This window comes from Carcharhinus amblyrhynchos, chromosome 25 (assembly GCF_965287045.1).
Source record: "Carcharhinus amblyrhynchos chromosome 25, sCarAmb.v2.hapA, whole genome shotgun sequence".
Lineage (NCBI taxonomy): Eukaryota > Metazoa > Chordata > Chondrichthyes > Carcharhiniformes > Carcharhinidae > Carcharhinus > Carcharhinus amblyrhynchos.
This window is the reverse complement of record NC_137348.1, coordinates 2,579,627-2,816,827: the sequence shown is the minus strand read 5'-3', so window position 1 is coordinate 2,816,827 and position 237,201 is coordinate 2,579,627. Positions and strand designations below refer to the sequence as shown.

At 49.5% G+C, this 237,201-nt stretch overlaps 5 protein-coding genes across 7 annotated transcripts in view; 1 reads left to right on the top strand and 4 right to left on the bottom strand.

Moving 5' to 3' along the window:
• Positions 1-2,431: 2,431 nt before the first annotated feature.
• On the bottom strand, positions 2,432-16,616 carry entr1 (endosome associated trafficking regulator 1). The gene is made up of 8 exons (XM_080212485.1): positions 16,548-16,616; positions 15,028-15,149; positions 13,653-14,120; positions 11,247-11,320; positions 8,839-8,950; positions 6,991-7,053; positions 5,309-5,448; positions 2,432-3,980 (listed from the first exon to the last, which is right to left on the bottom strand). The coding sequence occupies exons 1-8, from the start codon at positions 16,567-16,569 to the stop codon at positions 3,872-3,874; spliced, it is 1,110 nt and encodes a 369-aa protein (XP_080068611.1). The 5' UTR covers positions 16,570-16,616; the 3' UTR covers positions 2,432-3,871.
• Positions 16,617-16,629: 13 nt separating this feature from the next.
• pmpca (peptidase, mitochondrial processing subunit alpha) lies at positions 16,630-42,596 on the top strand. The gene is made up of 14 exons (XM_080212484.1): positions 16,630-16,713; positions 16,934-17,133; positions 22,067-22,146; positions 24,081-24,163; positions 29,220-29,314; positions 30,522-30,622; positions 32,155-32,338; positions 33,694-33,773; positions 34,387-34,479; positions 36,160-36,278; positions 40,211-40,301; positions 40,430-40,492; positions 41,271-41,415; positions 42,111-42,596. The coding sequence occupies exons 1-14, from the start codon at positions 16,667-16,669 to the stop codon at positions 42,278-42,280; spliced, it is 1,551 nt and encodes a 516-aa protein (XP_080068610.1). The 5' UTR covers positions 16,630-16,666; the 3' UTR covers positions 42,281-42,596.
• Positions 42,597-42,744: 148 nt separating this feature from the next.
• On the bottom strand, positions 42,745-75,037 carry inpp5e (inositol polyphosphate-5-phosphatase E). Of its 2 annotated transcripts, XM_080212483.1 has the most exons (13): positions 74,902-75,028; positions 72,478-72,554; positions 61,249-61,395; positions 57,402-58,470; positions 56,609-56,732; positions 55,868-55,962; positions 54,801-54,925; positions 54,589-54,708; positions 48,682-48,789; positions 46,633-46,794; positions 45,686-45,801; positions 44,711-44,847; positions 42,745-44,363 (listed from the first exon to the last, which is right to left on the bottom strand). In XM_080212483.1, the coding sequence occupies exons 4-13, from the start codon at positions 58,232-58,234 to the stop codon at positions 44,234-44,236; spliced, it is 1,950 nt and encodes a 649-aa protein (XP_080068609.1). In that variant the 5' UTR covers positions 58,235-58,470; positions 61,249-61,395; positions 72,478-72,554; positions 74,902-75,028; the 3' UTR covers positions 42,745-44,233. The 2 variants fall into 2 exon arrangements, with proteins under 2 accessions (XP_080068609.1, XP_080068608.1); XM_080212482.1 differs by lacking the exon at positions 72,478-72,554 and having other exon boundaries at positions 74,902-75,037.
• A 1,828-nt stretch (positions 75,038-76,865) lies between these two features.
• On the bottom strand, positions 76,866-144,221 carry sec16a (SEC16 homolog A, endoplasmic reticulum export factor). Of its 2 annotated transcripts, XM_080212440.1 has the most exons (31): positions 144,151-144,221; positions 130,177-133,580; positions 125,849-125,982; positions 124,292-124,389; positions 122,800-122,935; positions 121,337-121,529; positions 117,861-118,002; positions 117,438-117,586; positions 116,363-116,424; positions 115,046-115,184; positions 113,009-113,248; positions 112,669-112,766; positions 110,065-110,146; positions 106,379-106,496; positions 103,491-103,602; positions 101,572-101,677; positions 101,303-101,443; positions 97,157-97,270; positions 96,849-97,059; positions 93,936-94,193; positions 93,020-93,111; positions 91,477-91,524; positions 89,576-89,755; positions 87,747-87,818; positions 86,727-86,783; positions 85,579-85,702; positions 84,295-84,429; positions 81,627-81,715; positions 80,731-80,796; positions 78,071-78,145; positions 76,866-77,607 (listed from the first exon to the last, which is right to left on the bottom strand). In XM_080212440.1, exons 2-31 carry the CDS (start codon positions 133,516-133,518, stop codon positions 77,539-77,541), a joined length of 6,882 nt encoding a protein of 2,293 aa, XP_080068566.1. In that variant the 5' UTR covers positions 133,519-133,580; positions 144,151-144,221; the 3' UTR covers positions 76,866-77,538. The 2 variants fall into 2 exon arrangements, with proteins under 2 accessions (XP_080068566.1, XP_080068567.1); XM_080212441.1 differs by lacking the exon at positions 91,477-91,524.
• Positions 144,222-169,210: 24,989 nt separating this feature from the next.
• Positions 169,211-237,201, bottom strand: part of notch1b (notch receptor 1b) — a 96,145-nt gene continuing 28,154 nt past the window's right edge. The window contains 38 exon segments of the mRNA XM_080212439.1: positions 169,211-170,590; positions 172,061-172,160; positions 172,358-172,503; positions 174,501-174,802; positions 177,106-177,271; positions 177,874-177,967; positions 181,006-181,222; positions 182,381-182,529; positions 183,531-183,947; positions 185,214-185,346; positions 185,349-185,681; positions 185,684-185,742; positions 185,744-185,784; positions 185,996-186,108; positions 186,755-186,950; positions 186,952-187,013; positions 188,705-188,731; positions 188,734-188,814; positions 188,817-188,835; positions 189,326-189,510; positions 191,764-191,917; positions 195,006-195,207; positions 196,071-196,299; positions 196,790-196,942; positions 197,649-197,768; positions 204,463-204,576; positions 207,453-207,598; positions 208,954-209,146; positions 213,669-213,779; positions 214,748-214,981; positions 215,826-215,939; positions 216,825-216,938; positions 218,560-218,745; positions 219,837-219,992; positions 221,881-222,114; positions 223,062-223,184; positions 229,070-229,408; positions 230,627-230,892. Coding sequence (XP_080068565.1) covers positions 169,226-170,590; positions 172,061-172,160; positions 172,358-172,503; positions 174,501-174,802; positions 177,106-177,271; positions 177,874-177,967; positions 181,006-181,222; positions 182,381-182,529; positions 183,531-183,947; positions 185,214-185,346; positions 185,349-185,681; positions 185,684-185,742; positions 185,744-185,784; positions 185,996-186,108; positions 186,755-186,950; positions 186,952-187,013; positions 188,705-188,731; positions 188,734-188,814; positions 188,817-188,835; positions 189,326-189,510; positions 191,764-191,917; positions 195,006-195,207; positions 196,071-196,299; positions 196,790-196,942; positions 197,649-197,768; positions 204,463-204,576; positions 207,453-207,598; positions 208,954-209,146; positions 213,669-213,779; positions 214,748-214,981; positions 215,826-215,939; positions 216,825-216,938; positions 218,560-218,745; positions 219,837-219,992; positions 221,881-222,114; positions 223,062-223,184; positions 229,070-229,408; positions 230,627-230,892 — 7,393 coding nt within the window. The 3' untranslated portion in view covers positions 169,211-169,225.

Below are 237,201 nucleotides of genomic sequence, written 5' to 3'. Positions count from 1 at the left end.
GCGCGGCACTCCCTCAGTACTGATCCCCTGACAGTGCGGCACTCCCTCAGCACTGACCCTCTGACAGTGCGGCACTCCCTCAGCACTGACCCCCTGACAGTGCGGCACCCTCAGCACTGACCCTCTGACAGTGCGGCGCTCCCTCAGCACTGACCCCCTGACAGTGCGGCACTCCCTCAGCACTGACCCCCTGACAGTGCAGCACCCTCAGCACTGACCCTCTGACAGTGCGGCGCTCTCTCAATACAGATCTTCTAACAGTGCGGCACTCCCTTAGTACTGTAGAGCTCATATCAGCCTAGATCCTGTGCTTAAATTGGGAATTGAAATTATGAGTACCTAACAGGGGCAGCTACCCACTGAGCCACAGGCCATGGGGTGTTGGCAATAAGGTTCTTGAGGCTGCTTGAAGTCAATATGAATTCCAACGGGACCAGAGAACCATAGAGGCCAAGAACATGAGTCGGTGTGGAGCTGGAGTCAGTGAGGGCAAGGAGAGATACTAGAAAACATCAAACCTGCATCCACAAGATCCTTTTATTGAAAATGAATTCAAAGTCAGTTGTATTATTCCAGTATTATACAAATTAATTTCATATCTCAATACTTTTTAAAAATATAAACTAGTCAACAATAACTCAATGTAAATCCACCTTATTCTCTTCATATGAATGGTATTTTACAGCATGAACTGGGATCCCTTATTCACCAGAATGATCAAGAAGCTGAAAGACTCAATTAGACACAGATTTGGTTTGTGTTCCCTTCTGTAGAGATTACAAAGTGATATAAAGGAAGGACGTAGAAGCTATTGAAAGGGTACAGAGGAGATTTACAAGGATGTTGCCTGGATTGGGAGGCATGCCTTATGAAGATAGGTTGAGGGAGCTGGGACTCTTCTCCCTGGAGAGACGAAGGTTGAGAGGCAACCTGATAGAGATTTATAAAATGTTGAGAGAAATAGATAGGGTGGATTCTCAGAGGCTATTTCCCCGGGTTGAAATGGTCGCTACGAGAGGACGCAGATATAAGGTGCGGGGAGGCAAGTACAGAAGTGATGTTAGGGGTAAGTTTTTCACTCAGAGGGTGGTGAGTGAATGGAATCGGCTCCCGTCAGTGGTGGTGGAGGCAAACTCGCTGGGGTCCTTTAAAAGACTTCTGGATGAGTATATGGGATTTAGTGGGATTGGGGGTTATAGATAGGTCTATGGATTGGTAGGTGTTGATGTGATCGGCGCAACTTGTGGGCTGAAGGACTTGTTTGTGCTGTAGTGTTCTATGTTCTATAACTAAGATCAGTAAAGGATTTGATTGTGTCTAATCACTATTTTCTTTCGTCGGGGTGCCCAGAACAAAGTGGCAAAAACCTTTGAATCCAAGCCTGGCCATTCGGGAATGATTTTTTAAAATTCATTTGTGGAACGTTGTTTTTAGTTTTATTTATTAGTGTCACAAGTCGGTTTACATTAACACTGCAATGAAGTTACTGTGAAAATCCCCTAGTTGCCACACTCCAGCGCCTGTTCGGATACTTTATTTAGCGTGGCCAATGCACCTAACCTGCACATCTTTTGGACTGTGGGAGGAAACCCACGCAGGGAGAACGTGCAGACTCCACACAGACAGTGACCCAAGCCGGGAATCGAACCCAAGTCCCTGGCGCTGAGAGGCAGCAATGCTAGCTACTGTGCCACCCAGGTGCTGGCTGGCCAGCATTCATTACCCATCCCCAGTTGCCCTTGAACTTAATGGCTTGCTAGGCTATTTCAGTGGACATTTGAGAGTCAACCACATTGCTGTGGCTCTGGAGTCACATATAGGCCAGACCAGGTAAGGATGGCAGATTTCCTTCCTTGAAGGACATTAATGAACCAGATGGTTTCATAGTCATCAGTAGATACTTAATTCCATTTTTTTTTATTGAATTCAAGTTCCACCATCTGCCGTGACAGGATTTGAACCCAGAACATTAGCTGAGTTTCTGGATTAAAAGTCTAGCAATAATACCACTACGCCATCACCTCCCCACAGAGGGGAGTGAGAATCTGGAACTCTATCCCTCTCTCCAAAAAAAGGCTTTGGATCAACTGGATCTTTCAAGTCTAAGATTGCTAGATATTTGTTGGATAAAGTTATTATGGAACCAAAGCAAGCAACAGAGTTAGATACAGGTCAGCCAGGCTCTAACTAAACGGTGGAAGGACAGAATGGCTTCTTCCTATGTTCTACCTCATACAAGTGAGTGGTATTTGTGTGAGCTTGGTGTAGGGGCTATTCAATCCTGGTGGGCATCTCTTTGAATGTATTCTGGTAAGGAGTGAACAGGACGGGACAGACCCCAGCTGATGTCACTCTCTGCCCCTCCCAAACTACCACTGAGTTAGAGGCCAACTGTGGTGCCTCTGGTGTTGCCACAGTTTGGGGGGGGGGGTGGTGGTGGTCAGCTGCCCGCATAGAGATCAATGGTGATGTGTGGGAGCTTCCTGTCTGTGCGACCACTGAGTCTCTGAGGAGAACTGAAAGGGAATTTGTTACCATTTGTACGGCAGTGTATTATACTCTGTACTGTTACAGTCTGCTTATTCAAGGAAGGATAATCTTGCAACGAAGGCAGTACAGCAATGTTTCATTAGCAGGTCGCTGGGATGAGGGGATAGTCCTATGATGAGAGGTTGAGTAACTTTGATCTGTATTTCATTTTTATTAATTTACACAACATGGAGTTGCTGGCTAGGTCAGCATTTATTGCCCATCCCTAACTGCCCTCAAGAAGGTGGTGGTGAGCTGCCTTCTTGAACCAGTGCAGTCACTGAGGTGTGGGTTCACCCTCAGTGCTGATAGAGAGGGAATTCCAGGATTTTGACCCAGCGACAGTGAAGGAACAGCCGATATATTTCCAAGTCAGGGTGGTGAGTGACTTGAAGGGAAATTTGCAGTTGGTGTCCCCAGGTATCTGCCACATTGTCCTTCTAGGTGTAGAAGTCGTGGGTTTGGAAGGGGGCTCTCGAAAGTCTTTGAAACATTCACAATTCTAAAATAATGCAATGAGAATCAACACTGAGCAGTTGCTTCCTCTGGCTGGGGAGGTGAGAACACAAGGACAGTTGTAGGAAAAGGGTCATTTCCGACTGAGAGGAAAGTATTTTTCACTTGGAGGCTTATGGATCTTTGGAATTATCTATCCCAGGGGTTATGGAATGCTCAGTCATTAAATATATTGAAAATTGAACTAGGCAGATTTTTGATCTCTTGGGGATATGGGGTGAGAAGGTAGGATATTGGAACTGAAACCAAGATCAGCCATGATCATATCAAATGGCGGAGCAGGCTTGAGGGGCTGAATGGTCTCCTCCAGCTCTGTACCTTATGTTCTGAATATTATTCTATTTATTATGTAGTTGAGTGGGGTGAGGGGGATGCAAGTGGTGTGAGGTTGAGTAGGCATCTTAGAAGTTACCCTGATATGGGCATGGAGCAATGGGGCATTGGATGGCCCGGCAGAGACCAAATCCTCCACTCCTCTGGTAATTTCTAATACATTTCCACACTTCATTCATCATTCACATCATTCATATTATTACATTTAGAATTAAACACTCTTTAAAACACACTCTTTTTACAGAGAGACAAAGGTAGGCAGAATTGACTGTTGCTATTGTCAATTGATATAAATAGTGCATCTAAAGTATCTTCATCACCCTTTCATCTCCACACAATAATCTGAGGACACTTGGAACACTGAAGGCTGGAAAGGAACATCTGGGATCCCAATGAGGCATCTCGGGTGAAAGTGAGGGTGTGATGGTCACGTTCAGATGGCTGTGCAGAGCCCAGGCTGATAGTTAGCTGGAAGGAGGGAGCTGCCTTTGCATCAGCTGTGGGTTTCCTCTTTATTCTGTGCTGGCAGCTCAGAGATTTTGTCGATGGATCTCAAGAGGTCAGACACCAACCGGAGAGTTTCTGCTCCAGACAGGAGCTGGCTGAAATTCAGAAAGTAATGACGTGTTTCAGAAGGCAAGGCCCAGATTGTCACAAGTAAGATGTCATGACAGAATATCCTTCTTTGTCAAAGGAAAGGTTTTGTCTGAAACTCATCCGCCCACATAACCTCTAGTCTGGGCAAACCGGCTGGTCAGTCATGGGGGCAGCAGTGTTAGCAGCCATGGGACACAATGCCACTGTTTTATTGCTGAGAATTGACTGAAACAGAGCAAAGGGCAGGCAGACAGAGGATAGAGAGCATAGAAACAGGCCATTCAGCCCAACCAGTCTATGCTAGTATTTATGCTTCACTTGATCCTCATGTGTCACTGTCACCTTCTATTCCTTTCTCCCTCATGTATTTAGCAGGCCTAAATACATCAGTACTATTCACCTCAAGCCCCCCTCGTGGTTCCACATTCTCCCCACTCTCTGGTTGAAGAGTCTTTTCCTAAATTCCTGATTGGATTTCTTGGGGACTATTTTATCTTGATAGTCTCCAGTTCAGCTCTTCCCCACAAGAGAAAATATTCTCTCTGTATCCACTCTATTAAAACCTTTCATCAATTTAAAGATCTCTAGAGGTCACCCCTCAGCCTGAGGAGTATGGAGGATATAGGGTGGGATTGGAGGGTATGGAGAATATAGAGTGGGATTGGAGCATATGGAGGATATAGGGTGGGATGGGGGGGATATGGAGGATATAGGGTGGGACTGGAGGGTATGGAGGATATAGGGTGGGATTGGAGGTATGGAGGATATAGGGTGGGATGGGGGTAATATGGAGGATATAGGGTGGGACTGGGGGATATGGAGGATATAGGGTGGGACTGGAGGGTATGGAGGATATAGGGTGGGATGGGGGGGAATATGGAGGATATAGGGTGGGATTGGAGGAATGGAGGATATAGGGTGGGATTGGAGGTATGGAGGATATAGGGTGGGATGGGGGGGAATATGGAGGATATAGGGTGGGACTGGGGGATATGGAGGATATAGGGTGGGACTGGAGGGTATGGAGGATATAGGGTGGGATTGGAGGTATGGAGGATATAGGGTGGGACTGGAGGGTATGGAGGATATAGGGTGGGATTGGAGGTATGGAGGATATAGGGTGGGACTGGGGGATATGGAGGATATAGGGTGGGACTGGAGGGTATGGAGGATATAGGGTGGGATTGGAGGTATGGAGGATATAGGGTGGGACTGGAGGGTATGGAGGATATAGGGCAGTTTCCTCATCCTAACGATTCCCTCCTCCAAGTCTCCTTCCATCCTCTGAAGCATTCCCGTGCCTCTGTGTCTGTGAGAAGCACGTTGTTATTACCTCACTGAGCTCTCTGCCCCATGTGCAGCTTTCGCGAGATAGTCTGCTGCCACCCGGGCATTGTTTTTTGCTGAGTTCAAAGCAACAGAATCCTCAGATCGAAGCCTCTCATTCTCAGATTTCCACTGTTCCAGCTCAGCCTGTCACAGAGACATGAAGAACATGAATAACGGTAACTCCACAGAACAGTCATAACTAGGAAAACAGAAGCATTAGGAAAACAGATCTGGCTTGCAGAACACTCCCCCTCTCCTCCCACCTTTAAATTTCAACCCCAGATCAGGACAGAAATACAAAGTCTTAATTATACAAGAGTCTGTCAGAAGCTTTGCTGTTGAGTTGTGATATATGCAATACCACTGGTGAATCTGATAACGGTTGATCTGGAATCCTAGATGAAGAGTTTGATTGAGAATCTGGACATGAATGTTCCTCTTCCAGTCCCCCTGCAGTCAACTGGCAAACCTGGAAACACAGGAATCACTTCCTGGCGAACCCACAGCAGCATTCCCTCAACTTGTTATTGAGAATGGTTGCTGATTTGGAAATTTTCTTATGGTCATATGTGAACGAGTACGGTCTTGGTGTCTGTGAACAATTCTTCCGTGTTGCAGGCTCACTGCCCAAGATACCAGACCACTTTGGTTAAGATTATTCAGGGTAAACATCTCCAATTATTACCACGGTTCCAAATGTAAACCTGATCATTCAGTTTGAACTGCCTCTCTTTGGCAGGGTGGTGTGTCCCTCCTTCTGCTTCTCTGGTCTCTGGCTCATTCAAAGAGTGAGAGTGGGTAAGAGCGGAAGGGAGGGGGAGCGAGCCGGGGGGGGGGGGGGAGACTGGGACCGGGTCCGGGACCGGGATTGAGCTGGGGGTGGTGGGTGGGTGGCCGAGGGGGCAGCAAGCAGGAAGCAGGAAGCAAGGGGGGGGATGTGAGCGGGGGGGGCAAGCAGGGAGATAGCAAGTGGGGGTAGAGAGCAGGGGGAATGATCTGGGAGGGGGAGCAAGCGAACGGAGGAAGTGCAAACGGAGGGGAGAAGGGGGCAAGCAGGGGGAGGCACAGCGAGCAGGAGAAGGGGGAGGGGGAGCGAGCAGGGGAGGAGGAGCAAGCAGGGGGAGGGAGAGCGAGCAGTGGGAGGGGGAGCGAGCGGGGGAGGGGGAGCGAGCGGGGGAGGGGGAGCGAGCGGGGGAGGGGGAGCGAGCGGGGGAGGGGGAGCGAGCGGGGGAGGGGGAGCGAGCAGTGGGGGGTAGCAAGCAGGAGCAGGGGGAGGGGGAGCGAGCGGGGGGGGGGTAGTGAACAGGGGGAGGGGGAGCGAGCAGAGGGTAGGGGGAGCGAGCGGGTCTGGGGGAGCGAGCAGAGGGTAGGGGGAGCAAACGGGTCTGGAAGGGGGAGAGCAGGGAAGGGGGAGAGAGGGAAAGGGGAGAGAGGGAAAGGGGAGAGAGGGAAAGGGAAGAGTGGAACCGGGAGACTGAGTGGGGGGGAAGGGGAGAGCGAAAGTGGGAAGGAGAGAAAGAGAAACACATTGTTCCCGCTTCTGATCATTATCAAGTGACCCTTACTGAAAAGATTGTGATTTTTTTTAAAACAGAATAATCAGAGGAAAGCCCCAGGCTGATTTGAGTGATACAGAGCAAGCTGCAGAGATTGTATTAGTATCTGTTGCAGCCTCCATTACCATACCTGCAGTTGTACAAATTCCTGCTTCAATTTAGTCACTGTGTTCTCCGCTTTCATTGCCCGTTTCTGAAACAGAGATACAGACATCGTTAACTCAATATCAAAACCACGTCCTTCAGTACACAGTGTTTCCCAGGTTGGACTATCAGAGGGTCAGTGCTGAGGGAGTGCCGCACTGTCAGAGGGTCAGTGCTGAGGGAGTGCCGCACTGTCAGAGGGTCAGCGCTGAGGGAGTGCCGCACCGGCAGAGGGTCAGTGCTGAGGGAGTGCCGCACCGGCAGAGGGTCAGTGCTGAGGGAGTGCCGCACTGTCAGAGGGTCAGTGCTGAGGGAGTGCCGCACCGTCAGAGGGTCAGTGCTGAGGGAGTGCCACACTGTCAGAGGGTCAGTGCTAAGGGAGTGCCGCACTGTCAGAGGGTCAGTGCTGAGAGAGTGCCACACTTGTGAAAGTGCCGGCTTTATCATGAGTGACTGTGTGAGAGTGAGAGACTGAGTGAGTTTGTGGGCCGAGTGTTTGTGGGAGACGGGGCAGGAGGCAGAGTGAGCATGAGGGGGCGGGAGGCAGAGTGAGCATGAGGGGGCGGGAGGCAGAGTGAGCATGAGGGGGCGGGAGGCAGAGTGAGCATGAGGGGGCGGGAGGCAGAGTGAGCATGAGGGGGCGGGAGGCAGAGTGAGCATGAGGGGGCGGGAGGCAGAGTGAGCATGAGGGGGTGGGAGGCAGAGTGAGTACGAGGGAATAAATGTGAGATAGGGTGAGCGTGAAGGGGGAAGTGTGAGAGACAGTAAGTGTGAGGGGGTGAGTATGAGTCAGCCTTATACCCAGTTTCAGGGTCATCACTCACTCTCACCAACACACTGAGCCTCTCACTCTCTGGGCCTTGTTACGCATTATTGCGATGACATTGCTGTACTTCTGATCAGCAAATTGTTTCTTTTTATAAATTCCAATGTTAGTTTAGAAATTCAATTTATTGTTGAATCAACTTTATTTTTCCAAATTTATTTCATCTGCTTTTAGTGAGAAAATATGCAAAAGTTGCTCCCCTGGGTGAAAAGGTTGGAGCAGCTGCTGTAAGTGATCCCCCAGCTGTTATTGGGAGAGGAGAAGGGGAATGAGATGCCCACATCTCTGCCCAAGACCACAAGGAACTACAAAAAGTCGTGAATGTAGCCCAATCCATCATGCAAACCAGCCTCCCACCCATTGACTCTGTCTACACTTCCCGCTGCCTCGGCAAAGCAGCCAGTATAATTAAGGACCCCACGCACCCTCGGACATTCTCTCTTCCACCTTCTTCTGTCGGGAAAAAGATACAAAACCTGAGGTCAAGTATCAATCGACTCAAGAACAGCTTCTTCCCTGCTGCTGTCAGACTTTTCAACGGACCAACCTCGCATTAAGTTGATCTTTCCCTACACCCTAGCTATGACTGTAACACTACATTCTGCACTCTCTTGTTTCATTCTCTGTGAACTGTATGTTTGGTCTATGTAGCACGCAAGAAACAATACTTTCCAATGTGTATTAATACATAATAAATCAAATCAAATCAAATTCTCTGCAGTATCCGGGGCATTTATCCCTCTATCACAGCACAAAAAACAGGTTATCTGCTCACTATCTTATTGTCGTTGGGTACAGATCTCATAGGATCAGAACTTCCATTCCTCCACTCCCAGCCACACACAGCCCCCACATCCCTTCCACCTCATCCCCGCAACAACACCACCCCCTTCCCCCACACCCAGCAACCTGGCCATCTCCATTCCCAACAATCCACCTGGCCATCTCCATTCCCAACAATCCACCTGGCCATCTCCATTCCCAACAATCCACCTGGCCATCTCTCACCGTCATCAGCTGCAGGTTCTCCTCCACTTGCTGAACCATGGATTCTAACGCTCGTGTCTCCTTCTCCTCTTTAATTTTCCTTCTCTCCAGCTCCTCCTCCAGCCTCTTGGTCCTAGGAAAGTGACCAGTGGAAATTCAGTGTAACAAACGATGAAAGGTTTCCGATTTGCAACCCTCTTTGTGCCCCTCAAGGGGCAATTAATACATTTAATATAGTACAGTAACAAACGACTGGATTAAAAACCCATCTGGTTCACAATGTACACCAGGTAAGGTAACCTGCCATCCTGGGCGCTATGCGACACTGAACCACAGTTAGGTGGTTGCTTCTTCACTGTCCTCAGAAATGCCCTAACATACCACTTAATTCCATTCATGCAGGGAGTTTATCGCCACCTCCACAAAGCGCAATTAGGAGTGGAAATAAGTGCTGGCATTTCCAACAATACCCACATCTCAAAAATAATTTAGAAAAAATAGAAATATTAAAGGCCCAAGATGCATCTCTTTCATCTCAATAATATCCCTCACCGCAGCGCACTCTGCTACTCTGTGTGGTATGTATCCTCATGCTGTGGCAGCTCTGAGACAGTGACTAGCCAGGAGAGTGGTTTGCCCAGGTCCACCTCCAGTGGCAGCATAGCAGTTGACACGATCAGTCAGGACTGGATTGGAACATGATCCGTGTGGCTGAAAGTTCAGCGTCTGCTTCCCGATAGTTCATTAAGGGGAACGCCGATTTTTTATATTCATTCATGGGACATCGGCGTCACAGGTGCACCAACATTTATTGCCCATCCCTAGTTGCCCTTATTCAGAGGGCAGCTGAGAGTCAACCACATCACTGCGGCTCTGGAGTCACATGTAGGCCAGATAGGGTTAGGGTGACAGATTTCCTTCCCAAAAGGACATTAGTGACCCAGATGGGTTTTTCTGACAAAGGTTTCACAGCCATCAAAAGATTCTTAATTCCAGACATTTTTTATTGAATTCCACCATCTGCCGTGGTGGGATTCGAACCTGGGTCCCCAGAACATTAGCTGAGTTTCAGGATTAATAATCTAGTGACAATATCACGAGGCCATCGTAGAGGGAATAAACTGCTGGATGCATGGGGCAAGACGATAAGCTTCTGTGCAGACAGAAAATCATAACCATACTGATTAATGATCTTTCATTAGAACTCTTTCTCTCTCATATGAGGAACAGTTAAGAATTCTGGGTCTGTACTTGTTGAGAGTTTAGAAGGATGAGGGGGGATTTTGTTGAAACTTACGGGATACTGCGAGGCCTAGACAGAATGGACTAGTGGAAAAACTAGAACCAGAGGGCACAACCTCAGGCTAAAAGGAAGGTCCTTTAGAACAGAGATGAGGAGGAATTTCTTCAGCCAGAGAGTGGTGAATCTGTGGAACTCTTTGCTGCAGAAGGATGTGGAGGCCAGGCCATTGAGTGTCTTTATACAGAGATCGATAGGTTCTGATTAATAAGGCGATTGGGATTACCGGGAAAAGGCAAGAAAATGGGGATGAGAAAAATACCAGCCATGATTGAATGACGGAGCAGACTCAATGGGCCGAGTGGCCAAATTCTGCTCCTATGGCTTATGGTCTCTGCACAGGTGCTGCCTAAGTATCTCTAGCATTTGCAGTTTTAATTTCTGAATCTTGGCATCCAGTGTGGAGCAGTATTGAAGCTCGCTCCTTGCTGCCTGCGCTGCATTTTGATCCCCAGCACTCCCCCAGGGCTGAGAAACTGGACGTCAGGCCAGGATATGACTACCTTGAGCAATGGCCAATTCATTGAGGGCAGTTCCCAAAGAAAATTGCAGTGTGTCAGCCATCACCTCGTAGAATCCCCACAGTGAAGAAGGCCAATCAGCCCACCAAGCCAACACCAACAACAATCCCACCCAGACTCTATCCCCGTAATCCCACATATTTACCTGATATTAAAGGCAATTTACCATGATCAATTCTGCACACCTCTGGAGTGTGGGAGCAAACCGGAACACCCGGAGGAAACCCAGGCAGACACAAGGAGAGGGAGTGCTGCATTGCCTGAAAGTCAGTGCTGAGGGAGTGCCGCACTGTCAGGGGGTCAGTGCTGAGGGAGTGCCGCACTGTCAGAGGGTCAGTGCTGAGGGAGGGCCACGCTGTCAGGGGGTCAGTACTGAGAGAGTGCTGCACTATCTGGCTGTCTCATTTCCTACATCATAGTAGGGACTACCCTTCAACAGTACTTCACAAGCTGCAAAGTGCTTTGGGAAATCAGGTAGTCACAGAGGGCACAATATAAATCAAAAATGTTCTTTCTTTAAATTGTCAATGGGATAAAGAATGGATGTTGAAATGTTATGGCCCAATTCCCATCCCCTTTCGATCTTTAATAAAGGGAGCTCTCCATACCTCTGTATGTGGCTCTTTACCAGTTCCTTTGCTTCTTTATTTTGCTTTCGGAGCTTCGCATTTTCTTCAAGGAGCTGAAAGAGTAATGAGAGTTTACACCAAACGCTGCCTGCCTTCAGTACCTTCAGAGACAATCGTGGCTCTCCCTCCCCCTGATTCCATCATTCCAACTCTCTCTCGGCCAATTTTTCAACTTCTACCTTCTGCTAATCCAGAACTCTGAGGAAACAACCTTAGCATCCACCCTGTCTAACCCCCTCAGCATCCACCCTGTCTAACCCCCTCAGCATCCACCCTGTCTAACTCCCTCAGCATCCACCCTGTCTAACCCCCTCAGCATCCACCCTGTCTAACCCCCTCAGCATCCACCCTGTCTAACCCCCTCAGCATCCACCCTGTCTAACCCCCTCAGAATCTTGTATGATTCAATAAGATCACCTCTCAATTCCCCAATAAGATTACTCGAACAGGCGCTGGACTGTGGCAACTAGGGGAATTTCACAATAACTTCATTGCAGTGTTAATGTAAGCTTTATTTGTGAATAATAAATAATGAACTTTAAAACCTCTCATTCTTCCAAACTCCAATGAATACATGCCCAACCTTTCCTCATGACACAAACGCATTCAATCCAGGGATGAACTTAGAGAACCTTCCAATTCAAGTATCTTCTTCTCTAAGTAAGATGACCAAAGTTGATCACACCAATGCCCTGTACCAGTCTAGTAAAACTTCCCACTTTTTATACACCGTCCTCCTTTGCAAAAAAGACCAACATTCCATTTGCCTTTCTAATTATTTGCTGTACTTGCACGCTGACTTCTTGTGATTCACACACAAGGACACCCAGATCCTTCTGCAATCTATCTCCAATTAAATCATATTTTGGAGTTCCATTCTTCCTGCCAAAGTGAACAACCTCATAGACCCCATTATATTTAATACATCTAGATTCCTTTGCGATCTCTCACAACCTGCTTTCTTACCTATCTTCACATCATCAGCAAATTTGGCTACAATACACTTGATCCCTTCACCCCGGTTATTCATATAGATTGTAAATAGTTGAGGATCCAGCACTGATCCACTAGTTACAGTTTGCCATCCTGAAAATGATCCATTTATCCTGATTTCTCATTCCTGTTAGTTAACCAATCGCCTGTCCATGCCTGTCCACTGACAACATCATGACTTCGACAAAGGGCCATCTGAACTCAAAGCGTCAGCTCTTCTCTCTCCCTACAGATGCTGCCAGATCTGCTGAGATTTTCCAGCATTTTCCCTTTTGGGACCATGAGCTCTTATCCTGTTTGGAAATCCTTTTATCTGTCCCCTTATGAAATGCCTTTTGAAAATCCAAATACACCACATCCACTGGTTTCCTTTTATCCACCCTGCTTGTTACATCCTCCAAGAGCTCTAGTAGATTAGTCAAACACAATTTCTCTTTCAAAAAAGCCATGTTGGCTCTGCCTAACAGTGCTGTAATTTTCTGAATGGCTTGCTACCAACTCTCTTTAATAATGGTTCTGGTATTTTCCCAATGACTGATATTAGGCTAACTGGCTGATAGTTTCCCACATGTAGTCTCACTATTACTGAAGAGAGGTGCTACAATTGTAGTTTTCCAATCTGCTGGGACCTTTCTAGAATCTAGAGGTTTTTGGGTGAAAATTGCTACTATGAAGTACCTTGGGATGTTTTGCTGTTATGGGCACTATATAAAGACAAAGTTTTATTGTTACAATCGTTCTGCTAGAGCAGTTTATACATTCTGACGACCCATGCTTCATTATTATAGAATCCCGCAGTGCAGGGGGGACAATTGAGCCCATCGAGCCTGCACTGACAACAATCCCACCTAGGTCCTCTCCCCATGATCCTGTGTATTTAACCTGTTAGTCCCCTTGACACTAAGGGGCAAGTTAGCACAGCCAATTAACCTAACCTGTACATTCTTGGACTGTGGGAGGAAATCAGAGCACTCTGAAGAAACCCATGCAGACATGGTGAGAATGTGCAAACTCCTTGCAGTGACCCAAGATTGGAACTGAACCTGAGTCTCTGGTGCGGTGAGGCAGCAGTGCTAACCACTGTGCCGCCTGTATCCTTACTTTTGTCCATTTATTATTCCCCCTTGCCTTGCATCATCATCACTTTCGTCATTTAATCTCTCCTCTCCACCATCCTCCCGTTAACCTTCTTTCCTTCCTTCCCCTCTCTTTTTCTGACTCTGGACTTGCTTAAAACATGTTCCGTCTCCAGCTTCTGCCAGTTCTGACAGGCCAATGGTCTGAAACGTTAACTCTGTTTTTCTCTGCACACACATTACCTGATCTGCTGAGTATTTTGCTTTTATTTCATGTTCCCGACACCTGCAGCATTTTGGTTTTGTTTGAACTTGCCTTTTCATTGGTCATCAGCTGGCTTTGATAGAGGACCTCCCCCACCAAGTCAAAATGATCTCTTGGCGGCTCAGGTTCGTCATAAGGGGGCCTGGGTTGTGAGGTTTTATTTCCAAAGATGCAATCCTCCTCCTCCTCCTCTTCTCCTTCCTCTGCCCCTCCCTCCTCCTCCTCCTCATCCACAAGCCACTCTGACGATGTTAACTGGGCACTGTCGTGCTGCGGGAGCTCGGTGGGGCTCAGTGTCAGCGGCATGTATGACACACCGCAAAGCGTGTCAGAAAAGCCGAACTCGTGAGTGGCCTCGATAACGGCGGGTTGGTACATTTCACTCCAGTCATCATCCTCATCTTCCAGTGAAGGACTGTGCGCCTTCCGAGCCGCGAAATGATACTCGGGATAATGCGGGCTCAGGCTCAGGCCTTTCAGGGCAGAGGCTCCCCCCTCAAAGGGAATTCCAGCAGAGTTCTGTGAAAACGAGAGAGAGGGCTTTGACAATATTGGACATGGAAATGCCAGAAAACAAAAGCAGCCACATTCCCCTGGATTTGTGACTCATCTCAAAACCAAAATTAACCCTTAGCATTATTGATCCATGCAACAACAACATGGGGGCAACAATTTTAATAATTACAATAGAGCATGTCAGAATCATTGAATGTTACTACAAGGAGGCCATTCAGCCCATCTTGCTGGCTCCCAACAAAACCCTTTGATTAGTCCCACTGTATGGGTCTAGGCCATCTCAATGGCAATTAGGGACTTGCAATAAATGCTGGCCTCAGGAGTGAAGCTCCTATCCCATGAGTAAATAAAAGCTTCCGTGCCCGCTGGGCACCACAGGGATGAGGGTGCATTATTGACCCCTTTAATCACATTTTGATTTGACCTTTTTAAGTTTCCTTTCCACTTAATCTTTTGTTTCGAGCGGTTCCCGTCCTTTTGGGAGCCACCACTTTTCAATTTGTCCCCGAGTTGGTTTAATTGGTTGGCCCAAAAATAGGTGAACAAATAAAAGCAAACAAGGCCTCAAGTCTCATCCAATATGATCATGACTTCAACAGTCACTTCACTTTGCTGTTCTATCCCCAAATCCCTCAGGACCCAAAAATCTATTGATGTTGATCAGGGACCACTCTGAATGATGGCGCTTTCACAGCCCTCCGGGGTAGAGAACTCCACAGATCCACAACCCTCTTGATTTCTCCTCTTCTTGGTTTTAAATGGCAAAACCTTCATCCTGAGAACAAGGAGTTCTTATTGAGACACAGCAGCCACGGGAAACAGGCTCTGAGCACTCTTTTCATGCTATTATGAAAGGCACTGTATAAATGCACACTGTTGTTATAATTTTGAGAGAAGGGGCATACAACACCTTCAGCTGTTGGTATGTCTGGTTTTTCACCACTTTCTCTTTTGCTGATGATTGACTTTTGATCTTGACAAACTCCTTGAAAGAGAAGGGGTTGGTTTCATCAGCAGCTTGTTCCTTTACACCTGGATGCAGAAAAAGGAAAACCACATGATGTAGGTCAATAACTTGTATAAACTCGTGCCTAATGAGGTGATCTTGTCATGACAATTCTGGACAGTTAGATTTAAGCTCAGTGCCTGGAACTGAGGGACGGGACAATACATCACCCAGGGCTCCAGCTCCGGACACAGTCCAGTGGCCCATACAGGCAACTGATTGGACAATGTCCCATCCCCCATTCCCGAGGAACAAAAAGGACAATGCTATTTACTACAGTGTTAGCTATCACTCAGCATAGCACTCTCTCCTCTCATTCACATGGTCATGAATTCAAATCCCAACTCTGGAATAAGATCACCTCTCAATTCAGTACTGAGGGAGTGCCGCACTGTCAGAGGGTCAGTGCTGCGGGAGTGCCGCACCGTCAGAGGGTCAGTGCCGAGGGAGTGCCGCACCGTCAGAGGGTCAGTGCCGAGGGAGTGCCGCACCGTCAGAGGGTCAGTGCCGAGGGAGTGCCGCACCGTCAGAGGGTCAGTGCCGAGGGAGTGCCGCACCGTCAGAGGGTCAGTGCCGCGGGAGTGCCGCACCGTCAGAGGGTCAGTGCCGCGGGAGTGCCGCACCGTCAGAGGGTCAGTGCCGAGGGAGTGCCGCACCGTCAGAGGGTCAGTGCCGAGGGAGTGCCGCACCGTCAGAGGGTCAGTGCCGAGGGAGTGCCGCACCGTCAGGGGGTCAGTGCTGAGGGAGTGCCGCACCGTCAGGGGGTCAGTGCTGAGGGAGTGCCGCACCGTCAGAGGGTCAGTGCCGAGGGAGCGCCGCACTGTCAGAGGGTCAGTACTGAGGGAGTGCCGCACTGTCAGAGGGTCAGTGCCGAGGGAGTGCCGCACTGTCAGGGGGTCAGTGCCGAGGGAGTGCCGCACTGTCAGAGGGTCAGTGCTGAGGGAGTGCCGCACTGTCAGAGGGTCAGTGCCGAGGGAGTGCCGCGCTGTCAGAGGGTCAGTGCCGAGGGAGTGCCGCACTGTCAGGGGGTCAGTGCCGAGGGAGTGCCGCACTGTCAGGGGGTCAGTGCTGAGGGAGTGCCGCACTGTCAGAGGGTCAGTGCTGAGGGAGTGCCGCACTGTCAGAGGGTCAGTGCTGAGGGAGTGCCGCACTGTCAGGGGGTCAGTGCTGAGGGAGTGCCGCACTGTCAGAGGGTCAGTGCTGAGGGAGTGCCGCACTGTCAGGGGGTCAGTGCTGAGGGAGTGCCGCACTGTCAGGGGGTCAGTGCTGAGGGAGTGCCGCACTGTCAGAGGGTCAGTGCTGAGGGAGTGCCGCACTGTCAGAGGATGAGCACTGAGGGAGGGCTGTAGGGTCAGTCGGTGTCTCGGTTGAAGGGGGGGCCCAGCTCCGGGGAGAGTCAGTCAGAGGGACGGTGCCAACCTCACCCTGCAGCCCGCGGCCGCTCATCCTGAGCCGCTAGGCCCAGTTGCCAGGCGGTTGCCAAGGGGGCGCTGACCCGGAAGCGAATTTTCGAGCGGGGACCGGAAGTAGTCCCGGGACTAAGATGGCGGCGCGCGCGGCGAGGTTCAGGCGGTGGAGCCAGATCGGCAGGTACCGCCCGAGAGGCCGGCGGGGGAATCGGGGAACAGAGTCCGAGAGGCCGCCGGGGGAACCAGGGGACAGGGTCCGAGAGGCCGCCGGGGGAGACGGGGCCGGGGGCAGAGACCCCGGCGGGGAGGGAGCCCGAGACCCCAGCGGCGGGGCCTGGACTCAGGGGAGATACTGGGGACCCGCCCGGGGGCCGTTAACTCTCTCTGTGTCTCTGTTTCAGGTGCGGCCTCAGCGGCTCCAGGCCCTTCAGCAGCTCCGGTTACCCTACCGTGCCGCTCTCCTCCCCGCTTCCCAACCTTCCTAAACCAGTCTTCGCCAAGGCCAGCGGGCAGGACAAGTACGAGACCCGCATCTCGGTGCTGGAGAACGGGCTGCGGGTGGCCTCTCAAGACAAATTCGGCCAATTCTGCACAGTGGGAGGTCAGTGTGGGGGAGCAGAGGGCAAAGGTCAGTGTGGGGGAGCAGAGGGCAAAGGTCAGTGTGGGGGAGCAGAGGTCAATACCTCAGCAACAAAACCCACAAATCTGAAACTCTGCAAACACTCAGCAGTGATGTGGAGATGCCGGCATTGGACTGGGGTAAACACAGTAAGAGGTCTCACAACACCAGGTTAGAGTCCAACAGGTTTATTCAGTAGCAAAACCCACTAGCTTTTGAAGCGCTGCCCCTTCATGAGGTAAGTGGGAGTTCCGTTCACAAGCAGAGCATATAAAGACACAAACTCAATTTACAAGATAATGGTTGAAATGCAAGTCTTTACAGGTAATCAAGTCTTAAAGGTACTGACAATGTGAGTGGAGAGAGGGTTAAGCACATGTTAAAGAGATCTGTTTTGTCTCAAGCCAGGACAGTTAGTGAGATTTTGCAAGCCCAGACAAGTCGTGGGGGTTATTGATAGTGTGACATGAACCAAGATCCCGATTGAAGCCACCCTCGTGTGCGGAACTTGGCTATTAGTTTCTGCTCAGCAACTCTGCCGGGTACACGGTACATACTCTTGCAACTCGGCCAACGTTGTCTACTTGATACGCTACAGGGAAGGATGTCCGAGGCATGGTACATTGGGGAGATCATGCAGATACTACGACAATGGATAAATGAACATCGCTTTACAATCACCAGGCAAGACTGTTCTCTTCCTGTCGGGGAACACTTCAGCAATTACAGGCATTCAGCCTCTGATCTTTGGGTAAGCGTTCTCCAAGGTGGCCTTCACGACACATGACAGTGCAGAGTCGCTGAGCAGAGACTGATAGCCAAGTTCTGCACACATGAGGACGGCCTTAACCAGGATCTTGGGTTTATGTCACACTATCTGTAACCCCCATGACTTGTCTGGGCTTGCAAAATCTCACTGACTGTCCTGTCTGGAGACAATACACATCTCTTTAACCTGTGCTTAACTCTCTCTCCACTCACATTGTCTGTACCTTTAAGACTTGATTACCGGTAAAGACTCACAGTCCAACCATTATTTTGTAAGTTGAGTTTGTGTCTTTATACGCCCTGTTTGTGAACTGAAATCCCACTCACCTGATGAAGGAGCAGCACTCTGAAAATTACCAAAAAAAAACCATTGTCCACAGCAAATTACCCAGCCTTTAGGAGAACAGTGATCACGACAATACACAATCCTGCCACAGCAACCTCTGCAAGATATGCCAGATCACAGAAGATTTTGCTACCAAATAAACCTGTTGGACTTTAACCTGGCGTTGTGAGACTTCTTACACTCAGCACTCAGACAGCCTCTGGAGAGAGAAATGGTTAAAGTTCAGTCAATGAGCATCTACAATACTGGGAGCACTGTTGGTTCTGTTATCTAAGAAAAGGTCTCCTGGCTTTGGGGCAGTTTAGAGAAGATTCACTCGGTTGATCCCCAGTACAGAATGATTTTCTTTTGAGGAGAGGTTAAATAGGATGGGCCTGTGCTCATTGGAGTTTAGAAGAATGAGAGGCGTATTGAGACATAGCAGATTGTAAGAACATAAGAAATAGGAGCAGGCGTAGGCCATCTAACCCTTCGAGCCTGCCCCGCCATTCAATAAGATCATGGCTGATCTGAAGTGGATCAGTTCCACTTTCCCGCTTTCTCCCCATAACCCTTAATTCCCTTGTCTGTCAAAAACCTATCTACCCGTGACTTAAATATATTTAGCGAGGTAGCCTCCACCACTTCAACAGGCAGAGAATTCCAGAGATTCACCACCCTTTGAGTGAAGAAGTTCCTCCTCATCTCTGTTCTAAACTGTCCCCCCCTTATCTTGAGGCTGTGCCCTCCAGTCCTGCTGTCCTTTCTGAGCAGGAAGAATCTCTCTACCTCTACCCTATCCATCCCTTTCATTATCTTATACATCTCTATAAGATCCCCCCTCATCCTTCTAAACTCCAACGAGTACAGACCCAGTCTATTCAGTCTCTCTTCACAGTCCAACCCCCTCATCTCTGGTATCAGCCTAGTGAACCTCCCCTGCACTCCCTCCAAGGCCAAAATATCCTTGCGCAAGTGCGGTGACCAAAACTACACACACTACTCCAGCTGCGGCCTCACCAGTGCCCTGTACAGTTGCAGCAAGACCTCCCTGCTTTTATAATCTGTACCCCTCGCTATAAAGGCCAGCATTCCATTCACCTTCTTGATCACCTGCTGCACCTGCAGACTGGGTTTTTGCAACTCATGCACAAGGACCCCCAGGTCCCTCTGCACCGTAGCATGCTGCAGCTTTTCGCCCTTTAAATAGTAATCCCTCCTACTATTATTCCTGCCAAAGTGGATAACCTCACACTTGCTAACATTGTACTCCATCTGCCAGGTCCTCGCCCACTCGCTCAGCCTATCTAGATCCCTCTGCAGACTTTCCACACCCTCCGCATAATTTGCTTTTCCACTCATCTTCGTGGCATCAGCAAATTTCGACACCCTACACTCAGCCCCCTCCTCCAGATCATCTATATAAATGGTAAATAGCTGAGGCCCCAGCACTGATCCCTGTGGCACTCCACTAGTCACCAACTGCCAATCGGAATAGCACCCATTGATACCAAATCTCTGCCTCCTATTAGACAACCAATCCTCTATCCACGCTAACACCTTATCCCCAACTCCATGCCCCCTAACCTTCTGAAGCAACCTTTTGTGTGGCACCTTATCAAATGCCTTTTGAAAATCGAGAAACACCACATCCACCGGTTCCCCTCTGTCTACCGCACTCGTCACATCCTCATAGAAATCCAATAAATTTGTTAAACACGACTTCCCCTTAACAAATCCGTGCTGCATCTGCTCTATCAAGCCATTCGTTTCTAGGTGCCTCGCTATTTCTTCTTTGACGGATTCAAGCATTTTTCAAGCATTCAAGATTCAAGCATTGTCCAGGATAGGATCGATGCTGAGAGGTTGTTTCCCCTGGTAGGAGAGTCTGGGTCTAGAGGACAATCTCAGAGTAAGGGGTTCATCTATTGAACACCAGAGCTGTTGAGAAGGAATATCTTCTGAGGGTAGTGCATCTGTGGAACTCTTTATCACTGAGGCTGGGGCATTAAGAAAGTTCGAGGCTGAGACAGATCCTTAATTAGTAAAAGAATCCAGGATTATGGGGATAAGGTGGGAAAATGGAGCTGAGGATTCTCGTATCAGATTAATCAAGATCTAATTGAATTGTGGAGCAAATTGAAAGGCTGATGGTTTATTTCTGCTACGTTTTGTGATCTTCTGGCTGTGAAGAGCAATTGGCTTCAAGTTACAGAACATCATCATATGCAAAATAGCTGCTGTGTTTGAGGAGTGATTCATTCTCTCTGAATTGATTTGATTTGTTGCTGGTAAGGCCAGTGGTTTTTGCCCTTTGAGAAGGTGATGGTGAGCTGCTTTCTTGAATTGCAGTCCATGTAGTGTAGGTACATCCACAGTGCTGTTAGGGAGACCTTTTGACCAAGTGAAGGAACGGTGATATAGTTCTAAGTCAGGATGATGTGCAGCTTAGAGGGGAAATTGTAGCTTGTGTTGTTCCATGTATCTGCTGCCTATGTCCTTCTAGATAGAAGTTGTGGGTTTGCAAGTTGTTGTTTCAGGAGTTTTGGTGAATTGCTTCTGTGCTGCATCTTGTCAGTGGTGGAGAGAGTGAATGCTTAAGGAGGTGGATGGTGTGCCCATCAAGCCAGAAACTTTGTCCTGGATGATTATAGAGGATTACAGCATGGAAACAGGCCCTTCAGCACAACTTGTCCATGCTGCCCCTCTTTTTAACCACTAAGCTAATCCCAATTGCCTGCGTTTGGCCCAGTCTATCCAGCCTCCCCTTTATACTCAAACCATCAAATCACAGCATCCATGGTGTTGAGCTTCTTGAATGTTATTGGAGCTGCACCCATCCAGGCAATTGGGGAGTATTCCATCACACTCGGGCACAGTGTTAGCACTGCTGCCTTACAGTTCCAGGGACCCGGTTTCGATTCTCGGCTTGGGTCGCTGTCTGCATGGAGTTTGCACGTTCTCCCTGTGTCTGCATGGCTTTCCTCCAGTTTCCTCACACACTCCAAAGATGAGCAGGTTAGGTGGATTGGCCATGCTAAATTTCTCCTTAGTGTCAGGGGGACTAGCTAGGGTAAATGCATGGGGTTATGGGGATAGGGCCTAGGTGTAATTGTGGTTGGTGCAGACTTGATAGGCTGAATGGCCTCCTTCTGCACTGTAGGATTCTGTGACTTCTGACTTGTACTTTGTATATGGTAGAGAGGCTTTGGGGAGTGATGTATTCAGTGCCGCACCCATGTTTTGTGCACGATGGTCTCTGTCCCAGTCAGAAACAGATCCAGTTACAAACTGCTAACTTGAACACTGTGTCTTCCCCTCAACATTATTAAGACTACAGTGCTGTGTTTAGTTGGATGCTTTCTGTGCTGTTGTCGCGATTAACACATTGAGTGGGTCCTCATGTTGGTTTCATTTGCATTTATTCAGGCCATTACCACTGTGTTGCTGTGGAGCTGTGTGATGTGATAGTCGCTTAATGATGGTGTTCAGTGTGTCTGAGGGGAATGAGCATGTCCAGTTTGGTTTCATTGTTCCTTATTTCACTGTTTATACTCCATCTCCAATTCTGATTTCATTCTCTGTCCCTTTCGTCCTCTCCATCCCAGTCCCAGCAGTAAATCCAGAGACTGCACCTGCATCAGTTCTCTTCTGGGATCCCCCTCTCAAAATTCTTCCTCCGTTCTAGCACGGTCTCTGCCTTGTAATTCCCCCAGCTCTGCTGGTGACACTGACCGTCTCTCTGGGGTCTTGGGGCTTTCTTATTTTCACATTGTGGGATATTGCCTCTGAGTCTCTCATTAATACAATCATATCCTTCAGTTTTAGCAAATGCTGGATCGAGACACGAGGTGAAATATCTGAGCGGGATCTCCCACTTTCTAGAAAAGTTGGCATTTTCTGTAAGTAACTAAATCTCTTTCCAATTTTTACCCAGAATTGTAAAGTACAGGCTCACGAGTTCAGAGTTATAAAATAATCCATCCAGATTGAGATTAACATTCAGCCTCTCGTCCGAGTGAAGATAGTTAATAAAAGAAGCAGAGGGAAGGTGAGAATTTTGTTTCTGAAGACAGTTGTTATTGTGATCTGGAAGGTGCTGCCTGAAAGGGTGAGAGAATCAGATTCAGTTCTGAATTTCTAAAGGGAATTTACAGGACTGGGGAAAGAGTGGGGTAATGGGACAGTTCAAAGTCATGATGGGCTGAATGGCCTCCTTTGACTATTCTCCACGCTGGACTGTTAGCTTGGCCCAGATGTTCTACACACGCAGGCGTTTTGCTGTTACGTATGAATTAGGAGCAGGCCATTCAGCCCTTTGAATCTGCTCCGCAATTCAATAAGATCATGGTTGATCTCCCACCTCAATGCCATTCTCCCGCGTTATCCCCATATCCCTTAGAGCGGAGGAATCTGAGTGTCCACAGCTCCCTGAGGTAGAGAATTCCAAAAGTTCACAAATGTCTGCCCCTTATTCTCAGAGTGTGAGTCATATTCTCAAGACTCCAGCCATCAACGCTGTATTGAGCTGTGAGAAATTTCCACGTTTCAATGAGATCACCTGTCAATCATTTAAACAACCTTCTTCATACTGGATAACGGCTGGGGTGTGAATGCTGACTGGTTTTCTCTGCACACCCTGAGGCCTCCAACCAGTGATATTAAAACTGTTGCCACGGTGACAGTGGTTCAATCGTGGACCTTCCTGGGGTAGTTTGTTTGAACCTAATCCCAGCAGGAGGCATTGTCGTTAATAAGTCGTTTCCTGTCCCTCTGATCGGAGCTCGTTCACTGCTTGTCTAGAAACTAGAAGCAGGAGTAGGCCATTCGGCCCTTCGAGCCTTCTCCACCATTCATTTCAATCATGGCTGATCGTCGAATTCAATATTCTGATCCCCTCATATTCTTTGATCTCTTTAGCCCCAAGAGCTATATCTAACTTTTTCTTGAAATCAGACGTTTTGGCCTCAACTACTTTCTGCGGGAGTGAATTCCACACATTCACCTCCTGGGTGAAGAAATTTCTCCTTGCATCAGTTCTAAAAGATTTATCCCTTATTCTCAAACTATGATTTAATTTATTGTTGTCATGTGTATTTAGTATACAGTGAAAAGTATTGTTTCTTGTGTGCTATACAGACAAAGCATACCATTCATAGGGAAGGAGAGAGTGCAGAATGCAGTGTTACAATCATAGCTAGGCTGTAGAAAAAGACCAACTTAATCCATTCAAAAGTCTGATGGCAGCAGAGAAGAAGCTGTTCTTGAGTCAGTTGATACGTGACCTCAAACTTTTGAATGACCCCTAGTTCTGGACTCCCTCACCATTGGGAATGTTCTTTCTGAATCTACCCTGTCTAACCCTGTTAGAATTGTGTAAGTATCTCAGATCCCCTCTCAATTTGCTAAACTCCAGTGAATATAATCCTAACGGACTTGGTCTCTCCTCATATGATAGACCTGCCATCCCAGGAATCAGTCTGATAAACCTTCACTGTATTCCCTCTACAGCAAGGACATCCTTCCTCAGATAAGGAGACCAAAACTGTACCCAATACTCCAGGTGTGGCCTCACCAGCACCCTATACAATTGCAGCAAAACACTCCAATCCCTCTACTCAAATCCTCCCGCTGTGAAGGCCAGTGTACCATTTGCTGCCTTTACTGCCTGCTGTACCTGCACACTTAGTTCCAGCAATTTCTCCTGTTGCTCTATGTTCGGGATTATTGATGGCATTGAGCACTTTGGAAGGTGTAGTTAGTTGGTCAGCTTGTGTTTAATGTCAAGGTTGAGATGGCAGCTTTGTGCTAACTGGCAGTGTGTTTTTGTCACCAGTCCACCGCACAGTTTGGTTCCAAGGATGAAATCTTGTTGACGCTGGAGAAACATGGAGGGATCTGTGACTGTCAGTCTTCCAGGTAACTGTGCCAGGAACAGGCAGCTCTGCTCCAACACCCTGTCGATTGCTCCTCCGGTATCTGAGCTTCAGACAGGCTGCGTGCCGAGGTGGCCATTTTCAAACAATTGTAGGTCTAGGTTGAACAGGGGTTCCCCAGTGGCATTGGGGCCACATGAACTGTGACAGTGCCAGATCGTCCCTGTTAAATTCTTCTCACTGTGTGTAAGCTGTTCACATTTTCGCATTTCACATGTGTGCTATTAGAAATGGAATGGCTGGCATGGTCTAGATCAAATTCCTCCAAACTCGCACTGGTCCCTGTGCTAACTCTGATCAACTTCTCCCCAAACTCCCGCTGTCCCTGTGCTAACGCACATCAACTTACCCCCCCAAACGTTCTCCAGGTGTTCCGGTTTCCTCCCACATTCCAAAGATGTGCGGGTTAGGTTGGTTGGCCATGCTAAAATAGCCCCTTGGTGTCCTGAAATGTGTAGGTTAGAGGGATCATTGGGTAAATATGTAGGGATATGGGGGTAGGGCTTAGGTGGGATTGTGGTCGGTGCAGACTTGATGGGCCAAATGGCCTCTTTCTGCATTGTAGGGTTTCTATGATTCCAACTTCTCCCCAAACTCCTGCTGTACCTGTGCTAACTCGCATCAATTTCCTCCCCAAATTCCCGCTGCCCTGAGTTACTGCTTAGCTGTGTGTATGTGCCATTTACAGAGAGCGTTTGTCCCAGGTGCCATCCTAGGCTGGCTTCAGGGTGGCAGAGGGACTTGGGTTGGAGAAGGTTCATTCGGGAAGGCACCAAATACATTGAGAGACTTCATCAGGAATGAGCAAAGGTCAAGGCATTGGAAGGACTACTACCTACTGTCCCACCTGTAGCAGAGTCTGCAAAGCACACATTGGGCTTATCTGACCTCTTGGAACCCATTAAACCAGAGTGGAGACCAGTCATGCTCAGTTCCCAGGGACTGCCTTAGAAGTAGATATCTGGTGATGGGGAATGTGTATGGAGGAGAGTGGAATTTAGCCAACTCACTGGCTGTCTCACCATCTCTCTCCAGGAAAGCATGCACATGTGGCTATTGAGATTAGATGCTCTGTCATCGCCACGGTCACATCACAAAGTACTTACAGCCCAGAAACATGCCATTCAGCCCATCTGCCCCACCAGCTTCCTCCTGCCCTACATCATCTGACCCAATCACCCTATCCTTCTGTTTTCCTATTGTGTGTTAATCCAGCTTTCTCTTGACTGTATCGATACTGTTCACCCCAGCCACTACTGTGGGAGTGAATCCCACATTCTCCCCACTCTCTGGGTAAAGAAGTTTCTCCTGCGTTCCCCATTGGATTTATTTCACGTTGATGTCTCCTAGTTTTGGTCTGTCCATAAGTGGAAGTATCTTCTCTGTATCTACCCTATTAAACCCCTCCATAATGTTGAACATCTCTATTTGATCACCCCTCAGCCTTCTCTATTTTTCTGAAAGACCCCCAGCCCCTTCAGTCATTCCTGACTGTTAGAAACTCTCAGGTGTATTAAGACCATAAAACATAGGAGCAGAGTTAGGCCACTCGGCCCATTGACTCTGCCCCGCCATTCAATCATGGCTGATGTTTTTCTCATAAGAACATAAGAAATAGGAGCAGGAGTAGGCCATCTAGCCCTTCGAGCCTGCCCCGCCATTCAATAAGATCATGGCTGATCTGTTGTGGCTCAGTTCCACTTTCCCGCCCTCTCCCCATAACCCTTAATCCCCTCTCTTATCAAGAACCCATCAACCCGCTTCTTAAAAATATTTAGCGAGGCAGCCTCCACCACTTCAACGGGCAGAGAATTCCAGAGATTCACCACCCTTTGAGTGAAGAAGTTCCTCCTCAACTCCGTTCTAAACCGCCTCCCCTTTATCTTGAGGCTGTGCCCCCTAGTCCTACTGTCTTTTTTGAGCGGGAAGAGTCTCTCCACCTCTATCCTATCCATCCCATTCATCATCTTATACGTCTCAATGAGATCTCCCCTCATTCTTCTAAACTCTAACGAGTACAAGCCTAGTTTATTCAGCCTCTCCTCATAGCTCAATCCCCTCAACTCCGGTATCAGCCTAGTAAACCTCCTCTGCACTCCCTCCAGGGCCAAAATATCCTTGCGCAGGTGCGGCGCCCAAAACTGCACACAGTACTCCAGCTGCGGCCTCACCAATGCCCCATACAGCTGCAGCAAGACCTCCCTACTTTTATATTCAATCCCCCTCGCTATGAAGGCCAGCATCCCATTCGCCTTCCTGACCACCTGCTGCACCTGCAAGCTGGGTTTTTGCAACTCATGCACAAGGACCCCGAGGTCCCTCTGCACCGTCGCCTGCTGCAGTTTTTCGCCACGTAAGTAATAGTCCTTCCTACCATTCTTCCTACCAAAGTGGACCACCTCACACTTGCCAACATTAAATTCCATTTGCCATTTCCTGGCCCATTCGCCCAGCCTATCTAGATCCTTCTGCAGACTCTCCACACCCTCCGCACAATTTGCCTTTCCCCCAATCTTGGTGTCATCAGCAAATTTCGACACCCTGCACTCGGTTCCCTCCTCCAGATCATCTATATAAATGGTAAATAGCTGAGGCCCCAGCACCGACCCCTGGGGCACCCCACTAGTCACCAACCGCCAATCCGAATAGCACCCATTGACCCCCACTCTCTGCCTCCTATTTGACAACCAATCCTCTATCCACGCTAACACCCTACCCCCAACTCCATGTCCCCTGACCTTCTGCAATAACCTCTTGTGAGGTACCTTGTCAAACGCCTTCTGAAAATCCAGAAAGACCACATCCACCGGCTCTCCTCTATCCACTGCCCTAGACACATCCTCATAGAACTCCAGTAAATTTGTCAGACACGACTTCCCTTTAATGAAACCGTGTTGCGTCCGCCCTATCAAGCAATTCCCTTCAAGATGCCTCGCAATTTCCTCCTTAATGACGGATTCTAACATTTTACCTACCACAGACGTTAAACTAACCGGCCTATAATTCCCCGCCTTTTGCCTGGCACCCTTCTTAAACAACGGCGTAACATTAGCCGTTTTCCAATCTTCCGGCACTTCCCCGGAATCTCATCCCCATTCTCTTGCCTTCTCTTATTAATTAAGAAGCTATTTATCTCTGTCTTAAAGACACTCAATGACCTGGCCTTCACAGCCCTCTGTGGCAAAGAGTTCCACAGATTCATCACTCTCTGGCTGAAGAAATTCCTCGTCATCTCTGTTTTAAAGGATCACCCCTTTAGCCTGAGGTTGTGCCCTCTGGTTGTAGTTTTTCCAACTAGTGGAAACATCCTCTCCATGCCCACTCTATCCGGGCCTCGCGGTATCCTGTAAGTTTCAATAAAATCCCCCCTCATCCTTCTAAACTCCAACCAGCACAGACCAAGTGTCCTCAACCACTCCTCATACAACAAGCTCTTCATTCTAGGGATCATTCTTGTGAACGTCCTCTGGACCCTTTCCAAGGCCAGCACATCCTTCCTTAGATATGGGGCCCAAAACTGCTCACAATACTCCAAATGGGGTCTGACCAGAGCCTTATACAGCCTCAGAAGTATATCCCTGCTCTTGTATTCTACCCCTCTCAACATAAATGCTAACATTGCATTTGCCTTCCTAACTGCTGACTGAACCTGCACATTAAGCTTAAGAGAATCTTGAATAAGGACTCTCCAAATCCCTTTGTGTTTCTGATTTCCTAAGCATTTCCCCATTTAGAAAATAGTCTATGTCTCCATTCCTCTTTCCAAAGTGCATAACCTCACACTTTTCCACATTGTATTCCATCTGCCACTTCTCTACCCACTCTCCTAACCTGTCCAAGTCCTTCTGCAGCCCTCCTGCTTCCTCAATACTACCTGTCCCTCAACACATCTTTGTAATATGAACTTGGCTGAGATACTGAATATCTATGGAGTGGTTATGATTATCCTTGACTAGTCAGGACAATAATTAGATGAGTGGGGTGGCACGGTAGCACAGTGCTTCATGGCTCCAGGCAGCTGGGTTCGAATCCTGGCTCGGCTCACTGTCTGTGTGGAGTTTGCACATTCTCCCTGTGTCTGCATGGGTTTCCTCCCACAGTCCAAAGATACGCGGGCTAGGTTGATTGGCCCTTCTAAATTGCCCTTTAGTGTCCTGGGATGCATCGGTTAGACGGATTAGTAGGTAAATACATAGGGATATGGGGATAAGGCCGGGTGGGATTATGGTTGGTGCAGACTTGATGGGCCGAATGGCCTCTTTCTGCACTGTCTGATTCTATTTCTCCCTCTCCTTGTCTGTCTTCTGCCCTTCCTGTTTTTGTAACACTCTCCCATATTCTATCTACGCCAGTCTGTATATCTCATTGACTGGATCAGTAAGGAGATGAATCGGAATGTGTTGTCCTGTACTCCGGGCTCAATAGTCACCTGATTCAGAGTCATTCTCCTTCATCTGAGGGTGCAGCTGAAGGGGGTTTGAGCCTCTTTCAATTACCACACCCCAGCCCTTATTGTTTTCTCAGAGGTGGGGAGATTGATCAGGAGGCAGCACTCGGAGTGGATGGGAGATCGGGAGTGCTTCTCATGGTGGGGGTGGGGGGAGAGGGAAGAAAATCCTCCTAAAGATTCCAATGGATGAGACTGGGGACAAACTGGCCTCTCTCCCAGGATGTTGCTGTCTGATCGTAAAATCCAATATTGTGATACACGGTGACACAGTGCTTAGTCTCAACGCCAGGGACTCGGGTTCGATCCCCAGCATGGGTCACTGTCTGTGTGGAATCTGCACATTCTCCCCGTGTCTGTGTGGGTTTCCTCCTACAGTCTGAAAGACGTGTTGGTTCAGGTGTATTGGCCGTGCTAAATTCTCCCTCAGTGTACCCAAACAGACATGTGGTGACTAGGGGATTTTCCCAGGAATTTCATTGCAGTGTTAATGTGAACCTACTCGTGATACTAATAAATATATTTTCAGCAGTTTCAGGACAAGTTTGATAATGATCATTGGGATAAATGGTTGTTTGCAATCCTATTTCAGAGACACTACCATGTTTGCAGTCTCTGCGGAGGTGAAGGGTCTGGAGACGATGGTCAGTCTCCTCGCCGACGTGGTGCTTCAGCCGAGGTTAACAGGTACCGGAAAGAAAAGCAAAATACTGCAGGTGCTGCAATCCGAAACAAAAGCACAAAATGCTGGAAAATCTCAGCAGGTCTGACAGTGTCTGTGGAAAGAGAATAGAGCCAACGTTTGGTGTCTGTCATCCAGACCCCGCGCTCCCTCAGGACTGACCCTCTGGCAGCGCGCGCTCGGGGCTGACCCTCTGGCAGCGCAGCGCGCTCAGGACTGACCCTCTGGCGGCGCGCGCTCGGGGCTGACCCTCTGGCAGCGCAGCGCGCTCAGGACTGACCCTCTGGCGGCGCGGCGCACGCTCGGGGCTGACCCTCTGGCGGCGCAGCGCGCTCGGGGCTGACCCTCTGGCGGTGCGGCGCGCTCGGGGCTGACCCTCTCGCGGCGCGCGCTCAGGGCTGACCCTCTGGCGGCGCGGCGCGCGCTCGGGGCTGACCCTCTGGCGGCGCGGCGCGCGCTCGGGGCTGACCCTCTGGCAGCGCGGCGCGCGCTCGGGGCTGACCCTCTGGCGGCGCGGCGCGCGCTCGGGGCTGACCCTCTGGCGGCGCGGCGCGCGCTCGGGGCTGACCCTCTGGCGGCGCGCGCTCGGGACTGTGCTGTATGTATGAATCTGGATTATGGTCCCACGGTTCTGAAGTGGGACTTGAACCCAGGAGCTCCTGACTCGGTGAGAGTGCTGCCCTCTGCCTAAAGGGTAACTTGCGAATGTCAGAGGTGACTTCTTATTGGGCGTGAGTTAGGGGAGGTAAAATCATTCAGTAATCTTGATTGCTAATCCTTATTTTCACAGCGTACACACACAGACACTGGGTAAATGCGGCACCCAAAAAACCGTGTGATTTAACTCCCACATAAAGAGCAGCCTCTTTAATTAGCATCAGTTCAACAGTAGAACAGGCCCACGGGCTGAATGGCCATCTCCAAATTCTCATCCCTGTTTCACCCCAAACTCCCTTGCCCAGTGTTAGTTTTGCCCCTCTGCACTGTGATTCCCACACCCCTTTCCCAGCCCACCTCCCTCCTGTGATTGACAGATTTACAATCCATACCCTAGCTAGGCTGGCCCGCTGGAGCTATCGGAGGTGAGGTCCGGCGGACAGGGACAGTGTGCTGTGACCATGGCCTGCTGTGTGGGATTTGCCTGGGCTGGACAGTTGTTGTCTGCGACACTCACACAGCTGGTGTCTTTTATCAATCTGTTCTTGCCCTCAGATGATGAGGTGGAGTTGACCCGTCTGTCTGTCCGCTTCGAATTGGAGGACCTCCAGATGAGACCAGACCCTGAGCCGCTGCTGACTGAGATGATACACGCGGTAATGTTACTTTGCAAATGTACCACAGGTCAAAAGTTTATAATCTGAGATCCCCTGAGACAAAATGAAACTCGAAATATCCAGGTCCCTCTCCTGATCCCAGGGAGTGGGGAATGAAAGAAAGAAGGGAATAGTTGCATTTCTGTAGCGCCTTTCACATTCTCCCAATGTCCCAAAGTGCTCATGGTGAAGTGGCTTTTGAAGGTCAGTCATTGTCAAAAACAGGACAGCGATTCAGGCACAGGAAGATCCCACCAATAGTCATGTGATCATGACCAGATGATTTTGTTTTTAACTCCTGTTGGTTGTGGGATAAATATTGGGCAGGGGAGAACTCTCCATTCAAAATAATGGCCCTGGAATCCTTTACATTTACACAAGAGCATACAGGGCCTTAACATCACGTTCAAACGATGGACCCTCTGACCATGGGTCAGGCGAAGTGACGGTGCGATAGTAGGTATGGGCATTTGGTGGAGTGGGGGGGACACGTGTTGGATTGAACCCCAGCAGGATTCAGGAGAGAAGCAGAGGCAATTCAGTCCCTTGTGTCGAATGTGCCATTGAATTGAATAATTGCTGATTTTGTATCTTAGTTCCATCCACCCGCCTTGGTTCCCTATCCCTTAATCCTCTTCGCCAAATGATCTGCACACCACCCCGCCCTCCACCCCCCGGGAGAATAGAGAATTCCATGTTTTTAGTTTATTGGTGTCAGAAGTAGGCTTACATTAACACTGCAATGAAATTACTGTGAGAATCCCCTTAGTCTCCACACTCCGCCAGTTCGGGTACACTAAGGGAGAATTTAGCATGGCCGATGCACCTAACCAGCACATCTTTCGGACCGTGGGAGGAAACCGGAGCACCTGGAGGAAACCCATGCAGGCACGGGGAGAATGTGCAGACTCTGCACAGACAGTGACCCAAGATGGGAATTGAACCAGGGTTCCTGGTGCTGTGAGGTAGCAGCACTAACCACTGTGCCATCGTGCTGCCCATATGTACTGACCTGCTTACATTAGACAGGGATGAAGCTTGTCATTCCCACATATCAATCCATTGTACAAATGTACATTTCCATTGTCCTCTGTGTGAAGAAGCTCCTCCTGACGTCACTGCAATGGCTTGCTTCCAATTTGATGGCTCTTGCCCCCTTGTTCTAGATTCTCGACACTAGAGGAAATAGTTTCTCTTTATTGACCTTGTTGAAACTTTTAATCATCTTAAACTGCTCGATTAGATCACCTTTTAATCTTTAATCACACTGGAGAAAGACAAGCCCGGTTTGTGTAACCTGATCCCCTCCATAGCCAATCTATTCTTCCTGTGTCTGAACGCAGTTACTCCAGTAACCAGATATTGGTGTAACTGAGGTAACTATAACTCGGTATCTCTGTATTCCAGCCTCCTCCTCATGAAGAGGAAGTATTTTTTTATTTAAGGTGTGGCTGGGTTGGAGAGGAGGGTGAGAGAGCTGAGTGCAGAGTGGGGTTGGCGCAGAGTGAAAGTTTTCTCCTCTCTCCCACCAGGCAGCTTATCGGGACAATACTGTGGGACTGCCCAGATTCTGTCCCGCTGAGAACGTGGAGAAGATTGATCAGAAATTGCTTCACTCGTTCCTGCGGAATTACTACACTCCGGACAGGTTGGTGCTGGCTGGAGTCGGAGTGGATCATGACCAACTGGTGGAACACGCAAAGAAATACCTTCTGGGTATGCAGAAATAGTACGGCATGTTCGACACATCACTGCTTTCATTGTTTGTGTATCAATGGACAAAACGAACTTGCAGAATAAAGCAGGTTCACTAGAAGCCAGTCATTCCCACAAAGCAAACCAACTTGTATGAATTCACAGCACAAGATCATTTGGCACATCAACTGTATCAACTCTTTGAAAGAGTTTCCCAATACCCTAGCAAGTTTCACTTTATCTGCTTTTAAGCAGCATGTCCCAGATTGTCAGAACCTGCGTGTAACAAACTTCCCTACATCTCTCCTTTGGTTCTTTTGCTAATTACTTTAAACCAGCTCCCAATGCCTTTTGTCAGTAAAAACCTGTTTTATTCTATCAGAACCCTTCATGGTGCCCAAAGAATGACAATCTGGTATGCTAGCACAAAATAAAAAATAAAAGCCAATTACTACAGATGCTGGAATCTGAAACCAAAAGAGAAAAGGCTGGAAAATCTCAGCAGGTCTGGCAGCATCAAAGCTTTGACAAAAAGTCATCTGGACTTGAACCATCAGCTCTTTTCTCTCCTTACAGATGTTGCCAAACTTAAGAGATTTTCCAGTATTTTCTCTTTTGGTATAATGGCACAGTGGTTAGCATGGCTGCCTCACAGCGCCAGGACCTGGGTTCGATTCCAGCCTCGGGTGACTGTCTGTGCAGTTTGCACATTCTCTCTGTGTCTGTGTGGGTTTCCTTCCGCAGTCCGAAAGATGTGCTGGTTAGGTGGATTGGCCATGTTAAATTGCTCCTTAGTGTCCCAAGATGTGTAGGTTAAGGGGATTAGCCATGGTAAATATACAGGGTTACGGGAATAGAGCAGGACACAGGACCTGGGTAAGATACTACCAGAGAGTCTATTAATCCCAGTTTCTATAAACTCCCTTTTATTGCTGTTCAGCTGCACTTCAAACAACCGACCCAAACAGACGACAGAAGCACAATTAAATATCTTTCCTGAAAGAAGGTGTCTCCAACAGCGCGGCACTCCCTCAGCATTGACCTTCTGGCAGCGCGGCACTCCCTCAGCACTGACCCTCTGACAGTGTGGCACTCCCTCAGCACTGACCCTGTGGCAGCGCGGCACTCCCTCAGCACCTTTCTCCGATGCTGTGGCACTCCCTTGGATTGTATTAAGGATGTTGGGATCTGGATTGTAGGGTCAAGAATCTAAAATGTGGCTTAAAACTGCAATGGACAAATCCGGAGATGACTGCTGTGCACAGAGCCCTGGCTGGCACTGTGCAGAGGGGACAGGCTGGGTGGGATCTGTGGATCTAGGTAAGAGCTGGGTTAGTAACACTGATCAATCTCTCTCTCTCTTCAATGCCTCACAGGGGTCACGCCAGTTTGGGGGTCAGGAAAGCCCACAAATGTGGACCACTCTGTCGCCCAGTACACCGGAGGAATCGTGAAGGTGAGACACTGCCCTCGCTGCAGGGTTTAATCCCCCAGGGGAATTAAATCATCTGAAAAAAAATACAGAGCTGTGGGGCAAAGGTGTGGGAGTGGCATCAGGTGAGAGCCAGCACACACACAGTGGGCCGAGTGGCCCTTTGCTGTGCTTGATTATTCTATGATTGTATATTTTTGCAAAATTCCTCTGGGGAAATAGTTCCCTGGAGATCCCCCTGTGTAAAGTCTGCAGCTGCTACACTGGACACTAGGTGGAGACAGAGGCCAGCCACACATGTCAAGGCTTCTCTCTCCATCTGTCCTGTGCTATCCCCTCATCATCCTCCTCCCCTGCCAGCTGGGTGGGATTGAGGGGAAGTAATGAGGAGATGACTTTACTCTGGGGGTGAGTGGGAGTGAAGGGATGGGGATCTGGAGCTAGAGGGGTAAGAGAGATGTGGGGTGGGAGGGGCGGGGGGAGATGGATCTAGGGGTTTTCCAGAGAAGTGGGTTTTGTGCCCCCTGGCGGATATTGCAAGGATCATGTGGATGACTCGATGATCTAGCCTCCTGTTTTAGTGGATGGGGGAGCAGCGTGGGAGATGGTCTGAGCAACACTGTCTCTGATTTCCCAGGTGGAGAAGGACATGACTGACGTTAGTCTGGGACCCACTCCCATCCCGGAGCTCTCACACATCATGATTGGATTAGAAAGCTGCTCCTTCCTGGTAAGTAACATCCTATTATTAGAAAGGATATTATTAAACTAGAAAGAGTGCAGAAAAAAGTATACCAGGATGCTACTGAGACTTGATGGTTTGAGTTACAAGGAGAGGCTGGATAAACTGAGACTTTTTTCTTTGGAGCATAGGAGGCTGAGGGGTGATCTTATAGAGGTCTATAAAATAATGAGGGGCACAGATCAGCTAGATAGTCAATATCTTTTCTCTAAGGTAGGGGAGTCTAAAACGAGAGGCATTGGTTTAAGGTGAGAGGGGAGAGATACAAAAGTGTCCAGAGGGGCAATTTTCTCACATAGAGGGTGATCAATATCTGGAACAAGCTGCCAGAGGTGGTAGTAGAGGTGGGTACAATTTTGTCTTTTAAAAAGCATTTAGACAGTTACGTGGGTAAGATGGGTATCGAGGGATATGGGCCAAACGCGGGCAATTGGGACTAGCTTAGGGGTTTAAAAAGGGTGGCAGGGATGTTAAGCCGAAGGGCCTGTTTCCATGCTGTAAACCTCTATGACTAACTGCTTTCAATAACTGATTGCACTGGGGAGCATGGTGTACTAAAAATCCAGAGAGAATGAATACAGAACACTGCTGCAGGCAGCTCAGAATTGGAATTCTGTTTAATTCAGGGAATAAAACTCTGGGATCAGTGAAAGGGATAACGAAACTCTGAGACTGTCATTCAAATACCAGTTGGTTACTGATGTAATGTAGAGTTATTCAGTTATAAAGAGAGATTGGGACTGGTTTCCTTAGAGAAGACTGAGGGGGGATTTGATTGAGATGTTCCAAATCATGAGAGGGCTTACAGAGTAAATAGAGAGCAACTGTTCTCATTGGCGGAAGGAATGAGAAGTAGAGGGTTAGGGTAACTGGCAAAAGAAGGAATGAAGATGTGAGGAGGGAAGTATTTTACACAGGAAGTGGTTGAGATTTGGAGTTCACTGACTGAGAGTGTGGTGGATCCTGCAGCCAGTAACTCACCTCCTGACTCCCCGAAGCCTGCTCACCATCAATCAGACAAGTGGAGAGTATCCCAATGTATTCCTGAGCATCAGGTCAGGAGTGTCTTGGAGTACTCTCCACTTGCCTAGATGGGTGCAGCTCCAACAACACTCCAGAAGCTCAATCCCATCAAGGACAAAGCAGCCCTGCTTGATTGGCACCCTATTCACTCCCTTAAACATTTACTCGCTCCACCACAGATGAACAGTGGCAGCAGTGAGTGCCATCTACAGGCTCTGTCTGCACTACTGCGACTCAACAAGGCTCCATCAACACCAAACACTGACCACCTAGAAATAAATACCCAGGGCAGCAGATACATAGGAATGCCACCTCCTGATAGTTCCCCTCCAAGTCACACACCATCCTCATTTGGAATTGGTCGAGATCCTGAGACTCCTTGGTTCAAGAAGGCAGCTTTGAATGCAGTTAGGTCAAGCCAGCAACACCACTTGATGCAAATAGCCAGAAGTTTTTTTTTCAAAAAAAGTACTGGGTTAGATACAGGGTAAAGCTCTCTCTACACTGTCCCCCATCAAACACTCCCAGGACAGGTACAGCACGGGGTTAGATACAGAGTAAAACTTTCTCTGTGTTGTGTGGGAGGTGTGGGTTTATGTTCTGTAATCGATGAGGGTGACTGGAAGTTTTGTGTTTTGGTTGCAGGAAGATGACTTCATCCCCTTCGCTGTGTTGAACATGATGATGGGTGGTGGAGGCTCTTTCTCAGCTGGGGGCCCAGGGAAGGGAATGTTCACCAGACTCTACCTCAACGTCCTGAACAGGTTGGTCCAGCAGCCTGCGCTCTGTCTCTCTGTATCAGAGCTCCATCTGGGGTGGGGGCAGGTGAATTCGGCACCTGCGGGGACAGGGAAGGGGAGTGGATCTGCGTCGCTTGTGTGGGATGTAATGGAATTTGGAGCAGGACCAGTGACGTCAGCGATTTGGCCCATCTTTATGGAGTGGGTTCCTGTGCTGAGAGTTTCCCCCACTGCAGAAATGCCCCAATCCCAGGGGAGGAGAGGCAAAGGTGAAGTCATCCTTCCCCCTCCCCTCCGATAGATGCTCCCCTGGTGGCATGGAGCTGGTACCCAGCCCTCCTCCCACCTGCCACCACCAAGGGGGCACGGAGCTGGTACCTGGAGCTGCTACCCACCCCCTGGGGGGCACAGAACTGGCACCTGGGTTTGGGGCTGAATGCACAGAAAGGCTCCTGTTTCTGATGCACCTTTCACCACTTCAGGATGTTCTAAAGTGTAATCACTTTGTAATGTAGGAAATGGAGCAGTCAATTTACACAGCAAGATCCCACAAGCAGTAATGTGGTAATGGTCAGATCATCTAATTTTGTTCTGTTGTTTGAAGAGTAAACATTATCCCCCAGGACACCAGGGAGAACTCCCCTGCTCCCCTTGAAATGGTGGCTGTGGAATCTCGGGCAGTTCTATGAGGATGTGTCTAGGGCGGTGGATAGAGGAGAGCCGGTGGATGTGGTCTTGCTAGATTTTCAGAAGGCATTTGACAAAGTACCTCACAAGAGGTTATTGCAGAAGGTCGAGGGACATGGAGTTGGGGGTAGGGTGTTAGTGTGGATAGAGGATTGGTTGTCAAATAGGAGGCAGAGAGTGGGGTCAACGGGTGCTATTCGGATTGGCGGATGGTGACTAGTGGAGTGCCCCAGGGGTCGGTGCTGGGGCCTCAGCTTTTTACCATTTATATAGATGATCTGGAGGAGGGAACCGAGTGTAGGGTGTCAAAATTTGCTGATGACACCAAGATTGGTGGAACGGCAAATTGTGCGGAGGGTGTGGAGAGTCTGCAGAAGGATCTAGATAGGCTGGGCGAATGGGCCAAGAAATGGCAAATGGAATTTAATGTTGGCAAGTGTGAGGTGGTCCACTTTGGTAGGAAGAATGGTAGGAAGGACTATTACTTACGGGGCGAAAAACTGCAGCAGGCGACGGTGCAGAGGGACCTCGGGGTCCTTGTGCATGAGTCGCAAAAACCCAGCTTGCAGGTGCAGCAGGTGGTCAGGAAGGCGAATGGGATGCTGGCCTTCATAGCGAGGGGGATTGAATATAAAAGTAGGGAGGTCTTGCTGCAGCTGTATAGGGCATTGGTGAGGCCGCAGCTGGAGTACTGTGTGCAGTTTTGGGCGCCGCACCTGCGCAAAGATATTTTGGCCTTGGAGGGAGTGCAGAGGAGGTTTACTAGGCTGATACCGGAGTTGAGGGGGTTGAGCTATGAGGAGAGGCTGAATAAACTGGGCTTGTACTCGTTAGAGTTTAGAAGAATGAGGGGAGATCTCATTGAGACGTTTAAGATGATGAATGGGATGGATAGGATAGAGGTGGAGAGACTCTTCCCGCTCAAAAAAGACAGTAGGACTAGGGGGCACAGCCTCAAGATAAAGGGGGGGCGGTTTAGAACGGAGTTGAGGAGGAACTTCTTCACTCAAAGGGTGGTGAATCTCTGGAATTCTCTGCCCGTTGAAGTGGTGGAGGCTGCCTCGCTAAATATTTTTAAGACGCGGGTTGATGGGTTTTTGGTAAGAGAGGGGATTAAGGGTTATGGGGAGAGGGCGGGAAGGTGGAACTGAGCCGCAACAGATCAGCCATGATCTTATTGAATGGCGGGGCAGGCTCGAAGGGCTAGATGGCCTACTCCTGCTCCTATTTCTTATGTTAAAGACAGCACCTCCAACAGAGCAGCTTTCCCTCAGTACTGCACTGGGCAAGTCAGCCAGGATTCTGGCAAAACTGTGGAGTGGGGTTTGAGCCCACAAAATCCTGATTCTGAAGGACTTCTGTACCCCTGCATGCTGAACCCTGTATCTAACCCCAGCTGACACTGGGAATTGAATAGAGAAAGAGACTCCAGCACTACGGCATAGTGGTTATCACTCCTGCCTTATGGCGCTAGGGACCTGGGTTCGATTCCCATTTTGGGTCACTGTCAATGTGGAGTTTGCACATTCACCCTGTGTCCGTTCACCCTATGTTAGACAAGGGAATTGAGGGTTATGGGGAGAAAGCGGGAAAGTGGAACTGAGCCACTTCAGATCAGCCATGATCTTATTGAATGGCAGGGCAGGGTCGAAGGGCTAGATGGCCTACTCCTGCTCCTATTTCTTATGTTCTTATGTCTGTGTGGGTTTCCTCCACAGTTCAAAGGTGTGCAGGTCAGGTGCACTGGCCATGTTTAAAATTGCTACTTCGTGTTGGGGGGGTCCAGCATGGGGTTATGGGGATAGGGACCTGGTGGGCCCTATCCCCATAACGCAGCACGGTTTCGTTAAGGGGAAGTCATGTCTGACGAATTTATTGGAGTTCTATGAGGATGTGTCTAGGGCAGTGGATAGAGGAGAGCCGGTGGATGTGGTGTTTCTTGATTCTCAGAAGGCATTTGATAAGGTGCCGCACAAGAGGTTATTACAGAAGGTCAGGGGGCATGGAGTTGGGGGTAGGGTGTTAGCGTGGATAGGGGATTGGCTGTCAAATAGGAGGCAGAGAGTGGGGGTCAATGGGTGCTATTCGGATTGGCGGTTGGTGACTAGTGGAGTGCCCCAGGGGTCGGTGCTGGGGCCTCAGCTATTTACCATTTATATAGATGATCTGGAGGAGGGAACCGAGTGTATGGTGTCGAAATTTGCTGATAACACCAAGATTGGTGGAACGGCAAATTGTGCGGAGGGTGTGGAAAGTCTGCAGAAGGATCTAGATAGGTTGGGCGAATGGGCCAGGAACTGGCAAATGGAATTTAATGTTGGCAAGTGTGAGGTGGTCCACTTTGGTAGGAATAATGGTAGGAAGGACTATTACTTACATAGCGAAAAACTGCAGCATGCAACGGTGCAGAGGGACCTCAGGGTCCTTGTGCATGAGTCGCAAAAACCCAGCCTGCAGGTGCAGCAGGTGGTCAGGAAGGCAAATGGGATGCTGGCCTTCATAGCAAGGGGGATTGAATATAAAAGTAAGGAGGTCTTGCTGCAACTGTACAGGGCACTGGTGAGGCCGCAGCTGGAGTACTATGTGCAGTTTTGGTCGCCGTACTTACGCAAGGATATTTTGGCCTTGGAGGGAGTGCAGAGGAGGTTTACTAGGCTGATACCAGAGTTGAGGGGGTTGAACTATGAGGAGAGGCTGAATAAACTAGGCTTGTACTCGTTAGAGTTTAGAAGAATGAGGGGAGATCTCATTGAGACATATAAGATGATGAATGGGATGGATAGGATAGAGGTGGAGAGGCTCTTCCCGCTCAGAAAGGACAGTAGGTCTAGAGGGCACAGCCTCAAGATAAAGGGGGGGAGTTGAGGAGGAACTTCTTCACTCAAAGGGTGGTGAATCTCTGGAATTCTCTGCCCGTTGAAGTGGTCGAGGCTGCCTCGCTAAATATATTTAAGACGCGGGTTGATAGGTTTTTAATAGGCAAGGGGATTAAGGGTTATGGGGAGAGGGCAGGAAGGTGGAACTGAGCCACGACAGATCAGCCATGATCTTATTGAATGGCGGGGCAGGCTCGAGGGGCTAGATGGCCTACTCCTGCTCCTATTTCTTATGTTCTTATGTGGGATTATGGTTGGTGCAGACTTGATGGGCTGAATGGCCACCTCCTGTACTGTAGGGATTCTATGATTCAAATTTCAATCCATTGATAGGCTAGTTTGTCCAGGAGATTATGATGAACATCACACTGAACGGTTCTTTCTCTCCCTCAGACACCACTGGATGTACAATGCCACTGCCTATCACCACAGCTATGAGGACACTGGGCTGCTCTGTATACATGCCAGTGCAGATCCTAGACAGGTACTGAATCCTCTATCCATTCCAGAAGCTGACTGCAGTTTACACCATTTACACCCACTGCAGAACTGTTAATCCCTCTGTTATTTCCAGCTTAGCTGCTCACCTCAATTTACCATTTCACTTTTCAGGTCAGGGAGATGGTGGAAATTATCACTCGAGAATTTGTTTTGATGACTGGTTCAGTGGGAGAGGTAAGTGTGTGGATCTTGCAAGGAAATTGCATCATTGAATTAATACTTTATACAACTTTATTCAGACAGGGAGGGCAGACAGAGACCCAATTGGGCAGATGGGTAGAGGCTGCTGTATAAACTCCCCATACCTGCCTTCCATTGCAACCATGACGTGGAGATGCCAGCGTTGGACTGGGGTGGGCACAGTAAGAAGTTTCACAACACCAGGTCAGGACTTTATTCCTCTCTCCACTCTGTTGAGGAAGGGCAGCACCTCAAAAGCTCATGATTCCAAATAAACATGTTGGATTTTAACCAGGTGTTGTGAGATTTCTTACCATCCCACCAGTGTGACTGAAAATGGCAAAACACTCCAGGAACAGTATGATTGCCTGGAAAAATTCAGGTGCCCTTTTCTCTGCCCTGGTCAGTGGCTTACCACAGAATCTCACATCTATGGATTCAAGCCACACTCATGGAACATCAACACAATCCCTACAGTCCAGTGCTGCATGTTGGAGATGCCATCTTTCTGAAGAGGCTTTAAACTGAAACCATGTCTACAATCACACCGTTTACTCAGGCTAATTTCAGTGTTTAATGGAACACTTTGGAGAGAGCTTTACTCTGTATCTAACCCTGGGAGTGTTTGATGGGGACAGTGTAGAGAGAGCTTTACTCTGTATCTAACCCTGTGCTGTACCTGTCCTGAGAGTGTTTGATGGGGAGTTATGGAGAGGATGGGTGCTATAGATAGTTATCGAGGCACACGTTCTATGTTCTATGTTGTTGTCAGATGGAGCTGGAACGAGCAAAGACCCAGCTGAAGTCGATGCTGATGATGAACCTGGAGTCTCGGCCAGTGATATTTGAGGATGTGGGAAGACAGGTGCTGGCAACTGGAGTTCGCAAACTCCCGCAGGAACTCTGCACAATGATTGGTGAGTTAGACAGGAGCTATTGTGTAACTAGACTCTATGCAGAATGATCATTGTGTTTTATTGTCTCTAACACATGCTTACAGCACAGGAGGCCATTCAGCCCCTTTCAAAAGAACTACCCAATTAGTCCCACTCCTTGAAGCTCTGAAATATTCTCCATGAACATTTATTGGAAGTTCCTGTTCAATCTCCTTCTGTCCAGACAGCGCAGCCTAGATAATCCCAACTCACTGGGTGAAACAACTCGCCTCAGCTTCCCGTTTGGTTCTTTTGCGAGTCACTTTTAATCTGGTTACCCACCCTCCTGCCACTGGAAACAGTGTCTTTATTTACTCTATCCAACCTCCTCATGATTTTGGACACCTCCAGTAAATCTCCCCTCGTCTCGCTCTCCTCTCAGGACTTCTCTCAGCTTCTCCAATCTCTCCACATTAACTGTTGTCCCTCATCACAGGAACATTCTAGTAAATCTCCTCTGCACGCTCTCAAAGACCTGGGCATCCTTCCTAACTTGATCCAGTTAAGCCCCTGAGACACTGAGGAGGCAGCTGTACTGGATTAAACATAGTTCCAATCCCAATTGGAAGAAATGCCGACACTTCCTGCACTCAACCTCCCTCTGACACACACACCCCCCTCCCTCGCACCACCACCACCAAACACATGTAGCTAACAGTGATCTGTTGTGTTTCCAGGAGGGGTAACGGCAGAAGATATCAAGAGAGTCACGACTAAAATGTTACGCAGCAAGCCAGCTGTGGCAGCGCTCGGAGACCTGAGTGATTTACCAACGTACGAACACATCCAGCAGGCTCTGAGCAGCAAGGATGGCCGCCTGCCTCGGATCTACAGGCTATTCCGATGAGCGGTACTCACTCCCCTTCCCGGACTGAAGAACAGAAATGCTACACGTACGGTCCTGGTGTTTTGTAGCCATTTGTCTGTGAGCTGCTTGTATTGTACAGAGATGTAATTGTGTGAAAATGGACTGAAGAGGGAGAGAGAGGGGAATGGGGACTGAAACAGTCTGATTTACTTTTATATAAAACATGGAGAGAAGAGACTGATTTGAAATGGTTGGATGTGTTTACTTAGTGATGCTGCTACAGTTCACCTGCTCCTGGACTGAGATTGTTCTGCGTCAATGCACCAGTCTGCTGTGTGGGGTTATATAAATTTTAATTGTACTAATTGTTGAACGCCTCTCTTTCAGTCTTCACCTTCCCCGCCCCGCCCTGGGGATGTGTCCTGGCCAGTGTGTGCCCAGCCAGTTCCATTTTCAATGGTCTTGTAGAGACTGTGTTGTAACTAAGATCAGACCCCTGCTTTGCCAAGTGGGAGCAGGGCTGCACAGGTTTCTGCTAACCAACATCCAGAAGTCTTAAAAATTATTTATTTCTCATAAAAAGTCAGTGGAATCAAAATAAAAATCAGTATTATATATAAACCATGAGTTTAAATATACAGAAATCCAGGAATATACGCCTCCTGTGACCCCTCCTGTGATGTGAATGGAGAAATCTGACCAATCCTGTCTGGGGAGAGTCTCAGACTCCCTGGATGGATTGGCCTGTTAGCTACAGCACTGAGAATCTATACAAACTGATCAGATGGTGCCACTCAGCTCTTCTATACCAAACCGGGGGACAGAGCCCCACACACTGGTGGCTGAAACCCCAAATTCCCCATCCAGGGTTGGAGATTGGTAGGGTGGAGCTCGGCTGCTGCACTTGCTTAATGACCCAACGCTAGGGAATGACAAGATCTGTCCCTGGAGACCCAGACAGTTCTCGCACTAACCTTATGGTCTAATGTGGCAGAGTGGTATGTTCTACAGTAGCCTTCATCCAGTCTGTGAGGAACTCGCTGCAGCGAAAGAGGTTCACAGTCTGGGTAGTGCTAGCAGTCCTTTCAGTGTCAAATACCAACTTAGTCGCTAACAGTCACAATATTATTTAACAATCCTCCTTCCAAATAAAGAGTAACAAGGTTGAAATCTCAGACATTTGAGGTCTGTGCGCAATAATTAACTTGGCCCCAATTTTCAGTTTTTAAATAATGAATACCGTCAGTTAAATACAAAATTTCTCCGGGATGTTACGAAGAAAATCCAAATTTCACAATCGTTTTTGGGGCTCCTGCCCTCACTGTTGGCAGTGTGGCCAGTTCACCACCCCAGAGACAAAGGTGACAACTTCTAAAGCCAGTCCACGTCACCCAGGATGCAGAATTGGCATTCTGATGGTGGTAACGACTGTCCACCATGTATGAATGTTGGCCAAGCCCAGGATCCAACTGTGATGTCCCATAACATGCAGTGTCCCACTGACACTCCTCACCCATGCTTGAATTTGAAAATTGGTTACGTGGGACCCATGCCCCAGTGAGAGTCAGTGTGTATGGAAACTATCTGCAGGAGGGGTAGGGGAGATTGTGGGGTAGTATTAAAATAATTTTGTTACAGGTCCAAGTTACTCAATGTTGAGACAGCAGGTTTTTTAAGAAAATGGAACATGTTTCAATGTCTCCTAAATACTGAATGTCACAAAACATAATTATAAAACAAAACCCAACAATAATGGTGGATTAATGTGCACACTGTTGCTCTTTATATGCGAGTTACATGGCACCTCTGTTTCTCACAGTTTCCTGTAACAACACCTTGGCTTGGTACCTGTGACTGAGCCAGGAGTCTGGCTCCTGGGAGGGCTAGATCTGTGATCAGCACCCTCTCTCTGTGCAGTCTGATTCTGGCTCTGGTCCACTGCTGCAGGGATCGGGCAGATGAAGGAAGCTCCTGGTTTATCTCCGAGTGGAATCAGGACACACTGCAGACTGTACTGTTTCTCTGGCCCCAGAAAGCATTTCTTTTCTGCTCCCTCAGGAAGCGTCTTTTTATTCCCTCTTTGTAGATATCTCTGTAAAACTGACCGGCGCACAACGGGATGCTGATGGAGCAAAACAGACAGAAATTTAATACACACTCTCCCCACCTCGCTGTACACTTGATTTTATCCACATGCCTCAAAATCCCAATGCCTATTGAGTTCTTGGAGCTTGCAGATTAGACAGCTCACAATCGGGTATACCCTTTAAGTCAGAGATTGTTTCATGGTCATTACTGATTGAGACACTGGACAGAATCTCAGCTTTGCCTTGGGAAAGCTCCTCTTGTTCAGCTGCCTGGATACTAAATGCAGGCATTGGGTGCAGCAAAGAGAATCCCACAGTGTGCGCCATTAATAGCAGAATAAGGGAGAGGCAGCGGGAAGAGTTTTAAAAAGCAACTACTCACTTATCTCTTCCGGGTCGGAGCCTGACTTGAAAGTAGCCGTACACGGGCCTGTGATCTGAGGTTTTGATTGAAGTGCAGCTACCGTATTTCAGCACACAGATGTCCCCTTTCTGCCGGCTCTTGAATATAATGCGGTCCTGCAGGATAAGAGGGGTAAGTGGTCCGTGTGTTACAAGCTTTCCACAGAGACTATACTGTGACACACAACATGGCTCAGCAAGTAGCTCTCATGCCTCTCAAGTCAGGAGGTCATAGGTTCACTGCTCGGATTCCCAGTGCAGTACCGAGTGAGTGCTGAACTAGACAGTTTCCCACATCAGCCATTAAACCAAAGCCCCTCTGGGTTGGATGTTAAAGATCCCACAGTGGTACTGGAGGAAATTCTCCCTCCTGTCCTGGCCAATATTTATCTTTCTACTAACATGACAAAAACAGATGCCTTGGTTCCTGTCACGCTGCTGTCTGAGTGTAAACTGGCTGCTGCGTTTCCTATAACTGACTCCACTCCTATTGTACCTCACTGGCTGCAAGACGCTTTTTGATATTCTGAAGTTGTTAAAGGGGCTTCAACTCTATTGCTTTGCTGTGCACTGTGAAAGATTTGTCAAATTCTTCCCACTCCACCCGCTCCTTTCCACATAGTCCTGTACATTTCTCCTTTTCTGGTATTTATCCAATTTCCCTTTGAGAGTTCCTGTTGAACCTGCTTGCTCCTTCCCGGTCACCACAGATTACTTAAATAAAGTCCTTCTCTGACTGTTCTTAAATTGCTTTCAATCTGTCTTCCTCTGGTTATTGATTATCCATAATTTTGATCATATCTTTTAAAGTTCCTCCCCTTTGCTCTAAAAACCTCCCTGCTAATCCGGCCTCTCCATTGGATAGTCAATGGTCAGTAAAATAAACCTTGACAAGTGATGGAATGAGGAGGAGGCTGATGCAGTAAGATGTGTGATTGGAATGCCGTTCCTTTACCGTGTAGGAGGGAGTCCTTTTTTTGGCACTGCTGTCGTAAACATCACATCCAATGTCAAACTTGTAGGTGGGTAGAAAATTTATTTCAGCTTCTTTGAACCCTTTAAAGATGGACCCTGGGGAACAAGATCAAAACGAGTGAGCTGAGGGAAAGATTAATTTTTCTCTCTCCATACACCAGGTGTAAGTGAAAAAGCAATAATGGAATCTGTAGCGTCAGTGTGTGTGGGACCCGTACCCCGGTGAGAGCGTGTGTGGGACCCATACCCCGGTGAGAGTCAGCGTGTGTGGGACCCGTACCCCGGTGAGAGTCAGCGTGTGTGGGACCCGTACCCCGGTGAGAGTCAGCGTGTGTGGGACCCGTACCCCGGTGAGAGTCAGCGTGTGTGGGTCCCGTACCCCGGTGAGAGTCAGCGTGTGTGGGACCCGTACCCCGGTGAGAGTCAGCGTGTGTGGGTCCCGTACCCCGGTGAGAGTCAGTGTGTGTGGGAGCCGCACCCCGGTGAGAGTCGGCGTGTGTGGGACCCGTACCCCAGTGAGAGTCGGTGTGTGTGGGACCCGCACCCCAGTGAGAGTCAGTGTGTGTGGGACCCGCACCCCAGTGAGAGTCAGTGTGTGTGGGAGCCGTACCCCAGTGAGAGTCGGTGTGTGTGGGACCCATACCCCAATGAGAGTCAGTGTGTGTGGGACCCGTACTCCAGTGAGAGTCAGTGTGTGTGGGACCCGAACCCCAGTGAGAGTCAGTGTGTGTGGGACCCGAACCCCAGTGAGAGTCAGTGTGTGTGGGACCCGTACTCCAGTGAGAGTCAGTGTGTGTGGGACCCGTACTCCAGTGAGAGTCAGTGTGTGTGGGACCCGTACCCCAGTGAGAGTCAGTGTGTGTGGCGTCGGTTCCTTGCTTTGTTCCCAGCCCAGGGTGAGTGGAAAATTCACAGATTCATTCCTACCTTCATGTAGTTTCTTGGTTAGCTCGTCATAATGCAGAATGGAACGGAGACTGTCGCAAGCATTGCTGTTCAGAAGTTCATCAATCACTGCTCGCTTCACATCCAGGCGGAAGTTAAAGTCACCGAACCAGAAAACCTCGTCAAATCGGGTCGTCACGTCATCTATACCAAACGTACCAGAAAAAACACATTAGACAAACAGTCCCTCTCTTTTCCCTTCTGTGTGTAAGGACGCGAGGTTTGTGCAGTATCTGTCAGAATGCAGTTCCCCCATGGAGCAAAGTCTGCCACAGAGCAGAAGCTTGTTGGGGTACTGGATCCCCAGTGAAGCAGTGGCCTGCTGACTTCAGCATCGGCCCTGGAGTGAAAGCTTGTTGGGGTACAGAATCCAGCATGGAGTGGCAGCTGGTTGGTTCCAGGGTCCCCATGGCTCACTCCTGACCCAGGAGGCAGTGCAGCTGTAACAGCATTCTCCACTTACATACATATTAAATGAGACCATTTTGGGTGGGTGTGAACATTCCACAGCCACTTCTCTACAGGGAAGTTCTCTGGTGTTCCAACAGCACTGATTATTTTGTCTGTTCACCACATTTTGTGGCTTGTGGGATTCTGCAGTACAGATTGCTGCATTTTCCTACATAATAGCAGTGACTGATACGTGGGCTATAAAGAGTGCTAGGGATGTGGAGACTGTTTCTCCACCTCAGAGATCCAGCTCCCATTCTCCCACGCTGCTCTCAAAATGATACTGAAACTGAGCCTAATCCACACATGTACACAAAATCCCTCCAACCCTACCAGATCTCTGCACTCCTCGAATTCTGGCCCCTTATGTACCCCCAATTTTAATTGCTCCACTATTGACAGCTGTGCCTTTAGTTGTCTGGGTCTTAAACCTCTCCGCCTCGTGCTCTGCTTTCAAATGCTCTTTGAAACGGATCTCTCAGATCCAATTTATTGGTCACTTGTTCTAGTTTAGTTTATTTATCAGTCACAAGTTGGCTTAAATTAACACTGCAGTGAAGTTACTGTGAGAATCTCCTAGTTGCCACATTCCGACACCTATTTGGGTACACTGAGGGAGAATTTAGTACAGTCATTGCACCCAACCAGCATGTCTTTCGGACTGTGGGAGGAAACCAGAGCACCCGGAGGAAATTCACACAGACGCAGGTAAAACGTGCGGACTCCACACATACAGTGACCCAGGTCAGGAATCAAACCCGGGTCCTTGGTGCTGTGAGGCAGCAGCACTAACCACTGCACCAACCTCCCCTTATGTTACTTTGGGTGCAATTTTGTTTGGCTTGTGTTCCTGTGAAGCGCACGGAGATGTTTTACTCTGTGAAAGGTGCTATGTAAATGCAAATTGAAAGATCAGAGAACTATCTGAAGCAGGAGCAGGAATCCTGACTGACTTTCCAGTTCACTCTGACTTCAGAAAATAAAAAGGGAGCTGGTGAGAGTGAGAGTAAGACAGGGAGACACCATGCTCCTGGATCACCTCGCATGTTTGTACATTCTCTTCAGTGAGCCGTATATACTCTCTCCATCATTTATTCACAAGGACATTAACAGAAGAGAGGCTAACCCATCAGGAAAGGTTAAGTGTGTGTGTGTGTGTGTGAGAGAGTGTGTGTGTATGTATATATATATATATATATATAGGAAGGGGTGGTGAAATGGTTTGATAGGGTAGACAAAGAAGTTTCTACTTACGATGGAGACCAGGACTACGTAGCACAATAATAAGACAGTCACAAATAAATATAGGAAAATGGGGAGAAACATTTTACACCCAGACAGACAGTGGTGACAATATGCAACCCAAAGGAAGTAGATGAGACATTTATTTTAGAGGTTTATTAGCAGGATAAACAGGCAATGGAAAAAAAAATGAAAGGATGTGGTGATGGTGTGAGGTGAAATAGGATGAGGAAAGGTTCCAGCGGAATATAAACACGTGTGAATTGGCTGCGCTGAACTCTGTACATTCTCTATGATTTACAGAGTTGGTGCACTGGGCCTTTAACCCTGGGTACTCACAGGGGTCAGATCTGTAGATGTTGGTGTCAGGAACGATCCTTGGCAGTGCCAGTGCTTCTATGATTTTATTGTAGTCCAGGATCCGCTCGTAAACCTTCCCTTGTCCAGCTAAATGAGAAAGATGAAAGTGAGAGTTGCACCAAGCCTCCAGAGACTTCTTAGAAATCACACACTTCTATTTACACTAACCGGCTTCAGACAGTTTTTAACAGAGGTTTTTAAAGGATGATGGAGTTTGAAAAGTGCACCAGGCATTTCTTAGGTGTCAGTTATGGCTCAGCGTGTCGTCCCCTCGACTCAGAGTCAGAGACCAAACGCAGACTGGGTGAACACTTCGCTGGACATCTTTGGTCAGTCCGCAAGCAGGACCCAGACCTTCCTGTCGCTTGCCATTTCAACACCACCCTGCTCTCCTGTCCACATGTCTGTCCTGGGCCTTCTGCAATGTTCCAGTGAATCCCAATGCAAACTGCAGGAACAGCACCTCATATTCCGATTGGGAACTTTACAGCCTTCCTGGACTGAACACTGGGTTCAACAACTTCACAGTGTGAACCCTCCCCTCCACCTTCACCCCATTTCCATTTATTTCATTTCTTCTTTTCATCTTATTCATCCATTTTTATCACTTTTTATTCTTACTTTTATTTCTTCACTTTCCATTTTTCTCGCTCTCCATCTTGTCTCTGCAGCAGCCCCCCCCCGCCCCACAACATCAGGACCACATTCCTCAGGTAGTTCCTTTAACAGTCTGTACCTCTGTCCTGCCATTTACACATTCTGACCACTTTTAGCACCTTCATCACCATTACATTTCCTTTGTCCAATTACCAACCACCCCCCCCTAGTATAAAACTTGTCTGATTTTCTTTGCTTCCAGCTCTGACGCAGGGTCATCCCAGACTCGAAACATTGGCTCTATTCTCTCTCCACAGAGGCTGTCAGACCCTCTGAGTTCCTCCAGCTTTTTCTGTTTTTGTTTCACATTCCAGCATCTGCAGTATTTTGCCTCCATTTAAAATCGACTCCACCGATGTTTGGAATAGGACTGGTGTGGATGTTATTCCGAAGGGCAATACTTTATAACAGGAAAGACCTTTGTGAGTAACGATGGTAAGCAAGGATTGAGATGCAGCAGCTACATTCATTAGTGAATATCTTGTGAAAGATCAATTCTTGCTGAATTTCTGCCGAGCTGACAACCCAACAAACAAATCTTCAATTAAAGGAAGTGGATGTTGATCAGCACAAAACACTGGATTTATGGTTGTTTTAAAATCACCACAAATACAAACTGAACCATCTGGTTTCATAATAGGTATGATGGGAGTAGCCCAGCCACTCACTGTAACCGGTTCTAACTAGTGTTAACAAGTCGTATCAATCCTTCTTCGACCTTGGGATGAATTGCATATGGCACTGCTCTTGCTTCGAGACTTTTTAGTTGACTATTAGACTTTATTTTGAACTCCCTTCATTGAGCCAAGTATCTCCTTGAATACATTCTTGTATTTATCCAGAAGGTTCTGCCGGTTTGTTTGGGCATCAACCATCTGTTGACAGCACTCCATTAAGCTTAATCTCCTCCAACGTAAACCTACTTGTGACATTAATAAATAAATTTACTTTAACTGATCAATCTCCCACACACAGCTGGAAAATTACCATGGATCACATGGAAATGGTAACTCTGCTGTTTTATCCACTCAATTCTACACTGACCATGATGTAACCTTTTAACAGCACAATCCCTTCCATGAATGTCCTTAAAATCACATCAGTTGGTTTTAAAGCTATTTCAGCTTTTGTTGGTGTGTAGTCTCAGGAATTAAAGATACAGCAGCGCCAGATTCAACCTCCATCTAACAGACTGTCTACTTAACTTCAAGATCACCCAGAATCTCTGTGATCCTCTCTGTATGGATAAAACATTCAGTTGGAGTTCTTCATCATATTCCTGGACATTCTCTTCCTCCCAGTCAGATTTCTTTTCTTCCATATAGTAATTTTTTTTTGTAGAATGCAACTTGTTCTTCTACTTGAAGGTACTCAGATTCTTCTGAATATTCTTCTCAAGGGAAGCTGGTCTAAGCCAACAAGCTTTTGCAATATGACCCAATTTGCCACAATTCTTGCACTCACTATCCTGCTCCAGCATTCACTTGCCAAATGGCCCATTTGGGTTCATCTGTGACAAGCTAGTTTCTGTTTTGCTTCTTCTGGGCAGTTCCCAACTTCTGGATCTTCATTCCTGCACCAAATTCTGAAGCCTCTTTAGCACCAGTTCCATCAATGCTGCGATTTCTACTGCTGTCTTCAGTGAGCAATCTTCTTTGGATAGCCTCATTTTGGAGACCACAAACTAGACGATCTCGAAGGGTATCTTCTAATGCCTCACCAAACTCACAATGTTGGCCCAGCCCTTTCAGTGTTGCCACAAACTGAGCATTGCTTTCACTTTCCACTTGATTCCTTCAATGGGACTGGAAACATTCCGTGATATCATTGGCTCTGGACAGTAAAGTCTTTAAGGATCCTTGTCAAGTCATTGTGAGTTTTGGTTCCTGGCTTTGCTGGATGAACCATGCTTCGGAGCAAATTGAAGGTTTTACTTCCTATTGTGCTGAAAAAAGCTGGCACCAGCAACTCATTTACAACTTTATTCATTTGTACAAAGTACTGATCACGCTCTGTATTGATTCATTCCCTTCATTGGAAAGCCCCATGGATCCTCAGTGATCCAGCATTTCTCTTACAGGTGATAGCATCTCGAGACTGCCCAGTATATATTTGTATTTACTGTCTTCCCAGTACTCTCCTTATTACCCTGGAGACTGTTAATTTGATGTGTTTTTGTTCAAATGACCGCAGCCACATAGCAAAGCATCCACTCATCTCAAATCTGCTGGATGCTGCCTGAAATCTCACCCTTTCCCTGATTGGGAAAAAAAAGCCTCTTCTAAAATCACACTGAGAGCTTTTTCTTTTTTGTCTTCCTGCACCATCACATCAATCTTTAATCCTAAATGTTGCCTTTTGTTCTGGATCCTTCTACCAATGGATACAGTTTCTCCTTATCTACTCTGTCCAGACCTCTCCTGATTTTGAGCATCTCTGTCAAATCTCCTCTTATCCTTCCCTTAAAACAAATGAGTCCAAACTCCCCAATCTATCAAAGTAATGGAAATTCCACAAAACAAATTACTGCATTGCTGTTTGTGGGATCTTGCTGTGCACAAATCGGACACTGCATTTCCCGCATTACAACAGGACTACAGTTCAAAAAGTATTTCATTGTCTGGGACATTGTGCCGGGCACTATATAAATGCAAATCTGTTTTTCAGATTTTAAGAACATAAGAACTAGGAGCAGGAGTCGGCCATCTGGCCCCTCGAGCCTGCTCCGCCATTCAATAAGATCATGGCTGATCTTTTTATGGACTCAGCTCCACTTACCCGCCCGCTCACCATAACCCTTAATTCCTTTACTGTTCAAAAATGTATCTATCCTTGCCTTAAAAACATTCACTGAGGTAGCCTCAACTGCTTCATCAGGCAGAGAATTCCACAGATTTACAACCCTCTGAGTGAGGAGGTTCCTCCTCAACTCAGTCCTAAATCTGCTCCCCCTTATTTTGAGGCCTTGTCCCCAGTTCTGTTTTCACCCACGAGTAGAAACAACTTCCCTGCTTCTATCTTATCTATTCCCTTCATAATCTTATATGTTGCTATAAGATCTCCCCTCATTCTTCTGAATTCCAATGAGTATAGCCCCAGTCGACTCAGTCTCTCCTCATAAGCCAACCCTCCCAACTCTGAAATCAACCTAGTGAGTCTCCTCTGCACCCCCTCCAGTGCCAGTATATCCTTTCACAAGTAAGGAGACCAAACTGTACACAGTACTTTAGGTGTGGCCTCACCAGCACCTTATACAGCTGCAACATAACCTCACTGTTTTTAAACTCCATTCCACTAGTAATGAAGGACAAAATTCCATTTGCCTTCTTCATTACCTGCTGCACCTGCAAACCAACTCCTTGAGATTCCTGCACAAGGACACCCAGGTCCCTCTGCAGCATGCTGCCATTTTTTACCATTTAAATAATAGTCCATTTTGCTGTTATTCCTACCAAAATGGATGACCTTACATTTACCTACATTGTACTCCATCTGCCAGACACTCGCCCACTCACTTAGACTATCTGTATCCCTTTGCAGACTTTCAGCGTCCTCTGCACACTTTGCACTACCACTTATCTCAGTGTCATCTGCTGAATTTTGACACACTGCACTTGGTCCCCAACTCCAAATCATCTATGTAAATCATAAACAATTGTGGTCCCAACACTGATCCCTGAGGCACATCACTAGTCACTGATCGCCAACCAGAAAAATAGCGATTTACCCCCACTCTTTGCTTTCTGTTAGTTAACCAATCCTCTATCCATGCTAATACATTACCCAGACCACCATGTACCTTTATCTTATGGAGCAGTCTTTGGTGCGGCAGCTTGTCAAATGCCTTCTGGAAATCCAGATACACCACATCCACAGGTTCCCCACTGTCCATTGTACATGTATAGTTCTCAAAGAATTCCACCAAACTAGTCAAACATGACCTTCCTTTCATGAACCCATGCTGCGTCTTCCCAATGGGACAATTTATATCCAGATGTCTCGCCATTTCTTCCTTGATGATAGATTCAAGCATTTTCCCTACTCCAGAAGTTAAGCTAATTGGCCTTTAGTTACCTGCCTTTTGTCTACCTCCTTTTTTAAACAGTGGCATCATATTTGCTGTTTTCCAATCTGCAGGAACCACCCCAGAGTCCAGCGAATTTTGGTAAGTTACCACTAGTGCATTTGTTATTTCTCCCACCATCTCTTTTAGTACCCTGGGATACATTCCATCAGGACCAGAAGACTTGTCTACCTTTAGCCCCATTAACTTGCCCAACACTACCTCTTTTGTGATAATGATAGTTTCTAGGTTCTCACCTGCCATAGCCTTCCTGTCATCAATTTTTAGCATATTATTTGTATCTTCTGCTGTGAAGACCGACACAAAATACCTGTTCAATGCCTCAGCCATTTTTTCATTTCCAGTTATTACATCCCCCTTCTCATCCTCTAAAGGGCCAATGTTTACTTTAACCACTCTTTTGTTTTATATATTTGTAGAAACTTTTGCTATCTGTTTTTATATTCTGAGCTAGTTTACTCTCATAATCCACCTTTTCTTTATAGCTTATTTCGTGGCTCTCTGTTGACCATTAAAGATTTCCCACTAATCTTTGCCACTTTGTATGCATTTTCTTTCAATTTGATACCCTCCTTTATTTCCTTAGATATCCATGGCTGATTATCTCTTTTTCTACAGTCCTTCCTTATCACTGGTATATACTTTTGCTGAACACTGTGAAAGATCACTTTGAAACTTTCCACTGATCCTCATTTGTCCCACCATAAAGATTTTGCTCCCAGTCCACCATAGCCAACTCCTCCCTCATCCCTTTATAATCTCCTTTGTTTAAGCACAAGGCACTGGTATTGGATTTTACCTTCTCACACTCCATCTGTATTTTAAATTCAACCATACTGTGATCGCTCCTTCCGAGAGGATCCCCTAACTGTAACATCATTAATTATTCCTGTCTCACTACACAGGACTAGATCTAGGATAGCTTGTTCCCTCATAACGTTCTATTACATTACTGTCACACAGGGAAGCGGGGTCATCAACTCTGACTCAACAATCTATTCCAGTCTCTGGCCCTCTTAAAAAAGCATTCTATTAACACACAATCCTTATGTCACCTCACTCTGATTGCTCTCTGTAACTTTGTGATGAGGCAATTCCCTCAGCCTGAGTTCACAATCAGGAGAAAAGGATTCTGGAAAACTTACAGGTAAAGTGAGAAGTAATGAAGAGGAAGGATGTCCCAAAAAATGTGAACGAGATCGCTACAGCTCCTTTGGTCTTGATCTGGGACACAATACGAGTTGTCACCGTCGCTTGTTCTATCTCTGAGAGAGGGGCAGAAGGCAGATTCAGTAAATACTCAAACCCAACGATGGCCATTTGTTGTACAGCTAATGGGATTGGCTTCAGCACTCACCCGAACAGAACCAGATAAGGTCTCTCCTGATGAAGAGAGAGAGTTGCAGAACTCCATGTGCTCCAGAATACAGCAACACAAAGTGAGGCCCTAGGATCTCCTGCAAGCGGATCTCCCATTCTCTCCTACACAAACACAAAAGCAGGTCACTCAGAGGGTGTCCTTGGAACAATGACAAGGATCACAGCAACTCAAAGTCAAGATATGCTGAAAGGCAGCAGCGAGTGCAAATGGCAGCGAGTGAAAACAGCAGCTCAGTAAGGCAAATCATTGAGGTGGAATGGGTCTCCCTAACCAACTGAGTTTGATCCCACCCCCAGCAATCTGTTCAAACAGCTAGTCTCAGCCAAGGCTGTGGAGGGGCCAGTTTAGACAGTCAGTGTCTCTGTGGTTAGTGCTGGACTGTTCTGGTCAGGGTTGTGGAAGTGGGTAGGATCAGAGGGTATAATCACAGAATAAAGGACTGCCCATTTATAACAGATAAGGAGGAATGTCTTCTCAGAGGGTAGTGTTTCTGTGGAATTCTTTACCACAGAGGGCTTTAAAGGCTGGATTGCCAAGTATGTTCAAGGCTGAGATAGACAAATTTTTAATCAATAAGGGAATCGTGGGTTATGGGGATAAGGCAGGAAAGTGGAGTTGAGGATTATCATCTCAGATCAGCATGATCCCACTGAATGGCAGAACAGACCTGATGGGCCGAATGGCCTATTTCTGCTCCTATGCCTGATGGTCGTTGACCCTATCCAGTGATTGCTATTGGACAGTGTATGTGAGTGAGCAGCAGATCAAGGGAAGGAGGGAGGAAGAAATACAGACAGAAGCAGCGAGACAGAAAGAACAGAGAACTACCTTCTGTTACATCTACCTGTAAGTGGAGGCAATCATCAGTCACTGTCACGCTGTCTGGTGGCGTCACACCAGAAGGATGGGTAGCTGATTGCAAACTAAGAGACCTGAAAGAGTGCTCATCAGAAAGGGAGGGGAGGATTTGTGAGATGGTGGATGAAAGAGAAGAAATGAGAAGCAGCCAGATATGAGGTCAGGTTCAGTGAAGGTACTGTTACCTGTCTGGGATTCCTTCCTGAGTACCAATGACATACAAGTCCTGGATGTAATGAGAGTCATAGGGCAGGAGAAGATCATCCAGTTTATCTGGGAGCTGGTGGGGAGAGAGAGTAGATGCAAAACTGGTTACAACAAGCTGACCCCTGAAGCAAAACCTGACCAGGTCAAACCGTTGCGGGCTCCATAATTTCATGTCCCAAAATAGGAGCTGGTGAGGCGTCACACAGGGGGGGAAAATCCCAGATCCCACTCAGAGCATGTGGACTAAGTTCATTAACCTCAGTTGAAGCCACAGTAGGCAATAACTTGCATTTCCAAAGCACCCTTCATGACTTTGAGATGTCCCAAAGTGCTTCATAGCAAATTAAATGCTTCTGGATGTGTTTTTTCATGCTACGTCCACACACCTACATTTGCCACTTGGATTGAGGGTGGAAGGCAGGAACTCACTGAGTGCATTCAGCAGCAGCTACACTAGCAGCGACACTCTTCCCAGACTCCCAGGAGCCAAGGATAAGCTCAGCCACTGGTGGACCATCATAGACCCGAGATCAAACCTGGATGGTGTGACCCATACAGCTCAGCAACTCAGTGGTGGGATGGGTGGCACAGGGAGACCTCAGTACATAGACCCTATGCCTTGATGACCAGATCAGTAACCAGACTGACCAACCTTACCCAAGGTGGCATCAAGTCAGGGTGATGATTACTCTTGCCGGAAGATCTGGATTCCTACTCACCTTCTGGCCTTGCATGTTCCAGGTGGTGATAAATATCCGGACTCTTCGGTCAGGAAAGTAACGATCCAATTCACTGGCTCCCAGCAGAGCTCCACTGGCCAGGAGACTACCCTCCAGATAACTCCTGTAAAGACACAACTACATCTTAAAGTCCCCACACAGCGCCAAGATTGCTGCAGCTTCTGTCTCACCTTTTTCAGTCCCTCCTGCTCCCCTCAGCTGCTAGAATTCTATTCTACATCTTTCCTCCTTTAAAAGACTTCTCTGTTTGATTTTAGTGCCCCTCACACATTCACCTCCCACCCGCTTCCCAGATGCCCAATAAATGCAGTTCCCTCAATCTTCCTGCCACTCTGCAACTGGAAAAATAAATAAAATCTACATTCAATTATCACAACCTGGGTTGGTGTCCTGCAGTATGAGAGTAACCAGCCACTTCCAACATCGCACTGTAGGAGGAATGGAATCAAAGATTAGCAGTCACCTTGAATAGAGACAGTCTCAGGAAGAACAGTAGCACAAGGCCCAGGACCAGACAGCCCCACGCTGTCTGCGCGTGTGAACACCATCACTGAGGGAGACAAGTGGATATTTAGGTCAGGACTTCAGGGTAGCAGGGGCAGGGAGCAGGGAGCAGGGGGCAGGGGCAGGGACTGGGGGCAGGCAGAGGAGGCTGGGCCCCAGCATTCTGCTGTGAGTCAGAGGCAAGAGATTCTCACTGAACTAACGCTGACACACTGGATCCTGCACAGCTAAGAGGATTAAACACATTAAGTCTCAGTCACTCTCTTACCTGTTCCGAAGATCCTCTGAACGGACAGGAAACAGGACACTACTTGAAGAACTCATGGAGAATGAGGATCGGTTGTCTTCACAGCCATGGGACAGGGTGAGGAGATCGTTGTTCTGGCTTAACTGCCCCTTCTGAGTCACGTGCATGTAATCCGCAAAGTCCGGGTCGATGCGATTACTGGTCCTTAATGCCTGAGAGTCCAGGTTAATGACCATTGGGGGGAGGGGTTTGCTGGGCACCACAGGAGGCAGCTTCCAATTGGCTGAGGGCACTGTTTTAGCATCAAGGTGGTCATCCCTGGTCTGGGAATCTGGGCGGGTTGGGCCGTTGCAATATTCTGCTGTGCTGCCGGCTGACTCGCTGGTGTCACATTCTCGCAAGCTGCTACTGCTGCTGCTACTGCTGGGCACGGGCCTCTGGGGAGCCACGATGGACCTGCCCTGGAGACAGGGGGAGCCCGAGAGATCAGCACCATACAGGGAACCACAGGAGGAGTCAGTGTCCACCGGTTCAGACGAGCTATCCTCGCTGCTCCTGCCCGTTGTTCTGCGGCCAGCCACTCTGCTTTCCACTGAGTGTAGGCGCTGCAGCTTACCCTGTCGGGATGACTTGGGTTTTGTCGGTGGTCTTGGCACCAATGGCGCCTCCAGCCCTTGGATCCCATGGCCGAGCTCCTCAGGAGGATACTTCCAAGTGTCGCTGAGGAATAGTGGGGTCTCCTCCTGGTTCCTCAATTGGTCTCTTCCAGCCTTGTGGCCTTTCTGCTGTCTGGTGCCTGCACCGGAGGCCAGGTTCCTCACACTGCGGGCCGGCAAATTGGTCTGATCACTCATTCTTGGCTAACTGCCGCGTCAGGTGGCGAGGGAAACGTGTGCAGCCGACAGTCACCCGTCTTTAACTCCTGTCGCAGGTTGGAAAAAGCCTTAAAAGCGTCCAGTTCCCATCGCTATTGACCCACCGAGCAAACTGCCTCATCCTCTCAGTTTCACAGAGAAAAAGCAATGTAAAGAGGTGGAATAGGCCCTGACTGATGTCTCAAAGCTCCAGTGGGGAGACCATAAGGCAGCGCCTGCAATAAAACCATCAAAACTGTAAAGGAGGAAACCCAGAATAAACATCATTAAATTCAAACACCTGAAGCGTTAAGAGCAGCTTCCTGATTTGGCACTGGCACTTCCTCTGGACTGTGGTCAACACCTGAGTGAATAATTCCCAGGACATTGGGCTACGGTGGTGGAATGGTTGTTACTGCACGAGTCATCCAGAGGCCTGGAGTAATGATCTCGATACACAGGTTCAAATCCCACCACAGCCACTGGAGAAATTTAAATTCAGTTATTTCAACAAATCTGGAATAAAAACCTAGCGTCAGTAATGGTGATTAGGAAAGCACTGGATTGTCACAGAACCCGTCTGTGTTCCTAAGGAAATGAAATGTGCTTTCTTTGCCAGAGTACAGAACAATAGCAATGGCTCAGGGGTGGGTGAACTGAATTGTATTCAAGGTGACAGCTCACCCATCACCTGCTCCAGGGTAACTGGGATGAGCCTCGTCAGCAATGTTCACATCCCATCAATGAATTTACAAACATTCTGACCCAGGGAGACAATACAAAACCTGCCGAACGCTGGGAACGCAGCAATAAGACATGAAGAGATCGGCACCAGATTAATCATAAATATGAACAAGGAGCAGGTCCTTGGAACCTGCTCTGCCATTCAATAACATCACGGCTGATTTGAGTGTAACCTCCCACCCACCCCCAATTACCTTTCACCGCCCCCCCCGCCCTTGTCAATCAAGCATCCATCTCATTCTGCCTTCAAAACAGTCAAAAACTCTGCTTCGACTGACTTTTGAGGGAGTTCCAAAACTCAAGACCCTCTGAGAAACAATGTTGATTCATCCTTATCTTAAAGGGGTGACCTTTATTTTTAAACAGTGACCCCGAGTTCGAGATTCTTCATTAAGAGGAAACATCCTCTCCACATCCACCCTGTTATAACCCCTCAGCATCCTGTGTGTTTTAATCAGCTCACCTCTTACTCTTACGAACTCCAGCAGTTACAAGTCTAGCCTGTCCAACCTTTCCTCATCAGACAACCCACCCATTCCTGGTATTTCTCAGTATTATTCAAGTAAACTTTCTCTGAACTGCTTCCAATACATTTACATCCTTCCTTAAAGAAGGACACTACAGACACAAACCGCCCCTTACACTGTCCCCATCAAAAACTCCCAGGACAGGTACAGCACGGGGTTAGATACAGAGTAAAGCTCCCTCTACACTGTCCCCATCAAACACTCCCAGGACAGGTACAGCACAGGGTTAGATACAGAGTAAAGCTCCCTCTACACTGTCCCCCCATCAAACACTCCCAGGACAGATACAGCACGGGGTTAGATACAGAGTAAAGCTCCCTCTACACTGTCCCCCATCAAACACTCCCAGGACAGGTACAGCACGGGGTTAGATACAGAGTAAAGCTCCCTCTACACTGTCCCCATTAAACACTCCCAGGACAGGTACAGGTGTGGTCTCACCAACTGTACAACTGAAGCATAATCTCCCTTCTTGAGTAATCAATTCCCCCTCACAATAAACAATAATGTTCTATTAACTTTCCTTATTACTTGATGTACCTGCATACAAGTCTTTTGCAATTCATGCACTGGGACATCCTCAGATCCTCAAAGTCTGCAATCTCTTACCGTTTATATAATTAGTGCCTTCTTTATTCTTCTAGCCATAATGGATAATTTCACATTTGCCCACATATATTCCATTTGCCAGATCTTTGCCACTCACTTAACCTATCCATATCCCTTTGTAGCCTCACGTCTTCTTCATAATTTACTTTCCTACCTATTTTTGGGTCATCAGCAAATTTAACACCCATCACTTCCTTCATCCAAGTCATTTCTATTAACAGTTAACAGTTGCAGGCCCGGCACTGATCCCTGTGCTACACCACTCATCACATCCTGCCAATCAGAAAAAGACCCATTTTTATTTTAATTCTTCAAGGTTGCCATAACTTTTCCAAAGAAAGTAGTCATCAACAGGCAAGAGATCAATGAGCATTTCCTTTGATGTTCGTGGGGTTGACTTTCAGGTCTGCTACCTAAAGTTCAGCAGCCAGCCACCAGGAGGCAGTGCGAGTCCTCTGGTGAGAGATTGCTCCAATTCCAATTCTGCCTGCTGAGATAAACACACGATGTGGAGATGCTGGTGTTGGACTGGGGTAAACACAGTAAGAAGTCTCACAACACCAGGTTAAAGTCCAACAGGTTTATTTGGTACAAACACCACTAGCTTTCAAAGCGCTGCTCCTTCATCAGGTGAGTGGGAGTTCTGTTCACAAACAGGGCATATAAAGACACAAACTCAATTTACAGAATAATGATTGGAATGCGAGTCTTTATAGGTAATCAAGTCTTAAAGATACAGACAATATGAGTAGACCCTCTCTCCACTCACAGTGCCTGTACCTTTAAGACTTGATTACCTGTAAAGACTCGCATTCCAACCATTATTTTGTAAATTGAGTTTGTGTCTTTATACGCCCTGTTTGTGAACAGAACTCCTACTCACCTGATGAAGGAGCAGCGCTTCGAAAGCTAGTGGCGTTTGTACCAAATAAACCTGTTGGACTTTAACCTGGTGTTGTGAGACTTCTTACTAGAGATACACAATCCCAGCTTTCAATGCCTTCCGGGGACTCCTCAGCTTCCCGATGGGTCAGATATGCTGCGCACACTTTAACACGTCATTATCCCACCACTTCACACCCTCCTACTGCCACGAATAACACCACAAGAACTGTCTCTAACTCCTAGACTCACCTCTTGGCATCCTTCTGGTACATCCATGGTGAAGGGAGACCTAACCATCACAGAGGGATGCCCATCCAGACAGCTCCTTCCACATTACTGTGAAAGTTACTGGTGCGTTGTGATTCTGGTCTCAGCTGTTTCAGGATCACAGGGTGTCTGTAGAAAAAGAGAGAAGATTAATCAGGATTCAAGGAGACTGATGCAAAAAAGAATCAGAGGGGAAATCTCTACAAGATGCACTGAAGCGAATCACCATAGAGCATAGAACATTACAGCGCAGTACAGGCCCTTCGGCCCTCAATGTTGCGCCAACCAGTGGAACCAATCTAATGATCCTCTAACCTAAACTATTCCAATGTTATCCATATGCCTATCCACTGACTATTTGAATGCCCTTAAAGTTGGCGAGTCCACAACTGCTGCAGGCAGGGCATTCCACGCCCTTACTACCAAAGAACAAAGAACAAAAACAGCCCGGGAAACAGGCCCTTCAGCCCAACGAGCCCGCGCCGCCATCTCAACACCACCAGTCCCCCTCTCCACCCACGACCCTTGTCTAATGTTTTATGGCCATCCAGATTGAGGGAAACTGATTTACGCTCAATTTATTACTGCCAATCAGCCTAACAGCACATCTTTGGGGTGTGGGAGGAAACCGGAGCACCCGGAGAAAACCCATGCAAGCACGGGGAGAATGCGCAAACTCCCACAGACACCGACCCAAATCCATGTGTCTGCACAGCAACCAGCGATAGTCACTGAGCTGTCATCTTGCCCAGTATCTGGTCCAGTTTGGGCACACACTAGCAACATGAAGCACTAGGCCAATCTCGAACAACCAGGAGCAGCCCAAGTATGACCCATCGCGTGTATGCCCCTCGTTGGACACAAAGCGGACAGACTTAAAACCTGTGAATGAAAAGGAAAAAAAAAATTATTATTGTACCATATCCATTTACCTTACCAGGGATGCCCCAATGCTAATGACCCTTATTTAAAACAATCTCCTATGTCCATCCATCTCCAACCCGCTCATGTGCCTGTCTAAGTTACTCTTAAATGACTCTAGCGTGTTTGCCTCCACCACCTTACTTGGCAGAGCATTCCATACCCCCACTACCCTCTGTGTGAAAAACCTCCCTCTAATATCTGTGTTGTACCTCTCCCACCTCACCTTAAGTCCATGGCCCCTTGTCCTATGTGTCTCTATCATAGGAAATAGCTTACCTCTGTTTACTCTATCCATACCCTTCATAATCTTATATACCTCTATTAGATCCCCCTCAGTCGCCATCTTTCAAGGGAAAAGAGCCCCAATTTCTTCAATCTTTCCTCATACCCCGGTCCTTCCATACCAGGCAACATCCTGGTAAACCTCCTCTGCACTCTCTCCAGAGTCTCCACATCCTTCCGGTAGTAAGGCGACCAGAACTGGATGCAGTACTCTAAATGCAGCCTAACTAACGTTCTGTACAATCTGGGTAAAGAACCTACCTCTGACATCCGTCCTATAATTACCACCCCTTAATTTAAAGCTATGTCCCCATGGCAGCATCTTCCAAACCCATGACCACTACCATCCAGGAGAAGGGCAGCAGATACCTGGGACACTACCACCTGTAAGTCCCCCATCATCCTTCTTTCACCATCGCTGGGTCAAATCCTGGAACTCTCTCCCAAATGCTGTAGTGTTCTATGGTTCTATAAGGATGAAGGGGGAAATGTTTAAAGGGAATATTGTGGGTGGGGGGGGGGGTCTTCACACAGAGAGTGGAATGAGCTGCCAGATGTAGTGGTAAATGCAAGCTCACGTTTAACATTTAAGAAAAATTTGGACAGGTACATGGATGAGAGGGGTGTGGAGGGATATGGTCCAGTGCAGGTCAGTGGGACTAGGCAGAAAAATGGTTTGGCACAGACAAGTAGGGCCAAAAGGCCTGTTTCTGTGCTGTAATGTTCAATGGTTCTTAATACCTTCACCACATGGACTGCGCCCAATCAAGAAAGTGACTCACCTTCTCAAGAGCTGAGCAATAAATCTGGCCTTGTCTGCAACACCCACATTCTAGGAACAAATAACAAAAACTGAGGAGACCTTGCTGCAGACAAGTTTAAAGAGAGATTTGCTTTTTTGTAAATGCAGCGAGTTGTGATCTGGAAGGTGCTGCCTGAAAGGGTGGTGGAAGCAGATTCAACAGGAACTTTCAAAAGGGAATTGGATAAACACTGAAGGGCACAAGAAACAGGAGCAGGAGACCATTTGGCCCATCGAGCCTGCTTCACCATCCAAAATGATCATGGCTGAGCTTGGGTTCTGATGCCACTTTGCCGCCTGCTCCGAATATTCCTAATTCCCTGAGAGAACAAAAACCTCTCTCTCAGCCTTAAATATATTTAACTATGGAGCATCACAACCCTCTGGGGCAGAGAATCCCAAAGATTCACAACCCTTTGAGTGAACATATTTCTCCTACCAAAGCCATTGATAACTATAGCAGATTTCTTTACTTTGGTAGTCCAACCCCCTTGAAATAAAGGCTTCCTAATAGTTTATATGTAGTTTATATGGACTCAGTAAGGCATTTGACAAGGTCCCACATGGCAGACTGTTACAAAAACTAAAATCAGATGGGATTCGGGGTGGGCTGGCTAGATGGATATAGAATTGGCTTGGTTATAGAAGACAGAGAGTAGTAGTGGAAGGATACTTTTCAGAATGGAGATCTATAGCTAGTGGTGTTCCACAGGGATCAGTGCTGGGACCTCTGCTGTTTGTAGGATATATAAATGATCTGGAGGAAAACGTGGGTGGTCTGACTAGTAATTCTGTGGAGGACACAAAGATTGTTGGAATTGCTGATAATGCCGGGGATTGTCAGAGATACAACAGGATAGAGATAGATTGGAGACTTGGGCACAAAAATGGCAGATGGAGTTTAATCCGGACAAACGTGAGGTGATGCGTTTTGAAGGATCAAATTTAATTGTAAATGGCAGAACCCTTAGGAACATTAACATACAGAGGGATCTGGGCGTGCAGGTCCACAATTCCCTAAATGTGGCCAAGGTGATTAAGAAGGCGTATGGCATGCTTGCTTCCATTGGCCAGGGCATTGAGTACATGAATTGAGAAATCATATTGCAGCTATATAACACCTTGGTTAGGCTGCATTTGGAGTATTGCGTGCAGTTCTGGACGCCACACTACCAGGACATGGGAGCTTCGGCGAGGGTGTGAAGAAGGTTCACCAGGATGTTGCCTGGTCTCAAGGGTGTTGGCTAGGAGGAGTGGTTGAATAAACTAGGATTGTTTTCACTGGAAAGACGGAGGCTGAGGGGAGACCCGATAGAGGTCTATAAAATTATGAGAGGCACAGACAGGGTGGATAGTCAGAGGCTTTTTCCCAGGATGGAAGCGTCAATTACAAGGGAGCACAGGTTCAAGGTGAGAGGGGAAAGTTTAAGGGAGATGTGCGGGGGTAGTTTTTCATGTAGAGAGTGATGGGTGTCTGGAATGCGCTGCCGGAGGCGGTGGAGGAAGCAGGCACATTAGCAACATTTAATAGACATCTGGATGGGTAACTATGAAGCTGGGCTAGCGCTTAATATAAAAAAGGATAGCAAGAGTTTTTATAAATATATAAAAAGGAAGAGGCTGGCTAGGGTGAACGTTGGACCCTTAGAGGATGAGGGGGGGACTTAGTGGTAGGGGATGGGGAAATGGCTGAGGTCTTGAATAACTTTTTTGTTTCGGTCTTCACGGAGGAAGACGTGAATAATTTGCCGTGTGTTAGCGATGGAAAGGTGGTAGGACTGGAGGGTCTCAATGACATTATTGTTACTAGAGAGGCGGTGCTCGACAGACTGGAGGGACTGATTGTGGACAAGTCCCCAGGACCGGATGGAATGCATCTGAGGGTTCTGAAAGAAATGGCGGAGGTGATAGTGGATGCCTTGGTGGTTATTTTCCAGACGTCGCTGGATTCCGGGGAAGTGCCGGAAGATTGGAAAACGGCTAATGTTATGCCGTTGTTTAAGAAGGGTGCCAGGCAAAAGGCGGGGAATTATAGGCCGGTTAGTTTAACGTCTGTTGTAGGAAAAATGTTAGAATCCGTCATCAAGGAGGAAATAGCGAGGCATCTTGTGGGGAATTGCTTGATAGAGCAGACGCAGCACGGTTTCGTTAAGGGGAAGTCGTGTCTGACAAATTTATTGGAGTTCTATGAGGATGTGTCTAGGGCGGTGGATAGAGGAGAGCCGGTGGATGTGGTCTTTCTTGATTTTCAGAAGGCGTTTGACAAGGTACCTCACAAGCGGTTATTGCAGAAGGTAAGGGGGCATGGAGTTGGGGGTAGGGTGTTAGCGTGGATAGAGGATTGGTTGTCAAATAGGAGGCAGAGAGTGGGGGTTAATGGGTGCTATTCGGATTGGCAGTTGGTGACTAGTGGAGTGCCCCAGGGGTCAGTGCTGGGGCCTCAGCTATTTACCATTTATATAGATGATCTGGAGGAGGGAACCGAGTGTAGGGTGTCAAAATTTGCTGATGACACCAAGATTGGTGGAACGGCAAATTGCGCGGAGGGTGTGGAGAGTCTGCAGAAGGATCTAGATAGGCTGGGTGAATGGGCCAGGAAATGGCAAATGGAATTTAATGTTGGCAAGTGCGAGGTGGTCCACTTTGGTAGGAAGAATGGTAGGAAGGACTATTACTTACGGGGCGAAAAACTGCAGCAGGCGACGGTGCAGAGGGACCTCGGGGTCCTTGTGCATGAGTCGCAAAAACCCAGCCTGCAGGTGCAGCAGGTGGTCAGGAAGGCTAATGGGATGCTGGCCTTCATAGCGAGGGGGATTGAATATAAAAGTAGGGAGGTCTTGCTGCAGCTGTATAGGGCATTGGTGAGGCCGCAGCTGGAGTACTGTGTGCAGTTTTGGTCGCCGTACTTACGCAAGGATATTTTGGCCTTGGAGGGAGTGCAGAGGAGGTTTACTAGGCTGATACCGGAGTTGAGGGGGTTGAGCTATGAGGAGAGGCTGAATAAACTAGGCTTGTACTCGTTAGAGTTTAGTAGAATGAGGGGAGATCTCATTGAGACCTATAAGATGATGAATGGGATGGATAGGATAGAGGTGGAGAGGCTCTTCCCGCTCAAAAAGGATAATAGGACTAGGGGGCACAGCCTCAAGATAAAGGGGGGGCGGTTTAGAACGGAGTTGAGGAGGAACTTCTTCACTCAAAGGGTGGTGAATCTCTGGAATTCTCTGCCCGTTGAGGTGGTGGAGGCTGCCTCGCTAAATATTTTTAAGACGCGGCTTGATGGGTTTTTGATAAGAGAGGGGATTAAGGGTTATAGGGAGAGGGCGGGAATGTGGAACTGAGACACGACAGATCAGCCATGATCTTATTGAATGGCGGGGCAGGCTCAAAGGGCTGGATGGCCTACTCCTGCTCCTATTTCTTATGTTCTTATGTACATGAATAGGGAGGGAATAGAGGGATATGGATCAAGTAAGGGCAGAAGGTTTTTTTTAGTTTAGAGCATCATGATTGGCACAGGCTTGAAGGGCCGAAGGGCCTGTTCCTGTGCTGTATTTTTCTTTGTTCTAACTGGCTGCTGCACTTGCATGCTAAAGTCTCTCCAAACATCAACATTTAAACATCTACAAGTTTCACCTTTTAAAAAGCATTCTTCTTTTCTATTCTTACGACTGCACATTTCCTCACATTATAATCCATCTACCGCCTTGTTACCCACTCACTCTCTGCAGTCACTTTGTGTCCTAATCACAGCTTACGTTTCCACCTAGCTTTGTACCATCAGCAAACCTGAAGCGGAAAAACACTCTCAGAGCAGGAGATTAATTCGTGGGATTAATTCGATCTTTCAAAGAGCTATCAAAGGCACAATGGGCTAAATGGTCTCTATGGGTTTTAGTTGATACTTTACAGAGGGAGACTGACTCATTTCTACAGCATCTTTCACAGCTTCAGCACATCCCAAAGTGTGTCACAGTGAATGAAGATGTGTATATATGTTTGTGTGTTTATCTGTCCATCCGCCTGCCTGCATGACTGTTACCAGGTCAGACCGCCTGCAACTGCTCGCTGTCTAACATCATATGAGAAGGATGAAGACCTGTCAGCTCATTAGGAAGTGCAGAGAGATAGAGAGAGTTGGTCAAACACAGCACTTTACCTTGCTTGCCTCAAGCACAGCGTACTGAACTCCCAGGAGAGCTGTTCAGATCAATCAGATTTTAAAAATGAGTTCCCTTCTGTTGCTGATAGCAGGTTGATGTGAACCCTACACAGCTGTGGTAACTCTGCCCTGTCCACACCTCCTTTCACTTTATAACCCAGCTCAGATCAGCTTTCCAGTTGGAGCTCATTACAACATGAAGCCACCACAAAGCACAGGAACATGACTCCCACCACTGCGGTTACCAAGGGTAACCTGCTCAGTTAGCCCCAGATCATCATCTGGTTAAATTCCACCCAGCATCGACTCTGAACTATTCACGGTGGAACCAAGCGTCAACTCATTTTTGAAATGTGACTGGAGGAGAGTTTTGTTTGAACTTGGCTACTCAGCGCTGTGTTCAGAATGAAATAATCTGTTCCCCCGCTCAATATTGGCCAGTGTCTGGGGATGAGATCTGACATAGCAAATACAGATAAACTATTTCCTCTGCTGAGGAAATCAAGAACAAAGAACCTTAAATTTAGAACCAGCCTGTGTTAGGGGTGACATCAGGAAGCAATTCTTCACACAAAGGGAAGTGGAAATCTGAAACTTCCCTGAAAAGCCAGACTAGCTACAGTATTCACATGGCTAATCCAGTTCAGTTTCTGGTCAATATTAATCCCCAGGATGTTGATAGTAGGAGATTCAGAAAGGTAAAGCCATTAAACATCAAGGGGGTATGTTTGGATTCTCTCTTGTTGGAGATGGTTTTTGCCTGGTGCTTGTGTGACGTGAATGTTATTTGCCACTTGTCAGCCCAAGCCTGGATATTGTCCAGGTCTTGCTGTGTTTGGACACCGAGTGCTTCAGTATCTGAGGAGTTGCAAATGGTGCTGAACATCAGCAAACATCCCCACTTCTGACCTTATGATGGGCGCAAGGTCATTGATGAAGCAGCTGAAGATGGTTGCGTCTAGGACACTACCCTGAGGAACTCCTGCAGTGATGACCTGGAGCTGAGATGATTGACCCACAATCACCACAACCATCTTCCTTTGTGTCAGGTATGACTCCAACCTGCGCAGAGTACACCCCCCCGGCCCCACCAATTTCCATTGACTCCAGATTTGCTAGGGTTCCTTTGTTTAATGTTCGGGTTAAAGACCACCTTGATGTTAAGCACAGTCACTCTGACCCCACCCCTGGAGTTGTTTGAACCAAGGCTGTGCTGGAATCTGGAGCTGAGTGGGGCTGGTAGAACCCAAACTGAGTGTCGGTGTTTAAATAGGCAAGGTTGACAATCTTCACTTGACAACATTCGGAAAAATATTGGAAATTAAACTGAATCTAAACACAGTTCCTGTAAAATGATCGTGGAACGTACAAGATGATGATGGGTCATTATTAATGACTGCACAGCAGGCTTGCAAACACAACCTGTCTCTTTACTTCTTAATGTGTACAACAATGGAGCGTTTAATGAGTGCAAACACAGAACCCTGCTCAAATCACCATGTGAGAGACTGATCCTCACCCAGTGACCGGGAGACTGATCCTCACCCAGTGTCTGAGAGACTGACTCTCACCCAGTGTCTGGGAGACTGACTCTCACCCAGTGACCAGGAGACTGATCCTCACCCAGTGACCAGGAGACTGATCCTCACCCAGTGACCAGGAGACTGATCCTCACCCAGTGTCTGGGAGACTGACTCTCACCCAGTGTCTGGGAGACTGATCCTCACCCAGTGACCAGGAGACTGACTCTCACCCAGTGACCGGGAGACTGATCCTCACCCAGTGTCTGGGAGACTGATCCTCACTCAGTGACCAGGAGACTGATCCTCACCCAGTGACCAGGAGACTGACTCTCACCCAGTGTCTGGGAGACAGATCCTCACCCACTGTCTGGGAGACTGATCCACGCCCAGTGTCAGGGAGACTGATCCTCACCCAGTGACTGGGAGACTGACTCTCACCAATGCTGACACTGGCAATACCCACCTGGCCCAGCCTCCCATCTTCTACCTTACATACCTCTAACTTGGGGCAGCACAATGGTTAGCACTGCTGTCTCACAGTGCTAGGGACCTGGGTTCAATTCCCGCTTGAGTCACTGTGTATGCAGAGTTTGCACATTCTCCCCGTATCTGCGTGGGTTTCCTCTGGATGCTCTGGTTTCCTTCCACAGTCCAAAGATGTACAGGTTAGGTGAATTGGCTATGCTAAATTCTCCAAGTGTATCTGAACAAGCACTGGAGTGTGGCAAAAGGGGATTTTCACAGTAACTTAATTGCAGTGTTAATGTAAGCCTACTTGTGACACTAATAAATAAACTTTTTTACTTTGTGAACCTGAGCTCATCCAAAACTCTGCCGCCCATGGTCTAACTCACTCTGGAGGAACCCTCATTCCTCCCTGTCTGGCCTGTGTTATATCCCCACTCCGTGTGTTTCTCCACTGAGCCATGCCTTCAGTCAGCCCTGCTCAATGTTGGAATGATCTCACTAAACTCCTCCTTAAGCACATTCTAAAGCCTAATGCTCTAATCCATCCGAATACCTCTGTCTTGGTTTTACTCTTCATTTTGTTCCACTGTGTTCCTATGAAGTGTCTTGGGATATTTTGTTATACTGAAGAGCTTGCATTTATATAGCACCTTTAACTTACCTTGTGTCCAGGGAGTGGCTGGAGTTGGGGATAGTGTTTGGCTGACACTGGCTGAACCTTGATTTATCAGTCACACATTTAGCAGTGTAATCTCTCACACCCACTCTGAGTAAATAAGGTGAGGTACTGCCTGCCACACACGGGCAGTAGCTCTCTCGCTCAGATCCTTGCTGGCTCAGCTATTCTCCAATATGGCTGGTGACCTTTCAGCCCAAAAGCCTCCAAGTATCAAACTGAAAAACTATCCAAATTCACACCCAATCATTGATAACGGTCAACGTGTACAAGGGCAGAATCAATTTGATTTTGCTTTGATTTATTATTGTCGCATATATTAACACACAGTGAAAAGTACTCTTTCTTACACGCTATACAGATAAAGCATACCGTTCATCGAGAAGGAAACGAAAGAGTGTAGAATATAGTGTTACAGTCATAGCTCGGGTGTAGAGAAAGATCAACTTAATGCAAGGTAAGCCCATTCAAAAGTCAGACAGCAGCAGGGAAGAAACTGCTCGAGTTGGTTGGCATGTGACCTCAGGCTTTTGTATGTTTTTTCCAAAGAATAAAAGTGGAAGAGAGAATGTCCGGAGTGCATGGGGTCCTTAATTATGCTGGCTGCTTTGCTGAGGCAGTGGTAAGTGTAGACAGAGTCAATGAATGGGAGGCTGGTTTGCGTGATGGATTAGGCTACATTCACGACCTTTTGTAGGTCCTTGCGGTCTTGGGCAGAGCAGGAGCCCATACCAAACTGTGATACAACTAGAAAGAATGCTTTCTAGGGTGCATCAGTAAATGTTGGTGAGAGTCGTAGCTGATATGTCGAATTTCCTTAATCAATCAGTCACTTAATGAATCGCTCCCACTACGCTCAGCACGGTGAAATAGTCCAACAGCCAGACTCTCACAGAGAATGGCCATTCAACAGGAGTCCTCAGCCTCTCAGAGTTTCTCTCTCTCACTCGCTTATGGTTCAATTCCTGATCAGTGCTTGTAGAATTCCAGTTCTCAGTACCACCTCCTTTACACTCACCCACACACACGCACACTCTTTCTGAGGACATGGGGACATATCACAAGCAGCTGCTGCCAAGACAAAAGGTTGCTTAGAGTCACAGAGTCGTAGAGGTTTACAGCATGGAAACAGATCCTTCAGCCCAACTTGTCCACGCCATTCTTTTTTTTAAAACTCCTAAGCTAGTCCCAATTGCCCACATTTGGCTCATATCCCTCTACACTCATTTTACCCATGTAACTATCTAAATGCTTTTTAAAAAAATAAACTTGTACCCACCCCTATTACTACCTTTGGCAGCTTGTTCCAGACACTCACCACCCTCTGTGTGAAAAAATTGCCTCTCTGGACATTTCTGTATCTGCCCCCTCTCACCTTAAACCTATGCCCTCTAGTTTTAGACTCCCCTACCTTTGGGAAAAGATATTGACTATCTACCTTGTCTATGCCCTTCATTATTTTATAGACTTCTGTAAGATCATTCCTCAGCCTCCTACGCTCCAGAGAGAAAAGTCCCAGTCTATCCAGCCTCTCCTTATAACTCAATCCATCAAGTTCTGGTAGCATTCTAGGAAATCTTTTCTGCACTTTTTCTAGTTTAATTATATCCTTCCTTGCTTGTGCCTCCAATTGGTGAGCAGTGCACCAGACGCTCCTCATTCAACAGTGATACATGACTGGCTGATCCTGCGAGACAACAGAGAAAGAACCTGCATTTCTGTTATGCCGTTCACTGCCTCAGATGTCCCAGAGTACTTTATAGCCCTTGATGCTCATTTGAAGTAGAAGCAATGTTACAGAGCTGCCAATTTATGCGCAGCTCGATCCCACAAACAGCAATTTAATCATGGCCAGGGTAAACTATTCTTGTGGTGTTGGTAGGGGGAAGAAAATTGGCCACTACACCCAGGGGTGCTCCCATGTTCTTTGGAATAGTGGCCTTGGGACCTTGTCCATCTGAGAGAACAGACGGGACATCAGTTTAATGTTTCAGATCCCAAAGACAAGCCAACTTAAAACACACTACCAGCTACTTCTCTCCTAAATTGATTACCCTTCCAAAGGCCCATGCTGCTTTACCCAGGAGGTCACTCTTTGATTTGACAGCTTGGATACAGAGACCAGCAAGCTGATTGCCTGTAGGGAGCATCACAGCTGATTCTGAATGTCCCTCAGTCTCCAGCAGGAATCAGAGGGTAATGATCAAGAACAGGAACCCTGGCTGACCATGCCTGGATCACTGAGGCCCAGTACTGCTCCCGGCTAGTTTCACCTCAGATTAAATTTACTCATCCCCTGATCATTGTCCTTACTCACCCAGTATTCCCAATATCATCACTATGTGTGAAACAGTCAGCTCCCACCTTATCTCACCTCACAGGTAGCGTTGGATCAGGCGCTGGATCCTCCTCACTCTTTCAAAGATTCACAGGGGCACACCTCATAAGCATCTATACAGTGGAGTAAAGGGAAGAGACCAAATTGATATGGAGCCTGGGTGGTCAATCTGATTGTGCAGCAAAGAGGCTTTCAGATTCTATACCTTTGAAGCTCCTCAACTAACAGATGAAAGCCATCCTCCATCAAACACTCCCAGGACAGGTACAGCGCTTTGATAGCCAACATCAAAGATAGATGTAACAGACAAGACCCCAGGATGTATCTGCTCCTGAACCCTTTGAAAGCAGTCTATTTACATGACCAATCTTAGTGGCTTTTCTCAAAGATACTTCCCTTAAACATCACGTTCTGAGCTATCAGTTCTTGAATTCTTTTGAGGAATAGACTTATTCACAACTAGTCTTCCTAGCCAGTTGGTTACACGAGCCAATTGTGTTATACATTATCACTCCTTCACAAGGTGACCACGTTTGTTTCCCAGCATCCGGCTGTCTTCCTGTTTGTCAAAGAAAGACTTTTGTTCCAGATCAATTTGGTTATTAACTCTTAACTCCGCAAGATGTCCAACAAACAACAGATATATCTCACAACCCTAAAGCTCCCTCAATCTACACTGTCCCATCAAACAATCAGAGGACAGCTGCAGCACAGGATTAGATACAGAGTAAAGCTCCCTCTATACTGTCCCAAACAACAGTTTGGGAGAGAACTCTTTTGTTCAGTCACCCTGCAGAATCTGAGATTAATTTAGTGCAAAATTGTGAGGAATGTCAACCTTGGATCCCTGCACTCTGGGCTGAGTTAAGGTAATCAGAGGAGACGGGGTTTTCACTCACTGCACTTCGAAGGTGCCTCTGAAATTGTTAAGCATGATAGTGTAGTTTATAATGGAATGAATTGGGGTGATGGTCATTGGGTCATCACAATACGAAGAAAACTATTTGGCCCAGTCTTCAACACCATTATTCCTATAGGATTCATCTCCAACCTTTCTGGCCTGGGGCTTAGCTCCTCCCTCTTCAACTGGATCCTAGACTTCTAAACCCACAGACCGTGATCAGTAAGGATAGGCAACAACACTTCCTTCACGATCATCCTCATCACTGGAGCTTTGCAAGGCTGTGTTCTCAGCCCCCTACTATACTCCTTATACACCTATAACTGTGTGGCCAAATTCTCCTGCAACTCGATTTTCAAGTTGGCTAATGACCTCCACAGTTGTGAGTAGGATCGCAAACTGAGACTGAGTACGGGAACGAGATAGAGAATCTGGTGAATTGGTGCAACGACAATAATCTCTTCCTCAATGTCAACATAACAAAGGAGACTGTCATTGACTTCAGAAGGCATAATGGAAAACATGCCCCTGTCTACATCAATGGGAACAACGTAGAAATGATTGACAGCTTCAAGTTTTTAGGTGTCCAGATCACTAACAACCTGTCCTGGTCCCCGCATGCTGACATATAATTAAGAAAGCCCATCAATGCCTCTACTTTCTCAGAACACCAAGGAAATTTGGCATGTCAGCAACGACTCTCATCAACTTTTACAGATGCACCATAGAAAGCATTCTTTCTGGTTGTATCACAGCTTGGTATGGGCTCCTGCTCTGCCCAAGACCACAAGGAAGTACAAAAGGTCGTGAATGCAGCCCAATCCATCATGCAAACCAGCCTCCCATCCATTCACTCTGTCTACACTTCCGCTGCCGCGGCAAAGCAGCCGGCATAATTATGGACCCACGCACCCTGGACATTCTCTCTTTCAACTTCTTCAGTTGGGAAAAAGATACAAAAGTCTGAGGTCATGTACTGACCGACTCAAGAACAGCTTCTTCCCTGACTTTTGAATGGGCCTACCTCGCATTAAGTTGATCTTTCTCCACACCCTAGCTATGGCTGTAACACCACATTCTGCATGCTCTCCTTTCCTTTTCTATGAACGGTATGCTTTATCTGTATAGTGCACAAGAAACAATACTGTTTCACTGTATACTAACACATGTGACAATAATAAATCAAATCAAAGATGCAGCCCCAGCCTGCTGTGCACTGACGGCATGTTAGCAGTGAGCTATTCCACTATGGAGAGCATCATAATGGAAGTTGGTCCCGGCTTCATCCTCTGATCAGGGGCAGGAGCCCCAGCCCTGGGACACTGAGGCCAACTGCAGCCTCAGACCACAGAGAGCAGTGTATCTACACACCACCCCGATCCACACCTTGGCAAGGGGACACAGTCGGACTCAGTACCGCAGGGGTGGAACTTGGGGAAAGCTGCGATGCCCCCCACAGTCGAATATTCTGCCCGGCAGTGGCTGTCAGCCGGGCGGCTGAACCTACTCTAGGCCCAGGCTCGGGCCTGCCGCACTGGGAAAGACGCCGCTCCGCTCACCTGACAGAGCGGCCTGGCTGCCGGGCTCCCCGCTCCGCTCCCGCACTCTCTACCCGGCCCTAACGCCAGGGCCATGAAACCGCCTGAGGCCCTTAGCAACCAGACCTCAGCACGGGGGCAACGCCAGGCACGGTGCATCGCGGGAACGAGGAGGACTCCCGCCCAGCAGTGTGTGCTGGGATACTGGAGGAGTGAGCGGAAACCTTGGGGGGAGGGGGGGGGACTAGCAAATGCTGGGATACTGGAGGAGTGAGCGGAGGGCCGTGGGGTTGCAGTGTATGCTGGGATACGGGAGGAGTGAGCGGAGGGGGCAGCGAATGCTGGGATACTGGAGGAGTGACCGGAGGCCCATGGGGGTGTAGTGTATGCTGGGATACTGGAGGTCTCCTCCCACTGTATGAACACTACCCTTCCAGAGGCCGAGACATTCTGTTCTGTGCATCATTTCTGATCGGAAGCTTCACATCAAGCAGCCCTGTGGAAGATAAACCAGTTTCTGACCTCTAACAGCTGTTAAACTGAGCAAAACCCCTTGATTTGAGTGAAAGCAAAATACTGCAGCTGCTAAAAATCTGGAAACAAAAACAGAAAATGCTGTAAAGTTTCAGCAGATTTGGCAGCAGGGAGACAGAAACAGTCAAAGTTTCAGCTCACGATCACCCAACTATGATTCTCTCAATTTTCAACTCATTTATTTGAATGCTTTCCTTTAAATGTCCTTTGCCTCAGGACCCCCCACAATAACTTTAGCAGCTGTCCTAACTTCAGGCAAACTTTGGCAGGCCCACCTTCAGCTTGCCCTGTGCAGATGTTAACTATTCCCCAGTGCAGCAGTGTTTTTAAAGGGGCTGTGAGCTTGTTGGGGGTTACAATCACTGCAACCACATAAATACTGTGGCTACAGGTGGCGGCATCTGGAATTCTGCACAGATTACCTTCCAGAATCATCTCCTGACTCCACAAAGCCAATCCACCATCTACAATTCAGTGTGACTCTGCACTTGCCTGGAGCTGCATTAATCCAACACCAGACAAGCTCAATACCATCCAGGAAAAATGCCAATTGATTCACCTCCCACCCACCACACATTAAATGCTCATCATCACTGGCAGTGGCATGTGCCATCTACAAGAGGCACTGCAGCAGTTCACTGGGGCTTCTTTGAGGGCACCTTTCAAACCTGCCACCTTTATCACCTAGGAGAGACAGAAGGTGCATGGGGACCATCACCAGGAGGTTGCCCTCCAAGTCACTCACTGCCTGACTTTAAAATGCACTGGCCATTCCTTCACCGTCAAAAACCTGGAACTTCCTCCCTAGCAGCACTGTGGGAGTACCTACACCACAGACTGCAGTGGTTCAAAGCAGTGCCTCATGACCACCTTCTCGAGGGAAGTTGAGGATGAACAAAAAATGCTGGCCTTGCCAGTGATGCCCAAATCCCAAGAACAAGTGAAAAAGCTAACAAAATGCAGACTGGGCGAGAGGTTGAAAGTGTTCCAGAACGCAAAATATTTTATTTCCTTTCAACAATTTACAGTGTGCATCCTTAACACAAGAAAATAAACTTCTCAGGTAAGAGAAGAGTCTCTGAATCTGAAATATTATGCAATCTACATGAGAGTACTAAACTACAGGAGATGGGGGGTGCAGGATACAATTAATGACAAATGACACTGGGGGAAGAATCACATTATGTGTGAGGACCTTGAGATTAGCAGATTTCATTCTGTACAAAATTATCCCTAAATTACACTGCATCTCTTGTGGTGGTTTGGAACATTGCTGTGTGATGGACAATTGGACACAGCACCTATTGGAATACTGTTTAATTCATGAGGCATGTGGAGGGGCTGATCCTTCAAGAGGAACCAAAGCTCCTCACAGCTTCTCTGGCCATTCTGTCCTCTTCTTCCCATGTCCTGTCAGATCTTCTCCCAGAATAAGAGAAAGATAGCATTGATATTGCACATGTTAATATTTATTCACACAATCCTCCAGATATTTTTAAAGTATTAATGTACAACAGTTGGGTCTGGCTATACAATACTCTTACAGCAGCCTTTTATATATATTACCTAAATACAAATCATTAGGGACAATCGTTCCAAAATTTCTCCACCCCCCTCCCCCAACAGCTCTTTCCACCCAAACACACTTCTCTCAATTAAAACTGAACAGTTACAGCAATCAAAGAATAGTTTGGTGCTGGGCATCTTTCGGGGCATGCCAGGGTCTGGTTTACTCCAGTTTCATGGCACGATGATTGCTCTGACATTTCCAGTCACTTTGAGGGTGTGTGTTTATTTTATATTCCGCTGCATTGTAAGTTCAGTCATGTTGCTATAGCTTTCGTTTGACTTGGTTTTATTATTTAAGTGGCTAAGCCTGGAATAAAAAAAAATGACATTTCCCACACCTTCAGGTTTTAGTCCCTCGACCCATCTCAAAGGGTTTTGCAATGCATCAACTTGCTGGCATTTCTGGAGCTCCCTTCAAGGGAAAAAGCTATTTAAAACACACACCGTTCCAGTTTAATCACCTGTAACTGCAAATGTCACAGCACATCACATCACCTGCACTGCCCCCATTAAGGGTTTTACAATCGTTCATTTAAGAATTCATTCTAAGTCTGTTCACTTCAACGTTGGATACTTCCTTTGTACGAAGCGACCTGGTCGAGAGGCTGCCGGTCCGGCCGAGGGCTGGAAAACAGATCAGAGCAACAATTACTAATTGGGAAACGTGGTGGAGCCTGACACAACCCTGTCCCCATCAAACACTCCCAGGACAGGTACAGCATGGGGTTAGATACAGAGTAAACCTCCCTCTACACTGTCCCCATCAAACACTCCCAGGACAGGTACAGCACGGGGTTAGATACAGTGTAAAGCTCCCTCTACACTGTCCCCATCAAACACTCCCAGGACAGGTACAGCACGGGGTTAGATACAGAGTAAACCTCCCTCTACACTGTCCCCATCAAACACTCCCAGGACAGGTACAGCACTGGGTTAGATACAGTGTAAAGCTCCCCCTACACAGTTAAATAGTATTATTTTATAGCATCTCTAACACATTACACACAGGATTAACATTCATCACAGGTTTAAACAGATTGTCGCAAAACAGAACTTATTTCAGAATTAAAAACAACAAAGTTCTTACTTGGGTGAACTGGGTGGGGTTGTAAAACTGAACGGTTCCTGATGCAGGACCCCCTTGCAGAGGCTGAGGAGCAGTCTGGGAAACAGAGAAACATTCAGCACACTAGTCTCAATAATATATCACATGACATACAAGGAAAGAAAGTTGCATTTATATAGCACCGTTTACAAATGCAGGATGCCCCAAAGTGCTTCACTGCTGAAGAGATAACTTTGCCTTTGGATCAGTCTCAACTAAAACAGGAACAGGTCCTGCAATGAGTCACACACTCGCCTTTGAAGATTACAGGTCAGATTCCTGAGACTATAGCACCGAATCCAGACTGACATCGCCAGTGCAGCATTGAGAGTTACATTGTTAGTGCTGCTGTCCTTAGGATGAGATGTGGAAATGAGGTCCCATCCCCTCTCTCAGGGAACATAACAGATTCCACAGCTGCTGTTTCCAATGGGAGTAGTGGAATTCTCCCCAGTGTCATCAACCGATCTTTACACCTCGATCAACATCATTGAAGCAGGATAACTGGTCATTATTATACTGCAGCTTATGGGATCTTGCTGTGCATAAATTGGCTGCCATGTTTCCTAATTTGCATCAATGACTACCTCTATGACTACATTTATATAGATGATCTGGAGGAGAGAACCGAGTGTATGGTGTCGAAATTTGCTGATGACACCAAGATTGGTGGAACAGCAAATTGTGCGGAGGGTGTGGAGAGTCTGCAGAAGGATCTAGATAGGCTGGGCGAATGGGCCAGGAACTGGCAAATGGAATTTAATGTTGGCAAGTGCGAGGTGGTCCACTTTGGTAGGAATAATGGTAGGAAGGACTATTACTTACGTGGAGAAAAACTGCAGCAGGCGACGGTGCAGAGGGACCTCGGGGTCCTTGTGCATGAGTTGCAAAAACCCAGCCTGCAGGTACAGCAGGTGGTCAGGAAGGCAAATGGGATGCTGGCCTTCATAGCGAGGGGGATTGAATATAAAAGTAGGGAGGTCTTGCTGCAGCTGTATAGGGCATTGGTGAGACTGCAGCTGGAGTACTGTGTGCAGTTTTCGGCGCCGTACTTACGCAAGGATATTTTGGCCTTGGAGGGAGTGCAGAGGAGGTTTACTAGGCTGATGCCGGAGTTGAGGGGGTTGAGCTATGAGGAGAGGCTGAATAAACTAGGCTTGTACTCGTTGGAGTTTAGAAGAATGAGGGGAGATCTCATTGAGACGTATAAGATGATGAATGGGACGGATAGGCTCTTCCCGCTCAGAAAGGACAGTAGGACTAGGGGGCACAGCCTCAAGATAAAGGGGGGGGGCGGTTTAAAACGGAGTTGAGGAGGAACTTCTTCACTCAAAGGGTGGTGAATCTCTGGAATTCTCTGCCCGTTGAGGTGGTGGAGGCTGCCTCGCTAAATATTTTTAAGACGTGGGTTGATGGGTTTTTGATAAGAGAGGGGATTAAGGGTTATGGGGAGAGGGCGGGAATGTGGAACTGAGCCACGACAGATCAGCCATGATCTTATTGAATGGCGGGGCAGGCTCAAAGGGTCAGATGGCCTACTCCTGCTCCTATTTCTTATGTTCTTATCTCATTGTCTGTCAGATGCTTTGGGATAGGAAAGGCACTATACAAATGAAAGTTTTTTTTATTCCAGGGAAAGACAAAATGTTGGTATGCTTTCTCTGAAGGCCCAGCAGGTTTCGTTCACAAGCCGCTCAGTCTATGCAGACCACACAAGCTTTCCCTCCATTCACTTCCAGGACAGTTAGCCCATCACAGTCAGTATCCCAGTGCTCAATCATAGTGCCTCAGGTTTGGGGAAGGATGATTTATGAACTAGGCCCCCTGCTCCTGATCAGCTTCCCATTCACTTTTATTCTCAATGGAATGACGGAAGTTGAGGAGTGACCTGATAGAAGTCTACAAGATTATGAAGGGCATGGACAGAGTGGACAGTCAGAAGCTTTTTCCTAGGGTGGAAGAATCAGTTACTAGGGGGCACAGGTTTAAGATGTGAGGGGCAAGGTTTAAAAGATATGTATGCGGCAGATTTGTTGCACAGAGAGTAGTGGGTGCCTGGAACCTGTTGCCAGGTTCTATGATTTTATCAGGCAGCTACAAGAGAAAGAGAAGATTCAAACATAAATACAAATTTTTTTTTATGAAGACTGTTGATTGAACAGGTTAACAGTGGAGATGGGAGAATTGTCCTATCAGAGAGCTGGTTAAAAGCAAATTACTGCGGATGCTGGAATCTGAAACCAAAAGAGAAAATGCTGGAAAATCTCAGCAGGTCTGGCAGCATCTGTAAGGAGAGAAAAGAGCTGACGTTTCAAACTTGTCAAAGCTAAAACGCATAGAAAGTGGGAGATATTTATCCTGCAGGGAGAGGGAATGAAAGATGAGTCAATAGCCACAGAAACCAGGGGAAAGACTGCTAATGGCAGCCCACAGAGAGAGTAAAGGGTGTGAATGGCCAAACGGCAGAGAACTGTAAACTGTGATAGATGAGGATATTGGGGGCGGGGGGGTGTACAATGTAGAAAAGGGGAAGCGAGGAGGTGGGGAGAGAAAAGGAAAGGGAAGGGGGATGAAGAGAGCTGGCTACTTGGTGGGAGGAAAATGTCACATCTTACAGCGGTAAAGCAGACAATGATATTTACCTCTCCAAACTGCACACTATTGGGCTCAGAAGGCAACAGATCAGCATTTGGTACTGGGTTAAACATCTACAAAAAGAGAAGCAACACGTTAAATATCAGGCGAGTCTCCAGCCTCGATGGTTTGAATTCATTTCCAGGGTATTTAAATGGCTTGTTTTATTTTCCAAACTTTTATTAATACTCTGTTCATGAGAAAGTATTGTCCAATTAACTTTATAAAAAAATCTTTTAAAATGTTGTTGAAATGTGTTTGGATTATGTTTTTCAATCTTACAAACATTTCAGTTACAGTATTGTGGCTCTTCAGATATTAAGGTTTGGCTACATATTAAAAATAAATCTCATTATTAACATTGCCAAACCCCATGGTACATATGGTATATCCAATGAGGATTTCAGGAGAATGTGGGACTCACTCCCATGGGGAGTGGTTGAAGGGAACAGCACAAATATATTCAAGGAGATAAACACAAGGGAGAAAAAAATATGGTGGCACAGTGGTTAACACTGCTGGCTCACAGCACCAAAGACCTGGGTTCTATTCCCAGCTAGGATCACAACCCTGTGTGAAACTCTGTGAAATCTGCATGCTCGTCCTGTGTCTGCATGAGTTTCCTCCGGGTTCTTTGGTTTCCTTCCACAGTCCGAAAGACGTGCTGGTTAGGTACACTGGCCATGCTAAATTCTCCCTCAGTGTAACTGAACAGGCGCCAGAGTGTGGCAACTCAGGGATTTTCACAGTAACTTCATTGCAGTGTTAATGTAAGCCTACTTGTGACACTAATAAATACAAACGTAATAGATGGGTTTGATGAAAGGGTGTGATACAAAAGGGCTGAAGGAGGCTTTTTTGTGTGTTGTACTTGCTGTATAAACAGGGCATTGCAGACACATACCTGGGGTGGTGCCTTTGCCTCTGGGTTTGTCTGTTCTGTGGGCTGAGAGCTTTCTGCTGGTGTTCCTTCAGGTGGCTGAGATCCCTCACCTATAAACACAATAAACACAGGTATTTCTGTCTTCACAGTAAAAGATACAGGAAGCATTCCAAGAATAGAAAATAAACAAGCAAAGTGGAGGGAGGAACGTAAAAACAACCACTGTCACTATCAGAGAAAGCACTCTAGGGAAACTAAATCCCCAGGACCTGATGGTCTCCAGAGGGTCTCAAAAGGAAGAGGCTGCAGAGATCGCGGGTACATGGGTTACAAATTTCTAAAATCACCTAGGAAGGTTCCAGCAAATTGGAAAACCATAAACATCACATACTTTTTCAGAGGTATGGGCTGGTTGAGGGGTGGCGGGGAGTGTTAGAGAGCAGGAAAAATCAACGAGTTAGCCTAATGTCTGTCATTGACAAAGTGCCAGAATGCAGAGTGTGTTATTGGAGTTTCACAGTAACTTCATTGCAGCGTTAATGTAAGCCTCTTTGTAACAATAATAAATATACTTTTGAAAGGATAGGAGCCAGATACTTGGAAAACCACAATAAAACCACGTTGACTCTGTCTGAGTGAATGAAAGGGAAATAATGCTCGACAAATTTACAAGAGTTCTTTGTGAAGCCGACAAGTAAGGTGAATATAGGAAAACCAGTAGATGTAGAGTATTTAGATTTCCGCAAGCCATGTGATAAAGTAACTGCACACGATAAGGGATCATAGTGTTTGGATGATACATTAGAATGGATAGAGGATTGGCTCATTAGCAGGAAAGTGTCAGGATAATTGAGTCAATTTTAGTTTGGCAAACTAACTGACAAGAGTGTCAGAGGAATTGGTGCTGGGACCTAGGCTACTCGGGGTCTATATTAATGACTCAGATACAGGATCAGATTGCATTGTAGCCAAATTTGCCGAGGCTACGAAGGGCAGCAAGTTGTGAGGAGGATACAAAGAGTCCGCTCAGCAATTTGGACAGGTTAAGTGAGTCAGCACAAAATGGCAGATTGAACATAACATGGGAAATGTGAGGCTACCCACTTTGGATAAAAATACAGTAGTATTCAAATGGAGTGAATGTAGAATGTTGCAATACAGAGGGATCTGGATGTACGTGAATCATAAAAAGTTAGCATGCAGTTAGTTGGGAAGAAAATGGAATATTAACCTTCATTGGAAGGGAGACGGAGCGTAAAAGATGGGAGGTTCTGTAGGAACCGGACGGGGCACCAGTGAGGCCACAACCAGAGAACTGTGTACCACTCTGGTCTCCTTCAGAATACAGAAGGTCACTAGGCTGATTCTTGCAACGAAGGTGTGTCTGGAGAGAAGGAATGAGCGGCTTGGCCGATATTCACCGAAGTTTAGAAGAGTGAGAAGAATCTTACTGAAATATCTAAGATTGTGGGGTGGGGGAGGGCGCACTTGAGAGGACATTTCCCCTTGTGAGGGAATCTAGAACTAAGGGGCACAGCTTAAAAAAAATGGGGTCTCCCATTTATGAAGGGGCTGAGGAGGAATTTCTCAGCTCACAGGTTCATTTATCCTCTGGAATTCTCTGCCCCAGGAAGCGGTGGAGGTTAAGTCACGGAATTTATTCCAGGCTGAGTTAGACAGATATTTGATCAACATGGGATCAAGGATTCTGGGGACGTGTGGGAAAGTGAAGCTGAGGCCACAGTCAGAACAACCACAATCTTATTGAATGGCAAGGCAGGCTCAATGAGCTGAATGGTCTATTTCTAATGATCTTTTTGTTGTTTCTCTCTCTCTCATTCTCCAGAGTCTGAAGGGTTGGGCAAGATCCACAGTGGAACTGGCCCCGCCTGAACAGCAGCTTGGCTCAGCTGACAGCTCTGTCACCACCAAGTCCAAAAGTGGGCGCACAGAGTCCCTCACAACAAAATGCGAGCTCGTTATCAGGATGGACACCATTGCAGAGGACTTTCCAGTTAGGGATCCATCCTACCATTCACCCACCAATCCTCTTCCCTGGCCCTGCTGTCACCCCCGCTCCCCCCACCCCAAACTCCTCTCACTCTCCCCCTCCTTTTCCAGCCACATGGGTCTTCGTTCAGTGGGTTGCAGTTGAAAGGTCAGGAGAATTAGTCCCATTCCATGGTTTGGGCACAATCTAGGCAACACACTCCCAGTGCACTACCAAGGGAAAGCTGCCCAGAGGTGACGTCTTGCCAATAAGATGCTAAACTGAAGCCTCGTCCACCTTCACATGTGGAAGTAAAAGATCCTGTGGTGCTACCAAAAGGGCAGGGAAGTTCTCCCCAGTGCCCTGGCCATTATTTATCACCCACCCCACATTAACTAGATACAGATAATCCGGACAGGATCATATTGCTGTTTGGGGTGTTTGTTGTGTGTTGTATTTCCTATACTATAGCAGTAAGTACACTTTTAATTCATGCTCTGCAGCCTCCTGAGGTAATGAAAGACACAGTTGAAAGGCAAGTCTATCTTTAGGCTGGGGTCTCACCATCTCTGCAGGCAGAAGCAGTCATTCACCCACCAACCCTCCTCCCCTTCCCTCCCTCCACCCCTCCAAGGAAAAGGAGAAGGAATATATTATATTACTGACAGGAATAAGCGTATAGCCAGCAATGCACCGTACCTGGCAGTGGTACAAAGAGGTTGGTGGGAATAGGCATTGGTGCCAGGGGGGCAAACAGGTCCACAGGGGGCTGCAGCACCCCACCAGGCTTTGATCCACTGGGATTCAGGACATCCACATATCGAGCCTTCGTACCTGTTGGGTTGATGTGGGGAGAGAGAATGGAAATCAGTTAAACTGCATTCATATGAAGATATTCTGCTGACCAGCAGATTCAAAATATTTTGTCAATGAGAAACTGGAGAAGCTGAGAGATTTAGGGATCCGTACAGAAATTACTAATGGCTAATGGAGAGGTAGATTTATTTGAATTTACGTTTTCCAGAATCCATTGTAATTTTGTCTTTAACAAAAAAAACTGCATTATCTCCTAGGGACCCCTGGCCAGACCCCACCTGCAGTAACGGTTCAATTCAGGGCATTGCATCTCCCAGTAAGGCCTTGGCAGGGAGCAGAGCAGATGCATCAGAATGACTGTGGGGGAAACAGAGGATTAAATTCTAAGGCCAGGTTCCACAGACTTGTATCCCCTTCAGTAGAAGATTAAGCGCTGATCTAATTGACAGGTTTAAGATGATTAAAGGATTTGATGGTAGAGATAGAGAAACTATTGGTGGTGAAGGAGGGAGGAGGAGGCAATAACAAGGGGACAAACCCTTAAAATCTGAGCCAGGCCATTTAAACACGGTGTCAGAAAGCATTCTTCACACACGGGATTGGGGGAGGGGGTGCAATCCGGGACTGGCACCCAGAAAGCTGTAGTGATTTAATAGTACGGCAGAACCGAGTGGCCCATCTCCCTGAACACACACCAATATACAAACCACCGTTATAGACTGTCAAATATTGGGCTCATCCAGCTGAGGGACGTCAGTATGACTGAAATTCTTCACCCCCGGCACAAGCCGGAGGGCCCATACCTGAGCTGCACTTCTCTTTGTTCGGCTAGAATTTAAGCGATCCCATTGTCCTCGCAAATACTTAAGCCAGAGCCAACATCGATAAAAACACATTATCTGGTCATTTACCATGTTGCTGCTTGTAGGATCTTGCTGTGGACAAATTTGCTGTCATATTTACCACATTATGACAAACTGGAGTTCGTAAATATTTAATATGTTGTGAAGTACTTTGAGACATCCTGAGATAGAGGGGGAGTGTGGGGAGTACCTTCACTGCACAGCTTACCCAAACAGAGCATGGGGGTGGGTGGTGCTGCACACGTACAAAACTTGGGAGAGAGAAAGCAGGAAAGACAGCAAAGAGCCAGCAACGAATCCTCACCTGCTTTCATAGAGAACCTGTTCCTGGGTGGAGGACCACCCCCGAGGGTGGGCGAGGTAGTGGAACTCGAGGCAAGGGTAGGAGCAGTCACTGGAAAGCTCGGTGGTGGAGGAAGAGGCTTGCTCTGCAATGACACACACATAACATCACTCCCAAAATCTAGCAGCAGCCGCCGCCGCCAACTCAGCTCAGATCGGGCGGGTGGGTGGGGGAGGAGAGTCAAGTAATCCCTGTTCCCACTTCACTGCTCCCCACATAACCACAGGAAATTTCTGCACCCTGTACGGGTCATCTATGCGTGAGCCCCTGTCATTTCCCACATGGCGAGTTACTGCTTACAGACACATTACTGTAATCTGTTGACAGGCCCAAGACAGATATTCCTGCCAGATAGTCTGATTCCTCCCTCGTGTTGGGGTCCACATTGCGTTCTTTCCCACCCCATTTCCTCCCTGGGCCCCAGCTCCCCCACCCTGGCCTCCTGCTCCTGCGTGCCCCCCCCACCCCAACCACACTCGCTCCCTACCCTGGGCTTTTGAAACCAGTAAGCAGTCTCACAACACCAGGTTAAAGTCCAACAGGTTTATTTGGTAGCACAAGCCTGTAGCTTTCAGAGCGCTGCTCCTTTTGAAACCAATCGGCCTGGGTGGTGTGTATGGGGATACCAAACATGGAAGGGGGAGAATCACAGCGGAATCCCATTCTGTCCTCAACTGCTGCCCACATCCGATGGAAATCAGGGGCAGAGTTGATTTTCTCTCTCTAACCCTGAGACCAAGTGCAGCACAGCTATCGGCAACCTGCTGGATATAAAAATCCAGTTGCAGTAAAAGTGAGCAGGAAACTGTCGGATTGACATAAAAACACAACTGGGTCACTGATGTCCTTTAGGGAAGGAAATCGCCGCGCTTAACTGGTCCGGCACTATGTGACTCCAGACCCTCAGCAATGGTGTTTGACTTCAATTGCCCTGAGGTGGTCATTTTGTACCAAACCTGCTAGCAGTGGGTCAAGGTGGCAACTCCACATCACCTTTGCAGGGCAACCAGGCATGCCTAATAAATGATAGCTTTGCTAGTGACACACACATCCCGAGAACAAATAATAACAAATCAGGAGGCTGGAGAACGTCAGCACTCGACACGTACCTCCTCCTCGGGTTCATTCAGATTCACCCATCGCTGCTTCTTCTCGTCCCACACAATCTGTGCACAAAACAAAATTCAGAATTGGCCCCATCCCAAGGCTATGCTTTAGGTGTGAGCTCGGAGCCGGGAAACCGAAACCCACTTCCAAATGCCACCCTCATCAACACCGCTTCCATTTCTGCCTCAGGGCTAGAAGGCGGAGAGTTAAAGCCCAGCATTCCAGACTTCCCTGGCAAGTAGAGACCAGAATTCCAGCTCCAATTACAGTGGAATACATGCACCCAGTGGGTGCCAGTGGTGCGGCCCCTCAGGGTGCAGGTCCCATAAAACCCATGCACCCAACAAAACCAGCAACACCCCTTCCCCCCCACGCAACACAGGCTGGCATTAAAATGGGTACAGCCATGGAAGAAGCAGCCACATTGCAGCCTGTTCACGGCTCCCAAGTCCAAATTTGCACCGTCTAATCACATCACATGCACAGGAAAGAACAAACACAGCCGCGAGGGGATCCGGTGTGACTGAAGACCAGGAGCTGCACGATAAGGTCTGGACCCCTCTGTCCAGAATGAACATGTACTTAGCTCACATTAGACTGTAAATCAGCATCTGAACTTTTATTGCTGCAGTTTACATGAAACTTAATAAACATGTTTGGACTCTCTCATTAAAGTCATCTCATGGCTGAGCTTTGTTACCAGCCTGTTTCTAAGGGACTCAGGGAGCCTGCAAGATTAGTGTTAACATTGTAGAATACCGTACCTCACACTAAGGCAGCCCACTAGCATCTCGGGGCAATAAATAGTGACCTCATCAAGTATTACCCAAAACCAGAAAGGTATTGATTAAAGGGGAATGAATGCAAAATTCTGGACATATGGCTGTTCATACAGTGCTAGCAGGTGGGCTGAGTTGCATTGGATTAACCAGAGGGAGCCAATACTCAGCATCTCAATGTGAAGGTTGTGTTTCGCTGCATGTAACAGATCCACAGACATGCCCTGTGACCGACATACTCACCGATTTATTTTTGTCATCCGGTAGATGGGCTTCAGTCTTCCTGCTGGGTCGCAACCAGCTCAGCCAGCCACCCTGAGAGACAACAACAATTAGTGCCTTTGTTGGAAAGTTAGATGCAAGGGACAGGCTGACCCCGTACTGTACCTGTCCTGGGAGTGTTTGATGGGGACAGGGGACAACGTAGAGGGAGCTTTACTCAAGTTCTGCACACAAGGACTGCCTCAGCCAGGATTTTGGGTTCATGTCACACTATCTGTAACCCCCATGACTCGCCTGAACTTGCAACATCTCACTTGCTGTTCTGGAGACAATACACATCTCTTTAACCTGTGCTTAATGCTATCTCCACTCACATTGTCTGCACCTTTAAGACTTGAATAGCAGATTAGCTGTAAAGACTCACATTCTAATCAGTATTCTGTAAACTGTGTGTGCCTTTATATGCCCTGCTTGTGATCAGAACTCTCCACTCACCCAATAAAGGAACAGCGTTCCAAAAGTTAGTGGCGTTTACTACCAAATAAACCTGTTGGACTTCAACCTGGTGCTGTGAGACTTCTTACTGTGTTTACCCCAGTCCAACACCAGCATCTCCACATAATGTTTGATGGGGACAGCATAGAGGGAGCTTTACTCTGTATCCAACCCCGAGCTGTATCTGTCCTGGGAGTGTTTGATGGGTGCACTATATGACATATTCTGCATTACCAGTCCCAACTCCTGCCATAATATGATCAGAAAGCCTCCTGCAATAGCAGCTCCTCCATGTGGTTTCTATAGCTCCTTATTTCTGAATGAACACAGCACAGCCACAGCTTGGGAAACACCAGCAGCCAGTCTCCTCAGAGACCTGACAGACACTTCCCTCAGTAACAGCAAGCTCCCTTAATCATCTTTCCCCCGCCCTGCAACCCCTACTAGTCAGAAGCACTTGGTACTCCAGATCAGTGGACACTGACACCTCCAAACACTGATCCTGATTTGAAACATGCATTCATGCTCCAGTGGTGTTGTCAGGACATCACAGCATAGGTGGTGGCCATTTGCGCCTTTGCCAGCTCTTTTAAAAAAAACTATCCAAGTAATCCCACTTATTTATTTTGAAAATTACAGTGGGATCTGCTTTCACAACCCTTTTAGGCTGTTCATTCAGCGTAACAAGCAGTAAAAAAAAAACCTCACCTCCCCCAGTTCCTTTTCATCTGCGCCCTTTGATTAGGGATGTGACACTAGCAACAGAGCAGCACAGTAGCACAGTGGTTAGCACTGCTGCTTCACAGCTCCAGGGTCCTGGGTTCGATTCCTGGCTCGGGTCATTATCTGTGCGGAGTTTGCACATTCTCCCTGTGCCTGCGTGGGTTTCCTCTGGGTGCTTCGGTTTCCTCCCACATTCCAAAGATGTGCGGGTTAGGTTGATTGGCCATGCTAAGAAATTGCCCCTTAGTATCCAGGGATGTGTAGGTTAGAGAGGGATTAGTGGGTAAAATATGTAGGGATATGGGGGTAGGGCCAGGGTGGGATTGTGTTCGGTGCAGACTCGATGGGCTGAAGGGCCTCTTTCTGCACTGTAGGGTTCTATGATTCTATAAGTTTATCTTTCGTTACTCTATCAAAACTCTTCACAATTTTGAATACCTCTACCCCATATTCCTCCAGGGTCAATATCCTGTCATTCCCTATCTACAAAGACAGGAGCGGATCAGGAAGATCCAGTGTGACACACTGCAGGATAACAGTGGTCAATAAACACCAATGTTGCCTTCACCCAAGGAAGCAGCATCAATGAGACGCAGTCAGCCTGCGGCACCCCTGGAATCCGCTGCCTTTACCTTTGACTTTTTGCTCTCAGGTTCCTGTCGCCTGGCTTCCTTTGATGTCTCCGGGGCCGTGTTGGCAGTGGTCTCTGGCTGAGGTGGAAGTGATGGCTGGTTAACTGCTGAGGGGTGCCTCTCGCGGCCTAGGCTGTGGTTAGATGACTCAGAGGTGGTTCGAGAGCGCCTCCCATAGGGCTGAAAACGAGACAGTCCAATATGAAAACATCACGGGCATAGAGGCAAGCTCTCCCCCAGACTAAAAACCCACCCTGCCCTCCAATTAAACAGCAACAACCCACTGGTTAGTTGGCATAAACCAGGAAACCTACCAATTGAAATACATCTCTAAAAGGTTCAAATCTCTCCCATCTGTGTGGGCTACCAGGGGAAGAGAAATGCCCAAGCTGATCAGTCCCAGCGTGTCATCAAGGCATTCCACTGAGTTTCAGAACAGTCAGCTGCTTTCCCAACTCCTTCATCCTGCTAATCCTCAACCAAACTCTCAGCTCTGAGATCAACTGAAAACTTCAGGACTGAGATTGATAGATTGGGATTGATACTGGGAAATGGCTGTGGGATTAGTTTGGGATTGATACAGATATGTGGGCTCTGTGATTTGCTCGAGATTGATACAGGGATATGGGCTGTGGGATTCATTTGGGATCGATTCAGGGATATGGTCTGTGGGGTTAGTTTGGGATCGATACAGCAGTATGGTCTGTGGGATTAGTTTGGGATTGATACATGGATGTGGGCTGTGGGATTAATTTGGGATTGATAGAGTTTTATTGGGAAGGGTATCAACTAAAAGATAAAATAGCATTGGGATACAGATCAGCCAAAATCTAACTGAGTGGTAGAACAGGCTGAAGGGGCTGAGTGGCCTCATTCTGTATCTAAGTGTGCGAAAACAGCCTCCTGGAACATCCCAGAAATAGCAAGATGGTAATGAGCAGCCTCATTACTGGTGATATTAGTGAGGGGAGGAGTATTTACCTTAAACCTATAGTGTCCACAGCTCTGTAACATGGTGGTGGGGATGTGGTTTATAACGAGGTGGACTATTATCTCCATTATCACCTACCATGTCCCTGCCATGGATGGCAGGTGGTGAGCCAGGTGGACCTTGGCCTTTTCTCTGTCTAGCTATGCCAGTATTTCTCAAAGAGAACTCCTTGCTCCTCTGGCTCTAACATTGCCTGGAGTGTTTATTTAACACACTCCTGCCTGAACATGGAGACAGAAAGGACCATAAACCTGTATTGCCTTATCAAAACATTCTGCAGTAAAATTAACTCCGGGAAGTCACTGGGAGCAACGGAGTTGGCTTCCCTGCCACCAGCTAAGTATGGCTCCCAGAGAGAGGGGTGGCGGAATTTGAGTAAGCATTCACAGTGTTTGGTATACAGCACACAATTCAATAATCTGCCCAAGGAGAACAGGAAATGATAGTGATAGCCCTGCAGCAAATCCCAGATTATCCCACCTGCCCAGCTTTCTGCCAATGGATAAAATGGAGTGTACACCTGCATATGCTTTGACCTGCTCTACTGTGGAGCAGTGTACAGAAGTTCACATCCAACCATTAATGGAATAGGATCTGGCACTCATCAGGGAGACCCCAAGCATCGCTGTACTCCCACATCTGAACCCTCCCTGCTCATTGCAGAGCAGCAAAATCAGTGGGACGCAAAACGCCCGTAATCCTAGGCCCATGTAAAGATTGTTAGCAGGTGTATTTGGCATCCAAATTACAAGTAGTAATGATTGAATGGCAGAGAGCGAGAGAGGGTGAGATTAGGAAAGAGCGGAGAGGGAGAGAAAGCACTGGCCACCACCACCACCAAATGAGTCCCAGTTAAGAATGGGAAGAAAAGCACCAGGACCCTAATACAAAGGCATCAGGTATTGCGTACCATGTGCAAGGACGACTGAGACGTTGACCTCGATCTTCTTCCAGGGGCCTGGTTCAGACACAAACGTTCAGCTGTGTTAACCTTATGCTGCTGCACCAACTATTAAACAGCCTCACCTTCACAGTCAGTGTGGCACATGCCACAGAGCCCAAGAACAACCCCAGCACAAACTACCAGCATCCCAAACAGCAATTCTTTATCACAGTGGTAAAGTCTCACCCTCGCTACCGAACAAATGGGAAGCCATTCCTCACTCTATTTCATCTCAATACTAAACTTGTTGAGATGTGTGTTAGCTCTTCCCCACCATGCAGATTCCCTGTTGCACAGGACTGCTCCAAGGAGGTCCCTGATGGTGACACCTCCAGGCCACAGAAATCAAGTGAGGGGTTGGGGGACCCTTTGCTATGACACATTCTACACTCAAAACTAGCTGATACTAGTTGGACCTTGGCTAGGTCCAACTATGCTACCATGGGCGGCACGGTAGCACAGTGGTTAGCACTGCTGCTACACAGCGCCAGCGACCCGGGTTCAATTCCTGGTTTGGGTCACTGTCTTTGTGGAGTTTGCATATTCTCTGTGTGGGTATCCTCCAGGTGCTCCAGTTTCCTCCCACAGTCTGAAAGACGTGATTAGATACATTGGGTACACAGAGAATTTAGCATGGCCAAACAGGCACCGGAGTGTGGCTGCTAGGGGATTTTCACAGTAACCTCATTGCAGTTTTAATGTAAGCCTTACTTGTGACGAATAAATAAACTTTACTAGCTGCACTTTACTGGGTGGTGGGGGAGGGGGGGTGGGGCGGCAGTGCAGAGGGAGGCACCACCCAAACCTGCAACAGGAAGCAGGAACATATGATCAGCCAGCTGGAATAATCAGAGATCATCTCATTTAGCCAATTAGAAATAGCAACAATTAAAAACTGACTGCAATGGTTAAAATAATGCCATTAATCTCAGCGGAGCACAGTTCCCAGCTACCAGCTTAAAGATATCGTATTAGGTCCTGACTTCACTACATTCTATCCTGAATGGCCAGCTTCAGTCACACTCACCCACCCAATGGACCATTCCAGCAACACTGCATTTGCCCACAGGGGTCAGGGATATAGCCATATAGACAATATGAAGTTAGAATGGGAATGCACGGCCAAGATAGTGAACTCAGCCTCGTACAAGGAGCTTGCACCCCATATCAGCAACCTTTGCTGTTCTCTTTTAGTCCTTGGGTTGCCTCTCCCACCTGGCCAACGATGCAACATCAACATCCCCTATCGCTCTGCAGAGGGGTTGGGGTACAAGACACCAGCCTCCGCACTCGCTATGGTGATCATCCATCGGCAGCTACTGATGGAGGGGCTTTAACACGTGGGTGACCACCCTCCTCTCACAGGAACCCCGCCTCACCCATACACCAACTCAGTATTGTCCAGCCAAGTGACACACCAACCACACCTGCCAGGTCACACGGATAAACAAACACTTCCCAACAGATTTTAAACTACAAGTCGTTTGGAGCTGAATCCAGGCATCATTACCATTTTGGCCATGTGATCATAGAAATCCTGCTGTCCACTTTCCCCAAAGCTGTGTCTTTTCGGTGAGGTCTGGTGGTTGACGGAATTGTATTCTGAAGAATCAGCAGAAAAGAAAGTTACTACACAGGAAAGCAAAAAAGGTTCCTGCCACTTCCCGAGCTCTTAAACAACAACCAAATCTGCCCTATGCTAAAATAATCTAAAACTAACCCCACAGCCATATCCCTTTATCAATCCCAAAGTAATCCCACAGCCCATATCCACATATCAATCCCAAACTAATCCCACAGCCTGTATCCCTTCAATCCCAAAGTAATCCCACAGCCCACACCCATGTATCAATCCTAAACTAATCCCACAGCCCGTATCCCTTCAATCCCAAAGTAATCCCACAGCCCACATCTGTGTATCAATCCCAAACTAATCCCACAGCCCATATCCCTGTATCAATCCCAAAGTAATCCTCAACCCATATCCGTGTACCAATCCCAAACTAATCCCACAACCCCTATCCCTACACCAATCCCAGACTAATCCTCAGCCCATATCTCTGTACCAATCCCAAACTAATCCCATAGCCCATATCCCTGTACCAATCTCGAACTGTTCCCATTCTCCATAGCTCTGTACTAATACCAAAACAAACCTAATGCCTTGCTTTCTGTCCAAGGAACTGTATCAGATAACCCTGCTGCTCTGTGACACTGTTTAAACAGCAGGAGGTGTATTTCCTCAGTCGTCCTGACAAATACACACCACTCAAACAATGACACTGGTCATTATCCCAGTGCTGCTGCTAAGACCATGCTGGCTACACATTTGCTGCTGTGTTTCCTACATTATGATAGACCCACACTTCTACTTCATCCCCCCTCCCCCACATCCTATTCCCAGCTGCTGTCATCAGTTTACAAACCTATGTTCTCTGGCACCTGCTGCTCTAGCACAGTGTGCAGAGCTTCTGTAGGAGGCCCCGGAGGAGGAGGTGCCAGTGGTCCCATGGACAGTGGGCCTTTAGCTTGATCACAAGGCTGTTTAAAGGCAGAGTTGGGAGATTGCCCTGGGAATCCAGGTGAGGCCTGGGTAGGAGAGTACATGGGAACGCCACCGTCCATCATCGTCTGAGGGGGAGGTGCTGCCATCGGCTTGCTGTCCAACACGGTGTGAGCAGGAGCTGCAAGGAAACAAGAACACAGGAAATAGGTAGGTGCCAGGGAACAGGAGGACATTCAGCCCCTCAAGCCTCTTACACAAGAAGAGTAGGTAGCAATCAGTTCCCTCGAGTGTTACGTAGGACAGAAGGTCATTCATCCTCCTCAAGACTGTTATACAGGAACAGGAGGAGGTTATTCATTCTTCTTTTCAAATCTCTCATGGCCTCACTCCTCCCAACCTAATTGCCTCTAGCCCCAGAGCCTTCAGGTCTCTGCTCCTTCACCTCTGGCTGCTTAAACAGACTCTTCATTACTGTATCGATTGTGGCCATGCTTTTTGCCGCCTTGGTCATAAGCTCTGGAATTTAATCTCTCCAGCTCTCCCTCTTGTTCTTTTAAGAGACAAAACCTCTGAATGGCTTTTTGGCCACCTGTCCTAATAGCTCATATGGCTTGCTGTGAAACCTTTTTTGATTTCACTTCTCTGAAATGTCTCGGGATGTTTTACTCTGTTAAAAGCTTCTAGACGGACTCATGCACCCAGCACAGGCTTGTCACATCTGCCTCCCTACACAGCCCCTAAATAGGGGCCCTTTGCAGCATCTTCACCCAAATGAGGTCAGCTAACTCAGCAAAGGGATCAAAGCTGGCTCATCAGTTTATGGAATTCTCTTCCCCAAAAGGCAGTGGAGGCTGGGCCACTGAATATACTCAAGGCCAGGTTAGACAGATTTCTAAACCGCCGAGAGTGTTGAGGATTCTGAAAGGGGGAGACAGAAAACTGGAGTTGTCCCACAACCAGATCAGCCATGATCTTTCACAGAATTCATAGAATTCTACAGTGCAGAAGGAGGCCATTCGGCCCATCGAGTCTGCACCAACCGAAATCCCACCCAGGCCCTATCCCCATAACCCCCTGCATTTACCTCGCTAGTCCCCCGACACTAAGGGAAAATTCAGCACAGCCAGTTCACCCAACCCGCACATCTTTGGACTGTGGGATGAAACTGGAACACCCAGAGGAAACCCACATAGACACGTGAGAACATGGAAACTCCACACAGCGACCCAAGCCACGAATTGAACCCAGGTCCCACTGCTGACCACTGTGCCAGCGTGCCACGCCATCTTATCAAATGGCGAAGCAGGCTTGAGGGGCCAAATGGCCTGTTCAAGGATAAATGCCAATAGCGATTAGACCGAGTAGCCGATTGTTAGGTTGTAACCTTGATGCTTTTCTAAGCATAGTTCCACACCATCCCAATCATTCCTCTACCCAGAGGCATTGGGGCAGGCCAGATCATTTACAAAACTACTTCAGAGTCCCGAACACCAGCTGCCTCATAGAAATCACAAACCAGTCACAATGTGGTCTTGAAGACGCTGCTTTATCCAGTAATTTTAGTTGAACATGCCACACAAACACTTTCATAGTTGCATATTTACCAAACAACCCCCAACATTCGGTAACCCAGACACATAGTCAAATACACTCGCAAGCTCAGCTCGTTCCCTCAGCAGCTCAACTGCACAGAAAGGTTAAAGTTCATGTATCAACTCCATGCCAACAGATAGAGATCAAATGACCCAGCAACTGGGTTACACTCTTTTTATTCACTATTTAGTAAATGCTGGCAATTACACAATTTAACTACACCTTGATTCCCATGATGTGGACTGAGGTAAGCACAGTAAGTAGTCTCACATCATCAGGTTAAAGTCCAACAGGTTTATTCAGTAGCACTAGCTTTCAGAGCGCCATTCTTTCATCAGGTGAGTGCCATCAGGCACTTTAACCTGGTGTTGTGAGATTACTTACTGTTCCTGGATTCCCAGTTAGTTATGCCTGGCCCACAGCTGGAGTATTGGACAGCACAGCCAGAATAGTACTTGCACAGACAGCTGATACCACAAACACCGTCAGGATGGATGGACTGTCTCAGCTCAGCTTGGGTATGGGGTTAACCAAGAATTGTCAGCTAGGATGCCACACACACCAAGCTTCCCAAAGGTAGGGGAGTCTAAACCCAAAGACAGAGGAGTCTAAAACTAGAGGGCATAGGTTTAAGGTGAGAGGGGAGAGATACAAAAGGGTCCAGAGGGGCAATTTTTTCAGAGGGTGGTGAGTGTCTGGAACAAGCTGACAGAGGTAATAGTGGTGGCAGACACAATTTTGTCTTTTAAAAAGCGTTTAGACAGTTACATGGGTATGATGGATATAGAGGGATATGGGCCAAATGCAGGCAATTGAGATAAGCTTAGGGGTATTTAAAAAAAAGACAAGTTGGGCCTAAGGGCCTGTTTCCATGCTGTAAACCCTCTATGACTACAAGAGGTGTCACAACAGAGGTGAAGCAAGAGTGAGGATTTTTGGGAGGGATTTTAATTGCAAAGCCTCAACACACAGAGGAATTCAAAACCAGAGGCCACCAGTAACAATCATTAATAAACAATCAGGAATTCAGGAGAAATATCTCTCAGAGTGGTGAGAATGTGGAATTATTACAGGGAATGTGGAATTAAACATCTGACAGTGACAGTTATGGAAGGAGAGGCTGATAGGGTGAGAGAAGGTGTCAGTACAGCTTGGGTCTGATGGGATGGATGGCTCGTTTCTGTGCTGTAAACTTGTTCCAATTCTAAAGCACCCAGATGCTTATATATACTGCAGATACCTGGTGGCACGAGTTGCACTCCAAGCATTCCTGGCAATCCTGCATCCGGCACGAAGGACGTCATGAGTGGATTGTCCATTCCCGAGGCCTCCTCCTGAGGGCCTGTGACAAGCCCATCGGATTGGCTGACTTGGTCATACTCGGAACTGGGGGTGCTAGAGCAGAACGGCTGGGGCGTGGCTCTGCCAGAACGGCAAACAAATGCACCTTCCTGCAGAGACAAGAGGGAAAGAGGGTAAGCGGGCAGTGCAGGGCAGGCTGGGTGTGAGAAGCTCCCCCAAGAGCTGGGGTGGAGGGTGCAGTCTTACCTTCAACTGGCTTTCTGTCTGTTGGAGATGTTTAATCCAATCTGGCTCCACATACAATTCCTTATCCGATTGTTCCTTCAATTGAGGGTCAAAGAATCGCAGCTGGGAGGAAATCTGCCCAGGCAGAGTGAGGAGGTAAGTGGGGAGAGACAGAGAAAAACATTCAGCAACTGTGATTCAGATACCATTTTCTGCAAAGTAATTACTTCGGATTTGCTTTTGGGAACAAGAGTGGAGCTACTTTTTAAGTACATCCTCAATGCCCTTTTGAAAATTACTATGGAATCTGTTTCCATGGAGCTTTCCAGCAGCACATACCGGATCAAACTCACTGCGTAAAAAAAACTGAGCTCCTCCCTGTTCTTTTGCTAGTTACAGTAAACCTGTGGCCCTCAGTTACAGAATCATCTGCTGATGAAAACAGCTTCTCCTTAGTTACTCAATCAAAACCTCTCAATTTGAACACTTCCATTAAATCTCATCTGAGCTTACTCTGCTGGAATGAGAACAATCTCAGCTTCTCCCATCCCTTCCCAGAGCAGAATTTCCTCAGCCCTGGTATGGTTCTAGTAAATTTAGAACATAGAACATTACAGCGCAGTACAGGTCCTTCGGCCCTCGATGTTGCGCCGACCAGTGGAACCAATCTAATGACCCGCTAACCTAAATTATTCCAATGTTATCCATATGCCTATCCACTGACCATTTGAACGCCCTTAAAGTTGGCGAGTCCACAACTGCTGCAGGCAGGGCATTCCACGCCCTTACTACCCTCTGAGTAAAGAACCTACCTCTGACATCCGTCCTATAATTACCACCCCTTAATTTAAAGCTATGTCCCCTCGTGTTAGCCATCACCATCCGAGGTAAAAGGCTCTCACTGTCTACCCTATCTAACCCTCTGATCATCTTGTATGTCTCAATTAGGTCACCTGATAACCTTCTTCTCTCTAATGAAAATAACCTCAAGTCCCTCAGCCTTTCTTCATAAGACCTTCCCACCATACCAGGCAACATCGTGGTAAACCTCCTCTGCACCCTTTCCAATGACTCCACATGTTTCTTATAATGCGGCTACCAGAACTGTATGCAATACTCCAAGTGCGGCCGCACCAGAGTTTTGTACAGTTGCAACATGATGTCACGGTTCCGAAATTCAATCCCTCTACCAATAAAAGCTAACACACCATACGCCTTCTTAACAACCTGGGTGCTAACTTTCAGGGAGCTATGCACCTGTACACCGAGATCTCTCTGCTCGTCAACACTATTAAGAGTCCTTCCATTAGCCCTATATTCCGTACTCCTGTTACTCTTACCAAAGTGAATCACCTCACACTTTTCCGTATTAAACTCCATTTGCCACCATTTATTCCGCACTTTCGCCACAGTTTTGACATGGCGGCACAATGGTTAGCACTGCTGCCTCATAGCACCAGGGTCACTGTCTGTATGCAGTTTGCACATTCTCACTGTGTCTGCGTGGGCTTCCTCCGGTTTCCTCCCACAATCCAAAGGTGTGCGGGTTAGGTTAATTAGCCAGGCTAAACTGACCCTTAGTGTCAGGAGGATTAGCAAGATAAATACATGGGTTTATGGGACAGGGTATGGGTGAGATTGTGGTTGGTGCAGACTGACTCGATGGGCTGAATGGCCTCTGTCTGTACTGTAGGATTCTGAGAGATCTCTGATTCTATCTATCCTTCTGAGAGAACAATGCCCAGAATTGGACATCAGCTGCCCAGCTTGAGTTTTACTGCAACTTTTTTCTCTGGTGCCAGATGATAAATTGACCAATTTATTGAGTGGAGTGTCACAAGATGCCCCAGCGGAAGATCAACTCTCAGCTCAGAGCTGATAGTCCATATCAGAACCATACTGACGGTGACACTAAGACCCTTGTCTTTCTGATGAAAGAACGACTTTCCCTAAAGCACACGGTGTCACATTCCTGCTCTCCTCATCTACTCTGCAGATGCTGCCTCCTGTTGTGGACACCTCCAGCAGCAACAGAGACCTGGGCAATTATCCTTCAATGTGTCAGCCAAGCCATCGTTAGACTTTATGACTATGTTGGGGGGGGGGGGGGGACTTATTTCTGCCCCAACACCGGAAGTACTTCCTGCATGTGTGCAGATGCAGTTACAGTGATGCAGGAGAGTTACCCAATGTGGGGCTCGAGATCACCACCCGGGGATTAAGCGTCCTATTAATTACCCATTGGATTGTATAGGAACTTGCTCCTAAAGCCCTTCCAACTTGGCTGACAACGCAGCTCACTACCCAAAATGTCTAAACAGTGGTCTCCTGCAAGTCTGACTGAGCAATAAACTTTTGGATAAGGTAGTTTAGGGACAATTGTTTAGCATATATGGTTTGCTCCATCTGGAAATTTTGTAGCTGAAACATTGCATTATTACTGTTGCCGGCACTGCCACTTCCTTCTCATTGGCATTGTCCCCTTTTATCCTGGGTTTGCTCTCCTGGCCTTGGTTTGGAGGCATTATAAATTACAAAACAAGATCTTAAAACTGGATGCTCCTGCCACCCACCAACTGGGAAGCAGTCAGCTAAAGTGTTGGAGTCCTGTCGATCTTGGTTGGAGGATGAAGGAGGGCTCCACATCAGCTCAATACCCCGGCAAGAGAGTGGGAAGCAAGACCAGCCTGACTTTCTGTTCTTCCAGATAGTTGCAGGGCAGAGTCAGAGGTTTACAGCATGGAAACAGGCCCTTCGGCCCAACTTGCCCACACCACCCTTTTTTTTAAACCCCCAAGCTAGTCCTAATTGCTTGCATTTGGTTCATATACCTCTATACCCGTCATACCCATGTAACTGTCTAAATGCTTTTTAATAGACAAAATTGTACCCTCTACTACCACCTTTGGCAGCTTGTTCCAGACACATACCACCCTCTGAAAAATTGCCCCGGGACCCTTTTGTATCTTTCCCCTCTCACCTTAAACTATGCCCTCCAGTTTTAGACTCCCCTACCTTAGGGAAAAGATATTGACTATCTACTCTATCTAGTGGATTTGTGCCCCTCATTATTTTATAGACAGAGGTTAGACGTTTTGAGCTGGGTGCATTGGTGGACACAGTTAGGCTGTGTGCAATGGGCAGCCATTCCTGCTCAACTCCGCAGAGACCGAGAGGGGGACCAATCCTGCGATATAGGCACTGGCTGTGCTTACCAGAGTTATCTGGTGGGGTAGATCTTGTATATAAACTATGTCACAGGCTGTCTCAGTGTCTCGGTACATTCAGCACCATCTCATTCACATCTTTCTGCACAGCATGCGTTTCGGCTCCCAGTGAGGTGCCTGCCCTTCCCTACCTGTGCCAGCTGGCCACAGCTGCTCTGGCATCACACAATCCAGACACAGCAGAGCAAGTTCACTATCAAATTCAGATCCCACCACCATTTGACATCACAATCATAGCTACATCACTCCTGACAATACCAGTGGGGCAAGGTTGAAAGGGGGAGCAGCAGTAAGATTAAAACTTACCCTGAACAACTGATCCCCACAGCAACAGATTAGACAGCACCTAGCTCAAAACGATGTTGATTCTCCACCCTGCACCTAGCTGGAAGATGGAACAGAAAGCCAAGCTAGTCTTGCTTCTCCTTCCTTGCTGGAGGCATTGAGTTGAAGTGGAGCTCACCACCATCCCTCCACCAAGATTGACAGGACTCCACACGCTGTACCTGTGGTTACCTGGTTTGATTGCACAGTGTGCTGCATTAACTGGGCAGAGTTTACAGCACAAGAACTAGTTATTCAGCCAAACTGGTCTATGCTGTTGTTTGTACTCCTCACAAGCCTCCTCACACCCCTCCTCATCTCACCGCATCAACATATCCGTTAATTCCTTTTTCTCTCGTATTTATCCAGCTTCCCCCTCAAATATATCGATACTGTTCACCTCAACCACTCTGTTTCACACTCTCCCTACCTGAGTGAAGACGTTTCTGTTGAATTCCCAATTGAATTTAATAATGACTATCATATAGCCCTGGGCTTTTGGGACAGTTAATCAGCTTTGTTCAAAATTAAAATTTGAAAAAGAATCTATTATTAAAACTTTTAATTTTAAATCTTTAAAATCTTTATTAAAATGAAACACAGACTTGTCACAGACCTGAATGAGCTGGCTCAGGAACACTGGTGAGTAATAGGCTGGGTTCCTGAGAACAGTTTTCGCGATGACCTCACAGTAGTGAAAGGCTTGTGCAGCCAAGCCCATCTCAGCCAGTCTGCACGCATAAATAAACTTAAAGACCTGCGATGGAAGGAGAGGAGGAAGAGGGGAATAAAATTTGTCATTCCAGCCTGTACTTGGTCATAGCACAATGAGACAATCCAGATCAAATCAGAGACAGTAAATCTGAACGGAAGTTTCTGCTGTACCTGAAAGTTGGGCAGAAAGCAGGCTTGGTTACCCAGAGCCTGTGCGTACTCGTATGCCTCTGTGCGTTGGATAGCTCCATTCGAAGCAAACCTCAGAAAGGACCAACTAAAAACACCAAAGAATCATTTTCAAAACAAGATTACCCCTTTTTGTGAAAACAGATAAATGATCTCCCCATGCGCGCACCCCCGCCTCCCCCCACCCCACCCCCATCATTGGATTTACTGGTCACTATTTTACAATGATAGTCCTATTTCCAGGCTCCTCCTTTGTAAACTTGCTGCTCTCAACTCGACAGCCCATGGGCCAAGGTTCCAGAGCCCAGATTAAACAGTGCCCCATCTTCAAGAAAGCAGCATCAACCCAGTCTACAGTTCATTGAATTCTTTGTATCAAATGTCTGTTCTGGTTTAGAGAGTGGCATGTTTGATGGCCCAGGTGAGGGATTCTGGACACAGGGCAGTGTTAGGAGGCAGAGGCTATAGATGGGGCAGTCAGCAGCAGCTGCTCACATTCTCACAAGCACAGAGTGAGGAAGACCAGGAGTTGGTCCAAGCCTCTCCAATTTGTCTCGACTGTTCTCCATATTGTATATGCAGCAGGCTGACAAAAGTATTTATTCATTTGAGCTCCTGATTTCTTTTGCTCAGATTGTTCTGTCCCTGCCAGTTTGACTTGGTTGGTAGCAACCCCACCCAAGCCCAACTCCAGAGAGACTTGCACACACGACACAGGCTGACAACCTGCTGAGGTTAAGGGCGTACTGCACCTTCGAAAGTTCATCTTTCAGTTCAATCAATGAAGTCCAACCACAAGCGGACATGAAAAGAAAAACATCACGTCCGCGATTCAAATAGAAGCAGGGGATCCCCCCCTGCACCATGCCCTGGGCAATAGCCATCCTTCAACTAATATCACTTCAAAAAAAATAGATGCTCTGTTCTTGGCCCCTATACCTCTGGGATCTTTAGAGTCATAGAGGTTTACAGCATGGAAACAGGCCCTTCAGCCCAACTTGTCCATGCTGCCCCTTTTTTTAAACCCCAAAGCTAGTCCCAATGGCCCATATCTCTCTATACCCATCCTACCCGTGTAACTATCTAAATGCTTTTTAAAAGACAAAATTGTACCCATCTCTACTACTACCAGTGGCAGCTTGATCCAGACACTCACCACTCTGACAAAACTGCCCCTCTGGACCCTTTTGTATCTCTCTCCTCTCACTTTAAACTTATGTCCTCTAGTTTTAGACTCCCCTGCCTTTCAGAAAAGAAATTGACCATCCAGCTGATTTAGGCCCTTAGTATTTTATAGACCTCTATAAGATCATGCCTAAGCCTCCTACGCTCCAGAGAAAAAAGTTCCAGTCTATCCAGCATCTCCTTATAACTCAAACCATCAAGTCCTGATGGCATAGTAGTAAATCTTTTCTGCATTCTTTCTAATTTAATAATATCCTTTCTATAATAGGGTGACCAGAACTGTATACTGTATTCTAAATGTGGCCGTACCAATGTCTTGTACAACTGCAACAAAACGCCCCAGCTCCTGTATTCGATGTTTTGACTAATGAAACCAAGCATGCCAAACGTCTTCTTCACCACGTCCTTCTTGTACAGGTCCCACCTGCCCCAGAAGAAATCCCAATGGTCCATATATCTGAAATTCTCCTGCCTATACCAGCTGTTTAGCCACGTGATGAGCTGTAGTACCTTCCTATTCCTAGCCTCACTAGCACACAGCACAGGGAGCTATCCTCTTCCTGTACACAATTTAACACGTTTGCCTGCAATAGGAACCACACTTTGAAAGTACTCCACTGGCTATAAAGCACTTTGCGAGATCCCAGGGATGTGAAAGGCGCTAAACAAATGACACCTTTTTCTTGCCAAACACAAGACACCACATGACAGCTCACCTGTGGTTTGAGCCAATCAGAACAAGTTTGGTAGTCTTTCTGGTGTACACTCCAAACCCAACCTGTGCCATCAGGTAACAGAAGTGCGAGGCATCCAGCAATCCTTTGGTAGCTGCAAGGGAAGGAATCCCACTGTCAACACTTTCCACTCTGACACAGGATTAGATGGGGGCCATTCAGCCCCTCCAGCCTGTTCACTCATTCAATCAAATCATGGCTGATCTGTACCACAACTGCACTTGTCTATAATCCTCACCCAATGAAAGTCTTATCACTCAATTTTAAAATTTATACTCGATTTCCTGCATCAAGAGCTGTCATGATGTGGGGATGTTGGCGTTGGACTGGCATAGTAAGAAATCTCTCAACACCAGGTTAAAGTTCAACAGGTTTTTTGGTAGTACAAGCTTTCAGAGCATCGCTTCATCACCACTTGAGTGCTCACCTAATGATGGGGCAGCATTCTGAAAGCTTGTGCTACCAAATAAACCTATTGGACTTTAATCTGGTGTTGTAAGAGCTGTCAGAGAAAGGATTCCAGATTTCCACTGCTCTGTGTGAAGTGTTTCCAGGGATCAGTGCCCTGACTAAGGCTATGGATAGGGTTTTAAACTAAAAGGACGATAAGGAGTTTGGTGAAGGAAAGATCTAGAAGTCCAAAGAAAAAGATCAAAGCAATAGAGCAGTGTAGTGATTGGGATAAAGATAAGCACGGTGGCACAGTGGTTAGCACAGCTGCCTCACAGTGCCAGGGACCTGGGTTCAATTCCAACCTCGGTCTGTGTGGAGCTTGTACATTCTTTTTGTGTCTGTGTGGGTTTCCTCCGGGTGCTCTGGTTTCCTCCCACACTCCAAAGACGTGCGGGTTACGTTGATTGGCCATGCTAAATTGCCCCTAGTGTCAGGGGGATTAGCAGTGTAAATATGTGGGATTACAGGAATAGGGCCTGGGTCTGATAGTGGTCGGTGCAGACTTGATGGCCCGAATGGCCTCTTTCTGCACTGTAGGGATTTTATGGTCTATTCTATATTCTAAGCAGAGTGGGACAGTAGTGCATCAGTGAATAAACAAAGATGAAGCCTCTTTATATGAGCACACAAAGCATTGTAATGAAATAAAAGAATTTGCAAACAAAAAAATAAATGGTTTCAATCTAATCAGCATGACTAAACTATGCTGACAAGGTGACCAGGGAAATAATATTCCAGAGCACTTTATAAAGACAGACAGAATGGAAAAGGAGGAGCAGCCCCGATAGAGTGATACAAAGATGGTAATGGGAAAGGATCTTGGCTCAGGAGATCAGGAAATAGAATCAGTTTGGGTGAAGATTAGGAATAGCAAGGGTCACAAAACACCAGTGGGAAAGGTTTATAGGGCTCATTACATTAGTTATACCGTTAGAGCATTAAACAAGAAATAATTGGCATTTAAAACAAAAGCAACAATTATTTTAGGCTATTTTAATCTCCAATATACAGAATGAATCAAACAAACTGACAAAGGGAATCTGGAAGATGAGTTTGGAAAATGCTTTTGTGACAGTTTCAGAGAAAAGTATTTCTGAACCTATCTGGGAATAAAGCTATTTTAGATCTAATATTGAGCAGTGAGGCAGGGTTATACTAAAAGACCCCCTGCGAATTAGTAATCATAACACAACCAAATTCCAAATCAAGCTCAAGTTCGACATACTCAAGTCCAAAATAAGAATCTTAAACAAAACCAATGATATGGGTATGAGGGGAGAAGCGGCTCAGGCTGACTGAATGAATAGACTAAAAGCCATGGCTGTAAACTAACATTGGGAAACATTTCAAGAAACAGTAAAACATGTGTTTTTACAATTTCAAGGAATGAGCGTGCTGCTGGCACAGTTAACATTTGCTTCCCATCTCTCATTGCCCTCAGGAAGGTGATGGTGAGCTGCCTTCTTTAACTGCTGCAGGGTGTGGAACCATAGAGGTTTACAGCATGGAAACAAGCCCTTTGGCCCAACTTGTCCATGCCGCCTTTTTTTTAAGCCCCTAGGCGAATCCCAATTGCCCGCATTTGGCCCATATCCCTCTATATCCATCGTACCCATGTAACCGTCTACATGCTTTTTAAAAGACAAAATTGTATCTGCCTCTACTATTACCTCTGGCAGGTTGTACCAGACACTCACCACCCTCTGTGAAAAAATTGTCCTTCTGGACACTTTTGAAACTCTTCCCTCTCACCTTAAACCTATGCCCTCTAGTTTTAGACTCCCCCACCTTTGGGAAAAGATATTGACTATCTAGCTGATCTATGTCCCTCATTATTTTACAGACCTCTATAAGATTACCCCCTAAGCCTCCCAGCTCCAGAGAAAAAAGTCCCAGTCTATTCAGTCTCTCCTTATAACTCAAACCAACAAGTCCTGGTAGCATCCTAGTAAATCTTTTCTGCACTCTTTCTAGTTTAATAATGACTTTTCCACAATAGGGTGACCAGAATTGCACACAGTATTCCAAGTGTGGCCTCACCAAGGCCTTGTACAACTTCAGTAAGATGTCCCAACTCCTGTACGTGGTACAGCCAGTTCTACTGGGGGATGGAATGCCAGGATCTTGATCCAGTAACAGCAAAGGAATGGCAATACAGACACAAGTCAGGATGGTGCCTGGCTTGCAGAGAACTTGCAGGTGGTGCCCTGTGTAAGATCTTTGATTCATCCCCCTGAATTGACCCTAATTCACAGTGCCCCCAGGCAATGGCAGGAGCAAGAAGTTTTCTCACCCATAGCTTTGACAGGAGGGGAGACGAAGAGTGTGTCTTGGGGTGGATTATGAACCTCATGAAAGTGAGGGGGAAATTCCAGGAAAACACTCAGCTGTCAGGAAATGGTGGAGCTGTGACCTACCAAGTGTGTCTCCCATTGTGGTGATTGTTTTCCTGTCCAGATCGGGACCACTGGAAAGGTTGGACAGCACCATGGCAAGGTGGGGTCGCCAGTCCCCCCATTTCTCATCTCCACAACACTGCAACATAAAAAAAAAGCAATAGGATTACAGACCGGTAATCTCTTATTTCTCAGATTCCTGGTTTTATACCAGGCCCTTATCAATCATTCTGTGGTAAAATGCATTAGTATCCAAAGCAAGCTGCAGAATAGTGGAAACCCTGAAAGCTTTTTCTTTGAAGCCAATTCATAGCCCAGCCCTTCATTAAACTGATGACTGATACAGTTTTACAAACAGCAGCAGTTCCTGGTACCTGGACAAACTGCTCTAATAAGTTATTTGACCACAAAAAGCATCAATCACAGGCCCCAACATGTCCTACCCATTACCCAACAGCCCAAAATTCACTTGTGTATTTTGTAGAAGAGGGCATTTGATAAGTGCAGTAATTTTTTTTAAAGAATATGCATTTACAGGATATGAGAATTGCTGGCTAGGTCAGCATTTATTGATCATTCCTAGTTGCTCATGAGATGGTGGTGGTGAGCTTCCTTCTTGAACAGCTACTGAGGTGTGGGTAAATCCACAGTGCTGTTAGGGATGGAATTAAGACTTTGACCCAGCATCAATGAAGGAATCTATTATCTATTTCCAATGCAGCATGGTGAGTGGTTTGAAGGGAAAGTTACAGGCATCTGCTGCCCTTGTCTTTCTAGATGGTAGTGGCCATAGGTTTGGAAGTTGCTGCCCAAGGAGCCCTGGTGAGCTGCAGGAGTGCGTCTTGCAAATGGTAGACGCGGGTGCCACGCGTGCAAGTGGTGGAGGTACTGAATGTTTTTTGGAAGGAGTGCTAGAGTGTTGTTGAAGCTGCACTCATCCAAGCAAATGGAGAGTATCCCATCACACTCTGACTTGTGCCTTTTAGAAGTGGACAGGCTTCGGGGAGTCAGGTGGTGGGTTGGTCACTACAGGATTCCCAGACTCTGATCTGCTCTTGTAGCCACAGTATTTATATGGCTAGTTCTGTTTCTAGCCACCCCAGGATGTTGATAATGGGGGAATAAGAGATGGTAATGCTATTGAATGCCAAAGGCCGATCCTCTCTTGTTGGACATGGTCATTGCCTGGCACTCGTGACCACTTCCATCCCTCTGGTGATAATCGAGAGTAGATTAGAGAACAGGGTGGCAATTGGCCAGGTTGGATTTGTCCTTTTTGTGTACAGGATATACCTGGGCAATTTTCCACATTGCTGAATAGATGCCAGCATTGTAGCTGTACTAGAACAAAGTGGTTAGAAGCATGGCAAGTTCAAGAACAGACACCTTTGATACTATTGCTGGAATATTGTCAGGGCCCGGGGCCTTTACAGTATCCGATGCCATCAGCCGTTTCTTGATATCTGTGATGCCAGGGACCTCCAGAACAGGCTAAGATGAATCATCCATCAGAACTTCTGGCTCAAGATTGTTGCAAGTGCTTCAGCCTTATCATTTGCACTGACATGTTGGGCTCCTCCATCATTGAGGATGGGAATATTTGTGGGACCTCCTCCTCCACCGAGTTATTTAATTGTTCAGCACCATTCACGACTGGATGTGGCAAAGCTTAGATCTGACCCATTGGTTGTGGGATCACTTAGCTCCGTCTATTACTTGCTGCTTCTGATGTTTGGCATGCAAATAGTTCTGCGTTGTCACTTCACCAGGTTGATATCTCATTTTTCGTTATGTCTGGTGGTGCTCCTGGCATTCCCTCCAGCACCTATCATTGAACCAGGGTTGATCTCCTGGTAGTAGAGTGGGGAATATGCCAGGCCACGAGGTTATGGATTGTGGTCAAGTACAGTTCTGCTGTTGCCCATCTCATGGATGCCCAGTTGTGTGTTGCAAGGTCAATTCATTTAGCATTGCAATGCCACACAACACGATGGAGGACATCCTCAATTTGAAGACAGCACTTTTTCTCCACTAGGACTACATGCTGGTCACCCTTACTGATACCATCGTGGACAAATGCATCTGTGACAGACAGGGGGTTGGGGAGAGGATGAGGTCAAGTATGTTTTCCCCTCTTGTTGGTTCCCTCACCACCTGCCGCAGTCCCAGGCCAGCAGCGACGTCCTTTAGGACCCAGCCAGCTCGATTTGTGGTGATATTACTGAGCCACTATTGGTGACGGACATTGAAGTCCACCTACCCAGAATACATGCTGTGTCCATGCCACTCTCAGTGCTTCCTACAGATGGTGTTCAACAAGGAAGAGGACTGAGACATCAGCTGAGGGGAATTAGTATGTGGTAATTAGGAGGATTCCTTGCCCACGTTTGACTTGCTGCCATGAGACTTCATGGGTTTCAGAGTCAATGTTGAGGATTCCCAGGACAATGGCCTCCCAACTGTATACCATTGTACCACCATCTCTGAGGCCGGGCATACCATATATCAGGCTATTGTTTGTTTATTCCTTAAGACAGCTCTCTCAATTTTGGCACAAGCCCCTGGATATTAGAAAGGAGGACAGGATGAAGTTTTCCTGTCAATGCTGGATGATCTGTTCAGTTTCATTCCTTTTTGTTTTCTGTGTAGCGATTCAATACAACTGAGTGGCTTGCTTAGGAGTCAGCTACATTGTGGTGGATCTGCATCAGACCAGGTGAGGGCGATGACGTTCCCTTCCCTGAATGACATTAGTGAACCAGATGGGTTTTTACAACAATCAACAGTGGTTTCATGGTCATTAGATTTTTAATTCTAGATGTTCCATTGCATTTTGGTGCTGGGATTTGAACTCGGGTCCCCAGATTCTGGGTCTCTGGATTACTATACCACCGCCTCCGCTATCTTACTAGACTAAATCCTGGAAGCTCTGATTCGAATGCAATTATGGGCAGCTTGAGAATTAAAATTAAGATTTTTTTTCAAACAAGCCTGGAAATAAAAAGCTAGGATCAGTAAAAGTGACCATGAAGCAGCCAGTCAGATTGTCATTAAAATCCCAATATATCCCTAACGCCCTCTTGAGAAGGGAACTTGTTTCCATTACCCGCACTAAGCCTATATCTGAGCCCAGTCTCATAGCAATGCCCTGAGGTTAAACAGCCCTTTCAGGGAGTCAGTCAATTGCACCTAACTCACTACCAAAGGCTCAAGGTGGCAGCTCATCTCCACCTTCTCAGGGCAACAAATGCTGGCTTTGCCACTGAAACAATCCCAAGAATTAATTTTAAAAATACTAATCTGGAACAAAATTCAACTGAATTTTTCTGTATCTAACCCCATGCTGTACCTGCCCTGCGAGTGTTTGATGGGGACATTGTAGAGGGAGCTTTACTCTGTACCAAATCCCGTGCTGTACCAGTTCTGGGAGTGTTTGATGGGGACATTGTAGAGGGAGCTTTACTCTGTATCGAATCCCGTGCTGTACCAGTCCTGGGAGTGTTTGATAGAGCAGTGTAGAGGGAGCTTTATTCTGTATCTAACCCCACGCTGTACCTGCTCTGGGAGTATTTGATGGGGACAGTGTAGAGGGAGCTTTACTCTGTATCTAACCCCATGCTGTATCTGCCCTGGGAGTGTTTGATGGGGACAGTGTAGAGGGAACCTGAATCACAATGTTCAATAATGGTAACATTAGCTGGACTGACCGTGGCAGCGGCTGGCATGCGCCCAGACATCAGTTGGTATACTGTCTGCAGAGGATCATTGATGGGCAGGCTGTTGGCAAACCTGTAGATGAAGGCAGTAGAGTGTAAATGGTTAGTCTGTAGATATTAGGCAAGATCTGCTGAGTTATAAACACACGAGTGAAAAGGAATAAGCCATTTAGCTTCTTAAGCCTGCTCCACCATTCAATTAGATCTTGACTATCTGATATAACTACACTCTGCCTACACCCAATAACCTATCACCCCCTTGCTTACCAAGAATCTATCTTTGCCTTGAAAATATTCAAAGCTTCTGCCTCCACTGACTTTTGATGAAGGGAGTGTCCCAGACATTAAAGAAAATAATTCTCCTCATCTGTGTCTCATCTGTCTTAAAGGGATGACTTTACTTTTAAACAGTGACTCCTAGTTCTAGACTCTCCCACAAAAGGAAACCTCCTCCCCATATCCACCCTGTCAACACCCCTCAGGATCTTATATGTTTCAACCAAGACATCTCTTACTTTTCCAAATTGCTGCAAAGTCTAAACTTCCCTCAAGACCCACTCATTCCATGTTTTACTCTGGAGAAAGTGGTGTTGTGGTATTGTCACTAGGCTAGAGACCCAAAGCAATGCTTTGGGGACCTAGGTTCAAATCCCTCCCTGGAAATTTGAATTCAATGAAAAGCTGGAATCTAATGACCTTTAAACCATTGTTCGTTGTGGTAAAAATCCAGCTGGTTCGCTAATGCCCTTTAGGAAAGGAAATCTGCCATCCTTACTTGGTCAGGTCTATATGTGACTCCAGACCCACAGCAATGTGACTGACTCTTAAACATCCTCTGAAATAAATGTGCAAACCACACAGTTCAAGGGCAATTGGGGATGGGCAATAAATGCTGGCCTAGCCAGTGACACCACATCCCACAAATGAATAAAAAACTCTCTGATCAAGACTTGGGGCATTGATTCCTAGCTGGTGCTAAAAGCCAGTGCAGGCATAATGGGCCTAATGGCCTCCTTCTGCGCTGCAACAATTCTGAGATTCTGTGAACTGCTTCCAATGCACTTCTATCTTTTCTTAAATAAGGTGAACAGTAATCCAAATATGGTCTCACTGGTGCCTTGTACAAGTGAAACATAACTTTAATTCCTTTCACAACAAATGATCACATTCTATTAACTTTCCTAATTACCTGCCGTACCTGAACACTAGCCTTTAGTGATTCATGCAGGAGGACACTGAGATCCTTCTGCACCTCGGAGCTCTTTAATCTCTCATTATTTAGATAATAGTAAGACGTCTCACAGCATCAGATTAAAGTCCAACAGGTTTATTTAGAATCATGAGCTTTCAGAGCACTGCTCCTTCATCAGATGAGTCACCTGATGAAGGAGCAATGCTCCGAAAGCTCATGATTCCAAATAAACTTGTTGGACTTTAACCTGGTGTTGAGAGACTTCTTAACGTGCCCACCCCAGTCCAACACCAGCATTTCCACATCACATTTAGATAATGTTTCTTTTTAATTCTTCCTGCCAAAACAGACAATTTCACATTTTCCCATATTATATTCCATTTGCCAATTTTGTGCCAACTCATTAACCTTTTTTTTTGTAGCTTTCTTACATCCTCTTCAGAACTTACTTTCCTACCTGTGAATGCTCATGAAGAGCACTGTACAAATGCAAATCCTTTCTTTAACCCCTGCACACACAGTTAATTTCACACTCTCTCTCCATTCCCCTCATGGTGCTGAGGCTTGCTGGGGTACCTGGCAGAGCACTGTGATGTAATATACAGGGGACTGAGGCTTCCCTACTTTTCCGGTCCTGAGGCAGACAATGCCCTCCTCAGGAGATGCAGGCTTTAAGGCAGTGATGTCCAGGTATGGTGGTGGCTGGATATTCAACCAGTGGGTCATGACACAAAAGTCTGACATGCCCAGAGCTTAGAATTTTACAACATAGAAAGAAGCAACTTGTCCATGTTGGTGTTTCTGCTCCATTCTTGTCTCCTCTTACTCTATCCAAGATTGGTGACAGTCTTTCTTACCACAGTAACTATTCAAAAGTTAAAGTTTATTTATTAGTCACAAGTAAGGCTTACATTAACACTACAATGAAGTTACTGTGTAATTCCCCTAGTTGCCAAACTCCAGTGCCAGTTTGGATCAATGCACCTAATCCACATGTCCTTCAGAATGCGGGAGGAAACCCGAGCACCTGAAGGAAACCCACACAGACACGGGGAGACTGTGCAAACTCCACACAGTGACCCTAGTCGGGAATTGAACCCAGGTCTCTGGCACTGTGAGGCAGCAGTGCTAACCACTGTGCCACCCACCTTCAGAAAGTATTTCACTGGCTGTAACATGCTTTGGGACATCTGGTAGTCGTGTCAGGTGCTATAGTGAGGCAAGTGTTCCTTTTGTATCTTTAGTAATGATTCTTAGTTTTGCCTTCTCTACAAATTAATTCATCATCATCTTTATCTCTACCTATTTAACACTTTAAAGACCTCCATCAGATCAACAAGTTACCCTTCTCTTTTCTGGAGAAATGAATTTCAGCTTATCACTCTTTCTTGAGTAGCTTCTACCTGGTCATGACCTTTGCGTGGGTCCGGTTATCCATTTTGCTGGCCAATAACAAAGCGTGGCCCCAAAGTCCGTGCTTCATGGCTGACTCCAGGGCATCCTGCAGAGGCACATACAACACCAGTCAAACAGGAACACACACACAGTGCTATCAGCGAGTGATTCTCCAGCACAGAGAGACACTGTGCACAATGCTATCAGGAAGTGATTCACCAGCACAGACACACGCACGCTGCCATTACTGAGCAATTCGCTAGTGTGCACATGGTGCCGTGATTCCCAAGCGCGCGCACGCACACACACACGGTGCTGTTAGCAAGGGATTGTTAATCTGACTTTTACCTTCTTGCGACCAAAAAGCAGCAGCTCACGGAAACGTTCCGTGTCCTTGCCAGGGTTTTCCGTGCCACTACCATCAAGGAAGCCGTCCGTGAAGAGGGATGTACAAGACTCGTCTTCTGCACGTGGAACCAAATCGTTGTTGAAGTCAATTAGATTGGCTTCATTGGGTGATTTTCCAGGAAGCCAGACAGAACGATGTTCCCGCAGTAGTAGCTCAGCGATATCCGTACCAATCACTGTCTGAAATGGTATTAAACATTCAACATCAGAGTTTTGTACATAACAAATTATCCGTGTCACTGTGGTCAGAGCTTGAGCAGTGGCTATGAAATTACACACCACAGATAGCAGTGGGGGAACTGGATATAAACCACACGTAGAGATTAAAGAAAGGCTCGGATTTCATAAGAACATAAGAAATAGGAGCAGGAGTAGGCCATCTAGCCCTTCGAGCCTGCCCAGCCATTCAATAAGATCATGGCTGATCTGTCGTGGCTCAGTTCCACATTCCCGCTTTCTCCCCATAATCCTTAATCCCCTCTCTTATCAAAAACCCATCAACCTGCATCTTAAAAATATTTAGCGAGGCAGCCTCCACCACTTCAACGAGCAGAGAATTCCAGAGATTCACCACCCTTTGAGTGAAGAAGTTCTTCCTCAACTCCGTTCTAAACCGCCCCCCCTTTATCTTGAGGCTGTGCCCCCTAGTCCTACTGTCCTTTCTGAGCGGGAAGAGTCTCTCCACCTCTATCCTATCCATCCCATTCATCATCTTATACGTCTCAATGAGATCTCCCCTCATTCTTCTAAACTCTAACGAGTACAAGCCTAGTTTATTCAGCCTCTCCTCATAGCTCAACCCCCTCAACTCCGGCATCATTTCTTTGGCATCTTTCACAAATTCAGGTCATGCCAAAGTGCCTCACAGCCAATTAAATACTGCGTGAAGTGCAGTCACTTTTAATGTAGGAAACGCAACAATCAATTTGTGAACAGCAAGATCCCACAAACAGCAATGAGATAAACAAACAGATAATCCAATCTTTACTGATATTGGCTGAGGGATAAGTCTTGGCCAGGCATTCTCCACAATACTGCCGTGGGCTCTTTAGGAGCCATGCAAAAGGGCAGACAGGTCCTCAATTAAACATTTCAGCCAAAAGATGATACGTCTAATATTGCACCTGTTTCCATTCCTCACCCTCCTGGGGGCAATGGAGAAGTGAGATGAAAACTGAGTATTCTTCTTTACAAGCATTCTGAAAGCTGTTGCATTGAGTACCATGACATAAGGGACTCGATGCGACAGCATTATGGCCGGCACAGCGGCACAGCAGTTGGCACGGCAGTTAGTACTGCTGCCTTACAGCGCCAGCGACCCAGGTTCGATTCCCGGTTTGGGTCACTATGCAGAGTCTGCACGTTCTCCCAATGCCTGCACAGGTTTCCCCTCTGGTTTCCTCCCACAGTCCAAGATGTGCAGGTTAGGTGGACTGGCCACGCTAAATTGCCCCTTAGTGTCAGGAGGACTAGTTTGGGTAAATGCAAGGGGTTATGGGTAGGGCCTCAGTGTGATCGCGGTCGGTGCAGACTCGATGGGCCAAATGGCATTTTTCTGCACTGAAGGATTCTATGAATGCACAAGAAGAACATTTCAACCTTTCAGAGTGCAGGTTAGGTTGACTGGCCATGATAAATTGACCCTTAGTGCCAGGAGGATAAGCAGGGTAAAAACATAGGACTATGGGGATAGGGTCTGGGTGGGATTGTTATTGGTGCAGACTCGATGGGCCGAATGGCCTCCTCCTGCACTTTAGGGATTCCATGATTCCCATCAGTTCCTGTACATGTACAGGATACAGCAGTAATAGTGAATAATGATTCATTGCCATTCAGTGATCCACATGAGCACATGCTCAAGATGCTGGAACACAAACAAGCTGTTAGATGACTATTACAAAACAGCCAATATAAATAGGACTGTGTGCTGGAGGAGAATATTCATTCAGGATGGTGCAAAGTAGCAGAGAGACTCACCCCATTCTGTCTACATAACAGCACAATCAGCTCCCACAGCAGGTTGGCAGACTCCTTATCCAGAAGTTCGTCATTCCTCAGGCATTCTGTGGCCTTGTTTTGAGCAAAGTTGATAACATCGACTTTATGAGTTTCTTCCCTGAAGAAAAAATAATCAGAAAGGGACCTTGAACCTTTAAAGTTCACTGATTAGCAAACATGCACTGCAATAGTGCAAGCAACAACAGGGTATAAGATTAGCAATGGGAGGCAACCTTGTGACATGGGTTAGTAATCAGTGGGGAGCAAGGACATAAAGCCAACACACACTCAGACAGGATGCAACCAGTAATGTTCCACAAGAGATCTATACTGGGATCTCAGCTTTTCACCATACTTATTAACGACTTAGATGAAGGAAGAGAGTGAAAAATCTCAGCATATCTGACAGCATCTGTGGAGAGATGCTGTCAGGCTTGACAGCATCTCTCCACAGTGAAACCAACGTTTTGAATCTATATGACCCTTTGTCAGAGCTCTGGACGTTGGTTCCACTGTCCCTCCATAGAGGCTGTCAGATCTGCTGAGATTTTTCAGCATTTTTCTGTTCTTGTTTCAGATTCCAGCATCTGCAATAATTTGCATTTATCTAAAGAAACAGTGTTGGATATCTTTGTTCACAGATAACACTATTTGGAAGCACAGAAAGTTGTGAAAACAGGAACAGGAGATTACAAAAGGAATGTGCAGAGAGCAGATTTGGAAGAGGACAGATATCATGGAGAGGGCTGGAACTGAAAGAGAGTTACAGAAATAACGAGGGGTAAGGCTATGGAGTGATTTGAACATAAGGATAAAATCAACTATCTTTTCATAATGTCCTACATCTGTTGAATGGGTATATTTATGATTTGGCTTTAACATCAAGTGTTGTACAAAGTAAGTCAGACCTGTATTTGCAGCGTACTCACATTTCTCTCAAGTACATTTTTTCTGGAGCTGAGTCACTGTATGGACACCCTATCAACACTGAACCCAGGGGTTTCCAGGTGGAAAGACTGGGTCTTTCTCGGGCACTTCGAAAGGAATGTTTAACCATGCTGGAGTCACATATAGGCTGAGACAAGGTTAATAACAGCAGGTATTCACCCCCACAGGATATCCCTGACTCAGGTGGGATTCCAACAGCAATTCACAATCACTATTACCCATACGTGCTTTTTACTTTCAGATCCTTTAAACTGAATTTAAATCTGGGGTTTGAACATTTGGATATGGGTAACAGAAGCAGTTCAGCAGCAAGCTCAGCAAGGAGATGTAGAAAGTCAACAGACTTACTTCACCAGCGGCCCTGGGAACTTCCTCAGCTCCTCTTGTTCGGGCATGTGCTGCAGGATTACCTGGGGAATGGAACATCCACATGTCAACTAGAATCACAAGCAGCTTTTAGAATTATTGTTTAAAATTAACCAAAATGCCTGATCGGATATCAAATACATTGCACCTGTTCTAACTTAAACAGCACAAGTTTATGGGTTCCTTCCCTCACTATCCTCCACAATCAGAACCACCCCCTACACCCCCCCCCCCACCCCACCCCCACAATGGCAGATATGGCATCCCTCCATAAACCAAATTCCAGGCAGGATTCCTGGGCAAGGCTGATAACCAGGAAAGATTGGAAATATCCCAAAAATCAGGCAGCATCTGAGCGAAACGAGTTGTTTTGTCTGTGACTGTCAGAGGGGAAAGGTTAGTGCCCCTCCATTGTAAAAGTGAAAAGCCACCCACTTGCCCTGCAAGGGTGCAGCTTGGTGAGAGTATTGTCAGAGTTCAGTATTGTCACATTTCCAGCACTATTTTACAGGTGCTGGAAACGTCCAGCATTTTAGGGGATTAAACATTCACCACCCTGTCGAAAACCAGCCGGAGGTATCGCACTCCATGGTTTCCCTGCAGAGTTGGGGAACTGGAATAAACACAGTTCCTGGTATTAATTCAGGAATAGATGGTGGTTGGAAAACTCTCTCCCCGCCCCAACTGCCGAGCCTCTGCCAAAACCAAATGAAGACCAGCATCGAGGGGAAACCCAGGAGTGTCCCTTCCTTTCTCCTGGGGAGTGGCCTGCTCTGTTTCCCAGTATCTCCCCAACATTCAAATCCAGGGCCTGCACTAATGGAAATTTATCAGAACGAGAACGTCTGTCACCCAAGCTTCCATGTGTATCCCTGGGGGCTCTATTAACATGCATGCTGGATAGCTGGATGGGTCTGACAGGGCTAAGAGCAGTACTGACCATTCAGAGCAACACCCAGCAATGTCCACAGGACTAGCAGAAAAGAATCAAGAACTTGTGCCTCATCACGAAATATAATGAAGACAAAATCCCACCTGCCCTCACGCCCTAAAGTACCTCTAGGCTGTGCATCTCCACCAGGGCAGGCTGTCCTTCTGAAGGGAGGTTGGGCAACACTTTCAGCAGCTGCCCTCCAGGGCCGAACCGGACACAAAGATGAGGAACTGTGAATTTCTCCGGTGTCACTGGTCTTAATGGAGCCGGAGCTAAAACATAAAACATCGATTAAAAAAAAAGGAATAGACTAAACAAACTCCTTAATTAGATTCCAAGCTGTAGCTCAGACCCAGGTATCCTTTATTCAATATGTAAATTTCCCAAGCCTCTCGACTAGATTCCAGCAAGTAACGCATTTCTGAGTAACATTCAGTTTCTCTGTATAATGAAGGGACCACATATTGAAGGAAATTGGCCAGGTACAGTAACTGAATGTTAAAAGTAGCATTGTTTTTAAGTAGCATACATTTTAGAGGAACAAACCTTTCTCCACAGGCTGCCAACCTGTTTCTCCCGGGTACCTGTACTGGTAATCCGAGTAGCCTGGATGTACCGTATATTCAGTGCTGGCTACCTGGGCTGGTGCTTCACTGGCCAAGTCTTGCTGACTCCTGTAAATCTGGCTCTATAATGTAAAATAAAGTGGAGTTAGAAAGTGGAAATAATTGGGCTGTAGGGTGTAGCAGTAAAGCAGGCCCACATTTAAAATCATACATTGTCCTTTATTTACACATTCCATTATCAATTCCTATCTTCAGATTCAAACAGAAGCTATTTATATGCAAACATGAAATGCTATAATTATGCACTCCTGCAGAAGGGACGCTGCAACGTAACCACAGGCAGGACTGCAGCTCCCATTATAAATGTGAATGCTGGAATTTGAAAGAAAGTGCATGCAAGCACTAGCTTTGGAATATGTTAGAGCCTGTTCTTGATTCTCAGTATTTCACCTGGTGAATGACAAGTCTACAAGGAAGCTAGCAGCGAGGAAACTGCAGCCTGTTCATTAACAAGCACACACCAACTTACAAAAGCAAAGGGTAGGGATGCAGAAAATTGAAATCAGCAAACTGTGATGAAAGGTCACAGATCTGAAACATTAACACGGTTTCTTGCTCCACAGGTGCTGCCTGACTTGCATTTTCTGTTTTTATTACAGACTGACTTATCTACAAACAGGCCATTCGGCCAAAGCAGTCCATGCCAACATTCATATACTCCACTCAAGTCTCCCATCAGCATGGGGCAGCACAGTAGTACAGTGGTTAGCACTGTTGCTCACAGCACCAGGGACCCAGGTTCGATTCCCAGCTTGGGTCACTGTGTCTGCGTGGGTTTCCTCTGGGTACTCCAGTTTCCTCCCACATTCTGAAAGACATGCTGGTTAGGTGCATTGACCTGAACAGACGCCAGACTGTGGTGACGAGGGGAATTTCACAGTAACTTCATTGCATGTAAGCCTTACTTGTGACTAATAAATAAATAGGCCATCTTTCTCCGAATAAATTTACCAATGATCAACTTCCCCACTAAATATATCTACATCGTTTAAATTCAGCTCGTCCCTAAGCTCTTTGGATGAAGAAATGTCTCCTGAATTCTTGATTAATTTTCTTGGTAACTTGCTGATATTGACAGTTTCGAGTTTTGCTTTTCCCCTCCAGAGGAAACATTCCCTGTATCCATTCTATCAAAACCTTGCCTCATTTTAAACACCTTGATGAATCCTCTGCTTGCGTTTTTCAAGGGTAGAAAGCCAGTCTATCAATTCTTTCCTCATATGTATACCCACACATTTCTATATAATCTTTATAAATCTTTGCAAGTCTTCCACTACCTCTATATCCTTTTTATAATATGGCGGCACAGTGGTTGGCACTGCTGCCTCACAGCACCAGGGACCTAGTTTCCATTCCCGGCTTGGGTCACTGTCTGTGTGGAGTTTGCACATTCTCCCTGTGTCAGTGTGGATTTCCTCCGGGTGCTCCGGTTTCCTCCCACAGTCTGGAGACAGGCTGGTTAGATGCATTGACCCGAACAGACGCCAGAGTGTGGCGACTAGGGGAATTTTACAGTGACTCCATTGCAGTGTGATTGTAAGCCTTACTTGTGACTAATAAACTTTACTAACCAGAAATGTATGGTGTGGTCTCACCAAGGTTTGGCAGAGCTTTAGCATAACTTCCCTACTTTTCAATTTTAGCCCTGTAACAAAGACAACTAGTCCCTGGTTTGTTTTATCTTTTTGAATGGCCTTACTAACCTTGTAGTGCAATCTCCAATGACTGGTGTATTTGTACTGTTAGATAACTTTGTTTCTCTACTTGTGATGAACTTTGTCAATTATTTGTGCATTATTCAAGTTTATTAACATCTTGTCATTTTAATATGGATTATCACAAACCCATACCACCATCACTCCCAAATTTGGTGTCATCGCAAATTTAGAAATTATAAAGTCCAAATCATTAGTGTAAATTGTGAGCAGCAATGGCTCTATCCCAATGTCCTTTGTGGAACACCGCTTCCCAACTCTCAAAGCAGCTAGTGATCAATTCTACTCCATAACTCCCATACTCTGCGACCACAGTCATTAGTCTATTATGGGGCACCTTATCAAAAGCCTTTTTGAAAATCCAGATAAATTACATCTACCGCATTGCCCCTGTCTACTCTGTGTTCTCTCCTCAGACTATTCAATCCGGTTGGTCAAGCAAGATTTTCCCTTTTCAAATCCATGCTGATTATTCATTTCCAGATATCTTCTACTCTTTCCTTTAGTCAGAATTCCATTATTTTTCCTCCCACCACCATTAAGTTTATTGGTCTACAATTCCCTGAACATATCTTGTCTTCCTTAAGTACAGGAATTACATTAGCCATCTGCCAATCCTCTGAAATTGCAGTTTTCTAAAGAATGATTAAAAATGTGTAGAGAGGCTATCACCTCCCTCAATTACTTAAAACTACGTGGATGTCCTCCACCTAGACTTTAATTCAGCTCATCCCTGCTTTATCTCAGTGTTTGCGTCATCATTCAGTATTAAGTCTTTCTGTTCTCTCTGGCAAAAATCAAAGCAAAATAATTAGTGAATACTTCTGCCATTTCTCTATTTAACCTGTGGTATATTATCCGGTCTGTCCCTTAATGGTTCCATTCCTGGCACAGTCTCCTTTTTCATTCATGCATCTGGAAATTCATTTATCATTTTATTTTATGCTCCTAGGTAATTTAGTTTCACAGCTCCTCTTCGCCTTCCTTTTTAAAATTCTCTTAATTGACAGCGCAGATGGAGAAGGTAGTCAAGAAGGCATATGGTTGGAGAAACTTGGTTTGTTCTCACTGGAACGACGAAGGTTGAGGGGAGACCCGATAGAAGTCTACAAGATTATGAAAGGCACGTACAGAGTGGATAATCAGAAGCTTTTTCCCCCGGAGTAGACAAGTCAATTACTAGGGGGCATAGGTTTAAGGGGCAAGGTTTAAAGGAGATGTACAAGGCAAGGTTTTTTTTTTAAATCAGAGGGTGGTCGCTGCCAGGGGAAGTGGTGGAAGCAGATACGATAGTGACTTTTAAGGGGCGTTATGAAAAATACATGAATGGAATGAAAATAGAGGGATATGGTCCCTGGAAGGGTAGAGGGTTTCAGTTAAATCAGGCAGCATGGTCGATGCAGGCTTGAAGGGTCTATTCCTATGCTGTAATTTTCCTTGTATCTCTTCATGTTCTATTTTCTGTTCTCTGCTGTCTATGTCTCATTCCTAACCCTGACTTGATCCTCATGTCATTTGTCAACCTGTTGGGCACAGAAATTGAGCTAAATGTTTTTGTGAGTCAAAGAGATTTTTATCCCAAATCCTAAAGGCAAAACTCCAAAGTGCACAGAGCACACAGCGAGTGTTGGCTGATTGTGGTGATAGGAGCTCTTGCCCCAGTGGCCGAGCCACTCCTCACCTGCTGTGACCGAGATCCAAAGCTGCTGCGTCTGCTCCTTACGCTATGAGAGCTCAGTGCACTGTGAACAGACTGCTCACTGTGCGTGCTGCGCCCATCAAACTCATCAGTGTATGGGTCCTGCCGGCTGCCTTCATCAAAGCTCATGTCGTATCGAGGGTCATACTGCCAGAGGTCCTCAAGCCCATTCCGCCTTCCAACAGAGAGCAATCGGGTTAATGTTTTCAGTGGAACCTCAAAGAAAATCTCAGCCAACCACCCCCTCCCCAACCAACCACCTCCTCCTCCACTCCCCCACCCCTTCTGCTCCCACAAACAGCAATGAACATGTATCATGTTGAACTGCACAAACAGAATTAATTTTTCATTTCTAAACCTCTCATTGAAAAGGTGCTGCTCTCCTCCACACCCACCCCCTTATGACACAGGGCCAGGAGGCCATTCAGCCCTCTGATCCTACTATGCCATGAATTCAATCACTTACCCGCCTTGGTTCAGAATTCCTTCATCCCCTTGTCAACAAAAAATCAATTGCAGTGTTGAAATTTTCAATCTATCCCCAGTCTCAACAGCTGCTTTGGGGGAGAGTTTTCCAGACTTTTATACCTGTGTGAAGTACTCACCCCTGAACAGCCTAGCTCTATTTACAGGTTACAACCTCTTATTGTGGAGATAGTTCTTATCTACGCTGCCAACTCCTTTAATTATACAGTTTTAACTATATAATTAAAATGTTTATATTACCCATCATTGATAACCCAAGGACACCTGCCTATGCAACTTATCCACAATTTCCCCGATTTGGTCAATAAGAAATGTGGGGTGGCATGGCGGGACAGTGGTTAGCACTGCTGCCTCAGTCCCAGGGACCTGGGTTCGAATCCGGCCTTGTGGTCACTGAATGTGTGGAGTTTGCACGTTCTCCCCATGTCTGCATGGGTTTCTTCTGGGTGCTCTGATTTCCTCCCATGCTTAAACAATGTGTGGGTCAGGTGAACTGGCCGTGCTGAATTGCTCCTTTGTACCGGGAGACTAGCTAGGGGAAATGCATGCGGTTTTGGGGATAGGGCCTGGGTGGGATTGTGGTTGGTACAAACTCAATGGGCTGAATGGCCTCCTTCTGCACTATAGGATTGTGTGTGTCTATGTGATTGATCTTATTTTGTGGGAAGCACCCACCCAAAGAGTTAATCAGCTTTCCTACACACAATTGTTATATTAACCAGGGTGATGCTGGCAGTTTGAGTCAATCTAGGAAGCATTCCGTTCAATGTCCCGTAGAGAATGCACTGAAACACATTATCCCCGCAATGCCCCTGCCACTTGTCCCCCACCCCCAACAATCTTCAGGATAGTAAAAAGTATCTGAGGAGATACGTAGAGTCTCTGCTTGACTAAAATACGACTGACCGTGGCAGAGAAACTGGACAACAATGTCTGCACCCATGGGATCTGTTACTCACCTGTCTGTGTAGAGCTCCCGGTAAAAGTCTCGTGCTTGGTAAGGTCCGTAGTACCAGTACGGCACATCATAGTCCCTGTAGTCTCTATAGCGGGGATCATAGGCAGCTGGGTCATACCTATCCCACTGAGCTGAATCTAGCAACAAGACACAACACAGCAATCACTGTGAAACACTGCAAGCTGCAGGGAGAAGGAAAAGGAAAGAAGAAAGAACTGCATTTCTGTAGCACCACTGACAGCCCCAGGACATCCGAACACTCTTCAAAGCCAGTGAATTATTATTGAAGCTTTGTCACCATTGTAATTATGCAAATGTGGCAGCCAAATTGCACAGCAAGATCCCATCCACAACAGCAATCAAACAATGACCAGCTATCAGTTTTGAGTGATGTTCTATATAGGATAAACATTGGCAAATTCACTGGGGAGAACTCCCATGGTCTTAGAACAATGCTAATGCATCCAAACAAGAGGGACTAGCAGCAGCTTGCGGAGAGCAGCAGAAAGCAATATAAATCTGGATAATTACAGCTCCACCTTGGCAGTTGTACATCACAATTGCACGCACTTATACCTGAGTAACATCATGGAAGATCAGCTGCCAACAGTGCAGCATAGTCACCAACTGAAGGAGAGGGAGCTTACTGAGCGAGGACCTGAAACACGGTGGGCAGTCTTACAATTGAGCTCTGCTACCTGACTCAGTGGAAAATGGAGGAAAGAAGAAAGCAAGGTTAAGCTGCTTCAAATATTAGAGGGCATGGGGAGTGAACAGCAGAGTGGGGTTAGACTGGGAGGAGTAATCAAGATGAATGGGAAAAAATGGAATTAGATAGAATGGGATAATAAAGGGCACAGGGTGTGAGCAGGAGCATGGGATTAGAATGAACAGCTCATGAGAAACAATCCTGATATCAGACAGACAAGGCCGACTGCCCGGTTTCAAAGCTGGAACATTTTATAATCCAAAAACCACAACAAAGTTCTACACCCAATATCTTACCTTACTGGCATAGTACAATTTAAATATTAACCATCAATGCATTAGTTACAAAATCCATGCCATTATTGAAAAAAATCCAGTCACAATTTGGTAAGTTTAAGGGATAAAGTCAATGCACCAGTTCCAGTCACCACGTTTAATGCTCACTCCATTATACAAGCTGAGGTTTGGAAGAAACCCACCAACTCATGAGAACACACACCCACACACACTGCCACGTCGTTGTCAAATCTATTCTGGTTCACACAGTCCAGTCTAGTTTTTAAATTCCTTCTCAGGATTTGAGTTTCACTGGCAAAGCTGGCTTTCATTGTTTGTCTGCTGTTGCCTTGGCTGAGTGCCTTGCACGGCCAGTTTAAACAGCAGTGAGAATCAACAACATTGGTGTGGGACTGAAGTCACACACAGGCTCAGTCCAGCTACTTACTGACCACTGCTGAGTGTAAGAAAACCAACTCTCCAGATGATCAAAAGTGACTCTGTCTTACCTCTGTAATGATACTGGCCGTTGTAATAATCCGGATAGTAATTGGCATAGCTCTCTCGCCCTCCTCTTCCACTATACGAATCTTCAGCACATCCCTGCCTGAGAGCACCAAACAGAAAGTAGGAATGAAAATCAAACTAACAGCGAGTGAGAACCTTCACGTTGAAGATCGAGAATGCAAATCTGACAGCATCCATCCCTGCAGCTCAACTAGCATTGGATACAGAGACGACCTAGCCGCTGCCACAATATTGCTGAGTAATAGAGGGGTATATAAAGGTATGTTCAACGAATGGTGAACAGTCTAGAGTCATCTACTTCACACACACCCACAGTGTGGAAAAAATGGAACAGACTGCCCAAAGATAGTGGAGACACATTCAAAGCAAAGGACGAAAGTATTTTGATTAACAAAACTAATTAGGCTGAAAAAGGATAGACTAAGAGGATGTGGGTGAGAGACTAAATTGTGGAATCATAGGGTAAGACAGAGAGGCTGAGGGAGGTAGTGTAAAGAAAAGGGGCTTAGCCAGGGCAGGCAAGATTGCCAGAGGTTCACTTTTTGTCAATGGCAGGAAGAAAATGACCAAACCAGCCAGGCTTGCCACTCACAATCCTGGGGAGTGTGCCTGAGATGCTGCCATCATACCATCCAAGCAGTCAAATGGAGGGCCAATGCACAGGTAGCAGGCACTTGGGAGAGCTATGGACGATGCACTAGCACTGCAGTCTGAACAGAATTTAATGGCTTCAGAGAGAGGGGTTCACGTGGTAAATTTACAAGTTGCTGCAGCATTAATGGGCAGAAGGATCTCCACAGCAGCCATTTCCTCACAGACTTCAGTCACAGGACTTGAAGGAAAACTATACTCAAACACCAAGTACAAAGAAAAACCCATCTAGACTACTCACCAACCCCACAAACCAATCCAGAAATAGCGGCTGGAAATGTGCGAGATTTAACTAATGGGAAGTTTATGAATGAACACATCAGCTTGTGCTACACTAAGCAACAATGAGTAAGTGGATTAGCGACTTCCCTCTCTGGGCCAGTGCCGCATTCGCTCACACAGCAGGCAGCAATGTCAGTGGGAGGGCTTCCCAGGAAAGATTTGGAGATAGTGAAAAGGGAAGGTGGAGGGATCAGTAACATTAAGAGCCCAGGATTCTGTCTTTGCCCTTCCAGAGATAGAGGCTGCGTATTTGGAAGGTGCTGCCAGGGGAGCAGTGTAGGCGTGCAGGCATTAGGCAAGACCCACAGTGTGTTAGTGATGCCCACCATGGTTCAACAGCCTGCCTAACTACTAAGGCTCAGATTAGAATAATAGGCCGGAGGTCTGCCTGTGGAATCCGTACCCACAGTACGAAGTCTGACAACACCAGGTTTCACAGACTTCGTACTGTGTTTACCCCAGTCCAATGCCGGCGTCTCCACATCATGAATCCGTACCCAGACAGACACAATCAAACTCAAGTCTTAATGCAATGTTGGATCCCATTTCCAGCCGTTCAAATGAAAGAATCGGGACTGAAACCCTTGCTGTTATAAAGTACATACCTGGAAGAGGGTCTGTTGGAGGACTGACTCGCCCTCGAGCTGGGTCGACTGATCTTCTCTCTCTCAGGTTCCTTATAACTCACGTTACCGACGTCATACCTGCTATATCGGCCATAACGCCGGTATGGGTCATCCTAAAGAAACGAGCTTTTGTCAACAACTGGATATCCGACAACAAAACAAACCAGCTTCAACTGGCTGCGTGTCCTGGGGTTATTTATTTATTAAACACTATCACTAAAACAAATTACTTGATTATCACAGTGCTGATTGTGGGATCTTGCTGTGCACAGTGGCTTCTATATTTCCTACAACACAACAGTGACTGCACTTCAAACACCAATTCACCGGCTACAATGTGCCTCGACATATCCTGAGGTCACAAGAATCATTATATAAATTGAAACCCTTATTTACTTTGGTTCCCTAATAATCTGATTCAAACAACATTTATAATCTGCAATGGATTTCCCCCTGAAAGTGGTCATGTGCATAACTCACTGAAGTTGGGCAGCTGGAACAGTTAATAAAATAAAGTGTCCTGGGCTTCAGTAATAGGGGTATAAAGTACAGGAATAAGGAGGTGATGTTGAAGTTGTACAAATCACTATTGCAATCTCAGCTGCAGTACTGGGTGCTGCACTTTGGGAAGGATGTGAAGGCATTAGACAGAGTGCAGAAAAGATTCACAAAAGCCATTCCAGGGATGAGGAGCTTCAGTGATGAAGATAAATTGGAGATGTTAGAACTGTTTTTCTTAGAGAAAAGAAAGTTGAGAGATTTGATAGAGATTCAATGAGGGGTCTGGACAGAGTAGATAGGGAGAAACTGCTCCCACTCATAAAAGGATTCAGAATGAGAGGGCATGGATTTAAAGTAATTAATAAAAGTGATATGAAGAAAATCTGAGTGGTTAGAGTTTGGAATTCACTCTCTATATGATGGAGACTGGTCCAATTAATGCATTCGAAATAGAATTACTTATTTGAAAAGGAAGAATGTGGGGGGGGGGGTACGGAGAGAAAGTGGGGGAATGGAACTAGGTACATTGCTCATTCATTCAGCTAGTATAGACACAATGGGTCAAATGGCCTCCACCTACACCACAACAATGCTGTGATTCCTCTGACCGTTCCTAAAAACATTGATTTCCGGTGAATCGGGCACCCCATGTGGCTTAGTGAGGCCGTTATAAGGTCGTGAGTCAGGGGTCAGTGGCTGGAACCACAGTGGGCTATTTATACCACACACAAACACACTGAAACCAAATTCAGAAACACATGACCTAGGCCATGTCCGAACTCAGCTGACTCAGCACAGATCAGGCATTGAACCAGGGGGTCAATCTTGGTCTGTATAACCGAGTTACACAAATCTCCCCCAGCTCATCTCTCAGAGAATCTTACCTAACATATCAGAAGAGCGCTATACCTAAACCCTCGAGGACAGCCGCAGAGCGTTCTGTACCCACTTATTACTCCTGGTGAAGGACGAAGTCTCTGGGAAAGATGCTGAAAAAGGGAAGTCAGAAAGATAACCAGCCTAGAGGTTTCAGAATAGATCACAAGGGTGAGAGAAACCCAAGTTGAGGGAACATGAACTGAAGGTTTTAAAATAAAGTGAGTAGCAGCTTGGGTCAGATCAGTTATCCAGAATGGAAACAGATGGTTAGACAAGAGGACTCCAACTGACATTCAGCGAAAGAGAAGGTTAGTTAGATGCCTTCACGATCACCACACTCTGCACTAACTGTAAGTATAGGCTCAATGAGAGATGATTTCCAGGTGTTTGGGCTAAGATGTTAATCAGCTGGAATAAAGCAGAGTTTGGGAATTGCAGAGTTCCTCAGCTTTGTGCGACTGCCATCTAAATTAGAAACCTGGCAGGATGATACTGAGATTTACAAAGGCCATACCAGAAATAAGTGGTCCTACCCAACAGCAATGGACTGGAACTCCTTCTCTTAGAAAGAAGGCTGGTCTCATAGAAGACGATCAAATTATAAAGGGGTTCAACAAGGTTGATGAATTATGGCAAAGGCCAAAACTAGAGGGCTATCAATATCAGAAAGTCCCTAATAAACTCAACCGGGAATTCAGGGGGAACATTTTCACCCAGAGAGTGGGGGGATTGTGGAACTCGCTCCCATACAGAGAGATTGAGGTGAACAGTATTGATACATTTAAGAGAAAGCTGGATTAAGGTATGAAGAACAAAGGAACAGAAGGAGATGGTGATAGGGTGAGATGAAGGGGGAGTGGGAAAGCGTTTGTGTAGAGCAGATGGGTGGAATGACAATTACTCCTCCAAGGGAACGTGTGGATCAGTGTTCATGGTGCTTTGGTGACAGGCTGTACTTGATAAGTTAGACAGCCTTTCTAGCCACCTTCTCATGAGGACATTTGATATGACAATATCTGTGTCAAGGAGTGAAAGTGAGAGCCAACTGTATAAGTCAGTGCCAAAATCAAGCACTTCTAGCAAGGGATGAATTCACTGCCCCCCAAACACTGCCAGGACAGGTATAGCACGGGGTTAGATACAGAGTAAAGCTCCCTCTACACTGTCCCCCCATCAAACACTCCCAGGACAGATACAGCACGGCGTTAGATACAAAGTAAAACTCCCTCTACACTGTCCCCCATCAAACACTCCCAGGACAGGTACAGCACAGGGTTAGATACAAAGTAAAGCTCCCACTACACTGTCCCCCACCAAACACTCCCAGGGCAGGTAAAGCTCCGTCTATAACGCCCCAAACATCTTCAGATATAAACTGCAGGACCAATGTCAAATCAAGAGAGATTTTGGGAATCTAAAATGTGAACACAACAGGTCAAGCAGCAACTCTGGATAGTGGAACTCAACATCTCCACAGCTGTGACAGGGTTCACACTCAAAGATGAACTATTGCAATCACTCTGTAGATACTCACTGACACAAAGCTTTTTGGTTTTTAATAAAACAAAGTTTGGCAGCTGTCAGTGACAGCCCAGGAGGAGCCCATTCAGCCTCCCAAACCTGCTTCGCTGATCATTCAATTTGATCAATGATCTGCCCCACAACAGGAGTACTGTTTTCAAATCCTTCCATTGCTTCGCCCTCCCACTCCCAATCTCTGTAACCTCCTCCAACCTACAACATTCCGAGATCACTCAGCTCCTCCAACTGTGGCCGCTTGCAGATCCTGATTTCACTCTTTCATCATAGGTCCCAAACTCTGGAATTCCCTCGAGTCTCTGTGCCTCCCAGCCTCGTCCTGCTCAAACATACTCCTGAAAATCTGCAGATTCAACTGCGTTAGTACCTCAAGTGGCTCAGTGTCTCTCTGTGTTTCACAATGTTCTTGTGAATTGATTTGGGTTCATAGAATAGAATCCCTACAGCGAAGGAGGCCATTCAGCCCATCAAGTCTGCACTGACCACAATCCCATCCAGGCCCTATCCCTGTAACCCCACATATTTACCCTGCTAATCCCTCTAATGTACACACCCCGGGACACTAAGGACAATTTAACATGACCAATGCACCTAACCCACACATCTGTGGGCGGTGGAAGGAAAACCACGCAGACACGGGGAGAACGTGCAAACTCCACACAGAAGTGACCCAAGCCGGGCATCGAACCCAGGTCCCTGGAGCTGTGAGGCAGCAGTGCTAACCACCATCTGAACAACCTCAAATCTGTTACCTATTGGGTTTAGTGATCCAAAGTGGGCAAGCAATAGAAGTATAATATGCTATAAACTATGCTAAGCTTCAACAGTCTTGAACATACACAAAATGTTGCAACACTTTTGACTTGTTGGCAACTTGTTGGTAAGGTTTTCTGGGCTAATTAATATGCATTGCATTCTTAAATGTCAATAAAGCGGTTTACCATCAAGCATTTTCTTGGAGAGGTTAATAAAGTTTTCACAGATGCAATGTGTCTGCTGATGTTTTGTAAAGAATGCCCAATCTCAGCAAACTGTCTAGATAAGTGGTCCCTTCCAGTTAAATTAGGTTTGCTAATGTAGCATGGACTGAAATTGAACTAGGATCTGGTCTTTCTGGCTCAGTTGTGTATAGTCTCAATTATCGGAGCCATGAGGGGAGCCCTACATAGGCATGAATTTAAATATTGAGGATTTCTGTTTTTTGAGGTTTGTTGCAGGTTGTTTTACTGATTTACACAATGTGTTTTGTAAAAACAAAGAGCTGTCTGATATTACCCCCACAATTCCAACCCCCCTGCTTCAAAGTATAAATTACAATAATTTACTGAGCTACTGAACCACAAAATGCTGTGACAGCCACGGGAGACAGAGAAAGGTCACGGAATTACCTGATAGTATGGGTGGTTGCCTCTGGAGTCCATCAACGGGTAGGACATTTGCTGGCTGACTCTCGGGTCCAGGGCTGGATATGATGAGTAAGGCACGGCATAAGGCTGCTGAGGTTCTGTACTGTAATCCTGGCACACGTACGGGTAGGTGTAACCATAAGCTGTGTGTGTCTGTGCCGGGGGATACGGGTGCTGTGGCATCACCTCATGGTGGGCAGGGGGATGAGGGGCACCCGCTGCTGTTACTGGAGCTTCAGCCGTCAGCTGCTGTGCTGCAGGCTGCGAGGGGCCAGACACAGGGTACCCATAACCTGCTGGTGGGTACTGCCCACTGACTGGCACAGTGCCTCCTTGGCGCTTGGACTGATCGTGAGCTGCTGGTGGAAGTGGCGCTGCCTGCTGTCCGGTCACTGCGGCAATCGGCTGCTGCTGTTGGACATCTGTGGTGACCTGCAGGTAGAAACCAGGTTTGTCATTGGTATAGATCCCTGTGGTGTAAGTGTGGCAGGGAGCAGGGTACTGTGTGGCACCACTGAGTGGCAGGGAAGCTGCTGGGTTAGTCACAGGAGCACGGTGCAGAGTGAAATCGAGCAGCTCACAGTTGGTTTGATCAAACACTTGATTCTTTGTTTCATCCTTACTGCTGTCGCCAGGCGGTTGAAGGTTGGAAGTTGGGGTAGTTACAGCGGCAGCAGGAGCTCTGCTTGATGGGGGGCTAGTGGGAGCAGCAGGGTCTGCAGGTGGTACTTCAGTGGTCAGCCTTGGGTTGAGGCGGCTGTCTGTGGCCAGGTTAAGTGGAGCCTGAATATGCACTGGTCCCTGCGCTGTGGTGACAATGTCAGGATTCAGCAAGACTGGAGGTCCAAAGGCCACACTCTGACCATCACCTCGGTCTCGGAGAGGTCGCTCAGCACTGGGCAGGTGGGGGGAGGTCTGGAGAGGCTGAGCGAGCAGCACGGGTGGGGTCGGTGAGGCTGGAGTCGGGACCAGAAGCGTGGCATAGCTGGGACTTGCCTGGTTTTTTGGGGCTCTGTCCTCTGTGCCCTGGGGAGGGTTTTCCATGTTTCCCGGAGGTGCAGGGTAGTTCAGACCCTTGCCAACATCTTCAGGTGGCTGAAGAACCTCCACTACGGGCTCTTTGGCTGCTGCAGGCACTGCAGGAGCAGCTGGAGCTAGCATGATCCCGGCACAGAAGCTTGGCAGCTCGCTCTGGGCCCACAGGGTGGCAGCAGGACTCTCCGATTTCACCCAGACACCAGCCACCCTTGAGGAGGGCCGTTTGTGAGGCTCTTCTGATGCAGGACGTGTCACGCTCTCAGGGGTCCCCGCGCCAGGGTAGAGGTTTGAGTGAGGACGGGAGACGCGGATGTTTTCCACGTTGTCCGGTGGTTGTTCCAGATTGCCCGGGGAGATGTCCGGCACGCCAGCTCCATGTCGCTGCCCCACAGCGCTGACTGCTGATTGGTTCAGCTCCATCACCATCTTCGCCTGGTCCACTTCAGCAGCTTTGATCGTCAGCTGGCCATGTGACCGGACTGGCTCGAACGAGCTGTTGGCACTGGCTTGGAAGGTGGCCATGGGTTTGGGAGAGCTGAGGGTAGGAGGCTGAGACAGCTGGCTGTAGTACAAGGACCGCCCTGCACCCTCCACCTCACGACTCAGGGGGGAAGAGTCAATCTGCTCAAAGAAACGGGATGGGGTGTCCGTGGGAGGCTTCCCACTCTCTTGCTGGATGAACGTGCTCATCTGGGCTTGGGATCTCCTTAAACTGGAGCCGCTGCTGTGGCTGGCGCTGCTGTGATTGGAGGAGATGCTATCGGAACGCAGAGGGTGGTGTGCAGAGTCGGGGGCCTCGAGGTTCAGTGGTGCACCCCCTCCAGCCATGTTTCTAGCAGGATGCAGCCCTTGGTTCACCAATCCTGACAGAGGCTGGAATCCTGTAGGAATTTTGTCAGGTTCACTGGGCAGCACCTCCTGGTTCTGGACAAAATCAGAATTTTCATCATCCTCCAAAACAAGGCCTCCACCCGGAGGGACAGCAGAATCCGTCGTCCCACCAGGGTCCCCACCCCCTTGGCTGTAAACACCGCAGGGGGCAGGCAGGCGAGGACCTAAACCCCGAGACTCCACACCGCCAGCACACAGGTCAGGCAGCTGCGGCGCACTGAAGAACGACCCAGAGCTGGGCTGAAAGGCATCTCCGATGGTGGCACTGACCCCAGTCTGCTGTTCAGGCACCAGGGTCTCCTCATTCTCCACTTCACCCCCTTTGAAAAACATGGAGACCGTTCCCGGGTCAGAGTCAGCTGGTGGACCCAGGTGTGCGGTGGGACAGTCAGTCTTGTGCCCATGGAGAGGTACAGAATGCTGCTGGCACAGTTCTCGAGGGGGGCTGGATGACCAGCCTTCTGGCCGGCCAAAGCCAGGGCTGGGGAAGTTGTGTTGGCGCTGGGGTGGTGGGTGGAATGGAAGTGGTCGGCCAGCGTCTTGGTGCTCGGCTCCGACAAACTGCGTGTGGGGCTCCAGCGGTGGGGAATGGTGCTGCTGGTAGTGGCTGCTGGCTGCCTGGTTTTGGTGAGGTGGGACAGGTGCTGGCTGAGGCGCACCGTAACCCCCAAAGCCCTGAGTCTGGGGATCACTGGGCTGGAAATAGTTCTGGACGGATGGAGGCCGACTGCCATGGTTCGCCACCCACTGTGAGGAGCCTGAGGAGCCAGGCTGGAACTGCAGCGGAAAAGCGGGTGCAGCAGGGGGAAAGGAATGGGGCTCTTGTCCCCCCTCCTGCCCAGGGGGGGGCCTGGCCTGCAAGCGGGCCTGCCCCATCTCACTGTTCTCCGAGCCCAGACCTGTGTGAAAATATGAGGGCTCTTGGGGCAGTCCCTGTCCAGCTTCAGCCCCTTGAAGAGGGGCGGCAGGGGAAAACTGACCAGCCTCACCGAACCTTGGCATTGGGGGAAGTGGGGCTGGTGCACCATAGGGTTCACACCGTTCCCCCAGAGCAGCAGGCACTCCAGAAAATGGAACTTGTGCGCCTCCTGAAGCATCTGTGGGCCAAGGGGCCTGACTGCCATTTTGGCGGCTGGAGAATGGTGGCCCACCATTGACAGCGTTTTGCAGTGATGGCGAACCGTCAGTCTGAGCTGCCCGGCCAAGTCCAAACGGGTCAGTGACTGGCGGTGGAGGCAATGTGGCAGGAACCCCCGAAAGGGGCGTATTGGGCCGCCTATAGGGAGCATTCCGACGGAAAACGTTGTGGGTTCCTCCGCTCACAGGGACTCCAGCGATGTTGCTGACTCCTGGTGATGAACGGGGGGGCGGTGGCTGCATTGCTGGGCTCTGCATCGAGCTGTGACGGCTGGAAAACTATGTCGAAGGGCGACGGGACTGCCAAATAATCACCGTATCTTTTGGGGAGACAGAGACAGACAATTAGTCTTCCAGGGACAAGTACCACAGATGATTCAGTCAGAGAATAGCAAAACTGACAGCATATTAATACAAAATATATCAAGCCCAGTGCAGCAATCAATCAGCATTTATTTAAAGAAATAAAGAATGGCTTAGATTCTCTGTAATTGCCTCTATCTCTACTACCACCACCCTCACCCCCCCATCTGTGACCTCCTCTATCCCTACAATCACCCCCATCTGTGACCTCCTTTATCTAGAACCACCCATGCCTCCCCACCACTGAGATCTGTGCTTCTCCAGTTCTGATCTTCCTGATTTTATACTTTACTCCACTATTGCAGCACCATATGTGTCAAAAGCTGGGTAAAGAGACAAGGTTTAAGGTCACAAGCTAATCATTTCAATGTGATCCAGCATTTTATGACAATTCAGACAGTAACTTTGCTGAAATGTGTCATTAATTCCAGTGTAGTGGTTATGATACAGGATTAGCAAGCTGGAGGATGCAGATTGCAATCTCACTGGGGGAAAATCAGCTGGTTTTGGGCTTGTTCGACTACAGGCCAAATAAACAGCCATGCAGTCGATCCTAATCACTACCTGTTGGATCCTCGTGCACTGACAGGTGAGGTCAAAGTCAAGTTCAGCTGTGATGCCCACTGCAGGCAAGAAACCTGCCAATACAAAGCTCAGACAATGAAGAATGACTACACATCCACAAATAAGCCTAGGGACCAAGGAACACACAAAACTGAGAAATAAGAATCCACAGGAAGCTAACAAACTTATCCTAAGTTAATTTATTAGTCACAGTAGCCTTATATTAACACTGCAAAGAAGTTATTGTGAAAATCCTCTAGTCACCACACTCTGGTGCCTGTTTGGGTACACTGAGGGAGAATTTAGCATGGCCAATGCATGCTAACCAGCACACCTTTAAGAGTGTGGGAGGAAACTCACGCAGACACGGGGAGAATGTGTAAACTCCACAAGACAGTGATCCAAGCCAGGAATCGAACCCAAGTCCCTGGCGTTGAGGCAGCAGTGCTAACCACTGTGCCACCATGCCACCCCAACGCTGTACCTTCCCTCTTGTCCAGAAAGTATTAGCTCTTGGACAGAGTTGTCCAAGTTAACAGCCGCTCATTGCTCCTAAATCTCACCAGTTCCACTGCCTCCAGGAACCATCAATGCTTTTGGTCGTACAGCATGAAACTCATTTATTTTGCTCCGTTGAAGCAGCACAAGATGCTTTTTAAACATTAAAAGCACTATATAACTGCACCTACTAGCAGAGTGGTAATTAACCTCCAAAAATAAAACACGGATCAAATCACAGGATCCTCACAGTGCAGAATGACAGGAGTTTGTGCACTGTGAATCATGGCACAATCTTCCTGTTAACTACATGAGCTACATAAACTAGACACACACACTGACCCAAAGTTCTCAGGCAGCAGTGAAGTTACAGCACAGACTGCTGACTATGGGGGAAGATCTAGTGATCTGGGTGACGTGAATTTCCTTTCTCCCTGTCCGAGCTCAAATCTGCCAAACCAAGCCAGGCCTCAGCAACAATGATGTCATCAAGTCAGGTAAGCAGCCAATTACACAACTATTCTCAGACAAAAACCTTATTAAAAGTTCTGATCATTCTATGCTAATAAATATTTAAATTATGAAGCGAGCAAAGTAAACGATTGGGACATATTCATAGGATTAGGGTAGAAACTGAAATATTAAACTATAATCAGCATTTGGAGAAACTGGAATACCAATTATTCAATATAACATTCTATAGTCATTGAGGACCACAGCGGTTTTCCAGCAAAAATTGTGGAGTCAGCAAAACCACTAAAACCAAGTTATACCTCATTCAACGAGGAGAAATATAGAATCTCTACAGTGCATAAGGAGACCATTCAGCCCATCGAGTCTGCACTGGCTCTCTGAAAGAGCATCTTACACAAGCCTGCCCACCCCCCGCCCTAATCTCATCCACCTAACCTCACATCTTTGGACTGTGGGAAGAAACCCTCGCAGGCACAGGGAGACCTCACACAGACAGTGACCAAGACCAGAATCGAACTTGGCGCTGTGAGGCAGCAAGGCTAACCACCATGCTACCTGACAGTGTTCTTACAAAGAGGTTAAGAGCACAAAAGCAGCAGCTCTGGTTAATTCAGTGATTTTTAATTGTTGTAAACTTATAGTGAGACCAAATTCTGGATTTTTGTGCTTATGCACGCCTAGACTCCCAAACTCTGTCAGTGTCAGCACAGTAATGACTGGGAAAATACTGAATTTCATTAATTCTGAAAAATATGTGTCATAGAATAGGATAGCCCAGGTGGAAGCCAACCAGACCATCTTGCTTGCTATATCAAATCAATTCATCCCACTCCTCATTTTTTCAGGCAACCTTTTCCCGACTGAACGACGTCCCTGCCCCTTCAGGCAGCACATTCCAAATTCTAATCCTGGAATCGAACTGGGCTCCCTGGTGATGTGATGTAGCAGTGTTCACTACTGTGCCACCTCAAAGATATTTCAAAAGTACTTAATTGACTATGAAACATTTTAAGACATCTCGAGCTCCTAAAAAGGCACTACATAAATGCAAGTCAGTCCTTCACTTTAGATCATACCATCTTTGTGCAGCTGCCAAGAAAGCACCAGCACAAGAAAACATTCCACTAAATACTGCAGGGAATGGCGAACCTTTGAACTTCGGAGTACACAGAACAATTAACCTGAGTGCCAGTAGCATTACCCTGATGTAGTGCTCCTTCCCGCAGCACGAAGGGGTGGGGAAAATCAACTATGATTTTAACAGTAAGAAAGCTGAGTGGCTTTCTAATGTTCCTAATGCCAGCAAACTGTTGCAGTAAGTGAAGTGGGGAAGAGATTGCTGTTAAGATATCCCAGTCAGGTTCGGTATCATTGACTCAGAATATAATAGCATTGAAGCAAGTCATTTTATGATATTCAGACACAGATCATAAAGGTGCCAGGTTCAGTGAGTAGTGATCAGAAGCAGGAACCTGGCTCTATCCCTACTGCACAGACATCTGAAGGCAAGAACAGCCTGGCTCCCTCAACATGGCACAGGGACTGGTTATCAGCTGATCAAAAAATAATTCAGGTCATAGCTGGCAGGTGCTAAAGCCACCCTGGCTCAGAGTGCTGGAATGCCGGATATCCTGAACAGTAGCTCAGTAACGGGATCGCTGATGTGGAACGTGTGTGTATGTGCACATGTAGCAGGATGTACCGACGCTGCAAAAGAGCTCTTCCGCAGACTATGCCCTGAACAAACAGGGAACCTCCCATTAATGTAAACGGAACCAGCAATCTCTGAAATTTCTTTCAGAAAATAACATTTTAAGTTCCAGTACCTGAGTCATTTGAGACCTACTGAGGTGACTGGAGTGTGTTTGGGATGAACAGGCAGCCCCCAGTCTATGGTTCCCAAAGCTCTCCACCACTGAGTGCCCCTTGCCTCATGTTGACTCTGTTGTAGACTGACTGACCAGAGGCTGATCACATTTAAAACCAGAATAAATTCAAGGGACACTAGAGGCTGGTCTTTCGAAAACCTGTTCCAGTCTCCAGACAAACCCTTCCATCTCTCTCAGCCCTTCAGGATGTGTCCGCAAACAGGAGAGAAGTAACATTTCGATGTGTCAGAACTGGTGACTGCAGTTAGATCCTGGCTGAATTCACATGGTTATGCTGTGACTACAAAAAGGCTCCTTTAACAAGCTTTGCAGAACAATGGTGTCTTCATGTCTCAGGCAGCAGGTTCAGACAACACAAGAGGCCATTCAGCCCTTCACACCAGCTCTTTTGAAAAGGTTCCTGCTCCTTTCCCCATTGTCCTCGATTTCTCCTTTTCCAGTAATTACCCAAATCCCTTTGAAAATTATTAGTGAATCTGCTCCACTTCCTTTCAGGCAGCATGTATCCAGATCACAACAAGTTGCTGTGTAAAAAGAAATTCTCATCTCCCCTTCTGGCTCTTTCGCCCGTGCTCTTCAGTGTGTGTCCCTCTGATTACCCAGCCTATTGCCAATGGAAACAGTTTCTCCTGATTTGCTGTAAGTAGTCTCACAACACCAGCTTAAAGTCCAACAGGTTTTTTGGTAGCTCTTGGAGCACTGCTCCTTCGTCAGCTGAGTGGCACTCACTTGATGAAAGTGCAGTGCTCCGAAAGCTCATGCTACTAAATAAACCTGTTGGACTTTAGCTTGGTGTTGAGACTACTTACTGTGTCTACCCCAATCCAACACTGGCATCTCCACATCCTTATTTACTCTCTATAGTGTCTTTGAAGTGCTTCCTTAGTCCCTCTTTTGCTCTGGAGCCTTCCTTGAACTGGGTGAAGATTTGCTTTGGCAGCTGGGACTCTGCCATCTCGACTACATGGCCAGACCAGCGGAGTTGGTTTTGGATGCTCTTGACCTTGGTGCTCTTGGCTTCAAGGATGCTGACGTTAGTACGCCTGTCCTCGCAGCTGACATGGAAAATCCAGCTCAAATAGTGCTGATGGTGCCTCTCCAAGGCCTTGAGGTAATGTCTGTATGCAATCCAAGTTTCTGAACTGTATAAAAAAGATGGAGGACAACTGCTTTGTACACAATTAATTTGGTGTCAGCACGAGCATCACACTCATCAAAGACTCTGATCCTTAGGAATCCAAAGGTGGCACTCATGGAGTAGATACAACGTTGGACCTCCACATCAATGCCAGCCTTTGATGAGATGTGTCTCCCCAGGCAGGGGGAAATGTGCCACAGTTGGGCGGGTTCCTCCGTTGATCCTGATAGAGGGGGAGACTGGATCTTGCCCAGGGTGGGTTGGCAAAGGACTTGCATCTTCTTGATGGTGAGGATGATTTTTCGATACGTTTCCATTAAGGTACCAAGCATGGCTTGGAAATTCTCTTCTGAGAGCAGAGATGGTGATCTGCATACAGATGTCAGTGTCATTTTCTTCTCAAATTTCAACCAGCTGAGGTTGAAAAGGTCTCTGTCCATCCTGATGTCTACTCCACTGGAAATCTTGTTCTTGACCAGACAAAAGATGGTGGCAATGAAGATGGAGAAAAGGTTGGGAGCGATGACATCTCTAGTTAACTCCAGTCTTGACCTCAGAGTTTTGTCTTATTCCCGGTGAGGATTGTCACCAACACCTTCTTGTGGAGGAGCCAGAGGATGCTGATGAATTTCTCTGAACAGCCAGCCTTTGACAGGGTCTTCCATAGCACTTCCCGACTGGCTGAGTCAAAAGCCTTGATCAGATCAATGTAGGCTGTGTAAAGTGGTTGATGTTGCCCCTGGCATTTCTCTTGAAGTTGTCAGGCAGTGAAAATCATGTCCTCTGTTCCAGTTTGGTCAGAAGCCACACTGACTTTCTGGAAGGATTAAGTCAGAGAATGGGAGAGGGCGGCTAGTCAGGAAGGCAGCTAACGGGGATTCGGGTGATGATCTTCCTGACGATAATGTAAGGAGATTCCGATTCCTCGCTTTGTCTCCTTTTTTGAAGATGGTGGCAATGACAACATCTGAGGTTAGCAGGAATTTCTTTTCTGACCCAGATTTTCAGGAACAGCTGATGGAGATAATGAGCAATCTCCTCTCCAAGTTTAAAAATCTTCACTGGAATCCGGTCCACTCTTGTGGCTTTTCCATTCTTTGCGTGTTTAATGGAGGCTTCAACTTCATCCATGCTCGATAGGAAGCCAAAATCACCTTTTGGTGGTGAGTTGGGAGATTTCCTCACATACGTCCTCATCCATGATTGTATTTAGGAGTTCTCACCACAGAAGGCTGATGTTTTTTTTTGTCCCCTAACAGGGCTGAGTCCATATATTGCCTTGGTAGCCCTGAGGAAGCCCTGGATGTTGTCTCTTTGATGGTAACAACATCCCGTGGTCTCAGGATTGGACCAAGGGAGCACTGCACTGTTGAAGTACCATTAAACCAAAGCTCTTTCTAGATACTCAGTAAACATAAAAGACCACAAGATGTAGGGGCAGAAGTAGGCCATTTGGCCCATCAGGTCTGCTCCACCATTCAATGAGATCATAACTGATCTGATATAATAATCTTCAGCTCCATTTTCTTGCCTTATCTCCGACCCATGATTCCTTCACCAATTAAAAATCTGTCTATCTCAGTCTTGAAGATACCTAACCCAGTCTCTACAGCCCTCTGCAGTAAAGAATTCCACAGATTCACTACCGTCAGAAGAAATTCCTTCTCATTTCTGTCTTGGGTTCTATGGCCATTATTTCTAAGATCTGGGAAGGCTCTCCCTGGTGACCTGGCCGTTATTTATTCCTCAACTAACATCACTAAAAGAGATCATCTGGTCACAATCACATTGCTGTTTGTGGGAGCTTGCTGTGCACAAACTGTCACATTTCCTACATCACAACAGTGACAATACTTTGCCAAGTACTTCTCTGACTGGAAAGCACTTAGGGGCATCCCGAGGTCAGGAAAGATTCTGCAGAAAGGCACAGCTTTCTTTACTGGGGTAAACAGCCTGGCCAGTCCAGCATGCAGTGAGGTAGGAGAACCCAGCCTGAGCCAAGTTCACTGTCTCATTTTGTCAAGTCATTACAATTGGTAAAAACAAACATTTCCTACTCCAACCGACCCTCCTGGAACAGGCAGGCACGGCCTGTCCCTATTGAAACTCAATGCAGCGGGTTACCAAGTAACAACACGTGGGTAAAATGTTGGAGGGCAGCTGGCACTCTTTAACACCCAGCATGGGCCAGAGCCTTCAGGGCCAAGACCTTGAGATCCAGAGGTGTGAACACTATCCACAGAGCCCCAAGAAAGGACTCTCTGTGCATAGGGAAGATTGATGGCATATATGCCATGAAAGACCCCTTCAGAAAGCTCAAGCTGTGCAGGTGGACAGGGTTCAGGTGCTGACTGTGGACCAATTTGGCTGCACAAAACAATACACAAGGGAGGAGATTAGACAGTGGTAAAGTGACAGTTGTGAGAAGGGGGATTTGAGTCATGACACACAATAGCCACAGCCCTAACTCCCAGACATTGCCACAATACCCCCACATCCCCCAAGTCATCGCTCCATTAGAAACCCTCAATTTAATTCAACCTCCGGTCTCAGCCCCCCTAACTCCTCCTAAACCCCAACTCCCAGAAACTTTGCAGTTCTCAACACACAACTATGCCGAGTCTCCCTCCTCCTATCCGCCTCCTCCCTCACCCTACCACCATCCCCTCTGCCTCCTCATACCCCCATCCATCTAACACCCATCTCCCTACTCCATAGCCCCATAGTGCACCTACACCTCCCCAAGGTCAGCTCGTCACCTCACATTTCTACTCCCCCATACCAACACTTCTATTTGCCCCCTCATACTCCATTGTACCCTCCCATACTCCTTCCCATTACTCCCCTCTCCCCACCCTTTGATCCACATTTTCTCCCTCCCTAGCCCTTGCTTCCTCTCCTCACCTAACCTCTGACCCCAACATCACCTCCCCCTCCCCTCCACCCCTTAGTTAATTGCACACACACAAAACTCCCCCTCTCACACTCACCCATGTCTCCCTCACTTACTTATCTCTGTCACAGACACACTTACTTACTCCCCCGTGTCTCCATCTCCCTCCCCCTCTCTCACACTAACTTATCCCCTCTCTCTCTCACACACTTACCCTCGTCTCTCTCACTTACCCCGCTCTTCCTCTCTCTCTCTGACCCATCTTTCTCTCTTTCAGACTTACCCCGCTCTTCCTCTCTCTCTCTGACCCATCTTTCTCTCTTTCAGACTTACCCCGCTCTCTCAAACTCTCACGCTTACCCCGCTCTCTCAAACTCTCACGCTTACCCCGCTCTCTCAAACTCTCACGCTTACCCCGCTCTCTCAAACTCTCACGCTTACCCCGCTCTCTCAAACTCTCACGCTTACCCCGCTCTCTCAAACTCTCACGCTTACCCCGCTCTCTCAAACTCTCACGCTTACCCCGCTCTCTCAAACTCTCACGCTTACCCCGCTCTCCCTCTCTCACACTTACCCCGCTCTCCCTCTCTCTTGCTTCCTAGCCCCCCCCCCACACACGCGCTTAGCCCCCCCCCCCCACACACACGCGCTTATCCCCCCCACACACACACGCGCTTAGCCACCCCCGCATGCGCACATACGCGCTTAACCCCCCCCGCACGCGCACACACGCGCTTACCCCCCAGCACGCGCGCTCACGCGCTTACCCCCCCGTGCACGCACACAAGCTTACCCCCCCGTGCACGCACACAAGCTTACCCCCCCGTGCACGCACACAAGCTTACCCCCCCGTGCACGCACACAAGCTTACCCCCCCCGCGCGCACACAAGCTTACCCCCCCGCACGCGCACACACGCGCTTACCCCCCCAGCACGCGCGCTCACGCGCTTACCCCCCCGTGCACGCACACAAGCTTACCCCCCGTGCACGCACACAAGCTTACCCCCCCCGCGCGCGCACACACGCGCTTACCCCCCCAGCGCGCGCGCTCACGCGCTTACCCCCCCAGCACGCGCGCTCACGCGCTTACCCCCCCAGCACGCGCGCTCACGCGCTTACCCCCCCAGCACGCGCGCTCACGCGCTTACCCCCCCAGCACGCGCGCTCACGCGCTTACCCCCCCAGCACGCGCGCTCACGCGCTTACCCCCCCAGCACGCGCGCTCACGCGCTTACCCCCCCAGCACGCGCGCTCACGCGCTTACCCCCCCAGCACGCGCGCTCACGCGCTTACCCCCCCAGCACGCGCGCTCACGCGCTTACCCCCCCAGCACGCGCGCTCACGCGCTTACACCCCCCGTGCGCGCGCACACGCTTACCCCCCCAGCACGCGCGCTCACGCGCTTACCCCCCCAGCACGCGCGCTCACGCGCTTACCCCCCCAGCACGCGCGCACACGCGCTTACACCCCCCGTGCGCGCACACACGCTTACCCCCCCCGCGCGCACACACACGCTTACGCCCCTCTTTCTCTGTCTCTCTCTCCGGGTTCCCCCCCTCCCTGTCCCCCCTTCTCTCTCTCCCCACCCCACTTCTCTCTCCCCGTCTCCCCCCCCACCCCACTTCTCTCTCCCCGTCTCCCCCCCCACCCCACTTCTCTCTCCCCGTCTCCCCCCCCACCCCACTTCTCTCTCCCCGTCTCCCCCCCCACCCCACTTCTCTCTCCCCGTCTCCCCCCCCACCCCACTTCTCTCTCCCCGTCTCCCCCCCCACCCCACTTCTCTCTCCCCGTCTCCCCCCCCACCCCACTTCTCTCTCCCCGTCTCCCCCCCCACCCCACTTCTCTCTCCCCGTCTCCCCCCCCACCCCACTTCTCTCTCCCCGTCTCCCCCCCCACCCCACTTCTCTCTCCCCGTCTCCCCCCCCACCCCACTTCTCTCTCCCCGTCTCCCCCCCCACCCCACTTCTCTCTCCCCGTCTCCCCCCCCACCCCACTTCTCTCTCCCCGTCTCCCCCCCCACCCCACTTCTCTCTCCCCGTCTCCCCCCCCACCCCACTTCTCTCTCCCCGTCTCCCCCCCCACCCCACTTCTCTCTCCCCGTCTCCCCCCCCACCCCACTTCTCTCTCCCCGTCTCCCCCCCCACCCCACTTCTCTCTCCCCGTCTCCCCCTTCTCTCTCCCTGTCCTCCCCCACCCCACTTCTCTCTCCCTGTCCTCCCCCCCCACTTCTCTCTCCCTGTCCTCCCCCCCCACTTCTCTCTCCCTGTCCTCCCCCCCACTTCTCTCTCCCTGTCCCCCCCCCCCACTTCTCTCTCCCTGTCCCCCCCCCCCACTTCTCTCTCCCTGTCCTCCCCCCCACTTCTCTCTCCCTGTCCCCCCCCCCCACTTCTCTCTCCCTGTCCTCCCCCCCACTTCTCTCTCCCTGTCCCCCCCCCCACTTCTCTCTCCCTGTCCCCCCCCCCCACTTCTCTCTCCCTGTCCTCCCCCCCCACTTCTCTCTCCCTGTCCTCCCCCCCACTTCTCTCTCCCTGTCCCCCCCCCCCACTTCTCTCTCCCTGTCCCCCCCCCACTTCTCTCTCCCTGTCCCCCCCCCCCACTTCTCTCTCCCTGTCCCCCCCCCCCACTTCTCTCTCCCTGTCCTCCCCCCCCACTCCTCTCTCCCTGTCCTCCCCCCCCACTCCTCTCTCCCTGTCCTCCCCCCCACTCCTCTCTCCCTGTCCTCCCCCCCACTCCTCTCTCCCTGTCCTCCCCCCCCACTTCTCTCTCCCTGTCCTCCCCCCCCCTTCTCTCTCCCTGTCCTCCCCCCCCCACTTCTCTCTCCCTGTCCTCCCCCCCCACTTCTCTCTCCCTGTCCTCCCCCCCCACTTCTCTCTCCCTGTCCTCCCCCCCACTTCTCTCTCCCTGTCCTCCCCCCCACTTCTCTCTCCCTGTCCTCCCCCCCCCTTCTCTCTCCCTGTCCCCCTCACTCACTCTCTCTCTCTCTGTCTCTCACACACACTTGACCCCTTTCTCTCTCGCTCTCACTTACCTCTCTCACTCACACACACATATCGCTCTCTCCCACACTTACCCCCCTCTCTCTCTCCCTCTGTGTCTCTATCTCTCTCCCGGCGCCATTTTCCCCGGTTGCCGATCGGCGACGTGTACATGCTGACGTCACGCGTTGCGCTACGTCATGACGTCACCGGCCCGGCCGTTAGAAATTGTTTCTTAAAAAAAGAATTATTTTTCTCCAATTCCGATTTCAGTGTTGTTATTCGGTTCCGACTATAAATATATTCTGCGTTATAACCCGAGAGAAGAAGCTTTAAACGCTCGGGATTTTTGACGGAAATTGCCGAAGTGAAGCTCGGATTCTTAAAGGGTCCGTAACCTGGAATCTGACCCCATTCAACAGGAGCCATTCAGCCCATCGTGCCACTGCTGGCTCTTTGGAAAATATAGCCAATTAGACGTCTGCTCTTTTCCCTTCATATATTTGTACAATTCTTCTCTAGGAATGGAATATGGTCCAATTCCCAGGTTGGGTTACTGTCTGTATGCAGTCTGCTCATTCTCTCCGTGTCTGCGTGGGTTTCCTCCAGGTGCTCCAGTTTCCTCCCACAGTCTGAAAGATGTGCTGGTTAGGCGCTGGAATGTGGTGACTAGTGGAATTTCACAGTAACTTCATCGCAGTATTAATATAAGTCTTATTTGTGACTAATAAGTAATAAAAACTTTGAAAATATACATTTAATCAGTTTTTGGCTCCCTTCCCTGCAGTGTTTTCCAGGTCACAAGAACTCACTGCATAAAAAAACTCCCCTTATGTTTCATCAACCTTCTCTAGTTACTGATATATCTGTTCGTAACTTGTACATAGCAGTAAATTTCTACTTGTTCCATATTCATAAACATCTGGGGAAAGTATATGATAATGAACCACCTTTATTTATAAAACTCACAAAAAGCTTGTTGCTGGAATTATTTAAATTGTAACCATCACTCTGAGAGTAAGTGTTATATATTGAAGTGATTGCATGATTACTTTAAGAGCTGATTGTATGATTTGATGGTGATGTAATTGGATTGTTTTAGAGGCTTCTGCTTTTAGTTTCAACTCGTCTTCTATACTGACAACAGCCCCCCTCAATAAATTTGTTGTTGTTAGCTTGAATTCAAGTATGCAAACCATATCTTTTCTTTTTGTTAGAACCTATAAGCGCTAACGTAGTTGGGACATTACAGTAAGAAAACACACTCAATTTACATACAAACATATTGATCACAGTTTGATCGCAATCACAAATTTGATTGTGTTTTTTGAAGGGGTAACTAAGAAGGTAGATGAGGGCAGTGCAGTTGATGTTGTCTACATGGATTTTAGCAAGGCCTTTGAGAAGGTACCGCATGGTAGGTTGTTGCATAAGGTTAAATCTCACGAGATCCAGGGTGAAGTAGCCAATTGGAAACAAAATTAGGTTGATGACAGAAGCCAGGGGCTGGTTGTAGAGGTTGTTTTTCAAACTGGACCAGTGGTGTGCCTCAGGGATTGGTGCTGGGTCCACTGTTATTTGTTACTTATATTCATGATGCGAGTAAGAATTTAGGAGGTATAATTAGTAATTTTGCACAAGGCACCAAAGTTGGTGGTATAGTGGACAGTGAAGAAGATTATCTAGGATTGCAACGGGATCTTGATCAATTGGGCCAATGGGCTGATGAATGGAAGATGGAGTTTATTTTAGATAAATGCGAGGTGATGCATTTTGGTAGATCGAATCGGGGAGGTTAATTGGGGAGAGTTATAGAACAAAGAGATCTAGGGGTACATGTTCATAACTCCTTGAAAATGGAATCACAGGTGGACAGAGTGGTGAAGAAGGCATTCGGCATGCTTGGTTTCATCAGTCAGAACGATGAATACAGAAGTTCGGACATCTTGTTGAATTTGCACAAAACATTGGTAAAAACACACTTGGAATACTGTGTGCAGTCCTGGCCACCCTATTATGGAAAGGATACAGAAAAGATTTACTAGGATACTACCGGGATTTGATGGATTGAGTTATCAGGAGAGGCTGGATATGCTGGGACCTTTTTGCCTGGAGCGTAGGAGGCTTAGGGAAGATCTTATAGAGGCCTATAAAATAATGAGGGGAATAGATAAGGATATGGGCCAAATGTGGGAAATGAGGACTAGCTTAGTGGTAAAAACTGGATGGCATGGACAAGTTGGACCAAAGGGCCTGTTTCCGTGCTGTAAACCTCTATGCATTTATGACAATAAAAAGGAATGCATAAATACTGTCTGAGACCAAATTTGTGGCTACAATGCTGAATAAAATCCATCGCAATTGGGCCAGATCTTAATTTAAAGGAATTGTAAATAAAGAACAAAGAACAACACAGCACAGGAAACAGGCCCTTCGGCCCAACGAGCCCGCACCGCCATTTTAACATTATGATTCCCCCCTCCACCAATGACCCTTGTCTATGCTTATGGCATTCCACATTGAGGGAAAACTAATTTAGGGACAATTTGATACACCAATCAGCCTAACAGCACATCTTTGGGGTGTGGGAGGAAACCGGAGCACCCGGAGAAAACCCATGCAAGCACGGGGAGAATGTGCAAACTCCCACAGACATTGGTCCAAACCCATGTATCTGCACAGCAATCAGTGATGGTCACTGAGCTGTCGTGTTGCCCAGCATCTGGTCCAGTTTAAGCGTACACTAACGACGTGAAGCACTAGGCTACTCTCGAAACATCCAAGAGCAGCCCACGCACGACCCACCGCGTGTATGCCCCTCGTTGGACAACAAGGCGGACTGAAGCACATATGGATTGAAAGAGAAAAACATCAATACCATGCACATCCTTATACAAACATTTAAGGAAATCCCCAGAAGCTCAAAAGTAAAACAAGTGAGCCAGAAAATATGTTGGAAGGTCCATAGGAATCAATTGATTCCCAGGGACATCCCAAGGCTCCTGAACCTTATTTAAAACAGTCTCCTATATCCCTCCATCTCCATCCCACTCATGTGCCTGTCTAAGTAACTCTTAACGCCAGTGTGCCTGCCTCCATCACCTTGCTTGGCAGAGCATTCCATACCCCCACAACCCTCTGTGTGAAAAACCTCCCTCTAACATCCGAATTATACCTCACCCTAAGACCGTGGCCCCTTGTAATGTGCGTTTCCAATCTAGGAAAAAGCTTACCATTGTTTACTCTATCCATACCCTTCATAATCTTATACACTTCTATTAGATCTCCCCTCAGTCTCCGTCTTTCGAGGGAAAAGAGCCCCAATTTGCCCAATCTTTCCTCATAACCCAGTCCTTCCATACCAGGCAGCATCCTGGTAAACCTCCTCTGCACTCTCTCCAGAAGAAATAGAAATGTAACACAATCAAAATTGTGAAATAAAGTGGAAGAGATTGCAGCAGTAAGCTTTGTGAATATGAATAGACAGCAGGGTAAATACTTCTGCTGTACAAGCCCAAAAGGAAAGGGACACAGCTGAATTGTGTGTGAGAGAGAGGTATGGAGACAGGAAGATTGGAGGCAGAGACAGATTGCAGTAGTAAAACTTAGCTGAACCTTGTGGTTATTTAAATACCCTTCACCCAGAGACAAACTTCAATTTTCCAAGTGTTCCCAAATTGTCTCTAAATTTGAAGAAAAGGACGTGGAATCTTTCTTCCCAGCCTTTGAGAAACAGGCAGTGTGACTACAGTGGCCAACAGAGTTTTGGACCCTCCCGATACAAGGTCAGTGAGTTGGAGAGGTCTGTGAGGTTTACTCCAGACTGCCGGCTGAGAGCTCTGCTCCTACTGAACAGATACATGCTGCTATTCTCAGTGCCCGGGAGCTCGTACCAAGAGTGTACCCCGCTTCCAACATTCCTGCAATAAACCCACAAAAGAACGAAACAACTAGCATTTGACTGGTGGGTTCAAGCTCTGAAAACTGACTGCATCTGTGAAGGGTTAAGAGAATTAATGTGGTCGGAGCAGTTTAAAACTGTCTTCCGTACAGTCTCAAAGCTTGCAGCCAGGGATAAAGGCTTTCCAAAGTCAGGGGGGCAGTTATTGTGGCTGATTTAACCATAAACCAATAATCCCAAACAAATTTACACCTAGTGCCATTTACCAGTAAGGGAGAGATAAGAAAGAGGCAGGTGGAACAGAAATAGACTCCCGGGAAAAGGAAAGCAGGAAAAGCAGGGTGGACATTGAGGTTCACAAGAATAATCCCTGGAATAAAGAGCTTGTTGTATGACGAACGGTTTGAGGACTCTGGGTCTGTACTTGTTGGAGTTAAGAAGGATGAGGGGGGGATCTTAGTGAAACTTACAGGATACTGCGAGGCCCTGGATAGAGTGGACGTGGAGAGGATGTTTCCACTAGTAGGAAAAACTACAACCCGAGGGCACAACCTCAGGCTGAAGGGACAATCCTTTAAAACAGAGATAAGGAGGAATTTCTTCAGCCAGAGAGTGGGGAATCTGTGGAACTCTTTGCCACAGTTAACTGCGGAGACCAGGTCACTGAGTGTCTTTAAGACAAAGATAGATAGGTTCTTGATTAATAAGGGGATCAGGAGTTATGAGGAAAACGCAGGAGAATGGGGATGAGAAAAATATCAGCCATGATTGAATGGCAGAGCAGAGTCGATGGGCCGAGTGGCCTAATTCTGCTCCTATGTCTTATGGTCTGATTGAACAATCCCTGCCTTTAAAAAGAAAAATCCTGGAGAATAAACCAGCAGGAACTGGCTTTGCTTGCTTCCAGTACCAGGGTGGCACAGTGGCACAGTGGTTAGCATTGCTGCCTCACAGTGCCAGGGATCAGGGTTCGATTCCTGGCTTGGGTAACTGTCTGTGCAGAGTCTGCATGTTCCCCCCGTGTCTGCATGGGTTTCCTCCGAGCGCTCCGGTTTCCTCCCACAGTCCTAAAGACGTGCTGGTTTAGGTGCATTGGCCGTGCTAAATTCTTCCTCATGCACCCGAACAGGCACTGGAATGTGGCGACAAGGGGATTTTCATAGTAACTTCATTGCAATGTTAATGTAAGCCTGACTTGTGACACTAATAAATAAATTTTAAAAAGAACACTTAAAAGAAAATTGTCAGTTACGAAAAGACCAATGGGCAGGGAGGAGACGGGCCTTGGGAGGATCATGTTCAGATTGCAATGGGAGAAGGGGAGGATAGGAGACTGGCCAAGGCCTCTCATACAAATAGACAATGACTCATTTTCTATAACAAGCTCAAAGAAATAACCATTTTCAGAGATTCAGAGTGTTTTCAAACACTGCTGGTTACTACCCAAACACAGGACAAATGCCATGGGGAAGGAGGTGGTACAGTGGGTTAGCACTGCTGCCTCACAGCGCCAGGGACCCGGGTTCAATTCTGGCCTCAGGGCACTGCCTGTGTGGAGTTTGCACGTTCTCCCCCATGTCTGTGTAGGTTTCCTCCAGGTGCTCCTGTTTCCTCCCACAGTCCGAAAGACATGTGGCTTAGATGTATTGGCCGTGCTAAATTGCCCCTTAGTATCAAGGGGATTAACAGGATTAATATACGAGGCTGTGGGGATAGGGCCTGGCTGGGATTGTGGTCGGTGCAGACTTGATGGGCTGAATGGCCTCCTGCACTGTAGGGATTTTATGCGTGCAAGTTTCCTGTATAATCTCACCTATTGAGAAAGTGGGTCACTCGTGGGTCAGGGTTGTGTCAAACTTATCCATAGAGCATATTGTCAGGAATGGACTTGATGGGGTGCCGAGTTCTGTACCTCGAGGGTCAAACACGGTTCACAGAGACTGGGGAGACAGGAGGGAACTAGAAAAACTCTGTTCAACTGCAGAGATCCTAACATTCCAGAGGGGGCGATCGAGCCATCCGGGATTATGGAAATAGGAGGAAAGTTGGAGGCCTTTCGGGAGCCTAGCAGAGGGCTTGTCCCTGGGACAAGAGGCTAAATCTGGGACAGGACAGATTAAAGAGCCCAAAGCAAGGCGCCTGCAATTTAAAAAGCAAGAAGGGGCCAATCAGTAGCTTTGGTTAGCAGATTCCTTCATTCAGAATTTAGATTAATTCAGAGAAAGTTTCCCAACCAGCAGACAGCGAGGGAAACCCATTCAAACAGAACCAGGCAGCGTACTGGGGCTGGCCAGACAGCCCCTGGCAATGCGGTCCCAAAGGGGATGGGGCAAAATGGGGAGAAGTTGAATGTTTTTAAGGCAAGGATAGATAAATGTTTGAACAGTAAAGGAATTAAGGGTTATGGTAAGCGGGCGGGTAAGTGGAGCTGAGTCCATGAAAAGATCAGCCATGATCTTATTGAATGTTGGAGCAGGCTCGAGGGGCCGAATGGCCGACTCCTGCTCCTAGTTCTTATGTTCTCTTGTCTATCCACAGAGTGTGGAGATGCCGGTGATGGACTGGGGTAAGCATAATCAATATGTACGATCTTCTTGGAGACCCTCTCGACTTGCACACTTCGTGCTATCCCCAGAGTAACAGAAAAATGGAAGTAAATACTTCATTAAGAGGAACCACCCTTGTGAGAGCCACAGGGAAACATTGGAGTTAGAAGCAGAAATAGTGTTACGGCGATGTGATGAAGAGCGATTGACTCCTCTGCTTTTCCATCCCGTGTCTGACGTGTATCGTGAATTTGATGAGGATGGCACAGTGATTAGCACTGCTGCCTCACAGCGCCAGGGATTCCTATCTAGGGTCACTATCTGTCTGGAGTCTGCATGTTCTCCCTGTGTCTGCGTGGGTTTTATCCGGGGGATCCAGCTTCCTCCCACAGTCCAAAGATGTGCAGCATAGGTGGATTGGCCACGCCAAATTGTCCCTTAGTGTCCAAAGGTGCATACACTGAGGGGATTCACAGATTAAATGCACATGGTTACGGGGGTAGCACAGTGGCACGGTGGTTAGAACTACTGCTTCACAGCACCAGGAGCCCGAGTTCGATTCCCGGCTTGGGTCACTGAGTGAATGGAGCTTGTACCTTCTCCTCGTGCCTGCATGGGTTTCCCCCGGGTGCTCCAGTTTCCTCCCACATTCTCAAAGATGTTGGGCGCATTGACCCGAACAGGCGCCAGACCGTAGCGATGGGGGGAATTTCACAGTAACTTTATTGCAGTGTGAATGTAAGCCTGGCTTGTGACTAATAAATAAACTTCAAAAAGGGTAAGGGTCTGGATAAAACACTCTTTTGGAGAGTCGATGCAGAATCGATGGGCTGAATTGCCTCCTTCTGCACTGTGGGTTTCTGATGATTCTACAACACTCCGTGTCCGTTGCAATCGTTGTTCCAGAAAGGTAATTGCATTCAGAATTATTCACATATATTACACCTCAAAACAGAATCCAGCCTTGTGAAACCTGACTCCTCCCTGTATCAATGCCAGGTTCATCAGCCGCACTCACAAGACAGCCCCGAACGTCAGCCCAGCACAACGCAACACCACCCGCGCTCTCAAGACCAAACGTAACATTGTCATCAAACCAGCAAAGGGGGGGGCCACTGTCATACTGGACAGAACGGATTATTGCAAAGAAATGTACCGACAACTGAACAACGAGGAACATTACAGACAGTTACCCACAGATCCGACCAAAGAACACACTCGTCAACTCAACAGACTGATCAAGACCTTTTCATCCGGACCTTCAGAGCACCCTCCGTGCTCTCATCCCACGTACTCCCCGCGTTGGAGATCTCTACTGCCTCCCAAAGATACACAAGCCAACACACCCAGCCGTCCCATCGTATCGGGCAATGGGACCCTGTGTGAGAACCTCTCCGGCTACGTCGAGGGCATCCTGAAACCCATCGTACAAAGAAACCCCAGCTTTTGTCGTGACACTACGGACTTCCTACAGAAGCTCAGCACACATGGAGCAGTTGAACCAGGGACACTCCTCGTCACAATGGATGTCTCAGCGCTCTACACCAACATCCCCCACAACGATGGCATTGCTGCGACTGCCTCAGTACTCAACGCCAACAACTGCCAGTTTCCAGATGCAATTTTACAACTCATCCGCTTCATCCTGGACCACAATGTCTTCATCTTCAACAACCAGTTCTTCATCCAGACACACGGAACAGCCATGGGGACCAAATTCACGCCTCAATGTGCCAACATCTTCATACACAGGCTCGAACAAGACTTCTTCATTGCACAGGACCTTCAACCAATGCTGTACACTAGATACATCGATGACATTTTCTTCCTTTGGGCTCATGGTGAACAATCACTGAAACAACTATATGATGACATCAACAAGTTCCATCCCACCATCAGACTCACCATGGGCCACTCTCTGGAATCGGTTGCATTCTTGGACACACGCATCTCCATTAAGGACGGTCACCTCAGCACCTCACTGTACCGCAAGCCCACAGATAACCTCACGATGCTCCACTTCTCCAACTTCCATCCTAAACATGTTAAAGAATCCATCCCCTACAGACAAGCCCTCCGTATACACAGGATCTGCTCAGATGAGAGGATCGCAACAGACAGCTCCAGGCGCTGAAAGATGCTCTCATAACAACAGGATATGGTGTTTGACTCATCGATCGACAGTTTCAATGAGCCACAGCGAAAAACCGCACCAACCTCCTCAGGAAACAAACACAGGACAAGGCAGACAGAGTACCCTTCATCGTCCAGGTCTTCCCCGGAGCGGAGAAGCTACAACATCTTCTCCGGAGCCTTCAACATGTCATCGATGATGACGAACATCTCGCCAGGGCCATCCCCACACCCCCACTTTTTGCCTTCAAACAAGCGCACAACCTCAAACAGACCATTGTCCGCAGCAAACTACCCAGTCTTCAGGAGAACAGTGACCACAACACCACACAACCCTGCCACAGCAACCTCTGCAAGACATGCCGGATCATCGACATGGATACCATCATCTCACGTGAGAACACCATCCACCAGGTACACGGTATATACTTTTACAACTCGGCCAATGTTGTCTATCTGGTATGTTGCAGGAAAGGATGTCCTGAGGCATGGTACTTTGGGGAGACCATGCAGACGCTACGACCACGGATGCATGAACACTGCTTGACAATCACCAGGCAGGAGCGTTCTCTTCTCGTTGGGGAACACTTCAGCGGACACGGGCATTCGGCCTCTGATCTTCGGGTAAGCATTCTCCAAGGCGGCCTTCACGACACACGACAGCACAGAGTCGCTGAGCAGAAACTGATAGCCAAGCTCTGCACACACGAGGACAGCCTCAACCGGGATCTTGGGTTCATGTCACACTACCTGTAACCCCCAAGATTTGCCTGAACTTGCAACATCTCACTAACTTTCCTGTCTGGAGACAATACACATCTCTTTAACCTGTGCTTAACCCTCTCTCCACTCACAGTGTCTGCGCCTTTAAGACTTGATTAGCTGTAAAGACTCACATTCCAACCATTATTTTGTAAATTGAGTTTGTGTCTTTATATGCCCTGTTTGTGAACAGAACTCCCACTTACCTGATGAAGGGACAGCGCTCCGAAAGCTCGTGCTACCAAATAAACCTGTTGGATTTTAACCTGGTGTTGTGAGAGTTCTTACCGTGCCCCTCCCTGGGAGCCAGCACAGAGTCTGAATTTCCTCTACCTGCTAACCGTATCGGGAGCTGTACGTCTGTCAGAGTTACTGAGCAGGATTTTACAACTTGGCGCGAGCGAGAATGGAATTCCTGCCCGTGGTTGTCCACTCCTCGCCCGCTCCAATTCTGAGCTGGGTGAGGCAGTAGAATTCGGTCGACCGTTCCAAAAACTTTGTGCGCTGATGTAAATGAACATTCACCAGACAACACGGAACTGAAGACTTTAGGAAGGGGGAATGTAACAGAGGAATCGTAGCAGGACCAGAATACTGTGTGTGAATGTACAAAGAAGTGAGTGTATTTATTCCTCTTTTGCTTCACAAGTGCATTGACTTCAATCAGGCAATGGAGCTGGGCCTGTCAGGATCCGAGCTCCCTGATTAAGGGCCAAATTGTTGGGCCAATCAGGGAGCCTCTTGCTAACCAGGCGTGTCAGTTCCTCTGGCACTCCGAGTGTAGGCTGCGAACTGAGATCACTCTGTACGCTGTTGTCAGACTTGTAAATAAAAGGATATTGGTGAAGGAACATCTGCCTCCGAGGATTATTACAGCAAGGAAGCCATGCTAAAAAGGTGGCATCAGAGATTCATTTTTTTTCCCAGTGAAATGGACGTGTGTTGTATTAATTATGAATCTGCAGCCAATACTTTTACATTCTGAATACAATCAAATGGCTGTAATAACCTGTGATCATTGACTTGCAGAGATCCAGACAGAGTCTCAAACAATTCCCGTTCTGGGAATTCACACATCCATTTGTTTAAGGATGGACCATGAACAAAAAAAGCTATAGCATTCCCATTGGACCATCTTCCTGTTTCATTCTGCACAAAAGAAACATCGTAACTTAACCTGTATTAGAAAATTGTGAATGAATCCCATTAATATTCCATTGTATCTTGATGCTTCCTCATTCCAATAACTGGAGCAATTCAGATGTCAAAAAAACAACACGTCACGTATTGTACTCAACACACCGCTCCTTTTTAGAAAAAAGAACTTTGAACTTATTCAAATCACATGATGAAGAAGCTGCTTTTTATCCACTTTTAAAATAACAGCAGAAATTTGTTCTGCAGTGTGTGTGATGTCAATGGACCTTTAACACGATAGTTAAGAAAGCCCCACCAACGCCTCTACTTTCTCAGAAGACTAAGGAAATTTGGCATGTCAGCTACGACACTCACCAACTTTTACAGATGCCCCATAGAAAGCATTCTTTCCGGTTCTATCACAGTTTGGTCTGGGCTCCTGCTCTGCCCAAGACTGCAAGGAACTACAAAAGATCGTGAATGTAGCCCAATCCATCACACAAACCAGCCTCCCATCCATTGACTCTGTCTACACTTCCCACTGCCTCGGCAAAGCAGCCAGCATAATTAAGGACCCCACACACCCCGGACATTCTCTCTTCCACCTTTTACTGTCTTCAGAAAGATACAAAAGTCTGAGGTCCCGTACCGACTGACTCAAGAACAGCTTCTTCCCTGCTGCTGTCAGACTTTTGAATGGATTTTCCTCGTATTAAGTTGATCCTTCTCTACACCCTCGCTGTGACTGTAACACTACATTCTGCACTCTCCCGTTTCCTTCTCTATGAAAGGTATGCTTTGTCTGTATAGCGCGCAGGAAACAATACTTTTCACTGTATGTTAATAAATGTGACAATAATAAATCAAATCAAACTGGGTCAAATGCTGCCATGATGTCGAGGGGCTGTCAGTCTCACCTCACATCTGGAGTCCAGCTGTTTTGTCCGTGTTTGAGCCAAGGCTGTAATGAGGTCGGGAACTGAGTGACCCTGAGCGAAACCCAAACTGGGCATCACTGAGCAGGTTATTGCTGAGTTAGTGTTACCGGATACCTCTGTTAATGATACCCTCCATCATCCACCTGATGATCAAGAGGAGACTGGTGGGAGGGTAATCGGCAGGCTGGGATTTATCCTGCTGTTTGGAGTTGGAAATTCCTGGGTAATTTTCCCCATTGTTGGGCGGATGAGATAATAAGGAGCTGCCCTCTGTGCTCTCCGTGCCATTCAGTGAGATTGGGGCTAATATTCCTCAACACCATCTTCCTGCACTATCCCTAATGATTTGAATATGTCAAAATCTCTCGATTTTGGTCTTGAACGGACTCAGTGATTGAGTTTCACAGACTCTGGGTGGAGAATTCCAAAGATCCCCCAGCCTCTGAATTCCCTTCTCATCTCATTCCTCTCCTTTTCACATACCTATCAGAGATTTTCCAATCTGTTTCCGTCTCTCAGTAGTTTATTCTCATGTTCTGTTTTCCCTCATTTTCCCTTTCTTAGTCTCTTTCCCTGTTCTCCTTTGTAAAACTCGGAAATGCTCCCGATCCTCAGGCTTTTGAGGCGGCACGGTGGCACAGTGGACAACACTGCTGTCTCACGGGGATCTGGGTTCAATTCTGGCCTTAGGTCACTGTCTGTGTGGAGTTGGCACGTTCTCCCCATGTCTGCGTGGGTTTCCTCCGGGTCTCTGGTTTCCTCCCACAGTCCAAAGATGTGTAGGTTGGGGGGATTAGTCATGGTAAATGAGTGAGGTTGTGTGGATAGGCTGTGGGGGGGAGGTTGGGCCTGGGTAAGATACTCTTTCGGAGACTCAATGGGCAGAATGCACTGTGGGGATTCTATGGTGCGGTTCCTTTGATCTAGTACCATCCTTCACTTCATTTGTAGGCCACAGTTGGAACTCTTTCTGAGTTTTTTTGCATGAAAGGGACTGAAGGTTTTAGAATCTGATCCATTGGTTATGGAATTGTTTTGCTCTGCCTATAGCTCGCTGATTCTGTTGCTCATTGTACAGATAGTCCTGTACTGTCGCCTCACCAGATTCATACCTCATTTTTAACTAAGGGCGGCACGTTGGCGCAGTGATTAGCACTGCTGCCTCACAGCGCCAGGGATCTGAGTTCCCAGCGTGGGTCACTGTCTGTGTGGAGTCTGCACATTCTCCCCATGTCTGCGTGGGTTTCCTCCGGGTGCTCCGGTTTCCTCCCACAGTCCGGAAGATGTGGGGGTTAGGTGGATTGGCCATGCTAAATTGCCCCTTAGGGGTCTAGCTAGAGTAAATGTACAGGGTTATGGGGATAGGGCCTGGGTGGGATTGTGGTCGGTGCAGACTCGATGCACCGTAGCGATTCTATGCCTAGTGTTTCTTCCAGCTTGCTCTCCTGCACTCTCCATTGACCCCCCCTGGGGTTGATAGTAATGGCGGAGTGGGGGATATGCCAGGCCAGGAGGTTACAGATTGTGCTGGAGTACAATTCTGCTGATGGCCCACAGCACCTGTCAGTCTGGAGTTGCTGGGTCTGTTCTGAGTCTGTCCTACTCAGCAAAGTAATTGTGCCACGTGACACGGCAGAGGGTCTGCTGCAGGTTACGATAGAGTTTGTCTCAGGCAGGTCTGTGCAGTGTGACTCAGAGCAATATCTCCCTGGACACACAACAGGCAGATTGGAGGGCATGGAGTCAAGTGGGCTTTTCTTGCTCGTTGCTTTACCACCGACAGCTTTGTAACCTGCCAGAGGGTGAGAGAGAGAAAGAGAGAGAGTGACAAGAGCGAGACATAGAGAACCAGAGAAAGAGGTGGACAGAGAGAGAGAGAGAGAGAACGAGAGAGAGATATAAAGAGAGACAGCGAGAGAGAGATAGGTTGAGAGAGAGAAAGAGAGAGATAGAGACAGCGAGAGAGACAGAGAGAGAGGTGGGGATAGGATGAGGATATATCTGGGCTTCAGCTGCAGTCCCCCTCATCACCAGCTGAGGGCACCAGAAGCAAGCAATCTGAGCAGCAGTGAGGAGCAGCCCCTCCCCTGATTCCCCTCCCCTCATCCCCCTCTCCTCACTCCCTCCCCTCATCCCCCTCCCCTCATCCCCCTCCCCTAATCCCCCTCCTCTCACCCCCTCTCCCCCCTCACCCCCCTCCCCTCCCCTCATCCCCCTCCCCTCCCCCACCCCCTCCCCTCACACCCTCCCCCTCCCCTCACCCCCTCTCCTCACTCCCTCTCCCCTCATCCCCCTCCCCTCATCCCCCTCCCCTCACTCCCTCTTCCCTCATCCCCCTCCCCTCACCCCCTCCCCCTCATCCCCCTCCCCTCACCCCCTCCCCTCCCCCACCCCCTCCCCTCACCCCCTCCCCTCATCCCCCTCCCCTCACTCCCTCTCCCCTCATCCCCCTCCCCTCATCCCCCTCCCCCCTCATCCCCCTCCCCCTCATCCCCCTCCCCCCTCATTCCCCTCCCCTCACCCCCTCCCCCCTCATCCCCCTCCCCTCCCCCACCCCCTCCCCTCACCCCCTCCTCTCACCCCCTCTCCTCACTCCCTCTCCCCTCACCCCCCTCCCCTCCCCTCATCCCCCTCCCCCCACCCCCTCTCCTCACCCCCTCTCCCCTCCCCTTTCTCCCTGCTTCCCTCCCCTCACCCCCTCCCCCCTCATCCCCCTCCCCTCCCCCACCCCCTCCCCTCACCCCCTCCTCTCACCCCCTCTCCTCACTCCCTCTCCCCTCACCCCCCTCCCCTCATCCCCTTCCCCTCATCCCCCTCCCCTCTCCTCTCTCCCTCCTTCCCTCATCCCCCTCCCGTCGGCCCCTCTCCCCTTCCTCTCCCCCTCCTCGCTCTCCCCTCCCCTCCCCTCTCCTCCTCCTCCTCCTCAGTGAAACTCTGCCTCACACTCCAGCCTCGTTCCACAGACAGCCTCCACCCCGCTGCCCTGTGCTGGCTCTTTGTCACTCACACACCGCCGTGTCCCTATCTGCTCCTACCCAACTCAAAACCCCAGCCCCAGCTTCCCAGCTCCACATCAGTCCCTGCGACAATCTCCCCCCACCCCCAGTACCAAATCACAACTGACCCTCCCCACACTGACCCCCAATTCCAGCTCCCTCCACAGTATCACAGCTCTGCCACACACTGTTCCCCTCAGAGACTCCAAAATAACAACACATCACCTCTCATTCAGCTTAAACCTCTCATCATAGAATTAACACAGCTCATGGACAGTGTGTGTGGGACCCGTACCCCAGTGAGAGTCAGTGTGTGTGGGACCCGTACCCCAGTGAGAGTCAGTGTGTGTAGGACCCGTACCCCAGTGAGAGTCAGTGTGTGTGGGAGCCGTACCCCAGTGAGAGTCAGTGTGTGTGGGACCCGTACCCCAGTGAGAGTCAGTGTGTGTGGGAGCCGTACCCCAGTGAGAGTCAGTGTGTGTGGGACCCGTACCCCAGTGAGAGTCGGTGTGTGTGGGACCCGTACCCCAGTGAGAGTCGGTGTGTGTGGGACCCGTACCCCAGTGAGAGTCAGTGTGTGTGGGACCCGTACCCCAGTGAGAGTCAGTGTGTGTGGGACCCGTACCCCAGTGAGAGTCAGTGTGTGTGGGAGCCGTACCCCAGTGAGAGTCAGTGTGTGTGGGAGCCGTACCCCAGTGAGAGTCAGTGTGTGTGGGAGCCGTACCCCAGTGAGAGTCAGTGTGTGTGGGAGCCGTACCCCAGTGAGAGTCAGTGTGTGTGGGAGCCGTACCCCAGTGAGAGTCAGTGTGTGTGGGACCCGTGCCCCAGTGAGAGTCAGTGTGTGTGGGACCCGTACCCCAGTGAGAGTCAGTGTGTGTGGGACCCGTACCCCAGTGAGAGTCAGTGTGTGTGGGACCCGTACCCCAGTGAGAGTCAGTGTGTGTGGGACCCGTACCCCAGTGAGAGTCAGTGTGTGTGGGACCCGTACCCCAGTGAGAGTCAGTGTGTGTGGGACCCGTACCCCAGTGAGAGTCAGTGTGTGTGGGACCCGTACCCCAGTGAGAGTCAGTGTGTGTGGGACCCGTACCCCAGTGAGAGTCAGTGTGTGTGGGACCCGTACCCCAGTGAGAGTCAGTGTGTGTGGGACCCGTACCCCAGTGAGAGTCAGTGTGTGTGGGACCCGTACCCCAGTGAGAGTCAGTGTGTGTGAGACCCGTACCCCAGTGAGAGTCAGTGTGTGGGGGACCCGTACCCCAGTGAGAGTCAGTGTGTGGGGGACCCGTACCCCAGTGAGAGTCAGTGTGTGTGGGACCCGTACCCCAGTGAGAGTCAGTGTGTGTGGGACCCGTACCCCAGTGAGAGTCAGTGTGTGTGAGACCCGTACCCCAGTGAGAGTCAGTGTGTGTGGGACCCGTACCCCAGTGAGAGTCAGTGTGTGTGGGACCCGTACCCCAGTGAGAGTCAGTGTGTGTGGGAGCCGTACCCCAGTGAGAGTCAGTGTGTGTGGGAGCCGTACCCCAGTGAGAGTCAGTGTGTGTGAGACCCGTACCCCAGTGAGAGTCAGTGTGTGTGGGAGCCGTACCCCAGTGAGAGTCAGTGTGTGTGGGAGCCGTACCCCAGTGAGAGTCAGTGTGTGTGGGACCCGTACCCCAGTGAGAGTCAGTGTGTGTGGGACCCGTACCCCAGTGAGAGTCAGTGTGTGTGAGACCCGTACCCCAGTGAGAGTCAGTGTGTGGGGGACCCGTACCCCAGTGAGAGTCAGTGTGTGGGGGACCCGTACCCCAGTGAGAGTCAGTGTGTGTGGGAGCCGTACCCCAGTGAGAGTCAGTGTGTGTGGGACCCGTACCCCAGTGAGAGTCAGTGTGTGTAGGACCCGTACCCCAGTGAGAGTCGGTGTGTGTGGGAGCCGTACCCCAGTGAGAGTCGGTGTGTGTGAGACCCGTACCCCAGTGAGAGTCGGTGTGTGTGGGACCCGTACCCCAGTGAGAGTCGGTGTGTGTGGGATCCGTACCCCAGTGAGAGTCAGTGTGTGTGGGACCAGTACCCCAGTGAGAGTCAGTGTGTGTGGGACCCGTACCCCAGTGAGAGTCAGTGTGTGTGGGAGCCGTACCCCAGTGAGAGTCAGTGTGTGTGGGAGCCGTACCCCAGTGAGAGTCAGTGTGTGTGGGAGCCGTACCCCAGTGAGAGTCAGTGTGTGTGGGAGCCGTACCCCAGTGAGAGTCAGTGTGTGTGGGAGCCGTACCCCAGTGAGAGTCAGTGTGTGTGGGACCCGTGCCCCAGTGAGAGTCAGTGTGTGTGGGACCCGTACCCCAGTGAGAGTCAGTGTGTGTGGGACCCGTACCCCAGTGAGAGTCAGTGTGTGTGGGACCCGTACCCCAGTGAGAGTCAGTGTGTGTGGGACCCGTACCCCAGTGAGAGTCAGTGTGTGTGGGACCCGTACCCCAGTGAGAGTCAGTGTGTGTGGGACCCGTACCCCAGTGAGAGTCAGTGTGTGTGGGACCCGTACCCCAGTGAGAGTCAGTGTGTGTGGGAGCCGTACCCCAGTGAGAGTCAGTGTGTGTGGGACCCGTACCCCAGTGAGAGTCAGTGTGTGTGGGACCCGTACCCCAGTGAGAGTCAGTGTGTGTGAGACCCGTACCCCAGTGAGAGTCAGTGTGTGGGGACCCGTACCCCAGTGAGAGTCAGTGTGTGGGGGACCCGTACCCCAGTGAGAGTCAGTGTGTGTGGGACCCGTACCCCAGTGAGAGTCAGTGTGTGTGGGACCCATACCCCAGTGAGAGTCAGTGTGTGTGAGACCCGTACCCCAGTGAGAGTCAGTGTGTGGGGGACCCGTACCCCAGTGAGAGTCAGTGTGTGTGTGGGAGCCGTACCCCAGTGAGAGTCAGTGTGTGTGGGAGCCGTACCCCAGTGAGAGTCAGTGTGTGTGGATCCCGTACCCCAGTGAGAGTCAGTGTGTGTGGGACCCGTACCCCAGTGAGAGTCAGTGTGTGTGGGACCCGTACCCCAGTGAGAGTCAGTGTGTGTGGGACCCGTACCCCAGTGAGAGTCAGTGTGTGTGGGACCCGTACCCCAGTGAGAGTCAGTGTGTGTGGGACCCGTACCCCAGTGAGAGTCAGTGTGTGTGGGACCCGTACCCCAGTGAGAGTCAGTGTGTGTGGGACCCGTACCCCAGTGAGAGTCAGTGTGTGGGGTCAGTGAGTTGTGCTGTGATGTGTGAATGAGCACAGATGTTGTAAGTTATCCTGGGAAGTGTCAATGGTGGATTTAATGATCCACAATTGAAAGTTATCAGGGTTGGAAGCCCACCACAAACAAACTCTGGGAGTGTCTGGTGGGAGATGGAACGCTCGCTCGCTCAGTGCGTTCACATCCCCACTCCAGGGATTTGGGTAGGAATTTCCAATCCCAGCAGTGCTGGGTTTATCGGTCGCTGGTATGGATGATGAGGTAACTGCCTGTTTCAGTCAATGATATCCACAGGGTGTTGATAGTGGGGGATTCAGTGGTAGTAACTCCATTGAACGTCAAGGGGAGATGGTTAGATTCTCTCTTGTTGGGGATGGCCATTGCCTGGACCTTGTGTGGTGTGAATGTTATTTGTCTCTTGTCAGCCCAAACCTGGATATTGTCCAGGTCTTGCTGCATTTGGACACCGAGTGTTTCAGTATCTGAGGAGTGGTGAATGGTGCTGAACATTGTGTAATCATCAGCAAACATCCCCACGTCTGACCTTATGATGGAGGGAAGGTCATTGATGAAGCAGCTGAAGATGGTTGGGTCTGGGACACGATCCTGAGGAACTCCTGCAGTGATGTCCTGGAGCTGAGATGATTGACCTCCAACCACCTTCCTGTGTACCGGGAATGAGTCCAACCAGCGGAGAGTTTCCCCCGATTCCCATTGATTCCAGTTTCACTCGGGCTGCTCGATGTCACACTCGGTCGAACGCGGCCTTGATGTCGAGGGGCTGTCACTCTCACCCTCACCCTCTGGAATTCAGCTCTTTTCTCCGTGTTTGAACCAAGGCTGTAATGAGATCAGGAGCTGAGTGACCCCCTGGAGAAACCCAAACTGGGCGTCACTGAGCAGGTTATTGCTGAGCAGGTGCTGCTGGATCGCGCTGTCGATAACCCCTTCCATCACTTTACTGATGATCGAGAGTAGACTGATTGGGCAGTAATTGTCCGGGTTGGATTTATCCTGCTTTTTGTGTCCAGGACAGACCTGGGCAATTTCCCACATCGCTGGGTAGATGCTGGTGTTGGAACTGGACTGGGAGAGCTTGGCTAGGAGAGCGGCAAGTTCTGGAGTAGTCTTCAGGACTGTTGTCAGAATGTTCTCAGGAACTGTTTCCTTTGCAGTTCCAGTGTCTCCAACTGTTTCTTGATATCATGGGGAGTGAATGGAATAGGCTGGAGCCTGGAATCTGAGATGTTGGGGAGGAGGCTGAGATGGATTATCCACTCAGCACTCCTGGCTGGAGATTAATGAGAAAATTTCACCCTTGTCGTTTGTGCTGGGCTCCTCCATCATTGAGGATAGGGAGTTTTGTGGAACATCTTCCTCCATTCAGTTGTTTAACAGTGCATCACCATCCATGGCTGGATGTGGCAGGACTGTAGATCTTTGATCTGACCCATTGGTTATAGAATTGCTTGGCTCTGTTTATTGCATGCTGTGTATGCTGTTTGGCATGTGTCAAAAAAACACAAAAAAATTAATAAGATGAAAAGACATAGGCCACTCGGCCCATCGAGTCTGCTCTGCCATTCAATCATGGATGATTTTTTCCCATCCCCATTCGCCTGCCTTTCCCCATAACCCCTGATCCCCTTATTAATCAAGAACCTATCTATCTCTGTCTTAAAGACACTCAATGACCCGGCCTCCACAGCCTTCTGTGGCAAAGAGTTCCACAGATTCCCCACTCTCCGGCTGAAGAAATTCCTCCTCATCTCTGTTTTAAAGGATCGTCCCTTTAGCCTGAGGTTGTGCCCTCGGGTTGTAGTTTTTCCTACTAGTGGAAACATCCTCTCCATGTCCACTGTATCCAGGCCTCGCAGTATCCTGTAAGTTTCAATAAAATCCCCCTTCTAACCTCCAACAAGTACAGACCCAGAATCCTCAACTGTTTGGTGATGACAATGACATTTGTAATATATTGTCATACTTCATTGGGCAGGCACAGTGGCATAAGGGCTAGCACTGCTACCTCACAGCGCCAGGAACCCGGGTTTGATTCCCGGCTTGGGTTACTGTTCGTGTGGAGTCTGCACATTCGCCCCGTTTCTGCGTGGGTTTCCTCCAAGCGCTCCGGTTTCCTCCCACAGTCTGAAAGACGTCTGGGTTAGGGTTTATTGACCGTGCTAAATTCTCCCTCAGTGTACCCAAACAAGCACCAGAATGTGGCGACTAGGGGATTTTCATGGTAACTTCATTGCGGTGTTAATGTAAGCCTACTTGTGATACTAATAAATAAAGTTAAACTAAATTCTTAGGTACTGGAACACAAGCTGTTGGAGATTTATGGGGATAGTAATGGGAGTGAGAGCCAGGGGACTGGGAGAATCTGAGCTAAAGGTAAGAAATGTTGATAATATGGTAATGCATCTATCAAGATTTCATACAGATGATTACATAAGGCAATAACAGGAACAAGTTTGAATGAGTTCTTTTGATTCAAAGGAAGATGTGCACAGGTTGTATAAAAGAGGTGTAAGTTGGTAGAGAGAGAGTAAATTTACTTTTATAAATCGCAAGAGTTAAGAATTACATTTAATCAGTTCTGGGAATTTCTAATGAGACTGGGTGTGATCAATGGAGATATAAAAGAGAAAGAACGTATTTAAGGAGCTGCTACAACCCTCGTGAGGGGATAGCTGGTCAGGTATCCTGCTAGACAGCAGGAATAGCTGGTCAGAGCTCCTTGAAAGCAGAACAAAGCCTGACCTGAAGAAAGAGCTGTTGTTGCCTCAAAGGCCACCCCAAGAGAAGACACAGGGCCCTGTGTGGTAACACTTACTGGAATTCTATCGATTTTGAAATCTATAGGGAGTTGCTGAATGGAAAAGGGGAATGTTAGCTCTGAGGGTAGGTAAAATCTTTTGGAATTGTTGTATTGTTGCCACATGAAGTTATTTGTGTATTTAAGTGTAATTCTATATTCTTTCTTTATAAATATTTATCTTATTATAAAATCATCGCAAGGAGTTGAGACAATATTTCCCGATTTCAGAACATCTACTCTTATAATACAAATTGCAAAAAAAGTTCTGGGCATTGGGAAGCCTGGTATTTACCAACAGCTGCACAACACATGCCAGTAGGCTGGTGTTCTAGCTCCGCCTGGTTGAACCCACATATTTTGGAAGCCTGGCACTGCCCCTGGCATGTTCTCCCGCACTCTTCATTACCTGTGGATGTGTAGGTGACACAGCTGGACAACATCTGAGAGCGAAATCCAGTCCCTGCCCACCACTGTACCCTGGCTCAGCACTTGGTTATGCCAAGATATCCTTGCCGGATCTTCCAGAGGATCTCCAGAAGGAGAACTCACGATGCCACTGCCCTTACATCGGATACCAGGAGGTGGTCTATGAGGCTGAAACTGTGTCCCTGTGGGAAATGTTGGCTCAGGATGGGGTTGCGTTGGAATGTGCTGTGACCATCAAACCAGGCGGCAGAGGCAATCTGGTTTCATTCTTCATCTTGGTTTTGATTGCACAAAATTTGCACAACTTCTGGTCAGTGACTTGCAAGTATCTGCTACGTGATAATAAGTGATGCAATACAGACATAAAATGCCCCCTGTCGCAGTTGGAATCGCTGTTCCTTGGTGGAATAAAGAACAAAGAACAACACAGCACAGGAAACGGGCCCTTCGGCCCAACGAGCCCACACCACCATCTTTGACTAACCCTGACAAAGCTTTGACAAAGGCTCACCTGGACTCGGAAGGTCAGCTCTTTTTCTCTCCTGACAGGTGCTGCCAGACCTGCTGAGATTTTCCAGCGTTTCTTTCCTGGATTCAGATTCCAGCTTCGTCAGGATGGCTTTTATCCAATGTTACTAAAGGCTTGTGATTGGTCTCAATATTAAAGTGCAGACCCAGTGCACGATCAGGGAACCTCTCACAAGCCCGCGTTGACCCTTCCTCGAACACAGCACCGCACCGTTCAGTCTGGGTTCATGATCTGGGTGTCTGTTTTTGCCGTAACTCTGGACCTGGAACAGCACTGCTCCCAGTCCCTTTGCACACGGACCCGGTGCTGCAGCCCTGGGTGTCCCAGGGTCACGGTGGGAAAGGAGAAGAGGATTACAGCACCATCTTGATTTGTTTCAATGATGCTCAGTCTGATGCCATGGGCAGCACGGTGGCACAGTGGGTTAGCACGGCTGCCTCACAGCACCAGGGATCCGGGTTCGATTCCCGGCTCGGGTCACTGTCTGTGTGGAGTCTGCACATTCTCCCCGTGTCTGCGTGGGTTTCCTCCGGGTGCTTCAGTTTCCTCCCACAGTCCAAAGATGTGCGGGTTAAGTGGATTGGCCGTGCTAAAATTGCCTCTTAGTGTCTCAAGATGTGTAGTGGAGAGGAAATCATGGAGTAAATCTGTGGGGTTATGGGGGGGATAGGGCATCAGTAAGACATTCTGTCAGAGAGTCAGTGCAGACTCGATGGGCTGAATGGCCTCCTTCTGCACTGTAGGGATTCTATGATGACATCACTGGAGCTTTCTGGAAGGTTCTTCACATCCATCTCCTCAGGGTGTGATAACACTGTGACATCGCTCCTTAATGTTAATCCTTGTGTCATTTGGTGTCAAATTTTGATTTGATTATTATCACGTGTATTGGGATACACTGAAAAGTATCTTGCGTGCTGCACAGACAAAGCATACTGTTCATAGAGAAGGAAAGGAGAGAGTATAGAATGTAGTGTTACAGCAGAGTGTGGAGAAAGATCAACTTAATCTGAATTAAAGCATTGTTAGAGAGTTTATAAGAGTTAGTGTTTTAGCTGCAGAGAACGAGGGTAAACGATAGAACTGGAGGGTACACTGGGCACAGCTTCAGCAAATCGCCAAGTCCGGCGCCATCTTGAACTGTTCCCATGTGTAAAGGCGATATATAAATGCATGTTGCTATCTTTCAGTTCAGTGAGACACTTGAGGAAGTGAGTGTGCCCAGAGTCAGGAAGTGGAGACCAAACCTGAAGGAAATGAGCAGGGTCAGGCTGTCGAGCAGATCTAGATGTCTTTGCCGCAGCTTTATTGTTATTAGAACCTTTTACAAAACGCAGTGAACAGAAAGTAGAACAGATTTTGAGACTCGGGCCCCTCGGGGCGACTGTTTAAAGGCTGGGAGGGTTTCACACGGGTAGTTTGAAGTCACGTTTCAGTGTCTCGCTCACATCATACAGATTTCTGAAACAAAATCTTTGAATAAAAAAACCGTTTATTTACAATGCTTACAGAAATGGAACCGGAACAGGCCCAGTCATCCTGTTACACAGTCTCCTTGGAAAGGCGATCCCCACGTTTCTAATGGAGGGGATGGGGGTGCACACAGCAACCCCTGCTTACTAACTCCACCGCACCTCGAGGGATCGAGTGCAAAGGAGAGTGTCCTTCCCGTTCTGACCCACCTCGGGATCCAGGCTCGATCCCCTCCTCCAGCCCCTTCCTCTCCTCTACAACTCTTCCCCCCATTGTTATGTATTCTTGCTGACACTGAGCCTCTGTAACATTAACCAAATATCGTTTGGAGAGGTGGTCAAATTGAGGGGGAGGGGAAATGACCATGTGGTGGGGGGAGGGGGGGGGTCAAGGTTTGCAGTGCGGGGGGGGGGGGTAATGAATTTGGGTGTGGAACTCGCCTGCTCGCTCACAACAGCCCAAAGCACAAACACTCTTTCCCTCTTGTGTCTCCCTCCCAGAATAACTTACACGCCCTTAGAAAAAATAGTGTCATTATTGTAATAATTCGGATAAACAAAGGTCTTCACAAGATGGTTACAAAAAAAATTAAAGTTAAAAGCCTCTCTCACAAGTGCTCATGTTCCGGGGTTCATTCGGGGGTGAGACCACGAGAGTCAGTTCACCATAATACTGAAAACTCCAGCTGTGCCGTCTGCCACTGCTCCAGATGTGACCACCGTCCATCCCATCCAACCTGCAGCTGTTTCACTCCTCAACCCTCACAGCACCCCTGGGTGCCTATGTGACTGCACAATAGTGTGTGTGTGTGTGTAAGTGTGTAAGAATGAGTGTGAATTTGAGTTTCAGAGTGTGAGTGTACAAGTGTAAATGAGTGCATGCGTGTGAAAGAATTGTAATTGTGTAAATTAATATGTGAATGAGTGTGACTATGTGTGTGCGAGTGAGTGTGTGAGTGAGTGTGAATGAGCAAGTGAGTGAACAGGCGAGAGCGTGAGTAAGTGCATGAGTGGGTGGGTGGGGGTTGAGTGGGTGGGTGGGTGGGTGGATGGGTGAGTGATGGCATGAGTGGGTGGGTGGGTGGGTGAATGGGTGAGTGGGTGAGTGGCTGGGTAAGTGAGTGAGTGAGTGAGTGAGTGGGTGGGTGAGTGAATGGGTGAGTGGGTGAGTGGCTGGGTAAGTGAGTGAGTGAGTGAGTGAGTGGGTGGGTGGGTGAGTGGGTGAGTGGCTGGGTAAGTGAGTGAGTGAGTGAGTGAGTGGGTGGGTGGGTGGGTGAGTGAATGGGTGAGTGGCTGGGTTAAGTGAGTGAGTGAGTGGGTGAGTGAATGGGTGAGTGGGTGAGTGGCTGGGTAAGTGAGTGAGTGAGTGGGTGGGTGGGTGAGTGAATGGGTGAGTGGGTGAGTGAGTGAGTGGGTGGGTGGGTGAGTGAATGGGTGAGTGGCTGGGTAAGTGAGTGAGTGAGTGGGTGGGTGGGTGAGTGAATGGGTGAGTGGGTGAGTGGCTGGGTAAGTGAGTGAGTGAGTGAGTGGGTGGGTGGGTGAGTGAATGGGTGAGTGAATGGGTGAGTGGGTGGATGAGTGAATGGGTGAGTGGGTGAGTGGCTGGGTAAGTGAATGGGTGAGTGGGTGAGTGAATGGGTAAGTGAGTGAGTGAGTGGGTGGGTGGGTGAGTGAATGGGTGAGTGAATGGGTGAGTGGGTGGGTGAGTGAATGGGTGAGTGGGTGAGTGGCTGAGTAAGTGAATGGGTGAGTGGGTGAGTGGCTGGGTAAGTGAGTGAGTGAGTGAGTGGTCCGGTAAGTGTACTCACACATTTACACGGCTCATTTTTAATCCTTTCTCCAGGAGATTCAGAGCTGATATAAATATAAGTCAGACTATTTTATACATTAGCAACAAATCATTTGGCTAAAATGGGTTGACAGGAGTATCAGCTATATAGTTTTGTTTTAAAAAGGTGTCAGGTTTCTACACAAGTTACAGTCTCTAACTGCCTGGGCTGCTGATGGAGAGTCAGCAGGTCACACGCTGGTTTCTCAAACACCATCAAATAAAATCCATCCATGAATTAAATTAAAAAACGCAATAAAAATGGAAAAGTACATAAATAAATTAAACAAAAGCAAAGACCAAAACTGCCCCGTCCGTGTTTGTCTAAAACCCAACGCCAAACAGAAACTTAAAGTCCAATCCCAGGCTGTCCCATCGCCCAATCAGATGCTTCAGACCCCCCGCCCTCCTCTGGCACTGGGCTCGATGTGGTCGGGGGGGCTTCGGGGACCAGAGGAGGGTCTGGGTGGGGGTGGGGAAGGGAGGGGGTTAGTTTCACTTGAAGACCTGGTCAGAGAGGTGCCCCATTTGGGAGTGCATGCTGGTCGGGGGACTGGAGATGCCTTCTGACCAATCCGACATGTTGGAGTGCGGAGAGGAGCTTGACCATTGGTCAGGGGATTCGGGGGATGGGGTGAGGAAAGGGTGGTCGGCCAATGGGAAGGGGTGGTTCGGGGTGTTGTCCATGGAGGAGGAGTATCCGTGCTGTGAAGGGGGAGTCAGGAACTGGGTGGTGGCCATCGACTGACTCATGGAGCTTGGCATTGATGTCTGCACCAGCTGGCTTTCCTGAACGGAAGTCATGTGAATGGGGAGGTTGTTGCCTCCCATTGGGGGTAAATCATTCTGCCTCGAATCACTGCAGTAGCTTTGACTCGTGGGGTGAGTGTTTCCATTGGACATGGTGTTGAGTGGTTGCATGCCCTGTGACTGCTGTTGTATCAGATGAGGCTGTACCAGCCTAGTGTTGTTGGGTAGAGCCTGGTAGTTTACAATCTGAGATAACGATGTGTTGGGCATGCCGTTGTGTAAGGAGGTCATCATCCTGTGCTGGTTCTGCTGCAGCCCCCCGGTTTGGGGGTTCCTCAGGCCGTTGTAGGGATTCTGGGCCATTCCCACCTGCATCCGCGCCAGCCAATCGCACTGGCCTCTCATCGACCCAGCTCCTCCCAGGCTCATGCCCACTGAAGCGTTTCCCATTGGCTGCCCGCTGGATGTGGGGAGGTGAGACAGATGAGGAGTCACCGATTCAAAGACCATCCTGTTGGACCCATTCAGGGCCAGCTCCTGCTTGCTGCCTATGCCCAGGTGGCCCAGATTCAGGTGCCCGTCCCCAGTTAACCCTTGCAGGTGATTGAGTTGAATGGTGGGCGATTGCTGGAACGGTGATGTTAACAGAGGAGGAGAAGCCACGTCTGAGAGGTAGGTGTGGGAGGATTCCATGGAATCGACAGGAGACAGGACAGCCGAACTGTCCAATAGGCTCCCTTTGCCATCCTGGGATTTCTTCCTCTTTGCCTTGGCTTCTTTGGTTTCCTTGTTGCTCCCGGTCTTGGCGCCATTCTTCCGAGCCTTCTTGCTGTGGCTGGCTGCTTTGAGGTTGGACACGTAGCCACTGGGCGAGCAGATTGGAGGGGAGAGGGTGGTGGTCGCGTTGGGCCCCATTTGTACCTGGGGGCTCCTCACCAGGTTGTATTCATCCAGCAGCCTCACGATGTCGTGGTGCATGCGGTCCTGGGCAATGTCTCCAGGCAGACGGTCCATGTGGTCAGTGATCTCACGGTTAGCAAAGTGTTCGAGCAGGAGTTTGCCCGTCTCGTAACTCCCTTCCCGAGCTGCCAGGAACAGCGGCGTCTCTTCCTGGGGGGAGACAGAGGAGCCAGAGGTTAACAAGGGTCAACCCCGGAAGGAGCTACAAAGTCAAACACACTAAAACCTATAGAATCCCTACAGTGCAGAATGAGGCCATTCAGCCCACTGACTCTGCACTGACCACAATCCCACCCAGACTCTATCCCCATAACCCCATGCATTTACCCTAGCTAGTCCCCCTGACACTAACGTCAATTTAGCACGGCCAATCCACCTAACCTGCACAACCTTTGGACTGTGGGAGGAAACCGGAGCACCCGGAGGAAACCCACGCAGACACGAGGAGAATGTGCAAACTTCACACAGACAGTGACCCAAGCCAGGAATCAAACCCGGGTCCCTGGTGCTGTGAGACAGCAGTGCTAACCCACTGTGCTACCATGCTGTCCCAATTAACCATGCATAACATCCAATCATCCAGCACAGGAGGCCAGTCAGCCCATCGTGCCTACGTGGCCCTTTGAAAATTATCCAATTAATCCAATCTCACCCTTGATTCTTTCTCCTGGAAATTATTTCTTTTTCCAGTATTTCACTCATTCCCTTTTGAACGTTCCTGTTGATTCTTGATCCACCGCCCTTCCAGGCAGCGCCTTCCAGATCACAACAACCTTTTCTGCTGATTATCTCCTGCGTCTGTCTATCAGTGTCCCCTTCCCACTCACCTCCGCACTCTCCCCCGTGTCAGTATAACTCCCTTCCCACTCACCTCCGCACTCTCCCCCGTGTCAGTATAACTCCCTTCCCACTCACCTCCGCACTCTCCCCCGTGTCAGTATAACTCCCTTCCCACTCACCTCCGCACTCTCCCCCGTGTCAGTATAACTCCCTTCCCACTCGCCTCCGCACTCTCCCCCGTGTCAGTATAACTCCCTTCCCACTCACCTCCGCACTCTCCCCCGTGTCAGTATAACTCCCTTACCACTCACCTCCGCACTCTCCCCCGTGTCAGTATAACTCCCTTCCCACTCACCTCCGCACTCTCCCCCGTGTCAGTATAACTCCCTTCCCACTCGCCTCCGCACTCTCCCCCGTGTCAGTATAACTCCCTTCCCACTCGCCTCCGCACTCTCCCCCGTGTCAGTATAACTCCCTTCCCACTCGCCTCCGCACTCTCCCCCGTGTCAGTATAACTCCCCTTCCCACTCACCTCCACACTCTCCCCGTGTCAGTATAACTCCCTTCCCACTCACCTCCGCACTCTCCCCCGTGTCAGTATAACTCCCTTCCCACTCGCCTCCGCACTCTCCCCCGTGTCAGTATAACTCCCTTCCCACTCACCCTCCGCACTCTCCCCCGTGTCAGTATAACTCCCTTCCCACTCGCCTCCGCACTCTCCCCCGTGTCAGTATAACTCCCTTCCCACTCGCCTCCGCACTCTCCCCCGTGTCAGTATAACTCCCCTTCCCACTCGCCTCCGCACTCTCCCCCGTGTCAGTATAACTCCCATTTCCTTACCTTGTTGTCCTGTAAGTCTTTATTGGCTCCGTTTTTAAGGAGAACCATTGTTGCTTCCACGTTATTGACAGCAGCTGCCCAGTGCAGGGCCGATTTTCCTGGTAACACAAACACATCCCGTCAGTACCACTCACCCCAGGCCTGACTGTGGGGTTCAATCAGTGACCCCTGACCCCGATACACCTCTAATAAGTCACTCCCAAGCCACCCACTTGTCCCAGTACGAGACCGCCACACCACCAGCCCTGCCCCCCCGCGCCGGTACCCTCACACGGTGATCAGTCAGCCTCGTACCAAAGGTCATCCACAGCGTTGACATCCGCGTGACAATTCACCAACTCCTCCACCATCCCTTCCACAGCCAGGCGAGCAGCCAGGATTAGTGGTGTGGTCCCATCGTGCATCCGCGCATCCAAATCAGTCGCTCGGTTCCGGATCAGAATCTGCCAATCAAACAATGAAAGACGGATCAGGAACGCGGACCAGAAACACAGAAGGAAACATGGACAGGGAACGCGGACCGGGAACGCGGACCAGGAACGCAGACCGGGAGCACGGACCGAGAACACTACCACGAGGAGGGCGCAGGGATGCGGGGATGGTGCAGGGAGGGCACAGGGACATGGGGAGGTTGGGCAGGGGGTGATGGGGTGGGGGGGGTTGGGCAGGGGGTGATGGGGTGGGGGGGATGGGCAGGGGGTGATGGATGTTGGGGGGGTTGGGCAGGGGGTGATGGGGTGGGGGGGTTGGGCAGGGGGTGATGGGGTCGGGGGGGTTGGGCAGGGGGGTGATGGGGTCGGGGGGGTTGGGCAGGGGGTGATGGGGTCAGGGGGGTTGGGCAGGGGGTGATGGGGTCGGGGGGGGTTGGGCAGGGGTGATGGGGGGGGGGATGGGCAGGGGGTGATGGGGTTGGGGGGGGTTGGGCAGGGGGTGATGGGGTCGGGGGGGGTTGGGCAGGGGGTGATGGGGTGGGGGGGGATGGGCAGGGGGTGATGGATGTTGGGGGGGGTTGGGCAGGGGGTGATGGGGGTGGGGGGGTTGGGCAGGGGGTGATGGGGTCGGGGGGTTGGGCAGGGGGTGATGGGGTCGGGGGGGTTGGGCAGGGGGTGATGGGGTCAGGGGGGGTTGGGCAGGGGGTGATGGGGTCGGGGGGGTTGGGCAGGGGGTGATGGAGTGGGGGGGGTTGGGCAGGGGGTGATGGAGTGGGGGGGTTGGGGAGGGGGTGATGGATGTGGGGGGGTTGGGCAGGGGGTGATGGATGTGGGGGGGGTTGGGCAGGGGGTGATGGAGTGGGGGGGGTTGGGCAGGGGGTGATGGATGTGGGGGGGTGGGCAGGGGGTGATGGATGTGGGGGGGTTGGGCAGGGGGTGATGGATGTGGGGGGGTTGGGGCAGGGGGGTGATGGGGTGGGGGGGTTGGGCAGGGGGTGATGGGGTCGGGGGGGTTGGGCAGGGGGTGATGGAGTGGGGGGGGTTGGGCAGGGGGTGATGGAGTGGGGGGGTTGGGGAGGGGGTGATGGATGTGGGGGGGTTGGGCAGGGGGTGATGGATGTGGGGGGGTTGGGCAGGGGGTGATGGAGTGGGGGGGGTTGGGCAGGGGGTGATGGATGTGGGGGGGTTGGGCAGGGGGTGATGGATGTGGGGGGGTTGGGCAGGGGGTGGATGTGGGGGGTTGGGCAGGGGGTGATGGATGTGGGGGGGGTTGGGCAGGGGGTGATGGGGTGGGGGGGTTGGGCAGAGGGTGATGGGGTCATGGGGGGGTTAGGGGGTGATGGATGTGGGGGGGTTGGGCAGGGGGTGATGGGGTGGGGGGGTTGGGCAGGGGGTGATGGATGTGGGGGGTTGGGCAGGGGGTGATGGGGTGGGGGGGTTGGGCAGGGGGTGATGGGGTGGGGGGGGTTGGGCAGGGGGTGATGGGGTGGGGGGGTTGGGCAGGGGGTGATGGATGTGGGGGGTTGGGCAGGGGGTGATGGGGTGGGGGTTGGGCAGGGGGTGATGGGGTGGGGGGGTTGGGCAGGGGGTGATGGGGTCAGGGGGGGTGGGGCAGGGGGTGATGGGGTGGGGGGGTTGGGCAGGGGGTGATGGATGTTGGAGGGGTTGGGCAGGGGGTGATGGGGTGGGGGGGTTGGGCAGGGGGTGATGGATGTTGGGGGGGTTGGGCAGGGGGTGATGGATGTTGGGGGGGTTGGGCAGGGGGTGATGGGGTGGGGGGGGGTTGGGCAGGGGGTGATGGGGTGGGGGGGTTGGGCAGGGGGTGATGGGGTGGGGGGGTTGGGCAGGGGGTGATGGGGTGGGGGGGGTTGGGCAGGGGGTGATGGGGTCGGGGGGGGGGTGTTGTACATCCCCTCTAGGCTGTTCCCCATTAACACCCGATGGTGATGGATCTTGGCTCTAACTGGGCGACACTGAGATGAAAGTGGGACTCGGAGACCTGGACACACCTGGAAAACTCCCTGAGCATCTGCAGCCACAGCAGCGTGGAGCGGAGTCCTGCCCATATTATCCTGGATGTTGGCATCAGCGCTGGATTCCAGGAGGCGTTTGGCAGCGTCAGAGCGGGCATAGCGAGCTGCCAAGTGGAGGGCAGTCTCACCCGTCCGGTCTGTCTGATTGTGGAGGCTGGCACCCTGGTAAATAAAATCCGAGATCAGATTGCCCGAGGCATCGTCCACTTCCTCCTCGCTATTGGCCGACTCCAGACCCCCCCCACTGCACGAGGCGATCATCAGAGGGGTGAAACCATCTGCGGACACAAACCGGGGAACAGTGTCAGTAACACCACACGGTGAGCTCACCCCGTACCCAACCCCTGCCCCCACACCCATCCCCCACCCTCACACCCACCCACACCCACCCCCCACCCTCACACCCACCCACACCCCCACACCCCCCGCCTGTACTCCCACCCACAATCCCATACCCACACCCTCCACCCATACCCCCACACCCACCCCTTCCGGCCCGCACCCCCACCCGTACTACCACCCACACCGGGAATGTCAGTAACATCACATGGCGAGCTCGTCCCACACCCAAACCTCCCACCCTCACCCCCACCCACACACCCCCCGCCTGCACCCTCACCCACACCCATTCCTCTGCCCTCACACCAACCCACACCCCCACACCCACCCCCCGGCCTGCACCCCCACCCGTACCATCACCCATACTGGGAATAAGCATCAGTAACACCACACAGTGAGCTCGTCCCACACCCACAGTGTGTTCCGTATATTACGTACAATGTGTTATTGTATACGGTGTGTTATATATTGTAAATGGTGTGTTCCATATAGCATGTACAGTGTTCCATATATTAGGTACAGTGTGTTATAGAACATAGAACATTACAGCGCAGTACAGGCCCTTCGGCCCTCGATGTTGTGCTGACCAGTGAAACCAATCTAAAGCCCATCTAACCTACACTATTCCAATATCATCCATGTTTATCCAATGACCATTTAAATGCCCTTAATGTTGGTGTCCACAACTGCTGCAGGCAGGGCATTCCACACCCTTACTACTCTCTGAGTAAAGAACCTACCTCTGACATCTGTCCTATATCTATCACCCCTCAATTTAAAGCTTTGTCCCCTCGTGTTAGCCATCTCCATCCGAGGAAAAAGGGTCTCACTCTCCACCCTATCTAACCCTCTGATCATCTTGTATGCCTCTATTAAGCCACCTCTTAACCTTCTTCTCTCTAACGAACACAGCCTCAAGTCCCTCAGCCTTTCCTCAGAAGACCTTCCTACCATACCAGGCAACATCTTGGTAAACCTCCTCTGCACCCTTTCCAATGCTTCCACATCTTTCTTATAATGCGGCGACCAGAACTGTACGCAATACTCCAAGTGCGGACGCACCAGAGTTTTGTACAGTTGCAACATGACCTCACGGCTCCGAAATTCAATCCCTCTACCAGTAAAAGCTAACACACCGTACGCCTTCTTAACAACCTTATCAACCTGGGTGCCAACTTTCAGGGATCTATGCACACGGACACCGAGATCTCTCTGCTCATCCACACTACCAAGTATCTTACCATTAGCCCAATACTCTGTATTCCTGTTACTCCTTCCAAAGTGCATCACCTCACACTTTTCCACATTAAACTCCATTTGCCACCTCTCAGCCCAGCACTGCAGCTTATCTCTGTCCCTCTGTAACCTGCAACATCCTTCTGCACTGTCCACAATTCCACCAACTTTAGTGTCATCTGCAAATTTACTAACCCATCCTTCTACCCCCTCATCCATTTATAAAAATGACACACAGCAGTGGCCCCAAAACAGATCCTTGTGGTACACCACTAGTAACTGAACTCCATTTCCCGTCAACCACCACCCTCTGTCTTCTTACAGCCAGGCAATTTCTGATCCAAACCGCTAAATCACCCACAATCCCATGGCTCCATATCTTCTGCAATAGCTTAATGTGGAGAACCTTATCAAACTGAAATAATATATACTATATACAGTGTTCTATATATTATATATAGTGTTTTCTACATATTATGTACAAAGTGTTATTGTATACAGTGTGTTGTATAATATATATGGTGTGTTCCATTTCGTATGTACAGTGCTCTATATATTAGGTACAGTGTGTTTTATATATTTTACATAGTGTTATATATTATACACAGTATGTTATATACAGTGTGTTCTACATGTTATATACAGTATGTTCTACATGTGATATAGTGTTCTACATGTCATATATATTACATACAGTGTGTTCTATACATTATATACAGTGTGTTCTATATGTTATATACAGTGTGTTCTATATATTACATACAGTGTGTTCTATATGTTACATACAGTGTGTTCTATATGTTACATACAGTGTGTTATATATATTATATACAGTGTGTCTATATGTTACATACAGTGTGTTCTATATATTATACACAGTGTGTCTATATGTTATATACAGTGTGTCTATATGTTATAGACAGTGTGTTCTATATATTATACACAGTGTGTCTATATGTTATATACAGTGTGTCTATATGTTATATACAGTGTGTCTATAAGCTACCTGGGCCTCTGACATTGACGTCCATACAGTCAGACTCGATCTCGCCCTGCGGAGGGGTGGGGGCCATGGTGGGCAGTCGGAGATCTGCAGCATCCAGGTGTTGTTGCGTCCACTGCCTATGGTCAGTGTGGTCCTCGCGGTTCACCAATATCGCTTGTTCCTCAAACTGCCCGAGAGAGAAAACAGAATGAAACCAATCAGACAGCGAGAGAGAGGGAGAGAAGGAGAGAGGGGGGAGACAGAGAGAGTGGGGAGAGACAGAGAGAGAGTGGGGAGAAACAGAGGGAGAGTGGGGGAGAGACAGAGAGAGAGTGGGGGAGAGAGTGGGGGAGAGACAGGGAGAGAGTGGGGAGAGACAGGGAGAGAGTGGGGGAGAGACAGGGAGAGAGTGGGGGAGAGACAGGGAGAGATTGGGGAGAGACAGAGGGAGAGTGGGGAGAGAGAGAGAGAGAGTGGGGGGAGACAGAGGGAGAGTGGGGAGAGACAGAGAGAGAGTGGGGAGAGACAGAGGGAGAGTGGGGAGAGACAGAGGGAGAGTGGGGAGAAACAGAGAGAGTCGGGGGAGAGACAGAAAGAAAGAGGGGACAAACAGAGAGAGAGTGGGGAGAAACAGAAACAGAGTGGGGAGAGATAGATAGAGAGTGGGGAAAGACAGAGAGAGAGTGGGGAGAGATAGATAGAGAGGGGGGAGAGACAGAGGGGGTGGAGACGGACGAGTGGAGAGACAGAGGGAAAGTTGAAGGGAGTGTGTTGTACAGCGGGTCTTACCTTGAACCTCTTGGTGTCAGTGCCACTGTCATCAGCCCAGTGCTCATTCTGATTATTGTCCATCAGCGCTCCATCAGAAACATTCTTCAAGGGCCTGCGGACAGTTCATGACCAGGAATGAGTGACCTGGGCATTCCCCTCCTTATCTCATCACTCACTGACCAGATAGAGCAACTGTCCATCCACTGACCCTGTCTACACTTCCTGCTGCCTCGGGAAAGCAGCCAGTGTAATCAAGGACCCCACACACCCCGGACATTCCCTCTTCCACCTTCTTCCATCGGGAAAAAGAACTGTAGAATTGTAAAATGCTCCCAATCCTTAGGCTTACCACTTTTGGGGCAGCATGGTGGCACAGTGGTTAGCACTGCCACCTCACAGTGCCAGGGTCCCAGGTTCAATCCTGCCCTTGGGTCACTGTCTGCGTGTAGTTTGCACATTCTCCCCATGGCTGCGTGGGTTTCCTCCGGGTGCTCCGGTCTCCTCCCACAGTCCAAAGATGTGTGGGTTAGGTTGATTGGCCGTGCTAAATTAACCCTAGTGTCAAGTAAATTAGCAGGTTAAATGCTTGGGGTTGTGGGAATTGGGCCTGGGTGGGGTTGTGGTCGGTACAGATTCGATGGGTTGAATGGCCTCCTTCTGTAACGTGGGATTCTATGAAGCTTCTTTCTCTACACTCTAGCTATGACTGTAACACTACATTCTGCACTCTCTCCTTTCCTTCTCTATGAATGGTATGCTTTGTTTGTACAGTGCACAAGAAACAATACTTTACACTGTATGTTACACACGTGACAATAATAAATCAAATCAAAATAATCACTAATCAGAAAACAATGAGACAGAGAGAGAGAGAGTTGATATTTTTCCCTCCAAATCGATATTCCAGACTTCTCCGAGTGGGAGAATGTGAAGGATGAGTGGGAGTAATTGTATTAGAGCCTCACTGAGAGATGGAAACACAGAGTGTTACTGAGCCTCTTCATTCCATACCTGAGACAGGTGACGACTGGAAGTTATGGACGGTGGGGTTTCCCTTCCCATGTCCGAGTGGGACTTCAGCCCCTCGCCCACCGCAGAGAGCTGCCGCCAATCTCCAATCCCTGCACCAACAATGGCGGAAGTGGAACAGCAGCAGCCTGCCTGGGCCCGAATCCCGGGGCTCTGGGCACGCGTCCCGGGGCGCTGGGCATGAGTCCTGGGGCCTTGGGCACGAGTCCCGGGGCCCTGGGCACACGTCCTGGGGCGCTGGCATGAGTCCTGGGGCACTGGGCCTGAGTCCCGGGGCCTTGAGCACGAGTCCCGGGGCCCTGGGCCCGCGTCCTGGGGCACTGAGCATGAGTCCTGGGGCCCTGGGCACGAAGGGACTGGGGGTGGAGGAAGGGCTCCAGCGGCTGCTGGACCTTAAAGGTGGACCTCAGCAGCCGGGGTGGGGTGGCGGCCTTCAGAAGGAGCTGCTGCCCCACACCCACCCCCCCCGCCATCCCTCCCTCCCTACAATCGAGGCCTATTCCTTTCTGGGTAAGTTTATTTTCCCACGGTGGGTAAATCCTCCAGCTAGCTGGGAAAAAACAGCCAGTGACCAAAAGGATCTCAGTTTGGACAAGCGCAAGCTCCCCTTCCCAGGCCTCGCCGACCTCAGTGTAAATCACCCATTAGCCCCCAATATCGTTTCCAATTCCAGGCTCCACACCCCAGGAGAGATGTCGAGATCTTGGAGAGAGAGTGGAGGGGATTTATGGAATGTTCCAGGTACGAGGGATGTTCAGTGAATGCGGGAGATTACGGGCCTGTTAGTGTGTGAGTGTACACAAACAGAACACTGAGATACTTAGAGATGAACAGACAGTGAGTGAAAGTGAATCAGCAAAAGGCTGAGTGTGTAAGAGCACGAGAGACAGAGAGAGAGAAAATAGACACACACAGAAATAAAAGAGTAAATGGGGAGAGTGACAGAGGCAGAAATCCCAGACAAAGAGAGAGTGAGACACACACAGACACAGAGAGAGAGTGACAGACTCACTCACAAACACACGGACAGATAGATGCACAGTGAGAGCCACAGATAAACACACACACACAGACAGATACACCCACACATACACACAGACAGATACGCCCACACATACACACAGACAGATACACACACACGTACACACAGACAGATACACCCACACGTACACACAGACAGATACGCCCACACATACACACAGACAGATACACCCACACGTACACACAGACAGATACACCCACACGTACACACAGACAGATACACCCACACGTACACACAGACAGATACGCCCACACATACACACAGACAGATACACACACACGTACACACAGACAGATACACCCACACGTACACACAGACAGATACGCCCACACATACACACAGACAGATACGCCCACACATACACACAGACAGGTACACACACACGTACACACAGACAGATACACACACACGTACACACAGACAGATACACACACACACACACACACACACACACAGACAGGTACACCCACACACACACACACAGACACAGAGACAGGTACACCCACCCACACAGAGAAAACAGACACACACACACACACACACACACACACCCACGCACCCACACACACACACAGAAGTTGGGATTTTACTGATTCTCTCGAGCGAGATCGGAAATTCCTGCCTGAGGTGAAGGGACATTTCTGTTCTCCTCTCCTCGCCCGCTCCGATTCCACGGAAGGCAGGATGGTAACATTCCAGCGAGAGAGAGACACACACACATCCAAATAGATAGGCACACAGAGACAAACACACAGACAGGGGCACAGACACATAGACACAGACACAGAGAGAGACACACACACAATATTGTAAAATAGAATTGCAGTTAATGTACAGCACAGAAACAGGCCATTCAGCCCACTGGGGTGTGCTTGCTTTCTGAGTGAGTGAGTGGACACTGTGCCAAGCCGCTGTAACCCAGGGAGTGAATGTTAGGTTAAACAAACCCCTGGATTTGAAACGGAGAAGCTGTGTGTTAGACAATCACGTAAACAGGCTGGAAATCTCCCCCTACACTGAACCCCGCTCTTTGCAGCAGACAAACCACTGACAGCGAATGGATCAAACACCCAACTTACTTCAAACCGACCGAATCCTCGCCCACTGGCTCCCGGCGTTTCTTCTTACTGCTGTCCGTAACCTTGAAACCTTCCGGGAACCACAGCTGGCCGTGTTCGCGATGCCTCTTACGGGAGACCAGCACGCCCATCCCAATGAAGGCAAGGAAGATAAGCACTGACACCACCACATACATGGGGTAAAGGTTAACGTCAGGTGGAGTCAGATCATTCTTACCTGGAGAGAGGGAAGAAGGAGGAATTTATCGAACCACACTGCATCAGAGAGAGAGGAAAAGAGAGAAAGCGAGAGGGGGCAGTGAAGGAGCGAGAGAGAGAGAGAGAGAGAGAGACAGCAAGAGAGAGATGGAGAGACAGGGCAATGGAGAGATAGAAAGACAAAGAGAAGGGCAGAGATGAAGAGAGACCGAGGCAGGAAGAGAGAGTCAGAGAGGGCAGTGAAGAGAGACAAGTGTGAAAGAGTGAGAGAGAGAGAGAAAAAGAGTGATGGAAAGACAATGATGGAGAGATAGAAACACAGAAAAGAGAAGGACAGAGACAAAAAGAGAGAGATGGAGAGAAACAGAAAGAGAAATAGAAACAGAGAGAGACCAAGGCGGGAAGAGGCAGAGAGGGCAGTGGAGAGAGACAAGTGTGAAAGAGTGAGACAGAGAGAAAGAGAGAGAGAGAGAGAGAGAGATGGAGAGACTGTCAAGGAGAGATAGAAGGACAGAAAAAAGGACACAGACAAAAGAGAGAGAGATGGAGAGAGAAGAAAGAGACGGAGGCAGATAGAGTCCAAGAGATGGAGAGAGAGAGAGACGGACAGAGAGAGATGGAAAGGCAGTTGGAGGGAGAGAGGGAGATGCACTCGGAGTTTGTGCAGAGTTTAAAACCACAAGTGTTACATTTTATACAGGAGCACGGAAAGAAATTATGATTCCGTCAGTGCGATAAACTCTTGGAATGAGGTCAGTTAAACGATGCATAATCAGAATTGCAAAAAGAAATAAACGGAAGAGAGAAAAAAGTCCCAAAACACTCCCAGGTCTTATTTCTTTTTTTCTTCTTTAGACTTGAAGGAAGTCGAACTCTCGTCTCTGGCGAAGGGAAAGGATTTAGCAATCATCAAATTAGCACAGCAGGATTAATCTGTCAAAATCTCGGGAATTACAAACTGATCCCAACTACAAAGACATCAACTTCCCAACCACTCCGATCAATTCTTTTTTTTGCCTTAATGATTTGGCAGCGTATAACTCAGGGCAGGAACTGCCCTTTGAGATGCTGCTAATGATACTGGCAGATGTTGCATCATTGCTTTCCACCCTCCCTCCCTCCCCGCCTTTTTCGAAGGTAGGGAGCAGGTTAAAGGTGATCCGAAACTCTCACTTACTCTGCACAACCTCGATGTTGTACGGGAGCTGGAGGCTGCCGCGGGAAGCCATGGCACCCAGGAAAGCTGCCACATCCGTCGCACTGGCAAAGCAGTCTGAGAAAGCCTGGTAGCACTGACGGTTATCAATTTCCAGATACACAATCGATCTAGGATAGGAACAATAAAGATCTTGCATTTACATAGTGCCTTTCACTACCTGAAGATATCTCAAAATGCTGCACCATGTGAAATCTAGTCACCGTTTGTACACAGCAGGATCCCACAAGTATTTCTGGGACATGGGCATCGCTGGCCTGGCCAGCATTTATTGCCCATTCCTAACTGTCCCTTGAGAAGGAGCTGATCTTGAACCTGCTGCAATCCATGTACGGTAGGTACACTCATAGTGCTGTTAGGGAGGGAGTTCCAGGATTTTGACCAGTGACAGTGAAGAAATGGGGATATATTTCCAGTCAGGGTGGTGAGTGACTCGGAGGGGAAGCTCCAGGTGATGGTGTACCCCAGGTATCTGCTCCCCTTGTCCTTCAAGATGGTAGAGGTGGTGGGTTTGGAAGGTGCTGTCTAAGGAGCCTTGGTGAGTCGCTGCGGTGCATCTTGTAGATGGTACACACGGCTGGCACTGTGCGTCGGTGGTGGGGGGAGTGAATGATTGTGGATGTGGTGCCAATCAAGTTGCTGCTTTGCCCTGGATGGTGTCGAGCTCCTTGAGTGTTGTTGGAGTTGCCCCCATCCAGGCAAGTGGGGAGTATTCCATCACACTCCTGACTTGTGCCTTGTAGATGGTGGACAGGGTTTGGGGGGTCAGGAGGTGAGTTACTCACTGCAGGATTCCCAGTCTCTGACCCGCTCTGGGAGTCGCTGTGTGTATATGGCTGGGTCCAGTTGAGTTTCTGGTCAATGGTAACCCCCAGGATGTTGATAGGGGGGGGGGATTCAGTGATGGTCACTGAATGTCCAGGGGTCAATGTCTCTCGTTGGACATGATCCAATATTCTGTTTGAAGGATAGATATTGGGCCCGTCATTGGCGGGGGAGTTCCCTGTTACCCTTACGGAATGGATGTTTGTGTGTGTGTGTGTGTGTGTGTGTGTGTGTGTGTGTGTGTGTGTGTGTGTGTGTGTGTGTGTGTGTGTGTGTGTGTACTTACCCTTTAACCTCCTGTTGGTCCAGCTCTCTGCGAAGTCTCATGTTCACCGTTGTGTAGAGGGAGCGTTTAGCTCGGCTGAAAACATCGATAACCGCCTCCAGCGATCGCTTGGCGTGATGTTTGTGTAACTCTGCCTCATTCCCGAAGTACGGATAGACCATCATGTCGCCCCCGGCGTGCTTCTTAAACTTCACGTTGGTGTGCAGGATCCGGCTGAGCCCACGGAGAAATCCCACGGAGTTGTTCTGGAGCTGTTCGGGGGGCACCAGGACAATGAGGACCAGCGTGCCGTCTGCCAGCTTCTGGGGCTTGTCGTGGGCACAGTCCAGACCGTCCCACTCACACTCGATATTGTTACAGCCCTGGTCACAATGTCCATCTCCATAATGGTCCTCACAGTACTGGTCATACAGGGGGCTTTCGGGGGGGGGGGGAAACAGGGGTTAATCAGTGTCAGGGCACAGCGAAGATTCATCACATCTTCTTCCACAATCCATCAATCACCCACCCCCCCTCTCCCTCCAACCCCCACCCCTCCCCACCGAGTCCCCAGCTCCATTCCCACTCCCCACCCTCCCCTCCTACCTTCCCCCGCTCTTCCCCCACCCCCCAGCACTAATCCCAACCCCCCCCACACCTCCCCTAAGCTCAGTCCTCATTCTGCACACTCCTAAACTGTTCTTCCAACTCTCTCTCTCTCTCTCTATGTGTCTGCCTCTCTCTCTGTTCCTCTCTTGTTGCTTCTCTGTGTTTGTATCGCTTTCCCCCTCTCTCCCTCTCTCTCCTCTCTCCGCCCCCCCCCCCCAGTGACTGTACCTTGCGGTGGAGGGGGGGAGGGGGGTCGATCTCCCTGACGCTGCCTGCACTGATTGTGGCGCCTGTCTCTTTAAAACAGCGCAGCAGGAGAAGTGTGACCTAACTGGAGGGCCCAATGGGGGGCTGGGAGTGAGTGATCACCGCGGAGGGTGGAGTGCTCTCAGGCAGAATCGTTGAGCAGCCATATAGTCAGTGTGTAAGAACGGGAGCTCAGCCTCAGGGCAGGCCTGGGCTGGGGACTCCCTGTACCCGGTTTCTCTATCTATAAACACCGTTCCTTCTTAACAAGGCTGCAAATGGCTTGATGTTGCTGGGGGACACCGCGCTCTTACACTGCCCTTTCCCCCCCTCAGTCTGCGGGCTGTCGGTGCCCTGTTTACAGCCCCCACCTTGTCAGCGCCCTGCCTGTATCCCCCCACCTTGGGGTGGCACAGTGGTTAGCACTGCTGCCTCACAGCGCCAGGGATCCAGGTTCAATTCCCGGCTCGGGTCACTGTCTGTGTGAAGTCTGCACATTCTCCCCATGTCTGCTTGGGTTTCCTCCGGGTGCTCCGGTTTCCTCCCACAGTCCAAAAGACGTGCTGGTTAAGGTGCATCGGTCGTGCTAAATTCTCCCTCAGTGTAACCCGAACAGGCGCCAGAGTGTGGGGACGAGGGGATTTTCACAGTAACTTCATTGCAGTGTTAATGTGAACCTACTTGTGACTGATAAATAAACTTTACTTTGTCTGCACCCTGCCTGTGTCCACCGCCCCCCCCCGCCCTGTCTGCACCCTGCTGTGTCCCCCCTGCCCTGTCTGCGTTTCCACCCCCTTCCACCCCCCCCCACCCCAGTCCGTCTCTCCTCAAACCCACTCAGGAACTCACTTGCACCGCGACTCCACACTCTGACAGTCGAATCCATCGTACAGGCAGCCTGCGTTGTTGCAATGTTCGTGCCATTTCCCGTCTCCAAAGTAACGCCAGCACTGCAGCGCCTGCGAGCAATTCTTCCAGGGTCGTTAAAGTTCAGTGAGCAGTCGCCCCCGTCCCAGTCGCAGGCGTGGGTGTTACAATGGGCTTCACACACCCGGTTCGTGGCGAGACGGGCACACTGGGGTTTATCGCAGCCCGAGTTCACGATGGGGGGGAGGGTGATGTCCTGTCCAGTTCCCCCTCCAAATTCATAATCCAGGATGAAGCACTGTAACCCGTTAAACAGCCGGGGGCAGCGGCACCTGTAGAAGGGCTCCGAGGGGGTACTCTCGCACGTACCCCCATTGTAGCAGGGGCTGGACTCACAGGGACTCCGCGTGGGCAGCTGGCAGTCCACCCCCCCTCGCCCCAGGGGACAGCACAGCGAGGCAACCCCCCCGGACTCAACACACACGTCCCTCCGTTCCGACACATCAGATGCCGCAGGTACTGCATGGTTCTGGCAAGCCGCCCCCTCGTAACCCTGCAGGGGGGGGGGGGGGGGGGAGGGGGAGAGACAGAGACAGAGAGAGGGGGTTCAGTTAGAGGGAGGGTGTGGAACGCCTGTGACGGGCTGTTAAACACAGCCCCCGATCGGCTAACAGTGTCGCCACGCGGTGCGCGAGACAGTCTGAAGCACCGAGCCAGGATCACCGGATTCGGGGGGCGGGGGGGGGAGGTTAAAGGTCACTCACCGGCGGACACCGACAGATGAAGCCATGGGCAGTGTTACTGGCGACGGAGCAGGTCCCTCCGTTCCGACACGGGCGACTTTTACAGCCGTCAAAGACCCGGTCACACCGGAGACCTGGAGCGAGAGGGAGCGGTCAGTACCCGTCCCTTCAATCACCTCGCAGCTAGACCCTCAAACCTCCCCCCTCACCCATACCCCCCCCCTCACAAACCTCCCAATACCCCTCCCCCCTCACAAACCCACCCCCATACCCCTCCCCCTCACAACCCACCCCCAAAACCCCCCCTCATAAACCCACCCCCTACCCCTCCCCCCTCACAAACCCACCCCCATACCCCCCTCACAAACCCACCCCCATACCCCCCCTCACAAACCTCCCAATACCCCCCTCACAAACCCACCCCCAAAACCCCCCCTCACAAACCCACACCCTACCCCTCCCCCCTCACAAACCCCCCGATACCTCTCCCCCCTCACAAACCCACCCCAAAACCCCCCCTCACAAACCCACCCCCATCCCACCCCCATACCCCTCCCCCCTCACAAACCCACCCCCGTACCCCCCCTCACAAACCCACCCATACCCCTCCCACCTCACAAACCTATCCCCTCACCCCTCACCCCTCACCAACCCTCCATACCACTCCCCCTCAAACACCCCCGTCCACTCCCCCTCACAAACCCCCATACCCCTCCCTCGCAAACACCCCAAACCCCTCCCCCTCCCCTTCGCAAAGACCCCCAAGCCTCTCCCCCTCACCTGTGTAGCCAGGCCTACACTCACAGTGGTAGGCGTTGACGAGCTGGACGCAGTTCTGTGTCCCTCGGCTATCACACGGGTTGGACAGACACTCATTGACGTCACCCTCACAGTGTTCCCCCACAAAGCCCGGGGGACAGATACAGCTGTAACCCCCCACACGGTCAACACAGCGACCCTTGTTAAAACAGCGAGGGCTCCATTGACAGAGAGTCAACCTGGGGGTTACAGTCATCCAGGTTTATCTCACAGTGCACACCTGGGAAAGAGGGAAAAATAACGTTAAAGTTAAAAAGTTAAAGTTCATTTTATTGGTCACCAGTAAGGCTTACATTAACACTGCAATGCAGTTACTGTGAAATTCCCCTAGGAATGAGAGAGGGGGGATGAGAGGGGGGTGACAGACAGAGAGATAGAGGGAGAATGAGAGACCGGAGGAGGGAATGAGAGAGACAAAAAGAGAGAGAGAGAGAGAGAGAGAGAGAGAGAGAAAGAAAGAGCGATAGAGAGAGACAAAGAGATAGAGGGGGGATGAGAGAGAAAGAGAGAGAGGAAGGGGGGGATGAGAAAGAGAGGAGACAGAGAGAGAGAGAGGATGAGAGGTAGGAGGAGGAAGAGAGGGAATGAGAGACAGAGAGAGAGAGGAAAGGAGAGATAGTGAGTGAGAGAGAGAGGGAATGTGATGGGGGAAGGAGAGAGGAAGAGGGGAGCAAGAGACAGGAGGAAAGAGAGACGGGGGGTGGGAGAGAGGGGGAGTGAGAGAAAGATGGGTTCAGAGAGAGGGGAGCAGAGGGAGAAGGAGAGAGAGATTGAGTTCGGAAATGGGAAAATCATCACATGTTCCAGATGCAAGAATTAGATCCAGTTAGTGACAGTCACATTAACAGGATCCAGTTCTGGGTTTACTCACTGAGCACCCCCACTCACCTCCCCTCCGACCCCACTCGCCTCCCCTCCGACCCCAGCTCGCCTCCCCTCCGACCCCAGCTCGCCTCCCCTCCGACCCCAGCTCGCCTCCCCTCCGACCCCTGCTCGCCTCCCCTCCGACCCTCCCTCGCCTCCCCTCCGACCCCCACTCACCTCCCCTCCGACCCCCACTCACCTCCCCTCCGACCCCCACTCACCTCCCCTCTGACCCTCCCTCGCCTCCCCTCCGACCCCCGCTCGCCTCCCCTCCGACCCCCGCTCGCCTCCCCTCCGACCCTCCCTCGCCTCCCCTCCGACCCTCACTCGCCTCCCCTCTGACCCTCACTCGCCTCCCCTCCGACCCCGCTCGCCTCCCCTCCGACCCCCGCTCGCCCTCCCCTCCGACCCTCCCTCGCCTCCCCTCCGACCCTCCCTCGCCTCCCCTCCTGACCCCAGCTCGCCTCCCCTCCGACCCCCACTCGCCTCCCCTCCGACCCTCCCTCCGCCTCCCTCCGACCCTCCTCGCCTCCCCTCCGACCCTCCCTCGCCTCCCCTCCCTCGCCTCCCTCCGACCCCTGCTCGCCTCCCCCTCCGACCCTGCTCGCCTCCCCTCCGACCCTCCCTCGCCTCCCCTCCGACCCCCGCTCGCCTCCCCTCCGACCCCCGCTCGCTCCCCTCGACCCCCGCTCGCCTCCCCTCCGACCCCAGCTCGCCTCCCCTCCGACCCCCACTCGCCTCCCCTCCGATCCTCCCTCGCCTCCCCTCCAACCCCCCGCTGCGCCTCCCCTCCGACCCCCGCTCGCCTCCCCTCCGACCCTCCCTCGCCCCCTCCCTCCGACCCCGCTCGCCCCCTCCCCTCCGACCCCCGCTCGCCCCCTCCCTCTGACCCCCGCTCGCCTCCCCTCCGACCCCCGCTCTTCTCTCCCTTCCATCCCCACTCGCCCCCTCCCTCCAATCTTCACTCACCCCCTCCAAAACCCCTCCAATCACACGCTCGAAGAGTATCCCTTCCCTCCCCACCCCCTCGGACGCTGTGCCTCGTACCCTGTGTCCCTCGAGGGCAGGAACATTGTAGGTGTTGATGAGGTTGATACAGGTTCCGCCATTGCCGCAGGGGCTGGGAGAGACACTCGTTAATCTCTCGGAGCAGTTAATCCGTGGTAACCAGCGACGCACTGTCAGATCGGGGAAGAGGAACAAAACGGGACCTGGTTAAATATTCATTTCACACAGCCACACCCCTCGGGATCGAGAACCCGCGGACGGAACGTTCCGGCAGGAACCCTCGAGGCCCCAGGATGGAAACGAAAGGAATCAGCATTGCTGCTTCTCAAGACATCCCATAATAGTGTCACCAACAATGACACTTTGAGAATGTGACAATGAGGAAAAACAGGGCAGTGTGAGCACAGCAAGATCCCACTAAACGTGATAAAGGCCCAGGTTGATGGGTCAGTATTGGTCTGAGGGCAGAATTGCCCCTGTTCTTCGTCCACATGTACCCCGGGGTGTCGGAGATCCAGCTGAACGGACAGACAAGGTCTCAGTCTAAACAGGACACACAAAAGGCCGAGCCTCCAACTCCCACCCTTAATCCCGACCCCTCCGCAGTGGAAGCTAAACGCTGACCCCTGACCTCCAGTGTGACTGACCACCTCGCCTCACCTCACAGGAGTATCCACCCAGGTAGTCGGTGCACGTGGCTCCATTCTGGCATGGGTTCGGCGCCCATTCATCCACCTGCTCCTGGCAGTAACTGCCGGTGTAACCAACCTGACAGCGGCAGTGGTGGGTGTTCCCGGCATCAATGCAGAGGCCACTGTTCCGACACAACTGGTCTGTCTCCACCCCTACACAACAGAACAAAGTTTCAAAGTTTATTCATAAGTCACAAGTCAGGCTTACATTAACACCGCGATGAAGTTACTGTGAAATTCCCCGAGTCGCCACACTCCGGCGCCTGTTCGGGTCAGTGCACCTAAATAGCACGTCTTTCAGACTGTGGGAGGAAACCGGAGCACCCGGAGGAAACCCACGCAGACACGGGGAGAACATGCAGACTCCGCACAGACAGTGATCCAAGCCGGGATCGAACCTGGGTCCTGGTGCTGTGAAGCAGGCAGTGCTAACCACTGTGCTACCATGCTACCCCCCCCACAGCAACAGATAACAACTGTCTGCAGCCAGCAGCAAGAGCCTGTTCGAAAGGATTTTGATTTGATTTGATTTGATTTTTATTGTCACGTGTATTAACATATAATGATAAGTATTGTTTCTTGCATGCTGCTCAAAGCACACCATTCATAGAGAATAAAAAGGGAGGGTGCAGAATGTCTTGTTACAGTCATAGCGATGGTGTAGAGAAAGATCAACTTAATGCGAGGTAGGTCCATTCAAACCTCTGACAGCAGCAGGGAAGAAGCTGTTCTTGACTCGGTTGGTATGGGACCTTTGTATCTTTTTCCCAACGGAAGAAGGTGGAAGAGGTTACGTAACATGTGCTGTTACATGGGAGTCACATTTGTTGCGAATAAAGGGGAACTGATGGATGTACTGTACTTAGATTTCCAGAAGGCATTTGATAAATGCCATACCAAAGGATATTGGATAAAATAAAAGCTCATGATGTTGGGGGTAACATATTGGCACAGATAGAAGATTGGCTAGCCAACAGGAAGCTGAGAGTAGGCATAAATAGATAGTTTTCAGGTTGACAAGAGGTAAACAAGTGGAGTGCCAGAGGGTTCAGTACTGGAGCTTTAACTGTTTACAATTTATATAAATGATTGCGATGAAGGGATTACCAAATTTGTTCCTGATATAGAGAGGTAGGAAAGTAAATTGTGAAGAACAACATAATAAGATTATAAAAAGGTATAGATAGGTTAAGTCAATGGGCAAAGATCTGGCAAAAGAAGTATAATGTGGGAAAATGTGAAATTGTCCATTTTACCACAATCAGTAAGGATAGGCAACAACATCTCCTCCACGATCATCCTCAACACCGGAGCTCACAAGGCTGTGTTCTCAGCCCCCTACTATACTCCTTATACACCTATAACCGTGCGGCCAAATTCCCCTCCAACTCGATTCTCCAGTTTGCTGACGACATCACTGTAGTGGGTCGGATCTCAAACAATGACAGAGAACAGAAGAGAGATCGAGAATCTGGTGAACTGGTGCAGCAACAATAATCTCTCCCTCAATGTCAACAAAACGAAGGAGATTGTCATCGACTTCAGGAAGTGTAAAGGAGAACATGCCCCTGTCTACATCAATGGGGACAAAGTAGAAAGGGTCGAGAGCTTCAAGTTTTAGGTGTCCAGATCACCAACACCCTGTCCTGGTCCCCCCCCACGCCGACACTATAGTTAAGAAAGCCCCACCAACACCTCTACTTTCTCAGGAAACTAAGGAAATTTGGCATGTCAGCTACGACTCTCACCAACTTTTACAGATACATCACAGAAAGCATTCTTGCTATGGGCTCCTGCTCTGCCCAAGAAGCAAGGAACTACAAAAGGTTGTGAATGTAGTCCCAATCCATCACACAAACCAGCCTCCCATCCATTGATTCTGTCTACACTTCCCACTGCCTCAGCAAAGCAGCCAGAATAATTAAGGACCCCACACATGCCGGACATTCTCTCTTCCACCTTCTTCCATCGGGAAAAAGATACAAAAGTCTGAGGTCACGTACCAACCGACTCAAGAACAGCTTCTTTCCTGCTGCTGTCAGACTTTTGAATGAACCTACCTTGCAGTAAGCTGATCTTTCTCTACATCCTCGCTATGACTGTAACACTACATTCTGCACTCCCTCCTTTCCTTCTCTATGAATGGTATGCTTTGTCTGTAACAGCGTGCAAGAAACAATGCCTTTCACTGTATGTTAATACGTGACAATAATAAACCAAATCAAATTGAAGAGAAGGATAAAAAATAAATAAAAACAGAAAATGCTGGATAAACTCAGCAGATCAGAGGGGTTGGGGGTGTGTTGTCGGGGGGGGTGGTCGGAGAACATGGAGGGGGGGCCGGTTGGAGGGTGTGGGTGGGGGTCGGAGGGTGTGGAAGGGTACCGGTGTGGGCAGGGGGTTTACCTTGCTGTTTAGCAGCCACCTCACAAGACACGCTGGGCACATCACAATACAGGCCAGTCCAGCTGCTCCGACACTCACACCGATAGGTGGTGCCAGTCTGCCAACAGGTGCCACCGTTTTTACAAGGCGACGAATCGCACCAACGCACCAGATTCTAGAAAGTAAAAACAGAGAGAGGATGATTGAAACCCTCTGTAATCTCACCCACCTTCCTGACCCCGAGATCAGCTCCTGATCTTATTCTCACCATCTCTTCACCTTCGCAACGCTGCCCGTCTCCAGGTCCTGCCTCGGATCATCTCCTTCAGAAACTCTCAATCGCGTCCTGCTTACCCCTGGACTCAGTATTCCAACACAGCCCTGGCCAGTGTCCCAGCTCCCACCCTCACTAAACCCAAGCTGTGGAATGCTGAATGTTTGAGCTGGACTCACCAATGTTTCTTTCACCAATTACCTTCAATCTGTGTCCTCTGCTTCTCAATCCTTTTCCCAATGGGAACAGTTTCTCCCTTTCTACTCTGTCCAACTCCCTCGTCATTTTGAACACCTCAGTCAAATCTCCTCTCCACCTTCCCTTCTGTTTCAGGAGAATGACCCCAGCTTCTCTGATCCATCTCTGGAATGCAAGTTCCTCATCCTGGAACCATTCTCGTCAATCTTTTCTGCCTTTCTCTAACACCTTCACATCCTTCCCAAAGAGCGCTGTCCAGTGCTGGACTCTCGCTGAGGTCAAACCCAGTGTTTTATACAACTTCCTGGAGTGAAGGGGTTATATTAGGAGGAAAGGCTGAACAGGTTTGGCCTGTATCCATTGGAGTTTAGAAGAACGAGAGATGATCTTATCGAAACATATAAGGTCCTAAGGGGACTTAAGGACATAAGAACTAGGAGCAGGAATAGGCCATCTAACCCTCGAGCCTGATCCGTCATTCAATAAGATCATGGTTGATCTTTTCATGGACTCAGCTCCACTTACCCGCCCGCTCACCATAACCCTTAATTCCTTTGCTGTTCAAAAATTTATCTATCTTTGCCTTAAAAACATTCAATGAGGTAGCCTCAACTGCTTCACTGGGCAGGGAATTCCACAGATTCACAACCCTTTGTGTGAAGAGGTTCCGCCTCAACTCAGTCCTAAATCTGCTCCCCCTTATTTTGGAGGCCATTCCCCCTAGTTCTAGTTTCACCCACCAGTGGAAACAACTTCCCTGCTTCTATCTTCCCCAGATAGGATAGATGCTGAAGAGATGTTTCCCCGTGTGGGGGTATCTGGAACTAGGCGGGGTACAGTCTGAAGGGGAGAGGATCTCCAGTTTAATGTGGAAGTGTGAAGGAATTTCTCCTCTGAGGGGGCTGTTACTCTCTGAAATTTACCCCCCCTCCTTGCCCCCAGAGAGCAGTGCATCCTGGGTCACTGGGCCAAGGCCGAGTGAGAGAGATTTCTGACTGAGGAGGGGGTCGAGGGATGTGGGGGACAGGAAAGTGGAGTTAAAGCCACGATCAGATCAGCCTCGATATCATTGTAAAGCAAAGTTTTAGTATTAGTCACATGGCATTAAGTGACATTCCTCAGGGATCAGTGCTGGGACCTTTGCTGTTTGTAATGTATATAAATGATTTGGAGGAAAATATAACTGGATTGATTACTAAGTTTGCGGATGACACAGAGGTTGGTGGATTTGTGGATAGCGATGAGGACCATCACAGGGTACAGCAGGATATAGATCAGCTGGAGACTTGGGCGGAGAGATGGCAGATGGAGTTTAATCCGGACAAATGTGAGGAAATGCATTTTGGAAGGTCTAATACAGAATAGGAAATATACAGTAAATGGCAGAACCCTTAAGAGTATTGATAGGCAGAGGGATCTGGGTGCACAGATACACAGGGCACTGAAAGTGGCAATAACACATTCTTCACTCAGAACTGCCAGCACTGTACACAGAAGCACTTTCTTCAGGGAAATGTTACTGGGGATTTGAGTTTATTCTTTCTGACCTTTTCACTTGTTATCAACAATATTGACATTTCAGAAAATAGGGTCATTTATGAGATTTGACCTTTAAAAATCTGAAGTTCCATTTTGTTCTAAAGAGAGCTACAGGATTGGGTTATCATAGACACCTCTACACATAGGGTTCATTCACAGCTAGCTGGCATGTTTTAATTGGATAGCATTGGAGACTGTTTTGATATATTTTGATAAATGGAGTTAAAGAGACTGAAAAAGAAGGCCTCTCTATTAGAGAAGCTCAGTGACTGGCCTGGAGTTGCTGCCATTATCTTTACACCTCTTTTGAGCACAGGTGTAACCTTTGCAATTCTCCGATCCTCTGGCACCATCCCTAAGGAGCTTTTGAAGATGCCTCCACAACGTCCACCCTTACTTCCTCAGTGACATCCCAGTCCTAACAACTTATCAGCTGTAAGTACAGACAGCCTCTCTAATACCATCTCTTTATCACTTCTTAGCCCCTCCAGTGTCTCTTTCACCATGGGTTTGACTAGCATCTTCCTACGGGGCTTCTTTTCATTCATTTGTGGGACCTGGGCATCGCTGGCTGGCCAGCATTTATTGCCCATCCCTAGTTGCCCTTGAGAAGGTGGTGATGAGCTGCCTTCTTGAACTGCCTTCTGGCTTGCTGGGCCATTTCAGAGGGCAGTTGAGAGTCAACCACACTGTTGTTGGTCTGGAGTCACATGTAGACCAGGCCGGATAAGGATGGAAGATTTCCTTCTCTAAAAGACATTGGTGAACCAGTTGGGATTTTCGGACAATGGTTTCATTCTTAATTCCAATTTCTTTTTTACTGAATTCAAATTGCACCTTCTGCTGTGGTGGGATTCGAACCCGGGTCCCCAGAACATTAGCTGAGTGTCTGGATTAATAGTGGTAAAGATGGACGCAAAGTATTCATTTAAACCTCAGCCATGCCCGCTGCCTCCACGTGTAAATCTCACAGCCGTTTGTGAGCAAAATCTCCTTTCATTGATAAAACAGTCCATTGTAAGCCCCTTGTCCACTTCCCCCACCCCCCTGGCCACTGCGCCTCACCCTCAACACCAGCAGTTGCGAAGCGATTCTGCCCACGTTGCACCCTATCGCGATGCTGCCCCTAACCCAGCCCTCTGGGGCGCTCTCACACTATTCTCTAAAAGGCCAGCACACCTTGACCCTCTGCCCACCCCCCACCCCCCCACCCCGGGTACGTGGCAGAGAGTTGGTGTTTCTCTGTGGTTACCTGACAGTTGAGGCCGGTGTAGCCTTGGGGACAGGTACATTTGTAGGTGCCATAGCTGTCCTGGCAGGTGCCAGCGTTGAGACATGGTTTGGAGTCACACTCGTTGATGTCATGTTGGCAATAGCTGCCGGTGAATCCGGTCGGACAGAGGCAGCTGAAGGTGTTGATTCCGTCGACACACGTCCCACCATTGAAACAGGAGCTGAGAAAAGGAATACAGAGTTAACATATTGCACTCGTAGCACAGGAGGCCATTCAGCCCATCAGACCTGTGCTAACTTACTGAAACAGCCAACCTATTAATCCCATATCCCTCTTGATGTGCTGCTTTCAAATATTTAGCCAATTCCTTTTAGAAAGTTCCTGTTGAATCTGATTCCCCGGCCCTTCCAGATCACAACAACTCGCTGCATTCTCCCATCTCCCCCTCCCGGGTTCTTTCCCCAATTCTCTATTCCTCTGGTTACCCACCCTCCCCTCACTGGAAACACTTCCTCCTCATTCACCTGAATCCACCATGAGTCAGCAGCAGTCTGGTCCCAGTGCTCCAGAATTCCCTCCCTAAATCCCCCCCCCCGCTCTCTCTCTCTGGCCCAGTGGGTTAGCACTGCTGCCTCATAGCGCCAGCGACCCAGGTTCGATTCTCAGCTTAGGTGACTGTCTGCAGAGTCTGCACATTCTCCCCGTGTCTGCGTGGGTTTCCTCTGGGTGCTCCGGTTTCGTCCCACAGTCTGAAAGCCGTGCTGGTTAGGGTGCATTAACCTGGACAGGCGCCGGACTGTGGCCATTAGGGGAATTTCACAGTAACTTCATTGCAGTGTTAATGTGAGTCTTACTTGTGACTAATAAATAAACTTTAACTTTACCTTTGTCATTCTGCCCCCCCCAACTTCCACTCCCTTCCTCTCACTTCTCCCTCTCTCTCCTCCCCACACTCTCTACCCATCACTCTCTCCCTCCCCTCCAACTCTCTCTCTCTCTCCCCCCTCCCTCTCTCTCTCCCCCCTCACACCCTCTCTCCCCCCACCCCACTCTCTTCCCCGACCCCCCTGCCCCCTCGCTCACCTCTCTGTGCAGTCTGGGGCATTATTCTCACAGTGCATGCCACTGAAGCCCAGAGGACAGGTACAGGTATAACTGTTGACACAGTCGGTGCAGTTGCCGTTGTTTTTACACGGGTCGCTGGCGCACTCGTTGATATCCTCCTCACACTTGGGACCACGGAAACCCGGGAGACAGGAGCAGAAGAAGCTGTTAACAGCATCAGCACAGGAGCCGCCATTGTGACAGGGGTCTGCAGCAGGAAAAACCAGCACCGAGTCATTGCCAAATGGTACAGGCAGGAAACATAACGTGCATTTAGATAGCGCCTTAAAAACCCCCAGGTCAGTGCCGAGGGAGTGCCGCACTGTCAGAGGGTCGGTGCTGAGGGAGTGCCGCACTGTCAGAGGGTCAGTGCTGAGGGAGTGCCGCACTGTCAGAGGGTCAGTGCTGAGGGAGTGCCGCACTGTCAGAGGGTCAGTGCTGAGGGAGTGCCGCACTGTCAGAGGGTCAGTGCTGAGGGAGCGCCGCACTGTCAGAGGGTCAGTGCTGAGGGAGTGCCGCACTGTCAGAGGGTCAGTGCTGAGGGAGTGCCGCACTGTCAGAGGGTCAGTGCTGAGGGAGTGCTGCACTGTCAGAGGGTCAGTGCTGAGGGAGCGCCGCACTGTCAGAGGGTCAGTGCTGAGGGAGTGCCGCACTGTCAGAGGGACTGTCTCTCTGCCGTTCCGTCTCTCTCCACTTACTTGGTTGACAATCGTCCACGTCAGTTTCACAGATGGTTCCGGTGTATCCCTGTCGACAGACGCACTGAAATTCACCCATCGAGTTCTGGCAAGTGGCGCCATTGAGACACGGACTCTTCACACACTCATTCACATCCTTCTCACAGCTCTGACCTACAGACACAGAGAATTCTAACATTAACATTCCACACAGGGGACAGCGGAGAGAGAGAGAGAGGGTGTGTGTGTGTGTGTGTGTGTGTGTGTGTGGGTGGGTGTGTTTGTGTGAATGTATTTGTCTATGACACTGTGAGTGTGTGTGATTGTGTGAGTGTGTGTGGGTGTGTGTGTGTGTGTGTTTGTGTGAGTGTATTTGTCTATGACACTGTGAGTGTGTGTGATTGTGTGAGTGTGTGTGGGTGTGTGTGTGTGTGTGTTTGTGTGAATGTATTTGTCTATGACACTGTGTGAGTGAATGACTGAATATGTGAGTGTGTCTGTGCGTGTGAGTGTGAGAGGGTGTGAGTGTGTGTGGGTGTGTGAGAGTGAGGGTGTGAGGGTGTGCGTGGGTGTAAGTGTGTGAGTGTGTGTGTGAGTGTGTGTGAGTGTGTGAGTGTGAGTGTGTGAGTGTGAGTGTGTGTGTGAGTGTGTGTGTGGGTGTGAGTGTGAGTGAGTGTGTGAGTGTGAGTGTGAGTGTGTGGGTGTGGGTGTGAGTGTGGGTGTGGGTGTGAGTGTGAGTGTGTGTGGGTGTGGGTGTGGGTGTGGGTGTGAGTGTGAGTGTGAGTGTGAGTGTGTGTGAGTGTGTGTGTGAGTGTGAGTGTGTGTGAGTGTGTGTGTGAGTGTGTGTGACGCTGTGTCGGTTACCGGTTTCTCCTCCCACCTTGCCATCCCTCTGGACAGCCACATGAGAAGTTCTCGTAATCTTCCGATTCCCGGCAAATGCCTCCATTTTTACAGGGGTGACTGGAACACGGAGCCAGAACATCCTCACAATTTACACCTGTGGGGAAAGGTCATCGTCATTACAGAGTGAAGATTCAACTCCACACAAAACACCCAGCCTGACATCGGGATCAGCTCCCCAAGTGACGCAGCACCAGGAGCGGGCTGGGATTCTCCCGATCCGCCTGGAGCGAGGCAGCACCAGGAGCGGGCTGGGATTCTCCCGATCCGCCTGGAGCGAGGCAGCACCAGGAGCGGGCTGGGATTCTCCCGATCCGCCTGGAGCAACGCAGCACCAGGAGCGGGCTGGGATTCTCCCGATCCGCCTGGAGCGAGGCAGCCCCAGGAGCAGGCTGGGATTCTCCCGATCCGCCTGGAGCGAGGCAGCCCCAGGAGCGGGCTGGGATTCTCCCGATCCGCCTGGAGCGAGGCAGCACCAGGAGTGGGCTGGGATTCTCCCGATCCGCCTGGAGCGAGGCAGCACCAGGAGTGGGCTGGGATTCTCCCAATCCGCCTGGAGCGAGGCAGCACCAGGAGTGGGCTGGGATTCTCCCGATCCGCCTGGAGCGAGGCAGCCCCAGGAGTGGGCTGGGATTCTCCTAATCCGCCTGGAGCAACGCAGCCCCAGGAGTGGGCTGGGATTCTCCTAATCCGCCTGGAGCGAGGCAGCACCAGGAGTGGGCTGAGGGCTGGGATTTTCCTGACATCCTGCCGGGGATGATTTAACTCAGGAAGCCAATCCCTTCAGCCCTCCAGGCTGGACAAGAGTTGATAGCGCTTTCTCCAATAATCGACTAGCTGACCTTTACTACAAGACGGTTAAAATAACATTTGGATAAGTGCACGGATGGGAAAGGATTAGTGGGATCTGGGCCAAAGATGGGCAATTAGGACAAGCTGCGAGGGCCCCAGGATCAGCATGGGGCAGTTGGGCTGAAGGGCCTGTTTCTGTGCTGTAAAGCTCCATGACTCGATGATTGGAATCGAAGAACGAAGAGATCTTGCTGCAGTTGGACAGAGTTTCCGTGGGATATCAGGAACAGTGTGGGCAGAACAGCTCTCCACATTGAAGAATAGAACTGCAGTGTGTCCCTGACAGGGCAGTGTCCCAGTCTCTGAACCCGGGCTTCAAATCCCACTCCACAAGGTGACGGGTCACGGACATCGTGCTAACGATTCAGGCAAACAGGATAAGAATCTTCCAGAACATCCTCCCAGCACAAGCCCGTGAAACGGGAGGGAGACTCCTGACCAGCCTTGGCCATCACCGCCCGGGAAAGGTCACCGTTGCTGCAGCAACCCAGACCCTCCGGCTGATTGGTTGCAATGGAGACGGGACAGTAAAGGTTGCCCAGATTGGTCCCTGAGATGAGGGTGTTGTCCTACGAGGAGAGGGTGAGTGAACCGGGTTAATATTCTCTGGGGTTTAGAGTGAGGGGTGATCAACTGGATTCTGAGGGGGTTTGACTCTGAGACAATGTTTCCTCACTCAGGGAATCTAAACCCCGGGTTTTAGTCTCAGGATATTAATTAGGACGGAGATGGGGAGAAATTACTTCACTCAAAGGATTGTGAATGTTTGGAATTTTCTCCTGACTCTCACTGGGGTACGGGTCCCACACACACTGACTCTCACTGGGGTACGGGTCCCACACACACTGACTCTCACTGGGGTACGGGTCCCACACACACTGACTCTCTCTGGGGTACGGGTCCCACACACACTGACTCTCACTGGGGTACGGGTCCCACACACACTGACTCTCACTGGGGTACGGGTCCCACACACACTGACTCTCACTGGGGTACGGGTCCCACACACACTGACTCTCACTGGGGTACGGGTCCCACACACACTGACTCTCACTGGGGTACGGGTCCCACACACACACTGACTCTCACTGGGGTACGGCTCCCACACACACTGACTCTCACTGAGGTACGGGTCCCACACACACTGACTCTCACTGGGGTACGGGTCCCACACACACTGACTCTCACTGGGGTACGGGTCCCACACACACTGACTCTCACTGGGGTACGGGTCCCACACACACTGACTCTCACTGGGGTACGGGTCCCACACACACTGACTCTCACTGGGGGACGGGTCCCACACACACTGACTCTCTCTGGGGTACGGGTCCCACACACACTGACTCTCACTGGGGTACGGGTCCCACACACACTGACTCTCTCTGGGGTACGGGTCCCACACACACTGACTCTCACTGGGGTACGGGTCCCACACACACTGACTCTCACTGGGGTACGGCTCCCACACACACTGACTCTCACTGGGGTACGGCTCCCACACACACTGACCCTCACTGGGGTACGGGTCCCACACACACTGACTCTCTCTGGGGTACGGGTCCCACACACACTGACTCTCACTGGGGTACGGGTCCCACACACACTGACTCTCACTGGGGTACGGGTCCCACACACACTGACTCTCACTGGGGTACGGCTCCCACACACACTGACTCTCACTGGGGTACGGGTCCCACACACACACTGACTCTCACTGGGGTACGGGTCCCACACACACTGACTCTCACTGGGGTACGGGTCCCACACACACTGACTCTCACTGGGGTACGGGTCCCACACACACACTGACTCTCACTGGGGTACGGGTCCCACACACACACTGACTCTCACTGGGGTACGGGTCCCACACACACTGACTCTCACTGGGGTACGGGTCCCACACACACTGACTCTCACTGGGGTACGGGTCCCACACACACTGACTCTCACTGGGGTACGGGTCCCACACACACTGACTCTCTCTGGGGTACGGGTCCCACACACACTGACTCTCACTGGGGTACGGGTCCCACACACACTGACTCTCTCTGGGGTACGGGTCCCACACACACTGACTCTCTCTGGGGTACGGGTCCCACACACACTGACTCTCACTGGGGTACAGGTCCCACACACACTGACTCTCACTGGGGTACAGGTCCCACACACACTGACTCTCACTGGGGTACGGGTCCCACACACACTGACTCTCACTGGGGTACGGGTCCCACACACACTGACTCTCTCTGGGGTACGGGTCCCACACACACTGACTCTCACTGGGGTACGGGTCCCACACACACTGACTCTCACTGGGGTACGGGTCCCACACACACTGACTCTCTCTGGGGTACGGGTCCCACACACACTGACTCTCACTGGGGTACGGGTCCCACACACACTGACTCTCTCTGGGGTACGGGTCCCACACACACTGACTCTCTCTGGGGTACGGGTCCCACACACACTGACTCTCACTGGGGTACGGGTCCCACACACACTGACTCTCACTGGGGTACGGGTCCCACACACACTGACTCTCACTGGGGTACGGGTCCCACACACACTGACTCTCACTGGGGTACGGGTCCCACACACACTGACTCTCACTGGGGTACGGGTCCCACACACACTGACTCTCACTGGGGTACGGCTCCCACACACACTGACTCTCACTGGGGCACAGGTCCCACACACACTGACTCTCACTGGGGTACAGGTCCCACACACACTGACTCTCTCTGGGGTACGGCTCCCACACACACTGACTCTCACTGGGGTACAGGTCCCACACACACTGACTCTCACTGGGGTACAGGTCCCACACACACTGACTCTCACTGGGGTACAGGTCCCACACAGACTGACTCTCTCTGGGGTACGGCTCCCACACACACTGACTCTCACTGGGGTACGGGTCCCACACACACTGACTCTCACTGGGGTACGGGTTCCACACACACTGACTCTCACTGGGGTACAGGTCCCACACTCACTGACTCTCACTGGGGTACGGGTCCCACACACACTGACTCTCTCTGGGGTACGGGTCCCACACACACTGACTCTCACTGGGGTACGGGTCCCACACACACTGACTCTCACTGGGGTACGGGTCCCACACACACTGACTCTCACTGGGGTACGGGTCCCACACACACTGACTCTCACTGGGGTACGGGTCCCACACACACTGACTCTCACTGGGGTACGGCTCCCACACACACTGACTCTCACTGGGGTACGGGTCCCACACACACTGACTCTCACTGGGGTACGGGTCCCACACACACTGACTCTCACTGGGGTACGGCTCCCACACACACTGACCCTCACTGGGGTACGGGTCCCACACACACTGACTCTCACTGGGGTACGGCTCCCACACACACTGACCCTCACTGGGGTACGGGTCCCACACACACTGACTCTCACTGGGGTACGGGTCCCACACACACTGACTCTCACTGGGGTACGGCTCCCACACACACTGACTCTCACTGGGGTACGGGTCCCACACACACTGACTCTCACTGGGGTACGGGTCCCACACACACACTGACTCTCACTGGGGTACGGCTCCCACACACACTGACTCTCACTGAGGTACGGGTCCCACACACACTGACTCTCACTGGGGTACGGGTCCCACACACACTGACTCTCACTGGGGTACGGGTCCCACACACACTGACTCTCACTGGGGTACGGGTCCCACACACACTGACTCTCACTGGGGTACGGGTCCCACACACACTGACTCTCACTGGGGGACGGGTCCCACACACACTGACTCTCTCTGGGGTACGGGTCCCACACACACTGACTCTCACTGGGGTACGGGTCCCACACACACTGACTCTCACTGGGGTACGGGTCCCACACACACTGACTCTCACTGGGGTACGGCTCCCACACACACTGACTCTCACTGGGGTACGGGTCCCACACACACTGACTCTCACTGGGGTACGGGTCCCACACACACTGACTCTCACTGGGGTACGGCTCCCACACACACTGACCCTCACTGGGGTACGGGTCCCACACACACTGACTCTCACTGGGGTACGGCTCCCACACACACTGACCCTCACTGGGGTACGGGTCCCACACACACTGACTCTCACTGGGGTACGGGTCCCACACACACTGACTCTCACTGGGGTACGGGTCCCACACACACTGACTCTCACTGGGGTACGGGTCCCACACACACACGCTGATGTTGTGTGACTGAGACCTCCAGCAGGGGTCTCTGGACAGTGACGGGGGGAGTTGGGGATGTTTTGCACTCGAACTCTCTCCTGCTGTTTAAACCCAGTTCCACCAAACAAAACTCCCACAACAGCCCAGTTATTAAACACCTGCCTTTTTAACGGGATTACAGGTTTGGGGACGGACTGAATAATTATTTGTCGCAGGTTTGAAAGGAGTTTAGTTTCTCTCTGCGTTCTGTGACTGACTTATCCCTGGTCAAGTTACCATGGAGACGGTGTCGGGAGAGGAAAGGTGACGCCACTTCCAGCAATTGTTCCCGGTGGCAGCGATTCCCGATATCAGGAAGTTGGGAATGACTGGCCCCTCAGCAGGAAATCTGCTGCCTGTTTATCCCAGATTGGCTCAGGCTGTGTTTCCACTGTCAGTGCATGGCTAAAGGAAACTGCCCAGTGAGGCCAGGCCACACCACTCACCACCCGGGCAGTACCCTCACCGGGGGCAGTGTACCCTCACCGGGGGCAGTGTACCCTCACCGGGGGGAGTGTGCACTCACCGGGGGTAGTGTACCCTCACCGGGGGTAGTGTGCCCTCACCGGGGGCAGTGTACCCTCACCGGGGGTAGTGTGCCCTCACCGGGGGGAGTGTACCCTCACCGGGGGGAGTGTACCCTCACCGGGGGGAGTGTGCCCTCACCGGGGGGGAGTGTGCCCTCACCGGGGGGAGTGTGCCCTCACTTGGGGGGGGGGGCAGAGGAGTGCGCCCTCACCGGGGGGAGTGTGCCCTCACCGGGGGGAGTGTGCCCTCACTTGGGGGGGGGGGCAGAGGAGTGCGCCCTCACCGGGGGGAGTGTGCCCTCACCGGGGAGAGTGTGCCCTCACCGGGGAGAGTGTGCCCTCACCGGGGGTAGTGTGCACTCACCCAGGGCAGCGTGCCCTCACCGGGGGAGTGTGCCCTCACCGGGGGGAGTGTACCCTCACCGGGGGGAGTGTACCCTCACCGGGGGGAGTGTGCCCTCACCGGGGGGAGTGTACCCTCACCGGGGGGAGTGTACCCTCACCGGGGGGAGTGTGCCCTCACCAGGGGGAGTGTACCCTCACCGGGGGCAGTGTACCCTCACCGGGGGGAGTGTGCCCTCACCGGGGGGAGTGTGCCCTCACCGGGGGGAGTGTGCCCTCACCCGGGGTGTGTGCACTCACCGGGGGGAGTGTGCACTCACCCAGGGCAGCGTGCCCTCACCGGGGGGAGTGTGCCCTCACCGGGGGGAGTGTACCCTCACCGGGGGGAGTGTACCCTCACCGGGGGGAGTGTGCCCTCACCGGGGGGACTGTGCCCTCACCGGGGGGAGTGTGCCCTCACCGGGGGGAGTGTGCCCTCACCGGGGGTGTGTGCACTCACCGGGGGGAGTGTGCCCTCACCGGGGGCAGTGTACCCTCACCGGGGGGAGTGTGCACTCACCGGGGGGAGTGTGCACTCACCCAGGGCAGCGTGCCCTCACCGGGGGGGGGGGGGGGGGGGGAGTGCACCCTCACGGGGGCAGTGCGCCGTCACCGGAGCCGCGTGCCCTCACCGGGGGCACAATGGGTGAGGCACTGATAGACTGAGCTGTGGGACAGAGTGACCCAGCCTCCCCAGCCCCCGGACCCCGTGCCCCCAGACCCGAACCCCTGGACCCCCAAGCCCCCGGACCCCATGCCCCTGGACCCCCAGTCCATTACCTGTGTACGGTAAGACACAGTTACACTTGTAACCAGCCACATCATCGATACAGCTGCCCTGATTCAGGCAGGGGTTGGACGCACACTCATTGATGTTGGTCTGGCAGTTGGGGCCTGCGACAGAAACAAAGGCATCAGTGAGAAAAAACCGTACGGAGTGAATCAACTCTGAGTGTGAGAGAGAGAGAGAGAGTGAGAGAGACAAGGGAAGGGAGACAAAGACAGAGCGAGAAAAAGAGAGTGAGTGAGAGAGGGAGAAGAGAGTGATGGAAAGACACAGATAAAGGGAGGGGAGGATGAGAAAGAGAAAAGACTAAGAGAGGGAAGAGGGAGAATGAGACAGAGAGAGAAAGTATCAGGGAGAGCGAGTGTGTGTGAGCGAAGAAATCAAAATAAAGACAGAGAATGTCACTGACAGACAGACACAATCCTGCTGTGGGAAACAGCAACAGGGTCTCACAGAGCCGGGTATCCCAGCGGCTGGGCTGCATTCAACAGGAAACCCCACGGAAAACAGCGGGATAGTAAGATCCCACAACCAGAGAGTGACCCAACGCAGTGAGGGAGAGAAACCAATGCAGAGGTACACACACACACACACACACACACACACGCACACACACACACACACACACACACACACACACACACACACACACACACACACACACACACACACACACACACACACACACACACACTGTCCCGTGTACAATGGCATGCACGCACTGTGGGACGCGCACTGTCCAGGGTGCACCGTTGGCGGGGCACACCATCAGGGGGCACGCAATGTCGGGGGCACGCACTATCGGGGTGCACTGTCACTGTCGTGGGGGGCACACGGTCGGGAGTGCACTGTCAGGGGCGCACTATGGGATGCGTGCTGTGGGACACTCACTGTGGGACACACACTGTCGGAACTTGGTGACAAAGATGCCCCACACAGTCGGACAACAAGGAGGCTTATGTTCGGATGAGATTGGAGGGCTCAGATAGTGCACTAGAAAGCTTTAGATTGGCTAGGAGGGAGTTGAAGAGTGAGTTAAGAAGGGCTAAAAGAGGACATGAGAAGACTTTGGCTGATAGGATTAAGGAGAATCCTAAGGCGTTCTATAGGTATGTCAAGAACAGAAGGTTGGTCAGGGCAAGATTAGGGCCAGTTACAGACAGCAGGGGGAAGTTGTGTGTGGAACCCGAGGAGATTGGAGAAGTATTGAACCAATATTTCTCTTCGGTGTTCACGCAGGGGGACATGAATATAGCTGAGGAGGACATTGGGTTGCAGGGGTGTAAAATAGACAGTATTACGGTTGATAAAGAGGATGTGCTGGAAATTCTTGAGGGGCTGAAAATAGATAAGTCCCCTGGTCCGGATGGGATCTACCCTAGGATTCTCTGGGAGGCTAGAGAGGTGATTGCAGAGCCTCTGGCTCAGATCTTCAGGTCGTCATTGGTCTCTGGTGTAGTCCCGGAGGATTGGAGGATAGCGAATGTTGTCCCATTGTTTAAGAAGGGGAACAGAGACTTTGCCGGGAATTATAGACCGGTGAGTCTTACTTCTGTTGTGGGCAAGGTTTTAGAAAAAATTATTAGGGATAGGATTTATAGTTATTTGGAGTGTAATGAATTGATTAGAAATAGTCAGCATGGTTTTGTAGCGGGTAGGTCGTGCCTTACTAACCTTATTGAGTTTTTTGAGAAGGTGACCAAAGAGGTGGATGGGGGTAAGGCAGTTGACGTGGTATACATGGATTTTAGTAAGGCGTTCGATAAGGTTCACCATGGTAGGCTTCTGCAGAAAATGCAGATGTATGGGATTGTGGGTAATCTAGGAAGTTGGATCAGGAATTGGCTATCAGATAGGAGACAGAGGGTGGTGGTGGATGGTAAATATTCATCATGGAGTGCAGTTACGAGTGGTGTGCCTCAGGGATCTGTTTTGGGGCCACTGTTGTTTGTAATTTTTATTAATGATCTGGATGAGGGTATAGTTGGGTGGATTAGTAAATTTGCTGATGACACCAAAGTTGGAGGTGTGGTAGATTGTGAGGAAGGGTGTCATAGTCTGCAGGGAGACTTAGATAGGTTGCAGAGCTGGGCCGAGAGGTGGCGGATGGAATTTAATGCGGAGAAGTGTGAGGTAATTCACTTTGGTAGGAGCAACAGATGTGTCGAGTATAGGGCTAATGGGAGGACTTTGAATAGTGTGGATGAACAGAGGGATCTAGGTGTGTGTGTACATAGATCCCTGAAAGTTGGGAATCAAGTAGATAAGGTTGTCAAGAAGGCGTACGGTGTCTTGGCGTTTATTGGTAGGGGGATTGAATTTAGGAGTCGCAGTGTAATGTTGCAACTGTACACTACTCTAGTGCGGCCGCACTTGGAGTACTGTGTGCAGTTCTGGTCCCCGCATTACAAGAAGGATGTGGAGGCGTTGGAGAGGGTGCAGAGGAGGTTTACTAGGATGTTGCCTGGTATGGTGGGGAGGTCCTATGAGGAGAGACTGAGGGATCTAGGGTTGTTTTTGTTGGAAAGAAGGCGGCTAAGAGGGGATCTTATTGAAACATATAAGATAATTAGAGGTTTAGATAGGGTGGATAGTGATAGCCTTTTTCCTCGGATGGAGAAAGCTAGCACGAGGGGGCATGGCTTTAAATTAAGGGGGGGTAGCTACAGGACGGATGTCAGGGGTAGGTTCTTTACCCAGCGGGTGGTGAGGGATTGGAATGCCCTGCCTGCTGCAGTTGTAAATGCGTCTAGTTTGGGGGCGTTTAAGAGATCTCTGGATAGGTTTATGGACGAAAAGGGATTGGTATAGGTTAGTGGGTCATTGTTTTTGTAACTGGTCGGCGCAACATCGTGGGCCGAAGGGCCTGTTCTGCGCTGTAATGTTCTATGTTCTATGTTCTAACACTCACTGCCGCCTCCCCCACCCCCATCCCCCCAACCCCATGCTCCACACTGGGAGGAAATCGCTCTGTCTTACTTACCTCGGTAACCGGGGCGACAGGCACACTGGTAGCCATTATTCATGTCCCGACATGACCCCCCATTCACACAGGGGTGAGACTCACACTCATTAACATTCAGGTCACAGTTTGTACCCGTCCAGCCTGGACTGCACTCACAGCTATACCTGTCAGAGAAAGAACAGATTTAGCACTGTCCATAACTCCCTCTACACTGTCCCCCATCAAACACTCCCAGGACAGGTACAGCACGGGGTTAGATACAGAGTAAAGCTCCCTCTACGCTGTCCCCCCATCAAACACTCCCAGGACAGGTACAGCACGGGGTTAGATACAGAGTAAAGCTCCCTCTACACTGTCCCCCCATCAAACACTCCCAGGACAGGTACAGCACGGGGTTAGATACAGAGTAAAGCTCCCTCTACACTGTCCCCATCAAACACTCCCAGGACAGGTACAGCACGGGGTTAGATACAGAGTAAAGCTCTCTCTACACTGTCCCCATCAAACACTCCCAGGACAGGTACAGCACGGGGTTAGATACAGAGTAAAGCTCCCTCTACACGGTCCCCATCAAACACTCCCAGGACAGGTACAGCACGGGGTTAGATACAGAGTAAAGCTCCCTCTACACTGTCCCCCCATCAAACACTCCCAGGACAGGTACAGCACGGGGTTAAATACAGAGTAAAGCTCCCTCTACACTGTCCCCCATCAAACACTCCCAGGACAGGTACAGCACGGGGTTAGATACAGAGTAAAGCTCCCTCTACACTGTCCCCACCAACTACTCCCAGGACAGGTACAGCACGGGGTGAGATACAGAGTAAAGCTCCCTCTACACTGTCCCCCATCAAACACTCCCAGGACAGGTACAGCACGGGGTTAGATACAGAGTAAAGCTCCCTCTACACTGTCCCCATCAAACACTCCCAGGACAGGTACAGCACGGGGTTAGATACAGAGTAAAGCTCCCTCTACACTGTCCCCATCAAACACTCCCAGGAGAGGTACAGCACGGGGTTAGACACAGAGTAAAGCTCCCTCTACACTGTCCCCACCAACTACTCCCAGGACAGTTACAGCACGGGGTTAGATACAGAGTAAAGCTCCCTCTCCACTGTCCCCCATCAAACACTCCCAGGACAGGTACAGCACGGGGTTAGATACAGAGTAAAGCTCCCTCTACACTGTCCTCCCATCAAACACTCCCAGGACAGGTACAGCATTGGGTTAGATACAGAGTAAAGCTCCCTCTACACTGTCCCCATCAAACACTCCCAGGACAGGTACAGCATTGGGTTAGATACAGAGTAAAGCTCCCTCTACACTGTCCCCCATCAAACACTCCCAGGACAGGTACAGCACGGGGTTAGATACAGAGTAAAGCTCCCTCTACACTGTCCCCACCAACTACTCCCAGGACAGGTACAGCACGGGGTTAGATACAGAGTAAATCTCCACCTCATTTCTCTGGTCAGACCCATCCCCAGTAGTGATTGGGTGATTGAGGGATACATACCCGTTGAGGTTATCTTTACATTCTCCGTGAATGCAGGGGTTGCTGTTACACTCATTCACCTCCGAGAAACACACCAAATCATGATAGCCCTCGGGACAGGTACAGGTGAAGCTGTTGATGTTGTCAGTGCAGGTTCCCCCGTTGTGGCAGGGGTTTGATGCACATTCGTCAATGTTAATGTTACACATGGGTCCTGAAACACAGGAGGTTCATACCAACATTAACCAGGGGGGCTGGAATATTCCGACAGACTGCTGTGGCAATATTGTGAATATTAATGAGGAAATTGTGTCAGAATATGATTATAAATAAATATCATGAGGAGATGCAAATATTACTAAGGCCTGTGGTGATTATCTCCATATTTATAAACTATTACCGATGAATTTCAGAATGTTAACTCGAGTAAGTGACATATGACTAATCCTTATTGTAAACCTTTCACTATTAATGGTGGCATTGTGGTGAAAATAAGGAAATTAGTAAGGAGATATGGTGGTAAAAAAATGAGCTGAGGATAGTCACTCCTCAGGGTGACACTGGGGCAGATTTAATTGTGTTACTTTTGTAGCCGAATAGCCACTCAACAATTTGGGCCTTACAACGCGGTTTCTGTCATTGTTCCAAACTCCCGTCCCCCAGTGAGAGTCAGTGTGTGTGGGACCCGTAACCCAGTGAGAGTCAGTGTGTGTGGGACCCGTACCCCAGTGAGAGTCAGTGTGTGTGGGAGCCGTACCCCAGTGAGAGTCAGTGTGTGTGGGACCCGTACCCCAGTGAGAGTCAGTGTGTGTGGGACCCGTACCCCAGTGAGAGTCAGTGTGTGTGGGACCCGTACCCCAGTGAGAGTCAGTGTGTGTGGGACCCGTACCCCAGTGAGAGTCAGTGTGTGTGGGAGCCGTACCCCAGTGAGAGTCAGTGTGTGTGGGAGCCGTACCCCAGTGAGAGTCAGTGTGTGTGGGACCCGTACCCCAGTGAGAGTCAGTGTGTGTGGGACCCGTACCCCAGTGAGAGTCAGTGTGTGTGGGACCCGTACCCCAGTGAGAGTCAGTGTGTGTGGGACCCGTACCCCAGTGAGAGTCAGTGTGTGTGGGACCCGTACCCCAGTGAGGGTCAGTGTGTGTGGGACCCGTACCCCAGTGAGAGTCAGTGTGTGTGGGAGCCGTACCCCAGTGAGAGTCAGTGTGTGTGGGACCCGTACCCCAGTGAGAGTCAGTGTGTGTGGGACCCGTACCCCAGTGAGAGTCAGTGTGTGTGGGAGCCGTACCCCAGTGAGAGTCAGTGTGTGTGGGACCCGTACCCCAGTGAGAGTCAGTGTGTGTGGGACCCGTACCCCAGTGAGAGTCAGTGTGTGTGGGAGCCGTACCCCAGTGAGAGTCAGTGTGTGTGGGAGCCGTACCCCAGTGAGAGTCAGTGTGTGTGGGGCCCGTACCCCAGTGAGAGTCAGTGTGTGTGGGAGCCGTACCCCAGTGAGAGTCAGTGTGTGTGGAATCTGAAGCGAGTTGGAAATCCAGACTGTGTGAGAGATTATTTTGGTGGTGAGTTCCTGAGTCAGTGAGTTCTATAATCTCTCAGCTCTTCATTACAGAGGTTGCTGTTTGGTGCTGAACAAGTTCCTTCAGCATTAACAAAAAACAAAATCTCCAATTTCTCAGGTTGGTGAACGGTTGGGGTCCACCGGCCCCAGATCTTTGGGGGCAGCAGTTCCAGCTGTAACCCAAGACCCCAGATGCACCATCATAATGGGCCTTTTACCCGGCAGCCGAGGCAGCCTCCTTCCTCAGAGGGAGCTGTACTCGTTCCTGAGGCCTGCTCAGGCCTTGAAGGGCCTGTGATTCAGATGCAGCATGGCAACGGGGAAAGACTGCCTGAGAACGGGAGCACAGGAGAGACAGAGAGGGAGCGAGGGAGGGGGCAAGGGAGCGAGGGATGGAGGGAGTGACTGAAGGAGGGAGGGAGTGAGCAAGCGAGTGAGAGAGGGAAGGAGGGAGGGAGCGAGCGAGGGAGGGAGGATGGGAGGGAGGGAGCGAGCGAGGGAGGGAGGATGGGAGGGAGGGAGCGAACGAGCGAGGGAGGGAGTGACTGAGGGAGGGAGTGAGCAAGTGAGCGAGAGAGGGAGGGAGCGAGGGAGACAGCGAGGGAGGGAGGGAGGGAGTGAGCAGTCAGGCCAGGGACGGGAACATGATAGCCCTGGGAAGTGGGACAGAGCTGCTGCACTCACTCGGCTTCTCCATTTCCCTGTTCCCATTGACTGGGTTCAGGCAGAGGCACCGTTGCCCTGGCAACACAAGCTCCAATTCTAACACCACACCTATGACGAATATAATTTTCAACGGGGTTTAAATCTGATTTGAAGAGGGCAGCAGTGCAGACACCAGCGCCCTTTGAGGCTGGAACTGCCTTCCTGCTATTCCCAGAATCTCTACTGGGTAAGAATGAGACCATTCAGCCCATCAAGTCTGCACCAATACTGGTCATCACACTACCAGAAGGATGGGGAGGCTTTGGAGGGAGTACAGAAAAGGTTCACCAGGATGTTGGAGGTATTAGCTCTGAGGAGAGATTGAATAAACTGGGATTGTTCTCCCTAGAAAGATGGAGGCTGAGGGGCAACCTGATAGAAGGATACAGGGGGGGAACAGAGGGATAGGACAACGTGATCGGCACTGTTCCTGTGCCGTGCTGTTCTTTGTAATTCCCCTAACATCTTGGGGCACTAAGGGACAATTTACCCTGGCCAATTCACCTAACCTGCACTTCTTTCGGACTGTGGGAGGAAACCCATGCAGACATGGGGAGAATGTGCAAACTCCACACAGACAGTGACCCGAGCCGGGAATCGAACCCAGGTCCCTGGCGCAGTGAGGCAGCAGGGCTAACCCACTGTGCCATTGCGCCGTACTGACTGTGAACGTCACATGGACCCAGAGAGAAGCAGCTTTTTAACCTTAATTGGGATTGGGGACTCTGTCAAAACGGGGATGAGAGGAGGGGGAGAGTGAGTGAAGGGAGGGGACACAATGATGGAGAGAGGAGGAGGTGGAATTGAGGGGAGGGGGTACTGGGGAGAGGGAGGGGAACTGAGTGGGGTGGGGGGTGATGTGGGGAGAGGGGAGCGGGGGGGGATGAGGGGAGTGGGGAAATGAGGGGAGGGGGAGAAGGGGGTTGACAGGAGGAGGGGTGACAGGAGGGGGGAGAGGGGAGCAGTTGGGTGACAGGAGGTGGGAGCAGGGGAGTGAGTGGAGGGAGAGCTGGGAGGGATGAGGGGTGGGGGAAACAGGGAGGATGAGGGGAGGAGGGAGCAAGGGGTGAGGGGAGTGAGGGGAAGGGGGAGCAAGGGAAGGGGAGCAGGGGATGAGGGGGTTACGGAGGGGTAACAGGAGGAGGGGAGCAGAGGGGGTGATGGGAGGGGGGAGGAGGGGGTGAGGGATAATGAGGGGATTGGGAGGGTTTGAGGGTGAGAAACGGAGGCAGTGGGGATTAGGATTGAGGGAGAATGCAGGACAGGAGGACAGTGCGAGGGGCAGAGGGATGAGGGTCTGAGGGCAAGTGGAAATCACCCATGCCAGTGGTGGGAGACTGGAGTGTGAGCGCGAACACTCAGACACTTAAACAACAGACAGAAAAGAGAATTCTCTTTTTATCAAAAGTATTCAGTTTTCCTGAATTAGCAGCTTCAGGAATCTGATGTGAGTCACGGAGAGAGAGGCAGAGTGCAAGAGACAGAGAGACTGGCGTTGGTTCAGGAACCCTGGGGCGATGGGTAATGGGGTAGGGGGGTGGAATCTTACAGGGTGTACACAGCTAGGGAGGAACATCATTAACAACTTACATTTATATAGCACCTTGCAGTGTTATATAACAAAGTAAAACACCAATCCACACACAGAGATTTGAGGACACGTGTCATTGTGTGTTCGGAGCCCCAGACCCAGTCACCAGTGCCGGAGTGAGGAGGATCAGGGATACTCACAGGACCAGAATAGGGGCAGCAGGAATAGCTCGGGGGGGGGGGGGCTGTGGGGCTGGAGGAGATTACGGAGATGGTGGGGGGGGTGGGTGGGGGGGGTGCAGTGCAGCATGAAGGGTCTTCAAAACAAGGACAAGAAGTTTAAACTCGAGGCTGTGCTTAACCAGGAGAAAAATAAAATTTATTTATTATTCACAAGTAGGCTTACATTAACACTGCAATGAAGTTACTGGGAAATTCCCCGAGTCGCCACACTCTGATGCCTGTTTGGGTCAATGCACCCTAACCAGTTTGTCTTTCAGACTGTGGGAGGAAACCAGAGCACCCGGAGGAAACCCACGCAGACACGGGGAGAATGTGCAGACTCCACACAGACAGTGACCCGAGCTGGGAATCGAACCCAGATCCCTGGCACTAGTGAGGCAGCAGTGCTAACCACCCCAAATGTAGGCCAGTGACCACAGGGGCGATTGGTGAATGGGATTTGGGGGTGGAGTGTGGGGGAACAGCAAGGATTGTGTGGGAATAATCAGGCTGGAATTAATGAAGGTGCGACTAAGGGTTTCAACAGCAGATGAACAGAGACAAGGGGATAATTTTCCCATTCCACCTCCTGTGGAAACCAAACCAGGGTGGGGGAGGACAATGCAAAAATCCGTTGACCTTGGGTGGGGTTTTCCAGTTTCGGACCGAGCGTGGAAGGAAAATCCTGCCCAAGGAATGTTAGCGAGTTCAGCATGAGTCTTACCTGTGTATCCAACCTCACAGACACAGTCGTAACTGTTAATCTGATCAATGCAGTTGCCATATTCACAGGGGTTACTGGCACAATCGTCTAAATTTGTCTCACAGTTTGTACCTGCAGGAGGAACAACATATCCAGCTATTAAAAACTGAAATCTTCAGCTCAACAACAAATAAAGATGATTAGAAGAAGCAGTTATAGATTGATAGAGGTTTACAGCATGGAAACAGGCCCTTCTGCCCAACCTGTCCATGCCATCCCTTTTTCTTTTAACCCCTTTGTTTTAATCCCAATAGCCCGCATTTGGCCCATATCCCTCGATACCCATCTTACCCATGTAGCTATCTAAATGCTTTTTAAAAGATAAAACTGTATCTGCCTCTACTACTGCCTCTGGCAGCTTGTTCCAGACACTCACCACCCTCTGTGTGAAAAAAATTGCCCCTCTGGACCCTTTTGTATCTCTCTCCTCTCACCTTAACCCTCTGCCCTCTAGTTTTAGACTCCCCTACCTTTGGGGAAAAGATATTGACTATCTAACTGATCTGTGCCCCTCATTATTTTATAGGCCTCTATAAGATCAACCCTCAGCCTCCTACGCTCCAGAGAAGAAAGTCCCAGTTTATCCAGCCTCTCCTTACAACTCAAACCATCAAGTCCCAGTAGCATCCTAGTAAATCTTTTCTGCATTCTTTCTAGTTTAATAATATCCTTTCTATACAACGGAAAGTTAAAAAGCTGTGTGTTTTGGTGCCACCCATCACCAACTCAGAACATCCCAAAACCACAACTACGGTGGTGCTTTCTGAACTGTTATAATGCAGGAATCACGGCAGCCAATTTGTGCATAGCAAGATCCCACAAACAACAGTGTGGCAATAATGAAATCATTTCATATTACTGAGTTCAGGGATTACAGAGTTTAAGGCGCTCCAGGTAAGTCGGAAGGAAACGCGGTGGGGGAGTTTCTGAGGAAAATGAGGAGGGGGAGTGGATGTGATAAGGATTGAGGGTGAGGAATTGGACGATTCAGGGAGTGAGGGATTGGGTGAGGAGAATGGGGGGAGGGGAAGATTCCCTACCTGTGGTTCCTTTGAGACAGGCACAGGTATAGCCGTCAATCCTGTCCTGGCAGGTGCCTCCGTTCTGACACGGCTCACTCTGACATTCGTTAATGTTGATGTCACACACGCGACCCGTGTAGCCCGGGTTACACACACAGATAAAGGTCGCAATGGCATCCTTACACTCGCCGTAATGACAGGGGTCCTGCTCACACTCATTGATGTCCGTCTCACACAGAGTCCCAGTGAAACCTACCAAAAATAACAGTACACCCCCAAATTAACACCCAACAGTGAGCAGAGAACACAGAGACAGAGGGGGGAGAGAGAGAGGGGAGAGGGAAAGGGGAGAGGGAAAGAGGGGGAACAGAGAGAAAGGGAGAGAGAGAGGAGGGGGACAGAGGGGGAGAAAGACAGAGAGAAAGAAAAAAGGAGATGGAGAAAGAGAGAGGGGAAGATAAGGGGGGAATGGACAGGAGAGAGGGGAGAGGGACAAAGAGGGGAGAGGGAGTGAGGCAGAAAGGCAGAGGAGGAAAGAGAGAAAGAGGGAAGGTAGGAGATGAGAAAGGGAGAAAAACACGAGAAAGAGATGGAAGCTGAGATAGAGAGACAGGTGAGAAGGAGGGAGGGGGTGAGAAGGAGGGAGGCGGTGAGTGGGAGGGAGGGGGTGAGTGGGAGGGAGGGGGTGAGCAGGAGGGAGGGGGTGAGGGGGAGGGAGTGAGTGAGGGGGATATTCTCTCTTACACACACCATAGTGGCACTGGACAGCGAATGAGTTTGTAATCTCCAGAGAATGTAATGTCACTGAGAGAATAACAAGCACTGCTCGAATACAGAGCGAGTTTGATTGTTATTTAACGGAGAGATCAGAGGGAGAGCCGAGAGTCTGAGACAATTCAATACTAAACACAGGAGGAAACTGAGAGGTTGATGACGATGGGATAAAGCTGGGATTGGGATGGGAAAATCCAGGATGTGTTGGTGGAAAGTGGGAAGTGTGAGGGAGAAAGAAGAGGAGGGGTGAATGAGTTGGAATGAGGGAATGTGAGTAAAGAACTGAGGGAGGAGAGTGGGAGGCAGGAGGTACAACACTGACCTTCCAAACATTCACAGTGATATTTATTGGGCCCGTCCATACATCGCGCTGCGTTCTGACAGGGAGTGCTCGCACATTCATCCACATCAATCTGACACAAATTCCCATTGAATCCTAGAGTTAAAAACACTTAATGATCATCACAGAACTCATCGAGGCCCGTAACCCCCCCCAGACCCGTACCCCAGTGAGAGTCAGTGTGTGTGGGACCCGTACCCCAGTGAGAGTCAGTGTGTGTGGGACCCGTACCCCAGTGAGAGTCAGTGTGTGTGGGACCCGTACCCCAGTGAGAGTCAGTGTGTGTGGGACCCGTACCCCAGTGAGAGTCAGTGTGTGTGGGACCCGTACCCCAGTGAGAGTCAGTGTGTGTGGGACCCGTACCCCAGTGAGAGTCAGTGTGTGTGGGACCCGTACCCCAGTGAGAGTCAGTGTGTGTGTGGGACCCGTACCCCAGTGAGAGTCAGTGTGTGTGGGACCCGTACCCCAGTGAGAGTCAGTGTGTGTGGGACCCGTACCCCAGTGAGAGTCAGTGTGTGTGGGATCCGTACCCCAGTGAGAGTCAGTGTGTGTGGGACCCGTACCCCAGTGAGAGTCAGTGTGTGTGTTGGGATTGGGCACACCTGAAGCTGAAGGAAAAATTCCACCTTAGAAATGGGGGGGTAAACAACTTATACTCAAAGCAATATCTAACAGAAAGTCCCAGAAGATGGAGCGTCTCCGTATCTCCCGTCTCCAGAGTTGCCAGACCCATGCTGACATATTCCATTAGAGACATTAATAATGGACTTTTTTTTAATGTTATTTTCACTCTCCTGGATATCAGTTGCTGTGAGAAGAATCATTCCGGCAGCAGACAGATTATCGGCGGAGCTGAAGGATGGCAGTGAATGTAGGCCACGTCTTGGAGAGTAAAGCCTGCCCGCAGGCCGGGATTAGTCGGCAGCCAAGCTCAGAGCAGCCAGGCAGAGGGGTGAAGGTTTATTGAACCCTGGCACCTACCTGAGGGGCATTCACACTCAAACTTATTGATTTTGTCGACGCAGCTGCCCTTGTTTAAGCACGGATTACTCGCACATTCATCAATATCAATTTCACAGAAGATTCCCTCATACCCTGCAATTTTAAAACACAGAATTAACCATTTCTATCAGTGTTGGAAACTGGGACGTTTCAAACTCACAGTAAACGGAAACATTCGGTTCATTCAGGGGTCCTGAATTTGCAGATTTGAGGCCCAGTGTGGGTAGTCACAACAGGAAAAATCTTTCCTTATCTGCCTTTGAAGAACTTGTCATGATGAATTTGAAATTCGCAACTGCCCCCCCTTTACACCTCAGAAACAGCAACACAAACATTTCCTCAGAGCTATGGGAACAGGAGGTGGCCATTCTGCCCTTCCAGCAGATCCTGACTGGTCTGGATCTTAACCTCCTCCCCCTTGCCTTGACTTCTGTAACCTTTGGTCCCCTTAACCCAACAACCATTCCACCAGGCTCATTCTCAAATCAAGCCCCGCTGACAAAACCTGGAACTATTGTCCATTGCTTGTTGCTCTGGTATAAACACAGTGAGAAGTCTCACAACACCAGGTTAAGTCCAACAGGTTTAATTGGTAGCAAACACCACTAGCTTTCGGAGCGCTGCCCCTTCGTCAGGTAATGGGGAGTTCTGATCACAAACAGGGTGTATAAAGGCACACACACTCAGTTTACAGAATACTGATTAGAATGTGAGTCTTTACAGCTAATCAAGTCTTAAAGGTGCAGACAATGTGAGTGGAGAGAGGGTTAAGCCCAGGTTAAAGAGATGTGTATGGTCTCCAGATAGGGCAGTAAGTGAGATTTTACAAGCCCAGACAAGTCACTGGGGTTACAGATAGTGCGACATGAACCCAAGATCCCTGTTGAGGCCATCCTCATGTGTGCGGAACTTGGCTATCAGTCTCTGCTCAGCGACTCTGCGCTGTCGTGTGTCGTGAAGGCAGCCTTGGAGAATGCTTACCCGAAGATCAGAGGCCGAATGCCCGTGACCACTGATCGGGATCTTGGGTTCATGTCACACTATCAGTAACCCCTACAACTTGCCTGGGTTTGCAAAACCTCACTTACTGTACTGTCTGGAGACAATACACATCTCTGTAACCTGTGCTTAATGCTCTCTCCACTCACAGTGTCTTCACCTTTAAGACTCGATTAGCTGTAAAGACTCACATTCCAATCATTATTCTGTAAATTGAGTTTGTGTCTTTATCGCCCTGTTTGTGATCAGAACTCCCCATTACCTGATGAAGGAGCAGCGCTCCGAAAGCTAGTGGCTTTTGCTACCAAATAAACCTGTTGGACTTTAACCTGGTGTTGTGAGACTTCTCACTGTGTTTACCCCAGTCCAACACCGGCATCTCCACATCATGACTACCATCGACTCTGGTATAAACTCAGAGCCAAGCAGATTGATGTGGGACTGGAGTCACACAGAGTTTTCCCTCTGTGTCTCTCTCTCTCTCTGGAGTCTGTTCCTATTCTTCTCAATGTTCAGAACATCTCTAAACTCTCTACCATTGCAAACATTGAAATGATGTCTATAACCTCACTACCAGCTCACTCATCAATGTTACAAATATCAGAGCTCCGGATCCCGAGTCCTGGTCCCCCCACCGAGCATTTCCTTCAGTTTAAAATAAACCTCCCACCCGTGTGTTGCTGTCTTGCTCAATGCCTCTGCTCTCAATACTTACCCGACATACAGATGCACTGGAACTTTCCGATCAGATCGAGGCAGGTAGCATCATTTTGACAGGGACTGGACATACATTCGTTAATGTCCAGCTCACAGCGAGGCCCGTGGTAGCCCAGTAAACACAAACACTCAAAGGAGCCCACTGTGTTTATACATTTCCCCGAATGCTCACAGGGGTTAGAACCTGCAGGTATTAGAAAATACAACTTTAAACTCATAAGAACAGACCCATACACACACCCCACATCACACCTTCAGCACTGACCCTCTGACAGTGCGGCACTCCCTCAGCACTGACCCTCTGACAGTGCGGCACTCCCTCAGCACTGACCCTCTGACAGTGCGGCACTCCCTCAGCACTGACCCTCTGACAGTGCGGCACTCCCTCAGCGCTGACCCTCTGGCAGTGCGGCACTCTCTCTGCACTGACCCTCTGACAGTGCGGCACTCCCTCAGCACTGACCCTCTGACAGTGCGGCACTCCCTCAGCACTGACCCCCTGACAGTGCGGCACTCCCTCGGCACTGACCCTCTGACAGTGCGGCACTCCCTCAGCACTGACCCTCTGACAGTGCGGCACTCCCTCGGTACTGACCCTCTGACAGTGCGGCACTCCCTCAGTACTGACCCTCTGACAGTGCGGCACTCCCTCAGCACTGACCCTCTGACAGTGCGGCACTCCCTCAGCACTGACCCTCTGACAGTGTGGCACTCCCTCAGCACTGACCCTCTGACAGTGCGGCACTCCCTCAGCACTGACCGTCTGACAGTGCGGCACTCCCTCAGCACTGACCCTCTGACAGTGCGGCACTCCCTCAGCACTGACCCTCTGACAGTGCGGCACTCCCTCGGTACTGACCCTCTGACAGTGCGGCACTCCCTCAGCACTGACCCTCCAACAGTGCGGCACTCCCTCAGCACTGGCCCTCTGACAGTGCGGCGCTCCCTCAGCACTGACCCTCCAACAGTGCGGCACTCCCTCAGCACTGACCCTCTGACAGTGCGGCGCTCCCTCAGCACTGACCCTCCAACAGTGCGGCACTCCCTCAGCACTGACCCTCTGACAGTGCGGCACTCCCTCAGCACTGACCCTCTGACAGTGCAGCACTCCCTCAGCACTGACCCTCTGACAGTGTGGGACTCCCTGAGAACATCAATGAGGATTCGGGTCCCGGAGGGTGAGGTAGAATTTCCCCATGTCCCAGGGAGATGATAACGAGAGGAAATTAAACACAGGAGATGTTGGTGTGAAGGAGTTTGGAGTTTGGTTCTTACCCAGAGAGCATTCATCATCATCCTGCTTGCAGGCAGCCCCTGAGAACCCAGCGGGGCAGGTACAAATGGCCTTTCCATTGACTGGGTTGGTGCTGCAGTTCGCTTCCTCGTGGCATGGGTTACTGATACACGCGTCGTCCAGGTGACACAGCAGCCCTGCATCCCAAAAACCAAAGAGAAGATCAATAAAGAGACGGTACCATGTACCTGGAGGCCATTCGGCCCGCACAGTCTGTGATGGGGTTTTCTTATGTTCTTATGTTCTTCTCACACGAGAAGCATCTAAATTCCATGTGCTCTGCCTGTTCTCTCGCTGCCAGTGCCTGCAATGACCTACGTAATCTCTTCTGAAATGTTTGCATTACATAGAAACATAGAAGATAGGAGCAGGAGGAGGCCATTTGGCCCTTCGAGCCTGTTCCGCCATTCATCACGATCATGGCTGATCATCTAATTCAATAGCTTAATCCTGCTTTCTCCCCATAACCTTTGATCCCTTTCGCCCCAAGTGCTATGTCCAAACGCCTCTTGAATACATTCAATGTTTTGGCATCAACTCCTTCCTGTGGGAATGAATTCCACAGGCTCACCGGGTGAAGAAATGTCTCCTCATCTCCGTCCTAAATGGTCTACCCCCAATCCTCAGACTGTGACCCCCGGTTCTGAACCCCCGGGAACATCCTCCCTGCATCTACCCTGTCAGGTCCTGTTAGAATTTTATAAATCTCTATGAGATCCCCCCTCATTCGTCTGAACTCCAGTGAAAACAATCCTAACCTGGTCAATCTCTCCTCATACATCAGTCCCACCATCCCCGGAATCAGCCTGGTAAACCTTCACTGCACTCCCTCGAGGGCAAGAACATCCTTCCTCAGAAAAGGAGACCAAAACTGTACACAATACTCTAGGTGTGGCCTCACCAAGACCCTGTATAATTGTAACAACACATCCCTGCTCCTGTACTCGAAACCTCTCGCAATGAAGGCCAACATACCATTTACCTTCTTTACCGCCTGCTGCCCCTGCATGCTTACCTTCAGTGACTGGTGCACAAGGACACCCAGGTCCCTCTGCACATTCCCCTCTCCCAATTTACAGCCATTCAGGTAGTAATCTGCCACCTTGTTTTTGCTTACATTGAATGTTGTAATGTAGAAATACTCTGTTCCCCTGAGCCTGCCCTCCAGTACGAGTGGGAACATCACCCACCTCAATCACCCTCCAACAATTGTAACCTCTCAATTTGGCTATGATCCTTGTCAATCAGTTGTAGATCTTTTCTAGTGCCTCTATATAGTGTATAATATCGAGACCAGGCCTGTGCTCCAAGTGTAGTCTAACAAAGGCACTGCAGAAGTTTAATATAACTTCTCTGCTTTTCAATTCCATCGCTCTGGAAATGAATCCAAGTGTTTGTTTTCTATGACCTTATAAACCCGTGTGACTACTTTTACTGATCGTGTATCCGTTCCCCCCAGATTCCTCTGTCCCTTTACCCCATTTAGAATCTGCTTTTTTGAGGGATGTCTGTGATTATTCCTTATTTTCCCATCAAAATACAATTCCGCACACTTACAAAGGATGTGAAAGGTCAGTGGTTGTACAAGGTCAGAGATGAAGAGGGTACAAGGTCAGTGTGAGGTCCAAGAGGATGTAATGTCAGGAGGGGGTGAATGGTCAAGCGAGCTGAGAAGTCAGGAAGGGGTGTAATATCGGGGGTGGGGGGGGGGGGTTAGAGGTCAGGAGGGGTAAAAGGTCAGGAGGAGGTAAATGGTCAGGAGGGGGTAAATGGTCAGGAGGGGGGTAAATGGTCAGGAGGGGGGTAAATGGTCAGGAGGGGGGTAAATGGTCAGGAGGGGGGTAAATGGTCAGGAGGGGTGTGAAGTCAGGAAGCGGGTGTAAGGTCAGGAAGGGGTAAGAGGCCAGGAGAAGGTGAATGGTCAGGAGAAGGTGAAAGGTCAGAAGGGGTGAGAGGTCAGAAGGGGTGAGAGGTCAGAAGGGGTGAGAGGTCAGAGGCGGTAAGTTCATGGATTCCTGATCGTACCTGTCCTGCCATGAGGACACTCGCAGTAGAAGGATGCGACGCGGTCATGGCACGTGGCCCCACTGTAACAGGACGCAATGACGCAGTCGTCAATGTTCTCGCTGCAATCATCGCCCGTCCATCCATTGACACACACACAGTTATAGCCGCCATTATTGTTGTGGCAAGTCCCTCCGTTCTGGCAGGCGTTGGGCTGCAGCTGACACTCATCTACATCCTCGGTACAGAACTGACCTGTGGGCAGCAAGTGGACAGAACGAATAACCAGCAGCCCGCCATTAAACCCCCTCCCATTGAGAGAAAACCTTTACCTCCGTCTAGCACGAGGCAGTGGGAAGGCACACAGTCTCCCCTGGGCTAGACGCAGAGCAAAGGGTTCAGGGTTCGACAGGTTTCCCGTCCCTGATCACTGCCAGTGACCGCACCCCCCCCCTCCCTGGGCTGGAATCTGCTGAGAACTGTGATGGTTCCAATAGCCGACAATCTGCAGTTCCTGGACTCACACCAAGGAGGCGTTGTGGGCGGGGGGGGGAGGGAGGGAGTCTGAGAACATTGAAAAGACTGTCCCCCTTCAACCAGAGGCCTCCTCCCCTCAGACCCCTTTTGACTTTGGTGATTGTGAGGGGTGTTGGGGTTAGGGGGTGTGAGGGGTGAGGTTGGGGGGGGTTTGAAGGTGGTGGGGGGGAGTGATGAGGGGTGGAGTTGGTTTGGTCAGGTTAATGGGGACTTTTCACCAACAACAAATGCATTTGTATAGCACCTTTAAATTGGCAAAACATCCCCAGGCATTTCACAGCAGCACATATCAGGCAAAATGTAATCAGTTGACATTAGGGCAGGTGACCGACAGTTTGGTCAAGCAAATCAGTTTGGAAACATCTCAAATGAGGAGGCGGAGAGAGTTAGCGAGGTGGTGAGGGTCACAGAGGGAATTTCAGAGTTTGGGTCCCAGGTAACCGAGGGCATGGCTGCCAATGGCGGAGCGATGGGAATTGGGGGATGTTCAAGAGGCTGGAATTAACGGAGAGCAGAGTGTCTGCCTCATTAACAAATGAGAAGATTCTTGTTAAGAGAAGCCCCTTTTGGACAGAGAGCGGGCACCGTGTCTCTCAGGGTGAGTGGGGGGGGGGGACAGTAACCGTGGTGACGGCCCAGGTGGGTGGATGTGTCAGACTGTTTACCTGTCCATTCTGGGGGGCACTGGCAGTTGTAGGTGTTCACACCATCCACACACAACCCTTCGTTCTTGCAGTTATGTTCCACACAGTCATCGACATTTACTTCACAATGTTGACCTGAGAAACCTGAAATAAAGATTAAACTGTCACTCGCGGATCACAAATCCAGCTCCAAACTGGCTCAAACCACAGCTTTCCCGGCTTAAACTCAAATTACCACACAGGAACAGGTCGTACAGACACCAAACCCTCCCACTTCTCTTTATCAAACATCACCCACCTTACCCTTCTATTCCCTTCTCCCTCCTTTGTTTATCCAGCTTCAATATAATCTTGGCTGATCCTCAATCCCGGTGTCATATTCCTGCTTTCTCCCCATTCCCCTTGATGCCATTAACATCAAAAACAAATCTATCTCTTTCTTGAATACATTCAGTGATGGCCTCCACAGCTTTCTGTGGGAGAGAATTCCACAGGTTCACCGTCCTTTGTGTGAAGAAATCTTTTCTCATCTCAGTCCTAAATGGTTTACCCTGTATCCTGAGACTGTGTTCCCTGGTTCTACATTCCCCAATCGGGGAAATCATCCTCCCTGCATCCAGTCTGTCAATTCTGTTAGTTTATATGTTCCAATCAGATCTCCTCTCATCTTTCTCTAAAAGTCCTGCGAAAAGTGACTTTTAAGGACAAGTTCATGAATAGGATGGGAATAGAGGGATACGGTCCCCGGGAGGGTAAGGGTGTTTCAGTTCAGTTGGGCAGCATGGCTGGTGCAGGCTTGGAGGAGCAGAATGGCCTGTTCCTGTGCTGGAATTCTCTTTATTCTAGTGAACACAGGCCCAGTCAAATCCACCTTTCCTCATCAGGCAATCCTGCTAACCCCAGTGTCAGCCTCGTGAGCCTCCGCTGCACTCTCACTCCTTTCAGACATAGGGAGACCAAAACAGCACGCAATACTCGAGATCTGGCCTCACCAAGACCCTATATAAACTGCAGTTACACACTCCTACTTCTCAACTCAAATCCTCGAGCAATGAGGCCAATTTACCATCTGCCTTCGTAACTGCTTGACAAAATAAACTACCTATTTATGCCTACTCTCTGCTTCCTGTTGGCTAGCCAATCTTCTATCCGTGCCAATATGTTATCCCCAATACCATGAGCTTTTATTCTATCCACTATCCTTTGATATGGCATTTTATTAAATGCCTTCTGGAAATCTAAGTACAGTACATCCACCTGTTCCCCTTTATCCGCAACATATGTGATTCCTTCAAAAAAACTCCAGTGTGTCGGTTATACATGATTTCCCTTCCTCAAAACTGACTTTTGGCACACGGGGCTCTGGGTACTGATTGGCTGAACTGACTCTCAGCAAAAGTGAAAGGAAAGAGTTGCATTTATATAGCACCTTTCACAACCTCAGGACGTCTCAAAATGCTCTACATTCATGTTGAACGACAGAAATTTTTCTGGTGTAGGGGACGAGCAGTCCACCCAGGCAGAGGACGATCACACAAACAGAGTAGGGCATTGGTGAGGCCGCAGCTGGAGTACTGTGTGCAGTTTTGGGCGCCGCACCTGCGCAAGGATATTTTGGCCTTGGAGGGAGTGCAGAGGAGGTTTACTAGGCTGATACTGGAGTTGAGGGGGTTGAGCTATGAGGAGAGGCTGAATAAACTAGGCTTGTACTCGTTAGAGTTTAGAAGAATGAGGGGAGATCTCATTGAGACGTATAAGATGATGAATGGGATGGATAGGATAGAGGTGGAGAGACTCTTCCCGCTCAGAAAGGACAGTAGGACTAGGGGGCACAGCCTCAAGATAAAGGGGGGGCGGTTTAGAACAGAGTTGAGGAGGAACTTCTTCACTCAAAGGGTGGTGAATCTCTGGAATTCTCTGCCCGTTGAAGTGGTGGAGGCTGCCTCGCTAAATATTTTTAAGACGCGGGTTGATGGGTTTTTGATAAGAGAGGGGATTAAGGGTTATGGGGAGAGGGCGGGAAAGTGGAACTGAGCCACAACAGATCAGCCATGATCTTATTGAATGGCGGGGCAGGCTCGAAGGGCTGGATGGCCTACTCCTGCTCCTATTTCTTATGTTCTTATGTTCTTATGACCAGAAAATCTATTTTTCAGTGATACTGACAGAGGTAGACATTGGCCCCAGGATGGAGGAGAATTCTCTGGCTCTTCACTGAGTGGTGAGCATGAGACCCTCCTGAGACAGAAGAGGCCTGATTGAATCATAGAATCCCTACAGTGCAGAAGGAGGCCATTCGGCCCACCTCGTGTGCACCAACCGCAATGGTCCTATTCCCGAAATCCCACATGTTTACCCTGTTAATCCCCTGGCACTAAGGGGCAATTTAGCACAGCCAATGCACCTAACCCACATATGTTTGGAGCGTGTGAAGAAACCAGAGCAGCCAGAGGAAACCCATGCAGACACAGGTAGAATGTGCAAACTCCACACAGACAGTCCAGAATTGAACTCGGGTCCCTGGCGCTGTGAGGCAGCAGTGCTAACCACTGTGCCACCCCAATTAAATCGGTCCAATCTCAGATTCCAAAGGCAGCACCTTGCCCAGTTCTCCCACACTGGGCGTATTCTCCGGAATCCTGTCCCTGTGTCTCTGGATATGGAACTCAAATCTCACGACCTCTTGACTCAGAGATGGGAGTGCACTGAACCACTGCTAAAAACTGTCAGAAAACCCCAAGTAGGTCCCAACTAACGTCTGACCAAGGAGATAATCCTAACGCAGATTGGGCCTAAACCTGACTCCAGTACCACCGTCATTAACTTTGAGTTGAAGTGACCTGGCCTTGCTAACCATTCAGTCCTACGGGAGATAAGTGTGGCCTCAGCGGCAACAGAAACATCCCATGAATGAATTGATAAAAGGGCTTGGGAAAATGCAGATTCATGTTCCATAAATACACCTCGATTTAACTTGACCTTTCTCTCCCAGAGGCCGACTCAGTGGTGGCATGTTTACAGAAGTTTCCGGTTTTATTTGTGTGTGCGTGTGTTTAAAGTTAGAATCACACAGAGCCAGGAACCAGGTAAGGAAACTGCGTACAGCTGATTACACAGCTGGTTCCTCCAAGTCTCCCAAAGAGGCTTCACTCGCTCCGCTAGGCCGCTCCACGCGGGGTGACCGTGTGAACGATTCCAGAGCCAGCCCCACCCCACAAACACTCTGTGTCCCTTTACAACTGATTCAGACATTTAGCAAAATTAAGAGATAATTAAAAAAACACAATTTAAGCGTGTGAGGGAACAATAATTTGGGTCTATTCCGAACAGGAAACTGTATCCACAGAGCTCAGAAACAGGAAGTCAAATTGTCAAAGCCCAAACTTCCTGTGATTTATATATTTAACCTTTGATTGCAATGTTCAAACACCTTCCCCAGCGTGGAACTCAGTCCCCCTCCCCCACCAACCCCCTCCTCTCTCACTCTCGGCGCGCTCCCTGTGGGCCGTCACTCTTCTCCTCCTCTTTCTAGGAACATGTGACCAGGATGAGGCCATTCAGCCCATCGAGCCTGCGACAGACGAACATCAGGCCTGTTCTACCATTCGATCGCAATCGACCTGTCCTCTACCCACCGTGATTCCAGGATCGAGAATACACTTCAGTAGAAACCATTCATCCGAGTTACGCTCTCCATTAACACCGACCCCCACCAGCCTCTTGTGGGGAGAGACTTCCCCGTTGTGCTGTACTCCACCCCCTCGCCCCATCCCCACCCCCACCACCCTCTCCCCACCCCCACCCCCAACCAGAGGAAAGTGTTTCTCTCTATTTTGAACCTTCACATCGATCTCTCTCTGTCCCTGTTTTATTCCGTGCTCATTTTGAACTTCAGCCCCTGGTTAGAAGTTTCAGTAAACTGTTATCTCAGAAAAACGGATTTCCTTCAATTTAATAACCACACAGCGAGCCATTAACAACAAGAATGTATATTTACATAGCATCCTCAATGCAGGAAAACTACACATGGCGCTGCGCACAGCAGTCCAATCAAACAGTATTTGAGACTGGGACGTGAGGAGATACAAGAGTGCGTTTGTTTTCAGGATCAATGAGGAGCGAGGCGAAGGGTATCTTACACAGGGAATTTCAAATCTCAGCTGCAAATTGCAGGGCTGCCAGGTTTGTGAGGTAGAGGGGAGGGTGCCCACCTCACACCTCCTGACATCTCAATGCCCAACTCGCTGGCAGCTGGAGAACGGACAAGAGGCTGCGATGCAGATGTTTCCTCTGAGATTACCAGCTTCAGCCAGTGCGCCGGGATAACTAATCCAGAGCCAGGATTCCACTCTCTGAACCTCCACCCCAAGCCTGGCAATCAGCACGACACAACACACACCCTCAACATCAAACACCTCTGCTCAAAACATCAACATCCCCCACATCAACCCCTCGATTAGATTCCAGTCTGGAACTCACTCCCGGGTATCTGTTATTCTATATATAAACCACCCCGAACCCCTCGATTAGATTCCAGTCTGTAACTCACTCCCTGGTATCTGTTATTCTATATATAAACCACCCCGAACCCCTCGATTAGATTCCAGTCTGTAACTCACTCCCGGGTATCTGTTATTCTGTATATAAACCACCCCGAACCCCTCGATTAGATTCCAGTCTGTAACTCACTCCCGGGTATCTGTTATTCTGTATATAAACCACCCCGAACCCCTCGATTAGATTCCAGTCTGTAACTCACTCCCGGGTATCTGTTATTCTATATATAAACCCCCCCGAACCCCTCGATTAGATTCCAGTCTGTAACTCGCTCCCGGGTATCTGTTATTCTATATATAAACCACCCCGAACCCCTCGATTAGATTCCAGTCTGTAACTCGCTCCCGGGTATCTGTTATTCTATACATAAACCACCCCGAACCCCTCGATTAGATTCCAGTCTGTAACTCGCTCCCGGGTATCTGTTATTCTATACATAAACCACCCCGAACCCCTCGATTAGATTCCAGTCTGTAACTCGCTCCCGGGTATCTGTTATTCTATACATAAACCACCCCGAACCCCTCGATTAGATTCCAGTCTGTAACTCGCTCCCGGGTATCTGTTATTCTATACATAAACCACCCCGAACCCCTCGATTAGATTCCAGTCTGTAACTCGCTCCCGGGTATCTGTTATTCTGTATATAAACCACCCCGAACCCCTCGATTAGATTCCAGTCTGTAACTCGCTCCCGGGTATCTGTTATTCTATATATAAACCACCCCGAACCCCTCGATTAGATTCCAGTCTGTAACTCACTCCCGGGTATCTGTTATTCTATATATAAACCACCCCGAACCCCTCGATTAGATTCCAGTCTGTAACTCGCTCCCGGGTATCTGTTATTCTACATATAATCCACCCCGAACCCCTCGATTAGATTCCAGTCTGTAACTCGCTCCCGGGTATCTGTTATTCTATATATAAACCACCCCGAACCCCTCGATTAGATTCCAGTCTGTAACTCGCTCCTGGGTATCTGTTATTCTATATATAAACCACCCCGAACCCCTCGATTAGATTCCAGTCTGTAACTCGCTCCCGGGTATCTGTTATTCTATACATAAACCACCCCGAACCCCTCGATTAGATTCCAGTCTGTAACTCACTCCCGGGTATCTGTTATTCTACATATAATCCACCCCGAACCCCTCGATTAGATTCCAGTCTGTAACTCGCTCCCGGGTATCTGTTATTCTATATATAAACCACCCCGAACCCCTCGATTAGATTCCAGTCTGTAACTCACTCCCGGGTATCTGTTATTCTATATATAAACCACCCCGAACCCCTCGATTAGATTCCAGTCTGTAACTCGCTCCCGGGTATCTGTTATTCTATATATAAACCACCCCGAACCCCTCGATTAGATTCCAGTCTGCTTGTCTATATATAAAGCACTTGTTTAGATGATGCATTAGTGCTCCCAGTGTGACTCTGTGAGATGTTGCAGTTAGAGAGACCCTTACCTGGGAGGCAGGTACAGTCATACAGTGCATCACCCAGCTGTTGACATGTTCCTCCGTTCTGGCAGGGGGAGGGTGAACAGGGAACGTAGCGACTCTCACAGCTGCGGCCAGTGTATTCAGGTGGACATGTGCACTGATAGGATCCGATCTGGTTCAGGCAAGTCCCCCCGTTGCGGCAGGTTGTGGGGTTCACTCCACACTCATTGATGTCCTGCTTACAGATTGGCCCGTGGAACCCCAGCATGCATTTGCAGATGTAGTGAGCTTCGAATGCCACACACTGCCCACCATTGGCACAGGGGTTGGAAGCACAGGGGTCAGCCTGTTGGCACTGCTTACCTACGACAATGATAAAGCATTCAATTAGCTCAATAACCATCACAAAGCAAGATAAGTGGCACTGACCCAATGGCTCCCAATCCCTTCACGGTCCTTGTACACCCTATCCCAGCATCAACTGACAACAGGTGGAACCTGTAACCCAGTGAGAGTCAGTGTGTGTGGGACCCATACCCCAGTGAGAGTCAGTGTGTGTGGGACCCGTACCCCAGTGAGAGTCAGTGTGTGTGGGACCCGTACCCCAGTGAGAGTCAGTGTGTGTGGGACCCGTACCCCAGTGAGAGTCAGTGTGTGTGGGACCCGTACCCCAGTGAGAGTCAGTGTGTGTGGGACCCGTACCCCAGTGAGAGTCAGTGTGTGTGGGACCCGTACCCCAGTGAGAGTCAGTGTGTGTGGGACCCGTACCCCAGTGAGAGTCAGTGTGTGTGGGAGCCGTACCCCAGTGAGAGTCAGTGTGTGTGGGATCTGTACCCCAGTGAGAGTCAGTGTGTGTGGGAACTGTACCCCAGTGAGAGTCAGTGTGTGTGGGACCCGTACCCCAGTGAGAGTCAGTGTGTGTGGGACCCGTACCCCAGTGAGAGTCAGTGTGTGTGGGACCCGTACCCCAGTGAGAGTCAGTGTGTGTGGGAGCCGTACCCCAGTGAGAGTCAGTGTGTGTGGGAGCCGTACCCCAGTGAGAGTCAGTGTGTGTGGGACCCGTACCCCAGTGAGAGTCAGTGTGTGTGGGACCCGTACCCCAGTGAGAGTCAGTGTGTGTGGGACCCGTACCCCAGTGAGAGTCAGTGTGTGTGGGAACTGTACCCCAGTGAGAGTCAGTGTGTGTGGGACCCGTACCCCAGTGAGAGTCAGTGTGTGTGGGACCCGTACCCCAGTGAGAGTCAGTGTGTGTGGGACCCGTACCCCAGTGAGAGTCAGTGTGTGTGGGAGCCGTACCCCAGTGAGAGTCAGTGTGTGTGGGACCCGTACCCCAGTGAGAGTCAGTGTGTGTGGGACCCGTACCCCAGTGAGAGTCAGTGTGTGTGGGACCCGTACCCCAGTGAGAGTCAGTGTGTGTGGGACCCGTACCCCAGTGAGAGTCAGTGTGTGTGGGAACTGTACCCCAGTGAGAGTCAGTGTGTGTGGGACCCGTACCCCAGTGAGAGTCAGTGTGTGTGGGACCCGTACCCCAGTCAGAGTCAGTGCTGGATGATCTCTGTGGTGCGTATCGGATGAACTTACCTGCCCACCCTGGGGGACAGCGACACTTGTAATCCCACAGGTTGTTTAAGAGTTGGCAGCTGCCACCATTTTGGCAGGGGTTGCTCAGACAAGCATTGTTGAGGGGGGTGAGACACTCACGGTCTGTATAACCCAGCTGGCACGTGCAGACGTAGCCCACACCCTGGTCCTGGGTGACAGGGCTGCAGGTTCCCTCATTCCTGCACGGTGAACTGGAGCACGGGTCAACAAACTGACATCGATCTCCAAAATATCCCAGACTGCACCTACAGAGAGAGACGGAGGGGACAGAGAGAGACGGAGGGGACAGAGAGAGACGGAGGGGACGGAGAGAGACGGAGGGGACGGAGAGAGACGGAGGGGACGGAGAGAGACGGAGAGGACGGAGAGAGACGGAGAGGACGGAGAGAGACGGAGGGGACGGAGAGAGACGGAGAGGACGGAGAGAGACGGAGGGGACGGAGAGAGACGGAGGGGACAGAGAGAGACGGAGGGGACGGAGAGAGACGGAGAGGACGGAGAGAGACGGAGAGGACGGAGAGAGACGGAGAGGACGGAGAGAGACGGAGGGGACGGAGAGAGACGGAGGGGACGGAGAGAGACGGAGAGGACGGAGAGAGACGGAGAGGACGGAGAGAGACGGAGGGGACGGAGAGAGACGGAGAGGACGGAGAGAGACGGAGGGGACGGAGAGAGACGGAGGGGACAGAGAGAGACGGAGGGGACAGAGAGAGACGGAGGGGACGGAGAGAGACGGAGAGGACGGAGAGAGACGGAGAGGACGGAGAGAGACGGAGGGGACGGAGAGAGACGGAGGGGACGGAGAGAGACGGAGGGGACAGAGAGAGACGGAGGGGACGGAGAGAGACGGAGAGGACGGAGAGAGACGGAGAGGACGGAGAGAGACGGAGGGGACGGAGAGAGACGGAGGGGACGGAGAGAGACGGAGGGGACAGAGAGAGACGGAGGGGACGGAGAGAGACGGAGAGGACGGAGAGAGACGGAGAGGACGGAGAGAGACGGAGGGGACGGAGAGAGACGGAGGGGACGGAGAGAGACGGAGGGGACGGAGAGAAAGATAGGAGAGATCGAGAGGCAGAGAGACAGACAGAGGGTGACAGAGAGAGACAGAGATGAGAGTGATATAGAGAGATCAAGAAAAGAATGAGAGAGAGACACAGAGAGATAGGGAGAGAGTGGAAACAGATGGTTACTGCCCAGGTCAAATATATCAACTATACCTTGTATTAAAAACTAAAGCAGATCAGAGTCTGTAAAATAACCTTGCTACAGTGTCTCTAACAGGACAAAATATCCCATGTCATAGGAAAGGAAATCAAATAAAATGTGAGATGGGGTCACATGAGGAGATACTAAGAAAGATGAGAGAAATCTGATCAAAGAGCTAAATGTCTAAACAGGGGAAAGCAATGGAGAGATTTCAGGAGGGAATCTCCCAGCTCAGGGCCCCAGTAGGGAGGGAATCTCCCAGCTCAGGGTCCCAGCAGGGAGGGAATCTCCCAGCTCAGGGTCCCAGCAGGGAGGGAATCTCCCAGCTCAGGGTCCCAGCAGGGAGGGAATCTCCCAGCTCAGGGTCCCAGCAGGGAGGGAATCTCCCAGCTCAGGCTCCCAGCAGGGAGGGAATCTCCCAGCTCAGGCTCCCAGCAGGGAGGGAATCTCCCAGCTCAGGGTCCCAGCAGGGAGGGAATCTCCCAGCTCAGGGCCCCAGCAGCTGAAGACATAGCCACCAATGGCGGAGATTGGAGACGTTCCTGAGGTCGGAATTAGCCAAGCGCAGAGATCTTGGAGGCTGGGAATTTGGAGGAGGGACAAGGCCACGGAGGGATGAGAATATTTGAATCCAGGAGTTGCTGGATTCGGTGTTACTGACGGAAAGGGACTGAATGGCAAACGGAACTTGCTGCAAACTGGGTCACAGTGATAGGGAGGGGGGAGGGCAAATGACCTGTGGGCAAGGGTCACCCTTTGGAGATGCCGGGATAAGGGTCGAGGGTCAGGAAGGTATGACCCTGTGGATCAAGGTCTATGGGTCGAGGGTCAGGGAAGTACGTAGGGGTGACCCAGTAACAGTCGTCTCTCTCTCTCTCTCTCTCTGTCAGCCCAGGACTGAATCCCATTCCGAGCAGCAGGAAGCTGAGCTTCTCATTGTTTGTTTGTTCCCAGTAGTTTCCTCTTGGGAGGCGACACTGCCTCCCCTTCTCCCCCTCCCCCTCCCTCAGCTTTGCCCTCTTCCTGTCGCTCCCTCCTCACAAACCTCCCTCTTTCCTCCCGTCCCGAATATCTCCTGGTGCGACTCAGTGTCTGAAGATTGTTTGAGAAGGAGCTGTGGATGTTAGACTGAGAACGTTAGGTGGTTATAAGCTGGTGTTTCTCACTCCTGGGGGGGGCTGCAGATGCGGCGCTCGTTCCCACAGAGAGAGAAATCTGAAGCAATTTAACAGCCAGACGCTCACCCCCATTTCCCGTGTTTCACTTGGATTGGGAGCTGAGATCAGGCCCCAACAAATGGCCACCCCTAATCTCCCCCGGGACTCACAGGGTAAAACTCACAGACAAACTCCCCAGCAAACAGAAACAAATCAAACGGCCCCCTCCCCCCTGCCCCCAGCCTCCCTCCATCCACTCCCCCCAACACCAAGCCCCCCCCCCAACTCCCTGCCCCAACCTGCACCCCCTCCCCCCACTCCAGCCTTCCCCCCCAACCCCAGACCCCACCTCCCCCCCCCCACCTCCCCTCTCCTGCCCCAGCACCCATACCCCCGCCCCAGCCCCCTCTGCTCCATCCTCCCCCACCACCCCACCCCTCCCTGAGAGACAGGGAGAGAGAGCGAGAGAGACAGGGAGAGAGAGAGCGAGAGAGACAGGGAGAGAGAGAGCGAGAGAGACAGGGAGAGAGAGCGAGAGAGACAGGGAGAGACAGCGAGAGAGACAGGGAGAGAGAGAACGAGAGAGACAGGGAGAGACAGCGAGAGAGACAGGGAGAGAGAGAACGAGAGAGACAGGGAGAGACAGCGAGAGAGACAGGGAGAGAGAGAACGAGAGAGACAGGGAGAGACAGCGAGAGAGACAGGGAGAGAGAGAACGAGAGAGACAGGGAGAGAGAGCGAGAGAGACAGGGAGAGAGAGAACGAGAGAGACAGGGAGAGAGAGAACGAGAGAGACAGGGAGAGAGAGAACGAGAGAGACAGGGAGAGAGAGAACGAGAGAGACAGGGAGAGAGAGCGAGAGAGACAGGGAGAGAGAGCGAGAGAGACAGGGAGAGAGAGAGCGAGAGAGACAGGGAGAGAGAGAACGAGAGAGACAGGGAGAGAGAGAACGAGAGACACAGGGAGAGAGAGCGAGAGAGACAGGGAGAGAGAGCAAGAGAGACAGGGAGAGAGAGAACGAGAGAGACAGGGAGAGAGAGAACGAGAGAGACAGGGAGAGAGAGAACGAGAGAGACAGGGAGAGAGAGAACGAGAGAGACAGGGAGAGAGAGCGAGAGAGACAGGGAGAGAGAGAGCGAGAGAGACAGGGAGAGAGAGAGCGAGAGAGACAGGGAGAGAGAGCGAGAGAGACAGATGCAAGCTGAGGGGTCAGGGTGGAATCCCTGGGTGGAGAGTAAGGGTGTGGAATGTCCTGCCTGTAACAGTAGTGGACTCGCCAACATTGAGGGTATTCAAATGATCATTGGATAGACATATGGATGATATTGGAATAGTGCAGGTTAGATGGTCTTTAGATTGGTTTCACAGGTTGGTACCGCATCGAGGGCCGAAGGGCCTGTACTGCGCTGGAATGTTCTATGGAACATTCAGACGGGGATCGCGCCTACGCAGCTCCTTCCCTGACTCTCGGGCCCAGAGTCCAGGCCATCACTCCCAGAACCAGTGAAATGGGGAAAACAGGGCAGCAAAATTATGCACAGCAAGCTCCCACTAGTAGCAATGCGATAAACGACAAGTTTATCGGTTTGTTAGTGAGGTTGGTAAAAGGATTGGCGCTGTGATTCGTGGCTTTTGTGGGGGAGGTGTTACCAAGCCAAGGTGGGTAAACTGAACAAAAATCAGTCATCATCAAACTCATAATGGACACACTGGAGGGGCTGAACGGCCTCATCATCTTCTCATATTTTCAGCGACATTTGATTTGATTTATTATTGTCACATGTATTAACACACAGTGAAAAGTATTGTTTCTTGTGCACTGTACAGACAAAGCATACCATTCATAGAGAAGGAAAGGAGAGGGTGCGGAATGTAGTGTTACGGTCACAGCGAGGGTGTAGAGAAAGATCAACTTAATGTGAGGTGGGTCCATTCAAAAGTCTAACAGCAGCAGGGAAGAAGCTGTTCTCGAGTCGGTCGGTACGGGACCTCAGACTTTTGTATCTTTTTCCCGAAGGAAGAAGGTGGAAGAGAGAATGTCCGGGGTGTGTGGGGCCCTTAATTATACCGGCTGCTTTGCCGAGGCAACAAAACGATGGGATGGAACATTGGTTTGTGTGATGGATTGGGCTGCATTCACGATCTTTTGTAGTTCCTTGCGGTCTTGGTTAGAGCAGGAGCCCAGACCAAGCTGTGATACAACCAGAAAGAATGCTTTCTATGGGGCATCTGTAAAAGTTGGTGAGAGTTGTAGCTGACATGCCAAATTTCCTTAGCCTTCTGAGAAAGTAGAGGTGTTGGTGGGGCTTTCTGAACCATAGTGTTGGCGTGGGGGGGGACCAGGACAGGGTGTTGGTGATCTGGACACCTAAAAACTTGAAGCTCTCGACCCTTTCTACTTTGTCCATATTGATGTAGACAGGGGCACGTTCTCCTCTACATTTCCTGAAGTCGATGACTGTCTCTCATTTTGTTGACATTGAGGGAGAGATTATTGTCACCGCACCAGTTCACCAGATTCTCGATCTCTCTCCTGTTCTCTGTCATTGTTTGAGATCCGACCCACTACAGTGATGTCGTCAGCAAACTGGAGAATCGAGTTGGAGGGGAATTTGGCCGCACGGTTATAGGTGTATAAGGAGTATAGTAGGGGGCTGAGAACACAGCCTTGTGGGGCTCCGGTGTTGAGGATGATCGTGGAGGAGGTGTTGTTGCCGATCCTTACTGATTGTGGTCTGTGGGTTAGGAAGTTCAGGGTTCAGTCACAGAGGGAGGTGCCGAGGCCCAGGGCATGGAGTTTGGAGGTGTGTTCCATGGGAATAATGGTGTGGAAGGCTGAGCTGTAGTCAATAAAGAGGAGTCTGATATAGGTGTCCTTGTCATCTCGGTGTCCCAGGGTTGAGTGCAGGGCCAGGGAGATGGTGTCTGCTGTGGACCTGTTGCAGTGGTAGGCAAACCGTACTGGACCCAGGTAGTCCGGGAGGCTGGAATTGATTCATTCCATGACTAACCTCCCGAAGCACTTCATTAATGATGGGTGTCAGAGCTATCGGCCAATAGTCATTAAGACACGCTGCCCGGCTTTTAGAGTCATAGAGGTTTACAGCATGATGGTCATCTTCTAGAAGCAGATAGGGACCCCAGACTGTTGTACAGAGAGGTTTAAGATGTCTGTGAATATCCCCGCCGGCTGATCCGTGCAGGATCTGAGTGCTGGTCCGGGTATCCCACCCGACCAGTCGCTTATCGTAGGTTAACTTCCGAGAAAGCTGCTCTGATATCTGCAAAGGTGATCTCGGACACAGGTTCCTCTGAGCTTTCCGGGATGGAGGGCCTGCTCTCGCTGACCTCTTACCCAAAACCGGTGTAGAATTCATCCAGCTCATCAGGAAGGGGTGCGTTGGACCCGGTGATTTTACCTGCCTCCATCTAGTAGCCTGTGATGTCTTACAGACCTTGCCGTAGTCAGCGGGAGTCAGTGTGGCTCGCCTGGGACTCTAGCATGGTCCGGTATTGCTTTTTGGTATCTTTGATGGATCTCCTTAGATCACATCTGGATTTCTTGTATTGGTCAGGGTCACCTGTGAACACCTCAGATCTGAACTTCAGCAAGCGGTGGATATCCCTGTTCATGCAGGGTTTCCAGTTGGGGAACACTTAGATTTTCCATATGAAACACATTCTCATTACAAAAAGCAATCTAAATAAAGTTAGCAATGGATCAGGGTTAGCATAGTGCGATAGAGCAGGGCTATATTGTGCAGGAAGCAGGGTTACACAGTGCGGGGAGCAGGGTTACACAGTGTGGGGAGCAGGGTTATACAGTGTGGGGAGCAGGGTTATACAGTGTGGGGAGCAGGGTTATACAGTGCGGGGAGCAGGGTTACACAGTGTGGGGAGCAGGGTTATACAGTGTGGGGAGCAGGGTTATACAGTGCGGGGAGCAGGGTTACACAGTGTGGGGAGCAGGGTTATACAGTGTGGGGAGCAGGGTTATACAGTGTGGGGAGCGGGGTTATACAGTGCGGGGAGCGGGGTTATACAGTGCGGGGAGCGGGGTTATACAGTGTGGGGAGCAGGGTTACACAGTGCGGGGAGCGGGGTTATACAGTGTGGGGAGCAGGGTTATACAGTGTGGGGAGCAGGGTTATACAGTGCGGGGAGCAGGGTTATACAGTGTGGGGAGCA

Bases quoted from the DNA above. Each gene is read 5' to 3' on its own strand.
- sec16a (XM_080212440.1), bottom strand. From the start codon at position 133,518: ATGCAGAGCCCAGCAATGCAGCCACCGCCCCCCCGTTCATCACCAGGA. The intron at 118,003-121,336 runs GTGAGGAGTGGC...TTTACATTATAG, and splicing joins TTGGATCTCGGTCACAGCAG to AGCCAGATTTACAGGAGTCA. The intron at 81,716-84,294 runs GTACGGTGCATT...TTGTGTTTATAG, and splicing joins CCTCTTTGTACCACTGCCAG to GTGAGGGATCTCAGCCACCT.
- inpp5e (XM_080212482.1), bottom strand. From the start codon at position 58,234: ATGAGTGATCAGACCAATTTGCCGGCCCGCAGTGTGAGGAACCTGGCC. The intron at 54,926-55,867 runs GTAACAGTACCT...GTGTTTGTGTAG, and splicing joins CAGGAAGGAATCCCAGACAG to GAGAGAATGGGAGATCCGCT. The intron at 45,802-46,632 runs GTAGGAATGAAT...CTTGTTCCCCAG, and splicing joins AACCAAGAAACTACATGAAG to GGTCCATCTTTAAAGGGTTC.
- pmpca (XM_080212484.1), top strand. From the start codon at position 16,667: ATGGCGGCGCGCGCGGCGAGGTTCAGGCGGTGGAGCCAGATCGGCAG. The intron at 22,147-24,080 runs GTAAGTAACTAA...TTTTGTCACCAG, and splicing joins TAGAAAAGTTGGCATTTTCT to TCCACCGCACAGTTTGGTTC. The intron at 32,339-33,693 runs GTATGCAGAAAT...AATGCCTCACAG, and splicing joins CGCAAAGAAATACCTTCTGG to GGGTCACGCCAGTTTGGGGG.
- entr1 (XM_080212485.1), bottom strand. From the start codon at position 16,569: ATGAGCGGCCGCGGGCTGCAGG. The intron at 7,054-8,838 runs GTGAGAGATGGC...TCTCTGTTTCAG, and splicing joins AGAACCTGCAGCTGATGACG to AAACGGGCAATGAAAGCGGA. The intron at 3,981-5,308 runs GTAATAACAACG...TCTGAATTTCAG, and splicing joins GGGGCAGAGAGCTCAGTGAG to CCAGCTCCTGTCTGGAGCAG.